This window comes from Rhinolophus sinicus, linkage group LG01 (genome assembly GCF_036562045.2).
Source record: "Rhinolophus sinicus isolate RSC01 linkage group LG01, ASM3656204v1, whole genome shotgun sequence".
NCBI lineage: Eukaryota > Metazoa > Chordata > Mammalia > Chiroptera > Rhinolophidae > Rhinolophus > Rhinolophus sinicus.
Genome location: NC_133751.1, coordinates 99,700,679 through 99,989,036, shown reverse-complemented (window position 1 = coordinate 99,989,036; position 288,358 = coordinate 99,700,679). Strand labels below are relative to the sequence as shown.

Here is a 288,358-nt window from a genome sequence, read left to right as displayed (position 1 = left end):
ACAATATTTCAGTTTTAGCTGGCCTTCCACTCAATTGCTCAGTGGTATTTATGCCCAAACTACAAGAGAATTGTGCACAAGGCTTTTATAAGTTGGCCTGGCAGCCATTTTTATGTACACAAGCCCTCCCATACTGAATTTTCCATATTAATGTGCTTCCATTGTTCTCAGTTGGGCCTGCAGTAACTTTAGCCCTCTTCCAGATGTTTCCTGACATCAGCATCCAAGATGTGCTGGCCAGCTGTCTTTAAAATTGCAGGAACTCTGTGTTGTGTGCATTAGTTATGCAAATGGAAAAGCAAGGACAAGAAGCCAATGTAGAGGATAAAAAAGAACCAGGGGAGGAATTGGAGCAGTGCTTTACTGGCACAAGCAGTGTAGGTAGAAAGCCAAGAAAACAAGCTGTCTTTGATCAAAACCCCCAGCAGCCTTCACCACCACTGCCCACGCAGAGAGGGGTCAATGTCCTCAGTTCCCAGGTCAGGCCTGAGTTTCTGGAAGTTTCCTCCCTCTGTTTTGGTGACTTCACAGGAATACACTGAATACCCACAGATCTATCAACCCTCTAACCAGTTTCTCCTTTACTCTACTTTGTTAACGGAAAAATATCTGCATAGACCAAAGAACAATTCCCCAAAGTGTAGTCCTCGGTAAATTAATAGATGTTTCATGAAAACACACACACACACACACACACACACACACACACACACACACACACACACACACAACAGTCGGGCAGTCAAAGGAGTTTTTAAAAGTCTAGGTTAAACAAAGTTAAGCAATTCCCTTTCCCAAAGCACTCTCAGGGCCTCTGATATATTTATGTACACTGAATATCGGACAGAACCATTTCTCAGAGGATTGACTCCACCTGAGAAAATGCTGGACAAGAGGCAATATGGCAGCCAGCCCGGTGGCTCAGGTGGTTAGAGCTCCATGCTCCTAAATCCGAAGGCTGCCGGTTCGATTCCCACATGGGCCAGTGGGCTCGCAACCGCAAGGTTGCCGGTTCGACTCCCGCAAGGGATGGTGGGCTGTGCCCCCTACCACTAAAATTGAACACGGCACCATGAGCTGAGCTGCCACTGAGCTCCCGGATGGCTCAGTTGGTTGGAGTGCGTCCTCTCAACCACAAAGTTGCCAGTTCAACTCCCTCAAGGGTTGGTGGGCTGTGCCCCCTGCAACTAGAAATGGCTACTGGACCTGGAGCTGAGCTGCGCCCTCCACAACTTAGACTGACAACAACTTGAAGCTGAACAGCACCCTCCACAACCAAGATTGAAAGGACAACAGCTTGACTTGGAAAAAAGTCCTGGAAGTACACACTGTTCCCCAATAAAGTCCTGTTCCCCATCCCCAATAAAATCTAAAAAAAGAAAAGAAAAAGAGGCAATATGGCTTCTCAGCTCCAATCACCCTCTCAGATGCCAAACTAACTGCCAGCTGAACAGCTTTCATATCCCAAACTTAACACATCCATTACTGAACTCACAATTGCCTCTTTGACCTGCTCAGGCTCCAGCTTCCCTTTCCTGGGTTATGGCAGTGACATCACCATTCCCCTAAACTAGCATGATGGCAGTTGTTCTCCATGTTTCCTCTGTTCTCATCTCCACCCATCCCCATGTACCACCCTGTAGTAAAGGGCTACTGCTTTGTCTTTGCAGCACCTCCACAGGTACAGATCACCAACTTCAGACCTGCATCCCTAGCTGACAACTGGACATTTCTATTCGGTTCCCTAAGGACCACTGTACTGAGGCTTGTCAAGGATAGTTCCAGTCTTCTTTATTCCAAAGGCACTTTTCTCAATGCTTTGTTAATCTCAACAATACAGAATCACTATGTTCTCAACCCCACTGTGTTGGGTTTTCTTTTTATTTGTTTTCACCTTTTTTTGTTTTGTTGGTTGGTTCATTTTTTCATTCATTTTATTTTTAATTGTGGTAAAATATACATAACAAAAAATTTACCATCTTAACCATTTTTAAGTGTACAGCTCAGTAGTGGTAAGAACATTCACATTGTTGTACAACCAATGTCCAGAACTCTTTTCATGTTGCAAAACTGAAACTGTGCTCATCAAACAACTCCCCATTTCACTCTCCCCCAAGCTCCTTCTAGTTTCTACAATCACCGTTCTCCTTTCCCTCTATGAATTTGACTACTCTAAATATCTCACATAAATGGGATCATATAGTATTTGTCTTTTTGTGACTAGCTTATTTCACTTAGCATAATTTCCTCAGGGTTCATCTGTTACAGAATATGCCAGATTGCCTTCTTTTTAAGGGCTGAATAATACTTCATTGTATGTATGTACGACATTTTGTTCATCCATTCATCTGTCCGTGGTTACCTGGGTTGCTTTCACCTTTTTTGCTATTGTGAATAATGCTACAATGAACATGGGTATACACGTATCTCTTTGAGACGTTGCTTTCAATTCTTGCAGATATATACCTGAAAGTAGAATTGTTGGATTATATGGTAAATCTATTTTTAATAAATTTTAATCTAGGATAGGTGACTTAACATCTATGCTTTGGTTCATTTGTAAAATTAATTTAATTATATTAACTATCTTGTAGGGTTATTGTGAAGATTAGATGAATTAACAAATGCCTGCAGAACGCTTATAAGGCATTATCATTATCCCCTTTTAACAAAGGAAGGATGAACATAAAGGAGTTAAGTAACGTCCCCAAGTTCAAATATCTAGTAAAAAGGAGAGCCAGGGTATGAACTGAGGTTCACAGCTGAAGTCTGTTCTGGTAACCATTGTGCCAAAGTAATTTCACTCCCCAGTTGAGTGAAATTATTACTGATTAACCCACCCAAGTTAATTATGTATTGATTTAATTATCTGAGCACAGTTTTGGTGAAAGATGGGGAAAGGGAAAGGAGGGAGTCTTACATATTTGAAAAGAAAAAGAACAATTAGATTTAGTGTGGTGATCACTTTGTAAGTTATACAAATGTCTAATCACTGTATTGTGCACCTGAAACTAATATAATACTGTATGTAAACTGTAATTGAAAAATAAAAAAGCGGAAAAATGGCGGCGTGAGGTGAGCCTCTGTAAAGCTCCCCCGGAATTTACAAAGAATCGAACAACAAAAACTCCACAAAGGACTCCCTGCACAGCAGACAGGCAACATGAAGAGGCCCACTACCGACTGAAATCACCTACAGGTGGGAGATTCGCGCGAGTGGAGGGAGGAGGAAAGGGAGAAGCGCGCGGAGACGGAGCCGCGCGGGCGCAGGACGCAGACCCAGCTCAGTGCGCCGAGCTCGCTGCTTCCCGGAACCACCGCAGCTGCGGGAGAGGGAAGAACTCGGACTGCTAGGGCTCCGCCAGGGCTCCACAGGGCTGAGGGGACAGCATATAACATGGCTAAACCCAACGCTCACGGCAGAGACCTCGGAGAAAAGACTGAGGGAAAAAGGCTGAAAACGGTAGTTTAAGCCGCACTGCCGAGCAGAGAACGGAGCCTTAGGCACTGAGACTAGCCGCCCCCTCCCTCCCCTCCCAGAGCTCGCCCCGCCCCCACCTGCCCGGTGCTAGAAGCGAAACAGTAGCAGTGTCAGATCAAAACAACAGAAAATTTGCTGTTTTGAGATCTGTGGACCGCAAACACAAATTCACAGCCCAACTAGTTCCAGCAAAGGGGAGGGAGCTGTGGAAGCAGGACCGGCTGTGGTGGGGGTCGCCGCCATTGCTCTGGGCCACCTCTCACAACTCACCCCGCCCCTGGCACCACCTATCTGGGCGGATCCCTGCAGGAGTAAACAGAACTGCTGAAATATACGGGCTCTGAATCAGCAGCTGGAAGAGCTTTCCAACATCAAAAGCTCTCCGCATACCCACCGGGACACTGCGCCCTGTAACCTAGACGAACTATTAACAGAGGAGAAGCCCGTCTCCCAGGGAATCCCCCCTTTGCGTGAGAAGTTGGAATAGTGCAGAGAAAACATAGCATTACTGTGTGGGAGAAGAAAAATAAGTTGCAGTTGGAGAAATAATAAAACATTCTACCAACAAGTACTGGCAAACAAAAGAAAGACCGCTTTCTATCAACCTGTTGCAGAAGTCACTCCTGTAGATGTCTAGGAAGAGAAATAGTAAACCAGTAATCACCATGAATAACCAAGGCAACAAGATAGCTCAGAAAGAAAGTGAAAAATCTCCAGAGAAGGCACTTAAAGATACAGAAATATGTGACTTAAATGACAGAGAATTCAAGATTGCAGTTCTGAAAAAACTCAACGAGATACAAGAAAACACAGATAGGCAGTTAAAGGAACTCAGAAACTCAATCAAAGAACAGCATGAGCATTTTACGAAAGAGATTGATATTTCAAAATAAAGAACCAAATAGAATTTCTGGAGATTAAGAACTCAATAGAAGAAATTAAGAATGAAATAACCAGCTTAGGTAGTAGAGTTGACCAGATGGAGCAAAGAATCAGTGACATCGAAGATAGAAACCTGGAAATGACACAAATTGAAGAAGAAAGAGACTTGAGACTTAAAAGAAATGAAAGAACTCTACAAGAACTTTCTGACTCCATCAGAAAGAGCAATATAAGAATAATGGGCATACCAGAAGGAGAAGAAAGAGAGAAGGGAACAGAGAATATATTCAAACAAATTGTCGATGAGAACTTCCCAAATTTGTGGACAGAACTGGACCCTCGAATCCAAGAAGCAAATAGAACACCTAGTTACCTCAATCCCAACAGACCTTCTCCAAGGCACATTGTATTGAAGCTGTCTAAAATCAACGACAAAGAAAGAATCCTCAAGGCAGCCAGGGAAAAGAAGGCGGTAACTTACAAAGGAAAGCCCATTAGATTATCATCAGATTTTTCAGCAGAAACTCTACAAGCCAGGAGGGAGTGGAACCAAATATTCAAACTATTGAAAGAGAGAAACCATGAGCCAAGAATAATATATCCAGCAAAGATATCCTTTAGATATGAAGGAGGAATAAAGACCTTTCCAGACATACAGAAGCTGAGGAAATTTTCTAATACACGACCTGCACTACAAGAAATACTAAAGGAGGCTATTCGACCACCATCAACAGGGACAATTTGTGGCAACCACAACTCAAAAAGGGGGAGAGTAAAGGCCTGAACTGGAATATGGGAATGGAGAAAGTAAGCGTGCTGAAGAAAATGGAATACTCTAAATATCAAACTTTCTTTTACATAAACTTAAGGGTAACCACTCAAAATAAATCCAGAATTGAAATATATACTGAAATAAAAGAAGAAACAGAGGGAAACATCAGAGAATACCACCACACAGAAATAATAGACAACAACAAAATGCAAAGAAACAATGGAGACACAACCTTACCAGAAAACTAAGGATAGAATGACAGGAAATCCTCACATATCAATAATCACCCTAAATGTAAATGGACTGAACTCACCAATAAAAAGGCACAGAGTAGCAGATTGGATCAAAAAACTAAACCCAACCATATGCTGTCTCCAAGAGACACATCTCAGCTACAAGGACAAGCATAGACTCAAAGTGAAAGGGTGGAAATTGACACTCCAAGCAAATGGTACCCAGAGAAAATCAGGTGTAGCCATAATGATATCAGATGAAACAGACTTCAAGGTGAAAAAGATAACAAGAGACAAAGATGGACATTTCATAATGGTGAAGGGACTGTACAACAAGAAGACATAACAGTCATCAATATTTATGCCCCCAATCAGGGAGCACCGAAATACACCAAGCAACTACTAACAGAACTAAAGGGAGAAATTGACCAAAACACAATTATACTAGGGGACTTAAATACATCATTGACAGCTATGGATAGATCATCCAAACAGAAAATAAATAACGAAATAGTAGCCCTAAATGACACATTAGATGAAATGGACATAATTGACATTTATAGAGCACTTCATCCTAAAACATCAGACTATACATTCTTTTCTAGTGTACATGGAACATTCTCAAGGATAGACCATATATTGGGACATAAAATCAGTCTCAACAAATTTAAGAAGATTGAAATCATACCATGCATATTCTCTGATCACAAGGCTTTGAAATTGGATATCAACTGTAAAAAGAAAGCGGGGAAAAACACAAATACATGGAGACTAAACAACATACTTTTAAAGAAGGACTGGGTCAAAGAAGAAATTAGAGGAGATCAAAAGATACATAGAAACAAATGACAATGAAAATACATCCTACCAAAATTTTTGGGATGCAGCGAAAGCAGTTTTAAGAGGGAAATTTATCTCATTACAGGCCTATCTCAAGAAACAAGAAAACTCCCAAATAAATAACCTCATGTTACACCTTAAAGAACTAGAAAAAGAAGAACAAGTAAAACCCAAGGTCAGCAGAAGAAAGGAAATAACAAAAATTAGAGCAGAACTAAATGAAATAGAGAACAAAAAGACAATAGAAAAAATTAATATGACAAAGAGCTGGTTCTTTGAAAAGATTAACAAAATTGACAAACCCTTGGCTAGACTTACTAAGATAAAAGAGAAGACACTGATTAACAAAATCAGAAACGTAAAAGGGGAAGTTATCACGGACACCACAGAAATACAAAGGATCATCCAAGAATACTATGAAGGACTATATGCCACCAAATTCAACAACCTAGAAGAAATGGACAAGTTCTTAGAAACATATAGCCTTCAAGGCTGAACCATGAAGAACTGGAAAATCTAAACAGACCGATCACCAGTAAATTGAATCAGTCATCCAAAACCTTCCCAAAAGCAAAAGTCCGGGACCAGATGGCTTCACTAGTGAATTCTACCAAACCTTCAAAGAGGATCTAATACCAATTCTGCACAAACTCTTCCAAAAATTGAAGAAGAGACAGTACTCCCTAACTCATTTTATGAGGCCAACATTACCCTGATACCAAAACCTGGTAAGGACAGCACAAAAAAGAAAACTACAGACCAATATCTCTAATGAATACCGATGCAAAAATCCTAAACAAAATTCTAGCAAATCGAATGCAACAATGCATTAAAAAGATTATTCATCACGACCAAGTGAGGTTCATCCCTGGGGCACAAGGATGGTTCAACATCCGCAAATCCATCAATGTGATACATCACATAAACAAAATAAAGGACAAAAATCATATGATTATATCAATTGATGCAGAAAAAGCATTTGACAAGATACAACATCCATTTATGATTAAAACACTTAATAAAATGGGTATAGAAGGAAAATACCTTAACATAATAAAGGCCATATATGACAAGCCCTCTGCTAATCTCATAATTAATGGAAAAACTGAAGCCCTTTGCTCTACGTTCAGGAACACGACAGGGATGTCCCCTATCACCTCTGCTTTTCAACATAGTGTTGGAAGTCCTTGCCAGAGCAATCAGGCAAGAGAAAGAAATAAAAGGCATCCAAATTGGGAATGAAGAAGTTAAATTATCACTCTTTGCAGATGACATGATGCTATATATAGAAAACCCTAAAGACTCCACCAAAAAGCTATTAGAAACAATCAACGAATACAGTAAAGTTGCGGCTACAAAATCAACGCACAAAAGTCCATTGCCTTCCTATATACTAACAATGAAATCTCAGAAAAAGAAATACAAAAAACAATTCCTTTTGCAATTGCAGCAAAAAGAATAAAATACCTAGGAATAAACTTAACCAAGGATGTGAAAGACCTATATGCTGAAAACTATAAGACATTTTTGAAAGAAATTGAAGAAGACACAAAGAAATGGAAAGACATTCCGTGCTCATGGATTGGAAGAATCAACATAGTTAAAATGGCCATATTACCCAAAGCAATATACAGATTCAATGCAATCCCCATCAAAATCCCAATGGCATATTTTAAAGAAATAGAACAAAAATCATCAGATTTGTTTGGAACCACAAAAGACCCCGAATAGCCAAAGCAATCTTAAGGAAAAAGAACAATAATGGAGGTATCACACTTCCTGACTTTGGCTTGTACTACAGGGCTACAATAATCAAAACAGCATGGTATTGGCAGAAAAACAGACACATAGACCAATGGAATAGAATTGAGAACCCAGAAATAAAACCACATAAATATGGACAGATAATTTTTGACAAAGAAGCTAAAACATACAATGGAGCAAAGACAGCCTCTTCAATAAATGGTGCTGGGAGAATTGGATAGCCACGTGCAAAAGAATGAAACTGGACTGCTATTTGTCACCATGTACCAAAGTTAATTCAAAATGGATCAAAGACTTAAGCATAAGACCTGACACAATAAACTGCATAGAAGAAAACATAGGTACTAAACTTATGGACCTTGGGTTCAAAGAGCATTTTATGAACTTGACTCCAAAGGCAATGGAAGTAAAAGCTAAAATAAACGAATGGGACTATATGAAACTTAAAAGCTTCTGCACAGCAAAAGAAACCATTGACAAAATAAAGAGGCCACCAACTGAATGGGAGAAGATTTTTGCAAACAGTGCCTCCGATAAGGGCTAGTATCCAGAATATACAAGGAACTCATGCAACTCAACAACATAAAAACAAACAACCCAATTGAAAAATGGGCAGAGGACTTGAAGAGACATTTCTCCAAAGAGGACATACAAATGGCAAATAGACATATGAAAAAATGCTCAACATCACTAATCATCAGAGAAATGCAAATCAAAACCACAATGAGATATCACCTCACCCCAGTCAGAATGGCTATCATCAACAAGACAAATAATAACAAATGTTGGAGGCTGTGGAGAAAAAGGAACCCTCATACACTGTTGGTGGGAATGCAGACTGGTGCAGCCGTTATGGAAGGCAGTGTGGAGGTTCCTCAAAAAATTACGAATAGAATTGCCATATGACCCAGCAATCCCTCTCCTGGGTATCTACCCAAAAATCTGAAAACATTTAGAGATAAAGACACGTGTGCTCCAATGTTCATTGCAGCTTTGTTTACGGTGGCCAAGACATGGAAACAACCAAAATGTCCTTCGATAGATGAATGGATAAAGAAGTTGTGGTATATATACACAATGGAATACTATTCGGCGGTAAGAAAAGATGATATAGGAACATTTGTGACAACATGGATGGATCTTGAGAGAGTAATGCTGAGCGAAACAAGTCAGACAGAAAAAGCAGAGAACCATGTGATTTCACTGATATGTGGTATATAAACCAAAAACAACAAAAGAACAAGACAAACAAATGAGAAACAGAAACTCATAGACACAGACAATAGTTTAGTGGTTGCCAGAGGGTAACAGGGGCGGGGGGTGGGGGGTGGGAGATGAGGGTAAGGGGGATCAAATATATGGTGATGGAAGGAGAACTGACTCTGGGTGATGAACACACAATGGGATTTATAGATGATGTAATACAGAATTGTACACCTGAAATCTATGTAATTTTACTAACAATTGTCACCCCAATAAATTTAATTAAAAAAAAAATATATATATATATATATATTTCAAGAGTATATACTAAAGTAACTTTAAAAATATTATAAAGGTCTAGTAGTTAGTTAATAAAAATATTATTGTTATGACTTTTGTTCTCATTCTAAATAAATATTCACTTTTCATACCTAAAGAATAGAAAAAGAACACTCAGAATCTTGATATAACAATCAAAAGTATATAAAGTCAGTAAAATCATAACAAATAATTCTACTATTATTAATAGCATGACTTGTCAAAAGTGATACAAACCAAGTAGATTCACCTCTGTTTTATTTTTGTGTTGCCAAGTGTCAGCAACTTCTCAAGTGTGCGTCTGTGAATAGGAGTGAAGGTGTGAGAGTGTATTTGTGTGTGCTGGGAAGTGGGTGTGACATTATTGCACCCTAACTCCACTCACCTCATCAGCCATTTGACATTCAGTATGGTTATTTCTCTCTCCCTTTTCTTCTTAGGAGTCTATATGAAGGGCATTTTTGTAAGAAACACATGTCTAAAATGAAAGGAAAAGTCTGTCTAATCGTAAGTAATAATATTTTACAAGTAAGTCACAGCTTTAAGCTCAGTACTTATTTTTTTTCTGACAATGCTTCTAAACAGCATAGAAATTGCTAACAAGTTTTCTGGAACCTCTGTTTACCGCATGGGGAAATACCACTAAAGATTAAGTGATTTGTTCAGAGAGACTTAGTAATACACTCTAGTCTTTCATGAAGATGAGCTCTGGTGGTGGATCATTCTGAATGAAAGTGGTTAGGTCAACCAGATGCTTCACTGAGTGCTACAAAAGGCTCTGCAGTTACACCCAAGAGAACTACAAGATGCATTTGTTTTGTGAGACAGTGGTAGTGGAATTTAATTTATGGACAAAAATTTACCTTAGTTCCAGGGCATACACAGTCTGACCACTAGCTCTGTCCTTAGTAGATTTCTGCCCTCAACCTTCACTAGCCAGGCTTCCACCCAGATCACTCCACTGACCCTGCTTCTGCTCAAGTCACCAAAGGCCAACCCTAATAGTCACCACTGGTTTTCATCTCACCTACCCTCTCAGCGGCATCAGTTGACCCGGTCTCTCTTGAAACGTTTTCTTCCCCTGGTTTGCATGGTCCCACATTTTCCTGGTTTTCCACTTATCACTCATGCTGCTTCTTCTGTCTTCTTTGACATCTTCCCTTCCACCCACCTGAGCTCTTAAAGGTGAAGGGCCCCAGGACCCACAGGGATTTCATCCATTTCCTAACTCACAGTTCTGCGGCCCCCTTGCCCTGTGCATGCCATACATGTTCTCATCTTGGGGAGTTTGCACTGGCTCTGCCTGGGACACTAGTCTCCCAGATACCCACAGTGTTACCTCCTCACTTCTCTGAAATCTTAAACTTCAGCTTCTCAGCGAGGCTCCCTGACTTCCCTACTTAAAAGCCCCACCCCTCCCGATCCTAACTCTCCCTTCCCTTCTCTTTTTTATAAAATTTGCACCTTCTAAGATACTATATAATCCACTGCTCTAGCACCAGTATACTGTACGTCCACTAATACATAAGAGGCACTCAACATATATTTTTTGGATAAATGTTTCCATCTCCATGCCAACAGCTGTCACATTATTTCTCTTGAGCTTCAGAACAATATATTAAATGACTATTTCAAAGGAATCTCAAAATTAACATGTCAAAAATGAGCTTGTGACATACATCCTTAACTTGAACTCAGTCAGTAACATCTCAGTAATGGCACCACTAGCATCCTCCAAGTTGCTCAGGCCAAAAACCTGGGAGTCATGGTTGATTCCTTCTTTTTCTTGACGCTCTGTGTCTAATCTATGAGCAAGTCACTTTAACCCTTCTTCTACAGCATGTTGTCAAATGTCTACTTCTCACCTTCTCAACTGCTACCACTGTGTTCCAGCCACTATCATCCCTTGCAAGGAGAATTGACATGACCCCCCTAACTGGTGTCCTTGCTTCTAATCATTACCACCCACAATCCATAGCTATTTTTTAAAGTATGAAGCAGATTATGTAAGCAGATCCCTTGTTTAAAAAGCTGCAGTATAAACACCAAAACCTAACCATGGTCTAGGTCTTTCACAAAATGCCTCTTCAGTTCTGCTTCTTTCAACAGACTAAGTCCATTTCCACCTCAAAGCCAAGACATTTGGGGTCCTCCAGGCCTGGAAAGCTCTTCTCTCAGAACTTCAAAAGGCTCAGACCTGATCAGCCAGCCAGGTCTCAGCTCAAGGTCACTCCTCAGAGAGGTCTTCTTGGCCCACCCAATCTAAAGAGGCTCACCAGTTACTCTCCATTACTTTGGTTTGCTTTATTTTCCTCACAATGTGTAGCACTGTCTGAAATCTTATATTATTTTGTTTGTTTCTGTTTTCATTAAGTGTGTTTTTCCAGGACCCATCAGCTCCAAGTTGTTTCAGTCTAGTTGTGGAGGGCGCAGCTCACAGTGGCCCATGTGGGATGGAACCAGCAACCGTGGTGTTACAAGCAACACACTCTAACCACTGAGCCAACCGGCTGCCCCTGAGAGCTTATATTATTTATGTTCATGTATTCATTATTGCTTCCTTATTGTCTGTCTTCCCAACCAATGTGAGCTTCATAAGATCAGAGACTACGGCAGTTTTGCTCATCGTTGTATTCTCAATGCTTAACATAGTGTCTGATACACAACAAATGCTCAAGAAAGTTTGTATTTCTTGATTGAATAAATGCTGAATGAGGTTGAAGTAAAGCAAAGAAAGAAAAGGGAAGGGTAGGCCAGAAAAGGAAGGGAATGAAGGCAGAATTTTCTTTCATAGTTTTAAATTTTAAATTATTGGGAACTTTGACAGGGAAAAGGAGAGAAGGGGTGATTAAAAACAGAAAATTATCATTTCCCCAAATCAGACTTTTTTCTAACTATGACTTTCTTCATGTTCAGTCCTTGATTTGCCATTTAACCAACATTCTCCTTTTCCTGAATTCTCCCAAATTCACATTTCCTATGTTGTGATATGATATGATCCCACTTCTTGGGATTCAGGGCATTTTTAGTTGCTGACAAAATCTTCTATCAAGAGGAAAAGCAAGTGTGGCCAACACAATTAGGATTGTGTACCTCCCACTTCATATTTTTTTTTATAAGTCATTGTCCTCCTTTTATTGTTTTATTTATTTATTTATTTTTAAGATTTTATTGGGGAAGGGGAACAGGACTTTATTGGGGAACAGTGTGTACTTCCAGGACTTTTTTTCCAAGTCAAGTTGTTGTCCTTTCAATCTCAGTTGTGGAGGGTGCCGTTCAGCTTCAAGTTGTTCTTTCAGTCTTAGTTGTGGAGGGCGCAGCTCAGCTCCAGGTCCAGTTGCCGTTGCTAGTTGCAGGGGGTGCAGCCCACCATCCCTTGCGGGAGTCGAACCAGCAACCTTGTGGTTGAGAGCCCACTGGCCCATGTGGGAATGGAACCGGCAGCCTTCGGAGTTAGGAGCATGGAGCTCCAATCACCTGAGCCACCGGGCTGGCCCCCACACCCCACTTCATATTCTTGAACGTTATGAATAAGAAAATTTTAAAAAGCAGACATCAGTTAGTCTGAGGCCAATCCCAAAAGCTAATCCCTAGGGTATAGTAACAGCCCTAGGTTTACTGACCATATTGATTACTCTAACTGAATAAGTGAAATGGCAAAATAATTTATTGATAGAAATTACCCAGTTTACTACTAAAAAGTATAGGAAGTACTTGAAAACCAAATACACTCCAGGACAGTACAAATGATACCTCAAAATAACTCTAGGTGGCATATATTAATATTATTATTATGATTATGTTATTGCTGAAATGGAAACGGAGGCTCAATCAAGTTAATGTCTATTCAAGGTTGTGCTGTAAATTAGTAGAAAAGTGTCTGATGCCCAAAGCTACATTGTTGTCTCCATCCGCACTGCCTCCGAAACAAATATCCACATTTGACAATTCCTGTTAAGTGAGAGCGACTGCCCTGGTGAGCAGAGTACGCGGGTGGAAAGGAAAGGTAATACTGTGATATGAGAAGGGGGCTGAAACTTAGAATTTGGAGGTGGGTTGGAGGTGGGGGAACTGAAGCTCAAAACATACTTTTCCATGCACGCCATATTAGTTTTAAAATATAGCTCAATTTGAAATATTTGAATTAAAAAAGCTTTTTACACATAAACCATTAGAAACTCAGTATTGTTAGTTCTAAAAAATAAAACAAACAAAAACCTAATTCTCTCCTGCAACGATGTGCATGTCGAATTTTTTAAAAACAGAGCAGGCATTTAATGAGTTTCTTCGTCATAAATTTACACCACCAGTTCTTGCGGACGAACTCCACTCCTGAGAGCAAACGAAGAGCGAAGGGAGCCCTGGAGCGGAGGAACGACTTTGAGTTTTGGCAGAAGTGGAGAGTCCAGGGCTTTCTGACCAAACCTGCGCTGCTCTGTGATCTCATTCTCTTTCCCTGCGGCTGATCTCACCCTCCTAGGGCTTGCGCAGTTCCTTCTTCTTGAAATAAGCATCAGTGATGCTTGGGGATTCTCATACCACTGATGTCAGTTTTGGTGGAGGTGGCGATGACAGGTTTCTGGTGTGTTCTACGCAAAGGAACTCGATGGAGGGACAGAGGTCCAGTCACAAGCAGCAAAAGCCACTGCACAGCTGCTTCAGGAAAACTACCCTGTTGCCTGGGGGGCTGGCAGTGAGGATGGTGAGAAGGTCTGGTGGGTGATGCTGGCCCCAAGTTTCCTCACGTGCTGACTGAAGGGTTTCTTGTCGTGGCTCAACAGCTTTCCAGGCACATCTTCAGCAGGACAGGATCTAGACATTTTGCGAAGGGTAACCACTCAGGTTGCCACCATTCTTGTCACCACCACTGGTTTTGTGACAGTAGTAAGAACCTTCTCCCTTTTCTTTTCAACCCTGGATTTGGATGAATACTTTCTGTTGTACATGGCCTTTCAGGAACACAGCCGATCGAGACTATCTGCTGATTCCTCTGACCCGGAGGCTGCCCCTTCTGAGGCATTTTGGCCGGGAGGGTACCCGTCTTAACCTTGCCACCTCCTTGCCCGCTTGACTTCAGGTTTCTTCTCTTTAGCGTCCGGCTTCTCAGCTTTTTCACCCGCCATCTTGCAAGATGGGAAAGATGTATGTTGAATTTTACATCAATTTATTTTACTTCTCTGAAGCAGTTGTCCATTCCATAAAATGGAGGTAATAGTCCCACACAGATGTATCTCACATGGGAGTTGGGAGAGGGATAAGTACAACTGGTATGTGTGAATAAAATGCTCTACAATATTAATTGCTCTTCCTATTACTTACAGTAACCACAAAAAGTTAAAATAACAATAGCAAGAGTAGTGGGGATCCCAGAGGAGACTACAACATATTTAACTAGAGAAAATGTTTCACTTTGTCTTGTTTGGGGTAGGGGACATTTGGAGAGCTTTACTAACATTTATAACATTGTCTTCCTAGGAATACTGGTCCCAAGTTTGCTTAGAAAAACAAAATGTTGACAAACTTTGAGCACAGAATCTCTTTATCTAGTGAGGGCTATTTATGTTGAATTCAGAAATTGCTGTTCTGATGCTCTGAAGTCTCACACCTCTTAACCTAAAATCTAATCATAGTTGTCAAAGGAGCCAAAAGACAGATTAAAAACAATCCTAAAAAGTTTGAAACTACTCTAAATATACTGTGATTAAGAGATGGCCCAAAGGAAAATAAAATGTTTTTACTTGGTATCAGGGAAACAAGATATTCTATATATTTGTACTTTTATATTTTCTCTTGGAATCATTTACTCACTGATGGTTGAGACCTGGTTTCTGAAAGTAAACAGACAAAAAAGTCATATTTTACTTTTTAAATTCAATTTCTAAATTTCTTAATAACCACACTATTCTATAAGTGAACAAATGGCTGCTTGAGTGGTTCTGAATGTGCAGTTTAGGAAAAGTCCACAAGAGTTAACTAATAGGTTTAGAAAATGAAAATTTTTAATAAAGAAAGCTCAAAAGAGAAATCATAAGAAAAGAACAACAACTAGAAGACCTACATTCACAAGGACAAAAAATTAATTTCACTCTTTTCAAAAATGTGTCCCTAGCAACCACTGTTGACCATTTATTGATTACTTACCATATTTCCCCAAAAATAAGACCTAGCTGGACCATCAGCTCTAATGCATCTTTTGGAGCAAAAATTAATATAAGACCCAGTCTTGTTTTGCTATAATATAAGACGGGGTATAATATTATAATATAATATAATTAATATAATATAATATAATATAATATAATATAATATAATATAATATAATACTGGGTCTTATATTAATTTTTGCTCCAAAAGACGCCTTAGAGCTGATGGACAAGCTAGGTCTTATTTTCAGAAAACATGGTATTAGGCAAATGGCCTTGTCTTGCTAACCCAACTACTTTGCAATTCTATGGTGCTTCTTTCCCCTTTGAAAGCAGTTTCCCTTTATTATCTCACTTTATAAGCTTTGAAGACTAGAGTAAGGAATAGAATTTTAGATTGTCTTTAGCCCTAAAAACAATTAAGAACAAAAAAAAGATTATGAATTGATTGTTTACAAAGACTTTACAAGGACAATTCTTTTGATTGTGCAGATTGATAAAGGGTGGCAGCCTCCTGAGTAATCATTATTTTCTGTCTCTGGTGGGTGTGGTGAGCCATCATGAGAGACATTCATTATCACGAAGAGCAAACCTCAATTATTCTGTTAAGCTTCTTCAAGGTGCTGGAGCCAGGCTGGAGGGCAAAAGGATTTGTGTCCCAGATAAGTGAGACTTAAGATATCTGCCCTCTGGTGCCCAAGAGGCGAAGGACAGGCTGACAATTCCAACAACCAATTTGTAAATGTGTAACATGTTGAAAGACTTTAATTCCCTGATTAGGTGTGGGGTGGGGGTCGTGAAGTAGAATATGCTCAGTTTGAGGTAAGGACATAAAAATTTATACATTTGGAAGGTCTCACTTAAGTGGCAGTTTAGAAAAAGACTGTAATAACTATATTTAGACATTTTCAAAGCATTTATGTTTCTCTCCAAGATTTTATATCACTGTTAATAAAACAAGTAACATTATTATCCTCATTTTGGAAAGAATAGAAATTGTCATATCATCAAGGCTGTACTTACACTGAAAAATAAGTGACCAACAGGGGAAATTATATAAAATTCCAAGCCTAAAAGGTTTATTCAAGAAAACTGGACCATCAACCCAAATATATCATAAAATTGCTTACTCCTTTACCCTGACATACCATTATTGATACTACCGTGTTTCCCCGAAAATAAGACCTAGCTGGACAATCAGCTCTAATGTGTTTTTTGGAGCAAAAGTTAATATAAGACCCAGTCTTATTTTACTATAAGACCGGGTATAATATAATATTATACCCGGTCTTATATTAATTTTTCCTCCAAAAGATGCATTAGAGCTGATGGTTCGGCTAGGTCTTATTGTCGTGCGGGAGACCCTGCTCGCCGCGCCACCCGTCATGCGGGAGACCCTGCTCGCTGCGCCATCTGTCATGCGGGAGACCCCGCTCGCTGTGCCATCCGCCGTGCAGAGAAGCCTGCGGGGTCTCTGCTCCCGCTCCCCATACAAGAACGCAGGATATGGTGAGGCCAAAAAGGAACACCCACGGAGCCATAGGTAGGGGAGTCATACCATTACATTCTCTCTGGCGGCACTATACTCTCACTGGAGGCTGGATACACACTGTCCGCAAACCGCCATCCACGCTTGTCAGCCCAGCCGCCATCTTCTTGCTAGCCCCCATTTGCTGCTAGCGTAGCCACAGCAGTTATATTAGTGGCCAATGGCTCACTGGTTACAGCTGACGGCCAAGTAGCCACAGCTGATGGCCATCCAATCACAGTTGATGGCCATTTACTACCTGAGCCAGCACCTTTCCATGTGAGGCCGAGAGCCTGGAAACTGCACTCCTGGCTCTGTCCCCACACGGCCCCAGAGATTTTTTTAAGTCTCTGTGACTACACATTTTTTTTTTTTTTTTTTTTGCATCATCATCACAACAAACTTGGAATTTAAGATCTCAGGAAAGTGGGGTTTTTCTCTCAGGGAAGCAGAACAGACAAGGGGAATTGAGGAAGACAAGGGAGCTGATGGTAGGAAATGGGAGCTCGTTACTAACCACTTACTCAGTCACAAGGTGCTGTGAGCCACTTACCTCTGCTCTTGGGACAAGCTCAATGGCTCTTGGGGACATTTTCTCAGGATTTTGTTGCTTTATCATCTGGGGCACTTTGTTTTCAAATATTTTCCATTTTGAAAATTCTGGTAAACATACACAAAATTTTAACCATTTCAAGTGTACAGTTCAGTGGTAATAAGTACATTCATATTTGTCATGCAAGGCGTCTGGCAGGGTCTCAGCTCCCACTCCCCACACAAGAACACAGGATATGGTGAGGCCAAAAAGGAACACCCACGGAGCCATAGGTAGGGGAGTCATACCATTACATTCTCTCTGGCGGCACTATACTCTCACTGGAGGCTGGATACACACTGTCCGCAAACCGCCATCCACGCTTGCCAGCCCAGCCGCCATCTTCTTGCTAGCCCCATCCTTCTTCTCTCCTTCTCTCCTCTCTCCTAGCGTAGCCACAGCAGTTATATTAGTGGCCAATGGCTCACTGGTTACAGCTGACGGCCAACTAGCTACAGCTGATGGCCATGCAATCACAGTTGGCCATTTACTACCTGAGCCAGGCACCTGTCTATGTGAGGCCGAGAGCCTGGAAACTTCTCTCTGGGGCTCCGCCCCCACACTTATTTTGGGGGAAACACGGTACTAATTTACCAGGCCTGTCATGCAGGGTGTCATGCGGGTGACCCTGCTCGCTGCACCATGTGTCATGCGGGAGGCCTGCGGGGCCTCTAGTCCCGCGCCCCACATAAGAACATGGTGAGGACATGGTGAGGCCAAAAAGGAACACCCACGGAGTCATAGATAGGGGAGTCATACCACTATAGTCTCACTGGCGGCTGGGTTGGAGACACAGGAAGCAGGATCCAGACGATCTGCAACCCGCCATGCACTTCTCTCTGCCAACAAACCCCACTTGCTAACTGCGTTCTGCCTTGCCAGCCACCATCTTCTTGTTAGCCCCCATTTCCTGCTAGCGTAGCCACAGCAGTTATATTAGTGGCCAATGGCTCACTGGTTACAGCTGACGGCCAAGTAGCCACAGCTGATGGCCATCCAATCACAGTTGATGGCCATTTACTACCTGAGCCAGCACCTTTCCATGTGAGGCCGAGAGCCTGGAAACTGCACTCCTGGCTCTGTCCCCACACGGCCCCAGAGATTTTTTTAAGTCTCTGTGACTACACATTTTTTTTTTTTTTTTTTTGCATCATCATCACAACAAACTTGGAATTTAAGATCTCAGGAAAGTGGGGTTTTTCTCTCAGGGAAGCAGAACAGACAAGGGGAATTGAGGAAGACAAGGGAGCTGATGGTAGGAAATGGGAGCTCGTTACTAACCACTTACTCAGTCACAAGGTGCTGTGAGCCACTTACCTCTGCTCTTGGGACAAGCTCAATGGCTCTCGGGGACATTTTCTCAGGATTTTGTTGCTTTATCATCTGGGGCACTTTGTTTTCAAATATTTTCCATTTTGAAAATTCTGGTAAACATACACAAAATTTTAACCATTTCAAGTGTACAGTTCAGTGGTAATAAGTACATTCATATTTGTCATGCAAGGCGTCTGGCAGGGTCTCAGCTCCCACTCCCCACACAAGAACACAGGATATGGTGAGGCCAAAAAGGAACACCCACAGAGTCATAGGTAGGGGAGTTATACCACTATAGTCTCACTGGAGGCTGGATTCACACGACGTGCGACCTGCTGTCCGCTTTTCTACCAACCGACCTACTCTCCATTTGCTAGCTGCAATCCGCAATCCACACTCCGCCGCTTGCAGGCTCAGCCACCATCTTCTTGCTAGCCCCCATTTTCTGCTAGTGTAGCCACGGCAGTTATATTAGTGGCCAATTGGCTAACCAGCTATAGCTGATGGCCAGCTAGCCACAGCCAATGGCCATCTACTACCCGAGCCAGCCAGCACCTTTCCACCTGAGACTGAGAGCCTGGAATCTGCTCTTTGGGGCTCTGTCCCCACAATATTGTTGTGCATCCATCACCACCATACATCTCCCGAACTCTTTTCATCTTGCAAAACTGAATCTCTATCCTCATTATACAGTAACTCCTCATTCCTCCTTGTCTCTTAGGCTCTGGCTACCACCATTCTACTCTCTGTCTCTATTATTTTTCTGTTTTCTATTTCATTTCTGCCCTAATCTTTATTATTTTCTTCCTTCTGTCAGTTTCAGGTTTAGTTTGTTCTTCTTTTTCTAGTTCCTTAAGTTGTAAAGTTAGGTTGTTGATTTGAGATATTTCTTGTTTTTTAATGTAAGCATTTATAACTACAATTATTCCCTTAGCACTGCTTTCACTGTGTCTCATAAGTTGGGTATGTCGTATCTTTGTTTTCATTCATCTCTATTTCCTAGTTTCTTGTGTGATTTCTTCTTTGGTCCACTGGTTGTTTAAGAGTGTGTTGTTAAATTTCCACAGATTTGTAAGTTTTCCAAATTCTTAGAGAGCTTTGGCAATTATTTCTTCTAATATTGTCTCTGCCCCTTTCTCTCTTCTGCTTCTGGGACTTCCATAATGCATGTTGGTCTATTGATGGTGTCCCACTGGTCCCTTAGGCTTTGTTCACTTTTCTTTTTTCTTTCTGTCCTTCAGACACTATACTTTCCATTGTCCTACCTTAAAGTTCACTGATTCTTGCTTCTGCTTGCTTAATTCTCCCTTTGAATCCCTCTAGTGATTTTTTTTTCCATTTTATTCATTGTACTTTTCAGCTGCAGAATTTCTTTCTTGTTGTTGTTTCTTTTTAGGTTTTCTCTTTACCAATATTTCAAAGTTGTTCATACATAATTTTCTTGACTTTTGTCACATCTTCCTTTAGTTTTTGAGTGTCTTTAAGGCAGTTGTTTAAAAGTCTTTATCAAGGGTGACTGGTTAGCTCAGTTGGTTAGAGCATGGTGCTAATAATACCAAGGTTGCCGGTTTGATTCCGCATGGGCTGTGAGCTGTGCCCTCCTTAAAAAAAAGAAGTCTTTATCAAGTACATCTACCGTCAGGTCTTTTTCAGGGACAGTTTCTGCTGGTTTATGTTTTCCCTTTGAATGGGTCATACTTTTCAGTTTCTTTGTATTCCTTGTGATTTGTTGTTGTTGTTGAAAACTGTACATTTGGGTCTCATAATGTGCTAACTTGGAAAATCAGATTCTCCTCCTTCCCCAAGGTTTGCTATTTTTGTTTGTTTGTTTGTTTGTTTTTTTGTTGTGGGCTGTCTCTGTGACAAAGATGAGCCTGAGGTGTAAACTTAAGATCTTCTCAGGTCTTTTCTGAGCCTGCGCCTTCCCCTGGGCATGTGCAGTGACTTTCTAATTCCCCCTTACATGAACATATTAAATGTCCTAATCTTCAATGTCTGGCTCCCAGAGGGGGGAAAAGAGAGAACTAAAAGGTGAGTGAAGATGCTGGGCCTTTAAGTTGCCTGGAAGTTACTTCAACTGGAGGGGTGGGGGCTTGCAACAATAAGGGGAGGTACAATAATGGCTGTCCACTTCTTTGTCTGTACCTTTGTGATCAGGTCCCCACTATTTGGAGGACAGGATCCTATATTCCCACCCTCATTCCCATATATTGTGCGCAAGCTGCTATAGGAACACATGCTGCCTGCCACAAAGCTGAGGGGTGGGAAATGGGGAGCTGCTACTGTGCAAAGAGCTCAAATGGACCAAAATTAACTGCAATTTCCAATCCAACTCTTTCCTCTGGAATTTGTAAGCCCTCCATAGACTTGAGATTTCTCAAATAGTTACGGGTAGATTCTGCCAGTGCAACTGTTGTCTAGGTGGGAAAATGGATTTCTGATACTTCCTACACTATCATCCTCCCTGAGTCCTCTCTGGGGCCCTTGATTTTTTTAAAAAAAGGTTTTATTGTAGAAATTTTCAGACCTAATGAAAAGTAAAGAGATGATATAATGAATCCCTATGTAACCGTCATGCAGTTTCAACAATTACAAACTATCTGCTCCCTCATCTAGAATTTCTGTCTATAGTTTCTTTCCCACCTCTTCTCTGCCTTTCCCCCCAATGGCAGGCTTCAAACAACGTGATTACTTATCTTTTGTTCCAGTGCCGAGAACCCATGGGATCCCTCCAGATACATGACTAAATCAAAAAGTTCTCTCTTCTATCCTCCTAACTTGAATAATCTTTATACCCTCCACTCCTGCCCTCCAGACATATTAAAACATGTTAAAAAAAAAAAAAAAAAAAGATAAAAGAAAGCACCATTAATCCTTTCAAATGGTTTGAGAATCTATTGAAAGTTATGGATCATTACCTCCCTCCACCCCCCACCCCACCCCAAAAAAGGGCACAAACACAATTTCATATGGAATTCCAGGAGATTCATGGATTCCTTGAAGCTTTCCAAAGATCCCAGGATAAGAATCCCAGTTTTAGTTTACTCTAAAATGTAAACCCCCTTCCTAGGCCTTACCTGACCCTTCTTGCCATGGTTCTCTTTCACAGATACATAGAACTATAAGGCTGGGAAAGCATCCACTTCCAACCCTCTTCCCCTTTTTTTAATTGTGCTACTGAGTCGATTAAACATAAAGAACTAATGTGCCGGCCCCAAATCCCGGAGAGTGAGCAACAGAACTAGAAGCTTCATCAATATTTTTCATATTAAACACATTCTACCTCTGTTGAATATTTTTCTGCCCCTTTAAAGCGAATTAATGCCAACGTGAAAATAATCCTAAAACCTACTCTAAAAATACCTTCTTCAGCACACCCTATTCTCTCTTCTCCCTTCTCTTTATTCATCCAGCATTGCAGTTTCATGAACTGCAAGGAAGAAAAATACTAACAGATTCAGAAGTCAGAGTGGAATTAATTGAAAAATTAGTTCAAAATAACTTTCTAACAAATATATATATATATATATATGGTATTTCCCAGAAAATAAGACCTAGCCGGACAATCAGCTCTAATGCGTCTTTTGGAGCAAAAATTAATATAAGACTGGTCTTATATTAATTTTTGCTCCAAAAGACGCATTAGAGCTGATTGTCCGGCTAGATCTTAATATATATATATATATATATATATATATATATATTTAAAAAAAAAATTTTATTGGGGAATATTGAGGAACAGTGTTTTCCCAGGGCTCATCAGCTCCAAGTCAAGTCGTCCTTCAATCTATTTGTGGAGGGCACAGCTCAGCTCCAAGTCCAGTCAGTTTTCAATCTTTAGTTGCAGTTGTAGTTCAATCTTTAGTTGCCCACCATCCCATGCAGGAATTGAACCGGCAACCTTGCTGTTGAGAGCTCACACTCCAACAAACTAAGCCATCCAGCCACCCATCTAACAAGTATATTTTAACTCAAAGGTGTCCGTGCTTCTTTGTCAGGGTTCAATTTATGTGCAGCTCTGCTATTGGTGCATTTGTGGGGAATCTTTGGGATGGACCAGTCAATTAACACCTACTCACCTTGCACAGCAGGTTGGGTTGAGTCCTCTGGTGGTGTTCCCTGTAGCATTCTCCCCAGGACCTCAACTGTTGCTGAAAGTCAGAATCACCTAGAGCATTTTTAAAATTAAGAATACAGGTGGGCTCATGCGAGCCCATTCCAGGTTTATTGGCCTTCGGGCCGGGCTTTGGGTGCCCAGCCAGGAATAAGAACCCTGCTCTAATGCTACGCGCAACGAATTAGCATTGTTACTAGTGGTATAACTCTGGAAGAATACTACAGTCATTCCACAGCTTGCAGTTCAATAATGGAGAGATATTTCATCTTGTTTTGTTGAAAAAAAAAAAAAAAGGCAGAAACATTTCAGAAGGAACTTGGCAAATGTAAACCAACCTGGGGTAATGTTAAAAATATGCTATTTTTCTCCATTATCTAATTATCTAATTATCATTAACTTCTTGGGTCAGTTGGGATATGGTTTTAGGTAACATATAATACATATTTTAAAACATATTTTATCTTATTTTAATTAATTTATATTATAAAAATAATACATATACTTAGTAAATTTTTTTTTAATATATAGAATACAAAATGAAATCCTAGGGGAAACCCTTAACAATTTTTCATGTTATCCTTCTGGAAATTTACTATCCACATTGATCATGTATATGACACACACTGATATTTATTTATCTCTGGCAGGCTCGGGACTCACAGATCTTGGAGATTAGCATGAAGGCATATTTCCTTTACTTCCATCCTACCCATGGGGTAACAGGGAGTCTAGACTTTTACCAGGTTCCCTTCCCAAAAACCCTAAGAATTCCGGGGAACATTCTCCTGTCCCATAGAACCATTGTGGGCATTGCATCTGGCTTCAGAGGATGAATCTCTGCAAATGCCCCCCTGCCATGTCAGGACTGGTCTCTCACAGCAGGTTGCTATTATTCTCCCGTGTACAGATTTGTCTTGTATGTGTACCCAACCTCTTTTCCTAATTTCATGCCAGACTCATGGAAACAGACTATAACTTTTAACATTTTATTGAGAGTTCAGAGGAAACAGAAGGAAAATATAACACAGAAGACAAGTTATAAGTCTTACTAGATGTGGTCTGTATCAGAATGTTCAAACCCAGATCATGGACCCTCTGTGCCTAACTCCCTGCCAGCCCCAGTAAGGCAGGGGCCAGTTCTCCTCCCCTTTCTAAGTGGGCCTCGAGCCTGTTTTTCCTAACTGGAATCCAAGCTCCCAAGTTCCCTTGGGCCATGAGAGAAAGGCATATGTCTTAACTTCAATCAAAGCCCACCATGGCTGTGCGTCTATCTCCAGATGACAATGGGAATGTCTACTTCCTTCAGGGAACACCTTACCTTTTCACTCAGGAAAATGTAGTCAGAACTCAAGACATTTTCCACAGTCTGGATTCTTCAGTCTTGGAACAAAACCACGTGCGGCAGGAAGGGTCTCCTGTAGCCACTATGGGTCACACCCTGTCAAACCCAGGCCAGCTCCCAAAGGCCCAGGGTGAGATCTGGCCTGCACACCTTTCCTGGAATCCTCAGACTTGCTCTTGTTTCCTGTGAACAATCCCTTAAATAACAGCATGCATCACACTCCCCGAAGCACAAGTGAAATTTTACTAGGATAATGCCTCCTAATCCTATACTTAACAAAGACACATTACTCTAAGGGAATCATAATCTGAAGAAATATAAGTCATCTAACCATAGTAATTTTCATATTACCAGCAAGAATAAGTTTGATTCTCAACTGAAAAATCTCCATCTCAGAAATGATGTCTGAGATTTCACTCAGAATTACATGGGAGTGGGAATGGTGACACAGAGCAAAGTGGGAGGGGTTGTGATAAAACAAAATTGGCCATGAGTTGATTGTTACTGAAATCAAGTGATGGGCATATGAGGGTCCATTATACTATTCTATCTACTTTTGTGTGTATTTGAAACCTTCGATAGTTAAGAACAACAACTGCATCTCTGCCGAGGGTTTGCCAGTGATGTTTCATCACTGGAAGATCCCTCTGTGTTTTTGAGAATAACGGAACTTGCAGTCCTGCAGATGAATTCAGTCTCCACCTCTCACCAATAAGTTTCTTCCTTCCTTGCACAGACGATCCAGAGATTTTAGGGCCAATCTTTTCTCAATGCTCACATTCAGGCTACTGAGCTCTTCTTCACAAGCACTCTCTCTTCAAGGGAGCTTCTCGTAAGCAGCCCGAAGAGGGTGACACCTGATGGTCTTGTTCTCCTTCTACTATGTTTTGGAATGTGTGCCATCTTGCTAGGTACATACTTGTACACCGAGGATTCAGGCACTGCATTTCTAAGTGGTAAAAGAAACTCTACCTGTGTTATTTTATGTCGTTTTAAAAGGATTTTACTGGTACAATTTGAATGGAAAGGAGTCTATTGAGGGTGCTTGAAAAATGACTGTCAGGCTACCAGGAAAGGATAACATCTCTGGTCTTAGTAAAGTTTATGGCAGGGTGCTTGTTCTGGAATGTGGTCCTCGGTTTAATAAACTCAGAAATTTAAATGTTAGCACACGTAGACACAATGGGATTCTAAAAGCTGATGAATGCCAATAATTAACTTGCAATGGGAAACATAACTACAAGCAGACCCTACATCCATGTTTGCTGGTTAGCACATTTCTGTCTATGGGAAACTTTTTATGCAAAGCCAAATTATAATCAGAAGGGTATTTGGTGAGAGCAAGCTCTAGAAGAGTGAGTTTTCAACTAGGGAGAGTTAGCATCTGGGGGGAGGCTTTTACGGGAATTTTTCTGTGTGGTGTTTTTTTCTTTTTAAACATATATCATTAGAAATGGCATACCCAATGTTATAATCCAGTAATATATTTCAGGGTGGGGGGGGGAGTTTAAACCCTATTGCTTTTATAATGAAAATTATAATAAGCAAAGTCACACAGAATCTTCTTGGCTGGTGACACTCAGCTTGGAGGGTCGAAAGCCACAAATCAGACTCTCTGGAGGTTCTAAGACCTTTGGTTTTCAAAATAAGGTGAGAAGATATTGTTCACTGAGGCACTAAGTAAATGCATACATGAGGCAACTCACATTTTCAGGATACAAATCAAATTTTCTGTTCTCAAGTTCTTGAGAACCAAACCATTTTGTGATGAATATAATCATATTTAGTTTATCATTAGCCACTAACTGTGGGCATTGATGTAAAAATATAGCTAGGTCACTTATAAAATATTATGTACTTTATAGTATAGTATATAGTATAGTACTATAAAGCAATACTCCAGTTTTTGACCAAATTCTGCAGCTAGGCCGAACCACTGTGTGGTCCTAGCAGACATTTGATGGTCTCAGCATTGCTGTTTCTCCCCTCCTCCTTCCCCAAACACCTATGATCATTTGGGGATTGCTATGGTTCCTGGAAAGATGACTCCACTCTTGTTCTAGCATATTCTAACCCCTGGAATACAACAATTGATCTGTAACCTAACCCAGTCCAATCATCGTGAATTTGAAAACTTTTCCTAATAACGATACTGAGACAAAGATCAGTTCACTTTCAGGTCCCATTAGCAGCCATTTTTGGCCATGAGGAGGGTCTTACTTAGGAGAAAGCCACCAGCAAGACAGGTGAGAGAAACAGAAAGATAAGTGGTGGCCACTGGATCCATCGCTGAGCCACTGGATTGAGTTTGCCTGAAACCAACACTATCTCTGTACTGGACAGTAATTTGTACCAATGAATTGTTTTTTACTGTTTCAGTCATTTTTAGTTATAGTTGAAAGCCCTAGGGGATGGATCAGGGCACTGCTGAATCTGAATTGTTTGAATAGTGTTGGTTTCAGGCAAACTGATAGTGTTGGTTTCAGGCAAACTCAATCCAGTGACCCAGGCAAGAGAATGGAGGCCACAGGAATGGAGAGGAGTGGACTAATTATAATGATGTTTAAGAAGGTGGAATTGATAGGACTTGGTAACTGACCAGTTGTGGTGAGTAAGGGGGAGAGAGAGAAGCCAAGAGTGACACACATGTCTCTGATTTGAGGAACTGTGTGGATGACAATGCCATTTCTTTTTTTTTTTTTAGGTGGGGATATGATGCAGATTAGACAATGCCATTTCTTGAATAAAGAACACTGGAAGAAAAGCAAGTTTGTAGGGAATGAGTTGAATTTTTGTTCATCTTGAGTTTGAAGTACCTGTTAGACATCTAAGTGCAGAGAGCTGATAGCTAGTTACCGTATTTTGCCCTGTATTATGCGCACCTTTTGGCCCAAATTTGTGAGGAAAAAATAAGGATGTGCATTATACATGGATAGTACTAATTCTGTATCTACATGAATGTTTTTAATTATTTTATTTATACTTATGAGTTAAAAGTGTAACTCTAGAAATCAATAACAAAATCCATATGCAAAATAATACCCTGGAATATGATAATCAGTTTTATGACGAACTTGCAACAATGAAGAGTTCTTTACCTTCTATGATGGCTAAATATTGTAAATTTGTTACCGGTACATAAAATTTCTTGTACCTTGTACCTGTTCTTGTGTTTTGTAATTATTTGTGATATAAAATTTATTGTACCATAATATGTTAAAAACTAAACGCTAAAATTCCTTTATAATACAAAAAACAAGTACCTAAATGTAAACAAATAAAAATTTGAATTAAATAATTAAAACAAAATATTTTTTTCCTGAAAGTTTGGGCCCAAAATATGGGTGCACCTTATACACAGGAGCGCATTATATATGGCAAAATATGGTACATGTGTCTCAAATTTAGGAGAGCAATATGGGCTAGAGATCTATAGTTGATAGTCATTAGAAAATTAATGGTAATTAAAGCCAAGAGAATGAACCAAATTACCTGGTAAAAGTCTGTAGAGAGAAATGGCGTAGGACAAAGCTCTGAGGAAAATCTACAACTAAGAGGAGAGTAGAGAACAGTCTTGCAAAGAAGAATAAGAACGCATCACCAGAGACATAGGAGGCAAAAGAGGAGAGTGTTTCACCGAAAGGAAAAAAAATGGGGAAGGGTATATATTTTAGAGAGTGATGAGCCTGCCAAATGCTGTTGAAAGACCTAGTAAGACGAGGACTCGAAATGTACGTTGGATTTAGCAACATGGAAGGTCTGGAAATGTTACCTGGAGTGGCTTGGGAAGGGAAGGTGAATTTTTCAGAAGTCACTGAAACGGAGAAGAGAGTGTGTGGTAACATAAGAAGGATGTGGGTCAGGGGTATGTAGCTGAGAAAATGCTTTTTTTCCCCCTCCTGACGGAAAGAAATCAGGAAGATGGATAAGTAGAAGATAAAAAAGTTTCAGGATCCTGACATGTGAGGGATGCCTCTTCTACTGGATTGGAGAGAAAAAGGAGTGCAGAGAACAGTGAGAATTATAGGTTCATTGAGCAGAAGTGGAGAGAATTCCTACTATTTGTTCTGTGAAGCAGGCAGTCATCGAGAGAGAATGAAGAGGGGGTGGTGGGTGGGTCAGAGGTTTAAGGCGAATGGAGAAGGTTTGAAATAGTTGTTGAAAACGGGAGACAGCTGACTAGGGAAACAGTAGGCTAGTCAGGAAATGTTAAAGGCTTAAATGAGATCGATGATCATTCATATATAAGCTTGATAATCAGTGTGATTCTGCATATTTCTCCTGTAGGTCTCAGCAGCCCATGAAGTAGCAAGAAAAAAGATGCACAGTTGAATTCATACATGGTGGGCAATACAGGTGCAATGGAAGGTGAAATGGAAAGGACGTAGGATGCTGGCAGTGACGGGTGGCTTGAGTGATGGATTGTGAATCGAAGCTGGACAAGGAGGGAAATGTGGACAGGCAGAGGCTGAGAGTAGGGTAGGAGAATAGAAGGTCCATTTGAATCTCAGGAGCTGGACTGTCGGAAGTAACTGACCAGTGAACTGGATCGATTTCAGAGGATGAGATGTCTGAAGTTGTGATTTCAGAAATAGAACAGTTCAGTGGATGACAATGTCCAGCGTATACCAGGGGAAGCAAGAGGCTGAAAGAAACAGGAAAGACCTTGGGAAATAAGATCAAGGAAAGGAGAAGCCAAGGTGTTGGACAGATCGTGCACGTACCAGTCTGATGGAAGAACCTGGGGGAGAAGAACAGTTGGAAGCTAAAGGCCCGGCTTAATCTTGCTGCTGCCCATTGCTCTGATCACGTCTGCCCTCACTTTCCTCCAGGCACACCAACCTCCTCACAGTTCCTCACACATACCAACCTCATTCGCACCTCTGGTCATTTGCATATACTTTTCCTTCTGTCTTGAATACTCTTCTTCCAAATGTCCCACAGCTCACTCCCTCACTTCATTCAGGTTTCTGCTCCAACATCATCTTGTCAGCTTTCTCTGACCAGTCTACCTAAAACGGCCACTCTCAACTTTGACCCTTCACTCGAACCCCTAATCTGTTTTCCTTTTCCTTCAGAGCATTTAGCACAACCTAAAGTTATAGTACACGCTTATTTTCTTTATTGTCCATCACACCACTAGATGGAAAGCACGAGGGCAGTGATTTTTCTCTTGTTCCCACTGTATTCTCAGCACCTAAAACAGACCCTGGAACATAGTAAGTGCTCAATAAATACTTGTTGGATGGATAGGTGGATGGATGGACGGGTGGACAGAAAAGAGGAAGAATCCAGCAAGTACATGAAAGGCAGCTATTAATGATAAAGGGGGCATAGCTGAACAGTATAAATTCTAATGAGCTAGTGCTTTGAAACAAGGGTGAAAGGGGAAAGTTCGAAGGCACAGTGGGTAAATGACACTGACACATGCCCCCACCCAATACCTGAAATACCCAAGGCTCCAGAGAACACCGACCTGCACTAGAAAAGGCAAAGGGAAATGGGTCCCGAGGGGAGAGCCGGATCTAAGGTTGCAGTGATAGGGGTTCATTCGGCACAGGGACCTACACAAGCAGCAACCACAAGCCATACCACAGCTCAGGCTACAGAAGTGCAGCCCTGATTGTCCACTTTTTTGCCTTTTGTTCACCTCCTGCACAGAACGCCCACCTTGCTCATATACGTGCTCAAATCCTGCCCTTCTCTCAACAACTCAGAAACTTTTTTCCAGCCACGCCAGGCAGAAGTGCTTTTTCCCTATTCTGAAGTTCCACAGAGCACACTGTACATACTATTCACTCACTCTTATTTCCTCGTTCATTTGTTCATTGATTTCTTTAACTCTTATGTGGCAGGTACGGTTCTTGGCACTGTTTCATTTGATAATTACTGTTTTATGTTTTTATCTTATTTCTACAAGCAAACCGTAATATATTAATTAAAAAGATTACAGTGAAACCACCAGATCATTGTAACTTCTAAAGAAATAGCTAGGAGACATGATAGAGAGGACACAGGATGCAAATAAAAAGAACAGAACGGCATTAAGAGCAAAATGCTAATTAAGGATGTTTGTTTTGAATTTTCATCTCTCTAATCAACTGTGAGATATTAATTATGAGTCTGTTGCACTCAACCTATGTCCTAAAATAATGCCTAACTTTTATTTTTAATTTAATTTTATTAGGTTCAGGTGTATAAAGCAATGTAATAGTTAGACATTTACACCCCTCACAAAGTGACAACCCCCGCATCTACTACCCCTCTGACATTGTATGTAGCTGTTACTATGCCATTGACTCTATTCCCTGTGTTGTACTCCACATCCTGTGACTATATATGTATATAGTCATATATATATATGACATTCAGCTTCAGGTGTATAGCGTATTGGTCCGGCATCTAAACAGTCTATGACGTGATCCCCCTGATAAGCCCAGTGCCCATCTGGCACCTTACACAATCTTAACAACCTTATTAATAATCCCTAACTTTTAGATGCCTGACAAAAGAGGTATTTTACAAAAATCCCATGAAATAAAGTATGCAATTTTTTAAATTAATCTAATTGTATTGTTAGCCTCTGTAACATTTAGGGTTATTTAGACCTGAACTTAAGCAGAGAGCAAATTGATTGGGTATGTATTAGGTACTCTACAGAATCAAGGAGCAGCTCTGAGACCAGGTCCATAAAGGACAAGAAAGAACATCTTCATGAGGCCATGGACAGGTCATCAAGGCCCATGCAAGGCTGCCACCACCTTCCCTCTGCCTCGTCAGGTTTCCAAGTCCCGAGAGAGACTCACAGGCTCGGCATGAATAGCGGAAGGCATGGTCTCTTGTCAGACAGTCCTACCCAACTATATTCAATGGGGAAGAGATTATTCCCCAAAGGTAAATGGGATGCAATTACCAAAACAGCAAAAACAACCAAGGGAAAAACGTGCCTCCTGACATTCTAGCGGAAACTGCTCACTCCCTGTCTATATACGCAAAGCCCCTCGTTTGTTGTGTCTCTCCCTACACTTACTCACACTTTGACTAAATCAACATTATTTTCCTTCCTTTTTCCTCCACTAGCTTATAAGCCCTGGGAGCAGAGGCTCAGCAGCTGCAGCGTCTGGAGAATGGTGTTCCAGAGACGGCTCAGTGCACTCAAAATTAGTTCAGAAGTATTCTGAGGAGTGATACAGTTATTATCAATTTTTAATAGTTTTACCTTTCTAATATTCTAATATGAAAAAGATACAAAGTGAATATAGGAAGACATAAATCTTCCTTAGTTGCTTTCCTATCTTCTCTAAATCTATAAAATGCCCACAGAACATCCCTCATTTTAGTAGGAAATCTTTTAAATTAAAATAAAAAGCGATATAATACTAATAGAATTTTCTTTGGGGCTGAATTCAGCTAAGAATCTCTTCCACAGTTTAGCTGACTAGCTCCCAATACAGTGTAACTTTTGAATAAGACTGAAAATAAAACAGCTCACTGGAGAATAACAAATGACTAGAAAGAAATTGCTCTCAGAATTTTCTACTTGTACCTGGGAAGATAATTCTAGAAAACCATCATCATAGAAAATACATTACTAAATCTGTTAGAGGTTCTGTTATAAACACTACAAAACAAAATGCAACAGATAAATTTCATAGCATCAGGAATGAGACACAAATACTGTAAAAAGTAAGTGAGTGTCCATACAATGGAATATTATTCAGCCATAAAAAGGTATGAAGTACTGACACATGCTACAACATGAACCTTGAAAACATTATGCTAAGTGAACGAAGCCAGACACGAAAAGCCATACGTTATATAATTCTGACACGAAATGTCCAAAAGAGGCAAATCCATAGAAAGTAGCTTAGTGGTTGCCAGGGGTTGGAGGTGGGGGGTGGAGAGTGACTGCTAATGGATATGGGTTTCTTTTTGGAGTGATGAAAACGTTCTGTAATCAGATATTGGTGCCGGTTGCACAACTTTGCGAACATACTAAAACCCACTGAATTGTACACTTTGAAAGGATGAATTTTCTATTATATGAATTATTTCTCAAAAATAAAAATGTTTTTAAAGGGAGGGAGGAGGCTTAATGAGAGGTTTGGCATGAAAATAAATTGCTCTAAGGGCCTAAGAAAGGCATGGAATTTGGTATTTATTTGTAGACAAAGGTTGTAAGAAAAAAGCATAGAAAAAAATACCCAATAATTACATCCTTAGAGTCTAAACATTAAGAAAAAAGGTTTTAATTACATCGCTCGTACCGTGAGACCAATCATTTTCGTCTTCTAGGTGCCAAAAAAAATCTCCTGCAGACTTTCTTAGTTCTCCTAGTCTATGAATTCTGCAAGTCTCAGCTGCAAATCAAGCAATTTTATTATGCTGCAGCACTTAAACTCACTTGAGCTTTGTAAGAACTTTTTATTTATTTGGAATAAGAGCATGGTTTGCAGACCATGCCAGGAAATCATATCCTAACTATTATCTATACTTGCCCCAAAGAAACCCAAAGACTTCCCTGGATTTTCTTTTCCTCATTCTCTGAATTTTAATCTGTGTGTTTTTAGCCTTTGAGTTAACTGAGAAGCCTTTTCATTCTGTGAACTAAGCACATTCCTTCAAAACCACAGGCATCCACTTCTCATTGGATTTATGACAATCACAACACTGGCATGCAGGTAAAAAAAGAACCTGATTTGCTTTTCCCATCACACCTCTGGTTACCTCAGGGAACCCCACTTCAATGGAAAGAGTAAGGATCATTCCTGGCACCCTAACCATGCCCAAGTATTCCATAGTATTCGAGAGTGATCTATTCTTTCCTCTGCACATTCCTCCAGCTCTAGCCATTGAATCATATGGAGATGGAGCTCCAAGGAAAAGTGGTTCAAGCAGACAGCAGCCCAGAGCAGCTTCCCTTCTTCAGAACAGCCCCCTGAGGAGATTCTCTTCTGAAGCCTGATGAGGTTAGGGTTAAACTATTTGCAAGTATGGAGTAGCAGGAGAGCATTCTAAACTGAGATTAGGACTTTATCCTTTGTTCCACGGATCACTCTAAGAACTCAATCAATATTTAACAAAACTGAGTCAGTACCATCATAAAACAGCTTGAAAAGGTTTTACATGTTGCTTTGTTTTCCGTCAACACAATCCATACATAAATGGGTGGATTATAGTTCAATGTAAGAGAGTAAGGACTAAGAAAAATGGAGAATATGAGAGGTAAAAGACCTCACATGGTTCTTGAGAAAGGGCAAAAATCCCTTTCTGTGTTGCCTCTCTTTTTAGCTTGTTGGGCGGACTATTCTGCAAGACAAGATACGATAACTGCAAGAAAGGAAAATGAAAATTGTAGTCTGCAACTAACAGGCATCAATCTTGGCTCAAGTACAGTAAGAGCATGGCCTCCAACTCTGAAGGCCACAGAATTAGTAAGATTCCTATAGATAACAATTTATAATTATAAAAAAACCCTCTCATAAAAAGTTGCTTAGATTTAAAACGGCAACACCCAGAGTAGAGGCCACGTTCAGGTACATTCATGTAGGTACTTGTATTCCTCACACTCCTTTTCACTTTAAGCCCATTAAGGAAATAAAATGACTTTTCCCGTATTTCCCTATTATGGTAAGTAGAATCTTACGGATTTGTGGCTATCAAGAATAATGAAGTCATTTGAGCGCCTGGGCAGTGAGGAGTGCAGCAATGTAAACATAAAACAAGGCGCCTTTACTATTCAGTGATCAAACCATTAAACATGTGATTTTATTGCCATAAAGCATATCATTGTTTCCTTCTCTCCATAGGATACTGCTTTGCAAAGCTGAGAAATGAGCTTATTCTGCTTTTATAATTATAAAATCATCATTTTCAGAGTTTGTAAAGCTCACTGAACTAACCATGTCAATGATGGAGTTGGGCGTGTTTTGTTTTTTTAAAAAAGTATTTAAGTTTGAACATAACAGTCATGGTGGTTTCAAAGGTGAATGTATTTAAATAAAAGGCAATGTCTTATGACACCCTTTTCACCAAAATATTTTCTACCATTTGAGAAAGGAAAAGAGATGAGACTAACCTATGATTATGGAAACTGTGAAAGGGTAAGCTAAGGAGGGACTTAATCAAATATGTATTTTAAAAAATAAGTACAGAGATGAGTGAGTAAATTATAGCAGGAAGACTTTAATACAGCAGCTGAAAGAACCTCCTGACCATAGGGCTGTGAAAAACTACTAAGTATTATGTGCTTTCCTCTGGAGATTAAGAATACAGGATAATGCTCTGGTTAGATGCTGTATTACCTAGAAAAAGAGCTGGCTTAGATATTTTCTTGAGATTCCCATTCTTCTTTCACTGGTATGGAGGAAAAATGGACAGAAAAAAGGGCCTCTATACAAAGCCTCTATGTAGAACCCTCGGTCTGTCCATCTGAGTCCTTTGGGGATTGAGTAGTTTTGAATGACTGTTTTCTGGAGAACTGTATCATTCCAAGAATTAAAATTTTGGATGAAAATATTACTAAAAGTGTATTTAAATTCCCTGATCCGTTTTCTCCTTCCTTCAGACTTGAAAGCTGTTTCTAAAAAATATTGAGTCATCAAATTATAGAAATTCAGCAAGAAAAGAAACAGCCATAATCCTACCACCCAGAAACTACCAGGTAACGTTTTCTGTTTCTTAAACAGAATATATTGTACGTAATTCAAGGCTACAAACTAGTGAGATCCTCAGTCTAACATGAGGATTTTCTAAAGCCTGGTACTATGCTAAACATTCTAGATACACCATCTCATTTAGTCCCCACAAGCCAATGAGGTAGGTGTTATTCCTCTTTTGGAGATAAAGAAAACAAAACTTTGGGAATTTATCAAGGACCCATAAGAAGCCACAGAGCCTAAATTCAAACCCTTTTGTCCAGCTCCAAAGACTGACCTCTGAACCTTCCCATAGGGTTACAGTCTAAAAGGCCACATAGTGTTATGAATTTTAAGGGCTCCCACACATGCGTCCTTTATAACACACACTTAGTGATTTTTTAAAACAATCTTTTTCTAACATTTCTTTTTTTTATTAATTATTTTTTAAAGACTTTATTGGGGAAAGGGAACAGGACTTTATTGGGGAACAGTATGTACTTCCAGGACTTTTTCCAAGTCAAGTTGTTGTCCTTTCGATCTTAGTTGTGGAGGGTGCCGTTCAGCTTCAAGTTGTTCTTTCAGTCTTAGTTGTGGAGGGCACCATTCAGCTCCAGATCGTTGCCTTTGTTAGTTGCAGGGGGCACAGCCCACCATCCCTTGCGGGAGTCGAGGAATCGAACCAGGAACCTTGTGGTTGAGAGCCCACTGGCCCATCTGGGAATCGAATCGGTAGCCCTCAGCGTTAGCAGCACGGAGCTCCAACCGCCTGAGCCACCGGGCTGGCCCCCCTTAATGATTTTTCAAACTTTCCCTACTGTCAGGTTATTTTTCAGTTTTCAAAGAAGGTATATTTTCTTATAATTTCCCCACCACCTTTCCAATTCACTGCTTTAAATTTGCCTCAGCTTGGAGACATCAACAAACAAGCTCATCGAAATCCTGTGAAACACAAAGGAGACTTCCAGTGGGTGAAGTATGTAAAGACTTTGTGATACATAGATTATTTCCTACTCACAGCTCTGTTCTGAAAGCTGAGATGTTACTGTTCTGGGTTTGCGACATGAAGGATGTGACACTTAAGTCTAAACACACATCAGCCAATCCAGAAAAATCAGCACGCTCATAATCCAAAATGTTTTAATACGAATTTAGATAGTTATACATGGAAAGGCACATTACCCTGAGTCAAGAAACCTGTGACTCCATCTGCAGAAAACATGTTCATATACAAGCTACAAAAAAAAAATAAAAAAATCCAACGTGCCATAAAAAAAGCAAGGCAGAGGAATCCATAGGGGTATGGGATGTTTAAACAAGAAAAGGAAGAGGCTCATTCGATGGCCTGCACTAAAAGGTGAGCCCCAGGTTCAAAATGAAGTTGGGAGACTGCTCCCAACTCACTTCGGCCCAAATAGGTGAAAGCAGAACACTGGAAAGAATAATGGAGTATAGAGAAAGGGGGCCAGGGGAGTTTGATACAAATGAAAAAAGAATAACACATGCTTTCTTGTTTTGATTGGGGTAAGGACAGTGGATATGCGGTGGAAGGAAGGTTGCCCTGAGGAGACACAGGGCTATTATTTCAGTCTTGGCTGGGGTCAGCCCCGCTTATCTTCCACCAAATGTGGACAAATAGGAAGCCTCACAGAGCTATTTTTATCATCTAACCTTGGCAGGCATGTTGCTTTTAAACCCAATGACATATGCTACTATTTCATGCAATAAATAGTTTTCTTTTATTTGTGAGGTTATTCATATGAAAGCTTCATTATCACCATAATTAAAAATTATTTCTGATTATAGTTTGCTAATATCTGATAAAATTATTTTGCAACTGCAGAACATATACCTAAGGGAAAAAAGAGTGACTCAGATGTCTGCAGGGGGCGAACGGGCGGCCATTTCAACTGTGCTTTTCTTTCACTGGCCTCTTCCCTGCTAGGCTCCCTGGTGAGAGAAAGAAACATGAGGTCACTGTGACCTGAAAATCTCTAATTCTCAGGAAGCAAAGTGTTGATAGGCCTACAGGGCAGCTTGGTCTGATGGCTCTGGAGGCCATCCTGGGTTGCTCCAGGGGATGAGACTCTCAGAAGAAGGCCCTGGATAAATATGTACCCCATTTCCACCCTTCCATATGATTTTTACCCTTAAGTCTCCTCTTTTCCTTAAGTCGCCTGTGTCCCTGCACTCTCTCAAGCTGATCTGACACATCAGCCTCTGGGCTTTTCAGGCCAATAGCTTATATGAGTAGTTAGTTACCTACTGAAAAACGAAAGAAAATCGAGTTGTAAGGAAGAAGAGATATTTGCTTGGAATGTGGTAAACATGGTTTCCCTTTGCTCTCTTTATATTTTATTCAAACAAAATTATAAAAGTGACACTAATTTATATCCAAAGAATTACGAATTGATTATATTACTCCTACATGCATTGTTTATAAATTTAAATGATAGCATGTTTCTTAAATGCTTTGGGTGTTAGGGAAAAAAGTTGTCCTTGATAAAATGCAATATATGGTCACACAAATTTGAGTTACTATTTAAGCTAATTAGCCACAACTCAAACTTAAGCAACATGACAAGTACTTATTAGCTTCACATGCCAAGAAAAATGCACGAACTGCCTAAACAGTATAGCATTAAAAAAAACTGTTATTTATTTCCAACTATTCTGTGGCTATTAACATCGATGGGTTGCTTTTTAAAGGTCAAAAACATTGAACTGTCTGGAGACATTCTGAATAGTAAGAGTATTAAACTGTCAATTTTATTTTCAAACTTTGGTCAATAAGGAGGAAAATAATAAAGTTAAGCAGTGAAAAGAAATACCAAAAAAGGATAGTCATTCATATATACAGAAAATATCAACAGTACAGATTCACTTCCAGTTGATTCGATCCTATTTACACATTTAAAATATCAAATACATCTTAATTTGTTAAGAAGCGGATCATATTTAGCAGCAGGAAAGGAACTTTACTTTAGCTTTTCAATATGACCTCCATATCTTGTCACAGGAAAAGAACTTCCATGGAATCTACATGTATTTATCACCATCAAGTCATAAAAAAATTAGTTTTTATAAGTAATGTGTGCATATCATTAATTCACAAGTAATTCAAAGGGAATAAACCTTAAAACTGGGACTACTTGATATTACGCACAACTCTCCTACAGTGGTTTGTTTTCATCTCCTCCAATGCTTGTTCCAGTTGCTGAACCAAATGGACCAGGGTGGCTGGGTCTGTCTGTAGAACTTGGGTGCTGTGATCTCCATTCTGATTAAGGTGGAGCTTTATAGTCACTGATGGTTTTATTTGTTGCCTGAGGCTTCTGCTTGCAAGCTTGATTTTAAATGGAATAAGAGCATAATAACTGCTTAATTAGCATGCCAAATATAGAATATTTATAATTACCTTACATCATACACAAAAATCAAATTTCACATGAATCACAGACTTCAAAGTGAAAAGTACACTTAAAAACCTTTGGAAAGAAAAAAGAAATGAGATTATATATGCAACCTTAGAGTGAGCACAGATTCTTAAACATGATATGAAAGGCATAAATCATAATGAAAACAATGACAAATTTAACTACATTAAAATTATTAAATTTTCTTCAAAGGATAGCTTAAGATGGTGGGGGAAAAAATGCCACAAACTGAGAAAAGATATTTTGTAACACATATAACCAAAAACAGATTAGTATCCGGAATGTATGAAGAACAGCTCTGATTTATAAGGAAAGAAAACACAAACCAAGGAAGCTGTGCACAAGACCTAAGCGAGCACTTCACAAAAGAAGTAACACAAACAGATAAACACAGGTAAATGTGCTTAACATTATTAGGAATCAAGAAAATGGCCAATAAACCCATAAGATACTGCTTTACACATACCAGACAAGCAAGAACTAAAAACCTGTCCACATGGGGCACTGCACGTGATGGGAATTGGAATGGGAATTGGAACGCTCATCCATTGCTGGTGAGAGTGATGAGAGACTCATTTTGGAAAACAATATATATTTCCAGCAATTCTACTCCTAGGTGTAGGCCTTAAACTCTTAAGCATATACATATTTTTATAATAGTATGTTTCTAAGAGTCAAAAGTTAGAAACATCTCAAATATTCTTTAACAGAATGGATAAAGTGAGGATATTCATACAATGAAATGCTTACTAAATGGCAGCAAAAAGAAATGCACTACAACAACATAGATTGTCATGAATAAATCTAAAATGAAAATGTTCAATCAAAAAAGTAAGTTGCAAACAAGGTTGCAGGTTCGACTCCCACAAGGGATGGTGGGCTGCGCCCCCTGCAACTAAAACTGAAAGGACAACAACTTGACTTGGAAAAAGTCCTGGAAGTACACACTGTTCCCCAATAAAAAAAAAAATAGTCCTGTTCCCCTTCCCCAATAAAATCTTAAAAAAAAAAAAAAAAGTAAATTGCAAAAGAATACATGAAATCTAAAAATTATAGTTTACTGAAAAAAAGTATGTTAAAAAAAATCTGCAGAAAAGATTAAAAAGAAAATTCAGGACAGTGCTCCACAGGACTGGGAGGGGGTTGTAACTGGGGGATGGCGGTTCAAACATACTGGTTTTCTATTTCTTAAGCTTAGCAATGAGTATTTGTTTTATTATTAATATTATTCTTTAAACTGAATACCTATAATCTTTTTTTTTATTGGGAATGGGGAACAGGACTTTATTGGGGAACAGTGTGTACTTCCAGGACTTTTTCTAAGTCAAGCTGTCCTTTCAATCGTAGTTGCGGAGGACACAGCTCAGCTCCAGGTCCAGTTGCCGTTTTTAGTTGCAGGAGGTGCAGTCCACCATCCCTTGCCGGAGTGGAACCGGCCACCTTGTGGTTGAGAGGATGCGTTCCAACTAACTGAGCCATCCGGGAGCTCAGCGGCAGCTCAGCTCAAGGTGCCGGTGTTCAATCTTAGTTGCAGGGGGTGCAGCCTACCATCCCTTGCAGGAGTCCAACCGGCAACCTTGTGGTTGAGAGCCCGTGCTCCAACCAACCAATTGAGCCATCTGGCACTGGCCCATGTGGGAATCGAACCAGCAGCCTTCGGCATTAGGAGCACGGAGCTCCAACTGCCTGACCCACCAGGCCTGCCCAATACCTATAATCTTTTGTTTGTATATTCCAAAATTTAAAAAATAAGTACTAGTGACATATTATTAAAAGAAAAAAACACACACTAGAAACTATGACCAATTTGGAAGTGATGGTATATAACCCTAGCACCGGAGTGGGCTCGCTGAAGAGCATTCTCCCTTAAAAGTAACCAGGACCTCCTTGAAATAGTAGCTTATTTGAAGTCTGGGACAGGAATTGGACAAGATGAACCTGAAACATCTTGTTATACAAGAAAGCAAGATTGTTATCTAGGACTATTGGAGTCATGTCAAAAGGACAAAAAGCCAAACTGAAGAGGCTTCCAAGTGAGTAACAAATCTAAACCTAAGATTTCAGGATTAATTTAATACCACAACACAATAACTTCTTCCAATTAATTCTAGGTGATTTGGGCATCCAAAAGAATCTAAAATGTTGATTAAGGCTGAAATTCAATGTCTCAAAATAATTTGAAAACAATAGATGAACCAGTCCCCAAACCTAAAACAGGTATTTGGTAAAGTAAAGTATCTCTTTAAGATCGTTTATCTAGTATAGAAGATTATAGATAGACAAACGGTAGTAAATATGATGATTGAAAATACTGCTTATTCATTCAATTATGCATTGCTTATACTTCTTTTTCCTGTATATCTGCACTGTCAGATAGTGATCAAATGTATCTAGTTGTGTAATTAAGCCACAAATTTTTTGTTGAAGGACTTAAGGTCACTCAATCTATCCTCCAATTTTCAGACAACATGATATCTAAATTAATAAGCTTTACAGATAATACCTATACCATTTTCAAAAATTTCTAAAGATTAGGGCCGGCCCGGTGGCTCAGGGAGTTAGAGCTCCATGCTCCACACTCCGAAGGCTGCCGGTTCGATTCCCACATGGGCCAATGGGCTCTCAACCACAAGGTTGCCTATTCAATTCCTCGAGTTGATGGTGGGCAGCACCCCCTGCAACTAAGATTGAACACAGCAACTTGAGCTGAGCTGCCTCCCAGATGGCTCAGTTGGTTGGAGCGCATCCTCTCAACCACAAGGTTGCCAGTTCAATTCCTCGACTCCCGCAAGGGATGGTGGGCAGCGCCCCCTGCAACTAAAATTGAACACGGCACCATGAGCTGAGCTGCCGCTGAGCTCCGAATGGCTCAGTTGGTTGGAGCATGTCTTCTCAACCACAAGGTTGCCGGTTCAACTCCCGCAAGGGATGGTGGGCTGTGCCCCCTGCAACTAGAAAAACGGCAACTGGACCTGGAGCTGCGCTGCGCCCTCCACAACTAAGACTGAAAGGACAACAACTTGAAGCTGAACAGCACCCTCCACAACTAAGATTGAAAGGACAACAAATTGACTTGGAAAAAAGGCCTGGAAGTACACACTGTTCCACAATAAAGTCCTGTTAAAAAAAAAAAAAATTTCTAAATATTATATAATACCCCTAACAAATACCTAGTAAGATATAATTAGGCCTAGTTTTTTCTCCGAAAGAAATCTGAATGACAGTACTATAGGATAAAGAACGGTAGCCCACAGAGTTCTTGACCTGGGCTTATTTTTTTATTGGAGAAGAAATTCTGTCCTTCCTGTAAAAATAACAACAGCAACTTGAAATGAATCAGCCCTAAAGGTAACTCTCTCCTCCATCAATCTCAGATGCATTCAATTTACTAATGCTATTAACAAAGGCATTAATTATGCTGGCATTTATGAAGTATGGGAAATGTTTCAATTAGAAACTGAACTATGATGTTTAATTTTAATTTACCATAAGCAACTGCACAGTAATTAGATGGTAACTATCCATTCACTACCAGTCTCCATGAGATAAATCAGTTACCTAAAAATGAAAGGTTCTGTATCCATTACTAGTTTCCTAGCATTTTACATGGTCTTCATGTAAGTCTTCCTCTCATAAGCAGAAGAGTCCACTCCAGTTAAAATTCCTTGCAATAATTTCAACTAAGCTCAGGAAATCAGTTAGTTCTGAGTAGCTTTTTTAGTCCTTGAGTGCATTTCACTGTGAGGCAATATTCCTTCAATATACTCGCAACTTGAAACTGTATCAATCCTTGCAGTAACATAGCCATTCAAATTCATTTCAGTGGACAAATGAACTCTCTTGAGTTCAATATTAGAAAATTCAATTGCTTAACTTTCTGACTTCTAAAAACGTCTTCATAATGGAAAAACTTCAAGCAAATCAATAAAGCCAAAAAAAGACCTTCTAAGGACTACTGGACCCCAAATGTCAGAAGATATCCCCACACGAGAGGTAAACATGTCTAAGATCAATTACTGTTGAACCATGAACGTGACCATCCCGTCTCCTCCACCTGGTTATTATGAGGACCTAAACATAAAGGCTTAACTGGTGATCTCCTTCTGCCCATGAACTCTGCAGCACTTGCTGCTTATGTCGTCTCCAAGAGCACAAACTGTGTCCTGTTCTTTACTGTATCCACACCACATAATAGGTATACAGGAAATATTTGATAAATAATTTAAGAAAGTGCTTACCACCACTAGCCCCACCCCACACCTTTTTATATTAGCACTGAATGCCTATTATGTGCCAGGTATTGTGTTGGGGACACACTAGTGAACAAGACATAGTAGCTGCCCTCACAGAGCCTATAACCTGGTTTATAATACCATATCCCATGTTAATATCCATTCACACACTCATCACACTAGATTATTGCTAAACTCCTCTAACTGAATTTCTATAACCTATTTGGACCACCTTACCACCACCATTCAAATCAGGAAGAATCTACTGTAACAGTGGTTTACGAACTTATTGCACATTAGAATTACCTGGGTGAATGGGAAGCTTTTAAAAACCCTGATGGCCAGACCAAACCCCGTATCAGTAAATCAGAAACTCTGGGAGTGGAACACAGAATTTTTTAAATCTCCTCGATCATTCCAATACGCAGTCAAGTTTGGCTAGTGGGCTATACTGCATATTCAATATGCTCATTCCCATATCCATGTGGGCCTTTCCAGCTTCTGCTGTCTCCTGTCAAGAATATTTACCCTGGTTTTCTCTACTCATCTATCCTTCTGAAATTTCACCTCCTTTTGTTGAATCTTTTCTGGATCATTCCTGTGTACACCGAACTGAACTACCTGAGCTATAGCTTTTTAAAAATACTACGTTGTACCTTGATTTATACAATTGTATTCTTTTCCCCCCTCCAGAACCATACTTTATAACTATCTTTAATTACTAGTTACTGTGAGAACATCTAACCTTCCTAACCAGATAACATCTTTTCCAGCTGAGAAAGTATCTTACGCTTCTTTTGTTTCCCAAAGCATTTAGCACAGCTCTAGTCAGCAAATAAATGACATTCAATAAACATCTCTTAATTTATCTGTCACTGTTTGATAAAGGGCTACATGCAATAGTCTGAAAACTCCCTTTTGGTTATCTATGTGGCTTTAAAAGCAACTGAATCACACAAATATTTTGTTTAAAAAGAAGCCAGACGAAAGAATATTTACTGAATTGTTCCATATGTAGAAAGTTAAAGAGCAGCAAAAGTAATCTATGTATCTGAAGGCAGGAAGAAAAGGAAGGGAGAATAATTGGCAGGAGACCAGGAGGATGCTTCTGGGGTGCTGGTCATGGGTAAGTGTTGGTTTCAGGGGTGTTTTCACCATGTGATAATTCAGAATTGTACATGGACCTGTGCACTTTCCTGTATGTATTTGTTTAAATAGAAAAGTTTTAAAAAATCTAAGCACCACTTAACCATCTCCTTTTCCAAAATAACTTATTTCTTATAAATTTTGCAAATTAAACTAATTTGAAAACATTAAAAATATAAGAAAATGAACTATTTGTGAAACGGTCTGAAAATGAACATTAAAAAACTAGTTTCAAACCAGATTTTGTTTAAGGTGGTAAAGAATACAGTAAGACTGAGGACATAAACCTAAAATAAATCCTATATTTTATTTCAGGTTAAAAAAAAAGTCATACCTGTACATCTAGTCGCCATTCAAGGCTGTGGTAACTGGGAAGATCTGGTGCCAATTCACTCAGAATCGTTCTGATCTCCTTTCTGTTGTCCAGATAAAGCTGAAGCAACAACTTGTTCAACTCTTCAGAGAATCCCAGAACAAAAACAGAGTCTTGGAAATCCAGTTCAGAAATCTAAAAGTGAATCAAGTTTAACAGAACATCAAAATGTACCTTTGTTTATTAAATGCTAAAATACTTGATATACACAAGAGAATATGATATCCCCTAATTCTTTTCTGTCTAGTAAAAGAAACAACACTCCTTAAAGGCAATCCTTGCCCACTATTCCAAAATCTGAGTTTCTGATACATAAAAATACTTTATTAAAGTATAAAATGTAAAGAGTTGTTAAAATGCCCAGTGTTCATTCCTATTCTCTCCATCAAGCCAAATATTGCTAATATGTAAAAAAGTAAATGGTTTAATTTTCCCTCCTCTTAGGATACATATTGTGGTATACGGTTCAATCACCTGCAGAATTAGAGGCAATTCGAATTTATAGGAACATGAGGTATTCACACCAGCAGGTCACATTATAATCATATTGTTTAGGCATGGCTTCACCAAATCAATTATAAACTATTAACAACAGTACTGAAATAAGAAGGTACCTGCCAGGACTATGATACAGAGTATACAGGACCTTCTTAAGGTCCGCTTAAAACAAAAGAAGGGGCTGGTCCGGTGGCTCAGGCAGTTAGAGCTCCAGGCTCCTAACTCCGAAGGCTGCCGGTTTGATTCCCACATGGGTCAGTGGGCTCTCAACCACAAGGTTGCCAGTTCGACTCCTCAAGTCCCACAAGGGATGGTGGGCAGCACCCCCTCCAAGAACACGGCACCTTGAGCTGAGCTGCCTCCCAGATGGCGCAGTTGGTTGGAGTGCATCCTCTCAACCACAAAGTTGCTGGTTCGACTCCTGCAAGGGACGGTGGGCTGTGCCCCCTGCAACTAGCAACCGGCAACTGGACCTGGAGCTGAGCTGCGCCCTCCACAACTAAGACTGAAAGGACAACTTGAAGCTGAACAGCACCCTCCACAACTGAGATTGAAAAGACAACTTGACTTGGAAAAAAAAAAAGTCCTGGAAGTACACAGTGTTCCCCAATAAAGTCCTGTTACCCTTCCCCAATGAAAGCTTAAAAAAAAAAAAAAAAAAAAAAAGAGTCCACAGAAGCCCTTACCATGAGCTTTGAGCTTTCAGTGAGGAGGTATGTTAATCCTTCCACACCATGCTGTACAGTGTCACTACTCACATTGAGTTTTCCTGGGGAAAAAATGAGCAAATAAATTATTGTGTGATATTTATCCTTTTATCCAAACTGTTATTTAAGACTAACTATTATCCATTATTTTCTGTGTTCAAACATTGCAACTAAAAATAAGTTGGTAACAGCCTCGTGTTCTTTCTCCACTCCCAGCCAAATGCGGCCAGCATTTCCCGCCATGTAGGCTTCTTCACAGAATGCTGACCCCGGAGACTAGCACCACGCGCACGGTCCTTGTTTTGAATGCGCAGCTCCTTCCAACCCGGCTGAAGAGGAACTCAAAGGGCCGGACTTAATCTCACAAACCGCCCCTCGTCCAGCGGGAAAAAAACACCATTTCATCAGAAGCAGATGTCTGAACAACAAATAGTCAAACACCTGCATGATCCTTATGGCTCATCGGCTACTCCACACACTTTGCTGCATTTAACGTTTATACTTTATAGTATCTCTGGCGGATGGTATTATGTCTATTCTAAACATGAAAAAGCCGACTTAACAGAAGCTTTAAAATAGAAGCTTTTTATCTCACAGTTACTTAGAGGACGGGTGGGATTTGCGCCCTGACCGAAGAGCCTTTCTGGTTTTCTTCTAGCACAACGGGAACAGGACCCTCGGAGTCGCAACAACCCCTTTCGCTCCCGGACCACAGAGAATGGCTAGCACTTCCCCACCCATCCAGAAGGGCCGCACCCTTCCCTTACTTACTGGCCGCGCCATCGTAGATCTTGGGGTTCGATCCTCGCCTCAGGAACTCCACCGCAATCCGCCCAAACTCGGCGACCACTGCAATGGAAGCCAGGAGACCATGAGCGCCGGGCGCTCCCCCTGGTCGCCTCCCCATACCACTGAACCACCCTCCGCTGCCGCGTCCCCTAACCCGCGCTGTCCACTTGCGGCAGGAAGGCCAGGTGCTCCTTATGCTCCTCGGACAAATCCAGCAGCATCTTCGCGGAGCGACGAGTTTCCCCGGTCCGCGCAGACCCCGCCCTCACCACTTCCGGGGCTCGCGTCCAAACGCGAAGAAGCTCCGGCGCCTCAGCATCCCGAGCTTTCGGTTCCGGCCTACGGCAGTCCGACACTCAGACGGCCCCTGCGGTGTATGATGTTGGCAGAACATTCGTCCGTTGGCAAATATCTCGTAAAGACGTGGGCTGCTGGGTGCACCGTGCTAAACTCTGTGGGAGACGAAAAGATGTTTAAACATCCGACACGCCCCCTGGTGGAACTTACATTAATAACATCAATAGCTAACTTGTTAAGCACTGTATCTGGAATTGTTCTTACATTTATTAACACATTTAGAGTTCACAAGAACCTTATGAGGTAGGTACCATTATTGTTCCCATTCGAGATAAGGAAACTGACAGGTCGAGCAACTCAAACTAACTTTTATAGAGCTATTACTTTGCACAGAGCTTTTGTATGTTATATTATCTCATTTAATATGTTTAATAGCCATGACCTTGTTCTTACACATGAAGAATCAGAGCTCCAAAATTATGTAATAAACCAGTGACAGAGCTGGAAAGAGAGGATCAGATCCTTTGACCACCTGTTCCAAAGTCCATTCTACACAGCAGGCCGAAAGATGAAGGTCTGTAACAAGTTCTATGAGTCATTATAAATTAGTATAAAATGATGATGCCTACAATGGCGGATGCTCACGGAGTTTAGAACAATGTCTTTATTTTTATATGTTGAGTGGGGTATGAGAATGTGTTTCTTTTCCCAGTTGTCTCTTACCTACTATGGTCCAAATGTGAGACCATAGAATTGCTAATTGATAGGAATATGACTCTCCAAATCTCACCCACTTTGTGTATGGATATTCAGGAGACAGACCTAGAGAGAAAGAGAGACGCTTTTTATCTGTCTTATATCTAGGGATTAAGACAACTCTTTCTATACTATATGTTTCCTGGGCAGAAATGAAAGTGGAAGTTTTTCAGCTTTGCTCTCTGTGTCTATCTTGTCCCTCACATCTGACTGAAATTGAAATCGTTTTTTTCCTCCACTATGGCACAGAAAGGCAGGTCCTTCAACTTGTTAGCGCAGTTAGGTCTTGAAGCAGCGTTTAGAGAGAATACAATTTTTACTTAGACTATAAGTGGCAGATAAGCAAAAATGGCATCATTTCCTGAAGAAGCTTTTATTCATAAATTATTGAGAAAATGGCCATTATTTAAGAACAATGTTCAGAAAAGGTAAAGTGATTCTTTTATAAATATATAATGAACACACATCAAGATTGTAGTGTAATCATGAATTAATGAGAGAATCAATAAGGTTACAATAAACAGTTTCAACTGGTTCAAAGGAGATATTCAAGAACCATACATGTAGAGATGTTCCTGGACTTACAATGGTGTTACATCCCAAAAAACCCATCGTAAGTTGAAAATATCAAAAGTCAAAAGTGCATTTCATACACCTAACCTACTGAACATCATAACTTAGCCTAGACTACCTTAAGCATGCTCAGAACACTTACATTAGCCTGCAGTTGGGTAAAATCACACAAAGCCTAATTTATAATAAAGTGTTGAATGTCTCATAAAATTTATTGAATACAGTACTGAAAGTGAAAACAAATTGGTTGTATGTGTATTCATCATCAACATACATAGTTGAAAGCACACTGGGCCTGAAGAATGTTTGAAACATTGAACTAAAACAACAACCGAAAAAAACACACAAACCAAAACACTGGCAACATAGTGCAATGTAGAGTATTGGTTATTTACCCTCATGATCTCATGGCTGACTGGGGGCTACACAGCATCACCAGAAAGTAATTAGACTGCATTCCGGTAGCCCAGGAGAAGATCAAAATTCAAAATTCGAAGTACAGTTTTTTACAGAATGCATATTACTTTCACACCATTGTAAAATTGAAAAATCATTAAGTCGAACCATTGTATATAGGGTACTGTCTGTAGGGAATAAGAAGTGCTGAAATGAATTTACAAATAGATACAATATTATATTAATACCAATATGACATAGCCTTTCTACCCTGTGATGAAGTGGAGGCAGGGGAGGTGAAGGTAGAGAATGGGGAGCAGTAGAATGGGATTGCCAAAGACGGCGGTCAAAAAACCAAGTTATAGCTTGGGGAAACCAGCCTGGGAGTTAAAACTCCCCAGGCTAATTTATAGAATTATTTTTCACTACCAAATGTGATGTAGTTGTTTAGAGAAAGTTATCTGAATGAAAAATCAAGTCTAGATTCCAGATCTCGCTCTGACACTACCTGTAGAGCCAACAAGTTGTTTTTATGTTATAAACTTAGCCTCTTCATTTGTAAAATGAGTATTTTAATGATGACTGTCCTTTTGTGCCATGAAGTGCTGTTATGTTGCTCAGATAAACTAATAAATTCACATTAAGAAATAAATTTTAATGATCAAATGAAACAATAAATTAGCAATTGTTTATTGTTAATAAATGGTTGTTTAACAATCAATTAAACAATTGAAAGATTTGTAAACTGAAGATTTATATTTTATAGGAGATTTTATATGCACAAATCATTGAGAATTCCATGTGCTTGATTATCCTAAAATTCACTCATTTAATTCAACAAATATTTATAGAGCAATTATCCAAAGGTTCGGGCATATGCTATGCCTTGGTAATTTGGAGATGAATAAAGCTATGTCCTTGCCCTCTAGAATATGACATTAAGTGAGAGAGACAATCAAATAATTTCAGTGCAGTGGTTATACTTGAGGAATAAAGACAATAACATGGAAACATAAGGTGGCAATTAACTCTGATTTCAATAATACTGGGCTTAGAAAACATATTCTAATAACTATGCTTTAAATTGTATGACGTTATAAGTACATAAGATCTTAACTCCATCTGTCCTAAGTAAGCTATTTTCTTACGCTATCTTATTTCTGGGGCTAAAGTAAAGAAAGAATAAATACTCAGTATTTTTTTCAGCTGATTCTGTCAGAGAGCCTGGCTTCATACCAATTAGCCTCTCATACTCCTCAGCTTTGTATCTCTCTCTACCTTATCCACCGTCCTTTTCCCTCATATGTCCCCATATTCCTTTCTCATTCTTAGGCGTTTCAGCCCCAAATCTTTGCACCGGCCATTTCCTTGGCTGTATTTCAATGATACATAAACTGTTATCATCCCCTGCAAGGAATCACAGTTCAAGTCAGCATACTGTCAAAGGGACACCAGCATGGTGACACCCATCATTCACATGAACTGCCCTCTCATGAGTCTGATGCTAGCACCAAATGCATAAATTAGCCTCCTGAGATTTCTTTCATCATTTTAGTTCACTTTTTAAATTTGATTATAAATGCCTGTGAAAAGGGTACAGATAAAATACTTCTTGTTGAATTTTCTCAAACTGCACACACCCATTAATCCAGATGAAGAAACAGAATGTTTTAAGTACCCAGAACCTCTGCTGTGCCCTCTTCCAGTCACTATCTCCTTTTATTGTCTCTACATGGAACAAACATCTATAAACGTGCTGCCTTACAACACCTCTTTACATCATCGTTGTATTTTCTTTTGCATTAACCTTCTATGTGCCCCAACCCCAAAATATCTAACTAGGAACTTAAAGGTATTTTAAAAATGAGCTTTAAGCTTTAGATGCCTCTGGCTGTTGTAACAGAATCTATCTTAAAAATCTTCCTACCAAATAGAATAAATAGTATAAAATATTTAGGAAAAAATTTAACAAAAAATTTGCAAGACATCTATACTAAAACCTAAAAAACATTGATAAGAGAAATTAAGGAAGACAAACTAATGGAGACATATAGCATAGATAAATATATCCTGGGTTGTAAGATTCAAATATTATTAAGATGTCAGTTGTGCCCAATCAAAATCCCAACAGGCTTTTTCATAGAGAATGACAAGTTCATTTAAAAATGTATATGGAAATGCAAAGAACTGAGAATAGCCAAAATCACTTGAAAATGACAAAGTTAGAGTATTCATAATACCTGATTTCAAGCCCCATTAGAAAGCTACATAATTAAGACAGTATGGTATTATTATGGTATTATTATAAGGAAAAGTTAGTAGATCAATGGAACAGAATAGAGAGTCTGGAAATAGATCTATACATATACTGTAAATTGATTTTTGACAAAAGTGCCAAGGTAATTCAATGGGGGAAAGGAAAGTCTGTTCAACAACTAGTACTAGAACAATTTGATAAACTGTTAAAATGGGGAAAAAAAGAATCCTGACCTTCATCTTACATCACACAAACAAAAATAATTTGACATGGATTATAGCCTTAACATAAAGACTAAAATTATGAAACTTCTAGAAAAAACATATGAAAATATCTTCATGACTTTGGGGTAGAGAGAGAGAATTCTTAGGAAACAGAAAGCATGAACCATGAAAGAAAAAAGTGATAAATTGTACTTCATCAAAATTAAAAACTTTTTATTCATCAAAGACACCATAGTACAATGAAAAAGTGAGCCACAAACAGGTAAAAAAATTAGCAATACATATATCTGATGAAGTACTTGTATTATGAGTATATAAAAATCTTCAATAAACCATTAATTAAAAGATAAACTTGAATTGACACTTTAGAAGATATACAAATGGCCAATAAGCACATGAAAAAACATTGAACATCGTTAGACATCAGGGAAATGCACATTAAAAACACAATGAGGGGCGGCCGGTTAGCTCAGTTGGTTAGAGCGCGGTGCTCTTAACGACAGGGTTGCCGGTTTGATCCCCACATGGGCCACTGTGAGCTGTGCCCTCCACAATTAGATGGAAACAACTACTTGAGTTGGAGCTGATGGGTCCTGGAAAAATACACTTAAAATAAATAAAAGTTAAAAAAAACACAATGAGATGTCATTTCTTTTCTTTTTTCTTTTATCTAGAGATGTCATTTCAATCCCACTAGAATAACTGAAAATCAGAAACACTTTTTGACATCAAATTTTGGCAAGTACGTGAAGCAACCAGAACATTGGACATTGTTGGTGGAATTAGAAAATCATAAAACCACTTTGCAGAACTGTTAGGCAGAACTGTTCCTTGTAATGCTAAATGTACATTTACTCTATTATCCAACGATTCCACTCCTAGGCATCTTCCCAAAAGCAATGAAAACATATATCCATAAAAAGACCTTTACAATAATGTTCATAGCAACTTTATTAATAATACCCCAAACTGGAGGCAACTCAAATGTCCATATAGTTGAATAGATAAATTACAGTGCATCCATACAACGGCATGCTACTCAGTAATAAAAAAGGTTGTACTACTGATACATCCAACAATGTAAATGAATCACAAAATATTACAGTGAGCAAAATAACCCAGGCGCAAAACTGAACAACTGTATGATTTCTTTGATTGGGAAGTTTTATCCATAGAGATAGAAATCAAAATAGCATGGTTGCCTATAGGACATTGGGATAGACTTGGATAGAAGCTTAAAGAAACTTTCCAGGGTAATGGAAGTATTTTACATCATGATTGGGGTATTGGAGACACAGATGCATGTATTTGTCAAAGTCATTGAATCTTACATTTAAGATCTGTGCAACTGACTGTATGTAAACTTTACCTCAATTTTAAAAAATTAATAGAAAGCAATCTTTTAGCAGATGTTCAAAACATATCTGAGACCAGTTACTGGACCTGAGTGGTATTTGTAACTGTCCTAGGGACTTTCTCTATATAGAATTAAATTAAAAAAAAATTTTTTTTTTTACTATGTACTACATTCATATGGTTTTAAAAACAAAAGGATTCAAACAAACCCAGGGAAGAAAGGAACAGTAAAAATTCTCATTTTTGTCTTTGTTTCTCATCTTCCCAGTTTTCCTACTCCGTAGGCAACTGCTGTTCCCAGTTTCTTATGAATTCTTCCTCAGACTCTTTATGCAAAAATAAGTGCCCTAAATTTTCACTTAGGGTGAGGAAGTCCAAGAAAACACGGTAGTTAACATTAAATATCCTGTTGATAGTCATGTAGCATTAGAACTGTTATTAGAAATTATAGCATTAGAATTGTTATTCGTAGAACTGTTAACATTAGAACTGGAGGTTCTTTTGACCATGTCTTCACCGGAACTTGGATTGTCATGACTCTTCAAAGCACAGGTTCTGGAGGATTTTCACATGCTCTCAAGCCTCCTTGGGTAGTCAGGTTAGAAATGCTCTTTTTGGCTAGGACTCTTGCTATTTCTAACTGCTGAAGCCATCGTTTCTCTTTAAAAGCACTGTAAGAAAACAAGACATAATTGTTAAGGAAGTCCAATCTTGTCCCACTTATAGTTGAAATGGTGGAAGTCTTCAGGTTGATTTTGTAGCTGTGGCTAGTTTCTGTTGTCACATGAGGTGGAATGTAAAATAGGAAAGAGGAATCTTTCTAAAACCAGTTTCTTGTGAAGCCGGGGAATGGTATTTCCCCAAGGCAGTACTTACTAGAAACTTAGAACCCACACCTGGAAATAAAAAGCCACTCAACCCAGAATTCTCTGGGTCGAAACTTGTTCTATCTGTTCCTCCGATGCATCCCTGTAAATGACATGTTCCCTGACCTATTTATTCTGCCTTCTCCTTCTTCTCCCCCACCACAAACACACATCTTTTTCATCGTAAGATATGAAATATTTTGATGGACTTTAACTGAAACAATGTTTTATTATAGCTACGAGGATAGCGAAGTCACTGTCTTCACTTGTAAATTTGAATGTGATTACTCCTAGTTTGTAGGCTGCAAATGTGACTTACTACAGAGGGGTTTTACATTCCCTTGAATGTTGGAGTCTGCAAGATTCTATCCTTTGTCCTCCTTTCTTTCTTTCTGCACCCTCCTGGGAGACTTCATTTCCTAATCGCCTATATCTGTGACTTCTAAATTCTGACCTTTCTTAAAAGTGCATACATAATCTCTGATTATCAAATAAAAGCGTTTCATAATTGTACATCCCACAGACACTTCTGATTTACGCATCTTTTATCTTCTTCCTACACTGTCCCCCTTCAGTATCCTTGCTAACCGTCATTTTGCTATTCTCACCATCTCCAAAGCTAGAAACAAAACTCAATTCGCTTTATCTGTCCATTCCTACACCCACTTAGTGATAAATTTTGACAATTATTCCTCAGAAATACCTGTCATATTTTGCCTTTCTCCTCTTCTCTAAGTACTTCTGCTCTAGTCCAGGTCTTTGTTGACTCTTGCTTCTCTTATTGCAAAGTCTCCTAACTATTGTAGTCCTTTCAGACCCTTGACATTACTTCTTTCCAGTGAGTCATCCACACATCTCCACCAGATTACGCGACTTGCCTGATTAAAAAAAAGAACTTCTGTGAGTTCCTACCTACTTCCTATCTCACAGAAAGGGGAATAAGAGGCAAACTCTCTACTTGGGCACACAAGACGCTTCTCAGTGTGGGTGCAATCCGTCTTGCCAGTCTCATCTCCTGCCAGTTTCTCCCTGTCCCCTAAAACTCCTTGTGCAGATCCACTTACTTTCCTGAAAACAAAATTTATTTCTTGCCCTTTCACAAAGCAGTGCCTTTGATCACGTACCACCTCTACTTGGCTCCTTTCCTTACCACCCCCACCCTTTTGTCTGGCAAAGTTCTGTAAATTTAAAGGGCTTTCATTCACTCTACCAGGAGCAATCTTGCATAAAAGTACCTTAGTGCTTCAAACATTTAAACTAGACCCAAGTTTCCCTGATTTATCGTTAATGTTCTGGCTCAATTCCTTGCTTTACCTCAATGGCTCTGGCTCCTGGGACCCTCTAAGTGGGATTAACCCATCAGTGCTTCCATAAAATCAAGTCCAAGCCTTGAGGAAATCACGCGGGCACCTTTAGCTTTCCCCGTATCCCCTGACTGATTTAAAGCCCTCTGTCTCCCTGTCTGATATTACCTTGGCCTCTCCTAGGCTCGCTGCTCATCCTGATGTTCTCCCTGGCGTTGTAACTCTGGCTTTTCTGCATTTATTCAAAAACTATTTATCGAGCACTCACTATGTGCCAAGCACGATTCTACGTGCCCAAGAAACAAAAAGTGAATAAAACGCACAACGTCCCTGCTCTCATGGAACTTACATTCTAGTGAGGAGGCAAATGCACCAACAGAGGGCTCATGTAATATCAGACTGTGAGAGCACAATGCACATACACAAAGCAGAACTGGAGGGAGGGTGTAAAGGCTGGCACCTCCCAGGTCGGTTTCTTCTCTAAGGCCCCTGCCTCTTTGCCAGGCTCAGCCCCCACTCGGTGAGGGTGTGTGAGTGGGCTAATTGAGGCATTTTTGTCGCCGAGTCATCATTTCCTGGGCTCCTGGCACCCACCCAGGAGAGCAGTTCCTTTCTACCCTCATGCAAGGATACGGTGCATGCTTATCAGCAGTGCTCCAGTGCTCCAGCATGATCTTGCCTCCCCCCGTGGGCGTTTGCTTGGGCTCTCTGAACACTGGGGCCTGCTCCACGTACGTCTGTAGGCTCCTGAGAAGACCTGGGAATTCCTATAGCTGCCTGTGTCTCTCTTCAGGCAGGAGCAGAGCACTATGGGCCATGCTGCTGGGGCAGAGGCTGAGCATCTCCGTGCTCCCAGGACCTCACCCCTACAATCTACCACCAAGTCCTACCTGTCAGTTTCCTTCTTACATTGTCCCAGCCCATCCACTTCTCTCCATTACTCGAGTCAGCCTACCATGTCTCCCCTGGACCCCTGCAGTTGCCTCTCATCTAGATCTGCAGAATCCAGTCTAGTTCTACACTGCCTGCCACCCAAGTGGTCTTTAAACATCCTGAAGCTGGGGTGGCAGGTTAGCTCAGTTTGTTAGTGCGTGGTGCTCTTAATACCAGGGTTGCTAGTTCGATTCCCACATGGGCCACTGTGAGCTGCACCCTCCTTAAAAAAATAAAAAATAAAAAAATAAAATAAAAGAACTATGAAGCTAATCAGGTCAAACCCTTCAGTATTCCTTCATTGTTTTTAGACTAAATCTGCCCAATCCTTCATATGGACCCCTGCCTGCCTCTCCATGTTTGTCCCATACTTCTCTTCTCTCTCTTTGTTCTAGCACGTCTTTCTACTCATGTATCACAGATGCACCATAAGCTTCGACCACAAGGCCTCTGCACAGCCGTTTCTTCTACCCGGAGCGCTGTCTCCACTCTTCCTTCACCTGGTTAACCCTTCTGAATTCAGCTCAAGCATTTTCCTAGCCAGGTCTGAGTCCATGGAAGACTCCCACAGACCCCTCCCTCCAAGGTCCTCTCTTTCACAGCACTTTGCTCAGTTAGCCTGCGGGGTAATGCCCATCACACCCTACTAGACAGTTTGCTTCACAAGTGCAGGACTGTATCTGTGTTTGCTCCCGATTGTTTAGGGTGACCAACTGCCCTGGTTTGCCCAGGACTGATGGATTTCCCAGGAAACAGGACTTTCAGTGCTAAAACTAGGAAAGTCACCAACCACTGTATTTCCAGCTCAGTAAATGTTTGTTGAATGAAACCTGTTCCTTCCACGAGCCTCCCTTCTGCACTACCTCTTTCTTTAATGTGTTTTCCCCAACAATTCCCTTCTTAACCTTGAAATTGCTTCCCCCTGATAACTCCAATCTTTATACCTACAAAAACAGCATGCTGGTACCTCTTTGGAAAACTGTTTGGAGGTGTTTACTCAAACTACACACAATAGACGCTGGCAGCCTTTCTCACCCCAAACCACACACACGCCCACCTCACACACAGATACTTTTGCACATCTCCATCATGCCTCGCCCTGCACTGGGGCATTGTAAGTACTTATTGGATGCTCGAAAAATAACCTCATTTTTAACATGAACCTGTTGATAAAACAAATTAGTATTTTCTTTCTTATGTTTACAGCCTGATTTTAAGATGGGGTATATACATTTTTTCAATTAATAATTGTCTAGTCTTTTTCTAGAATTTTAGATGATCTCTTGTTCTACATTCTAGTCAGAGATACCTCACAAATTACAAAGATTGAAGCTATTAGGCAGTTTCTTCATTTACGATGAACCTCTTTATCCTGAATTATGCCGGTGTTAGAGCTCAAATTACTCTCACCACTAGGTGGCAACAAGCTAGCTGAACTAAAGACCAACCCAGAAATTGCCACTAAACAATTTAGCTTTGTTTTTTTTTTCCTTCACATAAATCGAGTAAGGAAAAAAGCCACTTATAAATCTATATTTCTACTGTAATATTGGCACCCAATAATACCTCATAAGTAGTGAATGGGACCTGAAATATGATCAGAGATGTTTTTTCAGTGAAATCTGATGACCAATATATAAAATATTTCTTATGAAATGAATGTACCTGAAAAGTTCACTTCAGATACACTTATTTATGTCTTTAAATGTGATAGTGCATTACTTTTTAAACTTACCTCAAATAGTAATGTCAATTTTATCACCCCCCCCCCCCCCCCCCGTATATTTTGCCCAATAAGTCAACTGGAAGTCTTTGTGGTTGTCTGTCATTAAATTGTTTCTTTCTTTCCTTCCACTTTCATTACCGCCCACTCTTCCATGACACTTTTGATTTCTCCCTCCCACACTTCAAATTTCCCCCCTTCTCCTTTTAACTATAATTAACAAGTTTTTATTGGTTAAAAGAAGAAGCAAGGGACCTTGTTCATTGATACGGTTCTTTTCATGGTGTCTTTTTTCTTTCTGAAAGCTTGTGGAGTAAAGTATCACACTGCTTGGATTGGCCAAAATCAGTTTGTTTTGTCCTAGACATGAGGCTAAGATGAGGTCTTGGAAGCTGGGTACGGATGCGTTGGAACAACCTGTGTCATACTACCGGGGCTGCCAAAGAAATGCATACAAGTGGACACTTTGGTAAACGCTGCTCAAGCAGTAGTTCGTCGTAATCAGAAGTGTTTGGACACTGATGGTAATCACTTTGAGCACCTCTTGTGATTGCAGAAGTCAAACGTGACTTGTATTCATCTTTTGTTATCGGTATATATTGAATATTACAATTTTAGTACAGTTTTCCTTTCTTAAAATGTGTATGCATTTTTTGGCCCCCTCTGTATATGGCATGGTGGGGCTTCATGGAGCATCCCCTGCACCTAGACCTGCCCTATTAAAGGTTCGCCCTCGTATCTTTAAAGAGAAAGCATTACCTGGCTACAGCTAAGCAGTAGATGGCATTTTCCCTTGGAGTTCTCCCACTGTGCTCTGAGAAAGATGCAACGGAGGATCTGAGTAAAAAGTCAGCGCTGGGGGTTGCATAGTAAAAAGATGGGTGTGAATAGCCCACTCTCGAAACCGGAGGGAGGGGAACTTGGGGGAGATACATATTTTTTATGAGCTTTTCTTTTTTTCTAGCTGTGGCAGTACTTTTTTTCTGATTTTGTTGTTGATGCCTTTGTAATTCAGCGAATGTATTTGCATCTACCAGAGGAGGAAATTTGAGGGTTTGTTCTCTTGTGTCCTGCTGTGACATTGCCAACGGATTGACAGGTTTCCTGCTTGCAGTTTGTATCCCGAGAGGGGGTAGCTTGCCCACAGAGCTTTGTGAGTCTTTGTTTCCAGCCTCATGCCACTTTTTGGAGGTCATTTTTGGTTTGGTGAAACCATCCACCATCACAGTGTCTCCAATTCTTGCCCCACAGACCCTTGCTCCGCAAAGCTGGCTTTTGTGGAGGTTGTGAGTCTGAGCTCTGAGGATCCATTGTTTTATTTTAATATAGATTCTCATGGGGACTGACATTTTCAGAAAAGAAACCGTGGACCACATTTTACCCAGCAGATATAATACACAGTCTTTATGCTTGTGTTTGACCGTGATGGTCAGGGGAGTTTGTCCTGCTGCATTTTTGCATTCCAGGCACAGCACACTGCAGTTGACAAAGGCCTTCAGAATCAACAGCTGGCCCGCTTCTGCTGCTGCATGAATGGGGCATTTAGAGACATCTGCATGAAGGGCGTCCTGGCACCACACTCGGCAGGGGTGGATACCCACCGCCTCGTTGGGCCGCACACCCTGCTTCAGGGCCCATTCGGTGAGCTCAATGTGGCCGTAAAAGGCGGCTATGTACAGGGCCACCCTTTTCTGAAACCTGAATGAGTGAAACAGGTAGAAGGGGGCGTGGTTAGTAAGTCAGCAAACAGACAGATGTAGTCACACCAAATACTCATGAAACATTCCAGTTACAATGTTTGTTTCTTCCTAACTTTTACCTCAAATGTTTTCAGGAAAGGCATGGTGACACAGGTTAACCTGCACAGGTCCTGCTTAGAACACATTGCCCTACTATGCACGTGTAAGTAATTCAAACTCGTTTCCTTGGAGCAGTTTTCTTTCTCAGGAAAATCACATGCTCAGGAAAAATATCAAGCTTCATTTCAGTTGAGAAGGTACTGGAAGAAGTTCAGCACATTCTAGAAATTTGAAAGTTGTGCATGTTTGTTCTGTGTTTTCTAACCATCATTATTTTCTGGCTTCTCCAAGTCTCCACTGATCGATGCCACTAGGTGGCCTTCCCACCCCCCCACACTCCCCCGCCAGGGCCATAGTCTCCTAACTGGTTTCCCGCTTCCTCTTGTCCCGTCCAGGTTTTTCCTCACACTGTACTCAGTGATCTTTATATTCCATGAACTGGAGGTGGCCCATCCTCTGTTCCAAATCCTCCAATAGCTTCCCACTGCACTTGGAATTCTAACACCTCACCTTGGCCTATAAGGCCCCTCGACTTCTGGCTGCTGCCCCCTTCTCCCACCCCACCTCCCACCAGTCCCCTTCTGTTTCACTGTACTGCAGCCACACTGGCCTTCCTACTGTCCTTTTAATACCCCATAAGGCATAAGTGGAATGATACGTGAAGGCTGTTGAGAGAAATAAGAATTAGGGAAGGCAAACCTAGACAGAGTACCACCAGGTATCATTCAAGATACACGTGGGCAGGGCTCTTTGACCCCATTGTACACATGGAGGCAAGCTAGCCTGGTAGCATCCAAAACACACTGCCTATAACTAACTCTCCTCTCTCTGAGTGTATGCTCACCACACCATTTTTGTTGTGTGTGTGGCTTACCATGCAATCTCCCTGAATGAGATAGATGGTCTGCCCGGAGCATGTGGGTCTCTAGGACCCTCTGGCAGTTAGATATAATTAATTAGAGTTATACATTAATACACTGCCATTTTGGTTCACACATCAGTTTACTTTGAAATTCATTAGTGCAAATCTGCATCTCTGTATCTGATCAGTTTTCCCGATCTGGGGAGAGGAGCCCCTCGTGGATGGACTTACTGGCCTTTGCTTTCATCCTCAGCATTCATGTTGTGGGACCTAGAGGTGCTCTTGTTATTGAGACCAGTTGATCTTGCCTCCTAAATATATCTTTTTACAGTCTATCTTCTTAGTCCTAAACCTAATTCAGGCTGCCATCATCTCTTGATTCTCTCCCAGTCTCCGTGTCTGCCACTATTCCTCACGCTGCAGCCAGAGCTAGCATTCTAAAATGCAATTTCATCATGGCCTCTCTCTACCTTCAGAGTCTTCCCAACACTTAAACAATCAAGTTCAATTTCCTTTACATTCCTACGGAGGCATGCATGAGCTGGACTCTTCTTTTCAGCCTCTGGCCACTAGCTCCCTCTCACTCTATGACCTGCCATGTGGAACTTCTTTCAGTTCCTTGAATCTATTCTCTCCCCCACCCCCAGCCCGTCACCCCCAGTCTTTGTACACATGGTTCCATCTGTTTTGGAACGTGGTTTTTCTTCTCCCTGCCATTTACCTGAGTACCAACAATTCAGGTCTCAACTTCAATTCTCTTTCTCAGGATGATCCCTGAAGTCTAGTTGTTCTCCATACTATACATTCCCATGTCTTCTTGCATTATGCCGTTGTCATACTGAATAATAAAGGCAACAACACCGAACATTTATATCCTGCTTCCCGGGTGCCAGACAGCTCTCTAGAGTTCCTTATCGTCACTAGGTCATTTAATCTCTAAAACAGTTCCCTGAGATAAATACTATCATCATTCCCATTTTGTACAAGAGGACACTGAGGAACAGATGACTGTAACCTGCCCATGTTTACACACCTGAGCGCTGAGGGGGTGGGGCTTAGAACGAGGCAGGTGGACACTGCAGTGTGTGCTCCCAAACATTTTGCAGTTCTGCTTCTTGAGGGATTGGTTACTGGTTTTCTGATCCCCCTACTGGACTGTAACCTTGCTGAAAGCGTGGCCATATCTTATTTATTACTGTGTTCCTAAAATGTTGCATAATCCATAGCAAATGCTCAAGAGATATTTGTTAATTGGGTAAAGGAATAAAAGGAGTGCGATCGTTTATATTCTCTGAGCTCTTAGATTTCGGTTAAATATTAAGTCAAGTGGAGATGGAGAAGCAGATGAGCACTAGAGTTAATTGTCAGGATCCAGTACCTGCCTGGTTGTGGCTTTGCGAGCTGTGAGACATTGGGCAGATTTCCTAACATTACTTTCCTCATTTATAAAACGAGATGAAATAGTACTTACCTAATAAAATTGTTATAAATATAAAATTAGGTAATATTTATAACACACAGTGTCTGCTACAAAGTACTCAGTAAATATACACTATTAAAAGTAACAACATAGTACACCTGAAACTAATATAATAAAAATTTTTTTTAAAGTAATAATGTAGCACAGCTATTTCTTTAGATTTAGAGTATGAAAAAAGAGAGTTATCACTACCCCCAAATAGAAATTAATTTAGAATATTTGAATATTTTATAAAATTGCAAAAACTGGCTTTCCCATCTGTCACTTCACAGAGCCCTTAGACCTCCTGGTGGGTGTGTGGGCCTCTGTAAAGCATAATTAAATAGCCCACGAGGGGGCGCTGTTCTAAACCACAGAACCACTGAACGAATGGAAACCTAAAAGGAAGTGCAGTTTATGCTTTTGGGAAGCTGCTGAGACACATTCAAAGGTCCACCTGCTTCTCTGAGCCTACCCTCCTCCACTACCTCCTCCACTTGTTCCACTTCGTGTACTGCAAAAGTATGAATGTTGTATTAAATGCAGTTTGAAAATTTACATAGGTGCTTAGGAAAAGTCAGCCCATTTTTTCAGCCAATCAATTAGCAAATGGGGGTGGTGTGTGTGTGTGTGTGTGTGTGTGTGTGTGTGTAAAATAATTGAATGTGAGAGTGGCAAGGTACTTACTCTGACAGCAATGAACAGAGCTATTAAAAGTCTGATATCCAAACCAAAGTCAGCCATTTCACTAGTGTTTCCTGAGGAATGTCTAACCGAATTCCAATCCATCCCCAAAGGCCGCAGCCCTGCTGGCATCCGGCAGTTTCATTCCAGCAAATATCTCAATAATGACGTGGGCTGAGACAGGCTAAGTGGCATTGGCATGGAGCAGCACACCAGCTGTGGAGTGAACTGCAGACTCCAGGTCTTACGGAGGCTCAGTAAAAATTACTTAACTCAATTTAGCATTTGCTTTATCTCCTTACTTAAGTACTGGTCCTTCATTTGATAAATAGCGTTGGACTTCAAGTTTTTGTCCGAGGAGACAACCCATCAGAAATTCCTTCCATCCATCCCAGACGTCCAAGCGAAGCGTTGAGCCTGTGGATTGAGAGACTCAGTTTATTGTCCTGTTTGTCATTGTGGTTTGGCAATCCATAAACCTTCTAAAGATAGCTGTCCCCAGACAGAGGCATGAATTAGATGCAAAGCGAAAAGTACCCTTGCAGGGAGTAGACAGGGATGCTATGTCCAGCGTAGGACTGAACTGACTTGGAAAAGCCATTTATTTGGCTTTTGTGCACTTCCATTTTCTCTTCTGCCCAGTGATTGCATATAATGCAGAGATTTTTTGCAGTCATCTTAAAACAGCCCTGTGGATATTGATTCCACAATGATGTATACATCACCTTGTAAACGATAGCTGTTATGTTTTGTTAGCTGAAACTAAAGAAACTGTGGCAGGACAGTGGGCTTGCTTCTTGGGCCTTTGGCTTATGAGTGGGCTGTGGGTGGAATTGGGTGGGCTTCTGCTCTGTCTTTCACCCTGTGGTATGAATGTCCATCGCTGCTGGAGGATTTATCACTTGCTCCGCAAAAGTTTACCCTCTTTCGATCCCGTGACACCACACTCGCCTTGTTCCTCAGGCAGGGTTTTCCAGGAATCTTTCCCCAGCCTCCTAATCTGCTCGCTCTACATGTTTCCCTGGATGAAGCCCCATCTGGCCCTGCCTCACCCCTCTCATCTTGTTCCAGGGCACTCTGACCTTTCACCTGTCCTGGAGGCACACCGTGTCCACTCCCATCTCAGGACCTAAAGACTTACAATTTCTTTTGCTTCAAAGGGCCCTTATCCAGATTTTCACAGGGGAGTGTCCTTCTTAGTTTGCTTTCAACTCAAGCACCATGTGCTCTCAGAGGACCTTCTTGCCATTATAGCTAAAGTGACGTCTGCCACCACTGCCTCCTCCGCTCCATAAGCTTTATCCCATGACCTTATTTTAGCTTCTCCATAGCCCCTATAATCAGTACTTGAAATCATTTTACTTATGTAGAGATTGTTTTTCATGCCCTCAATAAAAAGAAAGGCTCCTTCAGGACTCGCTACACAGCCTGACACTTGGTAAGTGCTCATTAAACACCAGTTGGCTGACTAACAGGCACTCGTAGTGACATGCATAGCTTCACTGTCCGCCATGTGCTACTCACGGCCAAGTCCAAATCTCCAGCCCAGGCCTCTGCTGCAGCTGCAGATTCCCCCTGGTGGGGATCTTGCCACCCAGGGCACTGCGCTACTGTCATATTGTTCTAAGATATCCCATCACCTTTCATCCCCAGCCTGCTCTTCCTCCTGTGTTCTGTGTCTCAGTTTGTTGTGCCACTAGCTTCCTGCTACCTAAGCTAGAAATTGCGAGTGGCTCTTTATCCTTCCCTTTTTCTCATGCCCTACATCTGTACAGTCGCTGAAGCCTGACAATTTATCCCAGAAATGCTTAAGAACTCTGTTTCCTTGCATCCATCTCAACCAGCTCCATCCTATTTCAGGTAATCCAAGGTAATCTCTCACCTAAATCTACTTGGAGAAGCTCCCGACAACCTCTCCCTCCCTCCCTTTATTCAGGTCTCTGCTCAAATGTCATCTCCTTTTCCCCTTTTCTAGCTATCTAAAATAGCCTTCCCTGCCTTCCCACAGCATTCTGTCCCCTTATCCTGTTTGTTTTACTTCGTAGTTCTTATTTCTATTTAAAATTTGATATTTTTCGTCCCCCATCTTTCTTCGCCCCCCCCCCCCCCCCCCGCCTCTGGTTCAAGCCGTTGTTTCTTAGTCTAATTGTGTAGGACACAGCTCCCTGGCCCAAGCTGGTATTATGAGCCTTGCATTCCCCTCAGCTGAGGCACTCGGTCCACCGCTCACGGCAGCTCACGGCAGCCCGTAGCAGCTCATGCCAACCTCTGGCTGCCCACAGCAGCCCAGCTCCAGGGAAAGCTGTTGTTCACAGTCTTAGCTGTAGAGGGCGGGGCTCACTGGCCTATGTGGGAATCGAACTGGCGACCTTGGCGTTAAGAGCACGGTGCTCCAACCACCTGAGCCACTGGAAATTTGATATTTTTCTGTTAACTTTATGATGCTTGCCTACTGCACTGAAATGCAAGCTTCAGGAGTGTAGGAACCTTGCTACTCTTGCTCATAGCTCTATGCCTGCTTTCTCAATGGTGCCTGGCTAATATAGAATGTTTGGTAAATGTTTGTTGAATGAAGTTCTGCCCCACTCCCCAAATCCATTCTGGGCACATGCTGCCCTCCTCACCTGTAGTAGGCCAGCAGGCTGGCACTTCTGTATGCACACCAGGCTATTTCTGGCCTTGGGGCTTCTTCTTTACTGCCCCTTCTGTCTGAATTCTTCTGACTCCTTCCCCACCCCTCCTACCAATAGCTTATGATGCAACACTAGCATCATCTTTTCCAGGAATCCCTCCCTGACTACACCAGCCTCTCATTTCTCCAAATAGGTTCCAGGACTGCGCAACTGGCTGCCATAACATACTTTGAAACTCTTCGTCATTGAACATACATTTCTGCTCTGCAATTGCCAGTTTGAAAACACTAATAGAGAACTCTTTGAGACCAAGCACCATGTCTTATCCAGTCTGTGGGCTCAGTTTTAGTTATGTTCCTGGGATGCAAGGAGGCCTCAAGAAAATGGATTTATTCTCCTGAGATAATGACCGGAAATGGTGCGCATTAGGAATCAAGGCTCCAGAATCTCTTTCATGCCCTCTATGTCTCTTTGTATTTCTTGACCTTGGCCTTACGTTCCTATGTGGGTTGATTCCTGTTTGCCGCGCTTGTTTGCTCACAGAGCTTGATCTGCACTGTTGCCTCACCCCGCTCACCTGCCTCCACCCCCGCAAATCTGGCCTCAGCTAAGAGAGGTCATTTTTGCTGGAGAATTATGGTATTCTGTAGAGACCAAGTAGTGGTTCACAGATTTCTGTAGAAATGCCTTGATAAACATTTTCCAAAATATGGATCATCTTTGACAGAATAGATTTAGTTTCTCTAAAGCTTCTTACTGTACTTAAACTTTCTTATAAAATGTGTGATTCCTATGGGTAGCACTGGAAACAAAGGACTTTAAATACTGTTCTAAGTGCATTTATTTTATCTCCTGACTTAAGTGATTTGCGGTGTTTTTAGTTTACTATGCTGCAGTGTGTTCGGGCTTACCATCAATACACGCCATGAAACATTTACAGTGAAAAGAACCAAGGGCACAATCCTGTAAAGGAAAGGCATTCATTCATTCCCTCATTTGTTTAGGCACACCTTGTTCCAGAAAGGATTAGTGTCAGTTTATGAGCATATATAAAACATAGACCGAACAACAAGCAGACAAACACATAGGTAAGCAGGAGGAAAGTAGGGGCCAGGATAGAGATTTAGGAACTAGAGATGGGCTAAAATAAACATCTATCTCATATAGGTCGATACAAGAAAAGTGTGTGTGTGTGTGTGTGTGTGTGCGCGCGCGCGCCTATATGATGTGCCACTAAACTGAAAGTCACAAAATCGCAAATATTAGGGGCTTTTAGCTTTGATCAGTTCTTGATAAGTTAGTCATTAAGTATCCTACCACACCAAAAAAATCTCCTAATCCCTTTATTATTTGTCTTCTTAATCCCTGTGATCTTCCTGTCTCCCTCCACTTCATTAAAAATGTTCTCTCTGAGTTCACCAATGACCTTTAATCCAAATAAAAGACCCTAGTGCTGAGTAGCAGCTGGTATCGAGTGTAGTGAGCAGTACAGTACCCGTGTCAGTCTGGTAGTCACTGAGGGTGTTGCAGTCGTACATCTCCAAGCCCCTTGGGGTCCGGAGACAGAAGACACTCACAGGGAAGCCGCATCTCAGAGCTATCAGTGTTCTCAGCTGAGACACTTTTTTACCAAGAAGGGAAGCGCTCTCCAGTATTGGCATCGTCTCTTGGGTCACTGCGTTGAACACATAGAGAGTGGGCTTATCTTCTTCCTAGGAGGCGAGAAAAGGAGGCGACTCAAATAAGCATCATCTGGAGATTGGGACAGGGACAAACCTTTCGGAGGGTGGCTCTGATTGCCTCTAGCTCCCACACATGGGTGCTCAGGACGAAAGCAAAGGCCAGGTACGTCCCCTGACTTCTGGCCTGAGTCTGGCTCTTCCATCTGAGGACATGAATGAGTTCTCCTGCTTCCAGTAAAGTGAAGGAGACCTGGCAGGGCTTCGAGATCCTTCTTACTTCTTAGTCTCCAGACCCAAACACACAAGAGTGCTGATCATTTATATCAGCGCTGCGCTTGGGGTGGGGGTGTTAGTTTTGAAACAACTCCTCCATCACCCTGCACTTTCATTTGGAAATACTATGGATTCTAAACTTTCAATTTTAAAGAATGCTTTCTGTGAGGTTATCTCTGGAGAGTGGAATTGATATCCGGGTGGGAGGGGACTTTTGCTTATCATTGTATGCTCTTACTTGTCTGTATCATTTGATCTTTTTAAAAAATAACCATGTGGACTGTTCCGGAAAAATGGCGGCGTGAGGTGAGCCTCTGTAAAGCTCCCCTGGAATTTACAAAGAATCGAACAACAAAAACTCCACAAAGGACTCCCTGCACAGCAGACAGGCAACACAAAGAGGCCCACTACCGACTGAAATCACCTACAGGTGGGAGATTCGCGCAAGTGGAGGGAGGAGGGAAGGGAGAAGTGCGCGGAGACGGAGCCGCGCGGGCGCAGGACGCAGACCCAGCTCAGTGCGCCGAGCTCGCTGCTTCCCGGAACTACCGCAGCTGCGGGAGAGGGAAGAACTCGGACTGCTAGGGCTCCGCCAGAGCTCCACAGGGCTGAGGGGACAGCATATAACACGGCTGAACCCAACGCTCACGGCAGAGACCTCGGAGAAAAGACTGAGGGAAAAAGGCTGAAAACGGTGGTTTAAGCCCGCACTGCCGAGCAGAGAACGGAGCCTTAGGCACTGGGACTAGCCGCCCCCTCCCTCCCCTCCCAGAGCTCGCCCCGCGCCCACCTGCCCGGGGCTAGAAACATAACAGTGGCAGTGTCAGATCAAAACAACAGAAAATTTGCTGTTTTGAGAACTGTGGACCGCAGACACAAATTCACAGCCCAACTAGTTCCAGCAAAGGGGAGAGAGCTGTGGAAGCAGGACCGGCTGTGGTGGTGGTCGCTGCCATTGCTCTGGGCCACCTCTCACAACTTACCCCGCCCCTGACCCCACCTATCTGGGCGGATCCCTGCAGGAGTAAACAGAACTGCTAAAGCATACGGGCTCTGAATCAGGAGCTGGAAGAGCTTTGGAATATCAAAAGCTCTCCGCATACCCACCGGGACACTGCACCCTGTGACCTAGATGAACTATTAACAGAGGAGAAGCCAGTCTCCCACGGAATCCCCCCATTGTATGAGAAGCAGGAATAGTGCTGAGAAAACAGCACTACCGTGTGGGAGAAGAAAAATAAACTGCAGTTGGAGAAATAATAAGACATTCTACCAACAAGTACTGGAAAACAAAAGAAAGACCTCTTCCTATCAACCTGTTGCAGAAGTCACTCCTGTAGATGTCTAGGAAGAGAAATAGTAAACCAGTAATCGCCATGAATAACCAAGGCAACAAGATAGCTCAGAAAGAAAGTGAAAAATCTCCAGAGAAGGCACTTAAAGATACAGAAATATGTGACTTAAATGACAGAGAATTCAAGATTGCAGTTCTGAAAAAACTCAACGAGATACAAGAAAACACAGATAGGCAGTTAAATGAACTCAGAAACTCAATCAAAGAACAGCATGAGCATTTTACGAAAGAGATTGAAATTTTAAAAAAAACCAAAGAGAATTTCTGGAGATTAAGAACTCAATAGAAGAAATTAAGAATGAAATAACCAGCTTAGGTAGTAGAGTTGACCAGATGGAGGAAAGAACCAGTGACATCGAAGATAGAAACCTGGAAATGACACAGATAGAAGAAGAAAGAGACTTGAGACTTAAAAGAAATGAAAGAACTCTACAAGAACTTTCTGACTCCATCAGAAAGAGCAATATAAGAATAATGGGCACACCAGAAGGAGAAGAAAGAGAGAAGGCAACAGAGAATATATTCAAACAATTGTCGATGAGAACTTCCCAAATTTGTGCACAGAACGGGACCCTCGAATCCAATAGCAAATAGAATACCTAATTACCTCAATCCCAACAGGCCTTCTCCAAGGCACATTGTATTGAAGCTGTCTAAAATCAACGACAAAGAAAGAATCCTCAAGGCAGCCAGGGAAAAGAAGACGGTAACTTACAAAGGAAAGCCCATTAGATTATCATCAGATTTTTCAGCAGAAACTCTACAAGCCAGGAGGGAGTGGAACCAAATATTCAAACTATTGAAAGAGATAAATCATGAGCCAAGAATAATATATCTAACAAAGATATCCTTTAGATACGAAGGAGGAATAAAGACCTTTCCAGACATAAAGAAGCTGAGGGAATTTTCTAACAAATGACCTGCACTACAAGAAATAATAAGGAGGCTATTCGACAACCATCAACAGGGACAATATGTGGCAATCAAAACTCAGAAAGGGGGAGAGTGAAGGCCTGAACCGGAATATGGGAATGGAGAAAGTAAGCGTGCTGAAGAAAATGGAATACTCTAAACATCAAACTTTCTTTTACATAAACTTAAGGGTAACCACTCAAAATAAATCCAGAACTGAAATATATACTGAAATAAAAGAAGAGACAGAGGGAAACATCATAGAATACCACCACACAGAAATAATAGACAACAACAAAAAGGCAAAGAAACAATGGAGACACAGCCTTACCAGAAAACTAAAGATAGAATGACAGGAAATCCTCACATATCAATAATCACCCTAAATGTAAATGGACTGAACTCACCAATAAAAAGGCACAGAGTAGCAGATTGGATCAAAAAACTAAACCCAACCATATGCTGTCTCCAAGAGACACATCTCAGCTACAAGGACAAGCATAGACTCAAAGTGAAAGGGTGGAAATTGACACTCCAAGCAAATGGTACCCAGAGAAAATCAGGTGTAGCCATAATGATATCAGATGAAACAGACTTCAAGGTGAAAAAGATAACAAGAGACAAAGATGGACATTTCATAATGGTGAAGGGACTGTACAACAAGAAGACATAACAGTCATCAATATTTATGCCCCCAATCAGGGAGCACCGAAATACACCAAGCAACTACTAACAGAACTAAAGGGAGAAATTGACCAAAACACAATTATACTAGGGGACTTAAATACATCATTGACAGCTATGGATAGATCATCCAAACAGAAAATAAATAACGAAATAGTAGCCCTAAATGACACATTAGATGAAATGGACATAATTGACATTTATAGAGCACTTCATCCTAAAACATCAGACTATACATTCTTTTCTAGTGTACACGGAACATTCTCAAGGATAGACCATATATTGGGACATAAAATCAGTCTCAACAAATTTAAGAAGATTGAAATCATACCATGCATAGTCTCTGATCACAAGGCTTTGAAATTGGATACCAACTGTAAAAAGAAAGTGGGAAAAAACAAAACAAATACATGGAGATTAAACAACATACTTTTAAAGAAGGACTGGGTCAAAGAAGAAATTAGAGGAGAGATCAAAAGATACATAGAAACAAATGACAATGAAAATACATCCTACCAAAATTTTTGGGATGCAGCGTAAGCAGTTTTAAGAGGGAAATTTATTTCATTACAGGCCTATCTCAAGAAACAAGAAAACTCCCAAATAAATAACCTCATGTTACACCTTAAAGAACTAGAAAAAGAAGAACAAGTGAAACCCAAGGTCAGCAGAAGAAAGGAAATAACAAAAATCAGAGCTGAACTAAATGAAATAGAGAACAAAAAGACAATAGAAAAAATTAATGTGACAAAGAGCTGGTTCTTTGAAAAGATTAACAAAATTGACAAACCCTTGGCTAGACTTACTAAGATAAAAAGAGAGAAGACACTGATTAACAAAATCAGAAACGTAAAAGGGAAGTTATCACGGACACCACAGAAATACAAAGGATCATCCAAGAATACTATGAAGGACTATATGCCACCAAATTCAACAACCTAGAAGAAATGGACAAGTTCTTAGAAACATATAGCCTTCAAGGCTGAACCATGAAGAACTGGAAAATCTAAACAGACCGATCACCAGTGTGAAATTGAATCAGTCATCCAAAACCTTCCCAAAAGCAAAAGTCCGGGACCAGATGGCTTCACTAGTGAATTCTACCAAACCTTCAAAGAGGATCTAATACCAATTCTGCACAAACTCTTCCAAAAATTGAAGAAGAGACAGTACTCCCTAACTCATTTTATGAGGCCAACATTACCCTGATACCAAAACCTGGTAAGGACAGCACAAAAAAGAAAACTACAGACCAATATCTCTAATGAATACCGATGCAAAAATCCTAAATAAAATTCTAGCAAATCGAATACAACAATGCATTAAAAAGATTATTCATCACGACCAAGTGGGGTTCATCCCCGGGGCACAAGGATGGTTCAACATCCACAAATCCATCAATGTGATACATCACATAAACAAAATAAAGGACAAAAATCATATGATTATATCAATTGATGCAGAAAAAGCATTTGACAAGATACAACATCCATTTATGATTAAAACACTTAATAAAATGGGTATAGAAGGAAAATACCTTAACATAATAAAGGCCATATATGACAAGCCCTCTGCTAATCTCATAATTAATGGAGAAAAACTGAAGCCCTTTGCTCTACGTTCAGGAACACGACAGGGATGTCCCCTATCACCTCTGCTTTTCAACATAGTGTTGGAAGTCCTTGCCAGAGCAATCAGGCAAGAGAAAGAAATAAAAGGCATCCAAATTGGGAATGAAGAAGTTAAATTATCACTCTTTGCAGATGACATGATGCTATATATAGAAAACCCTAAAGACTCCACCAAAAAGCTATTAGAAACAATCAACGAATACAGTAAAGTTGCTGGCTACAAAATCAACGCACAAAAGTCCATTGCCTTCCTATATACTAACAATGAAATCTCAGAAAAAGAAATACAAAAAACAATTCCTTTTGCAATTGCAGCAAAAAGATTAAATACCTAGGAATAAACTTAACCAAGGATGTGAAAGACCTATATGCTGAAAACTATAAGACATTCTTGAAAGAAATTGAAGAAGACACAAAGAAATTGAGAGACATTCCGTGCTCATGGATTGGAAGAATCAACATAGTTAAAATGGCCATATTACCCAAAGCAACATACAGATTCAATGCAATCCCCATCAAAATCCAAATGGCATAATTTAAAGAAATACAACAAAAAATCATCGGATTTGTTTGGAACCACAAAAGACCCCGAATAGCCAAAGCAATCTTAAGAAAAAAAACAATAATGGAGGTATCACACTTCCTGACTTTGGCTTGTACTACAGGGCTACAATAATCAAAACAGCATGGTATTGGCAGAAAAACAGACACATAGACCAATGGAATAGAATTGAGAACCCAGAAATAAAACCACATAAATATGGACAGATAATTTTTGACAAAGAAGCTAAAAACATACAATGGAGCAAAGACAGCCTCTTCAATAAATGGTGCTGGGAGAATTGGATAGCCACGTGCAAAAGAATGAAACTGGACTGCTATTTGTCACCATGTACCAAAGTTAATTCAAAATGGATCAAAGACTTAAGCATAAGACCTGACACAATAAACTGCATAGAAGAAAACATAGGTACTAAACTTATGGACCTTGGGTTCAAAGAGCATTTTATGAACTTGACTCCAAAGGCAATGGAAGTAAAAGCTAAAATAAACGAATGGGACTATATGAAACTTAAAAGCTTCTGCACAGCAAAAGAAACCATTGACAAAATAAAGAGGCCACCAACTGAATGGGAGAAGATTTTTGCAAACAGTGCCTCCAATAAGGGGCTAGTATCCAGGAACTCATGCAACTCAACAACAAAAAAACAAACAACCCAATTGAAAAATGGGCAGAGGACTTGAAGAGACATTTCTCCAAAGAGGACATACAAATGGCAAATAGACATATGAAAAAATGCTCAACATCACTAATCATCAGAGAAATGCAAATCAAAACCACAATGAGATATCACCTCACCCCAGTCAGAATGGCTATCATCAACAAGACAAATAGTAACAAATGTTGGAGAGGCTGTGGAGAAAAAGGAACCCTCATACACTGTTGGTGGGAATGCAGACTGGTGCAGCCGTTATGGAAGGCAGTGTGGAGGTTCCTCAAAAAATCACGAATAGAATTGCCATATCACCCAGCAATCCCTCTCCTGGGTATCTACCCAAAAAATCTGAAAACATTTAGAGATAAAGACACGTGTGCTCCAATGTTCATTGCAGCTTTGTTTACGGTGGCCAAGACATGGAAACAACCAAAATGTCCTTCGATAGATGAATGGATAAAGAAGTTGTGGTATATATACACAATGGAATACTATTCGGCGGTAAGAAAAGATGATATAGGAACATTTGTGACAACATGGATGGATCTTGAGAGTGTAATGCTGAGTGAAATAAGTCAGACAGAAAAAGCAGAGAACCATGTGATTTCACTGATATGTGGTATATAAACCAAAAACAACAAAAGAACAAGACAAACAAATGAGAAACAGAAACTCATAGACACAGACAATAGTTTAGTAGTTATCAGAGGGTAAGGGGGGTGGCGGGTGGGAGATGAGGATAAGGGGGATCAAATATATGGTGATGGAAGGAGAACTGACTCTGGGTGATGAACACACAATGGGATTTATAGATGATGTAATACAGAATTGTACACCTGAAATCTATGTAATTTTACTAACAATTGTCACTCCAATAAATTTAATAATATAAAATTTAAAAAAAAAAGATGTATAACGGAGAAGATATACAACAAACGGCCCACAAAGCCTAAGATGTGTACTATCTGACCTTTACAGAATAAAAAAATCTGCTGCCCTGAAAAAAAAAAAAATACCATGTGCATTTACATTTATTATTTTAAAAAGTACTAAATATTAAAGTGTTCTTTGTTCCTTTTATTTTGTAATCTAAATAGGAAAGCAAGCGGAACAGAAATGTCTGAAATAGAGTTAAGAAGGAAAGTTTGGGGAAAGTATTAATCCTTCTATTAACAATAGTTAAATCAAGCCAAACCAAAACGGAAAACACGGCCAACATGGAAAATGGGAACAGGGTGGGGAGGAAAAGATTACTAACATTTTCACTTTTCTAACAAAAAAATGGCTTCACTTCCCCTTTAGTGGATTCAGGTCAGTCACGGCTTTCTTCCATGCCCAGCGTTGGCTCGGTAGATGGGAGCTGCCCCTGAGTGACGGGGTAAGCCCCGCCTCTCCAGAGGGGCCTTGAGCAAAGCTGAGAAGCTGGATCTGGCCCTCAGAGGGGCTCCAGCCAGTCACTGCTCTCCAGTCCTTCCCCTGTACCCCTCCCCCTTTTCTCCCATCAAAATTCTGTCTCTGGTTTCTCCAGGGGCCCCTCCCTGCTTCCGGCTTATTATAATGCATTAAATTCATCCCCCACCTCCCAGATAACACTTTGCCATAATATGGTCAATATGCACATTTCTTTGATAGAGCCTCTAAGGAATAACGTTATGGATGGAAGTGTAGGCTGCAGTGCTTTGATCTAGTGTCCCTTTCAGTGACTCAGCCCCTGGGAGCCGGTTCAGGCTCTCCTCCACTGAGCATAAGCCGTCCCGCAATGAGCATAAGCCGTCCTGCAATGAGCTGCCCACAGAGTCTGAGCGCTTGGAACAGGCTTCCTCAAGGGCTCCCATAAATCCTCTCAGTGAAAACGGAAAGGACTTAGGCTTCCTCCTTTCCCTTTCACCATGCTCATGCTTTCCTACGGCTCCATTAAGGCAAGCATCAACCCATGTCATATCTATGGGCAGGAAGAAATTCCTATGCAAAGACAGAAAAAGAGAAAAATGGTATCTTATGTAATAGCTGTTCCTGATTTATTTTATGATTGCTCTGATTTCCCTTTAGCCCTTGAGAAGGGTACACATTTATGTTTAAAATTAAATGGGTAATTTACAAGGTAGCAAAGGCCCAAGTTTCTCGGCTAACTAGCTAGAGAAATAAGTTTGAAAGGTACTACTTAAAATGTGAGTAAACATATATCTCTCTATATATGTAAAAATAAACATCTGTAACCTAGGTGTACATATAGCTCTGAAACAAGTAATACAAGGGAGAATTTCAGAATACCTGGCAAGCTTTAGATGAAAATCAAAAGTGCAAGGAAGAAAATATTAATGAAGCTAGTTTCTTAAGTCTCAAGAAAATTAGCACCTACAGAGCTTGTTAGATTTTCCCCTTTGTTTTTATGTTAGCACCTGGGAGCTTCCCAGGCCATTCAATTCAAAATGTATCTGGAACATAGTTTTCCTTGCACTATTTTAACTCTCTCTCTCCCTCTCTCTACATATAGATAGATAGATAGATAGATGATAGATAGATAGATAGAGATATATGTAGATATATATATCTACATATATATATATATATATATATATATATATATATATATATATATATATATGTATATGTATATGTATATCTCCACCATTTTATAAACCTTGTGTTTGTGGAAAAACCCATTTTAAGTTCTAGTAAGGCACACCAGTTGGAGACACTTCCTCACGTTGATTATAAGGAGCAGGTTGGTGCTGATTAACAGCAATTTACTCACTCACCTTATCTACATAAGAGAAGGTATCTCTCTCTCTCTATATATATATATATGATACCCCTCCCTAAATATTCTGAATGAGGGAGCACTGGTAGTTATACCCGAGGAAGTCAGATGCTATTAAGTAAACAATATATACACAAATCACTTGGACACATACAAAATTAGATTTTCCCCTTTACAAACAAACCAAGATACCATGGTAGGTAGTACGTGCAGTGTCTTATTTTTCAATAAAAACAAATACATAGATCTAGTTCATGGGAATAATTCCACTTTCATCTTCAAAAACTAAATGCAATTCATTGTAAATACATACATGTGCATTAAAATAGGAAAAATTAAGGAGAAACAGACAGAAAGAAAGCAGAAGTCAATACAAATTTTGAACACTGCTCTATTTTTTTTCAAGTTCTGCTTTTTTCTATTTCGCTATTTTGGAGTTGCAGCACCAAATAAGCAGAAACTTGCCCCAACCTTCTAGAGTAGACAAAAGAGGAAATAATGTTTGTTTTTGCTGAACTGAATGAATTCAAGCTGAGATGTCTTCATAGACACCGAAACCGCATAAATGTCCCTTGTTATATAATAATCATCCTCATCTATTCAACACATATTGATGAAGAGTCTACTATGTACCAGGCACTATTCCAGCTACTGGGTGACAACAGAATGAAGGAGGCTAATTCAGCAGCACCTCTGCATGCTGGACCATCACCTAGGCCTTGGCAACACCTCATGCCATGGTTTCCAGGAACTCAGTTACTGTCCAGCATCCACAGCGAGGGGCTGGGCTGACTCCTGTGTTAACTGACATGGAGATGTATGCCGTAGACCATATTTCTTACGGTTTCTACAGCATTTTTTCCCCAAAGAAAGAAAAATTAATGCAGTGTTCTTTCCCCACTGTTCTTACATCACGCCCCCCACCCCCCATTCACTTTTCCAAGTGTGTCTACATTACTATTAAAGGGGAAGGTGTAATATGCAGGGAAATTGAAAAATGTACTGACTATTTTAAACATGTATTTAAGAGTAGATCACCTCTTAATTTAAGCTAATGTCTTTCCCTCTTTTCACACAAGCAAAAAATCCACACACAAATATAAACACAATAAAAAAAAACCAAATAGTTTAGAGTTATTTCATATCTACTTGTAACTTTTTAAAAAGAACAATTGCTTATTTGCCAAGTTTTTAAACTTTGCAAAAGTGTTTGGGTCACATCTTGGTATTTCTAAGTTGTGCTAAAATAAATTAAGAGACTCTAGCTTTCCTAGACTTTCTGAAGGTAAAACTAATTGTATGAAGTTACATAGGAAAGATACTACTTAAATTTGTACATATCTAACTATGCAATAAAGTAATAATATGACTTAGATTGCAGCCCTTGGTTACATAAGATAGATCAAACAGCGCAGAGCTGGCATGACTGCATTCTTTGTGGCGTGGGATATTTTCATGAAGTATTTTTGTTGTTGCGAGTCCATTTTGGACTGTTAGCATATATACACAGGAAACAGTATGGATTTTTGGAATAGGACTGTTTTATCGTCTGATGTAAACAGGAGTTAAGTTAGGATAGAACCCGTATTTATGACTTTCGCATGTAATTCTCTTCCTTCAGATTCAAGATAGTATTTTATTTCGCAGACCCAGTGATAAAAAATTCTCTAAATGTGATTCTGCTAGAGAAGATGAAGAGTAAGATCAGTAAGATTTCCAGGAACTTGAGAGTTCTTAATCAAACCCTATGTGTTGGTCAGTCCTTACTTAGTTATATCCTGCCTCCCTTGAATAAACCCTTTACCTCTACGCTGTTTTTTTCATTAGCAGTTTAAACTTCAGGGAAGGGTTAGCAGCTTGCATCACTGTGATAGATGATGCTTATTGGCAGAATGAAATATTTGTATAAGTAAAACTGGGAACATAGGTTGTCTCTGGGGAGAAAAACTGGGAACCAGAGGTAAGAAGGAGACTCCTTACTGTGTATATCCTTTTCTATGATATCTTTTGAATTGAGCACAGTGTGAATGTCCTACCTAGTCAAAAATAAATAAAATTTTTAAATTTTTAAATAAGAAAAATAAAGTCAGTGCTTAGTTAAATAACAGTATCCTATTCATATTGTCAACACACTTCATATTTCTAAATAGCCATGGTTCAATCAAATTTCTCCAGCTATCTCAAATATTAGTAATGAACTTATACCACTGTCTCCAACTAAGCATACCACAGAAATGTCTTGAATATCATTATTGTCACTGGATAATTCCAGAAAATTTTAGAGGGTTATCCTATAGAGTACCAAAACCACAGTCTATAAATATATTTAAGGACTTAAGAAAAAACATTGAAGAAATGACATGGAATTTTGTCTGCTTAAAAAAGTATTACGTTACAATTTTCTGAGTGTCAGAGAGAGAAAGGAAGAAATCAGAGTGTTTTTTATTTCCCTTTTTGATATTAAACATATTTAATAGTATAAAAATGAATAAATGAATAAAAGCTTATAAAATAATAAAGACACATGTATAAATAAGGCCTTTTGGTTTATATAAACAGGATCATACAATGCTTATTTTTGTGTGACTTGTCTTTACTACTTAATAGTAAATATTTTAGAGTATTCCTTTTAAATATGGACTTCCAACTTAGTCAATCAGTAAAACATATTAAAACAAAAAGAGTGAGCTTTGGCTACCATAAAAATTTTTTAATGCTAATGCTAAATATTAAAAAATTAGTGCCTCGTTTAGCAGAGAATACATACTTTACTAAGTTCCTTGCTGCTCATGTTCTCATATGGGGTAAAGAACTAGTATTGAATAATATTTCTGCCCTAGGCAGCAGCTCTTCAAGTTTCGGCCACCTATCTCTTTAAGAAATTGTCAAAAGTTAAAGGTCCTCCACCCAGAAAATCTACAGGTACATAATTTCGCATATATTAAGATTTTAGGGTTTTGTAAAGTTCTTAAAGCCCATCTGTAGACCACAAATTAAGCACCACAGATTAAGGACCCTGTACATGGAAAAGACTATCTCTGTCATTCATACATTTAATTTATGAATGGTTACTCTGGCTGGATTTACATGTAGAATCTGCCCCTTCCTGCTTATTGTTACCGAGAATCGCCTCCCTTTCCTCACCTCACTGCCTCTAATCCACTGTGGACCCATGGAAGTCGCCTAATATTTTCCCACCCACATCAAAATTCCAGATCATCTTCTTGGTCTGGCTCCCACGTTGGTTTGCAGGTTGCTCTGTGATGACTGTTTGGGGCGGGCAACAAATTAGATGGGGGAGGGCAGGGAGACAAGGCATAAATGAGGGGAATGGTATGCTACCTCCACCCATTACTGGCCCTCACAGCACAAACTGTCTGAAAGACCAACTGTACAATTAGAAGGGAGAAGAAGGCAAGAAGAGAAAACCTCTTCTGAAGTTATGAATTTACTCTCGTTGAGTTATACACAACTTCATTGAAAATGAAATAGACATCACACACAAATGTTATTCTGATCATCATACCTTAACAAAGCATCTGAGAGTTGAACCAAAAGATATTCCAACATCAGCAAGACTCCAGCTGTCCTTGAGCGCAGCCCCAGCATACAGCAGCTCCAGATAACGCCTGCCTTGTTTGTCTTCAGAGAGAGGAATGTGGAAATAATCCTGAAACACCAATAGCTCATTATGGAAACAGTACATCTCTACATCACTAGACCAACTATGTCATGTGTTGTGTTTACATTTTTCCACTGAGCATTGTAAAATTGTTTGGGACAGTGGGAAGAAGTATTAGACAAGGATTTTTAACTTGGAGTTTACAGACCTTCCCAAAGTTTATGGATAGAATTCAGATGGGGTAAGACTACATCTTCTTTTTATTAATTCTAAATAAATTTGAAGTTGTCTTTCAATTATGCATGTAGGCAACAAGCTAAAGTAGTAGTAGCTGGCTGTGCCTGTGACTTTGTCTCCAATAGGAATCAGCGCTACTTTCCTAGCACATCACAGTTGCTGCAGATATCTAAAAATATTATACTGATCGGTACTTTGAAATTACAATAGTTATTAGATATACTGCGAGAACTTGTTAACTTGTTAATAAAGAAGCCCACATGTCACTATATAATACATTTGTTTTTTAATGTTTGACAATTGTTTCAGTGTCACTGGTTTTCTGTTGTTTGTATGTATTTTATCTTATGCTTTTAAAGACATTCTGAGGAGTCCAGAGGCTTCACCAGATCGTCAAAGGATCCCTGACACATAAAGGTCAATAGCCTCTGTGTTAGAAGATACAGATTTCAGTGATTGCAGCAATCTGCTAAATATCATGTAACTATGATTCAATAGTTTAGCTCCTTAGCGAGTGGAAAGGACCATTTCCAAGTTAAATACCATTTGATGGTCAGGACCTAAATATTTATCTTAATTTCCACTTTAGAGTGAATATTTGTAAGAAATTTATAAGAAAGTTATTGCACCCAAATTATTTCTTATTCTGGCTCTGTGATCCTCAGTAAGATGGAACCTCTCTGAGCTTCATTTTCCCACGATGCATAATGAGGCTGTAGCCCAGAAATTCTCTAAAATCCTCTCCACCTCCAAAATCCTTTGTTTGTTTGTTTGTTTTTTATTTTTAAATTTTGTTGGGGAACAGTGTGTTTGTCCAGGACCCATCAGCTTCAAGTCAAGTCATTGTTTTCAATCTAGTTGTAGAGGGAGCAGCTCACAGTGGCCCATGTGGGGATCGAACCGGCGGTCTGGGTTTTATGAGCACTACGCTCCAAGCAACTGAGCCAACTGGCCGCCCCCCCCCCCTTTGGTTCTTTATAGATGCTTGCTCACCAAACAAGCCATCTAGCACGCTCCACCTATATAGTCTAGAGTTAAGTGTCCTCTTTTTATCCTTTTATGAAAAACTGCAGTAATACTATATGGCCTATGCACAGCCCACAGATTCCATAAAGAGAAGTTAAACTTTATTTTCCTGAGAATATACTGACTCACTTTGCTTTGTTGTCTGATATCTCCTTAGTTACTATCTTCTTATGAAACTATTGTGCAAGTAAACAATGATGTTTTGAAATAGTTTTGGTTCCCTGTTTGCTGAAAATGTATCCAATAGTATCATCTCTATCCCATGTACAGTTCACTGCATAGTTAAAATTAATATACACCTTAGTGGCTCAGGGACAAAGTACATACCTTTATTATCAGTTTGACAGCCTCCACGGTTTCATCTGCTGAAACTTCAAATGGTTCAAAAGAGCCCTCAAAGGCTATGAAAATCCTCATTTTCTCAAAAACAAAACACCACAACTTATTTTCAAATATCCTGTTGGATACCTGGAAAAATTCCAATCCGCAATGAAGGACAAAAATGATTGGCAGAAGCAGCTGTTACTGTCTAGATTCAAAGGTGAGTTGAGAGAATGTGAAGACACAAGTTCCACGGAATCACAGTATCCGGTAACACAGACAGCAGCTCTATTGGAGAAAATATTTCTCTACTGATGGCAGCAGTTAACAGCTACCTTGTTCCTGTATTACGGAAACCGGCAAACTGGACAATGGTTGGGGCAAGTGTGAACAAGAGTCAAACATGCCATACAAAAATGGCACAAGTAAATGACACTTTTGTGATGTGACCACCGTCCATTGATTCTTGACTCTGTATTCACTCCGTACAGCTAATTAAAGGACCCTTCAAAATAGATATTTGATTGGCATGCTTAGCATAGAATGAAGCAAAACATAGTTGCTTTTATTGCATGTGATAATCCTGGAAGTTCTCTGCAAATAACTCTGAGCTGAAGCATTCTGGTTTCCATAACAACTTTGTGTACTTGTTTCCCAGCGGTATTTCTAATCCTGCCACAGGGTGCAGAACAATACTCACTCGCACCAGGGAGATGAATGTGTAGGCAAATTATTCTGTGGCTTTCTCATCTCTGCATAATGGAATCTGCCCAACAGCAACACAATATAGTTGGTATTTCTTTTAGTCCTTGTCTTTATGTTATTTAGAACAATTTACCATTGTTATCTCCTTCAACTTCCCGAAACTTGTTGGTGGAAAATATTTCAAACCCCACTCAATAAATGAGCAAAGATGTTAAGCACCATTACTGAAATTTATAGAGTTAGCATTTTACTTAGAACTTAATTCTAAGACTCTTCTGAAATCTCCAGTATGATACACTTGGTTTAATGCTATTATGTCTGATCATTTTTTTCATGTAAGTATGTAAATCCTGTCTTCTTCCTGAAATTCCTCCTGCTTTAGGACAGAATTCTCATCCTGCATTTCTTTTTATTTTTAGTGGCATTTAGCGCAATGAGTCACATGATAGGTGCTCCGTATATATAATCTGTTGATTGATTCTCTTCTGATTCCCAACTATAAGAAATGAAAAACATAAAAAAGGCAAAGGATTTCATTTCAAAGCTAACTCTTTTTGCATTATATTTTTCAAGTGTTGCAACATAATTATACCTTCTTGTGCTGGCAACATTTTAATAGAAAGTATGTTAACAAAGGATGTAGTTGATGCTGTTTTGGTGTCTTGCCTAGCCCCATACACCTCAGCTGCTGTGACTATTGACTGCTAAAGGCTCATAGCTACACCACCTTCTCTAAAGAATTGCCCTCAGTACATGAGAGCTGCCTTGCCAGGAAAGCTAGGCACCCCTCTCAATAACTGAATGCTAACGGGCTACAAAAGGCCCACCTTCTCATCTTAACAGGTGAAAACTCTACCAAGGATCCCTGTAGATCAGGCCATGGCTGGACTTTACCTGAGACTACATCTTTCCTAAGCACTCTCTTCTTGCCAAACCTGTTTAACTCTCTCCCTTATGAGTTTTTCTTTAAGAGCACTCTCTCATATCTGGTCTTCATTATATTGAGGTATATTCCCTGTATTTCCACTTTGCTGGTAGTTTTGATCATAAATGGATGCTGGATTTTGTCAAATGCTTTTTCAGCATCTACGAGGTGTGATCAAACAAGATTTAAAAAACTTCATTACAGTAAAAGACACATTGCCATTGTGTCTCAAAATACTCCCAGTCACTTTGAACATACTTATCCCATCGTTCTTGCCACTTTCTGAAGCAGTTCTGGAAGTCTTCTTTCGTGAGTCTTTAGTTGCGCTGTCGTAGCTGCCTTCATGTCCAGAATCAATTCAAAACGTTTACCTTCCATGGCCACTTTGATTTTGGGGAAGAGCCAGAAATCACACGGTGCCAGATCTGGTGAAAAAGGTGGATGAGGACACACAGTAATGTTTTTATTTGACAGAAATTGCAGTACCAGAAGTGATGTGTGACATGGAGCCTTTCCATTGTGATCACAAAATACTGTGAATGCTGCTGTCAAGTGCCATCCAATGGAAAGGCAGGGATTTTCAATACAGAAGTGGCATGTTAAACCTTAGAAACAGTTTGTGACAAGTTTCAACTTGTTTGGTGCAATCAGTTGGGTGTGAGCTATGACTGAGAGAAGGTGTGTTTTAAAGTGTGTCATAAATCATCCTCTATCATGACAATGTGTCCTCCATCACTTAGTGCTTCTGGTATATGGCAACTTCAGTCAAATAAAAACATGGTGTGTCCTCATCGACCTTATTCACAGGATCTGGCACCTTGCAACTTCTGGCTTTTCCCCAAAGTCAAAATGGCCATGAAAGGTAAACGTTTTGAATCCATTCAGGACATGAAGGCAGCCACGACAGTGCAACTAAAGACACTCACGAAAGAGGATTTCCAGAACTGCTTCAGAAAGTGGCAAGAATGATGTTTGAAGTGATGGGGATTATTTTGAGGGGGGATTAATAGCAATGTGTCTTATACTGTAATAAATTTTTGAAAATTTAAACATTCACTGTATTGTTTGATCACATCTCATATTGATATGATGGTGTGATTTTTATCTTTTGTTTTGTTTATGTGCTACATGATGTTAATTGATTTTTGGATATTGAACCAACCTTGAATCCCAGGAATAAATTCCACTTGATCATGGTGTATGATATTTTTAATGAATTGCTGAATTCAGTTTGCTAATTTTTTTTTTTAAGGGCACAGCTCATGGTGGCCCATGCGGATATCGAACAGGCATACTCGGTGTTATTAGCACCGTGCTCTAACCAACTGAGCTAACCAGCCATCCCAGTTTGCTAATACTTTGTTCAGAATTTTTGCATCTATGTTCATCTGGATATTGGCCTATCATTCTCTTTTCTTGTAGTGTTCTTGTCTAGTTTTGGTATCAGGGTAATGCTGGCCTCATAAAATGAGCTTGAGAGCCTTCCCTCCTCTTGAATTTTTTGGAATAGTTTGAGAAGGATAGGTGTTAATTCTTCTTTGAGTGTTTGGTAAAATTCATCTGTGAAGCTATCCAATCCAGGACTTTAGTTTGTTAGGAGTTTTTTGATTACTGACTCAATTTTCTTTGTAGTCTGTTCAGATTTTCTGTTTCTTTTTGATACAGTCTTCAAAGATTGTATGTTTCTAGGAATTTATCCATTTCTTCCAGATTTTCCAATCTGTTTTCATATTATTGTTTGTAGTATTTTCTTATAATTCTTGGTATTTCTGTAGTGTCAGTTGTCAGTTCTTCTCTTTCATTTCTGATTTTATTTATTTGGGCCCTCTCTCCTTTTTTCTTGATGAGTCTTAAAGGTTTATCTATTTTGTTTATCTTTTCAAAGAACCAGCTCTTGGTTTCATAGATTTTTAAAAAAATTTTATTGGGGAATATTGGGGAACCCAGTGTGTTTCTCCAGGGCCCATCAGCTCCAAGTAGTGGTCCTTCAATCTAGTTGTGGAAGGTGCAGCTCAGTTCCAAGTCCAGTTGCCATTTTCAATCTTCAGTTTCAGGGAGCACAGCCCACAATCCCATGCTGGAACTGAACCAGCAACTTCGTTGTTGAGAGCTCGTGCTCTAACTGACTGAGCCATCCAGCCACCCCTCCGGAAGCTCAGCAGCAGCTCATTGTCTTCAATCTAGTTGTGGAGGGCACAGCTCACTGGCCCATGTGGGAATCGAACTGGCAACCCTGTTGTTCAGAGCTCGCACTCTAACCAACTGAGCCATGTGGCTGACCCTCACTGATCTTTTTTATTTAGACTATTTTGTTTCTTTCTACTCTGATCTTTATTATTTCTATCCTTCTACTCACTTTGGGCATTCTTTTGCAGTTCTTTTTCTAATTCTTTTAAGTGTAAGGTTAGGTTGTTTATTTGAGACTTTTCTTGTTTCTTGGGGCATGCCTGTATTGCTATGAATTTCCCTCTTAGAAATGTTTTTGCTGTGTCCACAGATTTTGGGTTATGTTTTCATTTTCATTTGTCTCCAGGAATCTTTTGATATTTTTAAAAATCTCATTGTAAACTTGCTATTGTTTAATAGCCAGTTAGTTATCCCCCATGTGTTTGTCTGTTTTTCATTTTTCTTCTTGTAGTTGATTTCTAGTTTCACACCAATGTAATCAGAAAAGATGCTTGATATGATTTCAAACTTCTTATATTTATTGAGACTTATTTTGTGGTCTAACAATTGGTCTATCCTGGAAAATGTTCCATGGGCACTTGAGAAGAATGTACATTCTGCTGCTTTGGGGTGAAATACTCTAAAAATATCTATTAAATACAACCGGTGTAATGTGTCATTTAAGGCCACCGTTTCTGTATTGATTTTCTGTCTAGAGGTTCTCTCCATTGGTGTCAATGGTATTATCATCATGTTTTCTAAATTTGTGTTTTCCGTATTGGTCTGGAAACTCCCAGAGGGAGGCAATGTATTGTCCTCAGGTAGCCATGAATGACACTCACCTATAGGGATCCCATGCAGAGTGTTCTGGCAAAACTGCTTGCTCAAATGTAATTTAAGACTGGTTTTCTCTTGATTCTGGTCTACATCATTCATTGAGACATTTAATAATACATTCCCTACATAATTCCTTCAGTGACACACAGAGTTACTTTTTGCGTCTGAGGCCACCCTCAGACCCTTCAACTAGGTAGCATTCTGAGACTCTCTTGTAGGCTGGCTTCGGGGCTCTTCCTTCCCTAGGATATTCCCAAGAGTCCTCCTCATGTCCTTTCTGAGCTGAAATTTTGTTGAGATGCTCTCATGGTCCCTGGAAGGTTCCTGGGAGACTCAGCTCAGTCCTGATAGATCCTTACTATTCTGGCCCTGAAGCTCAGAGAGTTGTAAGTGAGCATGATGGCCTTTGTACTGAGATGTGTCTGTTAATTTACATTGAGGCGCCATCAGTGCTGAAGAGTCTAGATTTCTACAGGTGTGCAGGCAGCAGCGTGGGATTATCCCCTTTGGAACATGGAGCTGCAGTTTTTCCTGCAGTTCACTGGTGAGATGATAATGGCCAGGAAGCATGAACCGGGGATGGGACACAGGCCTGGGACAACCAGCTGACCAATGGAAGGTTGGGAGTTTGAGGACAAGTGGCCCTTTGAGAGCTTCAGGGCATAGGGCCTAAACCTCAAAAACTTTCCTGTTGCTTCTGCAACACATACCATTCCCAGAGTTGATATTCAGTCAACATAGTGGGAGTTCAACTGATTCAGGGTTCTATGGGATGACTCTCCACAGTCCCTAATCTGGAATGAAGAAGAGAATGGAAGGACTGTGAGTCAGGAATGAAGGTGGGCCTGGCGCTAGCCCTGAGTGACAGATTGGGATGGGGGCCTTATTTGGCGCAAAGTTTGAGGATATACATTGAGGAGGGGAAGGACATGGAAATGAGGAGCTGGTGGAGATCCTTGATGCTGCATTTTCCCTGCAGAAGCATTATAGGTTCTATTAAATAAGACACAGCAAGACTCTCGTTGGGAGCTACTTCCTAAAGCCAGGAGAGTAGCTACTAGGACTCACTCTGCAAAGAAGGAAGACCCCAGAAGAGGCTATATGTCTGCTGCACGTTTTCCCATGGACCCTTGACATAAAACAGTTGCTGGCCAAAGTGCTGTGGTATGTCTTCAATGTTCCATCCAGTTTGGGGAGCTGTGGTATCCTGTACCTCAACTGGCTGCAATGAAATTCATGCAGATGTCCGTTGGTATTCTGTCATATATGTTCTAAAAATCGTCTCTCTTCCTTGTCTTTGTTCTTTAAAATCTGAAAAGCCATTCTCTTTTTTCTTTGTCTTTCCAAGTGGGCCTGTACATTATCACCAAGAAAGAATGGCTACTGGCCTCCATGTGCTTTGAAACAGTCTCCCCAGAGAAAGGGCTCTGGGAAGGGGAGGGAAACATGTTCTCACTGAAAAGCAGAGTGTGATAATGTGGGGAGGAACATGTTCTAGGTATATACCTGCCAACAGGACAAGTCTGCAATTGACAGGTTTGAATCGTCAGTGCCTCTGACTGTTGGGACACAAGTGGACAATGCATCAGGTCTATGTGGAAATGAGTCCTGTGGGACAGGCTTCAATAAGACGGAAATCGACTTAGATTGAGTCACTGATAAGTGCGATCTGGTGGTGGTGAAATAGACAGCATTGGTGACAAACAATGCATCAGAGGGATTTGTTGTCTGTTATAAACCTGGTGAGGAGTGGATACCTTGGGAAAGGGAAGGTCAAGTGAAAAGATGGTAATCAGAGAAAAAGAGGCTTCTGGTTGGACAACAGGATCCACACTCTGAGTGCGGTGGTTGGAGGGGCAAAGACAAGGGATTGGTGTAGGGAATGGTCCACTGGGAATTTGGATTTCAATGTAGGAAAGGGTTCTGGTAGCAGAGTGTGAACTGGTGGAGAAGGTGAAAGAAAATCAGCTAAGGGGACATTGGATCAGGGAAGGGAATTGGGGGTGGCGCTGGGAAAGGCTCAGGCCGAAGGGCAGGGATTGGGTCTCTTGGTGGGACACCTGAGAAGGCAGGAGACAGAGTGAATGGTGACTCAGTCACAGGAGCTGTGGAAGCCAAAGGGGACACAGAGGGAGTTATTTGTGGAATGAATGATTTCTGGATAATTCTGGAGCTGAACTGGTCTGGGTGTGAGTAGACTTGAATGTGGAATTTAATCCAGTATTTATATGTTACTTTTAGGAAGACATTTCTGGAAAAACAGAGGTGAAATTTTGCCAAACAGGGAGAATTAAGTGGGATTGGAAGAGGTCCATTTGTAGTGGTGCTTTTTAAACGGTGGTTACCTGAGAGACTATTAATTCTAGCTGAGACAGGGAGGAAAATAAGAGCTGGGATTGACAGGGAGTAAGTGGGAAAATGAATGGAGTGGAGTTTAAGAATTTACAAGGGCCAGGTAAGCTGGAAGGATATAGGAATGCGGCCAAAGCTCGGAATGTATCCTATATTATTACAGAGAGAAGAGATGTGCCTGGTAATAAGCTCTATTGTGTGGAAGCAACTGCACTGGAATGAAAGTAAAGGACCCTAAGATGGGAAGATGTAAGATGTGGGAGGCTGAGTTATTGCTGCTCCATCCACATGGATGTCAGAGCCTCCACTGCCTTTTCACCCCTTCATGCTCCTGCCATGGGCCCCAACCCACCTTGGTCCTTCCCAGGGCCTCCACAAAATCTGCACTTTTTTCTGTTTCCCCAAACTTCACATACTGTATGGTCAATGGCATAACTTGGGACACAAAGCTTCAAGTGTAGTAGAGAGAGAGGGATGTGGAGGACAGCAGTTTTCTTTGCTTTTGTCCTTACAGGATGCACATATCTTGCTGGGAAAATGACCTTAAGTGCGCTCTGGGACACTCACGCCATTTTTGAGAACCAGTGTGTACAAGTGGAGCTGCCTTCCCTTCAGACCCTGTTGTAAGGGTGTGTACGTGTGCAGTCTTGGCTAATGAAAGCATTCCATGGAGGATCATGGCCAGCCCCCAAATATCTGTAACCCTGGATCTCACCTCTGGTTCATGAGCTACAGGTGTTCTGGGGGAAATTGATGAGGGCTCCACCAGGGCCATGAGGATCAAAGGGGACACGTCCACCCTGAGAGCCAAACGGCACTCGCTAAGGACAAGATCTTGTATATTTCCCTGAAGCATGGATGGAGGGAAGTCACCATGATCACCTTCCCCAAACACAGGGACGCCAAGCCTGACCACATCCCCACAAATATCGTTTTCCCACTCAAACAAGAGGCCCCTGCCATTTGGTCTAAGGCATCGGCATGCTGTGTGGTGCTCTGAGCAGCCTCAAGCAGGTGGAGCTTGGAGCAGACTGAGGAAGCGGGGAGCCAGGCAGGGTCTCAGTACGGGGATGATGGGGCATAAACCTTTGTTCCACCGCAAGGTCACTCTTTCCCCTCTCTCTTTCTTTTTATTCTCCCACTCACTCTAAGGCAGCTTTTCCTTACTTTCAGCTTTATTTTACCCTGGAAGCTAGGTGGCTCCCTGGTCAACATTCCTACCGCTGAGAGTTAAGTGATGCTATTGTTTGCAAAAAGAAAAAAAGAAAATGTCATCAATCTGACAGCCCAGAGAAATACCTAGGATGGAAACCACATTGCCAAGGTGACTTTCCAGGAGGGAAACTTCAGTGTCAAGTTTAAAGGATGCTTCTCCAACAGATTAACACGAGCCACGAGACAGACTTGTAAGCAGCATCAGTGCTGTTCCTGGACCCGACCCCAACCAGCCCAGGAACCACTGGACAATGTCCGCCCCAAACACACCCACTGAGGATTCACCCTCCATGGGATCCTCACCACTGACTCTCCATAGCGATGAAGCCACTGTTTCTTCTTCACTGATACTTTCTGAAAATGTAACTGTCCCTGACCTTCTTCAGATGTAGAAGACCTGTCTTCCCCACCGCCCTAAGGGATTTAAAGCATTCCAGGAGGGGGAAGTTGTGGGCTGTTATCCATGGTCACTAAGACTAAGCTAAGAGGCAGGAGACACAGCCCATCTCCTCACACTGCACCAGGGACGAAAGGGGCTTTTGGGGACATGTTGTCTGTTGTGTCCAGTGCAACATGGGCAGTGAGGGTGCGAGAAGGGGCGGTTTGGGTTAAATTTTTAAGAAAGAAACAAGCAGAGACTTAATGCAGTTAAATCTCTCCGAAGGCCAGAGGTCTCTCAGTCTCAGAGGACTGGAGTCCAGAATATGGCCGACTGGGCGTTTTTATTGAATAGGTATGCAAAAACAAGAGAAAGCAACATTGTTTCTTACACGGTCTATGAGATTCATACATCATAACAGAAAAATATTTATCTCAATCACCCTTTGTCAGTCAACAGCTGAAGCACAAGGTCCCACAATGTCTTAATTAAGGTATGTACCTTCTCAGGGTCAGAAGGGTCAAGTCTCTTATTTTGTAACAGTTCCGTTGAGCTAAGTGAAGAGAACTGACCTTTATTGTTTTTGTAACTTCTCTCACAAACGGGTGCCAGGGAAAAGGCAGAGCCGGCGACAGCTTTTCCCAGGCAGGGGGAAGGGGAGGCAAGGCCCCTTCCCATATTTTTCTAAGGCAGCTCATTGGGGGTCCCCACTCAGTTCCGTCTGGCTTAGGTTGTATCTCCCGTGAGATATCTTACCCATCTTTGGCTGCAAACCATCTTTTGGGGACCAGACAGAGAGACATAAGGTGTAAACATAAGGATGGAACAAAGACCCAGAAAGGCACAGTCTCACAGATTCTTCTTTCCTTAAGGAAAGACACGGGGGGACAGTTGGCTAGGCTGTTGTGTGACCACAGTTATCTATTTCTAGGCTAGAGCTGCAGGGGACTGGTCACCTTTCAGAAGCCAAAGGAAGCAAACGATAAGGGCTGAACTAAGTCCTTCCTTTCCCTAAGCACAAGCCCTGAGTGACCCAAAACCCATGTCCTCCACACAGCACACAATCAAAACATCACTGTTATTAGAGTGACATTTATTACGGAGAATCAACATTATCCCAAGGTAGGAATTACGTGGGGGTGGGAAAATGTTATGCCTGGAAATTTGGGAACGGGTGTGGTGGGAAAATAATATAGACACATCTCAGAAAGCTGTGCCTGCAGCAGTGGTGAGAGAGAGAGAAGCCGGAGGCTCCAGGCCAGCTCGACGCCTGCAGGTGGGGTTTGGATGGGCCGCGGTCTCCCTGTGAGGCCCGGATTGGGGGTGCTTCTGATGGAATAGCCGCTGCATAAATGCTGCAAATGTCTGGGGTTGTCTGTTCTTGTGTCTTTTTTGTTTAATAATTGGACAAGTCTTGCCCAAACAGACAGCTTCTTCCTGGATGGAACTCTTGTTTTCCCACTTTCCAGCAGGGAGCCCTGGAGTTGAGAGGAGGCCCCTGGGGGGACTCTGCCTGGGCCCCTACTTCTGCCTCCTGCTGAGCTTTCCCAAATTTCACAGGGGAGGGAAGGGGTCTTGGGGGCAGGGGATGTCTGCTGCAGGCTGACGCCCCCGTTTCTCCCGTAGGTAACTCCCAAAACCTCTCCTGACTTTCTTATTCCTGGTCGTCCCAGGCAAGGCATCTCTGCCTTGAACTGGGCCTCTGCTCTGTGCACATGATATGGGGCTCCCTGTGGCCTGGGGATTTTCTTGCTTTTTGCCTTCTCTGTCAGGTTGTAGACAAGGCAACAAGCGTTTTATTTGCTTCCTGAATGGGCTTTCAAGAGCAGACTGCCCCTTCTGTGACGTGGTCTGGGAAGATTTGCTCCCCAGCACCTCCTCTACTGCCACGTCCTGAACCTTCTTACTACGCCCCAAACATCGAGTTTGGGATGTTCCCAACCCTGGATCGCCTCCACCGAGCACTTCTGATGTGGGGCCTTGAGGACTCAGTCTCTTTTGAGCTTGTAGAACCTTCTTCCTATACCACCTGAAGACCCACCTAGGGCCCCAAGGCTCCTGCCGCTGCTCCATCCTGACTCCTCGGTCCTCCACATGGACAGGCAGCCCCTGGGAAGCTCCCACGTCCACACTGGAGACACCCTCAGTATGAGTCAGGAGGGCTTCGTCTGTCAAGCTGTCTGATGGACTCACCCCGGGACCATCTAGTTCCTCCTCAGAGCCATACATGAGAGCTTCATCTGAAGAGCTGTCTGAGTCACCCAGAACAGGATCTTCGGGGCCATTCTCTAGGCTGTTTCCCTTAGCCTTCCCCATATCTTCCTCTAGATGTTGCATTTCTGAGCCCCTCTCACAAAAGCTTCTGGGTGGGCTCAATCCTACATTTAGCATTTTCGTGCTCTGACCTTTGTAGACAGAGATGTACGATAATTCATAATTGCTGTCCAGCTCAGATATCTCTGACAAATCGCTCAGACGCCTCATGAGTGCCTGAGACTCATGGATTCTGCGGGGCAGGCCCCACTGGTGTTGGATGAGCTTCTTTCTAAGGTGACGTTCCTCATTTTTGGAAAGCTCATTGATCAGAGGAAATGCTCCAGGAAGGATGGAGATTGAAACCTGGGCCTGGGAAGGCCGGTGGTAAGCAGAGTTGGGACGGGAAGAACAAAAGTCCTCCTGAGAACTTTGGGCCACAGAGGGTAAACCCCACAGATGCTCAAGTTGGTGGCACAACAGATGCCATCCCAGGTATTGAATTATTGATGAGGTGGAATCATCTGATTCGCTGTGGAGGTGATGGAAATACTCTCCACAGATGCCAATCCGGGGTATAGGACCAGATGGTACATTTGGGATTGTGCATTGAAGATGGACTAGAAGTCGGATCTGACTGAGACGTTGGAGCTGGGATGGGGGCAGGGACTGAGGGAAGGGATGAGGCTGCACCCCAGGCAAGGATGGAAGGAAGGCATTGGAAAGTACTGGGTATAACTGGCCTGTGGGAATATTTGTGATTCTACGGAAAGTAAAAACTGATGAATAGTCACCCAAGACATGCACAGAAAAATGTAAGATCTCGCTGGGCAAAGATGGAAAAACCCAGAAAAGATGGATACGATTCTCCACCCAATGATCCTGCCAGGTCCTAGGATGTGAGGGCTGCTGATGGACATGCCGTTCCATTGCTGTGCCTTTGTTTCTCCAAAAAGGAAGGGCGACTAATGAGTCATGCTTAGCAGAAGCTAAGTGTGACACTTTGCGTGAAGAATTTAGGTGGTAGTCTGACCTATGTTGTTTGAGGAACGATCCATTTTTCTTCCCCTTTCCCTTCCACCTCAGGAAAGGACTCCTCTTTTGGACTTGTTTCTCGGATAATGCCATCAGTTGACCACACCCTATAAGGTTGGCTGCAGGATCTCCCCCAAAAGAGGCCTGTAAAGAATAGAGGGCAAGAAACTTGCTTGCAATCACATTGTGCCAAGGGGGGAGGGAATGAGTCTTTGGCATGAGCACGTCTACACCAGGAAAGGTTTGCAAGTGACAGGCGGGAATGGTCAATGCCTGTGACTGTTGGGACAGAAGTGGACAATGCACCAGGGCTATCTGGAGATGCGGTCTCTGCATCAGGCTTCCATGGGATGGATGTTCACTTAGAGTGAATCACAGTGAAATTGTAGCCTGGTGGCGGTGAGGTGCACAGCACTGGTAGTACCTGATGACAAGCCAATGAACCAGTGGGACTCCTTGTCTGGGACATATCTGGTAAGGGGTTGGTATCTTGGGGTGTGGGGGGGCGTTCAGAAAGGTGGTGTTCAGAGTCAGAGGGGCATCTGGTTGGAGAAGAGGATCAGCTCTTGGAGTGCCATGTGGTGGGGTGACAAGGGGTTGGGGTGGGGAATGGGACACTGGGAATGCAGATTCCAAGGAGCAAAAGGCTCTGGTGGAAGAGTGACTCAGTGTTGAAGGTGAAGGAAAGTCAGACAAGGGGGTTGTTGGATTAGGAGAGAGATTTGGAGGTGACGGTGGGAAAAGGCTCAGGCAGAGGGGCTGGTATTGAGTTTCCTGGCAGGACTCCTGAGAAGGCGGCGGATGGGAAGGATGACTCAATCACATCATCTGTGGAAGCCAAAGTGGACACTGAGACAGTAACATCTTTCCGGGCCTCAGGGGACTGTAGACAATTGACCTCAGTGGTTGCATTATTGCTCACCTGACAGAAGGGGTCTGGACGTAAACGCTGATGAAAGCAGGTGGTATCATGACGCCGGTGCAGGGGGCTGCAAGAGACAGGAGGTACAGAGCTACAGCCAGGACGGGAACAGAGAGGAGGCCCTAATGGCCCTGTGGGGGTGGGGCCACCTGAAAGAAGCCTGCTGCCCTTCACATGGCTCCACATCCCTGACTTCACAATACACCCAATAGCACTCACCCCGGGCCTTCATTCCCACCCCCGTTCCTATGGCTACTCCATCCCATGACTATGGAAGGCTGCACCGAGCCCCTGGAATTGCACAGAACATGCTAAAGAGGGATCACCGAAGGGGAGGAAAGACTACTCACCTTTTGTAGATAGAAATCAGCCGTGTTTTCTCCTCTCCTGTCCTCTGGTAATGTCTCCGACCTGGGAAGGCAGGAGAGTGAGTTATGTAGGTGAAGGTAGAAGCACAGGTAGTGTACAAGAGTCCCTCTATGGGAAACCATTGTGATACTAGACTGTGACGCCCCAAGAATCAGTCCATGAAGTGAAGTGGTCCCTGACAATACAAACAAGGTTCCCATGTGTCTGTTGCTTCATTTGTAAATTACTTTCACAAACATTATGTCATTTGATGCTGAAAACCACTCTGAAGCATGGAGGTCAATGGTTATATCAGAGAGGAATCTCATCATCCAGGAAGTCAAAGTACTTTCACAAGTTCAGAGGACATAAGTTCTGAGTCTCCACATCTATTGCACAATGTCCCCTGCTCAGGTCCATCACTGCTCATGCCCAGGGAGGGCAGAGCAGGGGACCAGAGAAGTGACTATGTCTCACTGCCTTCCCAGGAGCCTCTCCTCTGATGGCTCTGTTTTCAGACAGGGACTGTATCTAGCAACAAATGGCCTCAGAGGTCATGGACCAGGGACCTCATGGAAAGGACAGAAAGGGCCACCCTTGGAGAGCGCAGGTGAAAGAGGCAGAACCTTACCTTTCCGTGTCCCACCTTTCCTTCTCCTCTTGGCTCTGCCCCGGTGCTGAGAAGAAGAGAATCATTTCTGTCACCTTTCTCCATAGGAAACTTAGACTTTCATGATCCCAGAATAACATGATTCTATTTTAATTACTAGAACTCGTGTTTCTTCCTTTGATCCATTTTTATGGGTTCAAAATGTTTTCAATTTTCCCTTCTTTGAAAAACTCAAGGAAGGTTTTGTCTATGAGGTCCACACTTGGTATTCTCAGTCAGAAGTCCTCTGCTCAAGGAGGGCAGAGCATCTGAGGCCAACAGTCGCATCGCTGCTGCCTCAGTTAGGACCCTGTAACCTGGGCAGAGCTCAGGCTCCAGCCTCTGCTCAGAGGCTCTCAGAGGCTCAGCGCTGCCCTCCTGATCAGCCCAACACAGAGGAAGGCTCTGTGGAGTGATGCCTGACATGGGAATATGACTCCTGATGAAGTGTTGGGGAACGCGCTTCTCCTGCAGAGATCTCAAAGTCTCTGAATAACCCAAGCCAGGGCCAGGAGATCAATGTTTGGGGTTTGATCCTGGAATCAGTCCTCTACCATATGCACTTGGTCTGTGAGCTACCAAGGAAACAGGCCCAGCTGAACCTAAGCCCGGTCCTGCCTATTTCCCTAGAAGGATTTCTATTCTCTCAGACTCCCCACCTCAGGTGTTACTCTCAGCAAGCCCTGCTCATTTTCAAAGGTGGGAGTAGAAATAGACACAACACTAAACAAAATCTCTTGAGGCTCCTCAGGGTTCCTTACCTTTGGGATGTTTTTGGTTTCCTGGACAGGTGGTAAAGGTGGAATCTCCACCAGGTAGCACAGGAACAGAAGGAGGGAACACAACCCCCACAGACAAGTGAGGAGAACCTGTAATGAGACAGAGCAGAAGCTCACACAAATTTCAATAATGCTATTCAGAAATGCAAACACTTTCCATTGTAGGAAATCCATTATCTGAATCGCCAAGCTGCCTGAGGCAACTGAGCTGTGACAGTGCAGACTCTTGACTTTATTGCCAGGCCTGCCTCCCAGACCATTGAAGAGTCACAAAGGGTTGTGACACAACCCCTCCCCCACCCACCAGACCAGCAGATCCCTCCACCCCTGTTGGGCCTCTAGGTCCCTCTGCCCTCGGCTGCCATCCTATTTTCCAATCCATCTTTCATCATATATTTACCTTACGGAAAGGTTCTTGTTTCACCCGTAACCCAGATATGACCTGGGTCCCCCTTTACCATGTGGAGACCTTGACTTGGGGCTAACCATGTCCACTACTGTGGAAGTCTGAAATACCGCCTGGAATGTTTGCTTGTACCCAGACATTTACACTCAGGGTCACATGTATGTCCTCCAATCCATCTTTCCTATACAATGTTTTGCCGTTCGTGAACCCAGGTACATAACTTCAAGTTTTTGTATACTTAGTTCTCTGAATGTTGAAAAGCAAATTTTAGTTTATTTCAGTTAGCCTTTTCAATCAGAGGGGCTGCCTCAAATAATTAGAATGAATAATTCATTGTTCAACATTCACAAACCTGAACTCAGTAGAAAATAAATGTAAAGAATTAAACCTTCCAATGATTTTGGGGGTAAGTGTGACATTAATGAAGGTTAAACTGCCCAAACACTTTCTGGACATGCTACACACACACACACACACACACGCACACACAAACACACAAACACACACACACACACACACTTCCCCACTATCACCAGACAGGACCAGACAGGACAGGTTTAGAATGCGAGGACCTACATGGACACAGCGTTATCACTCACACACTCACAGTCCATAGGTCACATGAGGTTCACTCTTGGTGTTGCACATTTATGGGTTTAGACAAATGTATAATGACACGTGTTCCCCCTTATAATCTCAAACAGAGTAAGTTCACTGCCCAGAAAATTTTCTGTTTTATGCCTATTCATACCCACTCACCCCCACCCCAGGGCAAACACTGATGTCTTTACTGTCTCCAGAGTTTTACTTGTCTAGAATGACATCTAGTTGGAATCACACAGGGCATAGCCTTTTCAGGTTGGCTTTTTTCTCTTAGTAATATGTACTTAAGATTCCTCCATATCTTTTCATGATTAATAGCTCATTTCTTTTTAGTGCTAAATATTATTCCCTTATCAGGATGAAGCACAGTTGCTTTATCCATTCAGCCTGGACATCTTGGTTGCCTCCCAGTTTGGGCAACTATGAGTGAAGCTCTTATAAACTTTAATTAAAAAAAATAAAAACCACCTTGTGGAGATATAATTCTCATACCATACAATATACATATTAAAAGTGTACAATTCAGTGGCTTTATATATTCACGATGTTGTGTGCATCCATCACCACCATCAATTTTAGAACACGTTCCAGACTCAGTAAGAAACTCTGTTCCCTTTAGCCTTCACCCTTCAAACTTTTTATTTCACCCCACCCTAGGTGACCACTCACCTACTTTCTCTGTAGTTTGGTGAATTCTGAACATTTCATACAATGGAATCATATAATATGTGTCTGTTTGCTGGTTGTACCCCCACTGATCAGTTCATGTAATAAACGTTCTATTTGAATGCAAAGCATCATATACGTATCTTTAATATGCTTTCGGTGAATATACCTAAATAAGCATCAGTTGGTTCCTGCAGGAAAATTTCAATCTTCAGAGAGCAAAGGAAGAGTTTACCCAGACGTGGGCTGGGGTGAGATGTACCCAACTGATCCAAGATGCAAAGCAGCAGAACCAGCAACAATAGGGAGACCTCAGCATCCCTAGGCCTGAACGGGGAATGGGAGGGAGGGATCGCTCAAGTCCAGAGAGACAGAGCTGGGCTTCTCGCGGACCTGCTGGTGCCTTGGACATCAGCAGGCAGGGTGCCCAGTTGGTGCTGGGCACTGAGCAGGACAGAGACAGCTGAGACGCTCACTGGGATTGGCCAATGGCAAGTATTCAGCCCATGCATATTATATATTTCAGTTTCTAAATTCTGGCAGATGTAATTGAAATATAGAATCCTGAAATTACTTAAAACTGGCAATAAGGTAAAATTTCCCCCAAGTTTCTCAATGAAAATAGAGCTATATTCCTCAAGGCGAAAAAATTAACCTCAGGCCAATGAAATCAGCCTTAAGTATATAGAACATAGAATATCATATGATAAAAATGATTCACCCAAACAAATCTGGAAATAAAAATACTGAAAATAAAAGCTGAAGAAGCAGTGATCCTATGTCAGATCACAACTGGAGCCCCGAGCCTCAGGCTCACGTCCCCCACGCTGACCCGTCTTCATAGACCATTAAAGTACCATCTCCTCTGACATCTTTGTGAAGACAGGTCCTCGTTGCTACATTTTCTGACATTTACACTCTAAAACCATGATGAAATCATCTACAGTCTTAGCGAAACCGTATGCTTTGTCCGGAATGCTTAGCGTCTTTCAGGATCATTGCTCCCCTTTGCATCACTTCCCGTTACTCTGCCTTCTTATCTTTGTGAACTTCAAGAGGGCCACCTAGACTTTCCATATCTTTGTCTTTTCTCACTGATGAAATAGGAAGTGAGATTTATTCAACTCTTCTTTCCCCAACCCACCCTTCCAGTTGGTTCCCACATTCTAACAATGCAAGTCTCTTTCTCTTTCTACATTCAGATAATGGCAGAGTTCTGTGTTCTTCCCTGTGTTACCCCCACCCCCTCACACACACACACACACACACACCACAGACACACACAGACACATACACACATGCACACACAGAGACATATACACACAGACACACACACACAGATACACACACACCCTCTCAGGTTCCCTTCACTGTCCAAGGTAATCATCACAATGTTCAGTTTCAATGTCATCTCTGTGTCAACTCCTCAGTAATCTTGCCCCGTCCCGTGCCCCCCAGAAGCCACCCCTCCCTCCCACCAACATAACTAAACATCCCCTCTCCTCTGCTCACCTGGCACTTAGTCCCCAAGCTTTAGAACGCTCCTATCACCTGTGTTACAGTTACCTCTTTCGGTGATCATTTCCCCATCAGACTGTCAGCTCTTGGAGGCAGAAATCATGCAGTTTACTTTTGTGTCCCCAGTAGCACAGGGAGAAGGCTCATAATTTATGCTGAAAGACAGGAAACAGTCTGAACAGGTTTTCAAGGTAACTTTAAGGATTTGTAAGAAGACAAGGAACCTTTATGCCCCCCCCCTCCACTGGCAGGTCCACCTGGGCCAGGTGACAGGGGGTAGAGGGTGCACACCTGGCCTTCCCACTTGATCCAGAATCAGGCCAAGACCATCACAGCAATCCCTTTAAGGAAAACACATGAACAGCATGTAATAAACTAAAACCTCCTTTTGCCACTTAATTCTTAGCCAAGTTCTGTCTGTGAAGTTGCTTTAAAATGAGAGGTGGCTATTAATATCTTCTTGTTTATTAATAAGCAATGAGCTGTGTTTACAAAATAGGTTGTGGCTGTAACACATTTACACAGTTAGGAATAAAGCAAACTGCAACGAGATTAGCAGTGGAAGATCTGAGACTTTGTTTCCACGAGGCCCCTCCCAGTGACATCACGTCATGGCAAAGTCATGACCGTACCCTGAGGTCTATTTAGCCAAGACTAAGCGGCCAGCAGCAGCCCCGTTGATGCCACAGCAAGCTCAGGGAAGGTGCTTACACACCAGGGAGGAGAATGACGTCACTTTGCTTTTAATAGACACAGTTCCACACTGAATTTTCTTCGCAGTCAGTAAGACAGACCCCAAGTGCACAAGAGAAGCTGCTGAGGATCAGCGCTCCCTTCACGCCTGCCTGCCTGAGTCGTGTTTACTATGCACATTAGTGTTACCCCAGTACAGCAAGTTCCTGGTATTTATTGCCCTTTGTCTCTAGCGCTGCTGGGTGACTATGAAATTCACTCCTTTTCCTGCCTGAGGGTGGGACACTCCTCCTCCATCTGCAATTACCGGGACACAAACCACAACTACCTACCAGTGAGGTGGACTTTCTCTGATTTCTAAAGCAACATACTAATGTGGAAAGAATGCTTTCTTTAGGCTTAGGTCCAAATTCTGGCAATGTTACCAGGTCTGGGATTAGGGTGAGGTGAGCGAGGGCCCCAGGGATCAAAATTTAAGGCAAAACTCCCTCTCAAGTTCCCGCTGGTCCTACCCCACCCATTACAAGCTCTGTCATTTTTTCTAAATTGAGGCCAAATTCATATAATGTAAAATTAACTGTTTTGAAGTGTACAATTCAGTGGAATTTAGCACAGTCACAATGTTATATAACCACCACCCCATCTAGCCTCAAATGTTTTCATCACCCCAAAAGGAAACCACATGCTCAGGCAGAGGTCACACCCCTTTCCTTCCTCCCCACAGCTCCTGCCAACCACCAGCTGCTTTTCCATCTATCTCTATGGATACAACATGTGAGCATTTGAATAATAGTTCTAATAACTAAGTTACCTTCTGCCAAGACACTATTTGAAGAGTTTTATGTGTATTAATTCAATTAATCTTCACAAAAATCCAATGAGGTAGGCATGACTATGCCCACAAGAATGGCTTATTAGTCTCTAAATGTTACTTCTAACTGTAAAATGAACAAAATAGCAACATGGTGGGAACAGTTTGCCAAGCACATTTGTGTGAGAGGCACGGTTCTAGGCCAGGAATGGCAAACAGGATCCATCTCCAACCAAAGCAGGGGTCTGACTTCCTGTAGAACAGGGGGGAGGGATTCTCGAGATGGCTCATGGAAGCAGAGTGTGGTCATCAACTCATAATGTCTGTCATGGACAGAGCAATGGGTGACGTGCCCTAAAGAACAGGGATTTGCCTTCCCTCCTAGGCAAGTGAGAGAAAAACAGAATAGAAAAAGGAACAAGTGAAATGCAGACTCTGCCTCAGTCTGGAATAGGAGGGAAGTATCACCCACGTGAGTGTAGTGAGGCAGGGAAGGCAATTTGCAGAGTGTTAAGGGCAGAGATGTTAGAATTCAAAACAAAGAACATGGAATGTGTTGAAATCCCAACTCTGCATCTCATAGCTAATGTCTTGCAAAGTTATTTAACCTTTCTTGTTTTCATTTCCTCTTTTGTAAAATGGATAATAAATCTAACTCACAAAGTTCTGCTGGGAATGGCATGAGATAACGTCAGGGAAATACAAAGCATGGTATCTGACATATAATAAGACCTTAATCAATGACAAGAAAATTACAAAATATATATTACATATTATATATAATATATATTGTAATATCAATATACTTTATATATATAATATACCGGGTGTGCCAAAAAATATACACACATGACATCTATTCATCTTTTGTTATCGGTATATATTATTACAATTTTAATACAGTTTTTCCTGTCTTAGTATGTGTATACACTTTTTTGGCACTCGCTGTATATAAAGAGGAGAGAATGTACATGTACACATATACATACACACATATGTACACATACATACATATTCTCTCCTCCTTTAGGACATAGAATGGACAGCAAGGAAGAATCACGTCTACTTGTAAGAGAGAGAAGAGGTCAGTAAGGCCTTCACAGAACAGGAGGCCCTTAACATGACACTTGAAAGAACAGACCCATGTGTCTGCCTCACTCTGTTGTTGAGGATTTGGTGACACCGTTTGTTTAAAGCATTTAGCATAATGCTTGCAGTCCACACATGTGACCTGAACATAAATGTTTTTGTTAGTTGTTGATTATTCAATTGTGACCCTCTGAATCAGTCAGGGCTCTTGATGGCAAACAACAGAAACTGCCTCAGGCTAATCTAAGCAGAAGAGAAAGGTCTTGGATGGGTCTCAGAGAGCTCACTGAATCCACAGGAAGCAGGCTCACAGCAGGGGTGGGAACCAGAGAGGCCGGGCAGCTGAGGACACAGCCAGGGTCAGCTCCTAGGAGCAGTGCCCCAGGACACTAGCACTGCTTCCATCACGGGGAGTAATTCTCGGTGTCCCTGGGCGGTTATACCACTTCCTCAGGATGGAACACCCTCTGTGAGAGGACCCAGGGTCTGATGCTAGGTCACTGGTTCACATCTCAGCTGTCAGCGGTCATCGGCAGAAGGAATCTGGTGTCTTCAGCTTCCACAGTAGAGAGCACATCTTTTTCCTACTAAGGATCACACAGCAGGGCTAATTTTAGAAGTAGAAAGGGAATTTGGATGTAGGGTATAGAACAAAGTTTCAGTGGTAGCTTAAAACACTGTTTTGACATCTCAGAGAATACTGTATGTAGAAAATCATCATAAATCCCAGAAATTAATCTTCCAAATTTAACATACTTAAAAGTCAAGACTTTCAGGTCATCTTTTGATGTTTCATGCCAAATACCTGCTAGTTGGTAGGCAGTCAAGAAAATATAGTGAAATAAATATAAAGTCAGTAACTCAATTTGTGACCAGTATAATCAGGATCATTTCTTCAAATCTTTAAAATTGGTCTAAAATGGGGTAGCCGGTTGGCTCAGTGGTTGGAGCGCAGAGCTCATAACACCAAGGTGGCCGGTTTGATCCCCACATAGACCAGTGAGCTGCGCCCTCCGCACCTAGACTGAAAAGAACTTGACTTGGAGCTGATAGGTCCTGGAAAAACATATTGTTCCCCAATTAAAAAAATAATAATCTAGGGCCGGCCCGGTGGCTCAGGCAGTTGGAGTTCCGTGCTCCTAACTCCGAAGGCTCCCTGTTCGATTCCCACATGGGCCAGTGGGCTCTCAACCACAAGGTTGCGGGTTGGACTCCCGCAAGGGATGGTGGGCAGCGCCCCCTGCAACTAGCAAAGGCAACTGGACCTGGAGCTGAGCTGCGCCCTCCACAACTAAGACTGAAAGGACAACTTGACTTGGAAAAAAAAGTCCTGGAAGTACACACTGTTCCCCAATAAAGTCCTTTTCCCCTTCCCCAATAAAATCTTTAAAAAAAAGAAAAAGAATATGTACAGAGGTAGGCTGTGCAGGTTGGTGTAAGCAGTTCCATAAAATAGTAATAATAATAATTGGTCTAAAATGTTGATTTCTCATTTTGAACTCACGCAGGCCAATTTGAAATATGAGAAGATTCGTTTTGCTCTCTATACCCCCATTAACAAATTTGAGAGATATTTTTATGTAATGTGAGTAGAACAACTGGAAAATAGTCAGGAGGAGGGTGTGGGCTTATGAGTATATCATAAAACCTGGTTGTTCAACGTTAGTTGATAATGGATTAGCAAGAGATAATTCTGATGCTCCTAAAATATCTGCTCTGAGATTTCCAGGAATTACACAGCCCTTGAGACAGAAAGCAGGAGCCAGAGACGAGAAAAATTACTTCAATAGAAAAACTGGCCTCTTTCCATCAGCAGTATGCACGCCCACCTCTCTCCCATATCAGATAAAACCCTCCCTCCACATCTTCCCCTGCAGGGACTGCCCTACTTCTCCCCAACCCTCACCTCCCAGTCATTTGTCAGCCTCCTGCAGTCTGGCTTCTAGGCGTGCCACTCCACTGAAGTGTCACTTGTCAAAGTCACCGACAATTTCCTCATGGCTAAACCTAACAGACAGACACCTTTGCATCTTTTTCTTACTTGGCCGTAGAGCAGATCTGGATGATAACTTTCTCTTGGAAATACTCTCTTGACTGAACTTCCATAACTCAATAGTCTCATGGTTTTCCTCCTGTGTGTATTCAATTGGAATACATAGTCTTGGATTTGACAAAGGCACAGAGAACACTACATTCCCTGACTGAACTCGTAATCTTTCTCTGCACTTTTCATCCGATGTCCTCCTTCAAAATGAATGCCTCCCACATACATGGGTGTCAAAGCTCAAGAATCTGGCACCATCTTTGAATTTCCCTCTCCCCTAGCCAACCTCCAACCAGTCATTTGGTGCTGGTTAGTACACTGCCTAAGTAGTATTCAAATATTTCTATTTTTCTGCATCCTTTCTAAAACTGCCTGAGTCCAAGTAACCAACTAAATAACTGAATGATCTTAAAGACTTCACGCCTCTGAGCCTCAATTTCCTGCTTTGTCACATGAGACAGAAAGAACACCAAGTTTCTTCTTCCTTATCTTCTGTGATTGTAAGAATTTAAAGCCAAAGGGGCTCACGGCAGAACCAATCCTATTGCTTTGGGCGACCGTCTCACTGTCCACATTGAATCTCACTCTGGGGTGACCGAGATCGTGCTTCATGTCCTCCCATAGCACTGCTCTCAAGGACAATCTCAGGGTCTTCAAGACAACTTATAGTCAGGCCCTTTCTCTTCAATACGGCCTGATGCCACACTTGAGCTGTAGGAAATATTTTACAGTGAGATTCTAATGTCGGTAACAGATGTCTCTACCTTGTTTAAGTTGTCTGAAGATTCCTATTCTTAAAAATGGACCATGCAGATAAAACAGTCCCATATAAAGAATTAGTCCATCTTTCTTGAATATCACTTAAGTAAAGATATACAAAAACCTGAATAACAGGGAAAGGTTGATGGAGAATGAGGGGAGGGGCAGTGATGAAATAATCTGGTTGATTTTCTGCAGAAGAAAATAAAAGCCTTATCAAAGAAGAGTAAAGGATTTAGATCAGGGTGTTATATGAAAGAAAAAGCAAATAAACAAAAATATATGCAGGCAAAAAAAGTTAAGAAACACAACAAGTTAGATTCCACTAATGAGTTTAATAGGCAGCCATTTTAATGGGAGAGAAGGTAGACTATAAGTGAGAAATTGGGCGACTTAAAGAGTCAAGAGCCAAAAACATAAAGGGACCCTTCCTGCCCTGGGGATTCTTTTGGTTCTGAAGTGTTTTCATCCAGCTGAGGAAAGATCTGGTGAGGACATCACATATCCTCTAAAAGGGGCATCCACCAACTAGAGAAAGATGTGCTGTTTCTGTCCAAAGCTCATTAGCAGATTGATAGTGTGACACTGCATTACTCTGATTAAGGATTACTTTCTAATTCTAGGGACAGAACTCTCCTCAGAATGAGTAGGCCTTCACACAGAAACAAAGACTCACATGGCACGGCTAAGACACAAATAGCTTTTAAGGCTGCTTTCCATCTTCCCAAGACCCAGTGGGAAAGAAAGGGGAGGGTCTCTAGCAAAGAGGGAGTTAAGGGTTAGAGTTGTCAGCTGCCCAAGCCAGGTGCCTTTCCCACTAATAGGGGAGGAGTGTGATGCCATCTTACTGGCAGAGGAAACCTTGGAAAACTGGGTCCTCCCAGTCTCTTTAGGGAAAACACAGTACTTCCAACCTCCCACCCCAGCGGGACAACAGCAACATCACAGACTAGAAGAGGAACCCGCTACCTCAGACGCTCCCAGGGAGACAGCACTTGGGCTCCCACCATTTATTGGGATAACTGGGTCCCGGCCCTTTGGAAATGCCTAGACATTCCAGGGCTGGGCTTCTCAGGGAAAAGTCACCTGTCAATCCCTTTAAAATAATGTAACGAAAAGCAATCTGCACTTTTATATTTTAAATGTATTGTTGGGGCTTCATTTCAAACTGCAATATTGTAAAATTGCTTGAGGTAGCTTTAAATCCAAGGGAGTTGCTTTCAAACTTTTTTGACAGAGACTCACACAAATATACATAAAATAATTTTTATCATCAAACACTATATACACACATGCACAAAACTAGTATAAAAGTTTTATGTAATATTACGGACCCTTGTTATATACAACACACTCTAATATTATCTATTGCATTTTGTTTCACTGTTTTGTAAGTGTTTGTTACAATCACACAATTATTTCATAATTCATTAATGGGTCAGAATCTGCAGTTTGAGAAACACTCTCTTAAAATTATAGGTTCCAGATAATCTCTGTAGTCTGGTGTCCAAATTTTAAAAAGGACCATTTACAATGCATTATCAGAAAGCAGTATTTGCTAAAGGAACCTCAGTCCCCCAGAGAGCGTTGAATCTAAGACAGGTGCAGGGAAAATACAAGATGGTCCTCATATGTGTTGCATGAGAAAGAAAGAAAATGTTAAAAAATAAATGATAGAGACATGTCAAAAGGACCCAGAAGCCTATTTAAAGTGACTCCCACTGTCTAAACCTGTGACAATATGAACATCAAAATAAATATTGATTACAGACTACAATTAACAGAGTAAAATAGAAAACCATGTGCTCATCTGAATATAAATGAATGGAGTGAATGAAAAAATATATACATATAGTCTCTATTTCTAATTAAAAATATATACATAAAGTACCACTATACAAAATAGTAATAACAAAGAAAAAAGAGAACTTTACAGTATAAAGCTCTGGCAGATAACACCTTAATCAAACACTTAAATTGAGTAATGAGGTAAATGAGAATCATGCAGGATGAAATAAAAGGTCAGCTCACTTGTGTGCTAATCCTACTAAAGACATATAACCTAAAACTAAGCATGAGGAAATGACAAACAAACCCTAATTTAAAGACATACCGCAAATAGCTAGCTTATACTATTTAACACGTATTAAAATCAAGCATCAACTGAGGAACCGGTCCAGACTAAAAGACACAACCTTTTGCTACACAACTTTTCAATGATTTTTTTCACCATGTGCATTTACTTCCTATTCAAACAATGTATTCATTGAGTGTTTTACATAAGTAAATACGTGCTTTTAAAAATGTGAACCTTCTGACCCACAAGAGTGTGATCCATTTCTTGGAACATACTCTAGAGAAGCACTTGAACGTATGCACAGGGAGGCAGGTAGAAAGATGGTCACGGCAGCATTGTCTGTAATAATGAAAAGTAGGACACAGACATGCAGCAATCTGAGCGTGCTGACTATACATTTACAGAAATACCACACAGTGGTTAAAAGGCATCAGAGACGTCTATATGTGCTGCTATAGGTAGGTGGACAGGATATCTGTGGAACACAAGAAACATGCTGCAGACAATGTGCACTGCATGATACCGTTTTATGTAAAATCAATAAATGAACCATACATATTCCAGGTCAATGCACAGCACAGAATGTATCCAAACAGGTATAGTGATCATAGTGTTTACCTCCTAAGAAGGCGTGATCAGTGGGCGTCTTTATTTTTACCTTTATTTTGTAATTGTTTTAATGTTTCAATTACAGTTGACATAGAGTATTATATTAGCTTCAGGTGTATAACATAGTGATTAGACATCTATATACCTTAGGAAGTGATCACCCTGATAAGTCTAGTACCATCTGACACCATCCATAGTTATTACAATATTAGTGACTATATTCGCTACGCTGTACCTTACATCCCTGCGATTAGTTTTATAAAGGACAATTTGTACTTCTTAACCCCTTTCACCTTTTTCACCCACCCCATCCTCAACCCCCTCCCATCTGGCAACCAATAATTTGTTCTCCGTATCTGAGTTTGTTCCTGTTTTGTTTGTTCATTTATTTGGTTTAGATTTCACATCTATGTGAAGTCATATGGTATTTGCTTTTCACTGTCTGACTTATTTCACTTAGCGTAATACCCTCTAGCTCCATCCATGTTGCTGCAAATGGAAAGATTTCATTCTATTTTAGGGGTGAGGAATATTCCATTGTATATCTGTACCACTTCTTCCTTATCCATTCATCTAGCAATGGACACGTGGGTTGCTTTCATATCTTAGCTATTGTAAATAATGCTGCAATGAACATAGTGCTGCATATTTATTTCTGAATTAATGTTTGTATTTTCCATGGATAAATACCCAGAATTAGAATGGCTGGGTCATATGATAGTTCTATTTCTAACTTTTAGCAGAATCTCCAAACTGTGTTCTGTAGAGAATGCCCCAATCTACATTCCACCAACATTTCACAAGGGTTCCCTCTTCTCCACAATGTTGCCAACACTTATTTGTTGACTTTTCGATAATAGCCATTCTCACAGGTGTGAGGTCATATCTCATTGTCGTTTCGACTTGCATTTCCCTGATGATTAGTAACATTGAACATCTTTTCATAATGTCTGTTACTTATCGGTATGTCTGGGATATGTAATCTTAATGGGAATGTTTTAATTTTGACTTAGATAATGTCAACTTATATGATTTAATACAATTAAAAACTAATTTAGGGGCCGGCCTGGTGGCTCAGGCGGTTAGAGCTCCGTGCTCCTAACTCCAAAGGCTGCCGGTTCGATTCCCACATAGGCCACTGGGCTCTCAACCACAAGGTTGCCAGTTCAATTCCTCGACTCCCGCAAGGGATGGTGGGCAGCGCCCCCTGCAACACGGCACCTTGAGCTGAGCTGCCTCCTGGATGGCTCAGTTGGTTGGAATGCGTCCTCTCAACCACAAGGTTGCCAGTTCGACTCCCGCAAGGGATGGTGGGCTGTGCCCCCTGCAACTAGAAAATGGCAACTGGACCTGGAGCTGAGCTGCGCCCTCCACAACTAAGACTGAAAGGACAACAACTTGACTTGAAAAAAAAAAAAAGTCCTGAAGTACACACTGTTCCCCAATAAAGTCCTGTTCGCCTTCCCCAATAAAATCTTTAAAAAAAAAATTAATTTAAAAAATACACCTCCTGATCTAAAAGATCTTACAGTGTATTTTGGGGGGTGTAGTGGACGGTGAGAACTTTACGATTGCTCTGCCCAGCATATCTGTCCATCCCATGGAGAAGATGACAGGCTACGTGGGAAGTGAAGAGGGAGGAGCACAGAATGGCTCTTGTGTCCAGGTGCTGCTGCTGATACTGGGAAGATAAGAGGCAGAGACGGTTGAGGGCAGAGATAATGGGTTAAGTTTGGGAGATTGTACGTTGAGGATGCTTAGCAGGCTTGGTTTTGTTGACTTGAAACTCAGGACTAGCCTTTAAATAGCTAACCACATGAGGGGGTAACTTGTCTAAGGAAGATTGGAAAAAGAGAAAAGTAGTCAGCCCATGACAATATCCGGAGTTAAGCAGATATCTAGGAAAAGTTTTGTGCTGTTTGGCATAGAACAGTTAATGAGCAACTATAATTATGGGCAAACATGGTAGCAAAATATTGAAAATTTTAAAAATTAGAAACTACCCAAATGTCAACAAAAATAGAATATAATATTCTACCACTTCTAGGATGTCATCATTAAAAATATTGTTTATGAAAGTTTATGACATAAAAAATATTTATGATGGTGAGTGCTTTTCTTTTAAAGTGCATTTCATTTAAGCAATGTAAATATGGGCATAGCAAAATATGGAAAGAGATGCATCAAAAAGTTAACAGTAATTGTCTTGAAGGTTCGTCTTACTTTTCCGTCTTTCAGATTCACTAAATGATATTTTCTAACAGGAGAAACAGTCACGAAAAGGATTCTCTTTCAGGTCTTTCTAAGAGAAACATGGTGACAGTGCCTTATTCACACAGAACCGCTGCACACAGTAGTTCCTCAGTAATCGCATGAACCTAGCAATACCTGCATCCAAGGCAGTTACCTGAGATTTTCTTACCTGTAAGAAGCCGCTCAGCTGGGGAGGCTCACGTGCTGTTGTCCTGGACCTCGCAGGGCGTGACAAGGGCTCTGCCTCTACCCTCTCTGTCCGCTGACACTAAAGCCTTCATGGCCTTTACCTGGGGTTCCCAGGAACCACTCCTACTAGAGTCACTGATGGGTCCCACGGGAGCTAAAGCTCTGAAAACAACCACCAAAGGACCGTGAACATCCTTCTTTGGGTCACTGGTCCTGCAGAGAATCAGAGATGACGACTTCTTAATTGAGTGTGTGGACCGGGGGCATCTTGACATGTCACTGTCCCTCTGACCTGTGCAGGCTGGTCCACGGCACCGGGCTCTCTGGGGGCTGGCGAGGCGCGTGTGCTAAGTGCATCAAGGACCCCAGCCTCCTCATTAACAACGGCTCTTAACTCTATTTCATGGTTTTCACTTGTTTCTTCCAGTTCTCAGGACATTATGCTATTAGTCCGCATTAGTATCACCTTACACAAGAGATGAGATCTGAGACGTAGTTTATTTGTGCAAAGCCAGGCAGCCTGTGCAAAGTGAAGCCTTCACACCTGTCAATATTGTTACTGTGTTTATTACTGTCATCGCCTTGGTGGAGTTTCCGTGAGGTTCCTGATGTGAAGGGGCCAGTGGTCATCAGTCAGGCGCAGCACCGCACCCACGTCTGAGCATCTTCTGGGGCGGCATGGACTCGCGCGGGGACTGGGGGCTGAGAGAGCACGAGGCCAGGCTGCTGGGTGTGGAAATGGAGGTTGGAGGGAAGGATCCATCCTACAAGCAGGGCGGGGGGGGGGGGGGGGCGTTACCTGGGAGTCCAGAAATCCTCCTCAGAACTTGTCTTTGCGTTAAATCTCAACTCTAATCTTCCAGAAGCCATGGATGGATGACCAGGAATCCCGAGGTCAGACGCCTGGCCATCTGGTGCCGTCCTTAAGAAGCCAAACCTCTTAGGCTCTCAGGCCCCGCCCATGGCTGTGGCCCCGCCCCCGCAGGCTGGTTGCTCGTGGGGCACCTTGGACTCAGCACGGCGGGCGGAGCCTCCCTTGGGAAATCCCTCCCATCGCTGACAGGTTCCTGCAGAGGTTTCTGAGGTCCACTAGGTGCACCTGGCTACGATGAGGTAACCACAGTCTTGGTCCTCTGGGAAGGTAGATAATGAAGCCAGATGTTCCCCCTGGTGTGAAAAGTGCTGTGAGTTGGAAAGCAAGGACAGATCCCAGCTTGGGAGGTGGAGAAACGCATCCAAGGGAAAACTTTCAGCATAATGGGAAGAAAAGGAAAGAAAAGATGGGCTTTCAAGTATCGGTTTGGTTCTTGTTTTTTTTGTTGTTGTTGTTAGTTTGTTTTCTTTTAGTTTTGTATGACTTTAAATTTTTAAATTAGTTTCAGGTGTACAAAACAATGTAATAGTTAGATCAACTCTCACAAAGTGGTATCACCTGTCGTAACTCCCCTCTCTCAATCGATTACCTCTCAGACATTGTCTTTAGCTGTTACAATACCGTTGACTCTATTCCTTATGCTGCACTCCACATCCTGTGACTATAAAATTATAGTTGACATGCAGTAATATTCAGCTTCAGATGTATGTACACTGCAGTGGTTAGACAGCTACACTGTCCATGAAGTAGACTCCCTAACAAGACAAGTGTCCGTCGGATACCCTACCAAATCTTTATTGATTATATTTCCCCAACCTATCTTTCTTTCCAGGACCCATCAGCTCCAACTCAAGTCGTTGTTTTTTCAGTCTAGTCGTGGAGCGTGCGGCTCAGCTCCAAGTCAAGCCCTTGTTTTCACTCTAGTTGTGGAGGGCGCAGCTCACTGTCCCAAGTGGGAATCAAACTGGCAATGTTGGTGTTATGAGCACTGGCTCTAACCAACTGAGCCACCCGGCTGCCCCTCCCTGTGGCAATATTGTAGTTACCAATTTGTGCTTTCTATTCCCCTCCCTGTTTTCCTCATCCCCTCCCCTCTCCCATCTAGCAACCCTCAGTTTTTCCTCTATATTCCTGAGACTATTTCTGTTTAGTTTGCTTATTTATTTAGTTCTTTAGATTCCACATATAAGTGAGATCATATAGTATTTGTCTTTCTCTGTCTGACTTATTTCACTTAACATAATGTTCTCTAGGTCCATCTATATTGTTGCAAATGGTAAGATTTCATTCTTCTTTATGGTCGAGTAATACTTCATTGTATAAATGTACCACAGTTTCTTAATCCGGTCGTCTACTGATGGGCATTTCGGTTGTTTCCATGTCTTGGCTATTGGGAATAGCCCTGCAATAAACATAGGGGTGCATATATTTTTTTGAATTAGTATTTTGGATTTCTCTGGATAGATACCTCAGAGCAGAATTGCTGGGTCGTAAGGTAGTTCCATTTCCCGTTGTTGTTATTTTTTTTTCTTTCTTTTTTACAGGACTTTATTGGGGAACAGTGTGTACTTCCAGGACTTTTTTTTCCAAGTCAAGTTGTTGTCCTTTCAGTCTTAGTTGAGGAGGGCGTGGCTCAGCTCCAGGTCCAGTTGCCATTGCTAGTTGCAGGGGGTGCAGCCCACCATCCCTTGCGGGACTCGAGGAGTTGAACTGGCAGCCTTGTGGTTGAGAGCCCACTGGCCCATGTGGGAATCAAACCGGCAGCCTTCCGAGTTTGGAGCATGGAGCTCCAACCTCCTGAGCCACCGGGCCGGCCCCTCCATTTCCAGTTTTTTGAGATACCTCCATATTGATTTCCATAGTGGCTGCACCAATCTGCAATCCCACCAACAATGCATGAGGGTTCCCTTCTCTCCACATCCTAACCAGCGCTTATTGTTTGTTGATTTATTGATGACAGCCATTCTGACCAGAGTGAGTTGGTATCTCATTGTGGTTTTTATTTGCATTTCTCTAATAATTAGTGAGGTTCAGCATTCTTTTCATATGTCTGTTGGCCATCTGTATGTCCTCTTTAGAGAAATAGCTCTTTATATCCTCTGCTCATTTTTTAATTGGGTTGTTTGCTTTTTTTGGTGTTGAGTGCTTTATAAATTTTGGATATTAACCCCTTGTCAGATGTATCATTGACAAATATCTTCTCCCATTCAGTAGCATGCCTTTTTGTTTTATTGATGGTTTCCTTTGCTGAGAAAAAACTTTTTAGTTTGATGAAATTCCATATGTTTATTTTTTCTTTTACTTCCCTTGTCCAAGGGGGATATATCAGTAAAAATATTACTCATGGTAATGTCTGCAAATTTACTTCCTATATTTTGTTCTAAGAGTTTTATGGTTTCAGATCTTACGTTTAAGTCTTTAATCTATTTTGAATTTGTTCTTGTATATGGCATAAGGAGGTGGTCCAGCTTCATTTTTTTTGCATGTATCTGTCCAGTTTTCCCAGCACCATTTATTGAACAGACTGTCTTTACTCCAATGTAAATTCTTGCTTCCATTGTTGTAGATTAAATTATTTTATTTCTGGGCTTTCTGTTCTGTTTCATTGATCTATGTGTCTGTTTTTATGCCAGTACCATGCTGTTTTGATTACTATAGCCTTGTAGTATGAGTTAATGTCAGGTAGCGTGATACCTCCCACTTTGTTCTTATTTCTCAAGATTGCTCTGGCTATTAGGGGATTTTTTATGGTTCCATATAAATTTTAAGATTATGTATTCTATTTCTGTGAAAAATGTCATTGGTAATTTGATATGAATTGCGTTGAATCTGTATATTGCCTTAGGTAGTATTGACATTGTGACTATATTAATTCTCCCTATCCATAAGCATAGTATGTGTTTCCATCTATTTGTATCTTCTTTGATTTCTCTCTTCAGTATCTTATAATTTTCTGAGTACAGGTCTTTTACTTCTTTGGTTAAATTTATTCCTAAGTATTTTATTGTTTTTAAAGCAATTGTAAATGAAATTGTTTTCCTGATTTCTCCTTCTGATAATTTATTATTGGTGTACACAAATGTAACTGATTTCTGAATATTAATTTTGTATCCTGCTACTTTACCAAATTCTCTTATCAGTTCTAATAGTTTTTTTGTGGAGTCTTTGGGGTTTTCTATATATAGTATCATATCATCTGCATATAATGACAATTTTACTTCCTCCTTTCCAATTTGAATGCCTTTTATTTCTTTTTCTTGCATGATTGCTGTGGCTAGAACTCCCAGTACTATGCTGAATAAAAGTGGTGAAAGTGGGCATCCTTGTCTTGTTCCTGATGTTAACCGTGGGTTTATTGTATATGGCCTCTATTATGTTGACATGTGATCTCTCTATTCCCACTTTGCTAAGAGTTTTTATCATAAAAGGATGTTGGATTTTGTCAAATGTTCTTTCTGCATCTGTTGCTATGCCCGTATGATTTTTGTTTTTTATGTTGTTAATGTGGTGTATTACATTAATTGATTTGCAGATATTGAACCAACCTTGCATACCAGGTATGAATCCCACTTGATCGTGGTATATGATGTTTTTAATGTATTGCTGAATTCGGTTTCCTAATATTTTGTTGAGGATTTTTGCATCTATGTTCATTAGGGATATTGGACTATAGTTTTCTTTTTTTGTAATATCTTTGTCTGGTTTTGGGATCAGAGTAATAGTGGCCCCATAAAATTAGCTTGGGAGGCTTCCCTTCTTCTGGATTTTTTGGAATAGTTTGAGGAGAATAGGTGGTTTTTTGTTTTGTTTTGTTTGTTTGTTTATTTTGACTATTTGGTAAAATTCACCTGTGAATCCATCTGGTCCAGTACTTTTGTTTGTTGGGAGCTTGCTGATTACTGATTCAATTTCATTGGTAGTAATCAGCCTGTTCAGATTTTCTGTTTTTTCTTGATTCAGTCTTGGAAGATTGTATGTTTCTAGAAATATATCCATTTCTTCCAGATTGTTTTATTTGTTGTCATATAGTTGCTTGTGGTATTTTCTTAAAATTTTTTTATTTCTGCGGTATCTGCTATCACTTCTCCTCTTTCATTTTTGATTTTATTAATTTGGGTCCTCTCTCTCTTTCTCTTGATGAGTCTGGCTAAAGGTTTTTTTATTTTGTTTATTTTTTCCAAAAACCAGCTGTTGGTTTCATTGATCTGTTGTTGTTTTTTTTGTTTTTTGATCTCTATTTCATTTTTTTCTGCACTGATCTTTATTATTTCCTTCTTTGTACTCTCTTTAGGCTTATTTTGCTGTTCTTTGTCCAGTTCCCTTAGGTGCAAAGGTAGACTGTTGATTTGAGATTTTTCTTGTTTTGTTAGGTAAGCCTGCATTGCTATGAATTTCCCTCTTAGGACTGCTTTCACTGCATCCCACAGATTTTGGGTCATTGTGTTTTCATTTTCATTTGTCTCAAAGTATTTTTTGATATCTTCGTTGATCTCATTTTTGGCCGACTTTCTGTTTAATAACATGTTATTCAGCCTTCATATATTTGTGAGTTTTCTGGTTTTCTTCTTGTAATTGATTTCCACTTTTCATAGCACTGTGGTCAGAGAAGACGCTTGATATGACTTCAATCTTCTTAAATTTATTGAGATTTGTTTTGTGGCTTAGCATGTGGTATATCTTGTAAAATGTTCCATGTGCCCTTGACAACAATGTAAATTCTGTTAATTTGGGTGTAATGTTCCAAAAATATCTATGAAGTCTCTCTGATCTGATGTGTAATTTGAGGCCCCTTTTTCCTTGTTGATTTTCTGTCTGAATGATCTACCTACTGAAGTCGATTGGGTTTTAAGGTCCTCTATTATTATTGTGTTACTGTCAATTCTCCCTTTATGACTGTCAATATTTGCTTTATATTATGTATTTCAATGTTCCTATGTTGGGTGCATAGATGTTTATAAGAGTTATGTCCTCTTGTTGACTCATCCCTTTATCATTATAAAATGCCCTTTTTTGTTTTTTGTTACAGCATTTTGTTTTAAAGTCTATTTTGTCTGACATAAGTACTGATACCCCCCACTTTCTTTTCATTTCCATTTGCCTGAAAAATCTTTTTTTGTCTCTTTATTTTCTGTCTGTGTCTTTTGATCTGAGGTAAGTCTGTTTTCAGCAACTTACGTATGGTTCTTGTTTTCTTTTTCACTCAGCCACCTTATGTTTTGATTGGAACATTTAGTGCATTTACATTTATGCAATTGTTTATAGATATGTAGGTATGATCATTTACTGATTGTATTTGTAGTTCTTCTCTGTTCCATTCTTATTCTGTTGCTCTCTTCTCTTGTATGTTCATGACTTTCTATAGTGTCATGCTCAGATTCCTTTCTCTTTGTTTATTGGATAGCTCTTATAGATTTTTGTTTTGAGGTTACCATGTGGTTCATATATACCAAACTGTAGTTATAGTGGTCTATTTTAAGATGATGGTCACTTCAGTTAGAACATATTCCAAAATCAATTTTAGAGTTACCATATGACTCAGTAATCCCTCTTCTGGGTATTTATCCCCCAAATTTTAAAAACATTTATTTGTAAAGATATACGTATCCCATGTTCATTGCAGCATTATTCACAGTAGCCAAGTAGAAACATGGAAAGAACTAAATGTCCTTTGGTGGATGATTGGATAAAGAAGATATGATACATATATAGAATGGAATAATATTCAGCCATAACAAAGGAGAAAATACTGCCATTTGTGACAACATGGTTGGATTTTGAGAGTATTATGCTAAGTGAAATAAGTCAGACAGAAAAGAACAAGAACCATGTGATTTTACTTGTGTGAGATATAAAACAGAAAGCAACAAATTAACAAACAAAACAAATAAACAAGCAAACAAACTCATAGATCCAGACAACAATATGAAGGTTACCAGTGGGGGAGGGGACGAGGGGAGGATGAAAAGCGTAAAGAAGATTAAATATATGGTGTAAAAGGGAGACTAGACTTTAGGTGGTGAGCACACAATGCAATATATAAATGATGTATTATAGAATTATACACTTGAAACTTATATAATGTTATGAACCAGTGTCACCCCAATAAATTTAATTTAGAAATAAAAGAAAATCACTACAATTTTTACTCACCCCCTCCATGTTTATGTTTTTGTCATTATTACTTCTTTTGTGTGTGTGTGTGTGTATCCATTAATCAATTGTTGTAATTACACATGATCTTGCTACTTTTGTCTTCTGACCTTTATACTAGATCCACAATTGATTGATCCACTGCTTTTACTAATTGTTTGCCTTTGTCAGTGAGATGTTTTTCTTTCCTATATTTTCTTATTCCTGTTTTTGATCTTTTCTTTTTAAAGAAGTTCCTTTAAGATTTCTTATGCTAGTGGTTTTGTGGTAATATACTCCTTTAGCTTTTTCTTGTCCAGGAAACTCTTTTTCCTTTGATTCTAAATAATGACAGCCTTGCTGAGTAGAGTAATATTGGTTGTTGATCTTTGCCTTTCATCACTTCACTTTGAATATTTCTTGCTGTTCTCCTCTGGCTTGCAAAGTGTCTGTTGAAAAATCAGCTGACAGTCTTATGAGAACTCCCTTGTATGTGACTAACTGCTTCTCTCTTGCTATTTTTAAGCTTCTGTCTTTTCCTTTAAGCTTTGGCATTTTAATTATGATGTGTCTTGGTATGGGACTCTTTGGATTCAGCTTGTTTGGGACTCTCTGTGCTACCTGGACCTGTATATCTGTTTCCTTCACCAGGTTAGAGAAAGTTTCAGTCATTATTTCTTCAAATAGGTTTTTAATCCCTTCTCTCATCTCTTTCTGGGGACCCTATGATATGAATGTTGATTTGCTTGATGTTGTCCAAAATTTCCCTTAAGCTGTCTGCAATTTTTAAAATATTTTTTCTTTTTGCTGTTCTGATTGGATATATTCTGCTACTTTCTCTGCCAGATTGCTGATTTGATTCCCTACTTCATCTAATCTACCGTTGACTGCCTCTAATCTATTCTTCAGTTGGTGCTTATTTATGTTTTCTATACTTTGTCATGTTTTCTATCTCTTTGTTGAGTTCCTCATTGAGTTCTCATATTTTGCTCCCAAGGTTCTTGAGCATCCTTATAACCAGTGTTTTGAACTGTGCATCTGGTAGATTGCTTGTCTCCATTTCATTTAGTTCTTTTTCTGAGATTTTGTCTTGCTATTTCATTTGGGACATGTTTCTTTGTCTCCTCATTTGGGTTCACTCCCTGTATTTGTTTCTATGTATTAGGTAGATCTGCTACATCTCAACATAGTGACCTTATGTAGAAGGTGTCCTGTGGGGCCGTGGCGTAGTCTCTCTGGTTGCCTGAACTGGGTGCTCAAGGCATGTCCCTTGTGTGGGTTGTGTGTGCCCTCCTATTCTAGTTGGGCCTTGATTGCTGCTGGCACATCAGTGGTTGGGGTTGACCCTCAGGCTGACTGACTGTGAGGGCTGCCCACGATTACAGCACATGAGCTGTTGTGTGGGGGCTCACCCCACAGAGAGGAAGTAGCTTTAACAGGATTCTGGAGCCAGCCAAGTCCACCCTTCCTTTGTGTTGGTTGTGGAGCTGGGTTGGTGGGGCTCTGGTCAGTTTCAAACTGGCCACTGGGTGTGTTGGGTCTCAAGCGTCTTGGAAGTGGCTCTGAGTTAAACCAAGTTTACCTACTGCTTGTGCACAGCATGGGTCTGTTTGGTAGGAGCTACCATGTTTCCCTGAAAATAAGACAGAGTCTTATATTAAGGTTTGCTCCAAAAGACGCGTTAGGGCTTATGTTGAGGGGATGTCATCCTGAAAAATCATGCCAGGGCTCATTTTCTGGTTAGGTTTATTTTTGGGAAAACAAGGCATAACATGATCTGTGGTTGGTTGTATCTTATGCTAAACTTGTAGGCTAGGCTGTGATCTGAAGCTGGTTCCCACCTGTGTTGGGTTTGGGATCTGTTGGTGGGCACTGTGTTGTGAGCTGAAGTCAGCCACCACTTGTGCTGGGCTTACAACTCCTTAATGGGAGCTATGTTATATACCAAGACTGGCCACTGCTGTCACGTTTGGGGCTATCTGATGGGAATTACAACGTAAGTTGAAGTGAATTGCAGCTTGTGCTGGTATTAGGGCCACTTGGCAGGAGACTGCCACTGCTTATATGGGGTTTGTCATCTTTTGAGAGAGTGTGTAGTACATGCCAAGGGCAGCCACCACTTGTGTGAAATTGGTGGACCTTTGAGAGAGTCTGCAGTGCAAACCTAGGACAGCCACCACTTGCTTGGGGTTTGCAGTCCTTTGAGTGTGTATGCAGCACATGCCAAAGTAGGCTGCTCCTGTGGAAGAACCCCTGGAAGAGGCTCAGGTTGAGCAGGCAAGTTGCATGGGGTGGTGTCTCAGGGAATTACCAGGGTGGGGCAAAATATTTTACCCAGTTTAATAGAAGCACAGATTTGGAACAGGGTTGGGGGAAAGGAGCTCAACAAAAGAACAATGGTAACTGCTGGAGATAGCTGCCCTGACCATAGCCCCTCTAGCCCTTGCCCTGAAGTTAGTCAGTTTAGTTCCTCCCCATATATCCCTGGTGCTTCTTGAGCTGCTGCCCCTGCACTGGAGCTTAGAGCGAGTGAGTTTGTGAGCCAGTGAGTTTGTGGGAAAGCCCTTTAAGATCAGTGCCTTGGTCTCTAGCAGCCCTTTGTCTCTCTGGGACACGATCCCTGCTAGTTTTCACAGCTAGATGTTATAGGGATTCCTATTCCTGGCACTGGTGCTCCAGGCTAGGGAGCCCAGTGTGGGATTGGGACCCCTCGCTCCTCAGGGGGGACTGCCACAGCTGACATATCCCTCCAATTTCTTAATTGCCATATACAGTCTACATCTGGGACATATACAGTCTACATCTTTGCCAGTCCTTCCAGTCTCAACATGGCTTCTTCTTTATAGCCTTAGTTTTCGGAATTCTGTTATAGTTAGTCTTCAGGTGGTTTTCAGTTGTTATGCTGTAATTTAACCATAATTTTGATGTGATCATGGGAAGAGGCAATCTCAGGGTTAACCTACTTCATCATCTTGACCAGAGATCTATGTTGTTCCATTTTTCTGGGTGTTCTTACTCAGCATTTGTTCTATCTTCTTTTGATAACATCATCCCAATTTCAACATCCAATGGTGTATGATCCGATGGGACAGTTATTTAAGGCACTCTGATCAAGAGATGAGCATGTGTCACAAGGTAAGCTAGTGGGAGGGGGTGATCTCAGAGTTAAGCTACTCCACCATCGTGACTGGAAGTCCAGGTTGTTCAATTCTTTCTGAGTGACCTTACTCAGCATTTGTTCTATCTTTTTTAATAACATCATCCCAATTTCAACATCCAATGGTATATGATCTGACGGGACAGTTATTTAAGGCACTTTTATCAAGAGATGAACATGTGTCACAAGGTAAGCCAGTGGAAGTCTCTGTTCCTGGAATTTGAACTGTGAGCAGAGTGATAAAAATGGAGTGGTACTGCTGGGATGAGAATGTTGATTCTGTGGGAAAATTAGAGCTACTGGTTATTGGTCTTTCAAAGACTGTACTTTCAGCATCCTTTTAATGCTGTGAGTATTCCCATATCCTTCAAATAAATTACTTTTTTTTTTTAACCTAAATTTGCCAGAGTTGGCCTCTGTGGCTCACAACCTAGGAACCCTCATTCTTTAAGTCTCAGCTTATGTCAGCTTTTCAGAGAGGTTTCTTGGAAAATCTTGTACATTATACATCCTTCCTTAAATCCTCAAATGCTTTTTCTGCATATACAAAGGGTGCCAAAAAAATGTATACACATTTGAAGAAAGAAAAAACTATATTAAAATTGTAATATTCAATATATACCAATAACAAAAGATGAATACAAGTCACGATTGACTTTTGTAATTATAAGAGGTGATCAAAGTGGTTACCATCAGTGTCATTTTAATACAATTTTTTCCTTTCTTAAAATGTGTATCCAAAAAATGTATGTTTTTTTGGTACCCTCTGCATTGAGATAATCTAATAGCTTTTCACTTTTAATGCATTAATATGGTGAATCATATTAATACACTTCACAATATTATCTTACATTTAAGGAATAAACACTGGTCATTTTTTTTAAAGCTTTGCCAGTTTTAGTTTATCAGTGTTTCATTTGGGATTTTTGCAAATTCATTCAAAATGAGATTGGCCTATAATTTTTCTTACTTGTACTATCTCTTCAGTTTTGGTATCAAGAGTATACTACTTTCATGGAATTAGTTGAATAGCTTTCCCTTTTGATTCTATAAAATGGTTTTTAAAAATTTTATTATCTAATTATAATTATTTTATTCTAGCATTTGAAGATGTTTTCATTGACTTCTAGTCTCTTTTGTTGTTATTGAGGAGTTAGTCTCTATTCCTCTATAGTATAGTATTTTATTTTTCTTTCCGCCTACGTAAGTACTTTTGTTTTCCTTTGATCATCTTTAAATTTCACTATAATGTACCTCAATGTGTATTTTGTGTTTCTTTAGGTTGTGTTCCCTGGTTTGAAATTGCTGTGTCATAGAAAATGTTTTTTTTTCAGCCTTTCCAGATAATACCAATTTGTTTCCTAACATGACTGTATAGATCCGTGCTCTTCAGTTATGAATTTTTGCATGCATATTTGGTAATACCTTAGTTAGAAAGTAGACTGCCTCTCAATGCCCCAAATAAGAAAGGAAAGGTTGAATGTGTGTCAGTTAGCTGTTCTGAAGTTTCTCAATTCCTTGAGAATAAATAAACCTTTTTTGAAAAATCCTTTTGATTGATACCTGACTTTTTGTGTTTTGAACCTTTCACGCATTATCTTACAAAATACATAAACTTATTCGTTAGCTTAGAACTTGGTAAAGAAATGCGAGGTGTTTTTTTTTCTAATCTTTGGCCAAAAATTCCCTAAAACAGTTTTTAAAAGTTCTGTTTGGTAACTTTTTCAAATGTACGTACTCCATGCATGTGTTGATGTAAGAAATGTCAAAAACTGTAGAGAATTTTATGAGTTTATTTGAGCTAAACTGAAGACAACTGCTTCAGGGAACCAAGATCTCAAATGCTTTCAAGAATAATACTTTTGCAGTTTCTTTTGTACATTTGAAATTAAGAAGGGAAGTAAGGAAGATTATATGAAGGTGGGAGAAAGCAAGGGGGGGATGGGATTACAGAATAGTTACAAGATTATGTGCCCTTCAAGGGGTATTATTACTGGAATTTCAAAGGTATGTTAACCTAGATGCACAAGAATAATAGACAGGTCTGGCTTAAAATCCTGTCACCAAAGAAGCTGTGTGCCTGGGGGGTGACTACTCATCATGACCAGTCTAGTTAGGAATTTATGACCAGATCACTCTAGGAAGTTACCTTTCATAGAATCCTTTTATCATCCACGTATATGGGTTCCTGTGGATTCTTTATAGATTCTTTTCCTTCTTTTATCACAGGAATAATTTTATTTTCTCCTTTTCAAAATAAAAATAGCATTTTCTCTGATTCTAAAATTACCTTTTTTTAAAAAAAAAAAATTCTAAATATAATAATGCCTAGAGACAAAAGTTTAATGTCTTTGGTTGAGCTCAGTGCTTAAAGAGATTTCCTGCATTCTTTTCATATTCTAGGGAGAACTACTTCTAGACCATTTTAGACAATTAGCTAATTGGGTATCTTGTTTTTTTAGTTGTTATTGCTGTCTTAAAATATTTTGGAGATAGGAAATTCTACAATGTTATATTCTGTTTGTACTTTTAGGAGGATTTGAAAAAACACCTGTCAAATGCAAAGTCCCAAATGTTCATTTTCTTTTGTTTTCATAAAGATATAATTAGTGGCTATTAGTAGCATGTGCCATGGTTAACCCCTATGTTCTTGAAAATCGTAATTATCTCCCAACCTTACCATCTAACCTACTTTGAAAACTTTAGTACGTTTTTCCAATCTATTTTCTTCCCATCTGCCTTCATTCAATACAGTGGGGAGAATAAATGCTTCTGCAGGGTGGAGCACAATTAGTCTGCCTCTAATACCAATTGTGATCTGAAGATCAGAATAGTTGGATTAAAATGTTCTGTACTCAAGGCGCTTTTATTTACAGAATAAACAAAGTTCTTTGTTCTTTTTTAACCTGTAATATGTGAACATTGTTATTATTTTTTACTTTTTTCAATGTCATGCAAGAAATCTCTGAATATAAAACCAATTTGAGAATTTGATGAAGTGCTTGTAGATATTGTAACTGTGTTTACACTAATTCCACTAGCCTTCATAGTTAATATTCCCAATTCTGACTTTTATTTATGACTATCTTAAAGACACGACTATGTAATAAGTATTGAATGTCTAAACAACTGGTGAAATTTAAAAATATATAGAATATATAATCATAGAAGAAAACACTTTTGATGGCTTTTATTTGTTATTTTATTGTAATTTGATTTTTAAATTTTTTGTATTTAAATTTTGAGTAGGTAATATTCACAAGGTTCAAAATTCAAAGGCACAAAGGATACACAATAGAGACAGAGTCTTTCTCCCATTCCTGTGTTCCAGCCACTCAGGTCTCCTCAGCAATCACGGTTACAAGTTTCATCCAACGGTATTCTACAGGGGTTCTATGTTATAGTCCTCTCTCGCCCCTCCTTTGTTTAAAAGCCGAGGTTGAAGGATAGAAACCTGTAAAGGCCTTTTAAAGTCGTCTTAGTTTGAAGCAGAAGCAGGACCAGAATCTAGGTCTCCTGGCATTCTAATTCAGGACTCTGCATTCTTTGCACTAAACCCATTGCCTCTTAAAGTGGCTAGCAGCCGTGGATGGTCCCATCCGGGCAATTTAAATTTCAAAGTAGCTTGTTTAGACGTTGGAACACCTGGGGCAGGGAAGGTTTATCAGAAGGGCAGTAGGGGAATAGATTTTTTGGTTCATCAAAAGGAGGCAAAGTTTTAAAAGGCTGTCCTAGGACTTAATCACATGGTTTAGCTTTTGCTGAGTCTCTGGATGGCCAGTGTCAGGCACAGAGTGCTGACGTCAGCACGGCTCCCAGCCAGGAGTGGGAGGACTCGCGTTCAGCCCGCTGGCTGCTCACACCTCTAGCAATACGACCCGGACTCGAAGGCTTTGACCTCAGTCTCATCCATCCCGAACTCAGCCTGGATACCGTGCAGAGGCAGTGAGGCGTCGTCCGTCCTCGCCTCTTCAGCGGGTCGGCTGAGTGCGGTGCAGGGAGATACGCGCTGGCACCAGAGTCAGGCCCGCCCAGGGGCAACCCGCCAGCTGGGTCTGGGGCTGCTATGGCTCAACAGCCAGAGCGGACCAGGCCGGGTGGTCCTGGTCACTAGGTCTGGTCTCCTCCTGACCCCACGGCCTCCACTCCTGGGGGCACATAGCGCTCACAGCCAATACCCTTGGCCAACCTGTTCTTCCCCCGCCAGAAGCAGATCCTTCAGCTGCGCTCCAGAAGTGTGCCCCACCCTGCCCTTCCCTCCAGGGAAGATCCGTCACGCGGCCAAGAACGCGACTCTGCAAACTGGGCATTCCTCCGAGCCCAGCGCTAGCAGGCAGAGAGACCTGGCGTGAGAGTGGGAAGGAACCTTAACAAGCAGCTCTGTAGCCCAATGGCTTTCTTCAGCCTTCGGGTGCGGGCCAATGAGGCGCGCGGGGCGGGACTTCCGCCTCATTTCTGTGTTGTCCCCGCTCCGACTCCGGGTTGTGGGGGTAGGTGCGCATCTTCAGTCATGGAGTCGGGGTAGGGACTCCTCCCGCAGCGACGCAGCCGACGACCCTGTTTATGTTGCGGGGTCAGGCTTCCAGGTAAGAACCTCTCGGACTCTCAGCGGCCGGGCGGCGGATTGTCTTCGCGGGGCCTGGCCGGGAGAACACACCCCCTCGCGGGCCCTGGAGCTCCGAGGCGGCCCCGCCGCTTAAGGTCTTTTTGGTACTCGACCCCAGGCTGCGCGCGGAGGAAATCTGGCGTTTCTCAGAAGGTTAAAAAAATAAAAATAAAAAGCCCTGCTCTGGGAAGGCCGAGTTCACCCATATTCCCATCCGGTGACTTTGTACGTAGCTAAAGTTGGTTTATCCGTTTGGCTTCTCACATTCCCCTGCTGAGGTGGCAGGAACCTGGGAAGATGTTTAGAAGATCTTCTCTTGGTCGAGTACTTGCCGCAAGTTCCGGGGCGAAATTGCTTGACTGTAGTTGCGGAGACTCTTCAATCTTTGAGAAAAAGAGGGTTGTCACCTCCTTTCTTTCTAGTCTTAACCCCCTCCTCCTACCCCCTCCCCCGCCTCACTGGAAACTCAGCTTGAAGGTGGGACGTGACTCTGCCGGGACAGATTGCACATCCCTTCCCTCTTCGAGTCAGCAGCTCGGTCAGAACGCTTATTGAGTTGACCCGCACTGATGAAAGAAATCGACCGGAGAGGAAGTGGGCAGACACGGAAGCCCAGCGATTCAAGAAGAAGTCACACAACTTTGGTGGTAGCCATTGAGTGCTCTCTGCCAGCTTTTGGTGAATTCCTCTGTTTTGTGCTGGTTTGGCAATAGTAAATTCCCGAAACTATCGTTTCATTCTCAGTTTCAGCATCGTAGGCAGCCCCTCAAGTCCTCAGTTGTTGCCCCAAACCTGCCCGACTTTTAGTGATGCTGCGGGAACAGTGAAAACTAATGCGTTTCTTTCAACAATGATCTGTTGTTCTCCAAGGAGAACATCTGCAGTTTTTGATAACAATATAAACAAGATGGGTGTGTGCCAAAGAATTCTAGTAGAGAAACATCGATTCAAGATTTAAGGAAGGTCTTTGAAGCGTTTAATCTATTTAAGGACAATTTTTAAAGGATCGAGGAGATTAGCTCCACTTTAGAGTAACAAAACTGGATTGGGCTAGCAATAAAAAAGAACTTGAAACAGGAGGTAAGTGTAGTGCAGTGCTCTAGTGCAGGGACATGGGAACGTATTCATGTATTACAGAATCAATTTAGTGGATTGACATTAACATTAGAATGAAAGAAAAGAAAAGTACATCCTATGGAGTAAGAGTAAATATTTCATGAGGCTTTTGTTTCAGTTTTATAAAACAATGTGTGTGTGAAGAGGGAGGTGTAAATGTACACCATGTTATTGTGGATTATGGCACAGCACTGGATCCCAAATTTGGGAGTCTGGCTGGGTGCAGCCTTCAGCTCTGCCACTTACTAATTCGGTGGTATTACCTGTAAATAAGGGAAGAATTGTAGGAATTAATTGAAATAAAATGTTGTTATATAGTTAAGCTTCAAAATTTTTTTTAAATGATTGGATAGCAGCCCATTTATTTCTGTGTCAGGAAAGACAACTGTTTTATTAATATATTTTTCACCTCTGCCTTTATTTGAAGCCAGCCGGCTTGATGTCTCCATGTGTTATAGTAAATCATATGGACAGAATCTTGGTTTGTGAGATTTAATACCTGAAGGGTTTGGAGTCAATTCGTATCTGTCCTTGTTTAAAACTCATTTCTCTCAAGCATTTTGGAGGGGCCTAAACTGTTACTAGCATCCAGCGCCCTTCCTTTGGTATTCTTCTGTATTCCAAAATAACATAGATTTATCAGAAGTTTTTTAGGCACGAATTTTAGCGAAGCAAGGACAGGACTAAGGGTCTGATAGGTTTATGTCTTTGAGTTAAATTGGATAGGAACCCATTTTATGTTTTATACTTCTTGCCATAGATATATACGGAATGAAATGGGTTGGTCAACTATCGTGGTATACTTCATGTTGGTATGACCTAAAAACGGTTGGTGTTTTAATAAAAAGTATGATTTTGGACATTTTAAAATCTGGGAATTAATAACGTTTAGCAGGAGGCAAAATGGGTTTGACTCAAAATAGTGTTGCACCATTTGACGTATTAGTACTACCATATGGCATTGCATATGGTAGTTTCACATGACAGAAAAGGGAAGAAAGTTGGTAAGCAGTGTTAGTTTTCTCAAAAGATGAAACAAAATTAATAGGCAAGTGAATTTCTTTTAATAAAGCATGGTGGTTAATCATTGTTTAAAAATTCGTATATTCTGCAAATATTTATTTAGCATGTAAAATACAGTATTAAGCTTTTGCAAAGCTTTTACATTACACAAACGTTGATTAGGGAACAATGAGAACATATAATTGGTATTATCAGAGTTTACATATCATAGCATATCAATAGCACCAACAGTAATAATAGCTACCATTGATGGTTAACTGTGGGCCAAATACAATTGTAAGCACTTTATATTATCTCATGTAATTCTCACTTTATCAATGTGGTAGATAGTAGTACCATTATCCCCTTTTAATAGCTGGGGGGGCGAAAGAAAGCATCACAAATACTATATAACTTGCTGAGTTCACACAGATTGTTAAGGGAGTAACTGGAATTTACAACTAGGCATTCTGACTATAAAGCCCTCTGTCTTGTGTCATGTTTTATTAAAAAAGACAGAATGCTATGGCGTTACTTTGAATTTTTTACTTGGAGGTTTGGATGACTTTGCATAAGCTCCTTTGGCCCCAGTTTCCTCAAGTCCTTCCTCAGAGATAGAATATTAAGCCATTATGTTTTTGTGGGCATTAGGATAATTTATAAAGCACTAGACAGATTATGAATCTGTCTGTTCAATAAATATATGCCTCAGCTGTTTTGCTTTCGTTGAGGATGTGGCCATTCGAAGTATTGTTAGCAGTTGGAGAAGGATGGGAGAATAAAGCTAGTTCTGCATAAGAACACTACCCCACAAAAGTACAGAGGTAGGAAAGCAGGACATTTGCCAAGGTTGTATGTTTAAGGAACAGGCTGGTAAGGATATTTGGATACAGATTATGGAGATCCTTAAATACCAGATAAGGATTTTGTACATGATTCTTACTTGAAAAGAACCCCTCTTTATGGACATTAAACTGGAACAGAAGTCCAGTGAAGGAGAGGAAGCCGGGAGGTAGGAATAACATGGAGTGTAATTACAGTAGTTCAGGCAAGAAGGATGATGGCAGGATTGTAGTGAAGGGTGTAGATCTGAGAAACGTTGACATTGACATTGGGAATGGGCTTCAGACAAATTTTTTGGGTGGATAATGGTGCTGTTTAGGATATTATGATGAAGAACAGCATTTGATGGAAGGGGATTTAGGAGGAGGATTTATGGTAGGAATTATAGTTTTGGAGCTGAGGAGTTGTTTAGATATTTGGAAATGTGAAATGGGAACTGGGAGCTTTGTGTATTCCATAAAAAGGGAAGAGACAGATGCTTACATTTTGAGGAAATGGTCTAAAGCAGTTGTCTCCGTGGAGGTCAGAGTTTCACAGAAGTGATGTGACTTGAAGAGACGCTCAGAAATGCGCATTTCTCACTTGGTAGAGAAGTACCCACCATTTTCCCTGTGACATATTTTGTATCCTGGGAGGACAAGAGGAAACGTAGTGGGGAGGACAAATTTTGGAAACCTAGTAAGGCTCCCATTTTTTATTTCAAAAGAGGGCCAGTAGATTGGAGGTTCACTAAGAAGTTGGAAAGATGCTGTGATTTTTATATAGTGCTAGGCATTTATACACATGGTTGAACTTTGAATTGTTGTAACATCTCCAGATTTTGTCATCTCCTTTGTTCCTCGCAATTGATTGACAGCAAAATCTTTAAAATCGGAGAGGCTTTGTGCTTGTTATGGGGCTACAACAAAGAGGGAACATAGAGAGATTGTATTCTACTTATAGCTAAGACTGTGGGAGAAGAACCTCAAAGGATCAGAGGAAATGGTATAGGGGAGAGGGAGAATAGAGATTCTGTTAATGAATTCCTGTGCCACCCATTCTCTGGCTTCAGTTTCCTCATTCTGTAAACCTATGATGGTAATACCAATTCAGATCTGTTGTACGAAAGAAAGAAACAAATCTGGAGACTATTTACACTTGAAAAACAACTCAGGTCTAAGTAGTAGAAGGGCCTGTAGGTTTCCTCTTTTGGCAGATTTTCTAGGGTTTGGTGCATTCGGGTGGGGTCTAATATTAAACCATATAATTTATCCGTCTCTGAACTATGTTTTAGTTCTTTGTAATGCAAGGCCAGAGTAACTGGCCAAATCAAATAAAAAATTGAACATTAGGCCACAAGCCGTAGGGCAAGGAAAGGTTTATATGTTGACACACCATTGTTGGAAATATTACTTGGATTCTACTTCTCATGGGTTTTTCTATAGCATGAATTCACTCAATAAATATTTAAGTATCCTCTATGTCAGGAACTGTTCTAGGTACTCAGAGTACATCAGTGAACTAGAGACAAAAATCCTGTCTTCATAGAGCTTGTCTTCTAGTGGGAGAAATAAGAGATATTTTAATAATGGCAAGTAATCAGATTTTCTTATACTATGTTTTTATAAAATCACTATTAAATAGATGCTGGTAATAAGAGTGCTATACCAGATTGTACCTAATTTTGTAGAACACTTTGAAGGAAGGGACTATGCCATTCTTACTCATGTGTGTCTCCCCATTTCCTTTTCTTTCCAGTGGAATGACTTTCGTGTAGTTAATACTCAGCAGATATAAAAAGTTTATGATGGGGAGAAGGAGGCCGTGTTAAGGTGGAGGCCGGATCTAAAAGAAATCAGTTTAATGTAGCAAGTATTAGGACCCATGTACTCACTACATTGAAGGTAGGGAAAAAGAAAAGGGTGCTGTGAATTGCATCGCCTGGCTTGCCTGTGAGGTTGAAATAGAAATAAGGTTATGTTGCAGCTGACAGCATCAACATTGAGGGAATTTGGGTGTTACCCTACATGCCCACTAATTAGCTGGGTGACTTTGCATAATTACCTTGACCTTTCAATTCACTTCCTCATTTGTAAAAAGAGATAGTTGGAATTTTCCAGTTTAAAAAGTCTGCTTTTAAGATTTTTTACAAAATGTCTGTTGCAGTAATGTGTCACTTTACTAATATAGATAAAATAGATCTGATCATGATCTTCCATTGAATAATCAGAATAAATTTATACTCTTAGTTAATGAACTCGATGTTTAAAAAAGATGCTTACAAAATTAATGTTATCTATTTGATGTTATTTACTAATAAGACTGCATTGTAATTTTAGAAAAATAAAGCAAAGTATAGCGTAATATGTAGTTTTCTCTTTTGTTGTTATTAGGAAAAATAAACCATAGTATTTTACACTCTAATAATGGATCTTGATAGTTATTCATACTTTCATACTTTAATTTTATAACAGCCTTTGATTGTTGTGCTAGGTACTGAGTATTTATATTGTGGTGGCACAGAGAAGGCACATAATGAGAGTCTGGAAGAGGAAAATGTTCACGTGGTTAGAGAAGAAAGACTGAGAAGGAATGGCAAGAGGTAAAGCTGGAGTCATAGGCAGAGCCAGTGTATGAAGAACTTGCTGTGCTAAGTCATAATTTAGTTCTGAACTTTATTCTGAAAGTCATTTAATCTGTTAAGGAATTTCATGCAGGGAGTAACATGTTAAGGCATTTTTATATTTACTTCAACTCATATATTCCTCTATTATCTAGATCCAAACATTTTTATCACTCCAAAAGAACACCCTGTACCCATTTAAGCGGTTCTCCCCATTACCCGCTGCCTCCAGCCCCTGGCAACCACCAGTTTGCTTTTGTTTCATACGGATTTCCTGAGCATCTCATATTTATTCTGGAAATCTCATATAAATGGAGTCAAACAACTTGTGACCTTTTGTATCTGCTTTTTTCACTTAGCATACTGTTTTTGAGGTTCTTCCATCTGTTGCAAGCTATATTGTTATATGTATCAGTACTTTCCTTTTTACGGTTGTCATTTTATTGTATAGTATTCACCACATTTTATCCTCTCATCTGTTGGTAGACATTTGAGTTTTTTCCACTCTTTGGTTAGTGTGAATATTGTTGCTGTGATTCAGGTACAAGGATTTATTTGCATGCCTGATTTTCATTTCTTTTGGATATATACAAGGAGTACAATTGCTGGATCGTATGGTAATCCTATGTTTAGCCGTTTGAGGACTCGCCAGACTGTTTTTCACAGTGATCGAACCATTTTACGTTCCCACTGGCAGTGTACGAGGGTTCCAGCTTCTCTGCATTGTTGTCACCAATACTGTTCTGTTTTTTAAAAAAATTAATATTATTGCCATCTTTATGGGTATAAAGTGGTATCTCACTGTGGTTTTGTTTTGGCATTCACTAATGATGTTGAGCATCTTTTTGTGTGCTTGTTGGTCATTTGTACTCGTATATCGTCTTTGGAGAAATGTCTATTCCAGTTCTTTGCACATTTTTAAATTGGCTTGTTTGCCTTTTGGGGTTGTGTTTTTATATATTCTGGATTCTAGACCCATATCAGATATATGATTTGCAAATATTTTCTCCCATTGTGTGGGTTGTCTTTTCATTTTCTCAATAATGCCTTTTGATGCATAAAAGTTTTAAATTTTGATGAAGCCCAGTTTATTTTTGTTGCTCATGCTTGTGGTGTCACATGTCTAAGAATCCATTGTTGAATCCAAAGTCATGAAGATTTACCGCTATGTTTTCTTCTAACCCCTTATCTGATGTCATTGGTGAATATCTTCTCCATTTTGTAGGTTTGTTTTGTTGATGGTTTCTTTTGCTGTGCAAAACTTCTTAATTTGATGTAGTCCCATTTGTTTATTTTTTTCTTTTCTTGCCCCTTGCCCAAGGAGACATATCCAAAAAGATATTGCTAAGACTGATGTCAGACAATTTACTGCTAATATGTTCTTGTAGGACTCTTATGTTTTCAGGTCTTACATTTAAGCCTGTAATCCATTTTAGTTTATTTTTTTATATGGTGTAAGAACCTGGTCCAATTTCATTTTTTTTGCTTGTGTCTGTTTAGTTTTGCCAACATCACTTATTGAAGAGACTGTCTTTATCCCATTGTATATCCTTTTTTTCTTTGTTATAGGTTAATTGACCACATAAGTGAGGATTTATTTTTGGCTTCTCTATTCCATTGTTCTATATATCTGTTTTTATGCCATTATGATACTGTTTTGATTATTGTAGCTTTGTAGTAAAATTTTAAATCTGGGAGTGTGATACCTCTCACTTTGTTCTTTCTCAAGGTTTCTTTAACTATTTGGGGTCTTTTGTGGTTCCATGTAAATTTTAGGATAAGTTGTTCTAGTTCTGAGAAGAATGCCGTTGTTATTTTATTAGGAATTGCATTGAATCTGTATAGTGCATTAGGTAGTAAAGACATTTTAACAATATTACTCCTTTCAGTCTAGAAGATGGTTTATTTTTCCATTTATTTGTATCCTCTTCAATTTCTTTTTTTAGTGTTGTATAAGTTTTCAGAGTACAGGTCTTTCACCACTTCGTTAAATTTTTCCTAGGTATTTTATACTTTTTGATGGAATTGTTCTCTTAATTTCTCCTTTTGATTATCCATTATTGATGTATAGAAACACAAGAGATTTCTTTATATTGATTTTTGTGTCCTGCAACTTTACTGAATTCATTTATTAGGTATAATAGTTTTTGGTGGAGTCTTTAGGGTTTTCTATGCATAGTATCATGTCTACAAATAATGAAAGTTTTACTTCTTCCTTTCTGATTTGGATCTGTTTTATTTCTTTTTCTTGTCTGATCGCTGTGGCGAGGACTTACAATACTATGTTGAACTGAAGTGGTGATAGTGGGCAACCTTGTCTTGTCCCTGATCTCGAAGGAAAACCTTTCAGCTTTTCAGCATTGAGTATTACATCTGTTGTGGATTTGTCACTTATAGCTTTTATTATGCTGAGGTATGTTTCTTCTATACCCACTTTGTTGAGAGTATCATAAAAGAAGGTTGACCTTTGTCAAATGCTTTTTCTGCATCTATTGAGATGATTCTATGGTTTTTATCCTTTATTTTGTTAATGTGATATATCGTGTTGATTTTATGGATGTTTGAATTATCCTTGCAATCCTGGGATAAATCTCACTTGGTCATGGTGTATAATTCTTTTAATGTGTTATTGAGTCCAGTTTGTTAATGTTTTGTTGAGAATTTTTGCATCTATGTTCATCAAGGACATTGGCCTGTAATATTTATTTTGGTAATGTCTTTAGTTTTGTTATTAGGGTAATGATGACTTAATAAAATGAGTTTGGAAGCATTCCTTCATTTTGAAATAGTTTAAGGAGGATAGGTATTAATTTTTCTTTAGATGTTTGGTAGAATTCACCTATGAAGCCATGTGGTCCTGTACTTTTGTTTGTTGGGAATTTTTATTACTGCTTTTATTTTATTGGTCGTAATTGGTATATTTAGATTTTCAGTTTTTCTTGGTTCAGTCTTGGAAGGTTATATGCTTCTAGAAGTTTATCTATTTCTTCTAGATGGTCAAATTTTTTGGCATATAATTGTAGTATTAATGATTCTTTATATTTGTGTGGTGTTGGTTGTAACTTCTATTTCATTTATGATTTTATTTGGGCTCCTTTTTTCTTGATGAGTTTGCTAAAGGTTTGTCAATTTTGTTTATTTTCTAAGAACCAGCTCTTAGTTTCATTGATCTTTTCTATTGTTTTTTAAAATTTCTATCTAGTTTATTTCTGTTCTGATCTTAATTATTTCCTTGTTTTTGGTTTTTTTTTTTGTTGTTGTTTTTTTGTTGTCCTTATTTTTCTAATCAGTTAGGAGTAGAGTTAGATTGTTTATTTGGGAATTTTCTTGTTTCTTGAGGCAGGCCCATGTGGCTATAAACTTTCCTCTTATATGCTTTTGCTGCATCCCATACGTTTTGAAATTGTGTTTTCATTTTTATTTGTCTGAAGGTAGTTTTTGATTTTCTGTTTGATTTCCTCTTTGATCTATTGGTTATTTAGTAACATGTTGTTTAGTCTACATATACACACACACATTGTCCCACCCCTTCCCCCACTCCCACCCCCAGTTTTCTTTCTGCAGTTGATTTCTAGTTTCATGCCATTGTGGTCAGGAAAGATTCTTGATATAGTTTCAGTCTTCTTGAATTTATTGAGGCTCATTTTGTGGCCTGTTCTGTAATCTATTCTGGAGAATGTTCCATGTGTACTTCAAAAAAATGTGTATTCTGCAGTTTTTGGATGAAATATTCTATAAATATTTATTAAGTAAATCTCATCTAATGTGCCATTTATGGCCATTATTTCCTTATTAATTTTCTGTCTGGATGATCTGTCCACTGGTGTGAGTGGGATATTAAAACCTATTCTATCAAATGTATGGTGATGGAAAGAGAACTGACCCTGGGTGGTGAACACACAATGTGATATATAGATGATGTACTACTGAATTGTACACCTGAAATCTATGTAACTTTACTAACAATTGTCACCCCAATGAACTTTAATTAAAAAAACAAACCTATTCTATTATTGTATTATTATGGATTTCTTCTTTTATGCTGATTAATATTTGCTTTACATATTTACGTGCTTCTATGTTGGGTGCATTGATATTTATGATTGTTATATCCTCTTCTTGGATTGACCCTTTTCTAGTTATGTAATGGCCTTTTTCTTTCTTTTTTTTTTTTTTTTTTTACATTTTTTAAAATGTTTTATTTGTGAGTATTGCTGCCCTAGCTTTCTTTTTGTTTCTATTTGCATGGAATATCTTTTCCCATCCCTTCACTTTCGGCACATATGTGTTTTCGATTTGAAGTGGGTTTCTTGTAAGTGGCATATAGATGGACCATTTTTTTAATCCAGTCAGTCACCCTATGTCTTTTTATTGGAGCATTTAATCCATTTACATTTAAAGTAATTATTGGTAAGTGTGTATTTGGTGCCATTTTATTAATTTCTTTTAGGTTGTTTTTATAGTTCTCCTCCGTTCTTTTCTTTTTCTCTTGTTATCTTCCCTTGTGGTTTGCTGGTTTTCTTTAGTGTTTTGTTTGGGTTCCTTTCTCTTTATTCTTTGTACATCTCTTGTAGGTTTTTGGGTTGTGGTTACCATGTGGTTTATGTATATCATTCTGTAATTACAGCAGGCTATTTTAAGCCGATAGGTATTTAAGTTAGAATATATTCTAAAAGGACTACATTTTTACTCCCCCCTCCACATTTTATATTTTTGATGCCTTATTTTACCTCTTTTAGTCTTCTGTATCTCCTAATTACTTATTATACTTTGAGTTGAGTTTGGTACTTTTTCCTTTTAACTTTTGTTATATCTTTTTTTTTTTAAAGATTTTATTGGGGGCAGGGAACAGGACTTTATTGGGGAACAGTGTGTACTTCTAGGTCTTTTTCCCAAGTCAAGTTGTTGTCCTTTCAATCTTAGTTGTGGAGGGTGCCATTCAGCTTCACGTTGTTGTCCTTTCAGTCTTAGTTGTGGAGGACGCAGCTCAGCTCCAGGTCCAGTTCCCATTTCTAGTTGCAGGGGGCACAGCCTACCACTCGAACCGGCAACCTTGTGGTTGAGAGGACGCACTTTAACCAACTGAGCCATCCTGGAGCTCAGCGGCAGCTCAGCTTGAGGTGCCGTGTTCAATCTTAGTTGCGGGGGTGCTGCCCACCATCCCTTGCGGGAGTCGAGGAAATTGAACTGGCAACCTTGTGGTTGAGAGCCCACTGGCCTATGTGGGAATTGAACCGGCAGCCTTCGGAGTTAGAAGCATGGAGCTCTAACCGCCTGAGCCACCGGGCCGGCCCCTGTTATATCTTTTAAAATGTCTGGTTCATTGTATTTATTTTTCTTTTTCATATTTTCTTATTTCTGGTTATGGCCTTTATTTTTCTGCTTAAAGAAGATCCTTTAACATTTCTTATAAAGCTGGTTTAATGATAATAGTTTTTGCTAGTTTGGGAAACTCTTTATCCTTCAATTTTGAATAATAGCCTTGCTGAGTAAATTATTCTAAGTTTCTTTCCTTCAGCACTTTACAGATGTCCTGCCACTGCCTTCTGGCCTGTAAAGTTGTGGCTGAAAAATCAGCTTATAGCCTTATGGGGCATCCTTTGTATAGAATTGTTTGTTTTCCTCTTCTTTCAAGATTGTTTGTTGTTTTAATGGTAGCAGCATGGTTTATTAAGCTGTGTGTTAGTACAAGCATTGGGGCTTGCCCCTCGTGCTCTGGTTGTAGAAAGCCTGGACGTTCTGCCAGTTCTTTTTCAGCAATGACACAGGAAATTGAGAGCTAAGTAGATGTTGTACACAAGCTCTTCATTTATCATCTTCATATGGCAGCTGCCACTGCCAGACATGGGGCCTTCTTCTGGGACTTGACTATGGATTTCACTTCATCGACTTTGGCCACCATGTTCTCATTGTGGGTCAGCAAGGAAGGGAACTTGCCGGCCTTGATTGGAGACTCTGAAGCCAAAAAGGCATCACACTTCTTGGCCAGCTTCTTGACCAGCTTCTCATTCTTGTTGAGTTTTGTCAGGGCCTCGATGTCCATGTGGGGAATATCTACCGCCTTAGCCTCATCACAGTGCTGCTGGTCCCCAGAACATAGACAGAGAACTGGGAGTGGAGGGTGAATTTAAGCTTGATGGTGCCCAAGAAGCGTCTGTTCTTCATAGTTCTTCAAGCTGATCTGCAGCTCCATTGTCTCCAAAAACTGGCGCTTTGCACTGGTTTTCATGCAGGACTTCCCGCACCGCCTTGTAGAAGGTATCACGGGAGACTTTGCTGCTCGTTGGGCCTTGTGCTGCAAAAACCAGAAAAGAATCAATATTGTACTTTAACTTTTGCCATTTGAATTACAAATGGTGTGGGTCTTGTTGGGTTCGTCTTGTTTGGATGCTTCATGGACCTGGATGTCTGTTTTCTGTCCCAGGTTAATAATGTTTTCAGTCAGTATTTCTTTAAATAAAGTTTCTGTTCCTTTTACTCTTTCTTCTCCTTCAGGGATCTCTATAATGTGAATATTTATATGCTTGATGTTATCCCAGAAATCCCTTAATCTATCCTCATGTTTTTGAAATTATTTTTTGCTGTTTCGATTGGTTGATTTTTACTAGTCTGCGAAAATCTGTCTTCCAGACTAGTCTCCTTCTGTATTAGCTAATCTGATGAGCTAATGTATTTTTTATTGCCCTTATTGTATTCAGCTCTGCTTGGTTCTTTATTATACTTTCTAACTGTTGAAATTGTCCCTAAGTTTCTCTATTCCACTCTCAAGTTTGGTGAGCATTCTTATGACTATTTCTTTGAATTCTTTATATTTCTGCTTCCTTAGGGTTTTTCCTGGGGATTTTTCTTGTTCCTTCATTTGAAAGATAGTCTATGTTTTCATTTTTTTTTTTTTTTACTTTCCAGGTTTACTTATATGAGTTAGACAAAATAGCTCTCTCTCCCAGTCTTGAAAACAATGGCCTTGTGTAGAAGTGGCCTTGATGTGGGCTGTGTGTGCTGGGTGCCTTTGGCAGGGAGTTGGAGCTGAAGTGCCTCTGCAGCCTGGGGTTGGAGTGGCCCGGGCGGGAGGCCAGGTGCAGGGATAGAGCTCTGTTCATCCTGTTGCTCCCTTTGTTTAGGGCCATAACTGGCTGGGCGATGTCTCCAGGACTGCTCTGCCGGGCCCTTGCAGGTGGGCCAGAGCACCTGGGTAAAGTTCCCGCCTGCTCTGTGGGGGTGGAGGGGGACGTAGGTCATGGCTCTCACTGGCACCTGTATGCCCAACAATCCCTGCTGTTCTCGGAGAGGTCCCGCCCTCCCCTCCCGCCGCCTTTATACCGTCTCTCTTGTTTGTTTTATAGAGAGCGATCTTGTGTAGAAGTGACCTGTGTAGGTTGTGTTGTATGTGCTGGGTAGTTCTGACAGGTTGGGTGAAGCTGGGCAGTGGCGTATGTCCCTGGGGCACTGGCTTGCTCGGCTGGAGTGCCTGCGGGCACGGAGGCCGGGGTGTGGTGACGCCCTGTTGCTTCTTCTTGCTCCTTTTGTTTGCAGTGGCGGGGATTGCCCTGTGGTGACCTTGCAGGTCGGCAGAGCACCCTCACAGAGCTGCCCCTCGCCCTGTGGAGGTGGAGCGGGATGTACACAGTGGTGTTCACTGGCATCCTCAGTCTGGAGAGTTCCCGCAGCTCACTGAGAATACCCCAGTTTCCCAGCCTTCTCTGTTATCTTCTCTCCGTTGTCGAGAAGCAGTTCATTTGTACTTCAGTTGTCCCAGAGGAGTAATTGCTCTCTCGACGTGCATATTTCAGTGTGCTCACGGTGGCGGCGAGCTCAACAGCCTCCTGCTGCCACCGTCTTGGACATCCGTGATTCACTTTATTCATGGGTATTGTGTTTTGGATACCTAAACATAACTATAATTGTTTTTTAAATTTCATTTTTGGATTGTTCATTGCTGATGTATAGAAACAACTGGTTTTTGTGTATAGCATTAATTGCTTTTAACAGTAATTTATTTAGGTAAATAAGAAAGTGCAACACTAAAGAATCTTGATCTTGATGATGTGTGATTATTCTGGATGTGAATAATATGGGGTGTCCTTTTAGCATGGTGTTAAATGATTACTTAATTATACTTATGCTATTGTATTTCAGGTAACATATTACATGTACTTGGCTATTAAAATAGAAGGTAGAACATTTTATTTTCTTTAAGCTTAGAGAAAAGTATGAATATAATAATTCATTTTAAAAGTTATTATTATTATTGACTTAATTCTGATGTTACAGTGAAAGCCTTAGAAATAAAACATATTTATCCCCAAATCTGGTTTAGAGATTCCTGAATGATAAAAATAAGATTGGAATGGAAGATGATTTGAATATATAAATTATCATTAATATACTTTAGTTTACTTTGCTTAGTTTTCCTTGAAAGAAGTTTTTAAATTTAGTCTTAAAATTTCATTATGAACAGACATGTGAACAATTTCAACCAGTAATTAAAGAAATACATATTTATACAATAACTGGATACCCTAGAAAGGCTGGCATTTCATGACACAGAGCGGTATTTGAATCCTGGATCCACTATTTAAGAGGTGTCATTGGGCAAGTTACTTAAAAAATAAGAGCGGATATTTATAAAGTGCTTGATATAAGAACTTGATATAGGCACTATTATATGTTATTAATGTAACTCTCAGTTTCCTATCTTTGTGGAAAAATAGTAGAACCTACCTCTGTTAATAGTGTTGTGAGGATTAAAGGCAGTAATGCATGTTCAGTACTTTGCCAGAGTGTAGTAAGCATTCAAGAAACATTAGCTGTTTTTATCATTTGTAACTTCATCTAACACCAACAATGATGAGAAAAGGGTAATCAGTGCAATGAAATGCACATTTATATGGAAATACAAAAGGGAACATTTTTTCTAGACAGCATTTTGGCAATGTGTATAAAGTTTAAAAATGTTTCTTTGGCATTGTGATTCCACATCTAGGAATCAATCCTAAGAAAATAATGAGAGATGTGGAAAGAGATTTATATTTATCATAGAATTATTTTTATTTATTACAGAATTTGTAGTTGGGTTCAATTTAAGATTGAACAGTAGGGGAATAGGCAAAGACATGATTTAGCCATATAATGTGACGTTAAGCAGCTGTTAACATAATGCTTATGAAGAGTTTTAATAACAAGGGAAAATGATACAACTTTAAGTAAAAGCGTGCAAATCATAATACAGTGTGGTACAAATGATATAAATATATATGGGAAGAAGACTCACTCATGGTTGGATCAGAGAATGAGAAGCACTGTGAGTGAGATGAGTGATGTAGAAGATGAGATTAGACTTCAAGATGGCTGGTTAAGAAGTATATTATGAGGCTGTTGCCTTTGTGCCTTGTATGTTAGGTCAGCTGGGCGGCAGTGCGGAAGGAGAGCTGAAAGTGAGGCTGGGAGAGCAAGATTATATTAGAACCTGTGAGAACAAACTGTAACACACGAGGACAAATACTCATGTTACCTGTAAATGTTAACATTATGGGTAACCAATATTTCATCTATACCTTCCAATGAGCATTATTTTTAGTATTAGAAGAAAAGCCATAAACATTTTTAGATATCAACGTAATGAATAATGTATGAAGATTAGAGGCTAATTACAGTGGCATTAACTTAAGTCAGTAAATGATGGAGCCAGGATTAGACCTTTGATCTCTTATATTACATTTCTCATTATAGTCTTTGCCATTACACTTTAAAAGCTAAATTCAGTTTGTCAGGTTCTGAGAGAAATCACAGTGATTTTTAGAGCTGGTAAATTTTCAGTTATCTCTACTAGTAACATTTAGACAAGCCTCAACTAATTTATTTTGAATTTTGGAAGACATTCTATTATTAAAATAAAATAATATTTTTCATTTTGCTGGAATCACAAAGTACCAGAAAAGTTGTAAGATCAGTATAGAGAACTTCCCCCCATGCCCACCTTAATCATTTGGTAGTAAGTTGACCTGATGCTCTATATTCACCAAATACTTGAGTGTAAGATTCCTACAAACAGGGATATTTTCCTTGGAGAAATGGCTCATTTCAGGGCCGGGTCAGGAAAAAGTACAGGATGGGACTGGAAAAATCTTGTGCCGGAAAACAATAAGTGTTCCAGAATGATGGGAACATGTCAAAAACACACAGGGGCCTTTTGAATGGGCCTTGTCTGGCCAAACTGGGAACAATTGGGCATCCAAATAATAACTACTATATTATAAAACATTGAATAGAACAGCAATCCATACTATATAAATGAATGAATTGAAATTTTGATGAGAAATGGGATACTTACTGTAGTAGACAGAATAATGACCCCCCTTTCCCCGAAAAGATGTCCGTATCCTAATACCTGGAAGCTGTGAATATGTTACCTTATATGGCAAAAGGAACTTTGCAAGCAGTTAAGGACTTTTGGGTGAGAAGATTATTCTGGATTATCTGGTAGGCCCAGTGTAACCACAAGTGTCCTTAAAAGTAGAAGGAAGAGGCAGAAGAGGAGTTTGGAATAATGTGATGTGAAAAAGAATCCACCCGCCATCGCTGGCTTTGAAGATGGAGAAAAGGGTCACAAGCCAAAGAAAGTGGGCAGCCTCTAGAAGTTAATATACACAACAATCAATTATTGTACAATTTAAAACATTTTTATTTTAAAACACACGTGGATAATAGCCAAGACTAGAATAAGAAATTAGTGTGACTTAAAAATAAATGATACTTCAAAGAGACAATGGGCACCTTTTTCAGATATTGGATCTTGATAACAGTAATCGCCATATATTCACTTACCTCTTTTCCCTGTTAAGTGAGAAAAGCACTGCCTTATTTAAATACTGTTAAAAAAATAACTGTCAGTTATCTATTTTCTTTCTGCTCCAAGGTCACCCTTCAATACCTGTTATGCATAATGTACTGGACTCTTAAGGATTTTTCCTTTACCAAGAGGCATGTTAAGCTTTGTCAGGTATTGGAGGGGGAAAATTCTAGAGGGAACTTACAAGAAGAAGGAGTTTTTTCCTTCTTAGTTTCCATGAGCTGTTTTCCTTTTCCTTGCTTCTGATGCGTGGTCTGTCAGCAGTACATGTGGGAGGGGATATCTGGTGGTGCTCTGCCTCAGCCATGGACCTAGAAAACACGGGGCTTCAGTGATCTTGTAGCCCCAGTGCAGACTGGTGACCACCTTGCCATAGGCCTTCTGAAGTGGATGCTGCCCACCTTAGCCTCATGCCTGCAGTGTCTGGATTACGTCTGCGTGCCTGCCTGCCCGCCTTGGCTTGCCTACACCCCAGGAAATAGTTCCCTGCAGTTCTCTTGACATGGATACTGTGAATTGCAGGCATTGTACCTGCAGCAGTGTCCTGACTGCCCACCAGCCCCGCCTTGCCTGTACTCCAGAGGATTGTTTCCTACTTGCCTGGTAAAATTGCACCAGCTCTGGTTTTGGACAACCCAGTGAGATTCTCTGTTATCTAGTGTGCTGTGCCCATACCTCCGCCAATGAGAAACGCCAGCCTTCCAGGGGACCCTTTTTCCAGGTTCATCCCTTTTGGGTATTTTCCCTTAGCTTACTTTTTTTATTTTTATCATAGTTTATTATTTTTCTTTAAAAAATTAAAAACAGCTTTATTGATTTATAATTGACATATAATAAAGTACATATTTAAAGTGTATGTTTGAAAAGCTTTGAGATATTTAGATATTTGAATTATAACTGTGAAACCATCACCATAATGAAGTTAATGGACATAACCATCACTCCCAGAGTTTCCTCATGCCCCTTTGGGATCCCTCTTTCCTGCCCCTCACTATCCTGTTATGTCTTTATAGTTACTACCCTGTTTCCCTGAAAATAAGACCTAGCCGGACAATCAGCTCTACTGTGTCTTTTGGAACAAACATTAATATAAGACCCAGTCTTATGTAAGATCCAGTTTTACATAAATCCCGGTCTTATATTATATTATTACATTACATTACATCACATTATATTATATTAGACCTGGTCTTATATTATAATAAAATAAGACCAGGTCTTATATTAATTTTTGCTCCAAAGACACATTAGAGCTGATTGTCTGGCTAGGTCTTATTTTCAGGGAAACACGGTATCCTATCATAATTTAATAATTATTTATGTCAAACTCTCTCTGTTTAATTTACTGTGTAGTTTCTGTCTGTTGATTGAACTCCCACTGATACTGATTTGGTGCCTAGGGGTTCTAGGTGTTTGAGGTGTGGGTATTAGTTAGGTCATGCCTTTGGGCCCGAGCACAGTGCTGACTGATCTCCTAGCCAGTGGACAAGGAATGCTAGTAATCCATGGCATCACAGTTCCCCAAGCTGTCATCTGTGGTTGGTTGTGATGTATAGTCATGTGCTGCATAAAGATGTTTTGGTCAGTGACAGACCACATATATGACAGTAGTTCCGTAAGATTATAATGGAGCTGAAAAATTTCTGTCGCCTAGTGATGTTGTAGTACGTCGCGTTACTTATGCGTTTGTGGTGATGCTTGTGTCAACAGCTCTACTATGGTGTCAGTAGTATAGCACGTAAAACTGTGTACAGAATGTTTGCTAATTATGACTACCAATTGATAATAATTAATAATTGATAATAACTATGTTACTGGTTTATGTATTTATTATGCTATATATTTTTATTGTTTTAGAGTGTACTTTTTCTACTTATAAAAACAAGTTTGCTATAAAACAGTATGTTATGTTATGCTGGTAGCAGCCTCAGACATCTCCTGTTTACCCCATCTCTTGGTTGCAGCATTTTATCTTGTGCTTGATTTAATCTCATAGTGTCCCTTAAGCATATAAAATCCACTGCTAATGTTGCGAGTAAGAAGCCACGTTGAGTGATTGACCTGGAAATGAAATTAGAAGTGATTAAGGACTACAAAAGTGGAAAATCAGTGATGGTTCTTGCTCTCCACTTAGGTCCCTTAAAAAGTAAGAAAACATGGACCCCAACACCAAAAGGTTGTCATAAATAGAGAGTAATGTTCATGGTGCATTATCTGCTTCAAGCAAATCACTAGGGATATGTTTCTAAAAAAGAGTGACACCTCCTCAAGAAAAGCTTCAGGCAGGTCCTTCAGGAGGCATTCCAGAAGAAGACATTGTTACCATAGGAGATGGCAACTCCATGCATGTTATTGCCCCTGAAGACCTTCCAGTGGGACAGGATGTGGAGGTGGGAGACAGTGATATTAATGATCCTGACCCTGTGTAGGTCTAGGCTAGTGTGTGTGTGTGTGTGTGTGTGTGTGTGTGTATGTGTGTGTCTTAGTTTTTAACAAAAATGTTTAAAATGTTAAAAAAGATTTTAAAACAGAAAAAAGCATATAGAATAAGATATAAAGAAAGGATATTTTCGTATGATTGTGTAATGTGTTTGTTTTAAGCTACGTGTTATTATAGAAGAGTTGAGGTCAGAAACATGGCTACATGAGGGGTTTCCCCTTGAAGTCACCACAAGTTGAACAGCTATAATTCAAAAGACTCCTTGCACAACATACAAACATGTCTGAGAGATCTGCACATCGAAACATCTGAAGGTGGGCGAATCAGGGCAAATAGGAGGAGGGAAGGGAAAAGAGCAGAGACTGCTGCTGTGGACGTAGCCTGGAGCTCACTGTGGGTCCCAGGAAAGGGGAGGACTGAGGCTGCACGTGCACTTTCTGTGGCCTGGAGCGTTCTTGTTTGAGTGATCAGCGTGTAATATGGCTGAACTCAGCGATTGGGGCGGAGACTGAATACAGTAGTGCCACAGCTGTGGTCTAACAGCCCTCACTGCCAGGCAGAATACAAGGCCACGGAGCCTGGCTGCCTCCTTCCTAGAGCTTGCCTCCCTGCATTCTCCCAGGAGAGCTAACAGCAGGCCCCAGAAAAAACTGTAGCAGTGAATGGCGGGTGAAAGAGCAGAGTATTTACAGCACTGGGAACTGGAGAGAGAGTTCCTGAGCGGCAGACACACACTGTGGCTAATCCCAGAACAAGGGATGAGATACAGGGGCGAAGCAACTGTGGTCAGGTAGTCACCATTGTTCAGAGCAGAACAAAGCCATAAACACACCAGCAGGCTCTCCCAGCCCACCCCGCCTCGCCCCTTCACAGCTGATCCCAGCAGGGGCACGAGAGACAGCTCAGGCAGCACAGCACTGTGTCTGGCTGTAGGGGCAGCACAGGTATTTCAGGGGCTCAGAACCTCATTACTCACCAAATTCTCCTACGGGACCAAGGCAGTCTGGTCACAGAGGAGATGCCTACCTCCCCAGGGAATCTTCCACTGCGAGAAGCTGGAATAGCGCAAGAGGAAATAAAAATGCTCCAGCGTTACCTACTGGAAAACAAAAGAAAGACCTCTTCATATAAACCTGCTGCAGTACTCATTCCCATAAATGCCTACGAGGAGAAATAATCTGTCAGTTGCACTGAACCACCAAGGTGGTAAGGCAGCTCAGAGAATGAAAAAATGTCCAGAAAATAAGCTTAAAGAAATGGAAATACATGATTTAAATGACAGAGAATTCAAGATGGCAGTTCTGAAAAAAACCTTAATGAGTTGCAAGGAAAATGAAATAGGCAGTTTAATGAACTCAGAAATAAAATTAATGAACAAAATGAATACCAAAGAGATTGACATTTTAAAAAAGAACCAAATAGAAATCTGGAGCTGAAGAACTCAATAAAAGAGATGAAGAGTGAAATAGCAAGCTTAGGAAATAGAGCTGACAAGTTGGAAGAAAGAATCAGTGATGTTGAAAATAGAAATCTGGAAATAACTCAGATGGAAGAAGAGAGATTTGAGAGTTAAAAGAAATGCAAGAACTCTACAAGAATTGCCGTGTTTCCCTGAAAATAAGACCTAGCTGGACAATCAGCTCTAATGCATATTTTGGAGCAAAAATTAATATAAGACCCAGTATATCTTATCGTATATCATATCATATTCTATATCATATCATATCCTATATCATATCATATATCACATCATATATCATATATCGTATCATATCATATATCATATCATATATCATTATATAAGACCAGGTCTTATATTAAAATAAGACTGAGTGTTATATTAATTTTTGCTCCAAAAGGTGCATTAGAACTGATTATCCAGCTAGGTCTTATTTTCGGGGAAACACAGTATGTGATTCCATCAGAAAGAGCAATGCAAGAATAATGAGTGTACCAGAAGAAGAGAGGTGAAAGGAGCAGAGAGCCTATTCAAACAAATATAGTCAAAGGAAACGTCCCAAACCTATGGAAATAACTGGATCCTCATCCAAGAAGCAAACAGAACACCTAATTATCTCAATGAAGAAAAGCCTTCTCCAAGGCATGTTATACTGAAACTGTCAAAAGTTAATGACAAAGAATTTTCAAGGCAGCCAGGGAAAAGAAGACAGTAACCTATAAAGGAAAGCCCATTAGAGTATTATCAGAGTTTTCAGCAGAAACTCTACAAGCTAGGGGGAATGGAATCAAATATTCAAACTTTCGAAAGAGAGAAACTACCAGCAAAGAACAGTATATCCAGCAAAGTTATCCTTTAGCTATGAAGGAGTAGTAAAGACCTTTCCAGATATAGAAGCTGAGGGACTTTTGAACCACAAGGCCTGCATTACAGGCAATACTGTGAAGGGCGTTATTCTACCTAAAACAAAAAGAAGGATGCAAAACTATGAGTAAGATGACTAACAGACAAATAAGTAGGAAATGGCAAACCCTACTCAGAATAGGGTACTAGTCACCTAAATATAATATAAAGGTTAAAGTATATAAAGACGTAAAAAAGAAAAAGAAGAGGACAGTTTGCTACTATAACTCAGAAATGAATTCACAACATAAGTAGGCATAATTTGTGACAACAAAAGCATTAAAGAAGAGGGGCTAAATAACTGAATTTGCAAAAGGGACTGGAGATAAGATGCATGATGAAAAAAAGGACTACTGTATATATGAAACTGTCTTTTGCGTACACTTAATGGTAACCACTCTAAAAAAGAACAGAGACTCATAACATAAAAAAAGAGGAAACAGAGGAAAAAATTCTACAATACCACCAAACTAAAATAACAGACAGAAACAAAGGCAAAGAAACAATGGAGACACTGAGTTACCAGAAAACAAAAGATAAAATTGCTATAGGAAATCCTCATATATCAGTCACCCTAAATGTAAATGGACTGAACTCACCAATAAAAAGGCACAGAGTAACAGATTGGATCAAAAAAACTAAACCCAACCATATGCTGCCTTCAATAGACACATCTCAGTTACAAGGACAAATATAGACTCAAAATGAAAGGATGGAAAACAATACTCCAAGCAAATGGAATCCAGAAAAAAACAGGTATAGACATACTTATATCTGATGAAATAGACTTCAAAATAAAAAAGGTAATGAGACAAAGGTGGACATTTCATAAGATAAAATGGACAATGCGTCAAGAAGACATAACACTCATCAATATATGTGCTCCCAGTCAGGGAGCACCAAAATATATAAAGCAACTACTAAAAGAACCAAAGGGAGAAATTGACAAAAACACTGTTATGGTAGAGGACCTAAATACATCATTGACAGCTATGGATAGATCATCCAAGCAGAAAATCAATAAGGATCTATCAGCCTTAAGTGACGTCTTAGACCAAGTGGACATAATCTACATTTACAGAGCCTTTCATCCGTGAATGTCAGACTACATTCTTTTCTAGTGCACATGGAACTGTCTCAAGGATAGACCATATGTTGGGATACAAAACTAACCTCAACAAATTTAAGAAGATTAAAATTACATGAAGCATATTCTTCGACTAAGGCTTTGAAATTGGAGATCAACTACAAAAACAAAGTGGGAAAAGCCACACATATGTAGAGATTAAACAACTTGCTACTAAAGAATGAGTGGGTCAAAGATGAAATAAAAGGAGAAATCAAAAGCTACATAGAAATAAATGAAAATGAAAACACAACTTATAAAAATTTTTGGGATGCAGCCAAAGCAGGAAGTTTGTATTATTACAGGCCTATCTCAAGAAACAACAACAAAAAAACCAAATAAATAACCTAGCATTACATCTTAAAGAACTAGAAAAAGAACAAATGAAGCCCAAAGTCAGCAGAAGGTAGGAAATAAAAATTAAATAAAATTAGAGCAGAATTAAATGAAATAGAGAACAGAAAGACAACAGAAAGAATTAATACAACAAAGAGCTGGTTCTTTGTAAAGATTAATAGAATTGACAATAGACTCACTAAAGAGAAAAGGGAAAAGACTCAAACAAAATCAGAAATGAAAGAAGTTATGACAGATACCACAGAAATACAAAGGATCATACAAGAATACTATGAAAGACTTTATGCCACCAAATTTAATAACCTAGAAGAATGGACAAGTTCTTAGAAATATACAACCTTCCTAGACTGAGTCACAATGAACTGGAAAACCTAAATAGATTGATAAACAGCAAGGAAATTGAATCAATCATCAGAAACCTCTCCAAAAGCAAAAGTTTAGGACCACATGGCTTTACTAGTGAATTCTACCATTCAAAGATGATTTAATACCTGTCTTTCTCAAACTCTTCCAAAAAGTTAAGGAAGAGACAATACTTCCTCACTCATTTTATGAGGCCAACATTACCCTGATACCAAAACGTTGTAGCTACAACACAAGAAAACTACAGACCAGTATCTCTGAATACAGATGCAAAAATCCTAAACAAAATACTAGCAAATTGAATACAACAATACGTTAAAAAGATTATACATCACAACCAAGTGGTGTTCATTCCAGGAGCACAAGGATGGTTCAACATGTAAATTGATCAGTGTCATTCACCACATAAAATAAAGGATAAAAATCATGATCATATCAGTAGATGCAGAAAGAGCATTTGACAAGACACAATGTTCTCTTATGATTATATAGCTTAATAAAATGAGTATAGAAGGAAAGTACTTAATAAAGGCCATATATGATAAAACCTCAGCTAATATCAAACTTAATGGTGAAAAACTGAAAGCTTTTCCTCTAAGATCGGGAACAAGACAAAGATGCCCACTCTCACCACTGTTATTCAAAATAATATTGGAAGTCCTTGCCAGAGCAATCAGGCAAGAGAAAGAAATAAATGGTACCCAAATTGAGAATGAAGAAGTCAAATTGTCACTTTCTGCAGATGACATGATTCTTTATATGGAAAACCCTAAAGATCCCACCAAAAAACTATTAGAAACAATAAACAAGTACAGTAAAGTTGCAAGATGCAAAATCAGTGTACAGAAATCCATTATGTCCTATATACTAACAAAGAAATTTCAGAAAAAGAAATGAAAATAATTCCTTTTGAAATTGTAACTAAAAGAATAAAATACCAAGGCGTAAATGTAACAAAGGATGTGAAGGATCTCTACACTGAAAACTGGTTGTCTGGCTTTATTAGAAATTGCAGAAGACACAAAGAAATGGAAAGATATTCCAAGTTCATGGATTGAAAGAATCAACATAGTTAAAATGGCCATATTATCCAAAGCAATATACAGTTTTAATATAATCCCCATCAAAATCTCAATGACATTTATTAAGGAAATAGAACAAAAAATTATCAGATTTGTATGGAATTAGAAAAGACCCTGAATAGCCCAGGCAATCTTAAGAAAAAAGAACAAGGTCAGAGATGTCACACTTCCTGACTTCAAATTATACTACACAGTGATAACAATCAAAACAGCGTCATATTGGCAGAAAAACACACACAGACTGATGGAACAGAATTGAGAACCCAGAAATAAATCCATATATATATATATGGGCAAATAATTTTTGACAAAGGAGCCAACAGCATTCAATGGAGAAAAGAAAGCATCTTCAATAAATGGCGCTGGGACAATTGGAAACCCACATGCAAAAGAAAGAAACTAGACTGCTGTCACCGTACACCAAAATTAACTCAAAATGAATCAAAAGTCTAAATATGAGACCTAAAACAATAAACGGCATAGAAGAACGCATACGTACTAAACTTACGGACCTTGGGTTCAAAGAGGATTTTATGAATTTGACTTCAAAGGCAAGCAAAAGTAAATGAATGGGACTATATCAAACTAAAAAGCTTCTGCACAGCAAAAGAAACCATCAGGAAAAGAAAGAGGCACCCAACTGAATGGGAGAAGATATTTGCAAACATCACTTCCGATAAGGGGCTAGTATCCAAAATACATAAAGAACTCGTACAACTCAACAACAATAAAAGAAACAATCCAATTAAAAATGGGTATAGGACCTGAACAGACATACAAATGGCCAACAGATATAAGAAAAGACGATCAGCTTCACTAGCTGTTAGGGAAATTCAAATCAAAACCACAATGAGATACTACCTTACACCAGTTAGAATGGCTGTTATCAACAAGACAAGTAATAAACAAGTGTTGGAGAAGTTGTGGAGAAAAAGGAACCCTTATACACTGTTGATGGGAATGTAAACTGGTACAGCAACTATGGAAAACTGACTGACTCACCCAGAGTGACTTCCAGTCCTGCAAGCTCCTTTTATGGTAAGTGTCCTATACAGCTGTGCCATTTTTATCTCTTATACTGTACCTTTTCTATATTAGGTATGTTTAGATGTACTAATACATACCATTATGTTACAGTTGCTCAGTACAGTGTTCAGTACAGTTTTGTGCTGCACAGGTTTGTAGCGTATGTGAGGTAGGCTATACCATATAGCCCAAGTGTGTGGTAGGCTATGTATACCATGTTTCCCCGAAGATAAGACCTAGCCGGACAGTCAGCTCTAATGCGTCTTTTGGAGCAAAAATTAATATAAGATCTGGTCTTATTTTACTATATATAAGACTGGGTCTAATATAATAATAATGTAATGTAATATAATTCCACATCTTATATGAATTTTTGCTCCAAAAGACGCATTAGAGCTAATTGTCCAGCTAGATCTTACTTTTAGGGAAACACGGTACCATTTAGGTTTGTGTAAATACACTCTGTGATGTTCTCACAGCAACGAAATCACCTACCATCACATTTTTCAGAACATACCTCCTTCATTAAGTGGTGCATGACTGTTGCCAACTGATGCACATGCCTTAGAGCCCAAATGCATTTGACGTTTCTGGCAATAATAACTAAGGACTAGATTGTGAGAAGGAATCTTTTGAGTGTAACTGAGTGCTTTAAGGGAGAAAATGACAGTTTGGATTTGTTAACTTTCAGCTCAAGATCTGCCCTTTTTTCACTCTTTTGATTGCATATTTCACTTCAGAATCAATCATTACTTCTTCTCCAAATTATTAATATACTTGTGAATTGTAAAACCTTGTTGCTTGCTCATTAAAAATTTTTTTTGGTATAAAAGCAGTGCACACTTAGAGAACTTGAACAAGCAAAACAGATTTCTGTAAAAAATTCTGTGTATTTTCTTTTAGGCTTTTTTTGGTATATGTTACATAAAATGAAATAGACTTTAGAAAGTTTTAATTTTTTATAGTGAAACATGCAGATGAATGAAAAATAAAAACCACATGGAGTCTCACCTAGAGTTTACATGTATTAAAAAATTGTTTTGGTTCATAGTATTTATGCATGTTTTTAATGTATACGTAAAATGTTTTTCACATTAAGGTCTTAAATTTTTTAAACCATAGTTAAGAGGAGGGCACAGTTCAGAGGCTTTGTGGTACTGTTAAGAGAGGACACATGTGCCTTCATTCTAGAAATACTAAGTACCTAATATGTGCCAGACACTATTTAGGTACTTTGTAATATACCCATAATATAAAGATTCCTATCTTGGAGGAGTTTATATTCTTGCAGCAGAGATGGACACTAAGTGATAAACATAACATTTAAGCAAATTATAGCATGATAGACAGTAATGACTATTATGATAAATAAAAAATGTAGAGAAGTTTAAGAGGCGTGAAGCATGGTAGGTACGCAGGAAGGTCTCAAACATTTGTCAAGGGAGAATGTGGTGTATAGAAATGAAGGCCAGGAACAGAGCTCTGGGGTAATATTTTAAAGAAACGATTTTTATAACCATTTGATCTGGTGCCCCATAACCCTCCACTGTTAACATAATAGGCCAAATAGTATCCAAACAGTGTGAGTGGGTCATTGGGCATGCTCAGCTTTTTGTTCAGAATCATGCATAAATTAAAGAAGGAAGAGATGGGTGTGGGGATAATGGGTAAGGGAATTGGTTCACTTATTCAACCAGTTAGTCTCTAGTATACTTCACATAGAAAAGGAGTCCTCTAAAATAGGGAAACTGGAATGATGATGAAGCTGCATTGTTTTTGTTTACTCGACAAGGTTGTTTTGAGGGTTATATGGAAAAACATTCATGTCATGTGCTTAACAGTGCCAGGCACAAAATTAAGTTCTGTACTGATTTGTCTGTAGTGAGGATGGTGACATTTGTGTGAAGCATCATAAAAAAACAGAAAATTCTGGTTCAGGAGATTGCTACTGTGAAGTACACTGGGCATGACACTTTTGATTAGCTTAGAAAACCAGAATTTCCTGCATGTTTCCCTAAATGGTGCTTACAATTCTGATATCCGTGAAAGCAATTTTATTGTCATTTGTGTGTTTCTTGTTTGCTGAGTAGCATATTGCTGGGATTGGCGACAGCAGTGGTATTTGAGAGAATCATGAAGTGTATTTTTGCTAGCATTCCTATTTTTCTCCCTTTTTTTCTTTTTCTAATGTGACTCTCTGTACCACCCTTTTTTAACTTAAGTTCACCAATAATGACTTGGTGTGCTATATGCCAGTCTATGGCTCAGAACAGTATTTTCCAAATAGAGCTTGATCATAAGGATTCACTCAGCGACTTTTTTTTGAAAAAGCAAAATTATAGATTTTCTGTCTGAATCTCCAGTGGCGGGGCCTGGGAATGGTTATTTTTATCACAAGCCCCCAGGTGATATGTACTATACGGGGCTAAAGCATATTTTCCAAACTTCGTTGGTGGTAGAATCACTTGAAGTACATGTTAATCATGTGCATAGTACAGATTACCAGATCCCATCTCTTGTCCATTGACTAAGAAGTTGTAACTTGGGTTGAATCTGAGTCTGGTTTTTAATAGTTTTTGTTGACTTTCTTATTGTGTGTTTGTGATCTTGGTAGGCTTCTGCTTGCTAGCTTTCATAATATTTCCATGTAGTCAGAAAAACAAAACAAAACTTGTTTTGAATGGCAGGCTGCTTTATTCTTATTTTTTTCTTTTAAAAAATGGTTAGATAGCATAGATACAGGAGAGTGCATAAAACATTTGTGTATGGTTTAGAGAATAATTGTAATGCAAACTCCCATTTCACCATAGTTCAGGTGTAGATGCAGAATATTGCTGGCATCGCAGAGGCACCTTTTCTCTGATCACACTCCTTTATTACCCTTCAGGTAGCTATTATCTTGATTTTTATGGTAACTTCCTCATTTTTCTTTGTTTTCACCTCTTAAAGGTGAATTTCTATGTAATATCTGTTTTGACTTTTAAAGAACTTTGTATGAGAGGAACATGATGTTTGTGACTTCTTTTGCTCAGGGTTATTCTTGTGATACTCATCTGTGTTGTTCATGTAGCTGTTATTCATTTTCATTGTTGTAGAGAATTACATTCACGTACCACAATTTTATGCATAATGCTCAACATTCAGTATCAAAAAAGGACAACTCATTGCCTATGTCTGTATAAGGATAAGGGAAGTGTATTTTAAGGAAGAACAGGACATGAGTTCTGTCGCTTAACAGTATAAATATCCTTGATTCTATTATGGTTGATATCTTTTGGGAAATAGCCAAATACTGTTTCTGTTGCAGGAAAAAGTCAATTTGAGTACACACAAAACATTGGGAACAGTTTGTATGAAGCCATGAGGTTGGAAAGAATTGATATTTTGGAGAAACCTGTTTGCTAACCTTTGAAAATTAAAAATTTGTTCATTTTGTTTCGTTTTTGGAAGAAACAAATTGTGAAGCAATTGTCTTAGAATCTGAAAAAAAAATGGCTTTGGTTGATGATAATAGTTAAAAATCTTAGGTGAGGCCTACATTTAGTTTGGATGGCTTCATGTTAGAGAAATTAGCTGAGTAACCTTCAGTTTCCTTGCGAAGAACTATGGGGCATCTTTAAAAGTTAAGCCTTGTTTTTTCTGATGTAACACTTTTGTTCATGACAAGCTTTCAACCACTTCTTTAAAAGCTTTAAAGAAATGTGCTTTACGGGAATTTAGTATATGTTAGTAGTTTCCAGTTGTTAGAATTTTTGGAAGTCATGATGCTTTTTAGAAAAGGAACACTATAAAGTTATTGATATATTTATTTGTATGACTTGAGAACACTATTTTGGAGGAAAAATTATAGTACCATATATATGTAATATACATACATGACCATGAGCACATTTGTAAGAGCAACCTATTTAATACAATGTGATTTGGCTATTATAAATTTTACACTAAAATAGTTAACTAGCTATTTACTTGTTTTTTTTCTGTTAGTGATAGCTACAGTATATATTCTTTTGATATATATTGTAGTATACATTTATGGAGAAAAACTAATTGAAATTACTATCCATTTAATATTTATGCAAATTAGGAGAGATTACCATTATGTTAGCAGTGGAATATTTTGGACCAGTTTTTGAAATGCCAGTGATGCGCAGGAATGTAGCTTGAGAACCAATGGAATATGAGCTTATTCAAAGGCTTTCTAATGGAGATAATTAGCTGTTTCATGAGTATTATTTGGCACAGTACTAGTTAATGAGATGTGAGTCATCTTCAGAATTAATAGTTATTTGTTAAGGAATTTCCTGAAAGTAATGTTGGTCTTAAGCACTAAATGCATCCCATTCGTAAAATGAAGTTTTAGAATGTCATTTTGTATAGATGAGTTATATGGTATTGTCATAGATTTAAATGTGAGGTTAGGTTTTACTGTGGTGTTTGGGGAAGTTTTTAAATTTTGCCATTACCAGATCATCATCAGATGAGTAACTGGCATCTGTGCTCTTAAGCCATACAGATAGTCACATGTGCTAGCCAGCGTGCTCAAGTTCTCAAAAATGAGGCCAAGAGAAACATCAATGAAATCAAGAGTTGCTTTTTTTGGGAAAATATCAAAATTAATAAACCTTTAGCTAGATTTACTAAAAAAAAAGAAGACTCAACTAAAATTAGACGTGAAAGGAGAAACATTACCACGGATTTTACAGAAATAGAAAGGATCATGAATGCTGTGAACAATTGTAGAGCAAAAAATTGAATAACCTAGGTGAAATGGCTAAATTCTAAGGAACACACATCTTATCAAAACTGAATCATGAATAAATAGAAAATATGAGTAGACCTATGACTAGTAAGGAGATTGAATCAATAATCTGAAACCTCCTAAGAAAGAAAAACCTAGGACCAGATGGCTTCATTGTTGAAGTTTACCAAACACCTAAAGAACAATTAACACCAATCCTTTTTAAACTCCTCCAAAAAGTTGAAGAGGAGGGAACACTTCCAAGCTCATTCTACAAGGCCAGTGTTATCCTGATACCAAAACCAGACAAAGACACTACAAGAAAACTACAGACCAATGCAGGCATACCTCATTTTATTGTATTTCGCTTTATTGCACTTAGCAGATACTGTGTTTTCATCAACATCAAAGCAAGATGCTCCATCAGCAAAAATATTACAACTTGCTGAAGTCTCAGATGGTGATTAGTGTGTTTTAGCAATAAATAATATTTATTTATTTATTTTTTAAAATTTATTGGGGTGACAATTGTTAGTGAAATTACATAGATTTCAGGTGTACAATTCTGTATTACATCATCTATAAATCCCATTGTGTGTTCACCACCCAGAGTCAGTTCTCCTTCCATCACCATATATTTGATCCCCCTTACCCTCATCTCCCACCCCCCACCCCCTTTACCCTCTGGTAACCACTAAACTATTGTCTGTGTCTATGAGTTTCTGTTTCTCATTTGTTTGTCTTGTTCTTTTGTTGTTTTTGGTTTATATACCACATATCAGTGAAATCACATGGTTCTCTGCTTTTTCTGTCTGACTTATTTCGCTCAGCATTACACTCTCAAGATCCATCCATGTTGTCACAAATGTTCCTATATCATCTTTTCTTACTGCCGAATAGTATTCCATTGTGTATATATACCACAACTTCTTTATCCATTCATCTATCGAAGGACATTTTGGTTGTTTCCATGTCTTGGCCACCGTAAACAAAGCTGCAATGAACATTGGAGCACACGTGTCTTTATGTATAAATGTTTTCAGATTTTTTGGGTAGATACCCAGGAGAGGGATTGCTGGGTCATATGGCAATTCTATTCGTAATTTTTTGAGGAACCTCCACACTGCCTTCCATAACGGCTGCACCAGTCTGCATTCCCACCAACAGTGTATGAGGGTTCCTTTTTCTCCACAACCTCTCCAACATTTGTTACTATTTGTCTTGTTGATGATAGCCATTCTGACTGGGGTGAGGTGATATCTCATTGTGGTTTTGATTTGCATTTCTCTGATGATTAGTGATGTTGAGCATTTTTTCATATGTCTATTTGCCATTTGTATGTCCTCTTTGGAGAAATGTCTCTTCAGGTCCTCTGCCCATTTTTCAATTGGGTTGTTTGTTTTTTTGTTGTTGAGTTGCATGAGTTCCTTGTATATTCTGGATACTAGCCCCTTATCGGAGGCACTATTTGCAAAAATCTTCTCCCATTCAGTTGGTGGCCTCTTTATTTTGTCAATGGTTTCTTTTGCTGTGCAGAAGCTTTTAAGTTTCATATAGTCCCATTCGTTTATTTTAGCTTTTACTTCTATTGCCTTTGGAGTCAAATTCATAAAATGCTCTTTGAACCCAAGGTCCATAGTACCTGTGTTTTCTTCTATGCAGTTTATTGTGTCAGGGCTTATGCTTAAGTCTTTGATCCATTTTGAATTAACTTTGGTACATGGTGACAAATAGCAGTCCAGTTTCATTCTTTTGCACGTGGCTATCCAATTCTCCCAGCACCATTTATTGAAGAGGCTGTCTTTCCTCCAGTGTATGTTTTTAGCTTCTTTGTCAAAAATTATCTGTCCATATTTATTTGGTTTTATTTCTGGGTTCTCAGTTCTATTCCATTGGTCTGTGTGTCTGTTTTTCTGCCAATACCATGCTGTTTTGATTATTGTTGCCCTGTAGTACACGCTAAAGTCAGGGAGTGTGATACCTCCAGTATTGTTCTTTTTTCTTAAGATTACATTGGCTATTCGTGGTCTTTTGTGGTTCCAAACAAATCTGATGATTTTTGTTCTATTTCTTTAAAAAATGCCATTGGGATTTGATGCGGATTGCATTAAATCTGTATATTGCTTTGGGTAATATGGCCATTTTAACTATGTTGATTCTTTCAATCCATGAGCACGGAATGTCTTTCCATTTCTTTGTGTCTTCTTCAATTTCTTTCAAAAATGTCTTCTAGTTTTCAGCATATAGGTCCTTCACATCCTTGATTAAGTTTATTCCTAGGTATTTTATTCTTTTTGCTGCAATTGCAAAAGGAATTGTTTTTTGTATTTCTTTTCCTGAGATTTCATTGTTAGTATATAGGAATGCAGTGGACTTTTGTGCGTTGATTTTGTAGCCAGCAACTTTACTGTATTCGTTGATTGTTTCTAATAGCTTTTTGGTGGAGTCTTTAGGGTTTTCTATATATAGCATCATGTCATCTGCAAAGAGTGATAATTTAACTTCTTCATTCCCAATTTGGATGCCTTTTATTTCTTTCTCTTGCCTGATTGCTCTGGCAAGGACTTCCAACACTATGTTGAAAAGCAGAGGTGATAGGGGACAGCCCTGTCGTGTTCCTGAACGTAGAGCAAAGGGCTTCAGTTTTTCACCATTAATTATGAGATTAGCTGAGGGCTTGTCATATATGGCCTTTATTATGTTAAGGTATTTTCCTTCTATACCTATTTTATTAAGTGTTTTAATCATAAATGGATGTTGTATCTTGTCAAATGCTTTTTCTGCATCAATTGATATAATCATATGATTTTTGTCCTTTATTTTGTTTATGTGATGTATCACATTGATGGATTTGTGGATGTTCAACCATCCTTGTGAACCGGGTTGAACCCCACTTGGTCGTGATGAATAATCTTTTTAATGCATTGTTGTATTCGATTTGCTAGAATTTTGTTTAGGATTTTTGCATCTGTATTCATCAGAGATATTGGTCTGTAGTTTTCTTTTTTTGTGCTGTCCTTACCAGGTTTTGGTATCAGGGTAATGTTGGCCTCATAAAATGAGTTAGGGAGTACTGTCTCTTCTTCAATTTTTTGGAAGAGTTTGTGCAGGATTGGTATTAGATCCTCTTTGAAGGTTTGGTAGAATTCACTAGTGAAGCCATCTGGTCCTGGACTTTTGCTTTTGGGAAGGTTTTGGATGACTGATTCAATTTCGTTACTGGTGATGTTTAGATTTTCCAGTTCTTCATGGTTCAGCCTTGGAAGGCTATATGTTTCTAAGAACTTGTCCATTTCTTCTAGGTTGTTGAATTTGGTGGCATATAGTCCTTCACAGTATTGTTGGATGATCCTTTGTATTTCTGTGGTGTCCGTGATAACTTCCCCTTTTACGTTTCTGATTTTGTTAATCAGTGTCTTCTCTCTTTTTATCTTAGTGAGTCTAGCCAAGGGTTTGTCAATTTTGTTAACCTTTTCAAAGAACCAGCTCTTTGTCACATTAATTTTTTCTATTGTCTTTTTGTTCTCTATTTCATTTAGTTCAGCTCTGATTTTTGTTATTTCCTTTCTTCTGCTGACCTTGGGTTTCACTTGTTCTTCTTTTTCTAGTTCTTTAAGGTGTAACATTAGGTTATTTATTTGGGAGTTTTCTTGTTTCTTGAGATAAGCCTGTAATATAAATTTCCCTCTTAAAACTGCTTACGCTGCATCCCTAAAATTTTGGTAGGATGTATTTTCATTGTCATTTGTTTCTATGTATCTTTTGATCTCTCCTCTAATTTCTTTTTTGACCCAGTCGTTCTTTAAAACTGTTGTTTAATCTCCATGTATTTGTGTTTTTTCCTGCTTTCTTTTTGCAGTTGATATCCAATTTCAAAGCCTTGTGATCAGAGAATATGCTTGGTATGATTTCAATCTTCTTAAATTTGCTGAGACTGATTTTATGTCCCAATATATGGTCTATCCTTGAGAATGTTCCATGTACACTAGAAAAGAATGTATAGTCTGATGTTTTAGGATGAAGTGCTCTATATATGTCAATTATGTCCATTTCATCTAATGTGTCATTTAGGGCTGCTATTTCGTTATTTATTTTCTGTTTGGATGATCTATCCATAGCTGTCAATGATGTATTTAAGTCCCCTAGTATAATTGTGTTTTGGTGAATTTCTCCCTTTAGTTCTGTTAGTAGTTTTTTGGTATATTTCGGTCCTCCCTGATTGGGGGCATAAATATTGATGACTGTTATGTCTTCTTGTTGTATAGTCCTGTTTACCATTATGAAATGTCCATCTTTGTCTCTTGTTATCTTTTTCACACTGAAGTCTGTTTCATCTGATATCAGTATGGCTATACCTGATTTTCTCTGGGTGCCATTTGCTTGGAGTGTCAATTTCCACCCTTTCACTTTGAGTCTATGCTTGTCCTTGTAGCTGAGATGTGTCTCTTGGAGACAGCATATGGTTGGGTTTAGTTTTTTGATCCAATCTGCTATTCTGTGCCTTTTCATTGGTGAGTTCAGTCCATTTACATTTAGGGTGATTATTGATATGTGAGGATTTCCTGTCATTCTATCTTTAGTTTTCTGGTAAGGCTGTGTCTCCATTGTTTCTTTGCCTTTTTGGTGTTGTCTATTATTTCTGTGTGGTGGTGTTCTATGATGTTTCCCTCTGTTTCTTCTTTTATTACGGTATGTATTTCAGTTCTGGATTTTTTTGAGTGGTTACCCTTAAGTTTATGTAAAAGAAAGTTTGATATTTAGAGTAGTCCATTTTCTTCAGCACGCTTACTTTCTCCATTCCCGTACTCCGGTTCAGGCCTTTACTCTCCCCCTTTTTGAGTTGTGGTTGCCACAAATTGTCCCTGTTGATGGTGGTCGAATAGCCTCCTTTAGTATTTCTTGTAGTGCAGGTCGTGTATTAGAAAATTTCCTCAGTTTCTGTATGTCTGGAAAGGTCTTTATTCCTCCTTCATATCTAAAGGATATCTTTGCTGGATGTATTATTCTTGGCTCATGATTTCTCTCTTTCAATAGTTTGAATATTTGGTTCCACTCTCTCCTGGCTTGTAGAGTTTCTGCTGAGAATTTGATGATAATCTAATGGGCTTTCCTTTGTAGGTTACTGTCTTCTTTTCCCTGGCTGCCTTGAGGATTCTTTCTTTGTCGTTGATTTTAGACAGCTTCAATACAATGTGCCTTGGAGAAGGCCTGTTGGGATTGAGGTAATTAGGTGTTCTATTTGCTTCTTGGATTCGAGGATCCAGTTCTGTCCACAAGTTTGGGAAGTTCTCATCAACAATTTGTTTGAATATATTCTCTGTTCCCTTCTCTCTTTCTTCTCCTTCTGGTATGCCCATTATTGTTATATTGCTCTTTCTGATGGAGTCAGAAACTTCTTGTAGAGTTCTTTCATTTCTTTTAAGTCTCAAGTCTCTTTTTCCTTCCATCTGTGTAATTTCCAGGTTTCTATCTTCGATGTCACTAATTCTTTCCTCCATCTGGTCAACTCTACTACCTAAGCTGGTTATTTCATTTTTAATTTCTTCTGTTGAGTTCTTAATCTCCAGAAGTTCTATTTGGTTCTTTTTTAAAATTTCAATCTCTTTGGTAAAATGTTCGTGTTGTTCTTTGATTGTGTTTCTGAGTTCATTAAACTGCCTTTCTGTGTTTTGTTGCATCTCGTTGAGTTTTTTCAGAACTGCAATCTTGAATTCTCTGTCATTTAAGTGACATATTTCCATATCTTTAAGTTCCTTTTCTGGAGACTTTTCCCTTTCTCTCTGAGCTGTCTTGTTGCCTTGGTTATTCATGGCAATTACTGATTTATTATTTCTCTTCCTAGACATCTACAGGAGTGGCTTCTGCAACAGGTTGATAGGAAGAGGTCTTTCTTTTGTATTCCAGTACTTGTTGGTAGAATGTTTTATTTTCTCTCTGACTGCAGCCTTTTGTTTCTCTCTCACGCGGTAGTGTTGTTTTCTCTGCACTATTCCAGCTTCTCACACAATGGGGGGATTCCCTGGGAGACCGGCTTCTCCTCTGTTAACAGTTCGCCTGGGTCACAGGGCGCAGTATCTGTTTGGGTATGTGGAGAGCTTTTGAAGTTCCAAAGCTCTTCCTGCACAAGATTCAGAGCCCGTATGTTTCAGCAGTTGTGTTTATTCCTGCAGGAATCCGCCCAGATAGGTGGGGCCAGGGACAGGGTGAGTTGTGAGAGGTGGCCCAGAGCAATGGCGGTGACCACCACCACAGCCGGTCCTGCTTCCACAGCTCCCTCCCCTTTGCCAGAATTAGTTGGGCTGCGAATCTATGTCTGTGGTCCATAGTTCTCAGAACAGCAAATATTCTGTTCTTTTGATCTGACACTGTTACTGTTCCGTGAAGGTGTTGGCAGGGTGAGCTCTGGGAGGGGAGGGAGGGGGCGGCTAGTCTCACTGCCTAAGGCTTCTGTTCTCTGCTCGGCAGTGAGGGCTTAAACCGCCGTTTTCAGCCTTCTTCCCTCAGTCTTTTCTCCGAGGTCTCTGCCGTGAGCGTTGGGTTCAGCCGTGTTATATACTGTCGCCTCAGCCCTGTAGGCCATAAGCGGAGCCCTAGCAGTCCGTGTTCTTCCCTCTCCTGCAGCTGCGGTAGTTCTGGGATGCAGCAAGCTCGGAGCACTGAGCTACGTCTGCGTCCTGCACCTGTGTGGTTCTGTCTCCGCACTTCTCCCTTCCCTCCTCCCCTGTTTGCGCGATTTGCCCACCTTTAGGTGAAATCAGTAGTGGGCCTCTTCATCTTGCCTGTCTGCTGTGCAGGGAGTCCTTTGTGGAGTTACTGTTGTTCGATTAATTGGAAATTCCAGGGGAGTTTTACAGAAGCTCACCTCTCGCCGCCATTTTGATCCAGATCATTAAATTATTTTTAAATTAAGGTATTTACTTATTTTTTAGATGTATGGTATTGCATACTTAACAGACTGCAGTATAATGTAAACATAGGTTTTATATTCACTGGGAAACCAAAACAATTTATGTGACTTGCTTTATTGTAATATTCACTTTATACAGTGGTCTGGAACCAAAACTGCAACCTCTTTGAGGTATGCCTGTATTTCTTATTAGTGTTGATGCAAAAATTCTCAATAAGTACTAGCAAACCAAATTCAGCAGCACTGTAACCAAGACAGAGTGATTCTTAGAATTCAAGGGTGGTTCAACATGAAAATAATCAATGAATATACCACATTAACAGTATGAAAGGAAGAAACACATGACTATCTCTGTGCAGGCAAAAGCATTAGAAAGAATTCAGTACCGTTTCATGATTAAAAAAGAACAACACACTACAAATGAAAAGTAAAAGGAAATTATCTCATAATAAAGGCTATATATGAAAAAACCACACTTAACGTCGTAATCAGTGATGAAAGATTGAAAGCTTTTCCTTTAAGATCAGGAAGACGAGGATGCCTTATCTTGTCTTCACCGCTTCTATTCATTACAGTGCTGGAAGTCCTGGCCTGAACAATTAGGCAAGAATTAAAAAATAAATGGCATCCAAATTGCAAAAGACGAAGTAAAATTATCTCTTTACAGACAACATGATCTTATACGTATAAAACCATAAAGATTCTACTAAAAAAACCTATTAGAACTAATAAATGAATTTAGTAAAATTCTAGGATACGTAATCAGCATGCAGAAATCAGTTGCATTCTAAATACTAACAGTTACCAATCCCCAAAAGGAAGTTAATAATTTTATTTATAGTAGCATCAAAAAGAATAAAATACTTAGGAGTAAATGTACCAAGGGTGGCAAAAGACGTATATCCTGAAAACAGAGTGTTGCTAAATGAAATTAGACACAAATAAATGGATAGATGTCGCGTCCAGCACGACAAGAGCAGTGGGAAGCGAGAAAGGTGGCACAAGGCTAAGAAAGACAATAGACGAGTAAGAGTGCAAGCGGGGCCAAGGGACCTGCAGCTTCAAAGACTGAGCGTCGAATCAGGCCAACGCATGGCTTTTATTAGTTGGATGTGGAAGTAAAAGAAGTGAAGCTTGTCAATCTCAAGATCTGTGAGTCCCATATATTACAATAGGAAACTGATTTAAGCCAATCACCCTTGCCTGCAGGATAAGTACCCAGGATGAGTCCCAGGATAAGTACTTCCCCAAGGGACAAAACCTATATGCGTATGAATAGATGGAAAGCACATCATTGAGTCACTTCCCCTGCAGGTTTGTGGGAAGGAATGTAGCCACAGAGGCAGAGGGTCTTCTTAGCCGGGGGAAGGTGGAGGGCTGTGCCCACCTCTGTCGACCCCGCAAGTTCCCCGATGGTCCCTATGCGGCTGTGTCTGACTTGGGTTGTCCCCCCCTCCCCCCCATGGGGAATCTTACCCATCATTGGCTAGCCAGCCATCTTTTTGGGGCCTAATGGGGAAACATAAGGTGTAAGCACAAAGGTAAAGCAAAGTCCCTGAAAGGATCCATCTTACAGACTCTCCTTTCTTTAGGGGCAGATACGAGGAGATAGACGGGTAGTCTGCTATGTGGCAACAGATAGACATCCCATGTTCATGGATTGATAAACTTAATATTGTGATGATAACAGTATTATCTAAATTAATCTGTAGATTCAGTGTAATCCCTGTCAAACTCCCAATGACATTTTTTCCTGAAATAGAAAAATCCATCTTAAAATTCATATGAAATCTCAAGGGACTGCAACTAGCTAAAACAATATTGACAAAGGAGAACAAAGTTGGAGGTCTCATATTTCCTGATTTCAAAACCTACCACAAAGCTACAGTAATCAAAACAGTATGGTACTGGTGTAGAGACAGACATAGACCAGTTGCATAGAATGGAGAACCCATAAATAAATTCTCACATATACAGTCAAATGATTTTTGACAAGGGTGCCAAGAACATTTAATGGGGAAAGGACAGGTATTTCAACAAGGTTTTGAGAAAAGTGGGTATCCACAAACAAAAGAATGAAATTGGACTCTTGTTATATACCATAAATAAAAATTAATTCAAAATAGATGAAAGACCTAAACATAGGGCAATATATAAAACTCTTAGATGAAAACAGAGGGAAAAACCTTTATGATATATTGGATTTGGCAATGAGATGTTAGATATTAAAAGTCAGGCAACAAAAGAAAAAAGTCAATGATTTGGACTTCATTAAAATTAAAAACTTGTGCATCGAAAAACATTATACAAAGTGAAAAGACAATCCATAGCAGAGAAGAAAATGTTTTTCAATCATATATCTGATAAGGGAAAAATATACAGAATATATATAGAACTTTTACATCTCATCAGCAACCCAATTAAAAATGGGACGAGGACTTGAATAATCGTTTCTCCAATGAAGATATACAAATGCCCAATAAGCATATGAAAAGATACTCAGTCAGCATCACTAATCATTAGGGAAATTCGAATCAAAGCCACAATGAGATACCACTTTATACCCATTAGGATGACTGTTATCAAACAAACAGAATAGTAAGTGTTGGTGAGGATGTGAAGAAATGGAACCTTTGTGCATTGGTGATGGGAATGTAAAATGGTGGAGTTGTTGTGGAAATCAGTGTGGCAATTCCTTAAAAAATAGAATTACCATATGATTCAACAATTCCACTTCTTGTTATATACCAAAGAAGTGAAAGCAGGGAATCAGATATTTGTATACCTATGTTCATAGCAGCATTATTCACAATAGCCAACGGTTGCAAGCAACTGAAGTGTCCATCAGTGAATGAATGGATAAACAAAATGTGGTGTATACATGTAATGGAATATTATTCAGCCTTAAAAAAAGAAGGAAATTCTGATATATGCTACAACATGGATAAACGTGGAAGACATTGTGCTAAGTGGAATAAGCCAGAGTTAAATGGACAAAAAGTGCTTCCAGTTATATGAGGTACCTAGAGTAGTCAAATTTATAGAGACAGTAGAGTAGTGATTGCCTGGGGCTAGGAGGAGAGGGGAATGGGGAATTAGTGTTTAATGGGTAGCGTTTCAATTTGGGGAGATGAAAAAGTTCTGGAGATGGATGGTGGTGATGGTTGCACAATAATGTGAATGCACTTCATGTCACTGAAATTTATACTTGAAAATATTTAAAATATGATATTTTATATATTCTATACCACAATAAGAAAATGAGGCCTTCCAAAAAGATCACTCAAAATTTAAAATGATTTTTTTGCACTGCAATATAAAACCCTTTTATACAAAGATAAAAAATACAGAAAAGCAGAATAGTATAATGAACCTCGGTCTAATCTTCACCAAGATTTAACATTTACTAGTCTTTGGTTTAATTTTTTGTTTGTTTGTTTTTGGCTGGAGTATTTTAAAGTAAATTACAGATATCATGACATCTCATTGCTAAGTACTCACTAGGCATCTCCAAAAGTAAGGACTTTCTCATCTGAGCACGAAACTGTGATCATGTTACCGAGCGAGGGCTTGCTGCCCACGCGCATGGAAGGCAGTACTGTGGCACCGCCATTTGAGAAAAGAAAGCAGGCTTTTATTGTGAAGTTGACTGGCAAGGAGATAGGAGGCAAGGCTCAAATCTGTCTCCTCAATCCAGAGTTTGGGGTGGAATTTAAGTGGTTAGAGGAGGACAGGCTGGTATGCGGAAGCGCTGGCGGGGCAGGTTCCAGCTGGAGCGCGTCAGCACTGGGTCACGTGGGACGCGGGCCCTTGGCTTTTAAACGGATTCTGATGATAGATTTCCTGTCAAGTCTCAGCTTTTCGGTTCTGTGTGTGTGTGTGTGGGGGGGGGGGCGTTGGGGGTGAAACTTTGGTTCCAGATTTTATTAGAGGTCAAAGTTTTCTCCTGCACATGCTCCGGTTGCATAACTAATGGTTTTGTTCTGTTGCCCCTGAAAAACAACTCAGTGTCTTGTTAGGAACAGGATAAAGCCAGTTTGGGCTGGTTCTGTGGTTACAATCATATCTAAGAAAATTAACAATTATTTAAAAAATGTGTCTAACATCTAGAATATATTCACATTGTCCCTCTTGTTCCTAAATTGTATTTTTGTTGGTTTGTTTGAACCTTGTGTTTTGCATTTGGATTTAACGTTTCTCTCTTTAATGTATAACAGTCTCATGTTTTTCTCCCATTCCATCTCCCTATAGTTTTTCTTTATTCCATTTAATTTTATAGATATTGGTGCAGTGTCCTCAAGTAACACCTTGTCTTGTGGCTTATTTTTTTCTAGTCCATGTATTTCCTATAAACTTGAAGTTAAAGCTAAAGGCTTATTAGAATCAAGTTAAACAATTCTGGCAAGAATACATCTTAAGTGATACAGACTGAACAGAAAGTAGAATGAGAATTTCCCAGTTGGGAAACCCTTTAGATAGAGTCAAGAAGCAAATTTCAGATAAAATGTCTGTTAATAATTGGTAGAATTCTGTCAAATAGTAGACAAAATTGGATGTAATCAGAGATGGTGGTGATGGAAACATCTCTAGAAACCCGCTTGGTACTTCTCAAGGATTTCTTGCATATTCTCTACTGTATACTTCTCCTGAAGCAGTGTAACCTTCTTATAACATTTTAGGCATACTCAGAATGAAGATAGGCTCATGTTCTGTCTTTGGTGAGACAGAGAGAGAGAAAAAATAAAAAAGAGAGAGAGAGGAAGGGAGGGAACAGGAAAAGGAAAGAGGAAAAGAGTGGATATTTGTAATTAGCAATATATTATTAGAAGGTTTTTCTGTGTGTTCTCTGTTTCCAAACATAGTTCTAAAGAAATGTCAAGATGAGTGTGTTCTATCTGGGGGTTATTAGAGTTACAACAAACAGTTTATTGTATTCTATTATAGAGGCTGCAACATTTCAATAAATTCAAGGATGAGAGGCTGACAAGAATTGTAGTGGGGAAGAAAGGTCCAACAGCCACTCCGCGTGACCATGGTTAGCGGTTCTGGGTGACCTTCACAGTCTCAGTAACTGATTGGTCACAATCTGGCACCAGGTTCACTGGCTCTGTAGCACGATGGAGACTCGGAGCACAGCGTAGCGACATAAGCTGTATCTTCACTGAGAACCTTCCATTCATCCAGGTGCAGCATTTATGCTCAGCAAGGAGTATACTGGGTTGTAACAGACAAGATCCGGTGTGTGGGCTGTGTTACCTCAGCACAGGAAAGTCTCCTATATAAAAGGAACCACTTCTTGTAACAGTCCATGAGTAGCTTCCAGGTTGCCTCAAGGATCATGCTCGGGGGAACAGAGATTGTTTTTGTTTTTGCTATAAGCTTTTATAGTTAACTTATAGTCTTTACAGTTTTAATGCATTTCACCAATTAGCAAGTCCTTTTTATAATAAGTAATGTTGCCTAGTAACATAGTTGACAGTCTATATTTATTTTTACCCACTAGTCTAAGTGCTAGGAGAAAGTATCAAGGACTTAAGCTTTTTAACCTTTCTCTCCAGAAGACTCCTTGAAGAAGGGAAGATTAACAACAATAACAACAACAAAACCTTTCGTGCTTTACACATTATTTGCGAATGTGTTAACATTCATGGGCCTCTTTCACAGAAACTGCATATATTTATACAGACATAAGATTTTGCATATGATTTCATCAGATTCTTAGTTTTCCCCTCAGTTTCCCTTTGAAGGTAGAGCGGAGTGTCTTTTGTTTCTAGATAACACGTGAATGAAGCTGTAGAGTGGGCCGAGGCAGGGTGCGTTCTTGGAAGCAGTGAGTGGATGGGAGCAAGGGTGCCTGTTAGATTACAGGGAAATAGAATTGTTTAGGTTGGATAGACTTGAAATGTGAAAATTTTCAACCGTTTTGCCTCTTCTCCAGCATTTACTTCTGTTGACTAACTGCTGTTCTTCCCCCTACATTCATCTCAAAGTTCTTTTCTTTCTTGACTTTTGTGAAATCAATGTCTTTTCTCTGCCTCCCCTTAAATTTAGATATTACTCAGAGTTTTCTCTAGCCCGCTTCTCTTTTTAATTTTAATTTTTATATTAAGTTCACTTTAGTTACCACTTATTTATTGATGATTCTTAAATCTCTCTATGCCTTGGGTACAATTCCTGAGTTTTATTTATCACTGCTATTTTTAGTTCAGCTTTAGAGTGTAGACTTCGGAGGTGGACTGCTGGGTTTGAATGCCGGGTTTGAATGCCTGTGTCGAATCCTCGTGGTAACTGTTATTCATTGTTTGACCTTGGGCCAGTTATTAATACTTAACAGTGCCTGTTTTCCCCATCTATGAAATGACACCTACCTAACAGGGCGTTGTTAGGATTAAATGAGTTTAACTCAATACCATGCTTAGAACAATGCCTGGCATTTAGTAAGTGATCAGTTGTGGTTATTATTATTCCTATTCTTAGAATCATTTGCCCTCTAAACTCTCTCTCCCTCCCTAATCCCCAAAGTTCGCTGGCAGTTCCAGAACATTACAGGGAAGTCATAGTTCTCACTCAGATTAAGTTTGTCAAACAGGTCAGTCGTCAACATACTGAATATTTATTTTTCCTAGCAAACGTTAGTAGCAATTATGCCTTATTTCGTAAGGATTGTATGTTTTTATGGTATAATTTTTGGCCAGAAATTGTCTAAATGGACCACCCCCAGGTTCAGTGATTCACTAGGATGATTTATGGGACTCAGAATATGGTTGTGCTCACGAATATGGACTTATTACAGTGAAAAGACACAAAGCACAATCAGCAAAGAGAAAAAGGCGCATGGGATAAAGTCCAGAGGAAACCAGGTGTAAACTTCTAAGCGTCCTTTCCCAGTGGAGTCACACAGGATATGCTTAATTCCTCAGCGTGAGTTAGGACAACACTTGAGAAAAGTCTACCAGGGAAGCTTATTAGAGATTCTGTGCTTGCGGTTTACACTGGGATTGTTCATGTAGGCACCTCTGCCTAGCGTGTCCCCAGATTTCAGACCCTCAGAAAGAAAGTCCACGTTCAACATAAACTGCATTGTTTGCAGCGTTTAGGCACAATGAGCTGTTCTTATCATGGAATGGTGGGGAGCCCTTCAGAAATCTAAGTTCCCAGATGCCCCCGAAAGGGCCAACCCTGCAGGGACACCTGTCTAAGGATAGCAGCCTTAGGCCTGCTCTGTTAGCTCTTTTCTGCAGAGGTATATTGTAAAATGTATTTTACCTAAGAAACCACTATCAACAAACATACGTTTTTCAAACAGGTTTATTGAGATATAATTCACACACCATAAAATTTTGCATTTAAAGTGAACAGTGCAGTGATTTTTAATAGGCTTGTAGACTTGTGCAACCACCACCACAGTCTGATTTTAGAATATTTTTATCACCCTGGAACAAACCCCACGTTCATGAACAGTCATTCCCCCTCCCTTAATTCTTACCCCCTGCCCCAGGCAACCACTCATCTACTTCCTGTCTCTGGAACAAATCTATTTATTCAACATGTTTTCACCTTTATTTCATCTCTGATATTAATGGGTTTGGAAGATGGTAGTTCAGTAACTGTTCAGAGGTATTTCTCTTTCGGTGCATGTCAAAGAGTCCGAGTTTGAGTCTGAATGTCGTCTCTACACCTAGAGCTTACCAGCAGTTATCACCGTCACAACTGGTGTTATATGAGTCAGTGGCATTTAATGAGATAATTCTCTATAAAGGCCCTTGTCTTTGCAGACTTTGGTCTCACCTTTTAAAAAGTATGTTCTATAGTTAGTTGACGCTTACCAATGAGAATTTTGATACTTACTTGGTTAACATTTAGTCCTTTCATCTTTTTGCTGTAAGATAGGGACTCATGCAGAGAATTGGATGAGCCTGGGAGAAGTAGCTGCACTATTGCCATTGGTATGTAGATAGGGAAAGAGGGATATATTGTCAGGAGGGAAAGGCAAAAGTATTGCTTTATAGTAAGTGGCTATTATTATTTTTTTACATTCTCTAATATGGGTACAATATGCAAGAATAAATAAGTACATTTACATGTAAATTTCTAAATTATATTTGAAGAATTATAAAAGTTCTTTAAAGTTAAAAAAAATTTAAAGCAAAGATGCTTGTGAGTCTTTAAATCATTATTTTGATTGAAATCTAGTTTCTCCGGTAACTGAATTAGTAGACAAGGGATACTGTAAACAGAGAACTGTGGGAGGATGTTTGTGGTTAAAACACAGAACTTGGTCCCCTGTGTTACATAGATATTGATTAACCTTGGGTGTTTACCCAAATGTTCAAGTCTCTGTAAGTTCTTATGCTTTTGAAATAGGTTTCATTTTAGTGTTATCACATGTTTATAGCTATTTTTGGACATCAGGAACTAATGTATCAAATGACTTGCTATCAGGGACAAAGCACCACAGCTGACTTACCCATCTGCCTGCCTCCCAGGTGACCCGCGCCATGCTGCTCTCCATAGGGATGCTTATGCTGTCGGCAACACAGGTCTACACCATCCTCACCATCCAGCTCTTCGCCTTCCTAAACCTGCTGCCCGTAGAAGCGGACATTTTAGCAGTAAGTACAGTAAAATGTATTCCTATCTAAAAAGATCCTTAAAGAAAACCTTTAAGAAGTCCTCAGTGATGGGCTCTTACAGGATGTTTCCCTACAAACACAGGCACACACACATAGTTGTTACTTGAAAGTGAGGGGACCTTACTCATCTTTTTATTGCTTAATATCGGAGATTAGATCTAATGTACAGTAAGTGCCTGATAAATGTTGTTGCTTTTGAGAGTGTGCGTACACTGGCGAGTGCTCATGCACACACTTGGAGCTGCGTGCTGTGCATTTGTGTAGGATCTTACTGATTTCCTTGCTGATTAGTGTATCTATAATGACTTTGATAATGATATTTTAAAAATACACAAGATGTCCATAGAAACTTTCAGCCTAAGATTAACGTGAATGGGTCAGAAGAGAAGCACAATGGTCTTATCTTTGATGGTGGCTAGAAAAGGTTTTAGAGACGATTGCTCTTCAGAACCTTAGGTGTCTGTCCTTTCTGGGCAACTGTCGTACTGTCCTCTAAACTGGGAAGTGTGTGTGTTTCCTAGTTCTCATTTCTGTGAAACTAGAAAGAGAATTAACTGTGTGTGGTATGTTATGTTCCTGTATGTACCTGTGCATATCCGTCCTCCAGATACTAGGCTAAGGATTTCTTGTTTTTACTGTCTGGGTACAAGTGATTTGCTTAATGACATTAGGTGAGAAGTAGAAGGGCCAGAATTGTTGCTGACCAAAGCTTGATGTGGTCTTCCGCTGTGTTTCTGCATTCTGTGGCACTTGTGGAACGGTCTAGAACATGAGAGAACCAGGCTGATTTTTATACCATAGCTTTTGAAGGCATAGCAGCTCTAATCCCTGAGATTTCTCACCCTCTGTCATACTCTTTAGTAGGGAACAGGTTGATTAGATTCTTTTCTACAGTCCTGAATCTGAGTTGGAATGGAAGTAGAACTAAGTCTGTTGCGATTCAAATCTCTCCTCTAAATGGGTCCCTAAAGTCCTTGGGATATTCTTGGGATGACTTTTAAAACCAGGTAGAAGATTTATGGACTGATGAAGGAGTGAAGCTCTTGTCTGCCTTTTCTCCTTTGATTTCTGCTGTTTTCTCCCTCCCTCTCTCCTTCCCTCTTCCTCTGTCGTTTCTAACATCTACGTACCTTGTCTTTCCTTATTTACCTGAAGGGGCTTGTTTTTCTGTGGTTCAGCTATGCGATGCATTAAATGCCTGTAAGTGGACTGCTCTGGGAACTTAGCCGCTGGAAGTGCCTCAGTTTCTTCATTTTATAAGCTGGAGTGTGGCAGTGATAATTAAATGGGGTAAACTGCTTGGAATCGTATCTGACACGTAGTCAGTGTTTTGTTATCTTTTTTATCTTCATTATAGTTATCATTCTCCTCATCCTGCAGTCACTCCCTTGAGCACTGTAAGACACGGCCCAAGGTGTATTTTTTAAGAAACAAAACACAGTACTAGGTAGAGAAGAAAAATCAGTCCTTGCCATCAGTGTTCCCTGTGCTTTGGGCAGGTGAGTGGGCTGCACGTTGATGTTATCTAGTGAAGGAACCATCAGCAGGGGAGCTGCTCGTTCTGGTCTCTGTGCTGACGCTAGGACAGAGGCTGACAGGAAGCCGAGGTAGGGGAGGGGCTGAGTTGTGAAGGCCTGTGACTGGTCAGAAGGGGAACGACATGCTGGAGAGCTGGATGTGGTAACACAGTCATTCAAAGGAAGCAAGTCAAGAGGCAGAAAATCGTAGCTCTTCCTTTTCATTGAATAAGGGCATCCCCGAAATCTGAGTTGCAGTGATACAGATTTAAAAGTTGCTGTAAGATTGATTCTAGTTCCATTTTGGACAGGTATTAGGGTACTGCCTTTGAAAAGATAAAGTCAGTTTTAGTCCTGCTGTTTGTTTGCCAGATGATTTTATTTTTGGCAGTTGAATTCTGCCATTTGACTGTTACTTTCCTGGCAACAGTATTTGTCCAACCAGTTGGTGAGCTCTAAGAGGCTGTTGGAGATGCTACCGTAGTGTGTTTCCCTGAAAGTAAGACCGGTCTTATATTAAGTTTTGCTCCAAAAGACGCATTAGGGCTTCTGTTCAGGGGATGTCACCCTGAAAAATCTGCTAGCGCTTATTTTCCGGTGAGGTCTTATTTTCAGGGAAACACGGTAGGTGTTGCTAACTAGTCAGTAAGCCCCTAAGATCCTGAGGAAGGCAGGGCTGTGTAACTAAATGTTATGTGTCTGGCGCCTAGTGAGAGTTACACAGTAGGAATTCAGTACATGTTTGAACTGATTAATACAATAGCTTTTCATTGGAGATTTAGTTCCTTCATGTTTTAATAGCATTCATTCCTTGGTACTTTAGATTATTGTTGTTTCTGTTGGCAGTTCATTCTCTTTTCATCTCTTATCTCATCATTTCTCTTTTCCTTTGACCCAAAAGGAAGTGTGACATTATTAATTATGTAGGTTTATATCTAGAAACCTGGAGCTTTAGAATTGTCAGGGGCATTATGCTTTAGAAATAAGCAGATCAGTGTTGCATATTCTGAGGTCCATAAGCTACATGCTTAGCTTTGATCTGCGCCATGATGTTATTGAGAAGCAGTATCCATCTTTTCTTCCATCTTGTAGTTTCAGAGTCAAACAATCCAATTTTTGTTTACTCCCAGTCTGCCTGTTGATTCTGTTTTGGGGATTTGTCGGAGAGAAGTCTTCGTCTGGTAGGCGGTTGTGAGGGTCAGTGGGCAGAGTGGGAGCGAAGCACCCAGTGGGTGTGAATGGATTGGATTATGTAGCATGGTAGTTACGAGCTCTAGCAATGGAGTTAGACTCTGAGTTGCATTCGTAGCTGCATGACCTTGGGCAAATGACATTTCTTAAGTCTCACTTTACTTCCTCTGAGAATGAGACTGTATGAGAGACAGTATAGGGTCATGGGGTTAGAGCCAGCGCTGGGCCCAGACTGCCTGGGGGGGGAGTCCTGCTGCCCTCAGACACTAGAGCAAGTTATTGTCAACATTGGTGGTCTCTCTAAAATCAAATGAGGATGATGATAATAGTGGCTGACTTTATAGGATTGCTGTAAGAATTAAATAAGAGAATACCTGCCAGGTATTTAGCGTGCTGTCATAAATGCCCAATAATTGTTACTTTTTAAGTTAAATTAAACCTTCTGTTAAGGCTGCTGTAAAAGAGGAGAATTGCTTAAGGAAAAGACTTTTTTTCAAACTAAGTGCCTTAAAGCTGTTAAGTAAGACGTAATCACTGAGGATGGGATTCCATAGCGGAGTAACTTTATTTTCTACTTCTAAAATTTTAATAGTGAGCATGCTTCAATTTCATGAGCAGTAGCCGCCCCCCCACCCTCCCCTCTCATACTAAAAAAATAAAGCACCTCTGTGCTAAAGATGTTTCCATTTCTCTTGTTCATGATGGGAACATTTTTTGTTTTAAACATTGTGGTTGTAAGAGGCAGTGTGAGACCATCCTTATTTTGCAAAGACAAAGCAATTTCAGAGTGGGTCTCACTCAGTAACAAAACTGATTCCAAGTCCTACAGTTCCAAATACTGTACTTTAAGCTAGATATTTTATTTCTGAAATTCTAGCCAAAAAAGTGTGAAACTCCTCAGTAATAGGAAATGATATAAGAGTAATTTAGTACAGTTGTACATTTTCCATTTCCAGATTTTAAAAGTACCTTTTAAAAAAGAGTACTGCCTGTGCACATTTGTGTTTTTCTTTGGTCTGTCTGTATCGATCTAGGTCAATTTATTTTATAGTAGTTTCTTTGGCCGTGGAGATGTTAAATGACTTTCTCAAGTTCAACACAAAGCTGATCATAATTGCATTAAATCAATTGAAAAAAAGGTGTTTTAATTAAGAGAATGAATGATACATATGATAATGGATATATAAAAGCACTTTGTAATCATAGAGTGCTCTGCAAATCTGAGTTAGTGTTACAGTAGGAAATTACCCAGATGCAGTGCTGGCCTCCAAGTATACTACCAGACTGATTATTCCAGAGGTAACAGAATGCATAGGTTCACTGACTAAATTCAGATGGTTGAGTCACACAGTTTATTGCATTAATTACAAACATACAGTGAGAAACAGGTGAAAGACCGATATGTTAAGATGCTTGGGACAGGGTGCGAGTGGAATGCAAGAACCACGCTACTACCCAGGTCCTGGGTTACTGTTATTAGTTTGTTACTGTTATCAGTTTGTCCCATTTCTCTATGCTGCTTCGCTTTTCCTGTTGACAGTATGGTTACTAGGACCTTAGTTGAGGGTGAGCAAAGGGACTTGACAGATGGAAGATGTTTGGAGCCCCCGTTTGTCTGCTTTATTGGAAAGGTGTGAGGTATTTACATCTGAACACAGCGGTAACTTTCTGTTCTGCACAGCTGTTTATCTGAATGTCTTTGGCAAATGACACATGAGGCTCTAGTGGGGATCATCACCAAGAAGGGTTGGATTTAGGATGACATAGCTGTCAGTCTGGATGTGAGACCTATTCCGTGCTCTGTGAATATTTAAGATTTGCTTGATCCTTACATCCTTTGCTATTTATACAATGGTAACTCCTGGCTTTGTTCCATCCTTTTTATCTATATTCAAAACAAATGTGTTCTATTTTTTGCCTGTAGTTTATGGCAACTATCTTACCTTCTAACACATCATACCAATTTTGCCTATTTCAGAAGTTATTTGTTTACTATCTTTGCTTAGTTTCATCTATATTTGTTTCTCTTATTTTCTATATAGCAGATTGAACATTCTTAAACAATACAGCAAGACCATTTCACAATTATTACTGTTATCTTCTGAAAGCACAGAGAATGCTTGTTTTGTTCTGTTTAGGTAGAGGACTGATAAATATTGTAGCGTAAGAAGGGGAAAGTTGTTAAAATAATTCAAATGCCTTCAGCTCTCTATATGTATGTGTTTCATTTAATTTAGTCATGTCATTGTTCAGCCCTAGATAAAAATGTTCAGATTATTTAAAAAATGACAATGCTTTAAAAGTATGATTTGATTCTCTTTCTTGCTCTGGGGAAGAGGGCGTTTTTCATAGCTACAGCCAGAAATCCTGTAAATCTCGTCTATTAAATCAGACCGTTATGATATAGAGAAAATAAAAGGGAATTCTTGCTGGGAAATAATCTGTCTAGAAAATTCCTTGCTAGGGACTTAATTGTGGGAAAAACTGAGAAAACGGTAGATGGTTTAGTGTTACAGAATTATTGCTGCTGTTTAACGATTATTGTATGAAATCAGAATCCAATGTAAGTAGTTCTATATGTAGTGAATTGTATATTCCTTGCTATTTTAGTGGATGTGCATTTACAAAATTGATGTCATTGTGATAGCTGTGATAGTAAATTAGAATTGTGGAAATGACAACTCAAATAATTTAATAAACTTTTTGTTTTTAATGGTATATGTAAATTGGTTGTAACTTGATTGTTTTTTAATTTTGTATTTAGTATAATTTTGAAAATGCATCTCAGACATTTGATGATCTTCCAGCAAGATTTGGTTATAGACTTCCAGCTGAAGGTTTAAAGGTAAGAAAATAGTAATATATGATAAAGGCACAAGATGTTTAGTATTAAGGTAATTTTATTGCTCTTTGTTTAAAAAATGAAAATATTTCTTCCTATTTCTTATCATAAAACCCATACATATTCATTTGTAAAGGGTTCAGACTATTCAAAAGAAGAAAGAAAATCACCTATGATTGTATTATTCTGGACTAGCCTCTGTTAACATTTCGGTATATATAATACTTCAGATCTGTTTTCTAGGATATGTGTCATGTGTGTTTATAGATATGTGTGCATATACATATTTATGTAAATTTTTGTATATGTAATGAATCTATATTTAACACTAATGGAAACATACCACTTTGATTACCTACCTTTTTCACTTAATTGTATATCTAGAAAATCTTTTCATGCTAATAGAGAAGGAGGTACATTTTTATTTGCAATGGCTGCATGATTTTGCAATATCATAAAATACTGTGGATTTTTAAACATTGGTTTGTTTAATTTTTCATAGCAGATATTTAGGTTGTCCAGTTTTTGCTATTACACATGGTGCTACAATGAATGTCTTCATCCTGGCGTATTTGTCTGTTTGCATAAGATACATTTGCAAGTATAGAATTGCTTTGTTTATGGACCGCATGTTTAAAATGTGGTGTATTATATTAAATGATTTATGGTTGATGAATCAACCTTGCATTTATGGGATAAGTCCCACTTGATAAGGTATGTAATCCTTTTTATATGTTGCTGGATTCAATTTGCTAGTATTTGTTTTGAAGATTTTTACTTCTATATTCATAAAGGATACTGGTCTGTAGTTTTCTTGCACGGTCTTTGTCTAGTTTTGATATTGTGGTAATGCTGGCCTGATAGAATGAATGGGGAAGTGTTCCCTCTTCTTCTATTTCTTGGTATGATTTTGTAGAACATGTGTGTTAAATGTTTCCTGAAATATACCAGTGAAGCATTGGGGCCTGGCCATTCTTTGTGATAGTTTGTTGATTATTAGTCCAAACTCTTTAGTTGTTATAAGTCTATTTAGATTTTCTGTTTCTTCTGGCATCAGTTTCAGCATTTTCTTTTTCTAGAAATTTGTCCATGTCATCCTGATTACCCAGTTTGTTGGCAAACATTTGTTCATAATACTCCCTTATAATTATTTTTATTTCTGTAAGGATGCTAGTCATCATGTTCCCCCTTCTTGCATTGCTGATTTTATTAATTTGAGTCTTATTTTTTGCTTGGTCAATCCAGCTAAAGATTTGTCAATTTTGTTTTTTTGTTTCAAAGAGCCAACTTTGGTTTTGTTGATTTTCTTCATTTTTCTGTTTTATTAATTTCCACTCTAGTCTTTGTTATTTTCTTCCTTCTACTTGCTTTAGATTTAGTTTGTTCTTCTTTTTCAAGTGTTTTAAAGTGGAAGCTCAGGTTGTTGAATTGACTTTTTTCTTCTTTTTTAATATAGGTATTTATAAGTATACATTTCTCTCTAAGCATTGCTTTAGCTGCATGCCATTAGTTTTATGTTGTCACACAGCAGCCTAGCCGCTTGTCCCTACCATCCTTTCCTTAGGGAAAGAGGGTTGCAGGTTGTCCCTCTTAGGGGTTGAGTTTTATAGGTCTCCTCTCTTGGTCCCAGTATGCTGGGTCTGCGGTCAAAGACGAGTAAGATTCCTCAAGGGAGGGACGACTTAAGCCAGACGGGACCCCAGGGACCCCCATGAGTTAGCCTCTGAAACTAGGAAGGGCTGCCCCTCCTCCAATGTTTCTTGGAAGCTGCTGACGCATGCTTCAAATGTCCAGCACCCTATTGTGCTGAGGAACGTTAATTGAGCGAAACTGCCTCGCTCCCGCTTAGCTCATGGGATAATTACCTTGAGAGACCTGCTCCCCCAGGGGTTGTACACACCGCACCTTGGTCATGCAGGGACAGCATGCACAGGTTGCTTTGGGACAATATGATTGGATATTGGAAACATGCTGATTGTATTAGTGGTGTAAGAGTTTTACAGACCCTGCCCAGAATCATGTAATGCCTATTGTAAAAAAGCAATAAATACCCACAACGACCCGATTCGGGGCTCCAGTCTTTTGAGGCTGTGAGTCCCTTGGTCCTCTGTGGTTTCTTTGCATTCAGTGTCTCTGGTCTCTTTATTTCTATAATAGAATTTAGCTCCTGCCGCCTCCCTCGCTTTCCCACTGCTTGTGTTGTGCAGGACGCAACAGTTTTAGCATGTGTTTCTGTTTTTATTCATTTTAAAGTATTTTGTAATTTCCCTTGTGAGTTCTTTGATTCATTGGTTATTTAAGAATGTGTTGTTTAATTTCCACATATTTGTGAGTTTCCCCAAATCTTTGTTATTGGTTTCTAAGTTTACTCCATTGTGGTCATAGAACATACTTTGAATAATTCAATACTTTTAAAGTTACTGAGTGTTGTTTTATGGTCTCATGTATGGCCTATTGTGGAGAATGTTCCATGTACACTTGAGAACAATATATACTCTGATGTTGGTGAGTGGTTCTATAGATGTCTGTTAGGTCTAGTTGGCTTATAGTGTTGCTCAGGTCTTCTCTTGTTGATCTTCTGACAAGTGCTATCCATTATTGAGGGTAAAGTACTGAGGTCTCCAACTGTTATTGTTGAATTGTCTGTTTTCACTTTCAATTCTATCAGTTTTTTACTTCATGTAATATGGAACTCTGTTGTTTGGTACATAATTGTTTATAGTAGTTATATCTTTCTGATGAATTGACCCTTTGCACATTACAAAATGTTCCTATTTATCTCTTTTTATTTGTTTTAAAGTCTATTATGTTTGATAATAGTATAGCCACTCCAGCTTTCTTACGGTGGCTGTTCTCATATCTTTTCATCCTTATACTTGCATACTATTTGTATTTCTATCTATTAATATATATGTTTCCTGTAGACAGTATAGAGTTAGATCTTCATTTTTAAAATCCATTTTGATAATCTCTGCGTTTTGATTGAATTGTTTAATCCATTCTCATTAACATTATTATTGACATTGTTGGATTTACATTTGCCATTTTACTTTATGTGTTTCATATCTATCTTGTTCCTCTTTTACTGCTTTCTTTTGCATTAAGAGAATATTTTCTAGTGTATCATTTTAATTCATTATTGGTTTTTTTCCACTAGATTTTTTTGCATTCTTAGTGGTTGCTAGGGCTTTCCATATGTATCTTTAATTGTCAGAATCTACTTCAGATGTTTCTAGTTCAATTCCAGTAAATATAGAAAAAAATACAGAAACATTATTTCTATATAGCTATATTTTTCTTCCTCCTTTATATTGTTTTTATATATATTGCATCTATATATTTTATAAACCCAATGGTACATTGTTTTAATTATTACTTTATATAATTTTATATTAACGAATCTGAGAGAAGAAAGGATAATTATATATTGTTATGTTGTTATATTAATCTTTTTGTTTATCATTTCTGGTTCTCTTCATTTGTTCCTATGAATTTGAGTTACCAACTGCTGCATTTCCTTACTTTAATACAGATCTTTGATACATGCTAATTGGAAGCTTGACTTTCCGGCAGCAACTGGAAAGGTCAAGACATTATATATATATAGAGAGAGAGAAACTGGGATTTGGGTGTTTTGGTTACTCCCTCTGTGCTGAACCAGAGGGAACAGCCACTGGAAGTGCTCATGTTCCCAAGTAGAATCATTTCTTTGTTTAGGTGATTTGGGAGCCAGTTTTGCTTACACCCTCTGTGTTGAGCCCTGGGGGGTAATAGCTGGGGTGAGTGCTCCCACACCCGTTACAAACTGCTTCTTTGTTTAAGATGGTCCAGTGGGACTCATGAATGCTGAGCCCCATTGGCTGTCAGAACGAGGTATTCGGCCTGTCCTCCGTAGGACAGCCATAACACATTTGGGGTGCTAGACATATGGACACACTCCTTTAATGGCTAAACTGGAAGCTTGCTTTTACTGTATAGCAAGCAGAGAGAGAACTGAAGTGCCCACCAGCTCTTTGGCTTCAGTCGTAATCAAAGTCAGCACCTAGATACGTGCTGATTTAGAAGTTGGACCCTCAGACAGTAGCTTGTTTGTCAAGTCTAAAGTCAAAATCCCTTCCAGGAAAAGACTGGGAGATTGGTGTTCTGCCAGCTCCCTCTGTACTGAATCCTGGGTGATAGCTGTGGGTGGTGCTCTCGTGTCTGATAAGAACTGGTTCTTTGTCTGCTGTCATCCTGTGGGACTCATGACGCAAGCCCTGTTGGCTTTCAGAGCTAGGTGATTTGGGGGGCTAGCCCTTGGGTAGGAGCCTTAAAAGTTGGAGTGCGAGATGTGTGGCTCCAAACCTTTGCTTCTCAGGGAGAAGCTGGGAGTTAGGGGTTCCCTCTTGATTGTATGGAGTTGAACTGGGGTAGAATTTGTGGCCTTTTCTACCTTTTACGATGTCAGTATTTTCTCAGTTGCTCTATGTGTAGAAGTCACTCAACGAGTTTCTGGATTTCTCTCAGAGCGAATTGCTCCACCTGTACCTGTATATTCTCTGTGTTCATGAGAAGAGGGAACTTCAGGGGCCTACTTTATCAACGTCTTGGTCCGAAGTCCATATTCATATTGTTGTGTGACCATCCACTATCCATCTGCAGAACTTTTCAATTTTCTCAAGCTGAAACTTTGTACTAAACAATAAGTCCCTACTTAACCTTCCTGCCCATTGACAACCACCATTCTACTTTCTGTCTCTATGCCTGTGATTACTTTAAGTATCTCATGTAAGTGGAGTCATAGTCCTTTTGTGTTTGGTTTGTTTCAGTTCACATATCTTCAGGGTTCATTCATGTTGTAACATATATCAAATTTCTTTGCTTTTAAGGCTGATATTCTATTGTACGTATGCACCACATTTTGTTTATCCACTCATTGTGGATGGATACTTCAGTTGCTTCCACCTTTTGGCTATTGGGAATAATGCTGCTGTGAACAATGTGTACGAATAGCTCTCCAAGTTCTTGCTTTCACTTCTTTTGAGTATTTGACCAGAAATATAATTACTAGACCATGTGATAATTCTATATTTAATTTTTTGAGGCATCATTGTACTGATTTTCCACAATGGCTACTCTATTTTAAGTTCCCACCAGCAATGCACAGAGTTCCAGTTACTTCACATTCTTGCTCATTCATTATTTTCTGTTTGATTGTAGTCATTCTAATGGCTATGAGGTGATATCTCGTTGTGGTGTTGATTTGCATTTCCCTAATGATTAGTGATGCTGAGCATCTTTTCATGTGCATATTGGCCATTGTTTATCTTTTTTGGAGAAATGATTATGCAAGTACTGTGTGCATTTTTAAATCAGGTTGCTTGTTTTGTGGTTGTTGAATTGTAGGAGCTCTTTGTATATTCCAGATAACAATTTATGACCAGATGTATGATTGAAAAATATTTTCCCCCTCTCCATGGATTGCCTTTGGTGATCTTTTGTACTTGGATGCACAGAAGTTTTTAATTTTGATGAAATACAACTTCCCTATTTTTCTTCCGTTGCGTTTGCTTTTAATGTCATATCCAAGAAATCATTGCCAAATCCAATGTCATGAAGCTCCCCCCTATGTTTTGGTCTAAGTTTTATATATTAGCTCTTTTGTTTAGGTCTTTGATCCATTTTGAGGTAATTTTTTTTATGTGGTGTAAGATAAGGATCAACTTCATTCTTTTGTGAGTGGGTATCCAGTTTTCCCAGTACCATTTGTTGAAAGGACTGTCCTTCCCTGTTGAATGATCTTGGAGTCCTTGTCAAAATCATTTGACTATGTGTTTCAGTGTTTCTTTCTGGGCTCTGTTCCACTGGTATTTATGTATCCGTCTTTATGCCAGCGCTATATTGTTTTGATTACTGTACCTTTTTAGTAATTTTTGAAATCAGGATGTATGAGACTTCTGAGTTTGTTCTTTATTAATTATTGTTTTGACTATTTGGGGTCTTTTGAGATTCCATGTAAGTTTTAAGATGGAGTTTTCTATTTCCGCAAAACACTTTGTTAGCCTTTTGATCGAGATTGCATTGAATCTATAGATTGCTTTGGCCAGTACCGACATCTTAGTAATATTAAGTTTGTCAACCCATGAACATGGGATGGCTATCCATTTATTTGTGTGCAAAAAGATAATTTTACCTCTGCCTTTGTAATTTAGATGCCTTTTATTTCTTCTTGTTACCTACTTGCTCTGGCTAGGATTTCCAGTACTATGATGAATAGAAGTAGCAGTTGTCTTGTTCCTTATCTTGGAAGAAAAGCTTTCAGTCTTTCATTACAAAGTATGATAGTAGATGTGGGTTTTTTTATATATGGTCTTTATTATGGTGAGTTAGTTTCTTTCTGGGTTTTCTGTTTTTGTTTTTGTGTTTCTTTTAGTTTGTTGGGAGTTTTTATCATTAAATAGTGTTGAATTTTGTCAAATTCTTTCTGTATATGAATCGAGATGATTATGTATTTTTTCCCACTATACTCTGTTAATGTGGTGTATTACATTGATTAACTTTCATCTTTTGAACCATCCTTGCATTCTAGAAATAAGTCCCGTTTGGTTGTGGTGTATAATTTGCTTTTGAAGGTTTGCTAGTAGGTTTTTTTTGGGGGGGAGGGGGAGGTTTAATATTTATAAGGGATATCAGTATGTAGTTTTCCTCTCTTGTGGTGTCTTGTGGTATCAGGGTAATGCTGCCGTCACACAATGTGTCAGGAAGTGTTTCTTTCTCTTCAATTCTTTGGAAGAGTTTGGGAAAGATTAGTGTTAATTCTTCTTTAAATGTTTGGTAGGCTTCACCAGTAAAACTGCTTAGTCCTAGGTTTTTCTTGGGAGGTTTTTGATTATTGATTCAATCTCCTTACTAGTTATAGGTCATCAAATTTTTTTATTTCTTCATGACTCAGTCTTGGTAGTTTGTGTGTTTCCAGTTATTTTTCCATTTCACCTAGGTTATCTAGTTTTTACTCTGTTAGTGTTTATAGTATACTCTTGTAAATCGTTTTTATTTCTGTAAAATAGATAATAATGTTACCTCTTTGTGATTTTAGTTATCTGAGTTCTCTTAGTCAACCAAGCTAATAGTTTGTCAATTTTGTTGATCTTTTTGAAGAATCCACTCTAGTTTTAATTCATTTTCTCTATTTTTTCTAATTGCTATTTTACTTACCTCTGCTCTAATAATTATTACTTTGAGTTTAGTTTGTTGTTCTTATTCTTGTTCCTTAAAGTGTAAAGGTTGTTGATTTGCAGTAGTTCTTCTTTTCCAATGTGAGTATTCACAGCTGTGAATTTCTTTCTTGCCCCTGCTTTTGCTGTGTCCCCAGTTTTGGTACATGGTCTTCACTTACATTTGTCTCAAGACATTTCCCGATTTCCCTTTCTGTTTCTTCATTGCTTTTTAAAGGTCCTTGCTTAGGTTTGAACTTTCCCTCACTCTGTTTCAAATAAAGTCAGTTCTTTAGGAAGCGCTTTGGAGGTCTTTGTTCTTATGCACTGCCTCTCCCGGAGGACAAACTTTCTGAGCCATTTCTCTGGAATTGTCTTCATCCAAAATGCATCACCCTCACTCGTTTTCTTTCTAATCTAGGAAACTGCCTGTGCACTTAATGTTTTCTGTGTTTGTTTTTTCATTATTAATAGCTGTCTTCTGGATGATTGCCCTAGCATAAAAATATGTTTTCATTTTTCTGTGACACCTGCTTTGTGTGCAGTGTGCTGATTGGGGGTGGTCACTGCCAGTGTTCTGTGTTTGCCTCTCCCAGCAGGACTCCTCTGCCCTGCAAGTGAGCTCGGGTCAGGGTGATCTGGGCCCCAGTGTCTGTGGCCTTGGGTACTTTGCTACATTTATTAGCCTTTGCAGTTTGGAACTGGGGAGGATGGGAAGGGGTGGTGTCCTTTCTTTCCTACTGAGATGCCGTGTTTACCTGAAAATAAGACCTAGTCGGACCATCAGCTCTAATGTGTCTTTTGGAGCAAAAATTAATATAAGACCCTGTATTATATTATACCCAGTCTAATATTGTATTATATTATATTATCATATTACATTATATTGTATTAATTATTATATTAATTATTGTATTATATTATATTAATTATTATATTATACCTGGTCTTATATTAAAATAAGACCAGGTCTTACATTAATTTTTGCTTCAAAAGACACCTTAGAGCTGATGGTCCGGCTAGGTCTTATCTTCAGGGAAACACAGTACCATGTTCCTTACCTGGGAGCTGAGGAGAGAAGGAACCCTGTCACCTTTGCCGCTACGGTCCAGAGTGGAGCTTCCATCTTACTGAGCTAATGGGGTCGGGGCATGGGTTGCGGCTCCAGTGTTACAAACTTTTGATTTTCTCACCTCAGTTCTCCTTGAGCATAAATTTCTCATCAACCTAATGACTATCATTCTTGGTTTAACCTTGCAGTTGTTTCAAATGAATAAATTTTCCTAGTCCTTTGAAATAATCTCCTTGATAATAAGGATATTCTTCCCTATCCTCTTTCATAAAGGTCCTGTTTCAATATTAAGAGGATTTCTAACTTGAGACTTCTTTATATGATTTAGCTTATAAAATTTGAGTGATTACCAACTATATCAAATCCTGGGGAAGTAGCGCATTCAAAATGATCACAACATTCTGGGAGTATTTCTTTCAGTCCTGTATGAACAGTTTTACCAATATGAGTAGATACAAGAGCTGTTTTCAGTATGTATAAGTTGAAAATGTGATAAATGTAAAACCAGGAAGGGTAATATTACAGCAGAGGTGCCTGCGAGCAGCAGGTGCTTTCTCTTACTCATTTCTGTTGCAGTGCAGCGTCTGGCGTAGGATGTACGTTTCTTGAAGGCAGAATATTTATCTCTGGCAGTGCCTGGCTTGTAGGGATTCAGTAAATATTCAGTGAGTGAGTATATCAGTAAAATAAAAAATTAAAACTGCAGTTAATGCTTCAGGTTGACTTGTTGGGAATAAATTATGAAGTAGGAAATGACCAAAATGTCCATAAATATATTGAAGTTTGCTGTCTCATGTGTTCTTTAGTAGGCATGAAAAGCCATGTTTAAGAACCTGGTAACCGGACCTTTGCTAATTTTAGGGTGACGTCCCAACTATTTTCTGCTTAGCCTCCAACTTCAGGATTTAGTTTGCTGGCTGATAATAGGAAGTAGATTGGAGATATACCAACCCCTTTGTGCTAACCTTCACACCTTGATGACTAACTCATCTTGTTTTATATGTCTCATTTAGGAGTACTTTTTATATTGAGTACCTCATATAGAGCAGAGATGCAAAACTGTCAACATTTACTTGGCATCAAGGGGAACATAAGTTGAACCACAACTGCCTATGATTATTCATCGCTTCTTCAATCAGTACACATTTTTGGCTTCACCACTATTTCCTAACCTTTCCTCTCCCAAATGGAACATATTTTACTTGGAACGTTTGGCATATGTAATGATACAATAGATGCTAAGAATTTGCTTTGTAATTATTAAATCTGAAAATGAATCCTTGTATTAAACAAGGAATCTTTTCTTAAATACTTGTATTGCTATCTGTTAGAATAAAAGTATTGACATCAGGTAAAAGTTTTACTGATTGGTTCTGTGTGTATAGAACTATCTTTGGTTTGATGCTACCAGTTCCCTTCTTGACACCGTGTAATTCCCTCTTTAAGTAGTTAGAGCTTTTTTCTTTTCCAAGTGTATTTGTTTAGTGCAAATATCATCATCATCATAATGGAAATACAGTATTAAAGAATAATCTTTAGTTTCATTAATCTCACTGATATTATTTTCTTTTCATGTTTATATTAAATTTTGAAAGACTGTTTTGGAGAAAAGAAGCATCATTTGAGACAGCTCTGGGTTTGACTCACTATACCATCCTTTAGCAGCTGAGTGTTCTTACCCTGTTTCCCCGAAAATAAGACCTCGCTGGACAATCAGCTCTAAAGCATCTTTTGGAGCAAAAATTAATATAAAAACCTGTATCGTGTCGTATCACATCGTATCGTATCACATCACGTCACGTCACATCACATCACGTCACGTCATGTCACATCACGTCACATTACATCATACCTGGTCTTATATTATAGTAAAATAAGACGGGGTCTTACATTAATTTTTGCTCCAAAAGACACATTAGAGTTGATTGTCCGCCTAGGTCTTATTTTCGGGGAAACACGGTAGGTACGTTATCTTCTTGGAAGCTGAAGTTTCTACTCTAGAACAGGGATGATAATGCCTCTATGATCCTCAGTTGTGAGTATCAAGCAATCTGTGTATCCTAGGACTTCAGCTTAGTCATGATACTTAACTTCAACAACAGCGAATAACTTGAAACACCAGTTGTCCGTAAACCACATTGCAGACTTTTACACAATCATTAGGTGTGTCTACTTGTCTATAATACATATCCAAGGACTAGCATGAGGATAGTGGCTATTATTTATTGTTTCCTTCTTTCATTTTGAGTTTAATTTGCTCTTGTTTTTTTCTAGTTTCTTTAGATGAATGTTGAGATCGTTGATATGAAACCTTTCCTCCTTTCTAATATAGATATATAGTGCTATACGTTTCTCTCTGGTACTGTTTGAGCTGTGTCCCACAAATTTTGGTAACTTGTGTTTCTATTTTCATGTGCTTCAAGTGTTTTGGGCAAATTTGGCCCACTCTGAGCGGTAGACTTCTGAGTTCTCTATTTGGTGCTTTCTGTTAGAAAGTTTTTCCGCTCTGGCCGATGGGAACAAGAACCGTTCCAGCCCTGTGTGAGCTCCAGAGGTTGTTCTCTTGACAACCTTTCTGATGGTTCCTTCTGAGTTTTGGTAGCTCCCCCACACACATGCAGATTACTGCTCAGCTAGGGTCTTGGGTGGACCCCTCTACACATGTCTGGAGCCCTCTCTCTCTGCAGCCCCTCCCTCCTCAGTGTTGTGCCCACAGAGCTTAGCTGCCTTCGCCTCTCCAAACTCTGAACTCTTCAACTCATTGAGGCCACCAGACTCTGTTGGGTTCCCCTGCCCTTTTCTGAGGCTGGGAATCTCTCCAGGGAGTGAACTGAGGTATTTGTAAGTGCTCGTCTTATTTGCTTCCCTCTTCTCAAGAATCACTGTCCTGCGCTGTTGTCCATTGTTTGAAAGCTGATATTTCATACCTTTTGTTTGGTTTTCTAGTTATTTAAAGCAAGAGATTAAATCTAGCTCCTGTTACTTCATCATGGCTGGGAAATAGTTCAACTTAGCATCCAGTAGATAATTGATAAATGCTAATTATCAAATTCTTTTTAAAACAAATCACTCAAAAATTATCACTGAGGAAATTATTAAGATGGATGGTGTTAGAGCTATACATCAGCATTGTATAAATCTTTAGGCTTTTTTCTTTCCTTTTTTTGTTTGTTTTTAATCTCAGTGTAATGAATAAACAAGTATCATAGTCTGGGACTTTTTTTTATTAAAGCTTTGACAGTTTTAGAATATTAATATTATCCAAATTTTGTTTCTAATGCTTTTTGAACTTTTTAGAAATAAGTTCTTGTTTTAAAAATTATATAGTTGGTCTAAACAATATTATTAATGACTTAGTGATCACTTTTAAGTATTTTAATGTTTTCAGTTTTTAATGGGCTTATTGTATTTTCATGACGTCTTTTAGTCAGATTTTATTAAAGTCTAAAATCTAACTCATTGATAAAATATAAAACCAAAAAAGGTTATTGGGGAGAATTCTAACAGTATACAAGGTGAGATGTAACTTTGAGGTGAAAGATATTCAGTTACTACTCTGAATAATGCTACAAATGTAATATTTAATTTATGAGGTTTTTGAAAAACCTTTTCTTTTAATCCAGTTAAGGGCTTAACTTGTATTTAGACTCACATTTCTATCTTATTCAGTGCTTCCCTCAATGATATGTAGAAAGACATGGAAGGTATGGCCATCAGATTTGCACATGGCGTTAGCTTGGAATGGTTAATATAATAATGTTTTGCCTTTGAGTTTTAAAAGATAGGTACTGAAAAGCCTAGAAATATAGCTTAGTAACATGTCAAAAAGTTGTTGGAACAACTGTGATGTGTTTGCCAGAAACCTAATGTGGTTTTACAGTGCATCAGTAGAAGTATAATGTCTAGGACAGGTTAAATAGTGATAGTTCCTATCCATTATATCGGTCAGGTCATTTATAGGAGGAGTATGTTCACGTTTTGGCACCCGACTGAAATACAGTCAAGTTTAAGAACCAAGTCAAACACCACTTTTTCTGTTACCGCCTCCCATAGAATGATTTGCTCTGTTCTATGCAGTTATACTACATGTTGTTTATACTTTGTTTTATCTTATTGGATCTGTTAGTTCTTTTCAGATATTAATTACTTGAGTAGGGACTCAGTCTTATCACCCTAGTGTTTAAACAGAGCCCTCATGAAATGAGACAAATGTATTCAGAACATAGTGTTAAAGGAACTGAATATGATATGAATAATAGTTAAAGTATGTTTTGCTGCATAAGAGGAGAGTAATCAATAAATATTTGTGAAAAAGTGTATGTTCTCTGTATGTGAAAGTTACTGGTAGATTTTGGAAGAATGATCTAATAAAGAATTAGAGAGAAGGGCAGTGGATATTTTTAACATTCTAAGTTGTTGTTGATATAAACAAATTCATCTGTCTCACATTCGGAAAACATTAATTGGTAAAGTCTGATTGATCAGTATAACTCTTTTTGGACTTTGTTGGAGTGTAAAAATGGGGGCGGAACGGTTGACGTCATCATCATTTTGAAGTATTTGAATCAATGTTGGAATCGGCCTTAATTGCTTCTTAGTCTAACATTTTTGTGTGTTTGTTGTTGTAAATGTTCATGCCTCTTCTTGTTGCCATTGGTTCTTCACTAGTCCGTCTTTGGAGGCAGTGACCCACTGTGGTTGAGAACACAGGCTGTGGAGTCCGACTCCCGGGATTGCACGCCTGCGGTGTGAACCCATTAAGACTCAGATTCCTCATCTTTAAAACAGGCATGATAAGAATATCTTAAGTTATTTCATAGGGTCATTGCAAACGTCTTTGCAATGAATGAGGACATTTAAAGGGCAAGTGCGTGGCCCTGTGCTGAGTGCCATGGCTCAGCGCATGGTGACTGCTTGCTGTCACTGCAGTTGCTAATTACTAATTCATAGCTTCAGGTATTCACTAACAAAACAACTTACCACATCTTCCCCCGTCTTCCTGCCTTTACTTTTATACTCTTACATTGGGAAAGATGCACAGCTGCCTTGTTTTCAGCATTTTCATTGACATTATCATTGCAAATACTCTGCTTTATTTTGCTCATTATATAGTTTGCCATCCAGTGCAAGCTGAAGGGAAGGAAAGTCTGAGGCTCTTTTTAGCTGGAAACAATCATTTAAGCAAAACCACTTTATTGAGTTACATATCTCTTTATGACTTTATTAACCAGTATAATTTATCAACAAGAATAATTTTTCCTAACATATACCCTGAAACATTGCAATACTGAATGCAATACCATCTGAAGCATTAAAATAAAATTGTATTTAGTAAGATTTTTATGTTTAGATTATTTGAATATTCTACTTAAAAAGTGGTAACCCAAACCACTTTAGAAAACTGGTGGTATTTACTAAAGCTCTATACCCTATGATCCAGCTTGATATCCTGTGGTTCTACTTCAGTGTACGTGCTTAACAGACTTACACATGTGTTTCTTCTTGTACCAGAATATTTATAGCAGCACCATTTGTAATAGCCTCTTCTTAGAAATTACCCAAATGCTCATCAACGGTAGAATGAATTTTGGCATATTCACATAATGTAATGCTGCATGGAAATGAAAATGAAAGATCTACCAAGTATATCTCAACAATAGGGTTGCTCAACAGGAGGGTTGAATGTGAGATACAGCCCTGAGAAGAAGTCTGAAAGAGCATGTGCTATACTGCATGGTTCTGTTTACGTCAGATTAGGCAGAAAGTCATTGAAGCTGTTGGAGGTTCCGATAGTGACACTGGGGGTGGGGTTGGGGAGGAGTGACAGGCACGGAGAGAGAAGGGGACTTCCGGAGTGCAGTTAATGCTCTGTTTCCTGATACAGGTGTGTTCAGTTTGTGAAAACTCATCAGGCTGAAGAGTTATATTTTGTGCACTTTGCTTTATGTATAGTCATAAAAGCTTTTTAAAAATCAACATTTATATACTGTAAACTTACTGTATTATACATTTGATGATAATTGTGGTGCTAGTCTGCATGCACTGTTTTTGTTCAGCATCCTTGTTTAACCATCAGAGAATCACAACAAAGAGAAGATAGGTGGGCATCCGGTTTCTGAGTCTACTGGGCACTGGTAGTTTTCTCGGGCTTCCTCCATCCTGGCCCCAAGTGCCCCATCAGAAGATAGAGACGAGGATTCTTGAGTGCAGAGTGACCATCCTTTCGATAAGAAGATTAGCGCTGGAGGGTGATGCACGGGGACCTGGCTTTAAGGCAGCACCTATTTAAGGGACCAGAGAGTTCTGCAAAACAAATGGGCAAAGCCCATTATGCTACCTCACAGACTGTGCATGAAACAAAGTAAATGTGCACTTAGGTTTCAGTGACTCACATCTGAGGGAAGAAGACGAATTAGTAAGCTATTTGAGCAAGTTATTCTTTTTTTTTTTTTAGCATAGTCCACAGGAAAGATTATATTTAATAATGTAAGACCTATTTTTTAAAAGGCTACAGTCAATTTCCATTATGCAAAAAGATTTGGTTTTTGGGCTTTTAGCTTAATGTGTATTTGATTTTTATAAATTTTAAGTTTAAAAATAATACACGCTTGTCATAACACATTCAACAATACAGAAATGATTAAAAAGCAAAACCTTTTTAAAGTTCCACTTGTGGACCCTTTTTTCTGTCTGTACATACCACAAATATATTGATTCTAAGACGCATTTTATTACCCCATGTTTTAACATCTCTGAAATTGGGATGTGTCTTTCAATTGCTGTCCACCAGGTGGCAGTCACGGTGGGGCTGTCATCACCAAGAAATGGGAAACTTGGTCCCAGCTCTTCATGTTGTCTGCACTTCAGTTGAGTTATATGCCTTGTTAGTACTAGGTTGAATTTAATTGCTGTTATAAGTGTATTGAAAAGAGCTGTACTTTGTGATTTGGCATTAAAACAAAATATGTGTGTACAGAAAGGTGCAGAAAAGGCAGCAGTGTGTAAATTTAACATGAGCGAAGTAAATATTCATTGTTGGAATGATAACCACAGTTCTGTTTCCCTGCGAAGTAAAAACCAAATGCTTTGTGGAATCAGGAAAGGGAACTATTTTAAGAGTAAATGAAGGTATGCTGCGTTTTATCCTGATACATATGCGCAAGCATTCCCTGTCACAAGCTAAGCAATGCAACCTCAGGCAGGAGAAATTGCCATATCCTGTGGAATAGGTGGTTGGTGTAACCAATAGACCATATAGACTGTTGTTAAGGTGCTATGTCATAGCTTTAATTGCTCATTTATTCTTATAAACGAATTTAATGAATTTGATCATCTTTTTTTGTGTTTATTCAGTGTTTTACATCTGTTGAGATAGTCGTTTGATTTTTATTTTAATCTATTAATATAACACTTTATATTAATACATTTTCTGATGTCAAAACATCCTGTATTTCTGGGAAAACAACTTGCTGTTTTCTTCTCAAATTAATAATTATCTTGTGGACACCATTTCAATTTAGTGCATATAGGTTTACCTCCTCCTTTTCAATGATTGCATTATTTTTCTATTGTATAAGTATACTATCCTTTTTTAAATGGCTGCCTTATTGGTGTGTATGGTTTCAAGTTTTTGCTATTAAAAACAATGTATAAGGGGACATCTTTTACATATACCTTTATTTATTCAGGCTAGTGTTTCTATAGAATAAATTCCTAGAAATTCTGCATTTTCAGTTTGATAACATAAAAGAAATTTAAAAGTTAATTTAAAAAAGTATTTGCTTGGTTTAGAAATGTCAATCATTGTTGGAAAATATACCAAACTGCCAATAGTGGTTGTCTTTGGGGGATGGGTTTATGTGTGATTTTTTTTCCCCAAAACTTGAATAGTAAAAACAGAACTTACTTTGAAAAACTACATGCTTATGAATCCAAATACTACATTAGAAGTTCCGGAGTGGTGAGCGCTTGGAGGGTAGGAACTGTTGAGTTGCCAGGTAATTCACGTAGCATAAAGCAAAGCACATGAAACAGGTTCAATAGATGTTGTACAATAACTGATTTTGGGGTTTTAATAGAGGAATAAACTGATTGCCAATTCTTTTTCAGGGTTTCTTGATTAACTCAAAACCAGAGAATGCCTGTGAACCGATAGTGCCCCCACCACTAAAAGACAATTCATCTGGGACTTTCATCGTGTTAATTAGAAGACTTGATTGTAATTTTGATATAAAGGTAATGTTTGCTTTTTAAATGTTTTTGTTACTGTTTGTTAAGTTAGTAACTTAAGTACTCCCTTGTTTCAGAAAGGATTTAAGAAAGTTTACACAATTCATTCAGATTAAAAAAGGAAAGGACTGAAGTCAAAAAGAAACTAGGAGATGGTGAAAGCAAAAAAAAATAGAGGAGCAGGTTTACTTCAGTCTTAATCATTTGCTATAAAATGTATTCTTAGCTTTTTGCAGCCAGTAGGAAGGGGAAGATACCTTCAGTTTCATGACCCACAGTTTTAGTGAGATTGACAACAAGCAAATTGACTAGGTTGTAAACAATTACTAGTAGTTCTAAGAATTTCCAGGTGGCTGTTGGGCATCTTTGAACTGTGGTTTGAATGGTGGCATCTTGCTTGATCTGATCTGGGAATGGAAACGTTAACCTTTAATTTTATGCCTTCACCCTCTCAGCTTCAGCACTACACCTATGTCTATCTCTCTTGAGCCTGTCACCTGTATAAAGCTTGTCTCCCTGGCGTGCCTTAAGCTGGCATTTCAGACAGTAAAATGCAGTTTTGGCCATAGGACCTCACTATAATCAGTGCTATTCTAAAGGTGTGGTTTTTTGATGCTTTTAATACTGTCTTTACAAATCTGTTTTTGGATTGGCTGTGGCAGAAGAGAGCCACATTGTGGCCTGTATAAAATAAGCCTTGATGTTTCTTTTAGTTTATTACCTCAGCCCTGAGTGTCATGTAATTTCTTGCATGTATCTGAGAGAGTAGACATGCGATATTATTTCATGACTTTCCGTAGCCTGATCTTAGATAATTTGTCTGCTTGGTAGGAGAGCCTGCCCTGACACCTACTGTGCCTAAATTTTCTCTCTGCTCCTTTCATTTCATAAAAGAAATGACACCTCCACTATAAACTTATTAAAGAAATAAAATAATAACTGTAAAGGGGTTTGAAATGTAGGGCACTTTGTAAACTATACTGTGTTTCCCCGAAAATAAGACCTAGCCGGACAATCAGCTCTAATGTGTCTTTTGGAGCAAAAGTTAATAAAAGTCCCAGTATCATATCATACAATATCATTATTATATAAGACCCGATCTTATATTATATTAAAATAAGACCAGGTCTTATATTAATTTTTGCTCCAAAAGATGCATTGGAGCTGATTGTCCAGCTAGGTCTTATTTTCGGGGAAACACGGTAGGTAGTTTTACTGTTGTATATTAATTCCAAATCTAAACTCTCATCTCAATTGCCTTTAAATTAGAACTCGAAGTCAAATGTAGATTTCCTGCTCTTCAGAGATATGTTTATAATAGTTTGAATTTAAACCATTGTAAAATTTGATCCAGAACTAAGCTATAATAATTACAGATTGTTCCAACAAAATGAAATACTATTGTAATAATTTCATTAATTTCTTGCCCCTGAGAAATTAAAAATAAACTAAATTTGCTGATTCCAAGGTTTATTGCACTATTATGCTATATAATTTTTGGCTCAATTCAGTCTTTGGTAATTGGAAACCAGAATACCTTTTAAAATTTTTAAAAACTTTTTTATAACTTTCTTTTTTAGGTGGGAATGGGAGATTTCACTGCAAAATTTAGGAAAATACTGTCACATGAAATGAAAACACATTTCAGGAATGAATAGCTATGCTTGTTAGTCTTGGGCCCTCAGTGAATTGGACAATGCCTTCTCTCATTGGTGAGGGCTGATCTTATTTACTCAGTCTACTGAATCAAATGCCAATCTCTTCCAGAAACCCTCTTATACATACCACCCCCAAATAATGTTATACCAGCTCTCTGGGTATTTCTTAGCTCAGTCCAGTTGGCACATAAAATTCACTATTTCCTTGACCTTTCAGAAACTAAATTATTGACTGATAATTCACATTGTGTCAGTTGATGTGTAAAATTTCTAATTTATCTTATAAAGGAAAGTTTAAGTCATGTCAATGTATAATATATAAAATGTAAGTTTCATAAATATACAAGTATAAGAATTATGGATTACCTATCAAAGTAGTGTGAATTGGTAAATGTAATTCATCATGGTTACTGGAAGAACAACTGGAATCTTGTCCCAGAGAGAATTTCCTTTCTGAGGGTGGTTACTGCTTACTGGAGGTAGAGGGGCTATTAGCTTTATTAGCTACAATCTTCAGATCAGAAATCTATGCCTGTATTTTCTGGGCATCCAAATTGATGATTATATACAGTTTTGTATTAGGTATGTCATGGAACCTAATCATTTACAATGTATGTATTGTACTGCTTTCCTGAATTGCAAATAAATAGCTTTTTGTAGATAATAAATAGTGGTTCATTCATATATATTTACAATTTTGTGTGAATGCAGCCACTTAAGAAAATAGTTGGAAAAATAACTCATTTCCTTATTCCTGACATAGCAAACTGGGACAGAGTACTGAAAAAAGCTTAATTCTGTACCATACAGAATGCTGCAGCTGATAGTAGTCGCAAGGTTATTTTTTTGCCATGCTTCCTACCTGAAGTGACAAATTATCTCAGACAAATGAGATTTGGCTCTGTCTTACAAAGCTTTCCTTGGAGAAAGGAACCCTTTCCATTGTAGACAGCACAAAAGAAAAGAAAGAAGAAATAAAATTTTAACAAGATACTTCAAATGATTAATGGTGGTGGGTATTTCAGGGTTTTACTTTTTGTAAACTCTAGATTCTTTTGGAAGATGAATATTGTAGTGTAGTTAAAGAAACCTGGACATCTCTTATTTCTTCTGTAAAAGTAAATTAGGAAGTGAAAATTGTGTGCTATAATAAAGAAAACGGCAGATTTTCTCTATAAAATCTATCCCAAGTATTTTGTGACTCAGAGATAGCCAAATAAGATGGCAGACATGCAATTAATAATTTTTGGAGAGTAGGAAACTGAATTGTTTGTAGCATTCTGAAATAAAGAGAGCACTGTTTTAATTTTTTAATCTTCTATTGGGAGAGGCACATTTGAGCTTTTTAATATATCTTGCCCTGAAGAGATGCAGGAAAACACATATTCAGAAGCAGTATTTGGATATGTGGAATGTCCAGAAGGCCAGTAAGAAGAACTATTGATTACGTGCCAGCTGTTGTTCTGAAAACAATCACTTTTTACTCACACTGACAAAAACTGTATCCTCTGAAAAATACAGCTCTTTGGAGGAAAAGCAAAACGTTGTTTTGTTCATCTTTGTATCGTGCTGTTCTTTACTGTGACAAAATATAATTGTTTCGAAATATTAGCTTTTGGTGGGTGAAGTTAAAACACATTGCTGGCCCTTTGGTAAATAAATTAAGGCTATATTAAATCTTTTAATTGAAAAATGACTTTTTAGCATTCTGAGGCCAAGAGTTCTCGGACTTGTATTGGCATCCCAGTGGGAAATAGGACATTTAAAAAAAATTCGTAAAAATATCTGTTATTTCAAAAATATTAAAATAATCACTTAAAAGAAAACTTTTCAGAACTGTACAAAAATTCCTGTGTTTATGACCAAATTAGATTAGTTATCAGAAATCTGTTCCATTGTCATTACAGTCCAAGATATTTCCACCATGTAGTTTTAATGCTAAATTAACAATATCTTCAAATAGTCAATTTATTTTAACTGAACTCTAAGGAAGCTTAGTAAACAGAAATGGTACAATGCATGTACTTTTGCTGAATTTTATTATCATCTTATGTTCTAATACCGTGTTTCCCTGAGACTAAGACCTAGCCAGACAATCAGCTCTAATGCGTCTTTTGGAGCAAAAATTAATGTAAGACCCGGTATTATATTATAGCAAAATATTATATTATAGCAAAATATATTATATAGCAAAATATTACATTATATTATATTTTATTTATTATATTATATTATATTTACTATATTATATTATATTATATTATATTATATTATATTATATTATATTAAGACCGGGTCTTATATTAATTTTTGCTCCAAAAGACGCATTAGAGCTGATGGTTCAGCTAGGTCTTATTTTCGGGGAAACACGGTAATTATTTTTGAAAAATGTGGCTTCACAACCATCTAGGCCAGTTATCAAGAGGCTGAAGAGACTTAGATATTATTTCCTCTACTGTTTTTTTTGGGGGGGAATGGATGGAGTTACGTTTGGATTGCAGATATAAGGAAGATGTTGGCACTCATTTTCTGTTGGCATGTGACTTTTACAAAATTTAGTTGGGATACAAGTCCCTGCCTTACCTGACTTCTGCCTCTCAAGTCACATCTGTACTTTGCCTGTTCTCTCTCAACCTTACCCTGCAGGAATGTACAGGTCCCTACATGTGCTGAGCGGTCTCGCTCTCTCTGTCTTGGTTTCTCTCATGTCCTTCACCTGTAACATCCTCTCTCTTGTCTGTCTCGGGAATCTGACTGTGTTTTAGGTCAAGATGAACTATCATCTCCTATCTGAAACCTTTCCTGATTTTTCTCCAAGGCAGAATAGATTATTTCTTTCATATATTGGGTTGGTGCAAAAGTAATTGTGGTTTAAAGGGTTAAAAAAAAAATTGCAAAAACTGCAATTACTTTTGCACCAACCTAATAGTACTTATTTACTCCCATGTCAATCTCTGTGAAAGAAAAGATAATGTTTTTGATTCTGTAGTTCTAGTGCCTAATACATTTTATGGTACTTGATAGCTGATTAATACATTTTTGCTGAATGAACTAATGTGCAAAACTGTAAGCACTTACAATTCAATTTAACTAGATTAGGGAATAAATAATATTATTGGAACCTTCTATTGGCTTCATGTTCATTTCACTTAATGCTCTTGGGTATTTCTAAATCTAGTTATTCATTTGTCCCACAAACATTTTTATCTAGGTTCAAATGTTTTATGAGAATTTAAAAAAGTTACCATAAACCTTTTTGGGGGAATTATTTGGGTGATAAGGTCATAAAAATAAATAATAATTTTGTTTTGCAAAATTTTGTTATCTTACAAAATAGTCTTCTGTTTTCCTTACTAGGATTACCTTTCATTATTCTCTCTTAGGCCTCCATTTTCTGTCTTGTGTTTGAAAAAGCTTTTGATGGGAAAGATTATTTGCTATGGCCAGAGCAAACCCCAGTAGTACAGTGCGTTTCCTGTTTCTTTACTGTAAATTCTTTCTTTTTGCTCTGTTGTATTATTTTCTTTCCCTCTCTTGATTCTAGCCTAGAAAACTCATGGGTATATCTTTTCTCACTTCAACTGCTTTGGAGTAGAGCTTATGTTTTCTGCAGTTCTGTGTACTGAGCTTTTAGTACAGTGCCTAGAACACCAAAATTAAAGGGCAGTAAAGGGAGGAGTATAATCAGAGTTCTGTCACTGGGTGGCACTGAGCACCAAAATTCTCATTGTAATTCCTCCATCAGTTATTTTTCAAGTGCAGTATAGTCCCTGTCGTCTCTTGGAGATTCCTAGTAGGCTGATAGCAAGTTCAGAGAGATATCCTTAAGTGGCATACAAAGTTCTTCCAGCAAACCTTATTTACAGAGCTAAGTGGGTTCACATGGGGGGTCTGCTGTGTTAGGATGAGAAATAATTAAGATTTGATTGGATATGAATCCTGTTAGTATCCAAAAAATAAGAACTCAGATCAGATGCTTCATTTTAACATGCACTTTAATATACGTGGGTAACTGGAGGATATTATATGGATACCTTTGTTAACATTAAATTGCAATTCTGAAAATTAAGTATTTGGGCTGCTTTTAACTCATGTAGTTTATTTTCACTGGTATAGTTCATTGCAAAGTAAAAGTTTTTTTTTTTTTAATCCATCTTTACTTCAGACTATAATAAGCATCCGAAATAGCTGCAGATAAAGTTTTATTTGGGTTTTCTTAATGTTACTGAGAATAAAAAGGATTATTTTTCGTTTTAATCTTTTGTACAAATCATGTGCCAATGCAGTATTAAAACTTCTTTGGAAATAGCCACATTCAAAGACCCCTGAGCTAATGACTTTGATTTTGTGATGGTGTGTTGCAGAATATTCTTGTTACAGTGAGTGGAAAAGCACAAATCTTTTCTGATTGCAGACAACCTACAGAACATTAAGAACTCACTATGTGAGTGGGTTTCAAACTCTTTTGAGTGCAACCCACAGTAAGAAATTTATTTTTACTCATGCCCTAGTACATATACAACACAGCCTATAATCAAGTTTCATGAAGCAGTACTTTCTTATACTACGTACAGATTTTCTTTTTACTTAAAAAAAAATAGTTCACTCAGGGCCACTAAGTTATTTTACTGTCCACAATTTTCACTACCCTCATATTTACAAATTACTTTCCCATGTACCAAAGATTGACTTTTAAATACTGCCACTGGAACATAACATAATGTCTTAATTTTTAAAGTTCCAGGGATTCTGGCTTCTGTTTTCAGCTATATTTGAAACAACTAACTATGGCTTTGTATATAAACAGATTTTGCCAGCCAGCCCTACCAAAAACTTTTCTAATGAAACAAATATACTCAACTTATCTCTAAGTCTCAATAAACACACAGTTGTAAATGCCATTTGTTAAAAGGTCAATGCCCTCAGAACATAACCCAAAATAAGAAAAGGAAACATACCTTTATACCTCCATAATAAGTGTCACAAAGCTTCAGCTTTAAAACCATATACTTTTCCTCACAATTTTTCTTGGAACTTTTATATACTTGATTTTTTTAAAGATTAGAATTCTTAAGTTTACTTCTCTGTTTACTAAGGATGGAGCGAAGGTGGAATGACTATTTAGTGGTCTGCTAGTAGTAAGCACAGAGAGAGGAAGTGATATTTGACACGTAACATTAAGGAGAAAAACCACGTAAGGTCTGATGAAGCACGTTCATGATCCCCAAGTCACTGGAAAAGGTCAAATTACATTTGGTGCCTTTTGCATGAGAAAGCGGGGAAAGTGCAAAATATTTCAGTAAAATTTTTATCCACAATGACCGAAGTAAAATTTTTGGTATTTTTTAAAAAAGAACTAAGGACGTTTTATTTTTGTGGTATATCTTTCTGGGTAGGGCTGAATAGACAGTTACCTTAGTTGTGATTTAGTTTGACTCAACAGGTATTTATATAAGAGATTCTTCTAGGCTTGAGATACATACAAATAAACAAGATAGTTCCTTTCCTTAAGGAACATAAAGGCTTGGCATTCACAATGCTTTAAATGTTATTTTATCAGATCTCTGTTTTTCAAGGTGACAATAGGCTTAGTTTTCTGATAATTAATGTTTTTACCAAAAAGCATGAAAAAATTATCTTTTGTTAATTTTTAGGGTAATACTTTCTAAATCATCACAAATTTAGTTTTCTAGTATTGTGATTTCCATTTATCTTTAACTGAAGCAGGATTTTGCTTTTATCTTTTTGAGAAATGGTGCGATTAGTTCACGTTTATGTCATGTGATTAATGAACCATGGCAGTTGAAAATTATTCTATTTAAAGATAATTATGTGATGTTGGCTTGATTAAAATGTATCAGGTTGTCAAAATACCCATATGAGTATTAAAAATAATGTCCTCAAGACAAAAACTTGTGGTTTACATAACAAAGATGAAAACATAGGTATCCTGTTGAAGTTACCTTTGTTAGTAATTCTCAAGTGTTTTGTCTTAAACTATTTTAAAATAGCCCCATCTTTTATGTCTTATGATTTTCTTTTTCCCACAGCTTCATTCTTCTATATGTCTACAAAATACAGTCATCATATTTAGGACATTTGATATTGATAAACACTATAAATAATATAGGATATCAGTGTGTATATATGTAATATATTTTTCAATAGTATATTCTCTCTAATAATGTAGAGCACATGTTTACCTTTCCTAATTGTCTTCAGAATATCCTGTGTAACTGTTTTGTTTTTTAACCGTTTCGGGATCCAATCATGGATCGCATATTGAATTAGTTGTCATGTCTCCTTTAATCTGCAACAGTTCTTGAACCTTTTTCTTCCACCTTTCTACTTGTGTTTCAGTTTAGATAATTTTTATTGCTATGTCTTCAGATTCACTGATCTTTTCTTCTACACTATCTTCTGTTAAGCCCGTCCACTGAACTTTTCATTTAGATATAGAATATTTCTTTTCTAGACATTTCATTTGGGTCTTTTAAAATATATGCGCACGCGCGTGTGTAGATCCAGTTCTCTCATGTTATGTTCACATTTTCTTTAAAATCCTTGACCATAATTTGTAATTTTATATAACTTACATATGTTATTGTAAATAAATACATAATAAAGTCCTTTTCTGCTAATTCAATATCCCTGTCATTTCTGGGCCTGTTATGCTTTTGACTGATTTTTTTTCCTGGTTATAGATCACATTTTCCTGCTTCTTTTGCATGTCCAGTAATTTTTGCTTGGATGCTGACCCTTATGTTATGTTTTTGAGTGACTGGGCTTTGTTGTCTTTCTTTAAAGAACATTTAATTTTGTTTTGCTGTAAGTTACTTGCTGATGCGCTTGGTTCTTTTGAGGCTTGTTTTTAAAGGTAAGTTGAATAAGAGCAGTCTTTACTTGGTTTCTGGTCAAGATGGTGGAATAGGTAAATGCTATACTGGTCCCCTCCCAGGACCACATCAAAATTGTAGAACAACCATCATTGAGAATCACCTGAGGTCTAGCTGAACAGAAGTCCTATAACTAAAGACATACAGAAGAAGCACTATCGAGACTGGTAGGAGGGGCAGAGATGCTGGTCAAATGCCTGCGTGTGGTAGTTAAAAATAAGGAGGGCTCTCTTGGCTGTGGAGGTCCCCCTGAGGATCAAGGGGTCCCAGCTCCACACCAGAATCCTCAGCCCAGGGTTCCAGTGCCAGGAAGAGAAGTCCCCACAACTTCTGGTTGTGAAAACCAGCAGAGATTGTGGCCGAGTGAGAGGATGGCTGGAGTTCTAGGAAGTCCTCTTAAAGGGCCCATGCACAGACTCACTGATTCTGACCTCCAGTGCTGGGGCAGCAGCTTGAAAGGTACCAGGGATACACCGGGAGAAACTGAATTGTCTGGCTATAGGGTGAGGGATGGAGGGGTAGCTTTCTCCCAAATAGAAATGCTGGCAGAAGCCATTGTTCTTTGTTGAGCCCTCCGTCCTCCCATGTGCAGAAGCAGGCAGGTGCCATATCTGAGTCTCCATCAACCTGGCTAACACCGGTCACCCTGCCCTGGCGTTTCCCTGAGGCCTCACCCAACCCAACTTGCAGTCCCACCCAAGCCTTTTCCAGTGGCCTTCTTTTCTCATGCTATGGACTTGCCTAAAATTTCTCAAAGGTTCACAAACCTCAAACAAGCAGCATTGGCTTTGGTGAGACTTGTACCACTTGCTGAACAGCTCCAACCACAGCATTGGTGGTAGCCAGCCTCAGTTTGAGGCCTGACCTTTCCCAGACACCTAGCCCAGTGAGGGTGGCAGCCATATGTGGATTGCTTGCTGGCACATTCCAGTTTGCTCCTGGCAATGCACAGGCTGCAGTTGAACTTGGCCTGTGGCATGGCCCCTTCCAGGAGGTCCTGGGGTCAGCATGCCCAGTGGCCAGCTTAGGACCAAGCTGGAGCACCATTCGGCTGCCTCCAAAGATGACACACCCAAAGGCCAGAGTCGACAGGCACCAGAGCCCTGATTAAGCAGACCCTGCTCCTTAAGGTCAACCTCTATACAACAGCTCCTCCACTGTAGTCATGACCAGCCTTCAATCAGTTAGACTGAGAGTCAGTCCCTGCCAACAGCAGTCAAGGCTCAACTAAAAGAGGAGGGCACACACAATCCACACTCCTGGAGCATGTGGCTCAGGTGACCAGGGAGACTGTGCCATTGGAACCCACAGGGGACCTACTACATAAGGCCACTTTACGAAGACTGAGAGACATAGCACCTGTACCTAACACTTAGAAACAAACATGAGGAAGAAGCCAAAATGAGGAAACAAAGAAATATGTTCCAAATGAAAGAATAGAACAAAGCTCCAGAAAAAAGACTAAACAAATGGAAACAAGCAAGCTACTAGATGCAGAGTTCAAAACACTTGTTATAAGGATGCTCAGTGATCTCTGGGAGAACTTCCAACAAAGAGACAGGAGACATACAAATGGAGATAGAAAACATAAAAAAGAAGCATTTAGAAATGAAGAATACGATAACTAAAATGAAAACGTTAAAGGGAATTAACAATAGATTAGATGAAGCAGAGGACTGAATTAACAATTTGGAAGATAAGATAGCAGAAAACATCCGATGAGAACAGCACAAAGAATCCAAAAGAATGAGGATAGTTTCGGGGGCCTCTGGGACACCGTATCAAGTGTACCAACATTATAAAGGTACTAGAAAATGAAGAGAGAGAACAAGGAATTGAAAACATATTTGAAAAAATAATGACAGGAAATTTCTTTAACCTGGCGAAGGAAATAGACATACAATTCCAGAAGCTCAGAGAGTCCCAAACAAGATGAACCCAAAGACACCCACACCAAGAAACATCATAATTAAAATGCTAAAGACATTAGCAAAATGTTAAAGACAGAGAGAATCTTAAAAGCAGCAAGAAAAAGATCAAAGTAGTTAGTTACCTATAAGGGAGCCCCCATAAGACAGCCAGCTGATTTCTCAACAGAAACTTTGCAGGCCAGAAGGGACTGGCAGAAAATATTTAAAGTGATGAAAAACAAGCGCCTATTAATACAACCAAGATTAATGCTACAAAGCAAAGCTATTGTTAAGAATCAAAGAACAGATAAAGAGCTTCCCAGACAAGAATAAGCTAAAGGAGTTCAGCATCACCAAACCAGTATTACAAGAAATGTTAAAGGGACTTTTTTAAGAAGAAAAAAAAGATTAAAAAACACATGAATAATAAAGTGGCAATAACTATGTACCGTATCAACAGTTACCTTAAATGTAAGTGGATTGAATGCTACAATCAAAAGACATAGGGTGGCTGAATGGATGAGGAAACAAGACCCTTACATATGCTGCTTACCAGAGAATCACTTCACATTGAAAGAGACACACAGACTGAAAGTAAAGGAATGGAATAATTTATTTCATGAAAGTGAGAAAACAACAACAAAAAAAGCTGAGGTAGAATACTTATACCAGACAAAATAGACTTTAAAACCAAGGCTTTAACAAGAGACAAAGAAGGACCCAGTAATTCCACTTCTGGGTATTTATCTGAAGAAATTCAAAACACTAGTTCAAAAGAATGTTTGCATCTATATGTTTCATTACATCATTATTTAAAATAGCAAAGAAGTGGAAGCAACCTAAAAGTGTCCATTAACAGATGAATGGATAAGGAAGAAGTGGTACATATGAGTATATACAACAGAATATTACTCAGACATAAAAAAAATCATGAAATATTTTTTCCTAAGTCAGAATAGTTGAATTTCCCTAACAATTTATTACATCTTCTTCTATTTCTATTCCTATTACTTTACTTGTTTTAGTAAATAAAATTGTAACTTGTCACTGAAATTTTCCCCTCTGTCACATATATTTTTATTCTATATGGATTACTCACAACCTGACATTTCAGTCTATTCTTTTAGCTTCCCAATTTTAATAACAGACCTTTTTACACTTCTAATAAAAATGTTGAAATAAGAACTAAATTTAAGGTTGTATTGTCATTAAAATTAGAACAGAATATATTTAAGATGACTTTTATTCTGAATCAAACATCTTGTGCCCATCACCTGAAGACAGATGTTCTCAGAAACACGGGGCATCTGCGGGAGCTGCGAGCACAAGCATCACCTGTCTGTCTGAGCCAATCCTGGTTCTCAGGTTGCCTTTTCACTGTTGTTCAAACATTGCAATTGTTCTTCATGCAAGGGAAAAGCAACACTGTAATTCAGTGAAAGGCTTTAGGACTTGAAATGCATTTCAAATAAAAAATGTTCGTGTTCCAAGTGTGTCTCATTTTACCTGAGTATCCAGACTGCTGTCTGATACAAAATTGGGTTCTTTTCAAGGTTCTTTTCCATCGGTCACCTCTGTTGCATTTTACCATTCTTGCAGGCTTATAACCCAGAAATATACACAGGTCTGCTCATTTGTAGTGTCTCTGCCCAGAGGAAAACACAAAGTACACTTAACTTAGTTCACATATAGATGTTAAAGGGGGTTGAAGACTATAGGAAATACAAAAACAAATATGAATGGTTTATGATTTGTTAGAAGTTTATTGTCAACAACCAGGTGGCTATATTTTTTTCAGATATGTGTTGAATGAATAAATGATTTAATTTGCTGAAAATCTCTAAATTTTTACCTGAAGTCCTACCTAGGAAATCTATGTATAGAAACCTTGTTGCCTCTTAAATTTAGTGTGCTCACAGCCATTCCCTTTTTCTTCCTTCTTAAAGTAAGCTCTGTTTCTCAGCTTTCCCATTTTTGGATAAATACATTTCCCGAGTTCCTCAGGTTCATAAATTGGTTGTGGAGAAGATAAAAGAGGGTGTTCTTTCACATATTGCCATCATCCTGCTTTGTCGTAACAGCTTCCAAATCTTCAGTCTCTTCTCTCAGTATCAATCCAAGCATTACCAGATTGTTCTAAAACATTGCTTTCTTTAGTGATGTCAGGTGCCTACTGGAAACCGTCCACAGAGACGACCCCCACATCTGCTTTTCTGGATGGCCTTCAACATTCTGCACCGTCTGTCCCTTTTTCCTACCTCTCCTCACTTCTGACTCTCCAATAGCAGCAGCACAAACCAGTAACAATGACAATAATAAGTAGCACTTATTTAACATGTGCCAGGCACCGCCAAAGCGTTATTTTAGATGCTTAGGTAAGTCATTTATTTCTCAGAATAACTCTTTAATTTGGTATATCAATCATGCTCATGTTCATTTTACAGAAGTTAAGTTACTTGCCTATATACGGTTTGTATATGAAGAGTCAGAATTTAAAGACAGAAAATCTAGTTCCAAGTTTCTATATTTTTAACTCCTTTGCTGTTCTTCCTTTTTGTAACACACTTATTTACTAAGGTCGCTCTTTGTGTTTTCTTGTTTGTTTTGTTTTGAATATGCTTGCTAGATTTTGCCTTTTGTCTTGTTCTTTCTCTCTAACACCCATATGAGAAATTTCCACCAACTCTTTTCACTGTTAACCCAAATTTTCTCTCTTTTGAAGTATAATTTGGTCCCATAAAATCTACCATAGGTATTTTAGTCCACAGCCTTTTCTCCGCGAAGTTTCTGTAACCTCTACAACAATATTTTAGCATTTTCCTTCTTGGCTTATACTCTGTTTTGTATAAGGTAGTCCCCAGTTATCTTCACAGGATACATACCAAGACCCCCAGTGGGTGCCTGAAACCATGGGTTGTACCGAACCCTACACACACACACACACACACTATTTTTTCCTATACATACCTATGATAAGCTTTAATTTATAAAGTAGGTACAGTTAAGAGATCGACAGCAACAATAATAAAATAGAATAATTATAACAATATACTGTGATAGAAATTATGTGAATGTGGTCTGTCTCTTGCATAACTGATCTGGTAGCCCAGATGGCTACTAATGGGTGGGTAGAGTATATAGCCTGGATGTGCTGGACCAACAGGTCCTGGTGGGATGGAGCGGGATTCAGGAGATTTTATCACGCTACTCAGAATGGCACACAATTTCCAACTTATGAATTGTTTCTGGAATTTTCCATTTAATATTTTCTGACTGTGGCTGAGCACAGGTAACTAAAACTGGACAGTGAAATAGCGGATAAGGCGGGGACGACGACAACTAACTAGGTTTTATTTTGCCCACAAGATTTTAATAGTGTTTTCTGAGTCTTGATATGTTTTTTCATTTCAATTCCTCTTCCCAGACATTTGTAAAATGTTAAATAAGGTTAGTAATCCTGGTTCTCATCCTAATTCATTGAGAGACCCATGCTTTCTTACCTAATCAAAAAAGTTGTGCTCAAATCTCAGCTCTGCCTAAGCGTAACCTTAGGGCAATTTCATTTACCCATCTTTCCTCATTTCTAAAATGTAGAAAAGAATATTTGCATTGTAGAGTTGTGTTAGTTTTTAGAGATAATATACATGTATGTAAATCATTAGCACATAATGGCTTTTTTTATTCGCATAGCCTTTGATCTGGAGCCTTGTTAAATATATTCTATCAACAGTTTCCCCCCAACTTCTTATGCCTACATGTCCCTTAAAAGATCTCTACTTATGATCATCTTGACTGCGTAATCAAGCCTGTCTTATTTGTGTTAGTATTAACAGTTTGTCCAGTCTGGAAGTAAGATCTGCTATTGTGTCATTTCCAGAGTTCCTTTTAGGACTTGTTTTATTGAAAGCTCTTCTGTTAGCGGTCTGCTGCTTTCTGACGGACAAGCTCTGGATAATAATAAACAGCAGCCCCATATTTCTTGAAAATTCTTGGTTAGGTGCCTGCCACGTGGTCTACATTATTTAGTTGCAGGTAATTTGTTGACTAGATGTGAAATATGTAAAACATGGAGTGCCTTTACCACAATCTGAGCTGATATCTCTGATCAGTCTCCTTATAAAGGCAGTTTGGCAATATGATTCAGAAGGCTTTTTCATGCAATTTTCAGTTTTGGTGGCTTTAGAATTCAGATTTGTTCACTGTGCATGCTTTTTATTCAAGAATCTTTGAGTTCTTTGCTTCCATCCAGCATCATGTGTTTGATGTTACATTTTATGAATGTGAAACCTTTCACATGCTTACTAAATGATTTAGGTTTTATTTCTGCCTCATGTGTTCTTAAACGTACCAGCTGCTGCTTAGTTAAAAATGTAATTTAATTTGACTGACACATGAGGTTTATAGTTCATAAACATGGATATATTTTCCTTGTTTGTATTCATACGCCTGTTGGTCCATATGTTAATGTATTTCTTGATTTAATTTCATTATTTTAGAAACCAGTAAAAACAACAACAAAAGCCTTGTGAAAGACTTGTTATTTTTTTGAAAGCATGTTTCTATTTTTTGGAATTCACACTTGTCCTTACACAATTTCTTTCTATATCAGTGTTTTCTAAGTTCTCTATTTTAGGAATTTTATTTTATTTTATTTTTTTAGCAGAGAACAGCTTTTGATACTGATATAATTTTATTTTTTTTGTTTATGGAAACAATGGCATTTTGAATGTGTGAAAGAAACATTTCTCCTCAGTTGCTTGGTGTCCTGTTAAGAATTGAATGGCCAGATTTAATTACATACATAGTAGATTGTTGTAAATCCATTAATTTATATTGGTGGTTCTTAACAATTTGGGCGTCAGAAAGCCTCCTGTAAAATTGATGTTTACTTTGTTCCTTCTTACCAATGACTATGCATTAGTTGGCTTTAAAAAGAAACATAAACTTGTTTTACTTTAGCAGAGAACAGCTTTTGATATCAATTTTATATTTATTAAATTGTATCTCTGGGAACAGTTGTTTTTGGGTGTGTGAAAGAAACATTTCTCCTCAGTTAGCTTTTTGAAACAGTTAAAATGGTCACTACAGCATCAGATAAACTAATAGCAACGCCAACCAAGTATACTTTTGTTTACATAAAAGCTAAGTGACGTCTGTATGGCTATGTAATAGATTAATATATAAGTAAGAAATAAGGTTTAGAAATTATAATATCCTTTTAGAAAGATTTCCCTTCTCCCCTTGAAAAGCAGTAATATACTTGTATACGGGGAAGGGGCTGTGCGGCTGGCATTTTCTCAATTTTAGTTGGATAACAAAATTCACCTAAAAATAAAAATAAAAATGTGCACATTGACAAAACACAGTAAATTTACATTCTGCATTATTGTCCTTTTCTTGCATGACTGCAAAACATTGCTTACAACAGTTTTGTTGGCTGGTTGATTTTCTTGCTGTTATTCTTAACATTACAGCAGTTGGTCCTGTGTTGGTCAACTATTTATCCTATTTTAATTAGTTCTTTAAAAATCTCTGCCTAATTTTCTCTCTTGTGTTTGTAATATTATAATGTGAGCTATTAACTTAAGCACATCTTATCTATTTATTCTTATACATTTATTCATTCAGGTAATATTTAATGAGTGTCTACTATTGTGTCAGGCTGTTTCATAGATGCTATAGAGGCTGTAGAAATAAACAAAATATTAGTTCTTTTAGGCACTCTTCTCTCTGACAGTTCAGTTTTTTTTCAGTGACAGAATAAAATTATTCTGATCCACATTTTTGTCTCTTTGAGAAACCCAACTTGCATTTGTGGGCTAGTTTTAGAGAAATCAAGGGTAATGTAAAAGAGAATTTTACTCTATGCAAAGCCAACTTTCCTGATTGGGGTTGAACATATAAGGCTCATTTCTTTTTCCTAGCATTCACTATGTAGTGATCATAAGGTGATATATTTCAAGAGTTTCTTACATATTAAGTATCCAAAACTGCATGTGTGTACGTATTTTATATATATATATATCCTATCCAATTTTCATTTTATTTAACCAATATGCAAATAATGATCTGATCCTTTGTTTTTCCCGGTGGTCCAAAGGTTATATAATAAGTAGCTTAGGTCTGGGTTTATTATTTAAAACAGATTGTTATTTTTAAAGTGAGGTGTGGTAACGTGTTTGCTTATTTTTAGATTTCTCATGTAAGGAAATTCTGTTACATATCTAGCCATATTCTTATGATGCAAAGGTTACTATTGTGTAGATTAGCTTTAGGAAAGGTAGCTTTAGGAAAACTAGCTAGGTAGAACCAAAGTGAGCAGTTTTGGCCGGAGATGTTTTTAATCCTTTCAAAGCTTTAGAAAGGAATTTTAAAGAACATGGTTGATAATGAAGCTAGTAAAAAAAAAAAGCTTTTATTTGACTCATTTGTACATGTTCGGCATGGTATGAAGCATTTTAAACCATTTTTTACATATGAGAAAAATGTTGTTGTCATTCTCATTTTAAAATTGGAGAAACTGAGAAATAAGGAAGAAAAGTAATTTGCCCAAATTATCCCACTAATAAGTAGTGGAGGTAGGTTTGAGTTCCCAAGGTCTGAAGACTCGAGCTTCATCACATCAATTCTCTATCTCTTTAGAGCGAGACAGGTTTATTGCTTATATCCCTGTCTTTATTTGTTTCTCATTTCACTTAATGCTGTGAAAGAAATCAAGAGATGTCTAAAGAAGTCCATGATAATCAATTGTAAGACATCTATTTATGTTTGAAGAACACACGAGATCTGTTCTTAACATATATATAATCTAGACCTAGATGTGTGGTATAGACTCGTTGATTTATGTTTGTTGAAGTTGAGGGTCTTTATGACAGAGCACTTTCTTCCTCATATCAAGACCGTTTTCTGTCCTACAGGTTTTGAATGCACAGAGAGCAGGATACAAAGCAGCCATAGTTCACAATGTTGATTCTGATGACCTCATTAGCATGGGATCCAACGACAGTAAGTACAGGTATCACTTCTCTTCTCTCCTGTTTGACAGATCTTTTCGAACTAAAATTTAGCAGGATTTCTCTTCTCTCATTTTCTGTTTAAAAAGCAAAATTTCTTCTCTGTTGGAAAGGTATTCCCAAATTTTAACCCCCTTCGGACAACTTTATTCACAACGGAAGTAGAATTGACTTGTTCTTATTTGAACAGTTAGCGTTTTTTTGTTTGTTTTTTTTTTTGTCTATGTGTTTCATTTTAGAAGCTGTATCAATATTTTGGTGAAAAACAAAGCTTTAAATAGAGATAAACATATGGAGTTCAGAATGCCATAGAAGAGTTTTTGTGATTTAGTCAAATAATCACAAGATTAAATTTTAGGATATGAGGGTATACTAAATAGCTACAGTATTCTTGTGGAATTTCAAAGCCACATGCTTGTTAATTTCTTTATATTTTAATGTTCTAGCTGGTTAAACCATCATAATTGTAAAATGCCTAAGTACCCTTAAGAGGTTCTAGCATTTCACAAAAGTTTGACAACCACTGCTAGGAAATTAGATGAGTTGATGAAGGGATTTTACTTACCAAGTAAACTAGTAATGTTGGAATTCCAGATTTGACATATTTTTCTTCTCCTTTAACTATCTCCCTTAAAATTTATTATCCTACATGATATGTCTCAAGTCAGTAACTTTTGTCACTTGTATACATTACTGGCAAAATGGAAAGTATACACACTCTAGAAATAGGCCGGAATACAAATTCAAGCTCCCACTTGTATTAGCTATATAACTGTGAGCAAGTTACTTAAACTTTGTGTGTTTTGCTGAAGGCTGAGCCCAGGTGTTAGCTACCCTCAAGACCTTCTCAAGGGTTTTGGGTTGCACAAACTTTAGTATTTGTAAACTATTTACGCTTTTGGCATGTTTTTTCCCTATAAAAATTTTGCAAGCTGGAAGTGTCAGTTCCCTTTAACTCCTATGTCTGTCTGTAAGACTATAAAATCTTTTTGTGATGATCATATCAGTTCCTAAGGAAATGTGCTAAATATTAACAGTAGCACCTAACCATATAATCCTGTTGCCATGGAAATGTTCCAACTCAATTGTACATATCAGAGATTGCTCAGCATTTTGGTTCTTGATTTAATTGCTTGGATTACTTTCTGTGATATTTTGCTCCATCCTTGCATATGTGTGTGTTTGAACATTTCATATTTCCAAAGAGAAATGTAAAGATCTGTATCATTTTTCATCTCTGCTGTTGCTGGTAGAGAAGAGGAAAACATGGATTGATTATTAAAAGAGGCATGTAGGTATTCCTCTTTTCCAGGCTTAGTCCGTACCCACAGGAAATAACTGCACATGTTCTTCTCTAAGAGCAGAGGTCCTAATATCTGGGAACAAAAGGAAGTTTTAAAGCCCCTTGCTGCCAACATTTCATACAAGGAACGTGTCTGCTTTTGTCTCAGCTAGGACATAGGATGGGTTGACTTAGTGAGCCAATAACATTTGTCTTCTTTAGGAGGCAGCAGAATGTGATGGGGAAAACAACTTCAGAACCAGGAAATGTGGGTTTATTCCAGGCTATTTGATACATGAATTCGTCTGTGCCCTTGGGAAAGATATTTAACCTTTCTAGGCCCTTTGTTTTCACCTGTAAAAGTGTGAATAATTTTAATTTTTGTCTGGCCTGACAAGACTATGAAGATCATGAGAGTAGGTACATGAGAAAAGTATACACTGCCACATAGTATTACCATGACATCAGAGACAAATTGTAATGTAAATGGCCATACCGACCTCTCCAGAGTTGTACATCTGATTGCCTGTGTGATAGCCCCACTTGGTGGCCTAACAGGTGTTTCAAATTTAATGTTTCAGTTACTGTATTCTTCCCTCTTGATGGGTTCTTTTTCATGGTTTCTGTGTCCTGTTTCATGCATGCTATCTCTTTGTTGAAATTCTCACTAAGTTCCTTGAACATCCTTATAACCATTGTTTTGAACGTTGTATCTGGTAGTTTGTTTGCCTCCATTTCGTTTAGTTATTTCTCTGGAGTTTTCTCCTGTTCTTTCGTTTGGGATGTATTTCTTTGTTTCCTTATTTTGGCTGCCTCTCTGTGTTTGTTTCTAGGTAGATGTGCTACATCTCCCAGTCTTGGCCAGGTGGCCTTATGTAGTAGGTGTCCTGTGGGACCCTGGTACAGTGTCCCTGGTCGCCTGTGCTGGGTGCTCCAGGAGTGTCCCTTGTGTGGGTTGTATGTGCCATTCTGTTATAGTTGAGCCTTGATTGCTATTGGCACATGAATGGGTGGGATTGACCCTCGGCTGATTGGCTGTGGGATTTGGCCACGTCCACAGCTTATTGGCTGCTGTGCTGGGGCTTACCCCATGGAGCAGGGTTATCCCTAGTGGGCTCCAGTGCTTGCTGAGACCACCCTTTCCGTGTGCCACTTGTGGGGCTAATTTGGTGGTGGTCTGCTGTGGTCTGAAGCTAACCTCCAGGTATGTTGGTTCTGGGGCCTCTTGGGAGGAACTCTGGTTCAGGCACTGGTCACCCACTGTCTGTGACAGGCTGAAGACCACCTGGTAGGAGCTACGAAATGATCCGCAGTGGGTTGCTCCCTGTACTAAACCTAGAGGCACATGGGAATGGCCACACTGAGAACCGAAGACTGTTGCCACTAGTACTATGCTTGGCTGCAAAAAGCCAAGACACCCTGAGTCCTGCTGCCACCTGGCAGGTCCTGTAAGGCTCGTCTGCTAATAATGCCTTGTGTGATATGTGAGTTAGGTGAGGCAGGGTCTCGGAGTTACCAGGGTGGGACAAGTGGTGTTCACCAGGTTAATGTAGATTCTGGTTTGGTGCCAATGCTGAGCCTGGAGTGACTCAGCAAAAGTCTCAGAGCACACTAACGCCAGCTGCCATAGGGCCCATGGACCCCTGATAGTTGTCCAAGAAAGAATGCAGTGCTGGTGGAGCTGGCTGCTCACAGAGAAAGTGCTTCTGGTGTTGGGCAAGTTGGGTGGGGCGGGGTCTCAGGGAGTCATGAGGGTGGAGTGTGCAGACCACCAGGCCAATGCAGATTCAAATTTGGCTGTGTAGGGGAGGGTTCAACCCAGGAAAGACGGTGCCTGCCTGCCTGCTAGTAGTACCCCACACAGGGAAAATGGCAACTGTCCCTTTGGTCCTTGCTCTAAAGCCACACAACTCAGTCTTTTCCCATATGTCTCTGAAGCCTCCTGAGTCACTGCCTTCACTGGTGCCCAGGGTGAGTATCTGTGAGTGAGTGAGTCTGTGCATGCACAGTTTAAGAGGACGTCTGGGTTTCCCGCAGCCTTCCATCCCACCCAGACAGTTGGAATCACCACCATTTTTCACAGCCAGATATTGTAGGGGTTCCTCTTCCTAGCACAAGTACTCCTGTAAGAGTACTAGGGAGCCTGGTGTGGGGCTGGGGTCCCTCGCTCCTCAGGGGGAAACCTGTGACTGAGGTATCTCTCCCAATTTTCATCTGCTACACGGAGGTTCAGGGCCAGTCCGTTCTGTGTCTCCATCTCTCCTACCACTATTGATGTGGCTTCTTTATATCCTTAACTATAAAATTTCTGTTTCACTAGACTTCAGATAGTTCACCAGGTTGATAGTGCAATAATTTAGTTTTAATTTTAATGTGGTCACCAGAGGAGGCAAGCATAATGTTTACCTACTCCACCATCTTGGATCTCAAAATTGAGTGTTTTTAAAGTCTTTTGTGAACTAGAACGTGTTTGTTTTTTTGTTTTCAGTAGTTAAATAATATTTCAGAGTCTCCAGTATGGCTACTCATATTTGTGTATATCATATCCCCCCCTTTTCATAATCTTCTGACAAAAGTGAGGATATCATAAGTCAAAGAAGTTATGTTACCTCCAATAATCATAAGCCAGTAGTTAGCAACCCCAAAATTTCTCCTCGAGTTTATCAGAATATCTTCATGAAAGAGTATAAAACATTCATTTTACAAAGGGTATATAATTTCAAGTTTTAATTATCAAGTAAATTAAATTTTAAACTATGTTGTAGAGTAACATCTCTTAGCAAGACAGAAAATATCTTTTTAAAATAAATGATTATATCAATACCTCTGCAGTTATTAAAAATGATGAGATGGATCTTTACTGATATGACAGATTATCTGAAGTGTATATTGAGTGGATAAAAAGCTTACACTTTTTTTTCATTACTATGTGATCCCATTGATATAAAAATAAATTTTTTATTGATCCCATTGATATAAAAGTAGTTGTTAAATATTCCTTTACTAGCCATTTTGGTTCCTGCCCTTCTGGGACTTATATGACTTGTGTGTGTGTCTGTGTGTGTGTGTGTGTGTGTGTGTGTGTGTGTGTAGAGGGGGAGAGAATATGAGTGGGAATGAATGATTGATTATATTTGCATAAAACAAAACCATCTGGAAGTAAAAAAAATGTACTCTACAAAGGATACCAAGATTTTAAAACATTAAAACTTGTCTTTATAAGATTAAAGAAATACACATCAGTGGTTGCTGAGGTGGGGCAGTAGTTGACTATAAAAGGACAGGAGGAAATTTTGGGGGGTGAGAGAGCATTCTGTATATTGATTGTGGAGGTGATTACATAATTACATGTATTTGTTGAAACTTACAGAGCTATTTATTCAAATAAAACTTTTGTCTTTGGATGGGAAGGATTATGATTGTTCTGTTGTCTTATAGCCCCTCCCCTTTTGAATAAATAATAACTATGCATGTTTTTAAAGACATTTAGAACAAAGTTATTGTGAAAAATATAACAAAAAACAGTCTTTCTCTTAAGCCAAATCTGTTAAATTAACTCACATTGAAAATGAGGCTACTTTTTCTATCGCAACATTAGGAGGATCATTTTTCTCTTCCTGAGTAATAGGTATTTTTACAGAGGGTTTTTTTTTTTTTTTTGGTTTGTTTTTTCTTCCTTTCTTTCTTTTTTGACATTTGGTTTTAGTTTTGTAATATAGTTAAGAGTCAAGTTTCTTAAGATACCAGTCAAAACACACAACTTTACCATGAACTCCAGGCTTATGAGGAAGTAGAAATTTACCCAGCTTTCCTAGCCTATGCCCTTTCTCACTTGCCATCAGCCCTTTCACTTTGGAAAGCTTTAGATGTATGGTGTCATTTTTCAGACTGTTGTAAAGTGGTCTTTTCTTGCATTCTTTGGCTTACACCTCTCCTGAGAATGGGTATGTACAAAAAGCTTTTTCACTTTTTCATTTAGGAATTAAGTGTAGAAAGAAAACTTTAAATTTCTTTCTCTTCTTCCTTTTCTGATAGTTAATCATGTCTATAGAGGAATAAATCAAATGGAAATGTTAAGAATAATTACCCAATCTCGAGGGACTTTTGAGATAGTATAGTAATGTATATATGTAGAATATTAGCTGTCATTATAGATATAACGTTTCTCAGCCCCTTTGAGGACTGTATAAATCTGCAATCGGGGAAAATCATAAACTATGAATTCAAGTTGATTGTAATTGTTTCCAGTTGTGTTTGTTGCTATTATGAAGGAAAAAAATGCATATTCAATATTTATTTAAAAGGGGGGATATAAGAAGAAAACAGAACAATCATAATCCTTCCCATCCAAAGACAAAGGTTTTATTTGAATAAATAATTCTATAAGTTTCAACAAATATATGTAATTATGTAACCACCTCCACAATCAAGATACAGAATGTTCTCTCACCCACCCCCAAAATTTCCTTCTGTCCCTTTATAGTCAACTACTGCCACACCTCAGCAACCGCTGATGTGTATTTCTTTAATCTTAAAGACAAGTTGTAGTGTTTTAATATCTTGGTATCCTTTGTAGAGTACATTTTTTTTTTTTTTTACTTCCAGAAGGGCAGGAATCAAAATGGCTAGTAAAGGAATGTTTAACAACTACTTCTATATCAATGGGATCAATACAAAATTTATTTTTATATCAATGGGATCATATAGTAATGAAAAAAAGTGTAAGCTTTTTTTCCACTCAATGATACATACACTTCAGATAGTCTGTCATAACAGTAAAGACCCATCTCATCATTTTTAATAGCTGCAGAGGTATTGATATAGTCATGTGTCTTAAAAAGATATTTTCTGTCTTGCTAAGAGATGTTACTCTGTGACATAATTTAAAATTTAATTTATTTGATAATTAAAACTTGAAATTATATACCCTTTGTAAAATGAATGTTTTACTCTTTCATGAAGATATTCTGATAAACTCGAGAAACTTTTGGGTTGTTAACTACTGGCTTATGATTATTGGAGGTAACATAAGTTCTTTAATTTATGATATCCTCACTTTAGTCAGAAGTTTAAGAAAAAGGGGGGAAATGATATATGCAAATATGAGTAGACATACTGGAGACTCTGAAACATTACTGAACTACTGAAAACCATCAATTTAGAACAGTTATTGTGAAAAATATAACAGAAAAAAGTCTTTCTCTAAAGCCAAATCTATTAAATTAATTCACAGCTGAAAATGAGGCTACTTTTTATGTTGATTGTACATAAAGTATAGACTTTTTGAATAATTTCATTATTGTTTTATACAGTTGATGTGCTAAAGAAAATTGACATACCGTCTGTCTTTATTGGTGAATCATCAGCTAATTCCCTGAAAGATGAATTCACATATGAAAAAGGGTAAGTAATGGAAATAATCATGTAGATTAAAATTTTCTTTATAGTAGGTTACAATTAGATAATATTAGTTGTAATCAAAGTTCTGTTTTAGAATGAACTCTGTTGTGCTGATTTATCTCTTAAGTCATTATGATTTTTAAGATTTTCTATATTGTACTATTTCCTCTGTGTATGATTGCATATTAAAAATGTATTCATGCTAAAGAACTTAAGGCACCAATGTTACTAAAAAGATACAACTTTTTCTTTTATAATTTAATCAAACTATTGGTATTTAGAAACAATGTGATTTATAGTTATATGATACTTCATTAAGACATTGGTATTTTATTAAAAAGAAATTTGTTATTTTATAAATCCAAAACACAGTGTGTTAAGTGACTAACTTTTAGAGACAAAAAGTTTGTTTGCAAGTTTAAAAAGATTGATTTGGAATGAAAACTTCTATATGGAATTTCTCTCCAGAATCTCATTATCAAGGTAACATATAGACTGATACCAACTTAAGGCACAGCTCTCTCATCTAATATATAAAACACTGCAAGCAACACTTCAGAGCTTCTTCCATGAAACAGATCCCCAAACGTAGCGTGCAGGAACAGGCTTTTGACGAAGAAGAACAATACAAACTAATAAAAGCAGTAATATTTATTGAGTATTTAGCAAATGCCAGGCACTCATGAAACCAAGACTTTTACATTTGTTATCCATTTAATTCTCACAACAACACTCTACTCTAGAGGTTATTATAATCTCTTGTTAATCTACATTTGCAGAAAGAGGAAGCTGGCACAATGAAATTTAATTCTAAGTATTTAGGGGGAATAAATCCATGAATATTTGAGTTTAAAATGCATAAAAAGAGGGAAAGGTTTTCTGTTTCCTGTTTTTGCCATTTTCCCTATTCAGTTTTGATATTTAAAATACCACTCATATATTATATGCTCAGCACATCTTTAAGTTAGGGGACATAATTTTGGATGTTGTATTAAAAGTAATCAAGACGCTATTTTGTCAGCCACGTTTGCGTAGTTGATAGAGGGGGGAGAAATCATATTTGCTATTACCTCAGTATTGTTCCCTCATTTAGAAAAATTCTGTATATTTTAATATGTATTTTAAATACTCTTGTTTTCAATTATAAAATCGTACACTTTTAATTAAAAAGTAATACATAACATGCTGGTAAAATATGGAACAATTCAGAAATATAAAGCATTTAAATGAAAGCTTCTATGATGCTGTTCTATAACAACAGCTACTGTTTTAAGAAAGTTTTTAATGTTTTCCCCATATTCGAATACTCACATTAATTAATGATAATGTGCTCATAAAATAGAACAATAAAATACATAGTATTTTGTAACATGCTTTATTTACTTAATATTTACACCCTTTCCATGTTAGTACAAGTCCACAAATTTCCTTATCCCAGCTTTGGGGACAGATGTATTGTGGATTTGAAAATTTCTCAGATTTTTAAAAGTTAAGTAACATTCCACATAGGATTGAGGGAGCATCTCATAATCAAACAAATTATATATATCTGCAATGAATGTATGAGTATGTTATGTCAGTTCAGTTTAGATTGACTGTCAAATGAATTGCAAACATTATTTTAAAAGCTTTTTAGTTTTCAAAATTAGGCATAAAGGACTGTAGACCTCTACATACAGATCTGCCACATACATCTGATGGCTGGCCTGCCTGCCTGCCTGCCTGCCTACCTACCTACCTACCTACCCACCCACCCACTCACCCACTTATTAATTTATTCTACTTTTTGTTATGGAAACTTTCAAACATACTTAAAACCAGAGAGATGAGTGTAATGAATCTTGTTCAGTTTCAAAATTATCAACTCACGGCCAGTTTTGTTTGGACTGTTTACCCTCTAGCCCTACCTCACCTCCCTTTCTTCCCCACACCATGATTAGTTTGAAGCAAGTCCCCGATATCCCATCATTTCAATGTAAATATCTTAGAATATATCACTAGAAAATAAGATTATGTAAAATATAACCACATTATACTTATTATACCTTTTCTTGAAAAAAGTAAACATTAATTGAATATCAAAACATATTGCAGTGGTCAGATTTTCCCAACTGTCTGAAATCCTTTTTTTTATTATTATTTTTTAAGTATTCCAAATGTGCACACATTTTATGTCTTAAGTTTTAATTTGTCCTGTAAATTTTACCACAGTCTGGACTTTTTGATTGAGTCTTTGGGGTATTGTCTAGAATATTCCTTTGTTATTTATTTTCCCTGTAAATTGCTAATTAGATCTTGAGGTTTGTTCCAATTCAAGTGTTATTTGGGGGTTGGGAGGCACAATATTTGGTTGTCTCTTCGTGATGTTAGCACTCATTGATAATCATTGCCTAGATCCATTAGTTCTTTAGGATTTACAAGTAATTTAATTTTATAATTCCTTCTTCATTTACTAGCTAAAATCCTTCTATAAAGAAAACTTGCACCTTATCAGTTCTTTGATTACGTTGATGTACAGTCTGTTTAGGAAAAACAGGATAAAGACTTGATTCTTTCCATTTCTTTACTGTTTTTCAAAATGATTTGGATCACTAGTATCTTCTAAAGATGATTTAATGTATGTATTTGAAGTATCATAGCAAACTCATGAGTTAAAGTCTATTTAATATGCTTCAGTTGTTGCAGTTAGTGTCTTTATTGGTGTTCACATTGTACCATTTCAGACTTCTTCAAGTTTAATCCAAATTTCTTTTGATAGGAATCTTAGGAGCTTTTGATTGCTCCTTTTTTGTGTGTATGACAAGATGTTCCAGTCCCATCTTGTTCTTTTCCTCCCCCTCGCCCGGAACTAGTCATTTCTTCCAGGAGCTCTGCTTCCTTTTAATTGGATATGGATTTGGAGACCAGGGATGATCATTGTTCCTGGCTTTTTCATTATTTCTAGGGCTTTTCAGTGGACAGAGCTGCGAAATATGTATGTTTTTAAAGATACAATAAATCATGAGTGTGCATACTGTTATTTCCAATTTAAATTCAGGACTATAGGATTTTTACTTTACTCTGTTGATCTTACATCTGTATTTTATTTTTCTGCGCTTGAAGACACGAATATAATAATTTATTTATTTTTAAGTTACACAACAGACTCAGAAGAACAATACCAACACTACTACGAACACTTTTAAAAAACAGTTATTTCTCTGCTTAAGATATATCATACTAAATCATGTTTTAAAGATGTGAAATAATTCTTGCATGTGCTGATTCTGTCAACTGGAGGCACAAGTCTGTTTGATGATATGTGTTGCGTTTCCATTTTGGGGGTTACTTTTTACTCCCGTTGTGACTTTTATAATTATATATAAACTTAAAGTCAAAATCAACAGAACAATGCATATACAGACAAGTTCAGCTTCTATTTAAGTATTCTCCACCTTGTCCCTCCTGTTCCATTCTCACTTTATAAGTAACAATTTTTAAAAGTTTTAGTTTATTCTTTAGTTTTAAAAAAGTTATAAGCAAATACCTATCTGTTCTCTGCCAACTTCTGTCCTCAATACTAAATATTATTCCCCATGTTTTTTTTTAATTAACATTTATTGGGGTGACAATAATTAGTAAAGTTACATAGGTTTCAAGTGTGCAATTCTATAATGCATCATCTATATATCACATTGTGTGTTTACCACCCAGAGTCAGTTCTCCTTCCATCAACATGTATTTGACCCCATTTACCCTCTTCTACCACCCACCTCCCCCCTTACCCTCTGGTAATCAATAAACTGTTGTCTATGTCTATGAGTTTTTGTTAATTTTTTTGTCTTGTTCCTTTGAGGTGTCTTTTTTTCTTAACAGTGTGTCCTGGAGATCACACAATATGAGTAGATAGTCTTTATTACTTTTCACCTCCTGCATAGAACTCCATTTTGTACATGGGCCACAGTTCAATCAGCCAGTCCCCTATTACTGAACGTTGGAATTATTTACAGAGTTTTGCTGTTATAAGTAGTGCTATAGTGAATAACCTTATGTAGAAGTCTTTTCGTGTTTTTGCTACTATACCTTTGGGATAGATTCCTAGAAGTGTGATTGCTAGGTCAGAGGTTAAATGTATATGTATTTTTGCTAGATATTGCCAAATTCCCATCCATAGGCTATGTCAACAGTATATGAAAGTATCTCTTTTCCCACAGGCTCATCAACAAGGTATGTTGTCAGATTTTCGCATTTTTACTGATCAGATAGGTGAGAAATGGTATCCTCTTGTAGTTTTAATGTGTGTTTCTGTTATTCTGAGCAAATTTGAGCATGTAATGCGTAAGAGCTATTTGCATGTCATTTTCTATGAACAGTTTATCTTTAGCCCATTTTTCTTATTACTACCTTGTTGGTAATTTTCTCTATTTTAGAAGCTTTTTATTGATTAGGTATGTTAACCATTTGTTATATTTGTGATATATTACAAGTACTTTTTCATAACTTGTTACTTTAATTTTACTTACCTGTTGCTGTTTTAGTATAATCAAATGTATTAATGTTTTCCTTTGGGCTGCTTAGGAGTTTCCACTTCTAAGTTACAAAGGAATTTACCCACATTTACACTTGTATGTTTTCATTTTTAACATTAAATCTATGGCTCATTTGTATTTATCTTTTATATGGCTTGGGGAAATATCTCATTGTCTCTTTTTTCAAATAACCATCGAGTTATTGAGACACTACATAAAATATTCATCCCTTTACTCCATTTGAGATGCTGCCATATTTCCATACATAACTGAATTTCCTATTCTTTATCTCATGTCTGCGAATACCACACTGGTTTTCATTACAGGGTTTTATAATATGCATTAGTATCGGATAGGGCTGGTCCCCCCACTCCCACTCCTCTTTTTTAGTTTTTCAAAGCTATTCTTGCTTGTTCTTTCAAAAAATGTTTACAACTTTATTGAGCTATATTTCACATACTATAAAATTTACTTATTTAAAGTATGCAATTCAGTGATTTAAATATATTTACAGAGTTGTACAGCCATCATTGCATTATAATTTTTCAAACACCTCAAAAAGAAACCATGTATATATTTGCGGTCATGCTGCTATTCCCCACTTCCGCTATTCCCCACTTCCTCTTCCCCCAAGCCAGCCCCAGGCAACTACAAATCTACTTTTTATCTCTATGGGTTTATCTCTTCTGATCATTGCACATAAATGGAATCATACAACATATGGTCTTTTATGATTGGATTTTTTTCACTTTGCATAATGTTTTCAAGATTCAGCCATGTTGTAGCTTTATTCTTTTTTTTCCTTTTCCTTTTTTTATTTTTATTTTTTTGCTGTATGGACAACATACCACATTTTGATTATCCATTCACCAGCCAATGGATATTTAGCTTCTTTCCACATTTTGGCTGTTATGAATAATGCTGCTATGAACATTTGTGTTCCAAGTTTTGTGTGTACATATGTTTTCATTTCTCTTAGGTTTATACTTAGAATGGAATTGTAGGTTTATATGGTAACTCTGTGTTTAGCTTTTTGAGGAACTGCCAGATTGCTTTCCAGAAAGAGTGCCTGTACCATTTTATATTCCCACCAGTAATGTATAAGTGTTCTAATTTCGTCTTCCAAAGGAATTTAATAAGCAACTTGTCTGGCTCCAGAAAAACCTGATTTTATTTCTATTGGAATTACATTATATTTATAAATTAGGAAGAATTGACATTTTTAGAATGTTAAATGTCCTTATCTGAGAATATGGTATGCCCTTCCATTTATTCAATTCTTTTATGTACTCAGGAGGCATATTTTTAGTCTAAAGCCTATGTGAGAAAAAACATTGCTTGTGTTTATTTATGACTAGATATTTTATTCTTTGCTATTGTAAATGGGATTGATGCTTTTATTATATCTATTAACTGGATTTTATTTGTAAATATGAAAATTTATTTTCATATACTGATTTTATAACCTACAGTTTGACTAAATTCTCTCTTACTGTTGGTAATTTTTCTGTTGCCAATAGGAATAGTTTTATCTTTTCCGTTCTAATCCTTATGCATCTAATTTGTTTTTCTTACTTAGCCGTACTGGCCAGTACCTTCAACACCATGTTAAATAGTAATGGAGACAAGTAGGCATCTTGGTCTTGTTCCTCACTTTGGTGAGAAAGCTTCTTCTTTTCTCTGTTTTTTTTAACCATATTAAAGTATCCATCAATTTCTGTCTCATTGTACTTAATTCTTTTTAACTGCTGTTCATTCTTTTAACTACTGTTTAAAAGATAGTATAGTAGTCCATTGTTTAGCTATACCTTCATTTACATAACCAGGAAAGCCACTGGTTATAAGCATGGGCTCTGGAATCAGACCTGTGTGGATTCTAATCCTGGCTTCCATCAGTTCTTAGGTGTGTGACTGTCAACAAAAAATGATCATATCAGGGCCTTAGCCTCCCTCATCTTTAAAAATCATGCAGCATTGCTGTGAGGATTAAACACCTTAATCCAATTCCTAAGGACTACCTGGTACATATTAAATGGTTCATAAATGTGAGCTCTTACTCCCTTCTCCCAATTTTTGTCTCCTTCAGAGAGTGTTATGACAATATCCTTGATCACACATCATATGCAGTTGTACAAATGTTTCTTTATCAAAAAGCACTTGAAAGTGGAATTGCGGGAGCAGAACAGTTTTAAACTTCAGTAAACAATTATCATATTGCCCTCCAAAAAGTGTGAACCAATTATATTTCCACCAACATATTAGGAAAGCCAATGTTTTTCTCTACTCTTGCCAATAAAATATATATATATATATATATATATATATATATATATATATATATATAATATATAATATATATATAATATATATGTATATAAAGTCTGTCTTTTTGATTACTTACCACTCTGATAAGAAGAAAACTCACTGGTTAAATTAGCATTTCTTTATTCAGAGAGAACATTTTTGTAAACTCTTCGGTGTCCTTTGCTTATTTTGGCCTTTTTAAAAATTGAACTCTACAAGCATTTCATTTTTTAGTAGGAAAGATAACATATTGGATGACATACAGCTTTTGACAATTGTAGGCAGAGGGGAGGATTGTTTTTGATCATTATGAGCAGTGAGGTGCCCTGGAGATATTGCTGGGCTGTGGCTTATAAGGGGTCATTTAATCTTCAGGGACCTATTTTCTTTTTTGAAAATGAGGAGCTAGAACAAAGAATCCTTGAAGTTCCTTTCAACTCTACACTCTCCATCTTCTCTCTCACATTAAGGACTCTAATTTTTCATATTTTGTCCCTAGCGCCAGGCACAGTGGCTGCATCGAGACACCAGTAAATGCTGGGGAGCTTAAACTGCTGTTGTGCCACCTTAGGACTCCTCAGCAAGACAGGGCACTGTGCTGGCAGCAAAACAGGGTGTCCGCAAATGGGGACACAGGACCGAGCAAATGGGCCTGTCTGGTAGGCGATGTAGAATGTTTGGTGAGGTAGCTTTGAGCTTTGTCTGAAGGGGGCAGATTCAGCAAGTGGTCCCCGGAAATAGTGAGGGCATCCAGCAGGTGGGCTCATCACAGGTCATTGCCTGGAAGGTTGGTTTATGGGAAGGAGGGCTTTGGTACATGGTGTATATTCGTTGGGCCTCGGTAGTTTGGCTACACCTCTTTGATCCAGATGGTGGGGGTTGGATATCAAAACAGACACCAAGGCAAGATCTCATGTGTCAACAGAGGGATTGGGAAATTAGACAGGTTACTGTTACAAAGTTTAGGCCTAGACACCTGGTTTGAAATTAGTCTGGGAACTCATGGGTAGGAGAGTAAGACACTATATCCTGGGTTGCCTAGGTCTCTACTTCAGTTACCAAATCTTAGCTGCAGAGCTCATGGACTGTGTGGTATGGAGGGTGGACATGGAGGGCGTGTGTAAGATACGAAGGCTGTTTAAGTAGCTCCTTTTTCAAATACAGATTGATGTGGGATTAGGACCGGGATGAAGCTGCATCCTCAGGCAGAGGGAATGGAAACACAGCTAGAGGCCGGGTGGTCTGCTGTAGTTCTCATCCTGCGTCATCACTGTCACCCTGTCATCATTAGCAGTTTGGTTAAGACGCAGCAGTGTATTGAACGCATTTGGCTTTTGATTTAATATGCTCAAAACCTTCTTAATAGTAGACTCTTTAAAAATCCTCATAATACGTCTCGACCGTAAACTAAAATGGCTTGAGGAATAACAAGCAAGCATTAATAGGACATACAGAACATTGGATTTAGAACCTAGGCATCTGAATCCTAACATGCTTACTAGAAAACTCTGAGCTTGATATCCATAGCTGTGGTTACACACACAGGAAGTTTCCAATAAAGTCTCTTAATTCTGGTTCACTGAGTCTTCCTGCTTTGTTCTTTTAGCTTCTCTCACCGAGCTGTGCCATTCATTTCTGAGCAAGCCTGGGAGGTGTCTCCTAGAACAGTGTTTATTTGTTTATCTCATTCAGGCCAAAAGTGCCTTAGGAAGTCATTAACATCAAAGGAGAAGAAAATAGTCTGGGAACTACTATTCTCATGTCACCTACAAATGTCTCATGTGAGCTTTGCTGTGCCTGAGATATTTAGGTGCTACAATGGGTTGAATTTCGGATATGCAGTCGTCTGGTTTCTGAACCGCCAGCAGCCTTAACGGACAGGAGGTTGGTGGGGGTGGTGTACGGAGGCTGCCAAGGACCAGCGCCTCAAGGAACGGCTGCCTTGTACAGTGGCCCCACCCTTACCATTATGTCTCAGCCCTGGTGTGGGGCGGTTTCAGAGGCTTTGTGCCAAGAGCAAGGACAGTATTTGCAGAGCTGGCCTCATGCCAGCTCTGGTATTAAATAGAGCAGCCCAGCTCCTGCTTTTCTCTTTTTACACTGGTGATGTATCACTTTAGTATTTTGTTTAAAGATACAAAAACGCATGTAATTCTTTTATCGTCCCTTATTCTGCTGGAAAGTGATTGAAGTAAAAAGCTACTTTTATTGTAGCAATCTTAGCTGTTTTGGAGGATATTTAAATTATTGGGGAAAAATTCCTGGTACGTATTTTGGTTTTGTTTCTGGAGAAGCTTGATAGAGTTTCTTGGATGTGAAATAATAAATAATAGCATGAAGACTTAAAAATCGCTTTGGAGTAGAAGTCATTTGCCTGCATGTACTATGGTGTCCTAAGCATCTCTATATGGGAAGGGAGTCAACCAATTTTTATTTTCTTCTATAAAATTGAAAATTTTTGTTTTGCATTTAATCCTGTGTTCTGAAGTACCTGGCTTTGCTACCTAAGAAACCACCCAGCAGTGGGTAGCAGACCAGTGTCGCTGGCACCGTGTGAGTCATGTAGCTTAGTCGTCCGATGGAGAAATCAGTCATATTACTGACCAGTATACAGAACCTTCCGTAGACTTAGGACGTTTTCTAATGCAGGATTTTGCTGCCATGTAAAATTTGCTCATGCAACACAAATAGCGTGCCTATTCTGATCCCAGTTTCATTTCATGAGTCCCTGTCAGTATTTATAATAGCAATACCACAGTAACAATAGCATGGTTAATAACAAAGGGAAATGAGGCAGGTAGCATTCTCTACCCCTCCCCTGACAACATACATATTTTTGTAGGTTTTTTTTTTTTTCCAGTTAAGTAATGGAGAAGATGGAGAATAGAGAGGAAGCGACAACTGTGAATTCCTTACCAGTTTTCCATTCCATATCTCACAGATAATGTATAGTCCAGAGGCTGTGTCCGTCGTATCTGGTACGATGAGTTCATGTAAAGCATATAGGGAGGAGGGAGTATATTTTCCTCAGTGATGCCTCCAGCGTTGAAGGAGGAGCTGGTGAACAGTAATTTGGTTGTGGTGGAGGTTCTTGTTCACATACTACCCGAGGTACTGGCATTTCTTAATGCTGATTTTGCCTATAAAATATGCATACTTTGCCCAGGTTGCTAAATTAAGTAAATAACAGGTTTCCAGGATGGACATTGTAAGTATTGATTGGCTGATTTCCACTACCCAGTCTAAAAGCTTCTTTTAATTATATAGGCAAGTTATTTTGGCAAATATGTAAAATAGACTTAAATAAAGATGGAAAAATCATCCCTTAAGTTGTTAGCAATCATGTTAAAAAATGAGATGTGTCTAGTGGATTAAATTATAATGTCTAAATGCTTTTTAAAAAAATATCTTCTTTAATTTTGATTAGATCATAATTTGGCAACTCTTAATATTTCTCATTTACTAATTTTTGTTTTCTTCCAGGGGCCACCTTATCTTAGTTCCAGAATTTAGCCTTCCTCTGGAATACTACCTAATCCCCTTCCTTATCATAGTGGGCATCTGTCTCATCTTGATAGTCATTTTCATGGTAGGTACATTCATTTAAATACTTTAAAAAAATAGTATGGATGGCTCTAGAAAACAATGTATTGAATGAGAAAAGCCTTACATGGAAGCCTTATATTGTATGAGTCCATTTGTAGAGCTGGTTCAGGAAGAGACAAAGATAATCTGTGTAGAGAAGAAAAAACTCAGACCAGTGATTGCTTCTTGGGGGCTAACATTTACTGAGCAGAGTACGAGGGAGCTTTCGGGGGTTCTGGTCATGTTCTGTATCTTGAGAGGGGTTTGGGTTGTACTAATGCCTGAATCACCAGACTGTATATTTAAATTTTGTGCATTTTATTGCATGTAAATTTTACCTAAAAAGAAAAAATTTTTAAAAAATAATAAACTCTAAGTAATGACATATATGCTGAAGTGTTTTGGGAGAAGTAGACTGATACCTGCAACTTTGTAAATAATTAAAATGAAAAAAGATATATTGATGAGCAAGATAGAGGGATGGATAGATATGTGATAAAAAGTAGTATAGTAGTAAAATGTTAATTGTAGAATCTAGGTAGTGGATATATGGGTATTTATTATAAAATTATTTCAATGCTTCTCTATGTTTGAAAATTTTTCTATTAAAATGTAAATAAAAGATAGTATGAGGGCTTGAGGTTAAGGGGACAAAACAGTTCTTACCACTGTATGGTCCCAGGCCTCTAGGCAGGTCTGTGAGGTTAAAATTATTTTCATAATAATACCAAGGTATTATGTGCCTTTGTCACTGTCATTCTCTCGGGGTTTATAGTGGCGGTTCCTAGAGGCTATTATATGGTATGCGATATCAAAACAAATTGAAGGCAGAAGCAGATATGAGAATCCTTCTTTATTCCATTAAGATAGATACTAAGAGATTTGCAAAGATGTAAAACAATCCCACAATTCTCACTAACTTTTTTTGTTTTTCATAAAGAATATTTATATTAACATCCAATAAGTTTATTATTGTATTGAATTTATAGATTAATTTAAAAATTAAATCCCAAATCTTTGAAATGTTCAGTCTTCCTATGATGCTATGGTATTTCTTTTCATTTATTTAGGTCTTTCATATCTATCAGTTTAATAATTTTTTTTTCTGGAAACATTTTACATGTCTTTTGTTAGACTTTTTTGAAATTACATTTTCTAGTTGGCTATCACTAGGCTATAACATTACTGATTTTTTTCCACAAATTTCAATTTTGGAATAACATTACAATTTACAGAAAAATCACAAAGAAGAGAGTTCCTGTACATTTCTCATCTAGCTTCCCCATTGTTAACATTGTAAATGACCAGGGTCCATTTGTGAAAACTAAGACGCTGACGTTGGTACATTATCAGTAACTAAACCCCTGACTTTGTATGGATTTCACCATTTTTCCATTAATGAACCCAGACCAGGGTACCCCATTGTATTTAGTTATCACGTCTTCCCAGTCTCCTCTGATCTATGACAGTTTCTCAGTCTCTTCTTATTTTTCATGACCTTGACAGTCTTAAGGAATCCTGGTCAGGTATCCTGTAGAATGTCCCTCAGACTGATGTTTTTCTTGTGATTAGACTGGGTTACAGGATTAAAAGAATATGAGAGATGAAATGCCCTTTTCGTCATTTCATGTCGAGGTATGTTATATCTGCATAACATCACTAATGATGTTAACCTTCCTCCTTGGTTAAGCTAATGTTTGCCAGGTTTTTCTTGTTCTCTATTCTGTTCTTCCTTTGGAAGTGAGATACTAAGTGTAGCCCACCCTAAAGATGGAGAGAGGTAAGGATTAAGCTCTACTTCCTGGGAGTGGGAGTGAGTAACTACATATATTATTTAGACTATATGGATTCTTTTGTAGGGAAGATTGATCTCTTCTTGGCATTTATTTATTCAATCATTTGTTTGTATTAATAGGTACTCATGTATGTTTATACTTTGGGTTATAATCCAGTACTACATTATTTTTCTTGTTTAAATTGTTTGAGCTTTGGCCATCTGGAACTGTTAGGCTTGCTCCTAAGTCCGTTTAATTTGATTCATCCTTTTGTTTTAAGCACTTCTTTAGTGTCTGGTACCATAAGAAGTTTCAGGCTCATCTTATATTTTTCTTGCCCCAGCCCTAGAGTCAGACATTTCTCCAAAGAACCCTGGTTTCTTTTATTGAAGAGTTTTACTTAGCAATCATGATTTGGACATTATTGATTTTTATGTATTAATTTTATATCTATAAACTTGCTGAATTCTCCTGTTCTGATAATTTGAATTAGTTGATTCTCTTGGGTTTTCAGTGTAGAAGCAAGGGAGTATAGAAAGTTGGAACAACAAACAAACAAAAAATACTCCTGGCAGACTGGGAATAGAAGTAAATACCCTTAAGCTAATAAAGATTATTGACTGAAAACTTAAACATCATTAAATGGTGAATTACTAGAAATTCCTTGAAATTCAGGAATGAAAAAAGGATGCGTATTGTTGTACCTTCTATTTGCATTGTATTATATTTTCTGGTAAAACCAGCAAAAAAAGCAGTATAAGGATTAGAAATAAAGAAACCAAAATTTTATTTGCTTTTTTTTTTTTTTTTTTAATAATGAGTGAGTGCTGAATTATGTCTTTCTTCTATCTGTTGTAACGGTCATTGGTTTTTCTCTCTTTTACTCTATTCTTATGTTGGATTACATTAATATGTTTTATAAATTTGTATTTTGGGGATAAACAATTTGATTATGATGTATAAATTTTATCTTTGCGTTTTGGATTATTCAGGTTTCTAATATGGGTCAGTCAGTTTTACACACTTGGATATAAATACAAAAATCCTAAATAAAATATTAGAAATCTGAATGTGCAGGTAAGAGAAGGGTTTTAATTTTATCGAGCTAGAATAATGTTGACATCAGAACTAGAGCACTGTTGGTAGGATGTTAAATGGAATAGCTACTCTAACAATTCTTCAAAAATTTAAATATAAATTACCATATGATCTAGCAATTCCACTTCTGAGTATATATATACCCCAAAGAATTGAAAGTAGGGAGTCGAAACTATGTTCATAGCAGCACTATTTGCTATAGCCAAAGGTGGAAGCAACCCACTTGTCCATCGATGGATGAGTCAATAAACAAAATGTGGTACACACATACAATGGGATATTATTCAGCCTTAAAAAGGAAGTTCTGACACATACTATAACGTGGATGAACCTTGAGGACCTTCTGCTAAGTGAATAAGCCAGTCACAAAAGGACAAATAACTGTATGATTCTATTTATATGTGGTATCTAGCATAGTTAGATTCAGAGACAGAAAGTAGAATGATAGTCCTCATGGGCTGTATGGAAGGGAGAATGGGGAATTATTGTTTAACAGGTACAGAGTTTCAATTATGCAAGATGAAAAGAGTTTTATGGATGGATGGTGGTGATCATAGCACAACAATTGGAAAGTACTTAACGCCACAGAACTGTACACTTAAAAATGGTTAAGACAGTAAATTCTGTTGTTCGTATTTTACTATATTTTAAATAACATAAAAATAAGTAGACAGGATAAAACTAGCCCCATAAAAACTGAAGCTTTTCCTTATTTTCTATTTTCTAAAATAGTTTTTTTACAAAATTGGAATTATCTGTTACTTGACTTTTTGGTGAAGGTTGCCTTTAAAATCATGTAGATCTACCGACCTTTGTTACAGTTACATGGACATTCAGATGGTTGTCTACTTTATAAAATTAATTTGAAATTGTCTGTTTTCAAATATAGTGGCATAAAGTGATTTATAATATTTATATACTTATATAACAATGTAAAGATAATTTTACTATATCTGTGGCATTAGTGCTCTTTATTCATATCCATCTGTGCCTTGCACAATGTTGTCAGAAGTTGAACTGTTTTTGCCTTTCAAAGAAGTAGACTTTGAGGGTTTTTTCTCCTTTCATTCAACAAATATTTTTTCTGCACCTAGGATGAACTAGGCACTGCTCTAGGGTCTGAAGTTTCATCATTAACAAAATAGGTAAAAAATCCCTGATGTCAAGCAGCTTACATTCCAGTGGAATTGATATTCTAAATCTTCACTTTTGTTTTTATCAATCTCATGAATTTCTGCTGTTAGCATCATTATTTCTTTTTTTCTACTTTTGTTTGGATATATTGCTTTTCATTTTTCTAGCTTGTTCAGCTGAAAGCTTATTAATTTTTTTCTTTCTAGTAATATACATTTAGGTTATAAATTTCTCTTTTACAATCACTTTAGCTATAACTCATACATTTTGATAAGGAGTATTTTTATTTAGTTTAAGTTAAATTTTTTTTTATTGTTTTATATGTGTTTCTTTACCACTCTTGATGTCTCCACGCATGTGAAGGGGGAACTCAGTTACTGTAACTCCTCGCCCTTCCCTCCCCTTTCACTCATTTGGTCTTAGAGGAGGTGAAGTATCTTACTGGTGTGTGGTGTGGTACATTTGGGAAGAATAAATTACAGCGTGCTTGACTCAGCTCCACCTCTTTCTCCGGACCAATCTGTCTTCCACTCCTCCAGAACTGGTTCTGCAATTCTGAAGGAGGGTGAAGGGAAGGCCTACTTCATTCCAGACTTGTCTTTGTCTTTGTATCTGGGTAAGTCAGGCACTCTAAGTCTGTGGTTCAGTAAAAGGTTCTATTTCTTTCTCCACTGAATTAGGTACTCTACTTACCTCCATCTGCTAGTTCATCTTCTTATTTCTCAAGTTAATTAGAATACAGGTGGCAAAGAGGCATGCTTTTTATAAGGGCCCCTCAGAAACTCAAATATCCATTATGATTTCTTCTGTGACTTGTTGACTACTTTAAAAGTTTTAAATGTTCAAAGTATGTATTTTTTCCGTATCTTTTTTTCTATTGATTTCTAATTCAATTGCATTGTTAGAAAAAATTGTATGTTATGCATTGTTTGGTTATTTCCAAATAACTTGCTTTTTGGTTATATGTTATGAACGTTCCCCTTGTGTAAAAAGAATTGTGGCTTTCAAAGTTCCATATATGTCCATCTGTTTGAGTTTGTACATTTGTTTAGTCTTTTTTTATTTTTTTTAACGTTTTATATATTTAAGTGTGTTTTTTCTAGGACCCATCAGCTCCAAGTCAAGTAGTTGTTTTAATCTAATTGTGGAGGGTGCAGGACACAGTGGCCCATGCAGGTATCGAACCAACAACCTTGAGTTAAGAGCACTGTGCTCTAACCAACTAAGCTAACCGGCCTCCCCCTACTCTTTTTTTTTTTTTTTTAACTATGTTTAAAATAGCTTTATTGAAATATCCACATAACATAAAATTGACTCATTTTAAGTGTACAGATTGATTTTTTTTTTGTATGTTCACAGAATTGTGCATTCATCACAATTGTCTATAGTTTTTTGCACTCTTCTATTTTCTAAAGCAGTGCTAGGCAATAAAACAATATTGTGAATCACTTTTATTATAATTTAAAATTTTCAACTAGCCACATTTAAAAAGGTATAAAAAACAGGTGAGATTAATTTAAATACTATATTTAACCTAATAAATCTAAAATGTATTTCAACATTCAATGAGTATAAATAATTATAAAATATTTTTACATTCTTTTTGTACTAAGTCTTTGCAATCTGGTGTGTATTTTATACCTTTCTAACAAATCTCAGTTGAGACTAGTCACACTTCAAATGCTCAGAGTCACATGTACTAGGTGGCCACCCTATTAGATAGTATATGTCTATAGTCTTTAAATTTTTTGTCTGCTTGAACTATAAATTACTGAGCTTGTGCATTTGTATATTTCTCTCCTAATTTTGTCATTTTCTAGGTGAAATGTCCTTTTTATCATTGTCATGACTATCCCCTAATGATTTTTGTCTTAAATTCCATTTTACTTGATATACTATCTTTTCTTTTGCTTAGTATTGGCATAGTATCTTTGTCACTTAATTTTTTACCTTTATATTTGTCTTAATATGTTACTAAATTTTAATCTTGTGTCTTCTAAATAGCATATGGTTGAAATTTTTATTTATCCAATATAATACACTCTTTTAAAATGGTGAATTTAATCCATTTACATTTTTATGATTACACATATATTTGGACTAATTTCTATTGTTTACATTTTTGTTAATTCTGTTTTTTTTTCTTCTGTGCAAATTTGAGTTACTCAACTTTTATGTATTCTCATTCTCTCTCTGTCTCTCTCCCACTGGTGTGAAAGCTTACATGGTGTTTTATTGGTCACTGTTAATTTATTTCAAAACATTTATTGATGTGTGATTAGCATATAATAAACTGCATATACTTAAATTGTATAATTCGGCAAGTTTTGACATATGTATCTGTGAAACCACCACCATAATCAACAAAATATCGATCAGCTCAAAAAGTTTCCTCATCTTCCTTGGTAATACCTCTCTCTAACCCCTTCCAATTTCCCCTTCATGTCCCACTCAACTTTATCCCTAGGCAGCCACAGATCTGCCTTTGGTCACTATTGAATTTCTACAACTTTATATATTATACACAGAATCATAAATTATGTACTCTCTTGTGTCTGCCTTCTTTATCTCAGAATAATTATTGTGAGATTCATATATGTCATTGAGTACATTGATTATTTCTTTTTTTGAGAGAAAAATGCTCGATATTTTTATTAGATAACGAGGTCATATGAGTAAATAAGAACATTGAAACCTTGATAGCCAAATGCAAAAGAGCACAGGTAGGTAATGTATGGTCAGGAAAATAGAATCAATGATCAAAATACGGTAAAAAAAGAAACCCAAAACACAGTGATCCTCCTTGTAAGTGAAGTTAGGTAAATGAAAACAACAAAGTGGCCACATTTTTCACTTTGTAAATTGAATTTAAAAATAGGTATTACTCTATTCTCTTTTTTCAATTATAGTTGACATTCAGTATTATTTTATGTTAGTTTCAGGTGTACAGTGTAGTAGTTAGACATTTATATATTTATGAAGTGATGCCCCCTGGTAAGTCTAGTACCCACCTGGCACTATACATAGTTATTACATTATTATTGACTATATTCCCTCTATTGTACTTTACATCCCCATGACTCTTTTGTAACTACCAATTTGTACTTCTTAATCCCTCCACCTTTTTCACACACATCCTTTACCCCCTGCCCCATCTGGTAACCATGAGTTTTTTTTCTCTGTGAGTCTTTTTCTGTTTTTTATTTTTTTTATTTTGTTGTTTAAATTCTACATATAAGTGAAATCATATGGTATTTGTCTCTCTCTGTCTGACTTATTTCACTTAACGTAATACCCATCAGGTCCATCCATGTTGTTGCATATTCATTTCTTTTTATAGCTGAGTTATATTCCATTGTATGAATATACCACAGTTTTATTTACCCATTTATATGTTGATGGACATTTGGGTTGTATCTAGTTTTTGGCTATTACAAATAAAGCTGACATGTATATTTGGGCATGGACGTTTGTGTACAAGTTATTATATGGATATATGCTTTCATTTCTATTGGGTAAATATATGTAGGAGTGGGATGATTGGGTCATATGGTAAATGTATGTTTAAATTTATAAGAAACCACTCAACTGTTTTTCAATGTGGTGGTACCATTTTACAATCCTACCATTATTGTATTAGAGTACCAGTTTCTCCATTTCCTTGACAATACTTGGTATAGTCAGTCTTTTTACTTTTAGTCATTCTAATAAGCGTATAGTGGTATTTGTAATTTGAACTTTTGTTTTACTATGAACTAATTTATTGAGCATCTCTTCAAATGTTTATTTGCCAACCGTATATCTTCTATGGTGAAATGTTTATTAGAATATTTTGCCCTTTTTTTTATATTGGGTTGCTTGTTTTCTTATTATTGAGTTTTGAGTTCTTTTTCTACTCCGGATACAAATCCCTTACCAGATACACAGTTTACAAATATTTGTAACTGTGACTTGTCATTTGTTGCTTTACAGTGTCATTTGAGGATAGAAATCCTTAACATTTGTCAAGATTTTCTTTTATAGATGTTGCTTTTGGCATTTGGTTATGGCTTTGTGGGCTTCCTTTTTATTCTTGCAAGCATAGTAATTTATAGTTGAAAACATTTGTAGTAGAGGTGTTCTGTAGTTTGTTGTTGGAACTGACAGTGCAGTGACTAATAAGTGTATGTTTGAAAATTTTTTTAGTTTACAACTTACAGGAATTTCAACCCTCTCTATCTTCTTGAACCAGTGGAGTCTTAGAACCTATAGTTTACCATTTGTATTTTTGCAAACAATTATATGTTATTTATAATGTTTCTGTCAGAGTAAATTAAAGATAATTTAGGTCAATGAATAAAAATTCAAAGACTGTGTTTCTCCGAAAACAAGACCTAGCCAGACAATCAACTCTAATGTGTCTTTTGGCCCAAAAATTAATATAAGACCTGGTGTTATGTTATGTTATGTTATGTTATGTTATGTTATGTTATGTTATGTTATGTTATGTTTTGTTATGTTATGTTATGTTATGTTATGTTATGTTATGTTATGTTATGTTATGTTATGTTATGTTAGACCCAGTCTTACAGTAAAATAAGACTTGGTCTCATAATTAATTTTTGGTCCAAAAGATGCATTAGAGCTGATTGTCTGGGTAGGTCTTATTTTCTGGGAAACACGGGAATAATTTAATGGAGGGAATTAATCATAAATGCGGTGTAATACTTTTAATAATATTGCCATTAGGATTTAAGTAAATTGAATTGATTTGCAGCAGCTATCCAGAGACTTAAAAGATATTTGTTATTTTAATGGCCATTTTCTGTTTGTATGTTTAATATCTGATTCCTTTTTTCCCTTTTACTTTTAGATCACAAAATTTGTCCAAGATAGACATAGAGCTAGAAGAAATAGACTTCGTAAAGATCAACTTAAGAAACTCCCTGTACATAAATTCAAAAAAGGTAAGTGAATACTTTTAGTTTCTAAATAGTCACCTTTGTTTATTAAATAATACACGGGGACCATACTCTTCATACTACCTGTTGAGTCCTTGCCATGCGCTGTGCCTAACGGTAATGACTGAGTGCGTGTGGGAGGTGCGCTTTGCTGTGGCACAGCCTCGTGAGGGCAAACAGGGCACGTGGGCAGCAGAGAATTTAAAAACAGTAATGAAACTGACCGAAATGCTTTTTATTATCACCGTATGCCGCAGTTTTAAGCATCAGTAGATTAAATACTTCTCTGTGCCAGGGTAGCCTGCTCCCACTGACCTTCCCACTCTCTCCCACCGTACACCAGTGTGGCTTTTCTTTTTATTTTCTATCAATGTCTTTCTCAGAGCAGAGGTTTTTAATTTTAATGAAGTCCCTCTTACCAGTTTTTTCTTTCATGGATCATTCTTTTGGTTATGTGCCTAAAAACTCATTGTCAAACCCAAGGTCACCTAGATTTTCTGTGTTATCTTCTAGAAGTTTTGTAGTTTGCCTTTTATATTTAGGTGTATAATCCATTGTTAGTTATTTTTTGGGAATGGTGTAAGGTCTGTGTCCAGATTTTTTTTTTTTAATATTTCTTTTTATTCTGGTAAAGTATGTATATAACATAAAATTTGTCATTTTAACCATTTTAACTCAGTGGTATTAATTATATTCGCAATGTTTTTGCAACATTACCACTATCTATTTCTAACTTTTTCATCACTCTAGAAACTCTGTACCCCTTAAACAATAACTTCCTATTCCCGCCTCCCGCCAGTCTCTGGTAATTTACCTCTAATCTTCCCCTTCTGTCAGTAAGAATTTGCCTGTTCTAGGTATTTCATATAAGTGGAGTAATATAATATTTGTCCTTTTGTATCTGGTTTATTTTGCTTAACATTATGTTTTCATGGGTTACCCGTGATGTAACATGTTTCAGAATTTCATTGCTTTTTATGGCTGGATAGAATTCGATCCTAGGTTTTTGCCACTTTCTGTTTATCCATTTATCTGCTGATGGACACTTGGGTGGCTTCTACCTTTTGGTTACTGTGAATAATGTTGCAATGAAAATTGGTGTAAAAGTGTATGTTTGAGTTCTCGGATACAGTTCTTTTGAGTACATACCTAAGAATGGTATGACTGGGTCCTATGTTAACCCTATGTTTAACTTTTTGAGAAACTGCCATACTGCCTTCCACAGCCACTGCACTATTTTACTTTCCCAGCAGGAATGCACAGGGGATCTTATTTCTCCACATCCTTGTCAATGCCCTTGGAAGCACAAAAGTTTTTCATAAAATGCAGTCCAATTTCTCTGTTCTTTTTTTTTTTTTGTTAATGCTTTTTGTGTCATAATTAAGAATACATTGCCAAGTCCTAGGAAATGAAGATTTACCTTTATTTTTCTTCTAAGAGTTTTATAGTTTTAGCTCATACTATGTCTTTAATCAGTTTTGAGTTAATTTTTATATATAGTGTGAAGTAGGGCTCCAGCTTTATTATTTTGCATGTGGAAATGCAGTTGTCCCAGCACCATTTGTTAAAGAGACTATTATTGAATTATCTTTTACCTTTGTCAAAAATATTGGCCATAGATGTATGGGTTTAGTTTTAGACTCTCACATCTGTTCCCGTGGTCTGTATGTCTGCTTATGCCAGTACCACTCACTTTTGGTTACTCTAGATTTGCAGTATATATTAAAATTAGAAAGTATGAGTCCTCCAACTTTGTTCTTTTTTCCCCGAGGTTTCTTGGCTATTCAGAATCCTTTGCAATTCCATTTGAATTTGAGGATCAAATTCTCCATTTCTGTAAAAAAAAAAAAAAAAAGGCTATTAGAATTTTAATAGTGATTATGATGAATTTGTAGACTGCTTATGGAAATATTGACATCTTAACAATAGTAAGTCTTCCAATTCATGAACATGGAATGTCTTTCCATTTATTTAGGTCTTCTTTAATTTCTTTTATCAATGTCTTAGTTTTCAGTGTACAAATCTTTCGCCTCCTTCGTTAGATGTTTTCTTAGGTTGTGTTTTTTTAGATGCTACTGCAAATGGAATTGCTTTCTTAATTTCCTTTTTGGATTGTTCATTGCTGGTGTCTAGAGAATCCCAACTGATTTTTATATGTGGATCTTGTAATCTGCAACTTGGCTGAATTTATTAGCTCTAGCAGCTTTCTTGTAGGTTCTTTGAGATTTTCTATGTGCAAGATCATGTCATCTGTGAATAAACATAGTTTGGATTGCTTTTATTTCTTTTTCTTGTCCAGCTGCTCTGGGTAGAACCTCCAGTACAATGTTAAATAGCAGTGGTAAAAGTTTGCACCTTTGTTTTGTTCCTAACTTAGGAGGAAAGCTTTCAGACTTTCACCATTGAGTAGGATATTCGTTATGTGATTTTCAAAGTGCCCTTTATTATGCTGATATTATGCTCTCTTTTATAAAGATTCATTTTTTTTCATGTCCACCTGTTGTGGCACCATTTGTTAAAAAGACCGTCGTTTCTCCCTTGCTCTGCTGTCAAGGAGCAGTTGACTGTATTTGTGTGGATCTATTTCTTGGCTTTCTATTTTGTCCCATTTATCTGTCTGTCTGCTCTTTCAGCAATTCCATACTGTCTTGATTATTGTAGCCTTTAGGAAGTTTTGAAGTAGGGTAGTGTCGGTCCTTCAACTTTCTTATTCATCTTCAATATTGTATTGGCAGTTCTGGTCTTTTGCCTTTCCATATAAACTTTTGAATCAGTTTGTCAATATCCAAAAAAGAAAAAAAATTCTGGTATTCGGACTGGGATTGCCTTGAATCTCTGCTGATGGTTTATAATTTTAATATACACTATTGGATTCAATTTACTAAAATTCTATTGAGGATTTATCTATGTTCATGAAAAATATTAGTCAGTACTTTTCCTTTCTTGTAATGTTTTTGTCTGGTTTTTGTATTCGGGCATGAATTAGAAGTAGTCCTTCCGCTTCTGTTTTCTAGAACAGGTTGTAAAGAATTGGTATCAGTTTCTTCTTGTGTGAGTTTTGTTAGATTATGTCTTTCATTGAATTAGTCCACTTCATCTGTTATCAAATTTGTAGGCATACAGTTGTTCATATTGTTTCTTTATTGTCCTTTTAATATACATGGAATCAGTAGTGATGGCCCCTTTTTCATTTCTGATATTGGTAATTTGTTTTCTTTTAGCCTGAACAGTATAGATATTACTGGTCTTTTCAAGGAACCACCATTTTTTAAAAATGATTTTTTTATTTTTCAATTACAGTTGACGTACAACATTTTATTAATTTCAGGTGTACAACACAGTGATTAGACATTTATATAATTTACAAAGTGATCACCCCAATAAATCGAGCACTCATCTGACACCATACATAGTTATTATAATATTATTGACTATATATTCTTTATGCTATACTTTACATCCCCATGACTGTTTTGTAACTACCATTTTGAACTTCTTAATCTCCCCTTTTTCAAAGCTGGCAATTGTCAAAATGTTCTCTGTAGCTATGAATCTGTTTCTGTTTCATTTGTTTGTTTATTCTGTTCTTTATAGTCCACATATAGGTGAAATCATAGTGGCATTTGTCTTTGTCTGACTTACTCCATTCAGTATAGTACCCTCTAGGTCCATCTATATTGTTGCAAATGGCAAGATTTCATTCTTTTTTATGGCCAAGTAATATTCCACTGTATATATTAATATGTACCACCACCTCTTTATCCATTCATCCATTGATGGACACCCAGGTTGCCTCCACATCTTAGCTATTGTAAACAATGCTGCAATGAATGTATGGATGCACGTGTCTCTGCAAAGTAGTGTTTTGGGTTTCTTTGGGTAGATACCCAGAAGTGGAATGGCTGGCTTCCTTGTCTCTTGTTATAGCCTTTGTTTTAAAGTCTGTTTTGTTTGGTATAAGTGTTGCTACCCCAGCTTTATTTTTAAGTTTCATTTTCATGAAATAATTTCTTTCCATTCCTTTACTTTTAGTCTGTGTTTCTTTTGCTGTGAAGTGAGTCTCTTGTAGGCAGCATATGTAAGGGTCTTGTTTTCTTATTCATTCAGCTACCCTATATCTTTTGATTGGAGCATTAATCCTTTTACATTTAAAGTAATTGTTGATAGATATGTAGTTATTGCCATTTTATTATTCAAATTTTTAAAAATCTTCTCTTCCTCTTCCTCCTCTTCCGCCTCCAGGAAATCCCCTAATACTCCTTTAAATACTGGTTTGGTGGTGGTGAACTCCTTTAGCTTTTTCTTGTCTGGGAAACTCTTTGTCCTTCGATTCTAAATGATAGCTTTGCTTGGTGAGTAATCTTCGTTGTAGGTCATTGCTTTTCATCACTTTGAATATTTTGTTGCAATCCCTTCTGGCCTGCAAAGTTTCTGTTAAGAAATCAGCTGACTGTCTTATGGGGAGCTCCTTTGTAGATAACTAACTGCTTTTCTCTTGCTGCTTTTAAGATTCTCTCTTTGTCTTTAACCTTTGGCATTTTAATTATGATGTGTCTTAGTGTGCACCTGTTTGGGTTCTCTTGTTTAGGACTCTCTGTGCTTCCTGGGCTTGTATGTCTATTTCCTTCACCAGGTCAGGGAAGTTTTCTGTTATTATTTCTTCAAATACGTTATCAATTCCTTGTTCTCTCTCTTCTCCTTCTGGTACCCCAATGATGCAAATGTTGGTATGCTTGATTTTGTCCCAGAGGCCTTTTAAACTATCCTAATATTTTTGGATTCTTCCTTTTTGTTGTTGTTCTCTTTGGGTGTTTTCTGCTACCTTATCTTCTAAATCGCTGATTCAGTCCTCTACTCCATCTAATCTACTGTTGATTCCTTCTAATGTAGTCTTTATTTCAGTTATTGTATTCTTCATTTCTGAATGGTTCTTTATGTTTCCTATCTTTTTGTTGAAGTTCTCCCTGCGATCATTGAGCATCCTCATAACAAGTGTTTTGAACTCTGCATCTCATAGATTGCTTGTCTGGTTGTTTAGTTGTTTTTTTTTTGGAGCTTTGTTCTGTTCTTTTATTTGGGTCATGTTTGTTTCTCTCTCCATTTTGGCTGCCTCCCTGTGTTTGTTTCTATGTATTAGGTAGGGCTGCTATATCTTCTGTCTTAGTGGAGTGGCCTTATATATATAGTAGGTTTTCTGTGGATTCCAGTGTGTGCAGTGTCCCTGATCACCTGAGCCAGGTGCTCCAGGTGTGTCCCTTGTGTGGGTTGTGTGCCCTCCCATTGTAGTTGAGCCTTGGTTGCTGTTTGCGTGTTAGTGGGAGGAATTGACCTTTAGGCTGATTGGTTGTGAGGACTGGCTGTGACTATAGTGGAGGAGCTGTTGTGCAGGGGCTGACCCTATGGAGCAGATTCACTTTAGTTGGGCTCTGGTGTTTGTCCAGTCTGCCTTTGGGTGTGTCTTTTTGCGGAGGTGCTTGTGTGGTGCTCTGGTGTGGTCTGAAGCTGGCCATTAGGTGTATTGGTTCTAGGGCCTCTTGGCAAAAGCTCTGTTTCAGGCCAAGTTCAACCACAGCCCGTGCCCTGCCTGGGGCCACCTGTCATGAGCCACAAAGCAATCTACAGATGGCAGCCACCCATGCTGGGCTTGGAGGTGCCTCTCGAGGGCAAGCTGCGAACAGGGTGGCTGCTACTAGTGCTTGTCTGGGGCTGCTCAGCAAGATGTGTTGGTGCATGTGAACCTTTGAGAGATTTTAAGTAAGTGCTCAGCATGAGCCAAGACAGGCCATCTGTATGATTTTTAGTTTCTCCATTGTGGTCTGGGTCTTCAAGTCGGGTGGGGCAGGGTCTCAGGGAAACACCAGGGCAGAGCGAACGGTGTTAGCTAGGTTGATGGAGACTAAGATATGGTCCCCACCTGCATGTGCAGGAAGGGTGAGGGAGGGTTCAACAAAGGAACAATGGCTCCTGTCAGCACTTCTGTCTGGGAGAAAGCTGCCCCGCCAGCCCTCACTTGAAGCCAGACAATTCACTTCCTCCCTATATGTCCCTAGCACCTTTCAAGCTGCTGGCCCACCATAGCAAGTGAGTCCATCAGCGAGTGAATCTGTGCACAGGCCCTTTAAGAGGAGTGCCTGGGACTGTAGCAGCCCTTGTCTCACTCAGCCACAATCTCTGCTGGTTTTCACAGCTGGAAGTTCTGGAGACTTCTCTTCCTGGCACTGGAACCCTAGGCTGGGGAGCCTGGTTTGGGGCTGGGACCCCTCACTCCTCTGGGGGTCCTCCACAGCTGAGCTATCCCTCCTGATTTTTAACTGCTACACGTGGGTGTGAGACTAGCTCATTCCATATCTTTGCCTCTTACCAGTCCTGAGGTGGCTTCTTCTGTGTATGCTTAGTTGTAGTGTTTCTGTTCAGCTGGACTTCAGGTGTTTCTCAATGATGGTTGTTCCATAGTTTAGTTGTAATTTTGATGTGGTCGTGAGAAGAAGCAAGCACCTTGTTTACCTACTCCACCATCTTGACCAGAAATCTCAAGAACCAGCTTTGTGTTTCATTGATTTTTCTCTGTTGATTTCCTGTTTTCATTGATTTCTCTTCTAATTTTTATTTCTTGTGATGTTTTTGGATTTAATTTGCTCTTCATTTTCTAGTTTCTTAAGGATTAATGATTTAACTCTTCTTCACACACACACACACACACACACACACACACACACACACATCCATTGCTATAAATTCCCCCCTAAGCATTGCTTTCATTGCATTCCACAAATTTTGATAAGGTTTAATTTCATTTAGTTAAAATAGTTTAAAATTTCTTTTGAGGTTTCTCCTTTGATCCATGTGTTATTTAGAAGTGTGTTGTTCAATCTCTAAGTATTTGGGGATTTTCCAGCCCTCTTTTTGATACTGATTTTTAGTTTCTCCATTGTGGTCTGAGAGCAGATATTGTATCATTTCTTTTAAATTTGTTTTATGGCCCAGAATTTTCATCTATCTTTGTGAATGTTCCATGTGAACTTGAAAAAAATACATATAGCGTTTCCTCAAATAATGTCATTTGTTTCAATGCTGTTTCATTAGTGTTGATGAAATACCTTAGGAACTTATATCTTATTTATAACTTACTTATATCTATTAGCCTATGGTAAAACTGGTTTTGTTATATGTCATTTCACTTAAAGTTGCTGCATCTATCAATGTTAAGTGAGGAATTACTGTATTCTGCTTCTGATTGGATGAAACTATACCCAGTTGATTGCTGTTGCTGTTGAGTTAAACTCTATCCTTACTTATCATGGTTTCTAGTTTTCTTGTATCTTTGTCTGGTTTTGGTATCACGGTAATGATGGCCCCATAAAATGGGTTTGTGAGTATTTCCTCCTCTTTGCTTTTTTAGAAGAGATTGAGATGGATTGGTCTTAATTCTTTTTTAAATATTTGGTAGAATTTATCAGGTAAGCCATCTGGTCCTGGGTTTTTCTTTATTGGGAGGTTTTTGATTACTACTTCAATCTCTTCACTAATTATAGGTCTGTTCGGATTTTTACTTCTTCATGATTCAGTTTTGGTAGGTTTTACAATTCTAGGAATTTATCCATATTTTCTCAGTTATTTAATTTGTTGGCATATATAATTGTTCATAGAAGTCTCTTAATCCTCTTTATTTTTGTGACATCAGTTGTAATATCTCCTCTTTCATGTATAATTTTAGCTATGAGTCTTCTCTTTTTTTTAGTTATTCTAGCTAGTGGTTTGTCAATATTGTTGATCTTTTCAGTGAACCAACTTTTGGTTTCATTGATGTTTTCCCACTTTTTATGCTCTATTTCATTTATTTCTGCTCTAATCTTTCATATTTCCCTCCTTCCACTAATTTTGGGCTTAGTTTCTTCTTCCTTTTCTAGTTCCTTGAGGTTAGGTTAGATTATTGATTTGAGATCTTTCTTCTTTGCTGTATCTCATAAGTTTGGTATGTTTTCATTTTTCTTTGTCTCCAGATATTTTCTAAATTTCCTTCTGATTCCTTTTTTGAACCATTAGTTATTTAAGAATATATTATCCATTATTTGTGGATTTAATTTTAAATTTGTTAATATTTGTTTTGTGGCCTAATATGTGGTTTACCTTGGAGAATAGAATGTTCCATGTGCTCTTGAGATGAATGTATATTCTGCTGTTGTTGGGTGGAGTGTTCTGTTATATGTGTTTGGTACAATTGGCCTATATTGTTCACATCTCCTGTGTCCTTACTTAACTTCTGTGTGGTTGTTCTACCATATCTGATACTGGGGTTTTTAAGTTTCCTACTACTGTTGTGTTGCTGTCTCTATTTCTGGCTTTAGTCTGTCAATGTTTTCTCCATATATTTGGGTACTCTAATGTTAGGTTGTGTATATATTTATAATTGTTACAGCTTCCTGGTGAACTGATGTTTTATTATTATATAACATCTTAGTCTCCTGTGATAAGAATTTGTCTTAAACTCTATTTTGTCTGATATTTCTGTGGTCACCCCTGCTCTCTTTAGGCTCCCATTGGCATGGAATATCTTTTTCCAGCCTTTCATTTCTACCCTACATGTGTACTTAGATCTAAAATAAATCTCTTGTAAACAGCATATAGTTGGATCTTGTTTTTTTTGTTCATTCAGCCAATCTGTGTCTTTTAATTGGTTCATTTAATCCATTTACATTTAAAGTAATTACTACTAGGGAAGGACTTACTATTGCCATGTTTTTAATTATTTTCTGTCTTGTAGCTTTTTTGTTTCTTTTTTCTCCTCTTGCTATCTTCCTTTGTGTTTTCTTGATCTTTTTTGTAGTGACACGTTTTGATTTCCTTCTCATTTGCCTTTTTGTATATTCTTTCAATATTTTTTGTGTGGTTACTACTGTAATTACATAAAATGTCTTCTAGTTATGAAATATACTTTAAACTAATAACAACTTAACTTCTGTAATATACAAAAATTACTTTTTACACCTCTGCTTTGTCCCATGTTGTTATTGATTACACAAGTTATATTGCACATATCTATTTACATTGACTTATAATTACTTTTTATGCTTTAAAAATTTTTTATATCAGATTTATATGTAATTTACTTACATAAGTTTCAATATATTATTCTGTATTTGTCCATATATTTACCTTTACCAGGGAATTTTATATTTTCATATGTTTTTGTATTGTTTTTTATTGTCCTTTTGCTTCAACTTGTAGGGCTCTTTTGAACATTTCTAGTAGCATAGGACTCATGGTGATGAACTTTCTGTTTTATTTTTTTCTAATCTGTCAAAGTGTTAATTTCTCCTTTATTTTAGAAAGAAATGTTTTACTGGATATAATATTCTTGTTTGGCAGTTATTTTCATTCAGCACTTCAAAATATATCTTCCCACTCCCTTCTCCTTCAAAAGTTTCTGCAGACAAATCTGATAATCTAAAAGGAATTCCTTTGTATGTGATAAGGTGCTTTTCTCTTGCTACTTTCAATATTTGTTATTTGCAACGTTAGACAGTTGGATTATACTGTGTCTTGAGGTATCTTGAAACTTATCCTAGTAGAGCTCTATGGGTTTCTTGAATTTGTAAGTCCATTTCTCTCCTTAGATTTGGGAAATTTCAGGCCATTATTTCTTCAAATAAGTTCTCTGCTCCTTTCTCTTCCTTCTTCTTGTAGGACTCCTGTAATGCATATGTTGTTCAGCTTGATGGTGTCCCATAAGTCCCTTAGGCGCTCTTCGTTTTATTCACTTTAAAAAAATTTTTGCTCCACTTCCTTGGTAATTTCAAAGTACTGTCTTCAAGTTTGCTGATTCGTTCTTCTGCTTGATAAAACCTGCTGTTGAATCCCTCTGTAAAAATTTTCAATTCAGGTATTGTATTTATTCTTCAGTTCCAGAACTTGGTTCTTTATAGTTTCTCTCTCTTTGTTGACATTACTTTCTTTTCATGCATCATTTTCCTGATTTTTATCTATTTGTCTGTCTGTGCTCCATTTTAATTCATTGAGGATTCTTTTGACAGTGCTTTTGTTTTTTCTCCCCCATCTGCCCTCCCCTTTGGCAACCATCAGCTTTTTCTCTATATATGTAGATCTGTTTCTGTTTTGTTTTGTTTATTCATTTATTTTGTGGGGTTTTTTTATTTCACAGATAAGTGAAATCATACAGTATTTGTCCTTCTCTGTCTGACTTATTTCACTTAGCATAATATCCTCTAGATCCATTCATGTTATCACAAATGGCTAGAATTCATTCTTTTTTATTGCAGAGTGAAATATATGTATATATAGTTTTGTTTTTTAATCTTGCAAAGTCTTAATTTCTCCTTTGTTTTAGAAAGAAATTTTTTTACTGGGTATAATATTCTTCTTTGACAGTTATTCTCATTTGGTTCTTCAAATATACTGGAGGTGCCAAAAAAATGTATACAAGTGGACACTTGGGTCAGCATTGCTCAAGCAGTACTTTGTCAAAATCAGAAGTGTCTGGATGCTTGATGGTAACCACTTTGAGCACCTCTTGTGATGGCATAAGTCAAATGTGACTTGTATTCATCTTTTGTTATCAGTATATATTGAGTATTACAATTTTAATACAGTTTTCCTTTCTTAAAATATGTATACTTTTTTTGGCACCCTCTGTATACATACACACACGCACACACGCCACATCTTTATCCATTCATCTATTTATGGACATCTAGGTTGCTTCCATATCTTGGCTATTACTAATAATGCTGCAGTGAACATAGGAGTACATATATCTTTTCAAATTAGTGTTTTTGTTTTCTTCTGATGAATACCCAGAAGTGGAATTGCTGGACCGTATGCCAGCTCTACTTTTCAATTTTTGAGGAATATCCATACTGTTTTCCATAGTGGCTGTACCAATTTACATTCCCACCAACAGTGTACAAGGATTCTCTTTTCCCCACATCCTTGCCAGTACTTGTTATTTGTTGATTTTTTGATGAAAGCTATTCTGACAGATGTAAGGTGATAGCTTATTTTTGTTTTAATTTGCATTTCCCTGATAATTAGTAATTTTGAGCACCTTTTCATATGTCAGTTAGCCATCTTTATGTCCTCTTTGGAGAAATGGCTATTCAGGTCTACTGCCCATGTCTTTAATTGGATTGTTTGGTTTTTTTTTTGGTGTTAAGTTGTATGAGTTCCATATACATTTTGGATATTAACCCCTTATTAGATGTATCATTTGTGAACATCTTCTCTCATTCTGTTTTTTGCACTTCACAGTGCAAAAAACTTTTTTATTTCATGTAGTCCCATTTGTTTATTTTTTTTCTTGTGTTATCCTTGTTCAAGGAGACATACCATATTTTGCTGTGTATAATGTGCTCCAATGTATAACGCGCACCCACGTTTTTGGCCCAAACTTTCAGGGGAAAAAATCTTTCATTTTAATTTTTTAATTTAAATTTGTGTTTGTTTATATTTAGGTACTTGTTTTTTTGTATTATAAAGGAATTTTAGCACTTATTTTTTAACATGTTATGGTACAAGAAATTTTATGTAACACATAATTACAAAACACAAGAATAGATACAAGGTACAAGAAATTGTATGTACCGGTAACAAATTTATGATATTTACACATCATAGAAGGCCAAGAACTCTTCATCGCTGCAAGTTTGTCGTGAGTTCAACAAAATTGATTATTGTATTCCAGGGTATTATTTTGCATGTGTATATTGTTATTGATTTCTAGAGCTACACTTTTAACTCAGAAGCATAAATAAAAGAATTAAAAACATTTATATAGATACAGAATTCGTACTACCCATGTATAATGGTCATCCTTATTTTTCCCTCACAAATTTGGGCAAAAAAAGTAATCATTATACACAGCAAAATACAGCATTCAGAAAGATATTGCTAAGAGTGATGTCACAGAGTTTACTGCCTACATTTTCTACTAGGAGTTTTATGGTTTCCATTCTTGAATCCATTTTGAGTTAATTTTTGTATATGGTGTAAGAAATTGGTCCAGTTTCATCTTTTTGCATGTCTATCTGTCCAATTTTCTCAACACCATTTATTGAAGGGACTATCTTTACCCTATTGTACATTCTTGGCTCTTTGGTTGTAGATTAATTGGCCATATAAGCAAGAATTTATTTCTGGGCTCTATTCTTCTACATACCTGTTTTTATACCAGTACCACACTGTTCTGATTATTGTAGTTTTGTAATACAGTTTGAAATCTGGGAGTATGATACCTCTAAATTTGTTCTTTCTCAAGTTTTCTTTGGCTAGTCATGGTCTTTTGTGGTTCCATATAAATTTTATGGTTCATGCTAGTTCTGAGAAGAATGCCATTGGTATTTAATAAGAATTGCAGTCAATCTGTAGATTGCTTCAGGTAGTAAGGACATTTTAACAATATCAGTCCTTCCAATCCATGAGCACAGTATATTCTTCCCTTTATTTGTATCCTCTTCAATTTTTTTAATGTCTTATTGTTTTCAGAGTACAGGTCTTTTGCCTCTTTGGATAAATTTATTGACAGTACTCTTTAATTTTTTGGCAATTCATACATTTTCATTTCTTTAGATTTGGTTTCTGGAGATTTAGTTTGTTACTTAAAGTGCCATGGTTCTGTTTCTGTATATATCTTGTATTCTTTTCTTATTGGAATTTTGGCATTTCAAGAATCATTCACCTCTCCAGACTTTGCAGTCTGCTTTCAAACACATAGGACTTTTCCACTCGACACATTCTGGGTATGCGTCCTCTTGTGCTTGTGCATGTTATCTACTTGAAGAGGTTTCCCTGTTTCTATTCAGGAGCTTCCCCCGATGTCTGTGTGTGATTTTGCAGCCTCTGTGCTATAGTAAATTGTGATACTGGAGCTCTACCCAGTGTGTGTCTGTAGTACTGCAGACTCTTGTGCATGGTTGATCCTCTTTGCTCTCAGACCCCCAGTCTGGGCGTCATTCTTGTAAATACTTGGATGTGTCAAGGCGTACATTCTGCACCTTTCCCTCCCTAGGTAGAAGGCAGGACTTGAGGGTTTCCTCCCAAAGGTGCCCGCCAGCGGGGAGAGGCTCTGGTGCAAGAGAGTGGACAATGTTATGAATATTCTTCCTGGGCTTTTATGCTGTTGGTGTCACCCTTGCCTGGGGTGCAAGGACCTTTTAACTGTTTGTTTGGGTTTCTGACAGAGGCATTTGATCTGTTTGTTATTCTTAAGTCTGTGTCTCCATGGCGGAAGGTGGACCTAGGCTTCCTGTTCTGCCATCTTGCTTATACCACTCCTCTCCTTCACTTTTGAAGTGAAGAGTACAGATTTCTGTGTTAGTGGTTTTTATTCCTCTTACCACTAAATATTTCACTCCACTCCCTACTTGCTTGAATGGTTTCTGAAGAGAACTGAATGTTATTCTTCTCTTTGTCCTGTATAGGTATGATTTTTTTTTTAACTCTGGGTTCTTCCAAGATTATTTTTTTGTCTTCAGTTTTTTGCAGTTTGAATATGATGTGTCTAGGTGCGTTTTGGCATTATCCTGCTTGGTGTTCTCTGATTTTTCTGGATCTCTGTTTTGCTGTCTTACATTAACATGGGGAAATTTTCAGTCATTATTGCTTCAAATATTGCTTCTTCTCTTTCTGGTATTCCTATTATGAATATGATGCACCGTGTTTTAATTGTCCTACAGTTCTTTGATTCGTCCCCTCTCTCTTATTACCTATGTCTAGTCCCCAAATCTATGAGTTTTCAAAATGATGATTGGATCTGATCATTTCTGTCCATTTTTGTTGTCACTGTGTCGTGCGAGCCCACATCAGTTTATTACTGGAATCGGGGGTCAAGCAGGTCTGTCTTCCTGTCTCCAGGTTCGCTTCTGCGTCTTAGGCCAGGGCCCCTCAGCACGTTGGTGAAGAATTTGTAAGATGTATTTTCACACGTCAATCAATCATTCCCTGCTTGAAAGCTTTCAGTGGCCTTTCCTGCCTAAGAGATCACATCAGCCCTCATCTTGATATCAGAGCTTTTTATAATTCGGCTCCCCCATACTCATCCAATCTCACTTTCCACTACTCCTTATTTCTAACCTTGCATAACTTTGACACTGCCGTGTTCATTTCTTCTCTGCAATGCTTTTAACTGTTTACTCTTCCAGTAGTGTCTTTTCCTCCTTAGTTTTCCTAAATCCCTTTTATCTTGAAGGCCTGACCCTAGTCCCTCTCTAAGAACTCTTCTCCAGTATCTCCTGGTACAATAAGCACATCTTTCTGTCTTCTGATTATCAATAGGCACAGTATTTATTTCCTCTGTGCAAACATTATATTCCATATAGGACTTTGTTGCATATTTTCTTGTCTTGAGAGTTGGCTGGCACATTCAATATTGAATTAAGATGGTAAAATCTGAGGCCAGTCTTACTCCATCAGTTATAGATATGTAGAATTTGTCTATGTTACATAAAAATATTTAGCTTTATGTGATTAGGTCCTCCACTTAGCAGTTGGAGGCCGAAATCAGGATTTCCTGGGACTTATTCACATTCCTTCAGTAAATATTGACAGAGTACTTTTACTATGTGTCAGGCACTGTTCTAGGTCTCAGAGAAACAGCAATAAACATAACAGAGAAACAAAAACTGCCTTTGTGGGGACAACCAGACAAATAAGAAGTAAAGGCACAAAGCAATAAGTGGGATGAGTGATGGAGGAGGGGATGGGATGCTATTTTAGATAAGACAGGAAGACCTCTCTGAGGGGGACACTTGGAACTGAGATCTAAATGAAGTGAGAAAATAGACAGTTGGGGGAGGGGAGGAGAGAACTTCGCAGGCCAAGGAATAGCAAGTGCAGAGGCCCTGAGGCAACAGTGTGTTTGATCTATTCAGGGCAGAGTAAAGACAATGCGGCTAAAGTGTGTAGTGGTCCAGAGGGGGCGTGGTTAGAGATGAAATCAGTGAGACAGATGGGGTGGCAGATCCCGCCATGGCAAGGACTTGTGACTTTATTGTGCGACATGGTAAAACTTGAATGGGTTTTGAGCAGAAGAATGACATGCTCAGATAACTGTGGAAAAGGGTCCCTCACACTGAGGACTGGAACAGACTAGGTGTTGACAGGGTGAGTCCACGTGGCAGGATCCAGGTAAGAGGCAGATGGTTCCTTGGTAACCGTCCACCGGGAAAGGAACAAATGCTTGTGGCATCTATTATTCTGCATGTATTTATTGGGAGCGTCCTCTATACCACACACGAAGTCAACACTTACGGATATAATGGTGAGTAAAAGCCATAGTCCATCGACTCAGAAAGCTAAGACTATATAACCAGAGTTCAGTCCAACCAGTGGTAGTTGATATTTGTTCTGTGTTGAACTTTTCAAGGGAAAGGTGTTCTGAATTTACTCTTCAAAAGTAAATCAGAAAAGGGAATATTTCTCAGTTCCTCTAAGGCAGTGCTTTTCATAATGGCCACAAAACAGTAACGTAATGTGGTTCCAAACTGGGTAGGAGTTACTGTTGTGGCTGTGGCTCCAGAGAGAACGCTACACTCTTCACTTACTTGAAGATGAACTGTTTTATCATTTCATGTGTAAAAATAGAGATCGCAAGGTCTGCACTGTAGCTTTGAGGGGTTGAGGGGACTGAGAGCTGGATCCACAGGTTAGTTTGTGTCACGACACTCTCAACCTTTATCATCTGCCTGCAGCTGTGATTGCTATGGAGAACTGTGCCTTCAATCCACTGACTTCTAACTGAAGAAGTCAGTGTAACTTATACCAGATAACTTAATCAGGGTTACACTGGATTGGGGTGGGCATTGCACCCAATAAAAATCTGATAACCCTCCCTTTTAGACTTTGTAAGTATATAACACCTGTTACGTAGTGTAAGAGCAAACCACATATTCTGCATTCATGATCTCATTTAGTTCTCAGAGCAGCACAATTAGAAAAGTGTTGTCATGACCATTTTAAAAAGAAGATGAGACTCAGAAAAGTGAATTACCTGAGGTTGCAGAGCTAGCAAAAAGCTAAAGGTAAGAGGCAGGGCTGCAATCCACATTCTTGACTCCAAACACTATACGGGTAAATACTAGCCTACCCTGTCTTTCCTCTTCAGTTACTACCATTTCAAAATAAAATAAATTGCCTCCTGGCTTTAATCTTTCCCATTGCCCTTCTCTCGTCTTCTTCCCACACCCACCTGCACTTACCCTTCTCCACAGCTCACTGTCAAAGAGAAAGAACATTTTTGAGACAAAACTAATTTCCTAAAGGTTCATGTCTACCAGCAGTATGAGAATATTCTTTTCATCATATTTTACATTAACAAGGTAAATTATTTATAGTTCTGCTTTTGTAACCTGTTTTATCCTTTGCTCACATTTCTATTGGGATCTTAGTGTTTTCTTATCAATTTGTATGCACTTTTTAGAAGGAAATTTTATGTCTGATTTTTAGAGTCACCCTTGCTACGTTAAGAATTGTAATAATATTACCTCAATCTAGTCAACAGGCAGAAGTCATCTAGAAAAATTTCTGCAAAAGTAACGTAGACCCTATGCCTCCTCCACTTTAAATCCCAAGTATACCTGAGGCTGCTCAAGGTTTTTGTTTAATTTCCTTTATATGAAGGAAAATTAAAATAATTATTGGATTAGAACACACAAATATTTAAGCATGTACATAAATTTGAGGTTGTTGAAGTTGGCTCTGGAAGGGTATTGCACACCAATTTTCTAGGAGCCTAAAAAGGAATAATGAAAAGGAATATGAAACCTTTGGTACTAAGTACAAGGAAATGCTTTTTAAGTATGATAGTATTTACCATTCTAAAATTCCTTTATTTTTCACTTCAGGATAATGACAAATCTTTGAATCTATTTGCTTCTCTATTCAGAAAGATACTGGGTGAAATTGTAGTTTACCTGCATAATGCATCCAAGTCAGAACCAATAAAGAGTAATATAGGATGGCTGTTTAGAATATAGGGAAAAGTTAGTTTTTAAAAAATTACCCAAAATGGAATTTGGCCAATGCTGAATATCAGTGCTTCTGCCTGAATTTTAAGTTTGTTATATGGATTTATTCATGGTCCCTAAGGTAATCATTTTTATTCTTACTCTCAATGAAGGAATTACCATATTTCAAAAAAAAAAGTTGCTAATATAATGCTCTTTCAGTGGAGTCTGTTTCCTTACTGTGCATGCGTGCACTAGCATTTCATCGTAGGAATGTATAAGAAATGTTTGACCCTTAATTAAAGTTGTAAAATATAGCTGTTATGATGTAGCATCGTAAAAAGGTTTGTAAAAATATGAAACCATGGGAGATAGGAATAAAAAAATGATCTTTGTTCCTTCCCAATGTGTGACAGTTTTAAGACCAAAAGTATTCTCGTTTATGAGTTGGAAACATTTTAATTTCTAAAAAGTGGCTGCTTAAGAGTATTTCTTAAGTTCTTACCTTTTATACACTATGAATCAAAGGGGGGTTATTTAAATGTGAAATTCTAACACATGTGCTAGAAGACAGTACAGCATAATGGTTAAAACTATGCATGGACTTGGGAGTCTGACAGACCTGGGCTGGATTCTGGATCACCGATTTGTTTGGCTGTGTGACCTTGTGCAGGTTTCTTAACCTCTGTGTACATCCCTTCATGTGTAAAGTGTGACTAACCATAGCTACCTCATAATCAGCAATTACTATTACAAAAAGAACCCCTTAAAAATCGTAACTAACATTAGTGTCATCAAAATTCAGTCATTAAACATAACTGCCACAATCATGAAGCAGCATAAGAAAATGTAACTATAAACATTACACTTGTAATTTCTTTCCAGTAACCATAGTTTAAGCTAGTTATATTTTTGTTATAGAATGTTTTGGTAAGGGTGGGATTTGGCATTTAAAGTAAAAGAAAGAGGTATTTTGTCATGTATATTCTAGTGTACTCTAATGGTTTTAGCAAAGATACATAGATATTAGAAAGAAAAAAATGCCAATTGTTGCAATTTTCCTGTAGTTGTAGATGCATTAGATGGTTGAAAACATGAAGGGAAGTGTAAGCCCTTCGGCGGGGCCTCATCACGCCAGTGAGGCACAGCACCAAACTATGGAAGCCTTAAAAGAATTCCCGTAGGCTTGGGATGTAATGGAAATGTTAATGTTAGCGGAAATATTTGCCAACAAACCAAAAAAAAATTTGACTTTTGGGAATGTTCCGTACGCACAGCCTGTCATCAAACCCATAGAAACCACCAGCTTGAGGCGCTGGCACAAGAAGCGTATCTGTAAAGGTTGGTCAGCACTCATGTTTCCCACACTTTGGGGGACATGAGCATCTTAAATCTTCCCAGTTATCTCATTGACCTTCACCTTTGCAGCTCTTTCAGAAATGTTTGCGCTCATTAATAAATGATTTAAATATTGACTTAGCCATTTCCAGCACATATAAAATAATAGGCTTTTAGTTGTCTTCTTGCTTCTGATGCAGCCAACTTCCTTATAAATTTCTTCATTACTCGTTATTCTCCTCAAAATTGCGATTTTTTGAGTTTCCTGGGCCATTCAATTAAAGCACTTCTCTGAGTCTGTAACCATAAGGACTGGTTACCACATGCCGTGTTTCAAAGCAGAGGAAAACCTCTTACGTCTCTGTGGGAGCTGTCTCACCTGCCCCATCAGTATGTGAAGGAGCCAGATCCTGAGATAAAAATGATACAAAATGGGTTTTATATTTGAAATGTTAAGATTCCAGGCATTTTTCTTTTATAGTTTAATCATTGCGATTTTCCAAGACAATATGTATAAAAGGGGAAAGATTTTATTTCAGAGATGGGGGAAAAAAAAGCAATATAGCATTTTATAGCAGATTACCTAAAAAGGGAGCAATACTTGTATAGTTTTTTTTATTTCTTTACCTATTAAGGCATGCTTAGTTTTTCTAACTACATTTAACTGCCTTAAATCTGACCTTAAAAGTAAATATTAGTTCCTTTGCTCAGGGCTCAAAAATAATCAGGAAGAATTCTCAAGTAACTCTGGCTTTAAAAATACTTTAACCCATTGTCTTTTGTTCAAATTTCTTGGCAAGTGTTATGCAGGAGAGGAGAACAGAAGATAAGATTTGTTTAGTTTTATTTGCTGGAAAGAGCTGCCATTGTGTTCTTTACTGGAAAAGCGGGGAGTGAGTGGCAAGGCACACACTTTCTCTGCAAGGACAGTAGTTTTCGCTTTGAAGTGCATGAGTCCAGCGCTACATCTTCTGTGGGCACATTATTTAAAATGTGTGAGAAGCCATTACTTCTCATGAAAGCTGTATGTGTTCAGCTTTGACTGCTGTGTTTAACGCGGAGGAAGCGCACCCTGGCTGCTGTGTGGCCGGTGAGTGTGTGATGAAATAGGACAATTAGGCTGTGCACCGTGCCACACGCACGATGGCTGGGTTGTCTCAGACCAGCTCATGTTTGAGTCATCGCTAGAAATGGTGACTCCTCTTTATGCCTAACTTCATGTCCAAATGTTTTTGTTACAACTTGGCTAAATGCAGGTACCCCGCTCCCCCCAACTTCCGTATTAGTTGGTTCTAGACTGAAAGGCCAGTGTGGATGAAGCAGGAGTGAGGGGGGAGGGGAGACAGGCGTGAGGTGAGGCGGCAGAGGGAGGCAGGGGTCGGATCCTAGGCAGCTGTGGGAAGGCCATCGTAAGCAGCTCAGATTTTATTCTCAGTGGGATGGGGAATCATTTAAATGGAATTGACATGATGTGATTGCCATTTAAAAACAGTCACCCTGGCTGCCATGGAGAAAAACCATATGGGGCAGGAAGAGAAGGGAGACTCTTAGGAATAGACTCTTACAATAATCCAGCTACTGGACCATGGTAATTGAGGAAACCGAAGGGGAGAGATTAAAGATGCGTTTCACATATAAAAGTTGACAGGACTTGGTGCCAGAATGAATGTAGGCTGTAAGGGAAGTGGCGTCAGGGCTATGCCCAGGCCTGATAATCAGTTCCTGCCACTGCAGCGGCTGCCGTAAGTCTGTGGGATCCCTAGTCTGATGGGTCAGTGTTTTTGCGGTACCTCATGACCCAAGATTTTGTGGATAAACTGGGGAGGACTAGGCTTAGAGGGGAAAATCAAAGTTTTGTCCACCTACATAGTATAACTTTAAAAGTGCCTTCGAGAAAATTTTCTGAAACATTATTCAAATAACAATGCCAAAAATGTTCCAGACAGAAGCGTTTCCATATTGTTTCACACAACAAACATGAATCTCACCTCTCCTCCCACTTCTGAACATCTACCCACTAGTAAATTAGCAAAGTCTTTGTTTGATAAAGTCTGGAGGGGTTTTCTATCAGGGTTCTCAACCTCAGCATGACTGACATTTCAGGGGATAATTCTGCTTGGGGGGAACGTGCAGGACATTGCAGGCTGTTGAGCAGCAGCCCTGGCCTACTACATGCCAGCCGCACCCCCAGTTCTGAAAACCAAAAATGGCTCCAGGTATCAGCCAAATGTCCCCGGGAGGCAAAATCGTCCCCAGCTGAGAACTACTGGTTTATACTAAGCAACAGAACTTTCTAGTATGGTGCTGATAGTAACAAAACTAACATTTATTAGCACTTGTTAGAGCCTTTTATGTTACCAGAACCAGAGGACAAATTGGTTATTTAAAAAAATCTGCTAAAGTTGTACATCATAAAGAAATAAATGCCTTAAATTTAAGGTAAAAGTAAATATAAATCCACTCAACAGCCGTGGTCTTGAATATGAATCCACTGACTGAATTTCCAAGTTGTCATGGTACATGGTGCATTTTCTACTATTTTTAGTTTCAGGTATTTTTAAATGGGACAAAAATTAGACTCTGCTTTCATTTTTGCTTTTTATTAATATGTTTGTCCATTTTTTTAAGATTGCGCACCCATACCCTCATTTGATCAAATTTTGGCTGGAGCTGGGTCAGGAGCAACTAGCTTTCATTAAGTGTTCCTAATACAGCCAACCTGGCTTGCAAATAAAACCAGATGTCTTTTATAGTCACAGTTCAAGGGCTATGAATATTTAATGAAATGACACAATCACTCTGAGTACAACCAACAGGTTCAGTGCCCACTGCAGCTGGTTCTTTGTCAGCTCATCTGATGGGACAGAAGCCCGTGGGGGCTGGGGAGCAGCCTCGTAGCCACAGCCTTCAGTGTATCCACCCTAAGGTATCGGGCCTGCTGGGCCAGTTTCCTCAGGGGCAGGTTAAGAGGCGCTGTGTGCACCAAACACTATGTAAAGTATCACGTGCATCATTACTTTTAATCCACAACAATCCTAAAATAGGTATGTTAATATTTGCTTTTCTTTGAGACTACTGAAACATAGAGATGCTGAGTGTCTTGCACAAGGTCACACAGGTAATAAAATGATCAGGATGAGAACCCCAGACATTCTAACATGTGCTTTACGATTTCATCACAAGTCCAAGGCCATGGGGGTTGATTCTCTACAGAGCACCAGGCTCCAGTCTGGTCCGTGATCACAAACTCCACATTTGAATCTTGACCTGTCACCATCAGAGTAAGTGCTCTGGCGAGAACATAAGGGAGATCAATATAAATCCATCACTTGGAAAAATTCAAAGGATTGAGAGGAAAGCTCATTGACTGAAGCTGCAATTCCATACATTTAAGGCTAACCCACATATTACCTGTATTTATTTCCTGTTGATGTGGTAGCAAATTACCACAAACTTAGTGGCTTAAAATGATACAGATTTATTATCTTACTGTTCTGTAGAAGTCCCACACAGGTCTCACGGGGCTAAAAATCAAGACACTAGCAGGGCTGCTGCGTTCTTTTCTGTGGACTCTACAGGAGAATCTTTCCTTGCCATTTCCAGCTGCTAGAGGCCACCAGATTCTTTGGTTTGACACTCCTCCCCTCCATCCGCAAGGAACATTGCATCTCCTTGGCCATTCACCCATAGTCACGGCTCCCTCTGACTTTTGCCTCCGTCCTGTACTTTTAAGGGCCTCTGTGATTACATTGGGCCCCCTTGGATAATGCAGGAGAACCTGCCCACCTTAACAGAGGCTTGGAGTCTTGGCAGGCACGCCTTGGATCAGTCTGCTCCCGTTCAGTTATTGTAACTGTTTTTAATGGACATCGTCACAGAGTTGTAAGACTGAAAGTTTGATTTGTATGAGAAATCAGTCATGATTGAATTGCTTATTAAAACCGTCCTCAAAGCCCACGAAAAAATGGATCAGCTGTATAATTAATTATAGGTATATTGTAGTCCTTCAGTCTCTTTAGTAGTTTGAGATGGGTATAATCAGTCTCACCAAATTCCACACATGAGGTTCTAACACAGAACCTTGTTTTTGTTATAGAACGTATGTGATAGGTGATGGATACCACAGTAACCAAATTCAAGATACTGAACAAAAATTAGTAATTTTCATTAAGCTTTCTATTTAGGACTCCTCCTAAATGTGCTATTTTAAATGATTAAAGGATGTTGAAGATTGTTTCGATAGAACTGTCATATCATTCTGTTGTGTGTCATGTTCATCCAGCCTTTCTATCCAGACACTGGCTTGCTTTCTGACATGCTTCCCAAGGTTGTTACCTGTGTGGGTTGGGCAATGAATTTAACTGTCGTTTGCTCCCTGAGGTTTTTGCAAGTTTTCACCTAACATATTCATTTAATGAAAAACACTGAATTGAAAGTGGTCCCAGTGGTCACTGCCACTACATAAAAAGCCAGTAGTGACTCAAAAAGACTCTATGTGCCATATGATGTAAAAACTTGTAACTACACTTAATTCCAGAAGGAGCTATGATTAAGTAAACTTCCATGATTTAAAGGTGGTAAGTTCAGTAAGAAATTAAAAGGCAGTGATTATGATCAGTAAACAGCCATTAGTGAATACCTGTGTGCCTGGCCTTTTGCTTACATCACCCCGCTTCATCCTCACAGCCCTGCACGGTAGGTAGAATCTTTTCAGACAAAAGAGCTGGATGTCAGAAGTAACTTGCCAAGCAGGCACTACAGAACTGACAAATGTTGGAACGGAAATTTGAAGCTCAATGTCTCGCTCTAAAAGTGTTTTTATCACTAATACAGTTTTAAAAAATTATGTTCTAACATGTTTCCATTTTTATTTAAAAAATGATCCAGAGACTTTAAGAAATCTAAATAGTGAAAATTTGTCTTTTGCATAAAATATTTCAAAACTAGTATTTGAATAGTTAAATAAAACACTTAAGGAATTATGATTATTTTTATAAAAATCTTTTGCAAAGGTAATCAAGGTAAATAATTTTGGCATCCACTTTTTATTTTAGGTAAAAGGTTAATTTAAACTTCAGGTTCCTGAAGTTGAACTTGAAGCAGGTAGGTCCCTGATCTGAACGAAAACAAACAAAAGCAATCGTTTAAAGACAGATAAATCAAAAGGCATTTAAACTCACTGACTGAAGACCTAATTTGAAAAGTTGGAATCGTTAAGAATACGTATCTTTATAATGAATTTTATTTACCGTCTTCTGTTGTAGGAGATGAATATGATGTATGTGCCATTTGTTTGGATGAATATGAAGATGGCGATAAGCTCAGAATCCTTCCCTGTTCCCATGGTATGACAGATTACATTTGCTTGGAATTGACATAGTCAATTTATGTTTAAGTTCAGTGTTAGAAGGGGAGACAGAAAATAGTTATTAGTACACCATAAGCCAGGCCCTGTACTAATTAATAGTCTCATTGAAGGAGGGAGGTGTATTAATAAAAATTTAGTTTTCTTCTTTTCCCTAACATGATGCATGTAGTTCAGAAGAACATGAATAAACATGGTAAGAGATTAATGTTTTCAGCCACATGTACCACCTAAAGATGTGTACTTTTGCTTCAACAGCTTATCACTGCAAGTGTGTAGACCCCTGGTTAACAAAAACCAAGAAAACCTGTCCTGTCTGCAAGCAGAAAGTTGTTTCTTCTGAAGGGGACTCAGACTCTGAAACAGACAGTAGTCAAGAGGAGAACGAAGTGTCCGAACACACCCCGTTACTTAGACCTTTGGCTTCTGCCAGCACCCCGTCATTTGGGGCTTTGTCGGAGTCCCACTCACATCAGAACATGCCCGAGTCTTCAGACTATGAGGATGATGACAATGAGGTCACTGACAGCAGCGATGCAGAGAACGAAATCGGCGAGCACAGTGTCGTGGTCCAGTTGCAGGCGAACGGCGAACGGGGTTACAACATAGCAAATACCGTTTGACCTTCAGAGGGCCATGGGGTGATTTCCCTGTAAAATGTTTATTTAGGTATATAATTTGACTTTTTTGCTCCCTTCAGAGATTTGTGTAGAAATAACTTATTTTTCAGTATTCTACTGTTTTAACCAGATCACTGGAACAGGTGTTTTTGATCTGGTATTTATCTACAGGAGTGTACTGCATTTCACTAATAACTAATAGACTGGTACTATAACTCAAGCATTAAATCAACTTATTTTGGAATGAAACATAGCAAAAACATTAAAAAAAAAATCCTTCAGTATAGCTTGCAGTTAAGACCTAGATCAGAGTATGCCAATTTGGGTTTTACACACGAGGTCAGTGCTGTGGCCCCCTAGCATGAGCCAAGCTGACTTCCGCCTCCATAAAGTTACCTCCAGTTGTTGAGCTGGAATGTTTGTTCTGGTATCACCCCAGACTGCTGTGTCAGTGAGAGGCCACAAGGGAATTTAGCACTTTTCCTCCTATCGGCACCACAGAGAAACTCAAAGCTTTTTCCCTTTCTATTCCCAAGTAGCCTTGTCTTGATAGGAACAGTCTGTACTAGTGCAAATTTCAGGTTTTAAGGGTTTTAATACTATAGTGTTACGTATGAATTTGATTCATCAACTAATGTCTCTGAACTTACCGAACTTCAGTATCCTTAAGGGTTTTGTGTTGTGATCAAAGCAAAAAGGAAATGCTGTACAAAAACACCAAACTTCAGCAACTGTTAATACACAGATCATATACCTCTTAATAAAGAGCATCTTATGCTAATTTAATATAGCCCTGCTAAACTGTACAGAGGAAATTGTTCAAGTATTGGATTTGAAAATTGCTTATGTTTAATAGAATAATATAGTTAAACAATGTATTATGAAAAGCTAAATTATATTATACATCATTGTAACTATGTAGAAAATGTAGACTTATGTATAATCAAAATGCTAAGAATTTTTATATGGCCTTGTATGAAGGGAGTTTGAATGTTAATAAACACATTTTCCACTTTAAGAACTGGCAAATATTTGTTGTACTGTATGATTACCATATTAGCCTTATCTTTAGATGCACAGTGCTGTAAAGGTATAATGATTAAGGTAACAGGTCAGATTAAACACCTATCACCTTAGAATTTTGTACAAGGTAACTGCTCACAAGCAATTAGGTAATTCCCCAAAAAGTTACAATTGCAGCCAGTCATTTGAACAATAGTGTACATTATGGTGCCGTTGTAATTCCAGTACATCCTACAGTAGTAGGCTGCCTTGAAAGGATAAATATCTGGAGGTATCTGCATTGACATGGGAAATTGTTAGTGAACAAAAGCATATTGGAGAATATACACAGGAGCTTTTTGTTGTAAAAAGAAAAATACATTTTAAAAGAAATGTAACACTAGTAGGGGGAATTTCACTTTCTGAATTTTTTAGGAAAATCCTTATAATCGACAACAAAAAAAGGTATGTCCACTTAGGAAAATAAAAGTTTAAATTCAGTATCTACTGTCTGATACCACCTCATTTCCATCCCCTTCCAACACTCCCATTTCAAAAACACAGGCCTGAGAAACAGAACATTTATTGTAGTTAGCAAAGCTTTGGAATTTGACATATTTGTATGGCCCTAGCCTTTCTAAACCTGTTTAATCATTTGTATAATTTCATTTAAACCAAGGTAGGGTGTGAGGATAAAACACTGAACTCAGTGCCTGGCACATAAATACACAATAATAGCTTTAATAATTATTAAAGTAAATAATAAAAACATAGTACCTAAAACAATTTTTTAAGAAAAGGGAAAAGTTAAAAGTCACTGTAATGTACGTGTATTAGATGGTCCCTCAGTTCTTAATCCACAATTCAGATCAAGGATCTGTTTCCTTTAAATCTAAGTTAGGAATTTTATGAGGCAAAAATTATTTTTTTTTGTAAACTTCAAACTGTTACTTTGAGTTGAAAAATTAATGAAGTGTCTTAAATAGTACTGTCTAGGATTATTACTAGTTACAATACTCGAATTCTTCTGTTTTGGTGGTGTAAGTATACAACCTCGTAAACAGGACATTAAATAAAATCCAGTATCAAATACCATCATAATTTAATTTTTATTGTAAAAATATGGTCACCTGGAAACTTACCCCAGAAATAAATTTATCTTGATATTTTGCCTTTAGAAACACATACCTAAAATACATGTAAGATTACATACTCTATTACACTCTATGTAACATGTTTATATCCCGTTAATTAACATTCATTGGTGAGCATTTTCTCATGTCATTCTTCAATGACTATTTCATCCTCTGGACAATCATTCATACAACCCATAACCTTGAAAGGTAAATTTTGTAGTCTTTTTAGATCAGTTATTGTTAAGTAATACGGTGTGATGGATGTTCAGGTGTATTAATTTGTGTAACTCCATTTCCTTAGGTTAAATTCCTAGAACTAAGTACAAAGATATATGCATATGTTTGCATCAGTGTTTTTCTAATAAAATTGTGGACAGAGGGCCAATGACTAGTTTCATTGTTTACTATTTTAGTGATACACTGTCCTCTACCTTCTTCTGCTCACCTCCTCACATCCCTGACACACATCCCCTCACCGACTTACAGGTTCATTCCTTAAGGGTTTCACAGTTGTTTGCTGCTTTCCACTTACCCTAACAGTTCTTCACAACTGAAGTGTGAATATATATTAATGTATATTACCATAAAATCTCAAATCATCGCAACCCAACCACCAAATTTTCATTTGACTAACCTTGTGTTCCTAAAAAGGATCTTAACAGGTCAAGAAGTTGAGGTTTTTGTTGCTGTTGTTTTACAATTTCTACAGTATGCCCAACTACCAAAGTAGCCCCAAATCCCTATTTTCCATACTTGTACATCTCTGTATGTACAATCAAATTCAGAACTACTGCCTGACAACTCTCTCAAAGCAAAAAATTTATTTATGCACAGTATGTTTTAAGTAAGGCAGAGAGATTAATTCCCATTCTCCAATCCACTGTTTTTCAAACGGTAGCATACAGGCCGCTAAAGTGAATCCGAATGACCTGGCAATTGTTTCTAAAGGAGCTCCTGGGGCTTATGGAATCACCATCTCCAGGATGGACCTCTAGAGCCCGGAATTTGCATTATAACCGGCTCCCCAGTTTTACTTAGACCCACCAACTTCTGAGCACCCCTGCTCTGAGCTTCTGCTCCACAGTTCCTGGTAATGATTTAATATTAAACTAACATATTTACTAAATTTCAATACATCTCAGGGAACTTACAACCTCTGGGACTAAACTTGACTTACATAATAGCCATTGTTAGTATGTCACTCCAAAGCCAGTAACTGCAAGAACACCCCAGTTATCTTATATGCTGCCTAAGGAATGTATAAGTGATTATACGAGGGTCCCAGCTGGCTGACTTCAGCCTGCCAACACAGCCTCCAAATCTAGAGAAGTCATATGCCATTTCAGCACAGAAGAACCCACAATGCAGAAACCCTTTTTGGTACTCGGGCCCTTACTGTTCACTGGATTTCACATTTAGAGACCAGCAACAAGAGAAAAATATTTAATTTCTAGTAGATACAGTAATTTTCCACTCAAGCCTGAAGATGAGACTGAGATGACTAAAAGCCATTTTTAAAAGATCAAAACCCATTAAAAAGATATTCCCAGGCACTCATTTTATTTATAATAAATACTACAGGAAATAGAATAGGCCATCAACTCAATTTTTTAAAAGATTTTATGCTTGCAGCAGAGTTGGCCTGTTCTGTATATTCCCATTATGTCAAAAATCAACTATAACAGTAAGCCAACAATTTATATAAACAACAGGAGTCTAGAATATTTGGTTGGAATAAATTTATTTCATCTGTCTGTAAACAAGGTGTTTAATAGTTATGGCATTTTTTTAAATGCATATTAAATCAGATGAGTTAGACTGTATCCCAGATGTAACAAAGTGCAGGGAAAGAAATGGACAAATCAGCAACAAGATTTGTTTTTAAACCTGTACATTATCCACAAGGCCCAAACAATAGAAGCAAATACTAGAATGTCCCTAAAGTAGTGCCATTCGAAAGAAACCTTTTATAGGTCAGTTAAAATCCATCTCACAATAGCAACAGTTCATTTTAACAATAGTATGGCACAGGATACATATGAAAAAAAATTCATCACAAGACAGCCAAGTCCACAATAATGCAACTTCATATAAAAACTCAAGCTGCAAATAAAAATTGGTCCTATGAAGAACAAACTGGACACACTCCAGATGGTTACGTTGGGATACCTAATGTCCATAATGGCAGCCTTTTACAATTTTACTAAAGAGTAGAGCTGGTGTGCAAAGAAAAAGACGAACAAAAATGTGAGCTATTGCAGTGATGGAATGTCCCTGGGGTTCGATCAGTAAGGTCACCGTAAGGTCATGGGAGGAAGTGCCTTTTGCTCTTGTTTTGCAGTTGCACTCTTTGTATGTCCTGTAGACACTATGAAAAAAGATTTGTCTACTCAAGTGCAACAACAATACTAGAAGCAAACTACTGCAGCTCTCAATAGCTCGTCAACAAAAGGGATTATTAATTGGTTAAATAAACCAGGCACTGCATAAAATAAGATGGAAGCAAACCAAATACCTTATGTGCGAAGGGAGGGGGGTGAGAAAAGAGGTGAAGAAAGATGCATGCACTACCTCCCAACCATGCGCTACAAAAGGAAGACTAAATGAGCTAAGTAAATGCTCAAAGTGCTGAAAAGACATTGATCAAATTAGAGATTGTACAACCGGCACCTTGCTTAATAGTAACTTATTTTAGTAATCAATATCCCATTAATTGCTAAGACAAAGTGATGCCCAACTTGGCATGCCCCCTCCCCCCAAATTTCAAGGTATCATGCAAATCATTATTGTGCTGCAATTATGTTGCCAGAGAAGGGTTGATTACATACAGTGGTTAACATACAAATGATCTACAGGGCAAACAGGAATCATGACATTAGAAAATAGGTGAAGAAAAATTAGCCACCATATAGTCTGGTAGCATTGTGACCATATTGGGGTGGTGATGAAGACAGTTGCTAGGTAGATGGGGAGAGGCTGCTTACACATCAGACCTCCTCAGGTATAAAGCGAGTTCATATGCTTTCTTGTTAAGTGTGCCTCCGTGGACACCTTCCTTTCCCATCACTATAACCAATGCTGGAGTACACAAGGAAACAAAACAAAAGTGAACAGAATTATTTAAGGGGGGGAGGGCAGAAAGAAAGACCTTTCCCCACCAACAGAGGGATACAAAGGAGACACAGGTTCATACCCCATCACCCTGCATTGCTAATAAAATTTCCAGAATTAAGACTCAAGCTTACAGCTAGGAAAGTTTAAGAGCAATTTTCCCCTAATACTTAACAGTCTGCCTAGCAGCTAGAACCCAGAGTCTCTCAAGTATTTTGCCATTGAGTATGCCTTCTTATTCAATCCGCCTCCATGGACCCCTTCTTTTCCCATTACAAAGACCAAGACTGAAAGAGAAAGAAGAAAAGTGTTTCAAAAGAAGTGTTAATCAAGAAAGTCACATAAGTTTTAGCAGACAGAACCCCAATTAATAAGTTAACATTAAGTCAGTTTCCATGAACTGTCAAGCACTGAAATCAACTAGGTCTCCAAAACGAGAACTTTCAAACTAGTTATATGCTAAAACCATTATAACTATTAATTGCATCTTGGAAGTCCAATCAATGCAGCTGCAGCTCTGTATAAAAATATCTTTAGCTAGGAGAAAAAATAAGTGTGCTCATTTATCTCCTAGGGCAAAAAAAATTCTGGTTAGTATGACAAATACATATTAGACTGGCTCCCAAAATATAAACTTAAAACTTAGGTGATTATTATTTACAAAATTCTTCCAATTTAACAAGCTTGATTAAGTATGAAGTCTTACTTGTGAGGCTAAATGTGCCTATTAACTTCCGGAGGAAAACCAAGGACAAATTCTAGGAGCATTTTCAGTGCTACTGAAAAAAGGCCAAATTAAAAGGCTTGTGCTTACTTACTGATATCCTCACTGTTCTAGCTTTGTTTTTAATTGAATCTAAAATCCTGAAATAGATTTTCTATTTCCAACAACAGGTTCTTCTATGATGCAGTTCAAAGGTCTATCCCCAGAATACATGTGTATGTCAGATTTTATATTCACTGCCACTAGATGTCAGCAGTGCTATATGGTATGAAAATCTCATTCTGGTTTTGTTACATGGTTGATGCTTTTTAATATTTACCTGAGCTCAGCTAATATTTAAAGAGATTAATCTATTATTTCAGTTACCTATTTTCCTATAGAGAAATATTCATACACATCAACTCACATCAGAATAAGAGGAACCTTTAGGACAGTCACAGGGAGTTGGTAGGACCATTAAAGTAAATTACAGCTCAGAGTAGCTTCAAGTTCTTCACATGGTAGATTTGGTCTTATTAGATATGCCAAGTCTGCTATATGAGACTACACAAGCCCTCTTTATTTACAAAATATTTACACAGGTTAACACATTTAAATATATTTGTAAATTAATTCGATGTCATAATAAACCTCAATTTTGAAAGTTCAAAGAAGTAGTGAGACTTATTTAGTGTGGTAAGAATTTCTGCAATGTTGACAACAGTCAGGAAACACCAGAATTTCTGGATCAAATGAAATAGAATTTCCTACTTTTCAAATCTAAATCACAGACACACTCAGTCTTTGAGAATATTTTAGTAAAAGGACAACTTACTCCAAAACCCTAATTCTAATTATTTCTCTCTTCCCTAGCAATGTTTCCAATAGAAAAATGAGCCAATGTTAATTTTTCCTTATTTTATGCTGAGCAATGAATGATCAAAATGTAAGCAAGAAAGAAAAAGATGAGATCCAAAAGTCAGACTCAAAAGGACTAAAGTAACCAAACAATGTGAACAATTTAACAATCTGGATACACCCTAAGATTATCATTTGATGTGGCAAGCACTTTAAGAAACAAATTTAGGTTTTCAGTTTACTAAAGCTGAAACGGCAGAGTTGATATGAATAAAGTCGTATCTTTAGAATAACGCCAGGATCTCAGAGACTAGGCTGTGTATGCGGTAAATCTAACGCAGTACCTCACTTCAGTGCTGGGCAGTTCACGAAAACCACCTTAATCGCCATTATGGACTAACACTTTTATTCCGAATGTTAAAGGAACCGCTTAATGAGTTGTAATGTAGCATGCAACTTTGAACCAAAAAAGTGCCTTGCTTACCTCTACCAGCTCTGCCCACAGCAACGTTGTATGTTGGCTCCCCACCTTGACTCTTTGTCCGGATGTCCATTGTGCAGTCCCCATCGACGTATAGGCTATCTCTGATCACTGAGCACTTCTTTGCGCCAAGAGTCAAACCGTTGGTAAAGAAACCTTCTCGGTCTTTTCCTACAATCATATCTATTTCTACTGGCTGCCCCCCCCAAAACAAAGAAAAGAAAAAGGGGGAAAAAACATGAAGTTACAGTTAATTCCTTTCAGGCCTTGATATAACAGGAAAGACTATGCCAAGTTTGTACTACCAGTACGAGACATCCACATTTCACTAATGTAAAATCAAGTTTCAGTCTTTTAAAAGAATTACTTAATCTTACATGATTACATGTTTTATATTAATTAGATTTTAGTTAACAGTGTAGTCTACTAATTAAAGACTAGTCTATGAAAAGAATCTATGAACAGTTGGTAGCTGACACCAGATAAACTACAAACTTATTTATAAACTGTATCAAGTCAGGTGGGACCTGAAGTACTTATGTAATGGTAAGGATTCACCTATAAACTTTCAGCAACAGCTTGTCTATCATATTCAGTTACATTACAGTAAGTCCCGTTGCATCAAATTTAAACTTGCTTGAAAGTCTCCTGAAATAAAGCCCATGCTTAGCCGGTCTGTTCACTTCTACTCTGCTTCAAATAGCTTGACATCTCCCCTCCCCCACAGCATGAACTTCAAACTCGAGACCTCAGCGCATTCCCAAATTCATATTTCCCTCCTATTTTTGTAGCCACTACTCCTTTTTCTCTCCCACTTACCTTCCCCTCCCACCTCAGTAATCAGTTTTCCTTCTGGGCAAATGAAAAGAGGATTCTGTCTGTAGCACTGCAGTAGGCAATGGTAGAAGAACAGAGAAAATGGAGGGGGATTTGGAAAGAAACTGAGGTAGCCACCAGAACCGGAAAGGAGAAAACGTGCATTCTAACATTCCATGAATAAGAAGGAAGGCGTCGCCCCCATCAGAACTGCAGAGTCATAGCAGGCCCCAGCCATTTCCAAGCACACTCCCGCAATCTTCCCAGCCAGACAGCGGGAACTCACACACAAAGACAGGAGGACTGCAGAGAAAAAAGTTGATCACCAGATACCTATTCCCGGTAAGAATTGTCGTCCACTGCGGTTAGGGGAGACCTTTAAGTGCGAGCATCAAGGACTGAGTTCTACCCAGTTAGATCTTAAACCATGTCAAGTAGTACAAGAATAATTAGTAGCACCCGTAATAGGGGGCCTGATTTTAGCGTTTGATGGGAAGGGAGCATGAGACTAAAAAATTAAGAGACTGGCCCTATATGTGACACAATTGTCACAATTTTAGAAAGAGCCTTGTGCAGAAAGCAGCAAAACAATAAAGCAGCACTAGAGGCTTAGTGACAATTATTCTCCACATGTGGCAACCAAGCCAAAATCATCAAGTCACAAAATCAGGCGCTGTGAAGCACAAATCTGCATTAGTTCCTTACTATCATCACTAAAGAGCTCCCTCTTCAAGGGACTCCAAGAGACTTGGAGAAGTGAGGTGTCCCCTTGGTCCTCGCAGATTACTCAAAGCCCCACAAAAGCACCCCCTTTTTTGGAGCTATGTTGCGTAATTGGGGATAACGGTATATCGATGAATCTCCATAGGAGGAGAGAAATCAATGGCAGTTCGCCATCTTGGAGAATTAAAAAAAAAAAAAATCCTATGGAGGCAGAGCTGAAGTCGAGATTCACGAATCCACCTACGTTGTGGGCGTACATTTCCCTCAAGCCCCAGAGGCCTGGACACCGGCAAACCTACGCAAAGTCGCCGCGAGGATCCCGGGGGCCGGGCAGCCGCCACCTCCCACAGCCCGCGGCGCGGGCGGCGCGCTGTCCGCGGCGCGAAGGGTGGCCCGGCCGCGAGAGGACCCTCGCCCCGGCCCAGTGCGCCCCGGCCTGGCACCTCGGGCCCCCGCTTCACCCCGGGACGTGCAAAGCAAACCTCAGGCTTCCCGGGTACCTGAGGGAGACGCACGAGGGCAAAAAAGGCGACCCCCCACCCCGCTCCGGCCGGTGCGTGCTCCCTCCCCCAGCTTCCCCCAGACCCGCACTGGGAACGCGGGGAGCTGGGCCGCCGCCCCCGCCTGTCAGTGCAGCCCCTGGCGAGGGGGCGTCCCCGGGCCTCGGCCTCCCCGCCCGCCCGGCAGCCGCATCCTCGGCGCCGGCCGCCTCGCACACCTGCCCGCGCGGCCCTCCGTGCCCCGGGCCCGCGCTGCGGCGCCCCCACGGCCGGCCGGCACCACTCAGGTCGGGGGACGGGTACCCGCGCCGCGGCCGGTCCTCACCGTAATGCTCTGGAAGACGCCCCCGGCCGTGGCTGCCCAGACGTATTTGGCGTCGCAGTAGCCGACAATGGCGGCCTCCTGGCAGCAGCCATCGCACATCAGGTTATCCACGTAGCTCTGCCAACCGGCCATCTTCGAGCCCTTCGCACTGCAGCGGGTACGCGAGGAGCAGCAGGCGCAGCGGCGGCGGCGGCGGTAGCGGGTGGCGGCGGCGCGGGGGGAGGCGGGGCGGGGGCGGGGAGGAGGCGGCTCTGCGCAGGCACCGACCGCCCCCCTCCCCGAGGAGCTGCGGTGGGAGGACGCGGAGACGGCAGCGAGGAAGAAGCTGTGGAGGGCGCCCGGCCCGGCTGCCCGCCCGCAGCCACGGGGCTGACTAACCAGCGGCGGGAGGCTGCGGAGTGGCTGTGCTGGCGGCGGCGGCGGTAGCGGCAGCTGCTCCTCAGCGCGGCGCTCCCCGTTCTCCGCGGTCACGGCGGAACGTACGCGCGCGCGTGCGTGCGATCCTTCCGCGGTGCCCCGACTCGGAGGGTCCCGGGAAGGCAGAAGGAGACTGAGGCGGGGGCGCGGAGGGATACCGCTCCGGTACAGTCACGGCCGCCACGTGCGGGAAACCGGGACCGGCGCGGCCGGGTGGCTGCCGGTGGCGGAGCCTCGGACCCGGGCGCGTGCAGAGGACGTGTCCCCCATCGCATTAGGCCCCCCAGGGACGGCGGTGTCTGTCCCAGCGGCCGGCCTGCGATGCGCCTCTTCTGCGTGGCTCGGGATGCGGAATCTTGAGCCTGGGTGTCGGATTGCAGCGTTGCCCTAGTGACGGGATGCGGAGCGTTGACTCCTGTTTGTGGTGGGGGTGGCTGGTGATAGCGTCGCGCACGCTCGTCCCGGCGTCCCAATGGGACCCTCTTCCCTGGACCCCTGTGTCCCTCGGCTGTAAAGGCAGCCGAGCGGGCGCGCTCCGGCGTCCTGAAATCAGAGCAGGCGTTGGTGGCTCGTCGGAACGTTTCTGAGTTTTGCGGACCTTTCATTGTTGCCTCGTTTGGGTACCAGGGGCCTCTCGTTATGTGTATTCTTTGATTGGAAGAACGCCTCTCCCCTTAATGTTGCTAATCACGTGTGGCTAAATTGCTCGTAAATTCCGAATAGCGACCTATGCAAACTATTTTTTGTTAACTGGGAAAGTTATTGGTGGGTTGAAGAAATCGCTGAAAATACAAAAAATAAAAATCTAAGAAAAGGTTCACTGAATGAACATAGTAATATTTCTGCTCTTGAAGAGTAAAATAATTTCGGGACCCAGATCTGAAAATGGCTTGTATTTACAAAGTAAACGATGGGTAGAGTCCCTGTGAATCTCGCATCATCTGTAAGTAACCTCTGAGCGCTATGACTAGACAAGGAATTAGGGGACGTCCTACAACAATTTCAGTTGTAAGTGAACAAAGATGATCTGCCAATCGAAGGAAACGAAAACATTTAAAACGTCAAAAAGCTGATTTTCAACTTTTAAGTTACCGTGTAGTCACAGTTGGTGACAGGAGGATTACACGGAGGTAGCTCAGGAAAGAAGACAAAAACGTTGCTAAGCAATCTAATTGGTTCAGAAGTTTTATATTTTTTCTGCTGTTTGTTTGAAATGTACATCTACTGCCAAGAGGTGGGGGAAAGCACAGTAGAAAGCCCCAAGTCAGAAACCTATCAGATTAGCACTTTATGCCAATGATCAGATGATTTGGAATATCTATTCAGAATAAAATGTGTGCAAAAAATTGTTTACATTTTGCAAGTGTGCCTCCTACCTGGTTTAGTTACACTTGTTCTTTACTGCACCGCCTTTTTGTAGTGGTTATTAATGGTTTTAATGCTTTAATTTTAGCAGATTGTCACCTTGAAAGTTAATGTTACAGTGTGCTGATAACATGGATATGGTCACTTTGTGGGAATTCATCAAGCTGTACAATTATGATTTGTGCTTTTGGTATGCATGCTATAATTCAATTAATTTGAACAGTAAACAGATAATGAGAGGAAAGAGAAATAATAAAATACTGACAGTTTAAAGAAGTATATTGAAATCGAGTTTTATTTATTCTGAAGTTTTTAAGATTTCATTTCTAGACTTGTAATATCAAAGGTGGAAATAACTGCATTCTATTATTATTCTTTTATTGTCTTTAAACAGAAAAAAGATTAGACTAACTGAATATTCTGGATATTCAAATCTCAAAAGATTCTAAAATACATCTGTTGGATAAGACATAAGAGTTTAGAATTTTTGTCATTTTTCTATATTTTTCAAAATGTAACGATACATTTTACAATGATGGTTTTACTTTTCCAACATAGTGTTATTTCCTAGAACTGCATATAGTGAAATTTAAACAACTATGAAAAATATATTCTGTGTATTGATTAACTAGGTTTTACAGTTTAGATTTTTAGATGATATGTTCAAAGAGAATCTCCGTTTTCAACAGTATGATAAAAAATCTTGTGCTGATTTTCTTTAGAACCAGCTTCCTAGCATGCTGCTTTGTTTTCTATTTGTATACAAAGATCTGTTCCTATTTTATATAATTACTGCTTACCACAAGATGTTTCAAAAAGTATAAGTAGAGGTAGAAAACACTGAGTTTAAGGAATAACAGTATAAATTAAGGTAGTATCAGTATGAGAAAAAGAATTACCAGCTTGTATCTTTCTTACTTTTTTAAGGGTAACTGATCTCTACAGTGATAATAGCGATGTCTGTGCAGAAGCAGATACAGATATCCAGAATGACTTAGCCTTTAACAATCAGTAATAGCATATTTAAATTTGGAGTGCATTATTACACATTCTTTTCAAAATTTTTTTATCTAGGAAAACACAAACTGTGGTAAATCAGATTCTTTAATGTATCAGTCAAGGATGCTTGAGCCATTTAAGTCCCAAGAATAAATAATTTGACATTTTCGCAAAATACGAAGAAACAAGAAGTCGTAGTTGTTAAAATGTATTCAAACTGATAAACATTGGTGTAGGAACTAAACCATGGAATATAATCATCCTAAATATGGTAACACCATAATTAACTAAGCCCACCCTAAGCCCTCAATTACCTAAATTTTTCACCTTCATACTTCATTTTTCGAAAAAAGTGTTTTAATTGTAAAAGTAATTGTCACATCAAGAAAGTTTAGAAATGGATAAATTTTCCCCTTCATCCCACAAGCAATACCAATATGATCTTTGGGATGTATTCACTCATTTGTTGATGGTTTTTACACTGAAGGACAAGTACCACCTACAATTCTGGTCCATTTTACCCTGAAACTCTGAATTTTTGCTTTTTATAATTTGAGATTTTGTCATTAGGTACATACAAGTTAAAATTGTTTTATTTTCTTTCTGATGATTTTAACCTTTAAGTAGTGGCCCTCTTTATCACCAATGCTGCTTTTTGTCTTACAATCTATTGGTCAGAAATTAAGGTAACTATGCCAGCTCTCTTTTTATTGATATTTATCAGCTAGATCTTTTCTCCCTCTCCCTTTTCCCTCTCCTTCCTCTCCTATCCCTCCTCCTCCTCCTCCTTTCTCTCCCCGCCATTCTTCCCTGTTCTTAATTTTATTTTTAAAGATTTTTATTAAAAATATAGTTAGCATACAGTATTATATAAGCTTTAGGTGTACACAATAGTTATTCAACATTTATATACCTAAAGAAGTGATCACCATGATAAGTCCAGCAACCATCTGACACTGTACCACGCTATCACAATATTATTGACTATGTTCCCCATGCTGTACATTACATCCCTGTGACTTATATTTTATACCTGGAAATTTGGACCTCTTATTGCCCTTCACCTTACCCTCTTTTTAAGTTTTCAGTTACAGTTGGCATTCAATATTATTTTATGTTAATTTCATGTGAACAGCATGTTTTCTTAGACATTTATATAATTTAAGAAGAGATCCCACTGACTACTGGTAGTCTAGTATCCATAGTTATCACAATATTATTAACTATAATCCTTACGCTATACCCTACATCCCCCTGATTACTATGCAACAACCAATTTGTACTTCTTAATCCCTTCCCCTTTTTTACGCATCACCACAAGCCCCATCTGGCAACCATCAAAGTGTTTTCTGCATCTATGAGTCTGTTACTGTTTTATTTGTTAATTTTGTTCTTCTGATTCCACATATAAGCAATATCACATTGCATCTGTCTTTCACTGTCTGACATACTCCACTCAGCACAATACCTTCCAGGTCCATCCACGATGCTGCAGATGGTTAAGAACCCATTCCCTTCCCTGGCCAATCAATATTCCATTGTATGTATGTACCACCTCCTCTTTATCCATTCATCCATCGACAGACACCCAGGCTGCCTCCACATCTTGGCCATTGTAAACAATGCTGCAATGAACATACGGATGCATATGTCCCCTCGAAATACCGTTTTGGGTTTCGGAAAAATACCAGGAAGTGGGATTACTGGGTCCTTCTTTCTCTTGTTATAGCCTTTGTTTTAAACTCTATTTTGTCTGGTGTAACTATTGATACCTCAGGTTTTTGTTTGTTTTCATTTTCATGAAACAACTTTTTCCATCCTTTTACTTTCAGTCTGTGTGTGTCTTTTGATATGAAGTTAGTCTCTTGTAGGGAGCATATGTAACGGTTTTGTTTTCTTATTCATTTAGCCCTCCTATGTAATCCACTTACATTGAAAGCAATGCTTGATATATAGGTAGTTATTGCCATTTTATTCCTTTTGTTTTTTTTTTTAAATAGAATGCCCTCAGTTTTGGGTTTCTCATGGATATTCCCTCATGATTACATTGACTTTACCCGTTTTGGCAAGCATCATTCTTTTTTTTTTTTTTTTTTTTTTTATTGGGGAAGGGGAACAGGACTTTATTGGGGAACAGTGTGTACTTCCAGGACTTTTTTCCAAGTCAAATTGTTGTCCCTTCAATCTTAGTTGTGGAGGGTGCCGTTCAGCTTCAAGTTGTTGTCCTTTCAGTCTTAGTTGTGGAGGGCACAGCTCATCTCCAGGTCCAGTTGCTATTGCTAGTTGCATGGGGGCATAGCCCACCATCCCTTGTGGGATTCAAGGAATTGAACTGGCAACCTTGTGGTTGAGAGTCCGCGCTCTAACCACTGAGCCATCCGGGAGGCAGCTCAGCCAAGGTGCCATGTTCAATCTTAGTTGCAGGGGGCGCTGCCCACCATCCCTGTGGGACTTGAGGAATTGAACTGGCAACCTTGTGGTTGAGAGCCCACTGGCCCATGTGGGAATTGAACCGGCAGCCTTCGGAGTTAGGAGCACGGAAGCTCTAACCGCCTAAGCCACCGGGCCGGCCCTTATTCATACTTTTGATCTTTTTTTTTTTTTTCCATCTTAAAGAAGTCTCTCTAACATTCCTTGTAATACTGGTTTGGTGGTGGTGAACTCCTTTAGCTTTTTCTTATCTGGGAAACTCTTTGTCTCTCCTTCAATTTTAAATGATAGCCTTGCTGGGTAGAGTACCCTTGATTGTAGATCCTTGTTTTTCATCACTTCGAATATTTTGTGCCAATCCCTTCTGGCCTGCAAAGTTTCTGTTGAGAAATCAGCTGACAGTCTTATGGGAGCTCCCTTGTAGGTAACTAACTACTTTTCTCTTGCTGCTTTTAGGATTCTCTCTTTGTTTTTAACCTTTGTCATTCTAATTATAATGTGTCTTGGTTGGGCCTGTTTGGGTTCATATTTTGGGGGGCTTTCTGCCCTTCCTGGGCTTGTATATCTATTTCCTTTGCCAGGTTAGGAAAGTTTACAGTCATTGTTTCTTCCACTAGATTCTCAATGCCTTGCTTTCTCTCTTCTCCTCTGGTACCCTATGATGCGAATGTTGTTGTGCTTGATGTTGTCTCCGAGGTCTCTTAAACTCTCATTTTTTTTTAATTATTTTTTCTTTTTGTTGTTTCAGTTGGGTGTTTTCTGCTGCCTTGTCTTCCAAATCACTGATTTGATTCTCTACTTCATCTAGTCTGCTGGTGATTCTATTGCATTCTTCATTTTAGTTACTATATTCTTCACTCTGCCTGGTTCTTTTTAATGGTTTCTATGTCTTTTTTTTTTTTTTTTATGCTTACTATCTCTTTGTTGAAATTCTCACTAAGTTCCTTGAGCATCCTTATAACCAGTGTTTTGAACTCTGTCTCTGGTAGGTTACTTGCCTCCATTTCGTTTAGTTCTTTTTCTAGAGTTTTCTCCTGTTCTTCCATTTGGGACATATTTCTTCGTTTCCTTGTTTCAGCTGCCTCTCTGTATTTGTTTCTATGTATTAAGTAGATCTGCTGTGTCTCCCAGTCTTGGCATGTGGCCTTATGTAGTAGGTGCCCTTTGGGGCCCTGGCACTGTCTCCCTGGTCACTTGTTCCACGTGCTTCAGGAGTGTCTCTTCTGTGGACTTTCCATGTCCTCCTATGATATTTGAGCCTTGATTGCTATTGGCATGTCAGTAAGTGGGGTTTTCCCTCCAGCTGACTGGCTGTGGGGTTTGGCCACTGTCATGCAGGGCGTCATTCGGGGTCTCAGCTCCCGCTCCCCACATAAGAACACAGGACATGGTGAGGCCAAAAAGGATCACCCACGGAGCCACAGATAGGGGAGTCATATCACTATATTCTCGCTGGCCAGGGGAGACACATGCAGTAGGATCCACACAATCTGCAGTCCGCCATTCACTTTTTCTGCCTGCCAACCAACCAACCAATCAATGCAGTCCTGGCAGTTACATCAGTAGCCAATTGGCTAACCAGTTACAGGTGACGGCCAACCAATCACAGTTGATGGTCATTCATTACCTGAGCCAGCACCTCCCCACTCAAGGCTGAGAGCCTGGAAACTGCTCTCTGGGTCTCTATCGCCACACCACATACACAGTTTATGGGCTGCTCTGTGGGAAGGCTTATTCGATGGAGTGGGATTTGTCCCAGTGGGCTTTGGCGCCTGTTGAGACCGCCCTTTGTATGCCACTTGTGGGGCTAATTGGGTGGTGCTCTGTGGGGTCTGAAACTAACCTCTAAGTATGTTGGTTCTGGGGCCTCTTGGGAGGGGCTCTTGTGCAGGCCCAAGTGAGCCATTGCCTGTGACTGCCCATGGACTACCTGGTAGGAGCTACGAAGCGATCCATGGTTGGTCGCTGCCTGTGCTGTACCTGGAGGTGTGTGGGAGAGGCCATGCTGTGAAACAAGGATGATTGCTACCAGTACCAGGTCTGGGGCAGCTCTGCAAAAAGCCAGGACACTCTGAGGCCTGCTGCCACCTGCCGGCTCCTATAAGTTTCAGCCACTGATAGAGCCTCCTGTGGTATGCAGATTGGGTCAGGACAGGTCTTAGTGAGTCAGTAGGGTGGAGCAGTGGAGCTCACCAGGTCAATCAGATTCAGACTTGGCCTGTGGGGGGCAGGCTCAACACAGGAAAGATGGCACCCACCTGCTGGCTGACCAGGAGAAGGGCCTTACACAGGGAAAATTGGGACTGTCCCTCCAGTCCTCACCCCGAAGTTACCCAACTCGGTCTCTCCCTATATGTCTTCAACACCCCCAGAGTCACCATTCTTCCAATGGAGCCCAAGGTGAGTGCTGGTGAGTCTGCACAGGTCCTTCAAGAGGACGTCTGGGTTTCCTGCAGCCTTCTGTCCCACCCAGATGGTCAGAATCCCCACTGTTTTTCACAGCCAGATATTATGGGGGCTCCTCTCTCGGCATCAGTACTCCAGGCTGGGGAGCCTGGTGTGGGGCCTGGGGTCCTTTGCTCCTCCATGGGGAACCTCTGTGGCCAAGCTATCCCTCCCAATTTTCATCCACCACATGGAGGTTTGAGGTCAGCCTGTTTCACATCTTCAGCCCTCCTACCAGTTTCCATGTAGCTTCTTCTTTATATCCTTAGTTATAAAACTTCTGTTCAGCTAAACTTCAGATGATTCTCCAGGTTGATTGTTCTATAATTCAGTTGTAATTTTGATGTGCTTACGGGATGAGGCAAGAAGCACAGTGTTTATCTACTCCACCATCTTGGATCTCCTCCCTGTTCTTAAATTTCAGATGTCTGTTGTAAACTTCACATAACTGAATTTTTGCTCTTCAATTAACAGGCAGTCTAGCTTTTAATTTTTCATTTGTGTGAAATTTGTATGTTCAATTTCTATTCTTTTAGTGTTACCCATGAAATTTTACCATACATATGTAATAGAACAAAGCTTTAAATTAAATATCTTAAACCCTCTTTTCAGACAATCCAGAGATCTTAGAACACTTTACACCTGGTTACCCCTCTTCATACTATTATTTTACACAGATGTTTGTTTATACATAGTATATATATTCATACATATACATTTGCTATTTTATTTACTAATTCCTTCTCATACCTCAGACTATCGTTCTATGAGCCTTTTGTTTTTCCTAAAGTAAATTCAGAAGTTATTCTAGTGGAGGTCTCTTGGTTGTAAGTTCTCTACTTTTGTTTGTCTGAAATGCTTTATATTACTTTCATTCTTAAAAAAAAATAGATTGGGTCCACATAGCAAGACTTTGAAGATATTATTTCATTCATTTTGTTTTTCATCATTGCTGTTGCACCTTAATGGATGATCTGTTATTTTTCACTGGCTACTTTTGGAAACTTTTTGTCTTTCTTGTTCTATAGTTTCACTATGTTTTATCTATACCTAGGTTTCTTTTACTCTGCTTGGAAAATTAGATTTATATCTGTGATCATTTCTGGAAATTTTTCAATCATTATCTCTTCAATTATTTCTTTTCCTCAGTTCTCTCCACTCTCTTCTTATAGGGTTCAGAATAAGTATTTCCTTTTCCTCTACTGTTCACCATATCTCTTAGTTTCTTTCATATTTTCCATCTTTTTACCTCTCTGTGTTGCATTCTGTGTAATTTCTTCAGCCAAAGTTTCCAGTTCACTTTTCAACTGTGTTAAACCCCTACATTGAGTTTTTCTTTTTTATTTCTAAAAATCTATTTTTAAAAAATTTTTCAAAGTGCCTTTTTATTGTTATGCAGATCTTTCTCATTATTCCTGATAGTCCCTTATGTCTTACCCACTTTTGTGGTTCTGTACTTTTTTTTTTTTTTACAGACGTACATCATTTTATTGTGCTTTGATTTGTGGTGCTTCTCAGTGTTACATGTTTTACAAACAAAGGGAAGACCCTCCACCAGCAAAAAGACAGTGATTCACTTTATTGCCGTACTCCGTTTATTAGGGGGGGTCTGGAATAAACATTTCTTATCTAGTTGTTCTATACATTGTATCTGCCAATCCCAATGTCTAAATAAGTTGGGTTATTTTTTATCTTTCTTGCCGATGGCAGCTTACCTCTTTATGTGCTTGGTGATCTTAGATTGTGAATTCATATTTCCTTGATCGTAATATGTGGGAATTAAAATGGCTTAAATTGAGGATACTTTCCTTCAAAGATTAATTACATCTGCTTCTGCTATGTGCTCAGGAATGCTAGCAACCTGGGGCCACCTTAACCCTTTCGAAGGTGTCCCCAAAATGGAAGAGTATCTGATTCACCTCTTCAGATAGAGCTGCTATTGGCATTTGCACTCAAACCAACCATCTCTTCAGCTTGCATACAGACCCCTGCTCTAGTTTCTGCAAAAGATTTATTTCTCTTTATTTGGTGAAAAGAGGAGTCTTTGAAGATTTTTCTAATTTCTGAGAGCTAAGCAAAACATCAAAAAAAGATTTTGATCCAGTCTAGTTGTTTTGCAACAGAATGATTCCCTCACAATATCTAGTCCACCATGATGCCAGAAGTAGATGCTATACCCATGATGTTGCATCTTCTGTGTTTCATTCAGAATTATGAATTGAACATGGGTTTCAGGCTTGGGTGGTATTGGTGCTATTTACTGAGATAAGGAGTATGGGAAGATGAACAACATTAAGGGGGGAGGTGTTAAGCTTCATTGACTTTTCAGTACTTGTGAGACATCTAAGTGAAGATGTTGCATGGCAGTTAGACATACAGCTCTAGTTCTGAAGAGACGTCTGGACTGGAGGTAACATTTCTAAAATGAGTAGAAGAAATGCAGTTCATAATGAAAACAGAATGAGTGGTCAGAGAAGGTAGGTGGGAAATCAGGAGCCAGTAGATCATAAATGTCCAAGGATGAGAGTTTTTCCAAATGGTAGGACTGGTCAAGAGGAGCAATTAATGCTGAGAAGCCAAATAAGAGGAGGACTGCAGGTATTCATTGGATTAGCAATAGAGAGGCTATTTTAGAAATTTGGCAGAGATTTAGATGTATGGTGGGGATAAAACCAAATTGCAATGGATAAAGGAAAAAATGGAAGGTGGGAGCTGAAGCTTTCTTCATTCAAGAATTCTGATAGCATAAGGTGAGAATAGAGAATAATAACCAAAGGAAACATATGGGTAAAGGAGGGGGTGGGTGGTGGTGGTGGTGGTGGTTTTAATTGGAGTATCTCAACCATGATTAAATGCTGATGGGGTGCCACTAGTAGAGAAGGAGATGTTAAAAATATAAGAGAAAAGGAAGATACATACTATCTCAGGGCTCTGGAACAGTAAAGTTAAAATCTTGGGATCCAAAGCACAGTTGGGAAGAACTGGCCTTAGACAAAATATGGGACACCTTCATTATAACAGCAATATACAATTTTAACTTTTTATTTCTACTGCAGAATAGCATACACATAGAAAAGTGAACCAATCATAAGTACTCGTATATACTTTGATTAATTTTCACAAAGTGCATTTATCAGTTCACCAGCATCCAGACCAGGAAACAGGACAATATCAGGAGCCCAGGTGACCTCTTCTTGCCCATTTAAGTCACTACTCTCTTCTCAGAATTTGAACTACTTTTCTTAGAAGTCATTGGATAATTTTGTCTATTTTTGAACTTTATGCCAATACAGTCACACAGTAGGACTTTTCTTATGATTGTATCTGGGTTCTTTTGCTTGACTGTGAGAGTCATTCAAATTGTTGCATGTAATTGTAGTTTGCTCCTTCTCATTGCTGTACAGTATTCCCTACCATAAATGTATTTATCTGTTCTACTGTAGGCGCATATTTAGTTAGTTTCTAGATTTTAGCCATTATGAATATAAACACATTCGTGCATGTATTTTGGTGAGCAGAGGTAAGCATATACCTAGGAGTGGGATTGCTAGCTCATAGGTTCAGGTTTGATAGATACAACCAAACAACATTTCAAAGAGAGTCTACCATTTTACCCTGGCACCAGCAACGTATGACACTTTCAGTTACTTCACATCCTCACAAACGTGTGGTATTATCTCTCTGTTTAATTTTAAACATTTTGCTGGGTATATAATAGTCATTTCTTATGCTTTAATTTGCATATTCCCAATGATAAAGGTGCACACCTTTGTCATATATTTTTTAGTCACTTTTTTGTGAAGTACGTGTGCAAATCTTTTGCCATGCATTTGTTACTTGTAATGACTATGCAGTAGTTCATCGATCATAAGTTGTCCATTCTTATTGAAAAATCCAGTAAGTTGAGAAACAATAATCAAAAGAAAATTTAGTTACGATTTGTATGGTGGTGAACTTTCAAAAGCATGGAAATGGACACATATGTTTTTGGAAAAATGTCTATCAGCAGGAGTTAAAATATAAAGTATGGCAATTAATCAAATGTGTTGGACACTGCTGGTCTTCCTGGCTAACCATCATAAATTTGCTTGGGGGGAGGGGTAACAAATCCAATTTAAAATGTCTCCAAAAATGCCCTCCCGGCTGTGGTGATCATCTAATCCATTGGTCAATGAGCTGAAACAGAAGTTATTTCATGGAAACCTACTTATTTCCTGAGCTTTTAAAAAAGGACAGCTCAGCAGGCATAAGCTTTCTGCCTTTAACCTGTCCTGTCTGGTCCAGGTGGTGTTGATGCATCGTTGAAATGGAGCTGCCATTTGTGACTATGCTAAGGATGATAGAGCAGGACGGAAGAAGGGACCTACTTTTTCAAATGGCTTCACCAGCCTTGCACTGCCTACCCCAGACTCTCGTTACTTTGAATAAATAAAGTCCTTTTTTTGGTTAAGCTACTATAATCAGCTTCTGTTAAGTGCAACCAAACCTCGTACTAACCAGAACATCCATTTTCCTACCCACCTCAGGTCCCGAAGCATTCTGGTTTACTCAGTGTTGTTTTTCCAAAATGAGGCAAGCACTTGAGGAAATGCTTTGTATTTATTTCATCCCTATAGTAATGACTGGATTGGCTATATTATGGAAAACTGTCCCTCCGATTTTGTTGCATCACAGTCAAGTAATACATTAAATCATGCCCTAGAAGCTGCAAGGATTTCATATACCTTCCTAAGTATCTTACTAGCTGATCAATAATGTCCTATGAGTTTTTACTCATTTTCTCTGACTTACCAGATGTGAAAGAGGATTCTGGAATCACATGTGGAGCATTTCATTCCAGGAAAGTTACACTTAAGTATGAGAGATGTTTGTTGTAGAATTCCAAGGGGAAGGGCACAAAGCCTATAAAAACACTGGTTATCTGATATATGAGAGAAATGCAGGCACTCCATCAGAACACTCCCCCAAAGAGATAACACATCTAACTTTTTTTTATTTCATTTCCAGAAGGGCAAGCAATGACTTTAATTTAATTAAGTAGATAGTCTTTAAAAGTATTAGACTTTAAGTTTTTTGTCATTGTTTTTGTTTTCCTCTCATAAAGCTCAGATTTGACTTCCAGGGAAAATTGTTTCTGATTCCACAAACATAATGATGATTAGAACACTAAAAGAGTAAATCAATAAACAAGAACTGGAAAGAATGAAAAAAAAAAAAAAAAAAGAGTAAATCAAACCACAACAGGTTGCATTTAAAAGCAATTTTAAGGTGAATATTAAAATATAGATTTTTTTTAACTATCACTTGATATTTGAAGAATATTAACTCAACCGCCACCAGCAGCACTATCCCCATTCTTCCCAGGGCCATCTCCTCTCCTCTCTGTGTCTCTCCTCTGCGTGTCTCTTCTAAGGACACTTATCATTGGATTAGGGACCACCCAGATAATCCAGGATAAGGATTTTGAAATCTTTAACTTAATCATATCTGCAAAGACCCTTTTTCAAATAAGGTTAATTTCACAGCTTCCACTGGTTAGAACACGGACACGTCTTTCTGAGGGTACCAATCAACCCAACATATATGTACATCAAAATTGAATAAGAAAATATATTGTAAAGCCAGATTTTTCACTGTCAGAGAAAAAAATTACAAATAAGCAAGGGGGAAAGGCTAGAAAGAACCTTGTGGTAATTGATTAGAGTCACAGGTATCAGCATGAACTTATATTTATATTAATATGTAAACAAAGAACAGAATTACAGGTATGTGTGTATACATGGATTAGAATACATACTTGTAGTTCCTACCTCTGCCCACTGAGAGAATCTGGAAGCCATAACACTCAGATAGCAACAAATACACTTAGCTCCCAGATCTTGGTTTCAAAATACCATTCTCCAGCAAACAACCAGTGCTTCTTGAAGATATGACTGTTTCTAGTGCTAGGGCTGGGAAAATACAATGTGAGCTTAGAGTACTCTACAGTGCCAGAAAGTAAGGAAGTATTCAGAAAAGACAAATCTATAGAGACAAAAGAGTATATTCGTGGTTGCCTAGACCTGAGTGTAGGAATGGGGAAGTATTGCAATGGGCATGAGGTTTCTTTTGGGGATGATAGAAATATTTGAAAATTAAATTGCCCTAATGGTTTACAACTCTGTAAATATACTAAAAGTCATACTAATAGTATGTACCCCAATAGGGTGTGATGAGCACGAAATCTCCTAAAGTTGAACATGCAAATAAACTTAAAACAGGATCATTTTGTGGCATATAAATTATACATCAATAAAGCTGTTTAAGAAGAAAGAAAGAAGTGCTAAAATTAAAAAACAAAAAAAGGATGAAGTATGTCAAAGGCATATAGAACTGATTAAAAGAGCTCCCAATGGCCAAAGTTGGAACAATTTGAGCAGCAAAATAAATAATGATATCAATAATAGTGGATTATAATCCCCCAAATAAAATATCCATGCCTCTACACTGCTATAAATAAACAAATGGACAAATCTTCCATATAGGAAGAATGAAGAAAATGGAAAATCACCATTAAAACACCACAATAATAGCTACTGCAAGCAAGATCCATTGATGAATGCTAAAATTAGTGGATGTAACTTTTAGGAAAAACAAAGTATTAGCATAGTCTCAAAGTATGTCCCCTCAAATATTTATTAATTCCTGTGGTGGTTTTAAGGCTATAAAGTTGTTCATACTCTTTCCTCCAGGAGACAGAGCTTAATTTCCTGTTCCTTGAGTGTGGGCTAGGCTTAGTGACTCACGTCTACTGAACAGAGTATGGAAAGGGAAAAATAGGGACTTCATTGTAGAGGAAAATGGCAGACATGACCTTAGAAACTGGTCAAGGTTAATATCACCAATAATAAATCGTGTTATTATTATGTACTCGCTGATACGATGTGGTGCACGTGATATCTCCTAAAGCTGAACATGCCCATATCCTTGTATGTGTCCATTCCATCCACAGATATACATCCAACAAAAGCATGTTCATATTTTTGCACCAAAAAACCTTCATAAGAGTGTCCATAGCAGCATTTTTATAATAGTATAAATGCCCATCAATGGTAGAATAAATACATTGTGTTATATCACACCATGGAATACTAAACAGTTATGGTAATAAATGAAATATTGCTCAATACAACATTAGGAAAAAAGCTCAACATAACGTTTAATAAAAAATCTAAGTGCAAAAGAATACATGCTATGTGACTTGATTTATATATAAAGTTAAAAAATAGGCAAAACTAATCTATAGTGTTAGAAGTCACAGTAGTGGCTAAGCTTTGGGGAAGACTGGCTAGTGAGCAAGAGGGGCCGTGAGGAAAGCTTCTGGGATGCTGGTCATGTTCTATTTCCCTGTTATTTATAACAGGTTAGTCACTGTACAATAATTCATCAATTGTAGGCTTATGATAACGCTTTTCAATATGTGTATTTTACTTCAATGACAAAGTTTAAGTTAAAAAAAATGTAGCAATTAGATCAAATCCCTGCCTACTACTTGTTGGGTATTACCTAGTCTCACCAAGCTGTAGTTTCCTGATCTATACAATAAAGATAGTAGCTTAAAAGATTGTTTGAGGACTATTAAATGAGATTTTATATATATATATATATATATATATATATATATATATATATATATATATATATATAAAGTAGGAGCATAGGGTCTGACACAAGTAAATACATAATGAAAGGCTGTCATCATCCTCTTCATTACCATGGCCAAGGGGAGCCTTCCTCCCAATTCTGGGCTGTGCTTTGTTGCATGAGCCCCCAGAGCAGCTCAGCTCGGGTCATCAAGTACCACCTGACTTCCTGTATTTGCTTTTAGTCTCTCTGGAGGCGTTTTAGATCAGCCAAGGGGGAAGAGACACCATCCTTTCTCTTTCTGTTCATCTGCTCTTCACAAAAGATCCCATGCTGTGTGGCTGAGACTGCCCTTCTCCCTGCCTCCCATCACTGGAGTGAGAAGGGAAGAAGCCCAGGAGTGGTTGGAACCTGTGAACAAGGCACTTCCAAGGTTAACTAATGAGTGGATACTTTCCATGTGACTCAAGTTCGGGTACTGGTCAGGATGTGATGATTTCAGCATGAAAATATAATATTAAGGTTAATTGAAATAAGTGGAGTCTATGAAGGAAAATGAGTTTCAAATTAATGAGTTAACAGAAAGTGTAGAATATAGAATAATGAGATAGAAAGGGGCCCAACAGTTAATCAGTACCAGGGGTCACTCACAATAGCCAAATAAAAAGAGGGCTTGGTGGTGTATTCCAAGGTGATAAATTTCCTAAATATCCTGCAGAGGGTTGCCAAGCACATGGAGTCAACTCCTAGGGAATGAAATCCCAGTGGTTCCACTAATGGTAATAAAATACCACTAAAGATACATATGTTGCTTATAATCCTAATAGACCAGATCAGTCTGTCCCAATATAGGGGAATGCATTACATAATCTTAGCCAAGTGAGACTTAAAATACATTATTTTCAGAGGCAAACATCAAGCTCTGGTGACAAACTGAAATCTAGAAAAAGGAATAACCTAACAACTAAGTAAACTAACAACTAAGTTTTATAATGAGAAAAGGTGGCTCAGCCTTGTAACTATTGGCTTGGATTTAAATCACCTGGGGAGAAAAAATTTTGTGCCCCAACCAAGAAGTTTTTAAAAGTCCAGAACCTCAGTGAGTTTTACAGCCTGCTAAGAATTGTGACCTAGAAGGTATTAAACTAATATTACTGAAACATTAGAAGATGTCAAAATAAGTTCATCCACAGTCCTAGGGAGGTATAACATGACTTTAAAAAATAAATTGAACAGATGATATTTAGAAATAGTTTAAAGTTAAATGTTGTAATAAATTTTATCATATTCGTGCATTTTATCTGCTATTTAAGGTGTTGAAGTGTTTAAGAGAGTAAACTATTTTGGGTTTGCAATTTCAGTTTAAATTAAGGGAATTTAATCAAGTTTTAGATTAATACCAAAGGGTTCAATCCACTGAGCTATAAGCAAAGCTCATATCACTGTGGGTGTTCCTTTCTGTTAAAAAAAGCCCTCTCAGATGTTAAAGATGAATCCACAGGCCCAGCAGAATCACCTTCTGAGGAGAGGAGGCCCATGCCTGCTGAGGCACCCTGTGTACTGGGAAGATTTCTGTGTCAGCTCCAGCTACCATAACGCGTACCACAGACTGGGGGCCTTAAACAACAAACACTTGTTTCCTCACAGTTCTGGAGGCCAGAAGTCCGAGATAAAGGTGTCAGCGGGGTTGGTTTCTTCTGAGGGCCTCTCTCCTTGGCTTGTAGATGACATTCTTCTGCTGTCTCATGTGGGTTTCCCTCTATGCCTATCTGTGGCCTAATTGCCTCGTCTTATAAATTCACCACATTGGATCTAGTTTCACCCATATGAACTCATTTAACTTTAATTAGCGCTTTAAAGGTCCTGTCTCCAAATACAGCCACATTCTGAGGTACTGGATGTATGACTTCAACATATGAATGTTGGAGAGACACAATTCAGCCCCTAACAGGTTCTAAAACCCAGGACACTGCTTGAGGGCGTATTCACTGCAGGCAGAAGGACTCAGCCTTGGAGAGTTGCTGAGGTGGCAATTCTGGGGAGGGAGAGAAGGAATGGAAAGATCAGAAGACCTCGAATGGGGGGGGGGGGCGTGTCTTGAGGAAAGGAGAGGGGAGTGAGTCCTAAAGGCTGTGTCACAGAGATGCCCTGACTGCCCATTGGTCACCAGGCCACCTTAAAGCATCTCAGTGCCCAGGTCACAGCTCAAAACAATTAATCAGAATGTCTGGGGTGAAACTTGGGCGTCAGTAACTTTAAAAGCTCCCCCGTGATTCAAATTGTGCACTTGAGGTTGAAAGCTTAAAGGTTTGATCACAAGTTCTTGAGCTCCGCATAAGGAAAGTTAGATTGGAGGGTGTAACTTTCAGACCCCTCATTCTGCAAAAGGTGGGGCCCTCGGTCATCTTCACTCTGGGCCCGGGGATCCTATGAAACATCCACTGGTGGTAATCACCCTGCTTAGAAATAACAGGGCTGCGACTCCCATCTCCCTTGACTCTTCCCAGCAGTTCACCTCTGATACTGAGTGCCTAGGGTGTTTCCACAGCTGTGTCCAACCCCACCCACATGCTCTCCATCCTCTATCCCCCAAAAGAAAGAGAAAGAGAAGTGAGAAAGCAAGTTTTGTATATATGCAGATATACGAGGTCGGACAATTAAGTTCACGAATCCATCCTAGAAAAAGTGCTACATACCTCATTGCTGAATATCACTACAGTCACCTTTGAAGTACTCCCCTTGGGAAGCTATGCACCGACGCCAGCGCCTAGTCCACCCTTCAAAGCAATTTTGGAACTCTTTTTCTGGAATGGCCATCAGAGCTGTCTTCATATTACCCTTGATGTCCTGAATGTCATAAAAATGTCTTCCTTTCAATATTTCCTTTGTCTTCAGGTAAAGAAAGAAGTCATTGGGGGCCAGACCAGGTGAGTAGGGAGGGTGTTCCAATACAGTTATTTGTTTACTGGCTAAGACCTCCTTCACAGACAGTGCCCTGTGAGCTGGTGCATTGTCGTGATGTAAGAGCCATGAATTGTTGGTGAAAAGTTCAGGTCATCTAACTTTTTCACGCAGGCTTTTCAGCATTTCCAAACAGTAAACTTGGTTAACTGTCCAGTTGGTACAAATTCATAATGAATAATCCCTCTGGTATCAAAAAAAAGTTAGCAACATCGTTGCAACAAGTTTGTGAGCTTAATTGTCAAACCTCGTACATATTTCCAAATATGTTGAGAATGTTTGAACTATGTTAACGGGGTGAATACTTTTACCTAATCCTTCAGGAATACTACATCATGGAAATCCTGTACTTAGAATAACACGATATCACCTCGGGCCTCCCTGCCCTGTGCAAATATTAGTCTTTAACTGAAATGACGAAAAACAGATGTTTTATATCTAGAATGTTTTCTCACAGAGAGTTTCAATAGAAATATTTTAGCTCTTCAGATACATCCAAATAAAATATTTAGTCTTGAAACATTCTATTTTAAAAGTCAGTGAGTTGTGATTTCGTTAGAACAGAAGCAGCATGAATCAGGGACCTGTTTTCAGCTTTCATTTCTCATCTTCACAGTGAGCAAGGGTGAACTGTGAAAATTGATGAAATTCTGAGTTCTAGTGATTCAGAGATGATTTTTAGAAAACATGCAACCCTCATGTAATGAAATTGAGAAATGCCAGTGACATGTACTATAAAACCTGCTTGTTGATTCCTCTCACAGGGATTTGCATTATAAAACTACAAGTGGCTTTTGATTAGAAAAAATTGTCCCCAGGATATAATAAAATGATGCATACAGCCAAATTTTAAAGTTGCATCTTCAGAGAAAAATGTATCACTCTAAAAAGGCATAATATTACCCAAATTTCAATATTATTAATATGATATTTTCAAAATAAACTCCAGGGGAAAGCACAGAAAGTGGAAGTATTCTACAACAATGCTTCTCAAATTTTAATTTGTGTAAGAATCAATTGGGGACTTAGTTAATTCTGATTCTGGTGGGCCCAAGATGGTGCAGATCTGACAGGCTCTCAGGGGAAGCTATTGCGGCCAGTCTGGAGACCAAGGTCTTTGAAAGCTTGCTTTCCTCCTCCATTAGTTATAACCACTTGTTACCATCGTCTTCTGGCCCCTGTTTTTCCCCTCTGGTGAGAAGTCATCTGTCATTTGTGTTATTTTTCTTGTGTATGCAATGTATTTTTTTCTGTAGCTGATTTCAAGATTTTCTGTCTTCAGTTTTTAGTAGTTTGACTGTAACTTTGCTAGGTGTGGTTTTCCTTGTATCTATCTGCTTGGAGTTTGCTGAAACTCTTGGATGTATGTTGATGTTTTTCACCATTATTTCTTTAAATATATTTTTTATTCCCCATTTTCTCTCTCTCTCTTTCTGATACTCCGACTACCATATGTTAGACACCTTGATATTTTCCTATAAGCAACTGAGGTTCTGTTTATTTTTTCAATATTTTTTTCTCTGTGATCTTTAGATTTGATACTTTCTATTGATCTGTCTTGAAGTTTATCAATCCTTTCTTCTCCTCTTTAATATGCTGTTAAGTAACTTGTATTTCTGATATTTCATTTCCAGATCTAGAATGTCCATTTTTTTTTAATAATGTGCATTTCTTTGCTGGCATTTCTCATCTATTCAATCACTATGACATCTTTTACTTTACATCCTTGAACACTATTGTAACAGCTGCTGCAAAGTCCTTGTCTGCCTGGGTTGATTTAGACCAAAGGCTTTTCCTCTTGGCTTCAAATAACATTTTCTTGTTTCTTTGCAAGTGTGCGTGTTATCAATGTATTGCCTCTTAATTCCAAATTCACCCTGTAGTACCTGCTCTGTAAAAATGGATTGACTCTTTCAGCATTTCTTCTATACAGTGAGCCTGATATTAAGTT

General features: G+C 38.7%; 5 protein-coding genes and 1 pseudogene across 9 annotated transcripts; 1 reads left to right on the top strand and 5 right to left on the bottom strand.

The window, feature by feature from the left end:
• Window positions 1-37,484: 37,484 nt before the first annotated feature.
• COMMD2 (COMM domain containing 2) lies at window positions 37,485-46,654 on the bottom strand. Its single transcript, XM_019748847.2, has 5 exons — window positions 46,503-46,654; window positions 46,331-46,408; window positions 45,539-45,621; window positions 44,316-44,489; window positions 37,485-38,512 (listed from the first exon to the last, which is right to left on the bottom strand). The coding sequence occupies exons 1-5, from the start codon at window positions 46,567-46,569 to the stop codon at window positions 38,315-38,317; spliced, it is 600 nt and encodes a 199-aa protein (XP_019604406.1). The 5' UTR covers window positions 46,570-46,654; the 3' UTR covers window positions 37,485-38,314.
• A 4,422-nt stretch (window positions 46,655-51,076) lies between these two features.
• Window positions 51,077-80,737, bottom strand: ANKUB1 (ankyrin repeat and ubiquitin domain containing 1). The gene is made up of 6 exons (XM_019748837.2): window positions 80,197-80,737; window positions 78,511-78,654; window positions 65,966-66,182; window positions 62,140-62,254; window positions 57,793-58,731; window positions 51,077-52,878 (listed from the first exon to the last, which is right to left on the bottom strand). Exons 1-6 carry the CDS (start codon window positions 80,284-80,286, stop codon window positions 52,749-52,751), a joined length of 1,635 nt encoding a protein of 544 aa, XP_019604396.2. The 5' UTR covers window positions 80,287-80,737; the 3' UTR covers window positions 51,077-52,748.
• An 8,444-nt stretch (window positions 80,738-89,181) lies between these two features.
• LOC141573199 (spermatogenesis-associated protein 31D4-like) lies at window positions 89,182-98,341 on the bottom strand. 2 transcript variants are annotated; one of them, XM_074340759.1, is made up of 7 exons: window positions 98,240-98,341; window positions 97,997-98,103; window positions 94,738-94,845; window positions 93,959-94,004; window positions 93,330-93,390; window positions 92,980-93,046; window positions 89,182-92,201 (listed from the first exon to the last, which is right to left on the bottom strand). In XM_074340759.1, the coding sequence occupies exon 7, from the start codon at window positions 92,148-92,150 to the stop codon at window positions 90,324-90,326; it is 1,827 nt and encodes a 608-aa protein (XP_074196860.1). In that variant the 5' UTR covers window positions 92,151-92,201; window positions 92,980-93,046; window positions 93,330-93,390; window positions 93,959-94,004; window positions 94,738-94,845; window positions 97,997-98,103; window positions 98,240-98,341; the 3' UTR covers window positions 89,182-90,323. The 2 variants fall into 2 exon arrangements, with proteins under 2 accessions (XP_074196860.1, XP_074196902.1); XM_074340801.1 differs by having other exon boundaries at window positions 92,141-92,201.
• Window positions 98,342-122,454: 24,113 nt separating this feature from the next.
• RNF13 (ring finger protein 13) lies at window positions 122,455-259,541 on the top strand. Of its 3 annotated transcripts, none has more exons than XM_019748856.2 (10): window positions 122,455-123,218; window positions 168,541-168,666; window positions 174,160-174,240; window positions 190,612-190,737; window positions 208,113-208,200; window positions 214,803-214,893; window positions 225,186-225,291; window positions 234,147-234,240; window positions 257,792-257,872; window positions 258,151-259,541. In XM_019748856.2, the coding sequence occupies exons 1-10, from the start codon at window positions 123,054-123,056 to the stop codon at window positions 258,513-258,515; spliced, it is 1,323 nt and encodes a 440-aa protein (XP_019604415.2). In that variant the 5' UTR covers window positions 122,455-123,053; the 3' UTR covers window positions 258,516-259,541. The 3 variants fall into 3 exon arrangements, with proteins under 3 accessions (XP_019604415.2, XP_074189859.1, XP_074189852.1); XM_074333758.1 differs by having other exon boundaries at window positions 123,113-123,218; window positions 208,113-208,210; XM_074333751.1 differs by lacking the exon at window positions 122,455-123,218 and adding an exon at window positions 158,347-158,369.
• Window positions 134,340-136,040, bottom strand: LOC141567896 (large ribosomal subunit protein uL1 pseudogene; annotated as a pseudogene).
• A 2,833-nt stretch (window positions 259,542-262,374) lies between the features above and the next one.
• PFN2 (profilin 2) lies at window positions 262,375-269,129 on the bottom strand. 2 transcript variants are annotated; one of them, XM_019748857.2, is made up of 3 exons: window positions 268,168-269,129; window positions 265,807-265,999; window positions 262,375-264,048 (listed from the first exon to the last, which is right to left on the bottom strand). In XM_019748857.2, the coding sequence occupies exons 1-3, from the start codon at window positions 268,297-268,299 to the stop codon at window positions 263,951-263,953; spliced, it is 423 nt and encodes a 140-aa protein (XP_019604416.1). In that variant the 5' UTR covers window positions 268,300-269,129; the 3' UTR covers window positions 262,375-263,950. The 2 variants fall into 2 exon arrangements, with proteins under 2 accessions (XP_019604416.1, XP_019604417.1); XM_019748858.2 differs by having other exon boundaries at window positions 262,375-263,728; window positions 268,168-268,640.
• Window positions 269,130-288,358: the final 19,229 nt, after the last annotated feature.

What these genes read in the sequence shown, in the direction of transcription:
- ANKUB1 (XM_019748837.2), bottom strand. Translation starts at nt 80,286, where the DNA reads ATGAGGATTTTCATAGCCTTTGAGGGCTCTTTTGAACCATTTGAAGTT. An exon ending in CTCTCAGATGCTTTGTTAAG is followed by an intron (nt 66,183 to 78,510) that starts GTATGATGATCA and finishes CTCGCCTCCTAG; the next exon opens with GAAGAAGATAAGCCCACTCT. An exon ending in AATGAAGGACCAGTACTTAA is followed by an intron (nt 58,732 to 62,139) that starts GTAAGGAGATAA and finishes TCACTCATTCAG; the next exon opens with GTTTCAGAAAAGGGTGGCCC.
- LOC141573199 (XM_074340759.1), bottom strand. Translation starts at nt 92,150, where the DNA reads ATGGCATTATCCGAGAAACAAGTCCAAAAGAGGAGTCCTTTCCTGAGG.
- RNF13 (XM_019748856.2), top strand. Translation starts at nt 123,054, where the DNA reads ATGAGGCGCGCGGGGCGGGACTTCCGCCTCATTTCTGTGTTGTCCCCG. An exon ending in TTGCGGGGTCAGGCTTCCAG is followed by an intron (nt 123,219 to 168,540) that starts GTAAGAACCTCT and finishes CCTGCCTCCCAG; the next exon opens with GTGACCCGCGCCATGCTGCT. An exon ending in TAGAAGCGGACATTTTAGCA is followed by an intron (nt 168,667 to 174,159) that starts GTAAGTACAGTA and finishes TTTTGTATTTAG; the next exon opens with TATAATTTTGAAAATGCATC.
- COMMD2 (XM_019748847.2), bottom strand. Translation starts at nt 46,569, where the DNA reads ATGCTGCTGGATTTGTCCGAGGAGCATAAGGAGCACCTGGCCTTCCTG. An exon ending in GATCTACGATGGCGCGGCCA is followed by an intron (nt 45,622 to 46,330) that starts GTAAGTAAGGGA and finishes TTTTTTCCCCAG; the next exon opens with GAAAACTCAATGTGAGTAGT. An exon ending in AATGGCGACTAGATGTACAG is followed by an intron (nt 38,513 to 44,315) that starts GTATGACTTTTT and finishes TTTAAAATCAAG; the next exon opens with CTTGCAAGCAGAAGCCTCAG.
- PFN2 (XM_019748857.2), bottom strand. Translation starts at nt 268,299, where the DNA reads ATGGCCGGTTGGCAGAGCTACGTGGATAACCTGATGTGCGATGGCTGC. An exon ending in GCGTCTTCCAGAGCATTACG is followed by an intron (nt 266,000 to 268,167) that starts GTGAGGACCGGC and finishes TGGGGGGGGCAG; the next exon opens with CCAGTAGAAATAGATATGAT. An exon ending in TGTGGGCAGAGCTGGTAGAG is followed by an intron (nt 264,049 to 265,806) that starts GTAAGCAAGGCA and finishes TTTCTCTTTCAG; the next exon opens with TCTTGGTCTTTGTAATGGGA.